This window comes from Perissodus microlepis, chromosome 1, assembly GCF_051167445.1.
Source record: "Perissodus microlepis isolate ML-2025 ecotype Zambia chromosome 1, ASM5116744v1, whole genome shotgun sequence".
Lineage (NCBI taxonomy): Eukaryota > Metazoa > Chordata > Actinopteri > Cichliformes > Cichlidae > Perissodus > Perissodus microlepis.
Genome location: NC_140461.1, coordinates 36,979,708 through 37,242,782, shown reverse-complemented (window position 1 = coordinate 37,242,782; position 263,075 = coordinate 36,979,708). Strand labels below are relative to the sequence as shown.

Here is a 263,075-nt window from a genome sequence, read left to right as displayed (position 1 = left end):
TGGAGGAGATGCCGGCCCCAGACATCTAGAAGCCCCTCAAGCCCCCCAATGCAAAAAGACATTTTTGAAAAATTATTGCCCCTGAAATCTAAAAACTGTTTGTGTCAGCTTTAGCAGCAAGCACTACAATCGAGTGTTTGAGTCCTTCACATTTCTGGGGAGGACTTCTTTACATAATTGTTTTAATTCAGCCACATTGGAGGGTTTTCCTGTATGAGTGGCTCATGCAAAAGCATCAAAATCTAATTTAAGCCTGGACTTTGATTAGGCCACTCCTGGCTTTTTAAACCATTCAGAGGTGGACTTGAGATGTCATCATTGTGCACAGTTTGTTTTCCAAGTTTTGTGCAATAACCATCCCAGATAATCAGTAAAAAGGGAATAGATGGATCGGAGAGTTCCCTTTTACTGTTACCTGCAAGAAGCACTAAAAACTCCTTGATTAGGCTGAGGGGCTGAAAACTCTTGGGTTAGGCTTAGAAAAAAAATGCAGTTTTGGTTAAAATGCACCCTTAGTGCTGCACTTTGAAAAAAGATGCTGAACCAGTGCATTTAAGTGTGACGCAAAAGGTCTTTTCTAAGCATTTTTTATGACATGTTGAAAATAACAGACGCACTGAAGCAGAAAGCTGGTGTTTAGATGCTAACATGAAATGACACAGGCAGGGTGTTGTGTTAAGGATGATTATTACCATCTGGGCAATGAATCTGCACATTTACAAAGCATATGGATATCCATAAATACAGCAGACAAAGCTGAAGGCAGTGAAAGGGATACATAAGAATGAGACGATACCGAAGCTAAAGCGGTGTCCTTCACTTTATTGTTATTTTTCCTCTTCTGAGTCTGTGAAATGTAATGTATGTCATGAGTTGGGTGAAGCCGTTTGCTTAGAACATTGCTGAGGCACTGCCATCATGAAAACTGCATCAGTAGAAAACTTTGCTTGTCCATGTCAATCAATCTGGTTGGATATTAGGAATTTTGATCCCTGATAAAATATGAGGGAAGAGGAGGGGACGAAAACTCCACCCTGTCGTAGAAAATCTGAAACATTCTGACCATTTACAGGGAAATAACTACTCAAACTGTGTTTTAAAAGCATATGTCAGAAACATTAATCTACATTGTATGTTTGTGGCTTTTTCTTCATGGAGAAGAGCAGCGGTACCCATATTGAAATTCACAGCAGTCACAACGGCTGCAGAAAACCCGGCACAGCAAGACATCAAGTCCAAACATGCAAAATAATGTTTCACACCATTTCTGTACAGTAATCTACCTCTCACCAAGCAACTGCCTCGGGCCACAGAGCTGTAGGTCCATTGGGTGTTAATGGATCTGTGCTAACTTAATTTAGCAATGAATTTCAATCAAAATACCTCACAGCAAACCTGAGTGTAGCTGGTATTTTACCACAGCTGCAGACACACATTGAACACTGTTCGAGTACCAGAAACTGGGGGCTAAAAGGAACACAACAAATTCTACTGGAGGCTGTAGCAGCTTAATATGGATTATGTTCACTTGTAATTTTATACACACACACACACACACACACACACACACACACATATATATATATGTAGATATATATAGATATATAGATATATATGTATTGTGATCTATAAATCAATTGTTTGTAATAACCTCATCTGAGACTCTAACGGCTTCAGTTGCCATGTTAGAGTTGCATCTTAACAAACAACAAGATTTTTGAAACACTGAGATCAAATAATAATCATGGATTGCATTTATTTAGCACTTTTCGAGACCCTCAAAGCACTTTACAATTCCACTATTCATTCACACACTGGTAGAAGCAAGCTACAGTTGTAACCACAGCTGCCCTGGGGCAGATTGACATATCGCACCATCGGCCCCTCTGGCCATCACCAGTAGGTGAAGTGTCTTGCCCAAGGACACAACGACTGAGACTGTCCGAGCTGGGGCTCGAACCGGCAACCTTCCGATTACAAGACAAACTGCCAACACTTGAGCCACGATCTCCCCAAAGTGGAGAGTTTTGGCTATAATACACAGTGCCATGTCAGCACAACTGTCCACTACCAAATTTCAAGCATGGTGAAACCTCGGCATCTTGAACTCATGGAGTTACGTTAACTTTTATTGAGTGGAAAAAAGTTGGCGTTCATCCTCCAGCTTCACTGTGTTTATGTTATGCTAACATAGCTGTGTAGCTAGCGATCGCGTTGCACATCATTATATACCAGCTAGTCCAACTTCAGTAACCCTACAAACGTCACTGCTGTTTAGTTTTCTGACTTCATTTATGTTGGAAGTGATAGCAGAGCTGTACGTTTGAATTTTTCAGAAATCTCTCAGTCAGAACATGCTATATCATGTTTAGGTGGAAACTAGTGAGCTAACTTCCTGCTAACTTCTAACTCTGTTACATTTAATAAATCCTGTTTTCATGGATGCCTGGATCCATCCATCCATCTTCTTCCGCTTTAGCTGGGTCGCGGGGGCAGCAGCCTAAGCAGAGAAGCCCTGACCCCCCTCTCCCCAGCCACCTCCTCCAGCTTATCCGGGGGAACACCAAGGCTTTCCCAGGCCAGCCGAGAGATATAATCTCTCCAGCGTGTCCTGGGTCTGCCCCGGGGCCTCCTCCCGGTGGGACATGCCCATATCACCTCACCCAGGAGGCGCCCAGGAGGCATCCTTGTCAGATGCCCGAACCACCTCAGCTGGCTCCTTTCGATGTGGAGGAGCAGCTACTCTGAGCCCCTCCCGGAGGGCTGAACTTCTCACCCTATCTCTAAGGGAGAGGCCAGCCACCCTTCGGAGGAAGCTCATTTCCGCCGCTTGTATCCGCGATCTCGTTCTTTCGGTCACTACCCACAGCTCGTGGCCATAGGTGAGAGTAGGGACGTAGATCAAATGGTAAATTGAGAGCTTCGCTTTTACACTCAGCTCGCTCTTCACCACGACGGACCAGTGCAGCACGAATCCGTCTGTCGATCTCCGGCTCACTTCTCCCGTCATTCGCGAACAAAACCCCAAGATACTTGAACTCCTCCACTTGGGGCAGGAACTCATCCCCGACCCGGAGTGGGCACTCCATCCTTTTCCGGCTGAGAACCATGGCCTCAGATTTGGAGGTGCTGATCCTCATTCCCGCTGCTTCACACTTGGCTGCGAACCGCTCCAGTGCGAGCTGGAGGCCATCACCTGATGAAGCCAACAGAACCACATCATCCGCAAAAAGCAGAGATGAGAGCCACCAAAGTGAAAGCTCTCCGCCACTTGGCTTTGCCTAGAAATCCTGACCATAAAAATTATGAACAGAATCGGTGACAAAGGGCAGCCCTGGCGGAGCCCATCACCCACCAGGAACGAATCCGACTTATTGCAGAATGCCTGGATGTTAAACTTAATTGTTCCACCTAGTAAAGCAGCAACACTGATCATTTTATTAAAGATGAAAGAATTAGGACAGTTTTTAACTCTCAGTGTGCCACAGTGTTCGTTTGACTTTGGGACCTGCAGCGGAGTTTGGACCCGGACACGGCTAATGATGACAGACTTAAAGACCAGATGGTTGAACTGCACTGGGGTGTGACATACATTCACTTGACCAATAGAAATACAAAAGGACAGTGGATGGGATATTTAGAAGTAGAATGGGAGACAAAGCCTTTAGCTTTCAGGTTCCTCTTCTGTGGAACCAGCTCCCAGTTTGGACAGACACCATCTTTGCTTTCAAGATTAAGCTTCAAACTTTCCTTTTTGATAAAGCATATAGTTGGGGCTGGGACAGGTGACCCTGAATCCTCCTTTAGTTCTGCTGCAATTAAGATGTTACGATGCACTAAGGTCCTGCTAGACCTCAGTGCAGCGTTCGATACTGTCGACCATAATATCCTATTAGAGTGATTAGAGCATGCTGTAGGTATTACAGGTACTGTGCTGTAATACCTACAGCGCAGTATCTATTAGATAGATAATTGGAGTCTATTATCTATCTAATAGACTCCAATTTGTACATGTAAATGGAGAGTCCTCTTCACACACTCAGGTTAATTATGGAGTTCCACAGGGTTCAGTGCTAGGACCAATTCTGTTTACATTATACATGCTTCCCTTAGGCAGCATCATTAGAAGACATAGCATACATTTACACTGCTATGCAGATGACACCCAGCTCTATCTGTCCATGAAGCCAGATAACTGTGAGATCTTATGCCACGTTATACCCCTACTTAAAGATTGTGAAATCATTATGTAGTTTTAGGTTGCATTATACTCCTGACTTGGAAGAAGGTGATAACTATTACACTTATTAAACTGATTTGTATTACATTAGACTGTTGATTTATTGTGAATGAATTACATTGTTTTATGATGCATTATACTGCTGATTTATAAGAAATACTGTTTTCAGAGCATTACCTTGGCCTCCAGTAACACTGTGAGGAACCTTGGAGTCATTTTAGCTTACAGTTTGGATTCGGGAGACAGACACTATAGTATTTAAAAGTATAATGGGAGGCAGAGCCTTCAGTTTTCAGGCCCCTCTTCTGTGGAACCAGCTTCCAGTTTGGATTCGGGAGACAGACACTATCTCTACTTTTAAGATTAGGCTTCAAACTTTCCTTTTTGCTAAAGCATATAGTTAGGGCTGGACCAGGTGACCCTGAATCCTCCCTTAGTTATGCTGCAATAGACGTAGGCTGCCGGGGATTCCCATGATGCATTGAGTTTTTCCTTTCTAGTCACCTTTCTCACTCACTATGTGAGTCGCCTTGAGGTGACTGTTGTTGTGATTTGGCACTATATAAATATAATTGAATTTAATTGATGTTATCCCTTACGATGTTTTGCCTTGTCAGAATCAAGCATAAAGATGTATTTTTTAAAAATTAAAAAAAAAATACATATGTAGTAGATATCCATCTACACTTACAGAGAACATTGCCATCAAATTTGCTGTTTGTGCCATAGCCAATCAGCTGCTCAGCAGTGACGCCTCCAACACTGATCAATACAGAGAGGAGAATCCTCTCCAAAAATGTCAGTAGTTATGTTGCTGTTTACCAATGGTCTAATTGGATAACTCCTGCTGATCTGATGCTTGCTATTCTGTTCTGTCTTTCTTTACCTTGCTTGGTGTTTCTTACATAGATTAAACAAATGATGTGCAGGTCAGAACAGTGATTTGATTTCCTAGCTGACAGCTTCTTTTTGTTTGTCAGGTTAGATTACTTGGCAGTCTGTGTGCATGTGCTGACTGTCCAGCTCTGTTAAATTTTCCAGGTTGGTAAAATGGTATTTTCTTTTGCTTTGATCTCCTATAATTGCACAACAACCGGACCTGTGGCTAATTTAGAACCACTCATTAATCCAACGTGCGTGTTGTTGAATTGTGTGAGGAAGCTCAGACAGGCACATGCAAACTTCACACAGCAGGCTCCTTGCCAGAAATTAGGGATCGTCTTGCTGTGAGCCAGCAGTGCTGCCCATTATGCCACTTTATAGCTGTTATTCTAAGTAGAGGACATTACAGTGCACATGGCAGCGATGAGTCTGAGAAATTGTGGTAATAACAGGTCATTTAGAAAAGTGATTCCACTTCAAAGGAAGCAAATCCAAAGTTAATTATGGCATCTAACAAGTCACTTTGAAGACACTGCATGTCAGTAAAATGTTCACAACATAGACTAAAATGACCTTTTCTAACAATAGCAGATATTTTTGTGACACATAAAGAAATAATTGAGCAAATCATTAGTTCTTTCAGACACCTGAATAAAGCACTGCCAGAAATGCAGCAGATCAGCCGATCTCATGCATTGTCTGATTGCTACCGAACACCAGCTGATAACTGCCGAGTTCAGATTTCCTCCTTTTTCCATTTGCATTGCTTTACTGAACACAAGCCAAAAGCAGAATTACAATTTCAGGAAGCAATATTTCATTACAGGTTCAGCCTTTTCAAATTTCCTTTGTGCACATAAACAGTCATGGAAAAAATAATTGCAGGAATTGCCTCTGACTGGCTCTCCAGCTGTGGATATTTTTGAAATTCATCCAGTCGGCCCAGTTTACAGCAGCTGATGTCAGAACAGTGCACAGGTGTGGAAGCTCCAGCAACACTTGTGACATAAAGATCAACTTTATATCTCAGTTTCCAGCCTGTGGCCTTCGTTTGCTTCGTGTTCTGTGTTTTCACACCAGTGCAGGCTCTACACGGTCACCACCAGCTCTGATACATTTATGCATTTCTTGTCTTTTTGTGTGAGCGTCGTGCATGCATGCAGGCAGCTCACTCTTCAGATGACTCTGATATACAACTGAAAGCAACGTTTTAAATATGCTGTATAATTAACTGCCAAGTACTTAAGTAAAAGTGCTTATGTGTCACTACAGTTGGGTTTAGTGAGTGCAGTTAAAGTACATGTATTGTAGTGTTTGCAGAATGTTGTACAACAACTCTTTGTACTATAACCACGAGATGAGAATAAAACTATGAATTAAAAAAATGTAGGGATGCTTAAATTCTCTTTCAAAATGTAACAACTTTTCTGCTGATGAAAGATGGAAGAAGGTACCGTAGGTAAGATGGCTGATGCCACGTTCTGATATCTTTGTAATGCATTGTTTCAGTTATAAATCTGTTTTCTAGTCTCTGTGATTTTGGATATTCATTCTTGGATTTCGTTGTATTTCCTTCTTGTTGTTTAACGAGCGTTTTCCCTTTTCATTGGCTTCTTGTAACACCCCCGGCTGTTTGTTTGAGTTTCTTCTTTGTTCCTCTTTCCTTTTTCTTCGTACTTTATTTTGAAGCTTCGTTCTTCATGTGCCTTTCAACATTTTTGCTTCTGTCCTTTCTATTCATTGTTTCCTTTTTCTCATTAGTCTCTTATCGGCTGCACCTTTTCCTTCTCCTTGCCTCCTCTTGGCACAATGTAAATTGCCCATGCATTTACATTGTGCTTCATAGGTCAAGTAAGCTTTTGTTTGCCCCAGCGTCTCACACTAGCTCTCTCTCACACACACATTTTAAAAAACTGTTGCAGAGCTCAGTGAGTTTTAAATGTTGTGATTTTTCTGGCTTGACTGTGCTCTCTAACGCCTTACAACTTTGGTATTTAAAAAAAGCGATTTTCACAGAGGCCACTGTTGGAGTTCTTTACCTGGATTAATAATCATACCATGTGTAAAGTACTTGAGTCAAACTAATTTGCATGTGGGCTCACCTCTTCAAGTAGAACAGTCTACCCAGTGTCCTAAGACATGTTTTTCATTGCAACAGCCAAAGAACTGACTCTTTTGTTATTGTTATTAAAATTATTATTATTATTATTTAGGAAATATAGTTAGACTTTCATGTTTAAATGTCCAATGCACCAAAACCTTTTTCATGTGTATGGCTTATAACTGCTAACTGCACAGGGATGAATTTGTTTATCATTTACTCATTTAAACTGTGTTAATGCAAAACATTTGGCATTATTATAAGTGTTGCATTGAGTGACTGGTGAGTGCTGTTGTGTGGATGGACAAATTAGCAAATTTGAGGCTTCAAACCAGTTGACAAAATCATAGGAATGTCACAGTGCCTGTGTGTAATTATTCTACAAAGTGTCGTCCCCAGTTTGCCCCACCTGAACCTAAATTGTATTTGCGTCCCCTTGTGTTATTGCTCTAACCTACTACGCAGCCTAGGATTTATGTAAAAAAAAATTCTTTGAGAAAATATGCAAAAATCTCTGCTTTTTTCTGGCATAAGATTAATCACTGTATGTTTGAAATGCCTTGGGAGCAAGCAACCGTGCTGCAAAGATATAAAGCAGTGTATAATAGTCCTGCTTTTCTCAGATCTTATCTCTAAAATCACTGCTGTCAGCACGTTTACGTTTTCATCTGTGTATAAATTTCTTCAAGCACCGAGGACAAAGAGCAGACATCTGGACATGCTATATGATGTACGGTTGGATGAGTTGGGGGTCTTGAGCTCATAGCCAGAGAAGACCATGTTGCTATGGTAACTAATTAACCACACTGAGAGGGAGGTCATGCATGTAGCACTAGATCTCTGCTAAGATGCTTTAGTGGGCCATTTCAGTATTTGTAATAAACCAACTGTTAGATGAGCACAGCTTCCTATACAGGACGTAATAGAAAACCAAGGTCAGCATGGAGAGTTATTTAGATGACTGGATCGCAGGTTTCTGTGTATAATGGGACCGCCGACTTGTAGTAGAGGAGGTACACAAAGGGAAGCAGAAGAGAAAGAGGAAGAGTTGAGAGAGGCATGACCGGCTCTCGAGAGAATGGCAGGCGGGGTGTCTGTCAGGACATGTCTGCAAGCGAACCCAATTTCACATGCAACTAAAGGCAGTCTGAAAGTTTAGAACAGCGCGAGGCTGGATCACAGATGACCTGACAGACACACACACGCACGACAATCTGCAGCACAGACGAAATCTCCATCTAGCTGTTCCTCTCTGTACAGCAGAAGCAGACCTAATTGCAAAGTGGGACATTATATAGGGCACACTGGAAAAAATGTTGGGCTAAAAAGAGAATAGGAGGCAAGTAGGAGCGGTGCGGTACAGTCCTACAGAGTCCAAACAACACAAACACTCTCACTCACCCCTGACATTTACAGCGTGGGCCCAAAGGTGCTCCATGGTGTCAGCATCACTGTCATTACCATTATCATCAGATATGATGCTGTTAGGGTTATATTGTTGGATTGTCATTTATGCTTGGAAACATATACTCATTTATGCTTTGAAGTATATAATCGTTTGTAGATGGAAAGAATGTCTCATCCTAGGAGGTCTGCAACAACCCTGAGTGCCGTGAAGAGGGGAGTACGTTCACTCCTCTTCAGAGTGTTCTGCCATAGATAACACACTTCCTAGGGTCATGAGAGAGGTTGTATCTTCTCTTTTGACATGTGGTATAGCAAACACACTTATATCTGTTTGAGTGTAAGAGCTTTTTTGTGTAAGTGAACTGCTGGACTCCCTGGAGCCAGCAGGTCTGGGGAGTCTTCACAGGGTCACATTTGTGACACATACACACACACACACATTCCTACACGTACATACAGACTGGTACTTTATATGCATGCCTGTGTAAGATGTCATATGTTAATGAACTTATGCATATTCATGCAACGACAATAAAGAGCAGTGCTATGGGGGAGCAGACTGAGAGTGACTGGGGTTCAAGCATCAGGAACAGCGCTCGTCAGTTCTCTCCCTCGTGCACGAGATTACCCAAAGAGTTCAGCCTGGTGTCTAATGCTTTTGCTGTTGTAGTAGAATTGTCTTGGTCGTTCCAGCAATAGGTCTGTGCTAGCAAACCTATCAGATGCACATTTAAAACTCCTTTTATCCTGACTGATTACATTCACGTCCAAAGTTGCCAGCCTGGTATTTCTGCATTATCATTTCATTATTAGTTAATATGCAGGTCTCATTGGTTCATTAGACAGAGGATGTCCTATTACTCCTGTTGTTGTTTTTTCCAGCTTGATATGTGGTTGATTGCTTTGATTGACTGCCTGCGAATTAAGTTTCCCCCGCAGGGACATTATTGTGTGAATTACACTGATGACTGATTTGCTTACATCACAGGAGTTGTGTGTGGGATTCTTCTCTAGGAGCATAAATTATAGTTTTTTAAAAATCTATTTAAAAAAGGTTAGTTGATGTTTAAAAGCTTGGCTTTCAAATTTAGCTTGTAATAACTGACAAGACATGACAACGATTATAACGGTGTAATCGTACTCATAAAACGATGATGCATTATGTAGAGAGAGAGTAGATTTTTCAAAAGACCCCTCCAGTCACCAAGACACTAGTGAGGAAAAGAAAAAAGGAAAACATTACAAACACTTATAGTGCTCATAGTTTGAAGACAAAACATGACTTTGGAGTCTGGTGGTCTTCCACGTCACAGCGTGTCCAAATCCTAAATAAAAGAAACTGGACTCGCTCGAGGTTGTTCGAGATGCTTCACCTTACCTTTTCTCCAATAGGCTCCTTCAGTTCTGACTGGTGAGGAGTCTCCAAGCTTTAATCTTCTCCTTGGGTGGTTTGAACCTTAAGATTTGCTACATCTCAGTTACCAAACCACCCAGCAGTGTCTGAACTGCTGCAGTGAAACTGAACTTTTTATGCTGGATTTTTTATCCGATGGTTTTCTATCCTGATACTTTTTGATCATTTATATTTATTTCTTTTACAAAAATCAAATAGAAAACTAGGAGGAGATTATTGTCATGTGCTAATTATTATAGTGGGCTTACACAGCATACCAGAAAGACCTGTCACCAGTACACTTCACTGTAGCGTTAACACAGTACTGCTAGCCTAGATCAAGTGTTACAGTCAGATGATTCGAGCTGTGAAATGGTCCACAGTTAATCTGGACACAGACGGTCTTCATGAGATCTTTTGTGTTGCTGGTGATTTTGGGAGAAAGTGGAGAGATTTCGAAATCATTTACGTTGGCTGAATTATTGACGTATTTACTGACAAAATGGGCTTGTTTGCATAATTTGAAATGAATAATGATGTATGTTGTAATAGATAATAGTGATAATAAACAGCATCAACCATTTCCGCTTTGAATTTACTGACAGCACATTGTTGTTCCTGTTAAAAATCTGAGATGTTTATCATGATGAGCTATGCAATCATGTAGAAAACCATCATTCAACCATCTTCAGTGTAGCTGCAACGTTAGCAACAATTATAAATATACTATACAGTTTTGTACATCACTGCACCAGCGCGGCAGCTAGAGGCTGGACAACACAGTGGCTCACATGCTGGGGATAAAATGGTATCACATAATGGGATAGACGTCCTTGACTTTTTAAACTCAACAAACCTGACAACACCAGACTAAAGGTCAATGAAATTAAACAATTTAGAACGGAAACAATTTAATAGGTAATAAAATCATTAAAACTATTCAAATCATCTGTTATCTATTCTTTTGAAAATGTTGAAATTCTAAAAAAAATAAATAAAACATTTTGAAGGCGATATTGATGACATTTAGAAAAATCCATTTTTGTTTATATAAAGGAATAATGATGATGATAAAGTTTAAATGACATTTTCACTCGGTTATTTTATGAATATAGCTAAAGGTGCTGAATCGACTGTTTCTCTGGCGGATGCTACATTTACAACGCGGATTTGATTTGTGAAAAATATTTGGTGTAATATTGAATAAAATAATGAAAGTTGTTGTATGAGTTTGTACTGTTTCCACATTTAATCTATTTGTACATATTACAGTTTTTTCTGATGGCTTTAACCCTAACTGTGATTCTTATAGCACAATTCCTAAAACTATTAATACTTATAGCAAAACCACTCACTGAGTTTGCAAAACTAAAAGCACAAACACTGCTTTGCACTCAGTTTGCAATTTTGTAACACACACTTTGCAAAACTGTAGGCACAATTCACTGCACAACACCCTTTTTGCAGAACTTTAAACACAACTCACTGCTTACACTCAATTACCAAATTTCCAACACACTCCTAGCAAAATTATACACATGTATGGCTATCATTAACACTATTTTGCCAACTGTCTGGCACACTGTCACATGTGAAAACTGTTTTAGATAAGTAGTCCACTTTGCAATCAGCCTAAGCACTATAAACAGGCCACAGGTAAGCTGTCTATGTGGAGTACAATGGAAGGAGCAGTAAGAGTGAGAAGAGTGAGAATCAGAGGAGGCCGAGGGAGAGGACGTGGAGGTGAAGAAGTTGGAGGAAGAGGACGTGGAGGTGAAGAAGTTGGAGGAAGAGGACGTGGAGGTGAAGAAGCAAGAGGGTTAGAGGAAGTTAGAGGAAGAGGACAAGGAGGAGCAAGAAGAGGACGAGGAGGGGAAAGAGGAAGGGTAAGAAGAGTAAGAAACAGAATAACTGATGACATCAGAGCTACAATAGTGGACCATGTCATCAACCATGGGATGACCCTGAGGGAAGCTGGCCAACGGGTTCAGCCTAAACTGAGCCGCTACACTGTGGCAAGCATCATTAGGACATTTCGAAATGAGAATCGGTAAGTACTTTGTAGCACTGCCGTACTCTAATGAGAAACACAACAGTACCATACATGCAAAAATACTGAAATTGTTACTTTACAGAATTGCTAGACGTCCAGATGTTGGGGGCAGAGGCAGAATGTTCACTCCAGAGCAAGAGACCCATATAGTGAACATGGTGATTGCCAATAATGCAATAAGACTGCGCGAAATACAGCAGCGCATAATTGATAATGACACCATCTTTCAAAATATACACAGTGCAAGCATTTCTGCACTAAGTCGTGTACTTGCGCGCCACAGAATACAGTTTTTTACAGACGCTAGGACACATTTCTCAATACTTAGGTCACTTTTGCAAAACTCCTCACACAGTGAGCACAACAGAAGTCTATGTGGGCTAAACTGAGGATCAGTTATCATTGTTTTGGCACAAAATGCATTCAATGACTACATCTCTCAAATTTCATGAATTATTTTCTCACTCAGACACAACAACTGCCAAAAATCTTTGTACGTACAGGACATTTTGCATGTACTTACATACTGTTTTCAAAACTGTTAAACTTATGGTCAAAACAATAACATAATGCAAAACTGAATAAGACAGCAAAATTCAACAGCAATATTTTATTGAAACATATTTTAAATCTAAAAATGCAGTTTAACCAGCCACAGCTGATTGTCATTGTAGATGAACATCTACACAGATGTTACTCCTTCAATTTCATTACAAAAGGAGACAACTGCTGAATAGGTTTGTTTTGTGATGTAAACATGGACCCAGCCAGAAATGGAGAAATGGCTGAAAGAGGAAGAAGAGTGGCTGGGAGGGGGCGAGGAATACGTATGCGTGGTGGAAGAAGAATAAGAGGAAGATCAAGAGCTGTAGTCTCAGATGAGATCAGAGCTACTGTAATTGATCATGTAGTAAATCATGGTCACTCAATGAGAGAGGCTGGTCAGAGAGTGCAGCCAAATCTGCAACGCTCCACAGTGGCATCTATTGTTAGAGTTTTCCGGTAAACCAACAGGTAACTTGTATTCTGCAAGGGCATTTGCACATTTCAGAAGTAAATAAGCTTTTGTGTAATTGTTGTTGCATTTCTGCTTAGGACTCAACGGTTACCTCACACAGGAGGGAGAGGACGGATGTTCACTGATGTGCAGGAAACTGCCATTGTTGATATGGTCATCAGAAACAATGGGATAAAACTCACTGAAATTAGACACAGAGTCTTGGCAGACAACGTTACTTTCGCAAATATTCACAGTGTAAGCATAACAACAATTTCTAGAGTCCTGAAAAAACATCAGGTCAGGATGAAACAGTTGCACACTGTGCCTTTTGAGAGGAACTCTGAACATGTCAAGCAACTCAGGAACCAGTATGTCCAGGTAAGATCACAATAAAATACAGATCTGTTTTTGAACAAAACCAAACACACACAAAGACAATTTTTACAAATGTACTACTGTAACAGCTTATGTTGCCTTGTGGATTTATGTTAGAGAGTCATGGAGATTGAAGGCAGGCAAACACACCACATTTTCATCTTTCTGGATGAGGCAGGTTTCAACTTGGCCAAAGCACGGCGACGAGGGAGGAATGTGATTGGGAAGAGAGCCACAGTGAATGTCCCAGGCCAGAGGGGTGCCAACGTCACAATGTGCGCAGCAATATCCACTGATGGACTGCTGTTACACAGACCACTAATTGGGCCATACAACACTGAACGGCTCCTTGCGTTCCTGCATGATCTCTATGGAAGGGTTGTGCTAGGTGAGGAAAGGGATGCGGAGAGAAGGAATCAGCCAACATTTATAACTGTATGGGACAATGTGGCATTTCATCACTCCCGTGCAGTCACCGAGTGGTTTGCAGCCCATCCCAGAATGGAGTCTCTTTTCCTCCCACCTTACTCTCCATTCCTCAACCCCATAGAGGAATTCTTTTCCTCATGGCGGTGGAAGGTTTACGACCATCATCCACATGATCAAATGTCCCTCCTGGATGCAATGAATGCTGGATGCCTGGAGATATCAGCAGAAGATTGCCAGGGATGGATCAGGCATGCCAGAAGATTCTTTCCTAGGTGTATTGCCCTAGATGACATAAGATGTGATGTGGATGAGAACCTGTGGCCAAATGGAGAAGACCGAGTAGATTAGCATTACTATTGTATGTGTATCAGTGGATGGTGTGTATACAAATTCTTGTATTTTGGGATTACTTAGTGCAAAAAAATAAAAATACATAAACAAATATTAACGAATTCTGCATGATGTCTGATTCATTCCAGTAACATATATTGAAATTATAAACAGAGATGTGTCCTTGTTTTACACAAGAAAACACTGTGTAATGCTACATGTTGTTAGTGTTTTTTAGGTCATTGTTTTGTGGGTGACAAAGTGTGTTTGTCGGCTGTCGACCTTTGCTAGTGTTCTGGAAGAATGAGTTTATTTGAGACCTGAATAAAGTGTTTTGGTAGTTGTAGTGCATTTTGAATGTGAAATGAACTGCTTTGCCAAGCTGAAGGTCAGTTAGGGGAATTGTGTGAAGAGTTTTGCAAAAGTGACCTAAGTATTGAGAAATGTGTCCTAGCGGCTGTAAAAAACTGTAAGAATGAAGCAAATTTAGTTCCTTTTGAGAGGAACACAGAACGTGTAAAGCAACTGCGATATGACTATGTGCAGGTAAGCTAGTGTCATTGGTTCTGAATTTGGAAGTGCATACTGTAGTGCTGTGCACGGGCCTGATGTGTTGCATTTGTTTTGTCTTGTCCAGAGAGTGATGGAACTAGAAGCAGATGCAATGGCATCTGCATGACATGCTCACTGTTCAGAGACCAGAGCAGACCCGATATGTCATCATATGGGACAATGTTAGTTTCCATAGGGCTGCTTTGGTCCGCAACTGGTTTACAGACCACCCATCCTTCATGGCACTCAACCTCCCTCCATACTCTCCATTCTTAAATCCCATTGAGGAGTTCTTCTCTGCCTGGCGCTGGAAAGTGTACGACCGTCATCCTCATCAACAGGTAGCCCTTTTACAGGCAATGGAGGAGGCATGTGGAGATATTGACCAGGCATCATGTCAGGCCTGGATACGGCATTCAAGGAGATATTTTCCCCGGTGCCTTGGACTGGAGGATATCGCATGCGATGTGGACGAAATTTTGTGGCCGGACCCAGAAAGACGACATGATGTAGGCTGATTGTCTTTTTTTTTCCTTTTTTTTGTGAAATTCCTATTTTGTGTTCTGACTTTGTCTTGGTTTTGATGAGTGTGAATAAACACCAATACTTGAAGTTTGGATCCTTGTATGTTTACATGACACTATGACAAAAGTGTGACCTCAAATTGACATCTGTACACAGAGAAAGCAAAAGCCAGATGTGTTTCGTATTCATACCATCAGTGTGCAGTTGGCGCATTGTGTGCTTAGTAGATGATGGTTTGTGTGTACTGTTTGATACGAAAACACCATTTTTACGAAGGTGTGAAGAGTTAATCTAGCTGTGTTCGCTTTTGCAAGAGAACTACAATGTTTTGATAATTGGGTGACAGGTTTTCTCATTTGTGTGTAGAGTTTTGCAAAAAAATAGCCAATAGTTACAAAAAATGTGCTTAAGCAATCAGAAAAAACTGTAACCGGCTTCTGTGTGCGAACAGCAGAGAAAGCATTTCATTGTATAGAGAAATGTTTTGTTCTTTGCATGACAATAAATGCTTTGAATCTTGAATTGACCCTTGGTCTGGATCACTTTGAATCCATTTGACAAAACCGTCTTCAAACTGTAGAACACTTTAACGATGTTGGTCAGAGGAGCAGTTATTTAATGTAAATCATTAAAACTGTTCCATAAGCTTATCCTAGTTGAATTGTCACCATGAACCGAGGATTCTGAGGCACAAGTTTTTTCTTTGTTGTAAGCTTACAAGATCATTCAATCCTCAAAACATAAAGGCTACAGCAACTGTTTATTTAACCAGGAAATAAAAGTAGTGGACGATGATGACTCACAGCAGAAACTCAACATACTGAAAAAGATTTCCCTAGACATCTTCACATCATTGAGATTTGGTTAAAAAGGCAAAGATGAAAAGTCTTCTCAGGTGACACAAAAGACACCCAGAAAACGTATGTCCAGACATCTACACGGGACACTTTCCTTCTCTGTAAACTCTTCAAATTCCTCATATCGTGTTGCTGTAGCACACTCAACAGTACAGAAAAACACAACTTACTTGTACAATAGAATAAACATGATTTTCAAAATCTTTGATTTAATTTAATTTAAACTTTAAGAATTTATTTTTAAAAATTCAGTTAGACAAAAGAAGGAGCTCAGTTAAACAGAAATACAAAAAAGTGAAAAGCTTAATAGCCAAAACCCAAATGTGGTGCAATGAGGAGTCTAACAGCTCAGACAGACAGTAGCAGGGTCAGGATCCAGTAATTATCCAAAGCCATTCACCGTGTCACAGTTATTTGCATGGCCTCTAAATCCAAACAGCAATTGATCAGTTGATCCAAAATTCTGCAGCAAGAATACTGATGGTGACTATAAACAGAGAGCACATTTTATTGAATTGTATTTTAAATCCTGCTCCTCACATACAAGGTCTTAAATAATCCGGCCCATCTATTAGAGCACTTCGCGCTCGCACTGCAGGCTTACTTGTTGTTCCTATTTAAAAGTAGAATGTGTTTATACACATTCACACCCTGAGTGATTAATCATGGTGATTAATCATTAGTTAATGTTAATTTTTTGGCTCTCTTACACCGCGTATCTTTGGCCGCCCCTCCCTGAGCCTCGTTCTGGAAGAAGTTTCTTCCTGTTAAAAAGGAGTTTTTCCTTCCCACTGTCGCCAAATCACTTGCTCATCGGGGGTCAAATGATTGTTGTGGTTTTCTCTGTTCTCTCTGAATTACTGTAGGGTCTACCTTACTAAAGTGCTTTGAGGCAACTGTTGTTGTAATTATATATATATATATATATATAGATAGATAGATAGATAGATAGATAGATAGATAGATAGATAGATAGATAGATAGATAGATAGATAGATAGATAGATAGATAGATAGATAGATAGATAGATAGATAGATAGATAGATAGATAGATAGATAGATAGATAGATAGATAGATAGATAGATAGATAGACAAAATGAAGTGAATTGAATATGGAACCACTCCGATGCTTTAAATTTGAAGTCTCTGAAGAAGTGATGCTCCAGGTTAGCGTACTGTTCATCAAAGGTTTTATTAACATTTGGAAGAATCAGAATTGAATCGACCCCTTTCTTTGTGGTGCCATTGATCTTCTGGTATCAAGAGGATAAAACCAGGGTATATTATAAATCACTGTCGTACCTGTAGAGTCATTGGGGCATTCACATTTCTGCCTTAATGGTCATCAGAAAACACACAGGGAAAACAGGCAAAGTGGAGTTCTTATCCAAGAAAGAAAATCACCTGATGTTAAGCTATCACTCTGACTTTGCAGGTATAATTCCTGCAGAATTGGTGAGGGTGGGTAGATGCGTCTCTAACAGCATCACCATCAACACAGGAGCACCTCAGGGATGTGTCCTCTCGCCACTGCTCTACTCCCTCTACACTTCAGACTGTGTGGCCACTCATGGCTCCAACACCATTGTGAAGTTCGCTGACGACACAGTGGTGTTGGGCGCCATCTCCAACAATGATGTGGCGGCCTACATCATGGTGCCAGGATAACCACCTCCAGCTGAACGTTGGCAAGACCAAGGAGCTGGTGGTGGACTTCAGAAGGAGTCAGCACAGAGACTACAAGCCCATTATCATCAATGGAGCTCCAGTGGAGAGGGTGCAGTCCTTCAAGTATCTCAGTGTCATCACATCTGCTCAGACCTGACATGGTCTGCCCACATTCAGGTCCAGACCAAAAAGGCTAGGCAGCGCCTGTATCACCTCCGACAACTGAGGAAGTTCAGGGTCTCTCCAGTGATCCTCAGGACTTTCTATACAGGCGCTGTGGAGAGCATCCTCACACAGAACATCACATCCTGGTTTGGGAACAGCTGTGTTAAGGACCAAAAAGTTCTCCAGAGAGTGATCCGTAGAGCAGAACGCTGCTGCAGGATTGCTCTCCCCCCGCTTCAGGACACCTACACCAGGAGATGCCGGACTAGAGCAGCGCAGATACTGAAGGACCCGTCCCATCCTGGCAACAAACTGTTCCAACTTCTGCAATCTGGTAGAAGGTTCCGCATCATCCGGGCAAGGACAGAGAGACTCAAGAGGAGCTTCTAACCCCCCCAAACACACACACACACACACACTCACACACACCCGCCCTCTCACATCCATAAGTAACTGAGACAGGACTCAGGACTCTCTTCCAGACACTCTAAACTCAGAGGCACAATGTACATTTCAAATTCCTTTAATTATAAATATGTTCATATAGAATAGAATAGAATAGAATAGAATAGAATAGAATAGAATAATCCTTTAATTGTCCCACAAGGGAGAATTTGGTTGTAATATTGTCTATTCTGTAAAATAGTCAGATTGTTTATTGTTATATAATTCACTTAATGTACAGAATTCACCTGCTTGCTGCATACATGCTACTACTGCACATTCACCTAATGTATATATTATATATAATGGTGTCAGGTTTCATTTCACTGTGTGTTATACCTGTATAACTATGCATGTGACGAATAAAGAACCTTGAATTACTTTTATGCTTCACTGTTTCACATGGATGCATTAAAATGAAGATAGGATCATTTATTTGTTGAGCGTACCTCACCAAAGCCTACTTGTTCTCTCTCCACCATCACCACGTATCACAGGTGCCCTTGTTCTGCTCTCTCTCTCTCACTCTTTCTCTTGCGCTTTCTCACTCTCTCACTCACTCCAGCTCTGAAAGCACATTAATCATAGCAGTCTCCCACATGTTTTCACCTCTACCTCCTCCCCGCCCCTTTTCTCCTACTCCTCCGGTTCTCTTCCTCTGGTGCTGTAGGCAAGTGGGTCACCGGCAACTGGAGGACTGTTTTCACTCTGGCTGAGAAAGCCAGAGATAGGGAGGTGAAGGCTGCAGGAGCAAAACCGAGATGCAGATTTCCTTCTTTTATTAGAACATGGTCGGAGTGGTTTCCTCCAGAAGCCACGAGATTCAAACCGAGCTGACTTTGTGTCAGTCTGACTGTGAAATTTCACCGTCCAGTCTTTAAATGTGGAAATGAATGAGTCATCGTCATCAGTATCAAAATGAAACGTCTACCTCAGACTGGGCCACATTTCACATAAAAAGACAAACGTAGTATTACTAAGAAATGTGTCTCTTCAGTAATGAAAAATCTGCAGGAAGGCAAAGAAATGTAATCCCTCTGTGATCAGTGTTGTATAGAAGAGCACAATAGCGGTCGTAGATTGATGTCGCACTGAGAAAACGTGGTTCTCAGTGTGGTCCACCCAATCACATATCTGGCCCCGTGACTTAAACAGGACACCGCAGTTTAAAAGATGAGATCCTGTCACAAAAGGGAAGAAAGGGAGAATTCTCCATGAATATTTATGAGACTGAGGACAGGCCTTCCAGGCAATAAATTAGCCACAGTATTGTATTCCACAGCTGAAATAACTCCAATAGAATGAGGAAAATGGGCCAAATTCATGAACAATGACACATATAAGGACAAGATACAGAACCCACCTCTCTCATCCGTCCCTTCGTGGTTATCTCAGATAATACCAAAGTACAGCGCAGTTACATAAAAGGGTTGTTCCGCACCTTAACAGACTTTGCCATCTAGTGGCCTTATGTTCACATTACATCAAACATCAAAAACGTAAATGAAGAAGTCTGCAATCCATTGCTGTTAAATGTTACATTCACCATCCACCTTATTAGGTACATCTTGCTAGTACTACTGTTAAGTCTTTTTCTTTAAGAACTGCTTGAATTCTTTATTGTCAGCAGCCTGACTGCTAATGCAGTGTGAGATAGAATGAATATTTGCTTTCACGTTCACACCAAGTTCTGATCCAGCCATCTCTCTGTCACTGCAGAAATCAAGACTCAGACCAGGTAATATTTTCCCAAACTTCTGCTGTCCAGTTTTGCTGGGTCCACGTGAACTGTACCTCTGCGTCCTGCAGGAGAGCCGCACAGAGAGCTCTGCTGCTGCTGCTGTAGCTCATCAGTATGGTACCTTGGGAATAATGAGTGGCTGTTTGAGTTACTGTCTGGTTTTCTGTTTTTCAGCCCATTCTCTGTAAACCCTACAGATAGTCGTGTGGGAAAATCCCAACAGATGAGCAGTTTCAAGTACTCAGACCAACACATGTGGGACCAAACCATGTCTGAACAACCACTTAAATACCATTTCTTCCTCACACTGATGCTCAGTCTGAACTTCAACGGGTCATTTTAACCATGTCTACTTGTCAGGATGCACTGAGTTACTGCTGTGTGATTGGCTGATTTGTTTTCATGAGCAGTTGAACAGGTTACAGAAAGAGTCTGAATAGTTTTCAATTCTTTTAGACATATTTTCAGTTATTTTATTTTATGTGTTTTGGTTAAATGAACTAATTAATAAACAACTATAGTAATCAGTTTATTTTGAGATCATTTCAAATGACTTTTTTTTATAGCCCCACAGCCACGGTCATTTCATTGCACACAGTACAATGTTAGAGACATAACCACAGCAATCAGGTGATACTGTGAGCGAGCATTTGGCAACAGTGAGCAATACCAACCTCCAGAGTTGAAAAACAAATTCGACACTGAAGTGCCAAAACTTGCAGTTTGGCCCCTTCAAGCTGGCTCCAAAAGTCCCCATGGACTCCATGTTAAATGACTAATGTTACAGCATCAGAAATATCATGTTTACAGCTGGGCACAGAAAATCGTTTTGTCTACATGAACAAACCCAGTGTGGCCCGTTACAGGAATCCTAACACAGGCAGCTGTAGCCAGCTGGTGTGTGCTAAGCCTCAGCAGCCTCAGCCTGTGGTTCAACTGCCTGCACGTTTTATCAGTGCAGCTGGTTAATCAAGTTAGCTAGTGGTGGATGATAACGCGGCACTCCACTCTTAGCCAAACATTGTCACATCTGACTGAAAACCTAACATGGGGGGCAAATAAGGTTTCAAAATGTGCATTCAAAAACCAGTCGGTGGGCTTCACAGCAGTCGTCTTTCCCTTATGTAGAGTTTATGGGTGGCAGTGGAGAGAAAGCACCCGATAGAACACAAGGACTGAAAAGAGTGGAGATGTGCTCAATTCCTCATTGGAGTCTGGTTCAGGGTCCATGAGCCAACCCTCATTAGAAGAGAGGGACTCTGCCTCCTGAACCCAAAACAGGTGGTGGTTCCAGACGAGAGAAGCCTGATAGTTGAAAGATTTTAACCTTTAAATATATTGACCCCTCCACTTCTTCTTGACTTTGTTCCCAGGCTTTAGAAAATCTAGTATGTGATAAGACATTTTGGCCAATCCCAGGTAAACCAGATCACATGAGCAGTCCAAAGCAGGGGTTAAACTGGGATGGGGGTAGTGAGGAAAGATAGCGGTGGAGTGCGATGAAACAACATGACATTGTGAGCTCCAGGAATTACTCTTAGTGGAAACAAGCAGTTTGCCTGTGCTACTCTGGGGTGTGTTACTGTTTGTGGATTTAGAAGCATTCTTTCTACAATATATCAGGACGCATTACATGAGCTATTATGGCCGATTTTGATCCTCTAGCATGTAAAAAGCAGGGATTAGATAAAGTATGGCAAGTAATTCTAAACAGTGTCACTTAGTTGTTTTAGTAGCAGTAGTAGACTAGGGATGGGTATCGAAACCCGGTTCTTGTTGAGAACCGGTTCCCACTGTTTCAATTCCTTGGAATTGTTTGCCATTTTTGCAAACGATTCCCTTATCGATTCCAGTCGCCCCGAATGACGTCACCACGTTGCGGAGCGTCATTTACCTGGCAGGAAACACGGCGGCTCAAACGCTCAAAAGTTTGGTTTTACTTTACGAGAACGGATGACAACAGGGCAACTTGCAATACTTGCAAAGTAGATATTTCATTTAAGGGAGGAAACACTACGAATATGCAAAAGCATTTGCTCACAAAACACGCGATGACCTTAAATGAATGTCGTGTTTTTAATTCCGCTCCGGACTCGTGAATCTCAACCCAGCAGCAGCGGTAACGTTCGCACGTCCTCTCCCGTTAATGCGGCAGGTAAATAATCAACTAACAGTGCATATTATGTTAGCGCGATCTGCCTTATTACAAAACCTGCCATCGCTGTGCATTTAGTGACCATGATGAGACAGACAGAGTCTGGCTCAGATGCTGGCAGTTCTCGCTGCAGTTTACCGGTAGCGTCTCCTTTCAGGCCAGGATAGACGAATGTCACCGAGCAGTGACTAAGTTTGTGGTCAAAGGCTTGAACCCATTTGCCACAGCAGATGCCCCCGATTTTCAGTAAGTGAATGTGTTTAATTGTAGGCAGGGACATTACTGGATATTCTTGTGTAATTGCTACAGAATAATTTATGTTATACTTTGTTATTGCTACAGAAGAATATTTATTTTATTATTTTACATTTACATTTTTTTTCCTGGGGACCCTGTGACACCCCATTGAAGAGCTGCAGGCTGGATCTCTTAAGATCTCACTGTTGGGTTTGTAAGGCCATGTTACTCCTAAATTTCTATCTTGTTCAAAGAGAAGATATAAAACAAAGTTCTAAGCTAATCGACCTTAGTGTTCTCCTTTTTTTTAAAAAGAATCGATAAGAGAATCGATAAAGAATCGACTCGTTAAACAGAATCGAAACTGGAATCGGAATCATGAAAATCTTATCAATACCCATCCCTAGTAGTAGACCGACAGCCTGCTCTGTGCAGTAAGATGCTGCCTTTAAATGATTCCTACTCTCAGACTGTGGATCTGCTCCTCTTCAGCAGTGAATTAAGTTTCAGTGAAGCATTTTTCCTGGTTGGCCAGCAGAGGCTTGCACCTAGCCTAGCAAACATTACCAGCCTATACAGTAACTGAGTATAGGATCTGTAAGACTAGTACTGTCATGTTTCTTTGTAGAGGAAATGGTAAAGACTGCACATCATAAAAATTATTAGATATTTTACTCCTTACCTGTTAGAAGACAGCGGGCCTTTACTCTGTTTATTTCAATAAAATGTTGAAATGTCACATTAGGGTCCAAAACAACACAAAAGACCAGAGGCAGTGCTCAGACTGCATCTTGCTACTTCAAAGCAATGTGGGCTCTGTTCTCAAGACTGCTACAATTTGAATGTTTTGCTCTTTGACGTTCGACTATCCTTAATTTGAATGGTGTCAGTGGCCATGTCCATCTTTCATATACAGTCTTTGGGCTGATTTAGTGAGTCCTTAAAGACGCAGGAGAGCCTCTAATGTGAAACCAGAAGATATACAGGCTAAAAAGTGGACTTTGACATGTACAGTACTCAACACTCAAACAATAGCACTGACTGGAAATGTTAGAATTGATACTTCTGCTATTGTTAAGAGGACGCATGCAGTGAAGGCTTTGGCGTTTATTACTCTGTCTTGATTGTTAACTCCACCTTTTGTTATTGCAGTGGACAAATCACCACAGATTTAGTAAAAAACAATTCATGTGGGCAGAAAACTTCAATGAGCTTTATTAAAGTCCGTTCTAGATGGTGAAAGGCGATCAGAAAAAGTTCTCCCCGACACAGTATTGCACGACGTCAAGCCTCATGAGCCTCAAGGCCAACTGCTTTGCTAACGTTTAAAAATAGAGGCAGTAGAGAAAATATGCCATCTGAACATTTTTCAGTAGTTTACCTTTTTATAAATAGATTTCGGTCACTGTTCATTGATTGAACCCTTTATATACAGATACTTATAACACAAACATGTGCAGAGCTGTGCATTTTTCAACAAAAATGCATCAACTAACAAGCCAGAAAACAGATCCTGACGCACATTTGCACTGTTTGTGTTTTTTTAATTGAACCTACACAAAGAGAATTCTGGCTTGTTAGTCGAAGTTATTTTAGAAAAAAAAAATTGTTACCAACCTGTTTTTACCCTCTGAACAATCGAGAAGAAATTTACAGTCAACAAACATCAAGCAGACAGGATAAAAATCATATATACAGAAATGTGACATACTGTACAGCGTGCATGTGTGGATGCAGACATAAATACACTTAAATACAAACAACTCGTACCTGCTACTGTGTTGCAGTACAATTTCAATGGCACACCATGATACTGGCGTTAACTCGAGAATATTATGTCTCCCACTAGCTTTTACAGGCATGAGGGTGCTCGCCAAAGCAACAATACAGACACCTTTGGCTTTACAGTTTAAAGGGAACAGAGTGGGAGAGGTGTAGTGCTTCGGAGCTTCCACAAAATGATTACATACACATTTGGAGTTTCAGTGCATAGTTTAAACTCAGCATTTTGATTATGTGATCATGTGCAACACACGAACTCAGGCAAACAAGAAAAGCAGCAGCTGGTGTGTGCAGGAGATTTCTTAGTGTTAAGTACGGGTGTATATGGCTTTCTGCAAACTGTGCAGCTTTTCCACGAGGGTCACATCAAACAAACTCTTTTCTCGTCTCCTTTCCAGTGCGGCGCTTAAAAAAATGAAAGAAAAGAAATTGAAGGCAAGCAAAGCCAACGGCTTTAAGGCTTGGTCTACTTACAAACATAAGAAAACTTAAATCAGATGCAAACAAACTGTCGTCCCCGCCCCCCCATTACCATTACATTTAACAGAGAACAATGTGTCAGTTTCAGGTTTTACTGTGTATGCACAAAGTTATTCACTGAAATCTCTGTTAGCTTTCATATGTACCCTTCAGCCAGTTTGTGTTTTGTCCAGGAACGACTTTGCCTACAGGGTTCCAGTGAGGCACATGAGAACGAGCACATGTACGGTGAACAAGTAAGCCAGAAAGAAATATCGAGAGCGAGTGCGACTCGTCAGCAGCCTGGAGAAGTAAAGGCTCCGGCCTCGGAGCCACCGTCGACACGCCACCATCCCTCCTTTCACCTGCGAGGAGAAACAGAAGCAATCAAAGAAATGCTTACATTTGCACTGGAGAAGCTCCAAACACGGCTTTAGTGCACTGGCCCGAATATATGGTGACCCTAATTAAAAGACTAACAAGACTTATTGGGGCCAAGAGTCCTCGTCATTAAGCATTTTCTGTAATGGGCCACTGTAGGCAAAGTAGAGCAAAGAAAAATGTATCTAACACTCTTTATTTGATCTCAATGACGTTCTATAAATTCTCAGTCTCAGACAGTTTGATCCATATGTACTCCATTTTCTTATTTTTTTTGCATGTGCAATAAGTGACAGTTTTCACATCGCTGTGGAGGAATTTGTACTCATCCTCAAACCACACTGGAGAGTTCGGAGCATGAATGGCCTGTTCATGGTCACGGCAAAACATCCCAACTGAATTTGACTTTAAGCAGGCCACTTCAAAACTATAACTCTGGTTACTTTTTTTGTTAGTTTTATGGGGGGTGCGAGTTCACAGGGTCGGGTAGGATAATAAATGTAATCACCTTTTAAAAACTGCATTTTGTATTTACTCAGGTTATCTTTGTCTAACATTAAAACTAAGCAACCGGGAATGGGATTCATATTTTTCCACAGCACATCCGTACATTACATAGCTACATAACATTTGCATGTCTAATGGCCCAAACAAGTTTCCATACTTTTCTTTCATAATAAAAAGTCTGTCACACACTCACACCTGTCAGGCTCTCTAAGCTCTCAGCATCACTTTTCACTGATCTTTGTGTTTCATTATCGCTGCACAGACCTAAACAGCCACTATGAACTTGTTTTCTCACGTCATCAATTTATATGACTACTCCACGACAGCAGGAAGGTTACGCTGTCAAACACACCGTTCTGCAAAAGCCAACTCGAAAAAGCTGTGTCATAGATTCACGCTGGATCTGTACAGTAAGCAAATCAAAGGAAAATAAAACAAGTGTGCCGAGTACCTTTCGTGTTATGAGAGGCTGGTTTGGGTTGAGAGTTAGAGCTTCCCACTCCTCTTCAGCTTCCATCTCGATACTGAAGTCTCTGTGACTGTCCCTGGACAGACTGGAGGCAGCACTGCACAACAAAAAACTCATTAAAGATCTGTTGTGTTGACGAATAAGAGTCAGGTGTACGGCTGAGTGACTGCATCTGGCTCCAACCTCTTTACTCTGTCTTCAGCGAGACGCAGAGCCTCCTCGACCGTCTCTCTCCTGGCTCTCTCATCTGCCAGACTCAGCTCCACCTCCAGCAGCCTTAAACACAACCACACCCAGGGATAATGTTAGCATGTCTCCGACTTCAACCGACCGTACGGATCTCTCCAGGACAATGTGGAGATTTTTGCAGAGATCCAAACTGAAGACATGACTGAAGGCTGTTTGTTTTTTTCACCTTTCTCTCAGCTGACTGGCTTCAGCACTTTCACTTAACATGGAGTCGTTGCTCTTCTCCTGTGGAGCCCCTGGTGCAACTTCAGTGTGAAGTAAACCCTGGTAGGAACGAGTGCAGGATTACAGGTATAAACACACAAGAGCATACAGAGAAAACACAACTGGATTCAGTGGCAGCTCAGATTTGAGTTTTTAAGCATATGTATATAGAGCTTTACCTGCACCCGGCCTTGGCTTTCCAGCCAATGACATCGATTCTGGGTGTCCCTCAGAGTCTGGGAAACGGCCCTTAGCTGAGCTGTAACAGCAGCTTTCTCCTCCACTGCCTCCTGCAACTGTGAGTATTGATAACCCAAAGAGGAGGGGCAGATGGCTGTTTGACTGTTTTGTACATTTAGAGTTATTCAGCATTCAGTTGCTTTTATATTTGTATATTATTTTGTAGGAAATGGGAAACAAAAATCATGAAATCAAACCTTGAACATTTGAAGTTTATTGTAGTGTGGTTTATTAGACAGCTTGCCTACACTGTCTGTATCCTACAGGACGTTTTTGCCTGCTTACAAAGGGCTAGCTGAACTCTGATGGGTTTTGGCTTTAAAGGACAGTCACCTGAAGCGTTTTCATACCTTTGTGTTGAGCTGCTGGAAGTACTGGTCTCGCTGCTGAATCTCATACATACAACGCTGCAGATCTCTGTGAAGCTGCCTCCTCTCTGCATCCAATCGACTCACCACCTCCTCCAGACCGCTTTCCTGCTGTGTCGGAGAAATGGGATCGTTTGGTGTCACAACTACCAAAGAGAGAAAAACTGGTTTATCAACCAGGATATCTAAACAGTTTAACTTAGGTAGGATTTCCTGTTCTGTGTGCTGGTTATTGTTTGTTTACATATGCAGATACATTTTTCAAAACATACAAAGTCAAATCACAGTCAGACATTAGCCAAGAGTTTTCCCTGCTTTGCTCTCCTCTCTACTAAAGCTTAAATATGACTCGTGAATAAAGAGCAATGTCTACAGATTCTACATATTCATATGCAGATATCTGTTTATGATTAGTCTCGGCCGTTGTGTCCTTGGGCAAGACACTTCACCTACCGCCTACTGGTGTTGGTCAGAGGGGCCGATGGTGCGATATGGCAGCCTCGCCTCTGTCAGTCTGCCCCAGGGCAGCTGTGGCTACAACTGTAGCTGCCTCCACCAGTGTGTGAATGTGAGAGTGACTGAACAGTGGAATTGTAAAACGCTTTGAGGGTCTCGAAAAGCGCTATATAAATGCAATCCATTATTATTATTATGATTATGATTAAATTCACTGTGACCGTGAAGGTCAAAAGCTGCACAAGTGCATCCGTGAGTCACAGCCTCCCAACAAAGGAGGACGACTGAGAAGTGTAACTTACTTTAACTGGCAGGTCCTTCGGCTCAGCATCAGATCTACATAACAAAAAATGTGTTAAAAATTAAAGTAAAATGAATTTAAGCTGTGTGCATAACAGTGCTGCAGTCAACCTTTCAAGCCTTCACATAGATGGAGGAACTTACTTTGCTTACTAGCAAATACAGTAACACACATTTCCTGTTTCTGCTGTATGGAAAAACCTTTGAGCCAGGCAGCTTTGGGAATACTTTTAAAACTTGAATAGGAAATCGTTTTCCTTCCTTTACCTCTGATCTGCTGTTGCTTCCTGATGGCTTCTCACTTCTTTGTGTGCCATTTGTTGCAGTTCGTCCATCTTCTGATGCATCCCCTGCGATGACAGTAAACAGAAAGAAAATGCATCATTCACAAAGACAAACAATGCATTTAACATTTATGTTATTGAAGTGAAGTTTTAAACAGACACCACAGCGTGAGTATTTAACAAAAAAAACAGAAAAAAAAAGAAGTATGCAAGTCATACCGATGGGATGTGAAACCAAAAACACATCTAAGCTGACCCTGCATGCTGTTTGTACCACAGAACCACAGCAGAGAAAAGGAAGTGCAAGCAACAGCCAAACTTCACTTACCAGCCCATCTGACTCAGTCTCCAAGGCACTGACACCACTTCCCTTTGACTTTTCCACGCTCGCCGTACCGACAGTCTCTGGGCTCGACCCTTGCCTGGACTCAACCACTCTTTTAGCTCCGGCCAATTCGTCCATCAGCCGTTCACGATCGTTTTGGAGACTGGCCATGGATCTGGAGAATGCTGACAGTTGCCTGCTGTAAGTGTTGTTTTCCAAAATGACTTTTTTTAGTTCTCTTTCCTTTTCTGGCAAGACCTCCGTCAGCTCGCCCAGCAGCTTGTTCAGCTCTGCGTGTGCGTCTTTACTCTCAAAGGCTTTTAATTTGCGAGTAAGGATGTCCCTCTCTTTGGCAAACATGGCCAAATCTGAAGTGGTGTCCTGCAAACTGCGCTCCACCTTGTTTAAGGCTGCCCGAGTCCCTCGGAGTTCTTCATCGTATCTCTGCCTGAGGACCTTGAAGTCCTCGATGAGCTGGTCTCTGTCATTCTGCAAAGCAGCCATTGCCTTGCACAGGGATTCATTCTGAGCCTTGGTATCTTTGCTTTGCGATTTAGCCTCTGATAACTGCTGCTCTATTTCTAGTAGGTCTTTTGCGAGCTCTGCCACCCTCTGATCGGCAGTTTCTCGCTCATTCCTCATCAGCTCCACCTCGCGCTCAAAGGCATCCAGCTCACTGTTGTACTTTTCCTCAGCTTCTGATAATTTTTTGTCCGTTTCATCTTCCAGCTGCTGCATTTTCCCCTTGAGCTCATCAGTTGAGAGCTTCTGAGAAAGAAGTTTTTGTTGAAGGTCATTACATTCAGATGCTTTGGCTGTAACAGCTTCCTGCAAGTCAGCAATCACCTTGCCCCAGTTTGTTGACTCACTGTCTTTTCTCAGAGTTAACAGTTCCTCCTCCAGCTTGGACACACGAGCTTTAAGTTTAGAATTCTCTTCCTTTAATGCATTGCTTGCTTCCTCTTCCTTCTGGACGTCCAGCTGAGCCTCTCTGTGTTGCTTTTCAGCCGCAGCTTTTTGGGTTTCGAGGTTTTTGATCACCTCCTGTTGCTTCTTTAGCAATACTTTCAACTGGTTGTCCTTGAGGGACAAAACCTGATTTAAATCCTCCCTGTATCGGACCAGTTGAGCCCTGAGCATCGCGTTCTCAGAATTGAGATCATCCATCTGATGTAACAGTTTTCTAATTTCGTGTTTAAGGCCTTTGGCTGCCCCACCTTCCCCATCGGGAGAGCCCTCTTTGCCCTTTAACCCTAACTGACTCTTTGCTTCCAGTATTCTGTATTCTGACATCAGCCGTTCCCGTTCGCTCTGCAAAGACACCATCGAGTTCTTGAACGACTCCATCTTTGCTTCCATCTGCTCCTTTTCCTGGATAGATCTGTTTACTTTAATTTGCAGACTTCGGACCTTGGCCTCAAGCGCTCTCAACTCTTTGTCTGTCTTTTCCTTTTGGTATCGTGAAGACGTCAGCCTGTCCTCATAAACTGACACCTGGTTACGATAGTTAGCCTGCAGTTGCTCCAGATAGCCTGACATTTGTCCATCTTTGCAGGACAGTAGAGAGGAGATCTCAGCATCTTTGCTCTGAAGGAGCGTTTTGAGCTGCAGACAAATTCCCTCCTGCTTCTCAAAGTCAGCTTGAGTTTTGTCATTTTGAGACTGCAAAAGGAATATCTGAGCTTCCATGTCAGCGTTTATCTTTTCCACTTGCTGTAGACTGAGCTGCATTTGGGAGATCACGTCTTCTTTGTCAGCCAGCTGCCGTTTCACTGCGTTTTTCTCTTGTTCTGTTCTTTCCACCTGAGCGCTGAGCTCCTTCACCTGCACAGTCATGAGCTCTGCGCTCTCACTGAGTTCAGCATTGCTTGCGCTCATAACAAACAGCTGCCTCTGATGCGCAGCGGCAGCTACAGAGTATTCATTCAGCGTCCTCTCCAGTCTCGACTTGGTCACCCGTAACTCATTCACCTCTTTGTCTTTCATTCTCATATCTTCCAGGAATCTTTTAATGATGAAACCTTGCTCAAGGAGCTGATTGTCCTTCTCATGTAAGGTTTTTTGGTACAAATCATTCCAAAGTTTGGTAGCATTAGCCCCGTGTGGTGTGGAAGCTAACGCAGACAGCTTTGCTTCTTGAGTCTCAGCCGCTCTCTTTAGAGTATTTATCTGCAGATCTCGAGAGTCTAGCTGCTGCCTCAGCTCATCAACTGTTTGACTTTCTTTCTCTTTTAAATCCTTGAGATCATCTATCTGCCGCTGTAACAAAAACTGATTCTCTATGTAAGAGTTTATTTTTGCTTCTTCTACATTTTGAGGTGTCAGATGTGATTTCTGATTTTCAGACTGTTTATTTTGCTGTGACACTTGAAGAGCCAGCTGGTCTCTTTCAGACTCGGCACTCTCAATCTTTTCTTTGGCTTCCCGGAGATGACTCTTGTGCATAATTAGCTCAGCTTCAGCTTGTTTACCTCTCTCCTCTAAATCTGCAATCTTCTCTGAGTTTTTCTTCAGTTCTTTCTCCAAGTGCTCACACGTTGATTGCGAGCTCTTCAAAGAGCTCTCCAAATCTAAAATCAGTTCCTGGTATTTGATGCAGTTTTGCTGCAGCTGATTTATCTCCTGGTGCTTTTCTTTGAGCAGCTCTTGCAGCTCTTTCTTCACGTTCTTCGAACCCTCGTTGCCTCTCTGAACTGTCTTGAGTTTCTCCTCAAACTCTTTGACCAACTTGAGCTGCTCCTGTTCTTTTTCGTGACGAATCTGATCGTTCATCTCCTTACTAGCTGCAAGTTGAGTGGAAAGCTGCGCAGTTTGGGACTGCAGGGCACCGACGGACTCGGTCAGTTCGTCAATCCTTTCCGAGTTCTTGAGGATTACAGTCTCCAAATATTCGTTTTCACTCTTCACCTTGTCTGAGATCTCTTGAGCGTTCTCAAGTTCCTCTTGCAGAAGTGACTTGTCATCCTCCAAAATTCTCACCTTCTCATTCAGGTTAATAGTCTCTTGGCGGTGCCTGGTGATAATGTCTTTGAGGTCCTTAACTGCGTCATCTTTTATTCCCAACTGCGACTCATAGTCATTCTGTATGTTCTCAATTCTCTCTGAAAGAGTCTGCTTCTCCCTCTGTACCAAGTTGTTGATTTCCATTTGAGCAGCAAGTTCAGTTTTCTGAGCTTCAATCTGAGCAGTCAGTGAACTATTCAAACTGAGTGCTTCGTCAAGTTTGTTCTGCATGTTGCTTGTGTATGTATCGGATTCCAGGTTCTTCTTTTCCAGCAAACAGGTAGCTTCTTCCAGCCTTTCTGCTAGCTGGATATTTTCAGCTTCCATCTCAGTAAGTTTCACTCTCAGAGCCTCGAATGAGTCCTGAAATGGGGCAGTCTCTGCCTCCAGTTGTTGGTTTTTATCATTTAGATCACACATCATCTCCATCACCTGTTTCTTGATTTTCTCATTCTGCTCCTCCAGCTCCTCGATTCTCTGCCTTTTCTCTTTGGAAACTTCCTCCACTTTTACTTTCATTCTTTTATTTTCTTCCTCCATCTCTCGGACTTGCTTCCCCAGGATCTCCATCTCACTTTCGTGCTTGTGTACTTTTCGGAGGGCTTCCTGCCGGTCTCTTTTAGCTCCCTCCAAAAGCTGTCTCATCTTGTCCATTTCACTGCTGACATTTTCATACGCTTGCAAAAGAGACTCGTACTCTTGCTTGAGCTCTGCGTGTTTCGACTTCCACTTGGTCAGCTCCTCTGTTTGAGAATCTTTGAGCGATTCGAGCTGGCACGAGAAGGCTTGTTTCTGCTGAGTGATGCTTTCTATAGTTAGTTTCAAACTTTCGCAGGCTGCAGATAGGTTGCGATTCTCGTTAAGGATGCGGTCGACTTCAGTGCTCATTTTGTCCTTCTCTTCAGAGAAACGTGACACAGAACTTTCCAGGTCCGTATTTTCTTGTTTCAACTTTAAAAGAGATGATTGCAGAGCAAAGTACTCTGTTTCTTTTGCTTCGTGTTTGGCTGACAGATTTTCTACTTCTTCCTTGAGCGCTGCATTTTCCTTCATGAGTTCTTTCCTAGAAACCAAAGCTGCTTGAAGTTTCCTTGTTAGAAGGGTAACTTTGTTTTGGTTATCCGGATCATTCATCCTGGCACCCTCATCAGGAGATTTCTGAAGCTCACCACCCTCTCTTCTCATCTTTTCAGTAGTGTTTTGAAGCATTTTGCTTTGCTGTTGTAGCTGAATTTCAAGGGCAGCAATTAGTTCCTCCTTTTCTGAAACTTGAGCTTGAGAAACTAACAAGGCATCATCTCGCTCCTTTAGTTTTGCTTCAAAGATTTCTGCACATTTGCAAGAAAAACAGACCCCTTCTTTGTTATGACCCTCTTGTTCAACGGGTGCATCGTGCTTCTTCAGCAGCTGCTCTTTTACCTTCTCTGACCCCTTTGATTGCTTTCTCAGGGAGGTCACCTCATCCCTCAGTTCATTAAATAATTGGACAAAATGTTCTTTTTCCTGCTTCAGTGAATCCATATTCCTCTGTGCTTCAGTAAAATGCTGCTGCAGATGTTTAAGCTCCTTAGCCAAAGATCGGTTGTCCTCAGTGAGCTGCTGCTCTGTTTGTTCTAATGTCTTCTGAAGGGTCAAAACTTCAAAGGATTTCTGCGAAACTAAATCAGCTTTTGTTTCAAGTTCTGCTTTCATCTGATTACTTTGCTCCAAAACAGCCTCCTTTTCTTTCAATAAGGTTTGATGCTTCTCTTCATTTGCATACATATGTTCCTCTAGTGAAGATTTTAGGATGCACAGTTGAGTCTCTAAAGCCTTGTTTTTATCACATAAAGATTGATTCTCCTGTTGGGTCTTAACCTCAGCAACTCTGACTGCATCCCGATATTTGTCAACCTCTTCAATTTTCTCTCTTAATTCGTTCTCTACGATGTGCAGTCTTGATTTCAAAGAATCTGCTCTTTGCTCCATGGCTACGAGAGACTCTTCTTTATTGGCCATCTCAAGAGAAATAGCCTCTAATCCGGATTTAGTAGCTTCAAGTTCTGTTTGCAGGCTTGAGAGAGAATGGCATTGGCTCTCTTTCTCAGCCAAAGACATCTTTAAATCTTGAAGAGTTTTGTCTCTCTCCTCGACGAGCTGTCTCAAAGTTTGCAATTCATCCAGATAACAAAAGGAGGTTTTATTGAGTTCCTCCATTTCTCTGGTCTTCTCATCCAAGCTTAACTGCACTGCGTTTAGCTCGTTCGTCTGCTGGCAGTGTTGCTCCAAGAGCGCCTTGTAGTCATCTTTTAGTTCAGCGAGCTCTTGAGTTAATTTCTTTTCATTTTCTTGAGCTTTCTTTATTGATTCTTTGCGTGCCAGCAAGGCGGCCTGGGCTTTCTTCTGTAAGGTCACCTTTTCTGACTTTACCTGTGCAAGCTCATTTTCTAAGTCAACAGCACTAGCAGTAGAGGAAGACTTGTCCTTTAACTCATCTTTGCATGTCTTGATTTCATTTTGAAGCTCTTCTAATTTCTGCATCAAGCCCTTCCTGTTCTGCTCAAACATCTCTTCCTTCTCGGCAGCACTGGACTGCAGCTGCTCGACTAGTGAGTCTTTCTCACTGAGCATTTGTAATGTTTTTGACAAATGAGCTTCTTTATCATTTAAGGTGGTTTGCAAACTCTGTTTTTCTGACTCTAGCTGTTCCAAAAGTGTTTTGCTTTCGGTGTTATACTTAAGAAATTCTCCCTCTTTCTCGAGAATTTTCTTTTCAAGTTGGGAAATATTTTCTTTATGCAATTCTGCTGTAGCTTGAACTTGACTTTTGGCTTCCTGCAATTGTTCATGCAACAGTGAAACCTCAGTTTTACTGCTTACGCTCTCTTCTTTTTGGTTTTCATATTCTTCAATCCTCCTTAACAGATCTTTTCTCACAATAAGCGCAGCTTGCAGCTTCTTCTTCACTGCATCTTTTTCTTTCGATACTTTTGTGAGTTCACTTTGTAGCTCATCCTTTTCCTTAATTAGCATGAGCTTCACTAAATTATTTTTCTCATTTTCACTTGAACTGTGTGAAATATGTTCTTCTAACTGTTGCGAAATCTCTTTATGTGCTCTCTCCATGCTCTTTAATTGTGCCGAGAGCGAGCCATTTTCCTCACCAAGTTTCATTCTCTCATTTGAGGCAGACTCCATGACCTGGGCAATGGATGCATCTTTTTCCTTTATCTGCTGAGTAAGGCCAGCAAGCAATTCCTTCTGTTGACTGATCTGAATGCTCATGCAGCTGATTTGCTCATCTTTTGTTTGCAATTCATCATATAAAGAAGAGTGTTTAACAGTAGCTTCTTTCACTCTTACTAACTCAGCATTAAGCTGAGTCTGTAAATGCTCCACAGCCTCTTGCAAAAGAGCTATTTGTTGACCTTTCTCGCAACTATTCTGCTCTCTCTGATTAAGTACAGTCTGTGTTTTTTCCAATTCTGCAACAGTTTTAGCCAACTCGGTTTCCAAAGCATCTACCTCACTTTGATGACTTTCTTGTAACCATTTTATCATGTCCTCCAAAGAGGCTTTTTCTTCATTCAAAGCAGAAGATTTCAATAGAGAGGAAACTTTGTCCGTTTTTCTCACTACCAGTCTTTGTAACTCGTCTTCCACAGCTTTGAGAGCCTGCTGCAAAATATGGTTCTCGTTCTCCTTTTCCTGGATAGATGCTAACACATTCTCAAGCTGAATTCTGGATGCGGATGCCTCCAGCTCTTTCGTGCTCAGTTGATTAGAGCCCTCCCTAATGGCAGAGGAAGCCTCTGCTAGTTTCTCCTGCAAGCTGTCCATGTCCTGTTTCAAAGCATTTACTTTAACATCTTTAGATTTCATCTCATTTTCAACACTTTTCAATTGTTCTGCAAGAAGGTTCTTTTCCTGCTTTTCTCTATCCAGAACTAAAAGCCACTCTTTCTCTGAATCCTGCAGAATTTGTTCTATTTTTTGAATGTTTTCGTTCAACTGAGAAATGTCTTCATCTTTGGCACTAACCTTTGCTTGAAGGCTCTGCTTCTCAGACGTCATTCTCTCCACGAGTTCATTCACGCTGCTGGATTTCTGCTCCATTTGAACCTGCAGCTCCGCCAGCGTTTGTTGATGTCTTCTTTCTAGCTCTTCTTTCTCTGCAAAAAGTTTCCTAAATTCCTCTTTCAAATGTGTGTTTTCATTACTGAGAGCAATGTGAAGTTTCTGATTCTCTTCCTTTGACAATCCTATCTCCTCATTCAGTCTCTTATTCTGCTCTTCCAACTTCTGCATTTCTGAAACCAGCTGAGATGCATGTTTGGCCTGGGCGCTGTACTGACTATTGATTGCGTGGAGAGCCATTTCTCTCTGCTCGAGGTTTTCTGTCAGTGCATTCATCTGTGCCACGACCTGAAGATGCTGCGATTTGAGTCTTTCTATTTCGACGGTCAACAACGACACGCTCGCTTGATGCGAAGCAAATGCGTCATCTTTTTCCTTTGAAAGACTGGAGTTCAAATCTTCAGCTTTCCCCAGTTTCTCCTGGATCACATGCAAGTTACTTTTCAGTGTCTCTATGGTGGTCTTTGCAGTCTGATATTCGTTATTAGAATCATACAATGACATCCGGAGCTCAGACACCTCATCTGTCCTTTGAGAGAGTTGCTTCCTCGAGTCTTGTAACTCTTCTAAGGTGGCAGCATATTTCTCCTGCAGGTTATTGAAGGCACTTTGGGTTTCTTCTGCTGTCTTTCTACATTTTTCAGACTCAGTGGACAGTAACTGCATTTGACTTTGCAGCTGTGATGCCAACTCTGTACTTTCCATGAACTGAGTTTTGAACAGCAATGCTTCGTCTCCTCTTTTCTGGAAGTCCTGGAGAGCTTTCGATTGTTCCAAAAGAGCTGCTTCTTTTTCTTCCAAGGCCATTTTGAGGTTTGTCACTTCAGATGTCTGTACTTCCAGGTTGCTGTTGAGCTTTGAGACAGATTCCTCAAGGTGTGATATCTTTTCTTTCAAGCTCTCACATTCTGCCTCTTTGGCTTGTAGATGTGAAGTCAGACTATCAAAGGCAGCGGAAGAAGTACTTTGATATTCAAGACTTGACTCCTCCTTTTTCTCCAAAGTATTCTTTAGTATGGAAGACTCTGATGTCAGACTGTCAACTTGGCCTCTGAGTGTACACACAGAATCTTCAAGCTCCAAAATTGTGCCTTCTTTCTCTTTCAGCAGCTCCCCCCGCTCAGCAATCTCACTGTTGAGCTGCTGGATCGAATTCTCCTGCTGTTTCAGGGCGTCATTTATTCCTTGGATTTCCAAGTTGAGATTTGCAGCTTCTTCGTTTGCTTTGGCCAGCTCTGCCACTGCTTTCTGAAGTTCAGATTTCAATCGAACATTCTGTTCACTGAGGGCTTGAATGTTGTCATGAAAATCAGTTACCTCTGCTTTCCTCTGGCCCTCGTCCTGGATCAGCTGACAATTTTCTGCAGTGAGTTTCTGCACAGATGCCTTCAGGTTAGTAATTTCCACCTCCATCTCTGAAGCGCTCTCATTCATGGCCCCAAGCTGAGCACTGAGCGAAATGACAGATTCATTTCGTTTATTCAGCTCATCTTTGTGGTTCTGAAATTCGTGTGTTGCTTCTTTCAGTGTTTGTTCTTTCTGCTGTAGTTGTTGTTTGGCCTCCACGCACTCTTTCCTGAGCAACTCTACCTCAACCTGCGTCTGTGATGCGAGCTCTTTCTGAAGCTTGACTTCATTCAGAGATACACTACATTCCTCAACTTTCTGCTGCAGCATGACATCTTTTTCCATTAGTCCTGACTTTAAAACTGATCCCTGCTCCTGAAGCATAGATACAGTATCCTGAAGCTGCAGCAGCTGGTCCTGCTGGGCCATTATCTGTGAATTCTGCTCTGACACAGTTTGGTCTTTTTCAACCAAGGACATGCTCAGCTGATCGACCTGCATTTTTAAACTATCAATCTGCTCTTGTAAACTCTGAAGCTGTTGCTCTTTCTCCCTCAGATTTTTCAACAGATTAGCACATTCGTTTGTTTTCTCGAGTAGACCTACAGAGATTGCCTGTTTGCTTTCCTTGAGGACCTTTTTTAATTCATCTGTTGCTGCAGCGAGCTCCTCTTTTTCCTTCAACAGACTAGCAACTATTTTTTGACTATCTGAGATCTGAATTTCAAGGTCCGAAGTTTTTTCTTGGAGAACAATTCTCTCAGCAGTAAGTTCGGAAACTGATTTCGTGTTCTCTGCCAACTCTTCCTGTAGTCTTTGATTATTTTCTGTTAGACTGCTAATCTTCATGCTAAAGCTGGAGTTCTGGTCAAGGGTTGCTTTAAGCTGCCCATCAAGGTCAGATAGAAGCTGCCTTCGTTGTGCAAGCTCCTTTTCTTTGGATTCACATGCAACACGAAGCTGGCGGTTCTCCTCGGACAAAGCTTGGGTGTGGCTTTTTAAACTAGCCAATTCTGTTTTGCTCTGCTCAGCTTCACACTCAAGCTTTCTAGCATTTTCCTCCATGACACTGATACGGTCACTTAGAGACCTGATAGTTGTGTTTTTGTTATTCAGTTCATCTTTGTGCTTCTGACATTCCTGAGTTGACTTTTTCAACATTTCGTCTCTCTCTCCCAGTTGCTCTCTGAGTTGTGAGCGTTCCTCAATGAGCGATTCCGCCTCAGCTTGTAGCCTGGACGCAATATTTTTCTGGTTTTCAGTTTCCTTCTGCAAACTCTGGAACTCCTCCTGCTTCTGTTTATACATTGCATCCTTCTCCAATAACCCAGACTTCAGACTACTTTGTTGTTCCTGAAGCAGAGACAGAGTTTCCATAAGCTGTGCTTGCTCATTTTGTTGGGCCTCTATTCGTGCTTGAAGTTCAGTGACAGTCTGCTCTTTTTCTGCGAGGTCGTGCTGCATTTTGTCTATCTTAGACGTCAAGCTTTGCACCTCTTCCTGCTGCTGGGTCACTGTCTCCTCTCTTTCCCTGAGTAGCTGCTGGAGCGAATTACATTCATTTGTTTTTGCCAACATGATCTCAGAGGTTGAATGTGTGCTTTGCTCAAGAACTCTATTTAGCTCAAGAGTTCGAGTAGTTAGCTCCTCTTTATCTTTTTGTAGCCCTTGAATAATTGTGTTACTTTGTGAGTGTTGCATTTCCAATTCAGATATTTTGACATGCAAGGAATCCATCTTGGCTGTAGCCTGTGAAATATTTTTGACATGCTCAGTTACTTCCAATTCAAGCCCGTCTCTCTCTTTTGTAAGGACTTGCACCTGATTCTCCAGACTGCTGTTGAATTCAAGAGCAGATGTAACCTTTTCATTTAGCTCTTTTAAATTCCTACGTTCAAGTTCAAGCTCCTCATTCAGCCCCTTCAGGTTTTCTTGGAGCTGCTCTTTTTCAGTCGTCATGCTTTTTAAGAGATTTTCAAGCTTGGAGATATTTTCAGATTTTCTTTGAAGTTCATTGCACAGTTTCTCATTTTCAGTGTTGAATTTCTGCCTCTCGTCCTTTAGCTGGTTTTCGAGTGATGCCATCTTTTCCATTTTCTCTTGCATTACTTGCTTGACATTCTCTTCACTCAGAACTTGCTCGTCTAATTGCTTTGATAAGGTCTGAAAGTCATTGTTATACTTCTCCACCTGTGCCAAAAGCTTATTCTGTTCTTCCTTGAAAGACTTGAGCTCCTTCTCATACGTCTGCTCTTTGTCATTAAGCTCTTGCTGTAGTTTCTCATTACTTTCATTTCTATCCTTAAGCTGCAAAACAAGTCCTTCTGACTCCTGTAGTTTCTGTGCAGATATTGCCAGCTGTTCCTTTAGTGACGTGATGTGCGTTTCACATTCAGAAAGATGATTATGATGGCTCACATTCTGCTTCTGGATTTCTCCTCGAAGGTCCTGAATAGTCGTCTTATCCTTTTCAGCCTGCTTGATTAAGTGTTCCACCTCAACTCCTTTAGACTCTCGTTCATCTCCGGCCTTGACCATCTCCATGTCAGCTTCCTTAAGTTTCTCCACCAGCTCTGTGATCTTATTATTAAGGGCCTGCTGGTCTGAACTCTGTGATTCTTTCATTATATTAGCCTCCCTCTCTGCCTTACTCAGTGCATTTTCTACTTGTACCAGGCTCTCCTCTTTGAGTTTGATCTCTTGTTTCAGTGCTGTGACCTGCTCTGCATACTCAGCCATGTTCCCAACAAGAGTTGATATCTCTTTATCCTTTTCCAGCAGAGCATCTTTAAGGTTATCGATTTCCCGCTCGCAGCTTTGAAGGTCATAAATGAGCTGGGCTCGTTCCTCCAAATGCGAGGTGTTCAGTTTGTCCAGCTCCTCGTTTGTCTGATCAAGGTCAGTTTGTAATGTTTCAATGGTGACATCTTGTTTTTGCGTCTAAGGAAAATTAGGGAGGAAAAACACCATTGGCACATTTTTCTTAATCTTTACAGGCAAAACAATGAAAATCTTAAAAAATCTTTATCTTTTCAAGCATACCTTCTCTTTCAGCACACTCAGCTTTTGTGTGAGATCCATAACTTCTGCTTTCAACTCAGAGCATTGTTTCTCTGATGTAGCGTATTTCATGGAAATGTTCTCAAACTGAAAAAAACAAAACAACAAATTTAAAGACTGAAAAATGGCAAATCACAACACAAAGAAAAAAGCAGCCCAGCTCTTACAGTGTGCTCCATCTGAAGGAGCTTGTCAGACAGCTCTTTGCACTGAATGTCTTTTTCACTCAGTGATTGTCGAAGGCTGCTGATGAGCTCAAGTTTCTCAGATGTCTTGGCCAAAGTATTCTCCTTCTCAATCAGAGAACTTTGCAGGCACTCCTGTGTGTCAGTCAGCCTAAAGAAAAAAGTGACAATCGATTGAAGGAAGCCTTGAAAATAATTAAAATCTTACAGTTCATATATTAATGTCTTGTGATGTAAACCATCACAAAGGAGCAAAGCCATACTCTAGCCAAAACGTAACCATAAAAATCAAGTCTTTAACCCCAATGAAAAACTCATTCACTCATCTTGACTCTTGACACAACCTGCCCACTCTAAACAACCACGTTTTCCACAATCACACACACAATCATTTAGTGAGTGCATGTTCACAGCAGTCCTTTTCCAAACTAATAACTTTATGATAGCCGACATGGCAAAACATGTACTACAAACATGGATTACACTCTATTTAAACATTCAGTGCACTAGCTTATTGTTAAAAAGTGAAATCCTCTCATTAATAGCCATAAATTAGACTAAATTAGATGATGTGAAGTAAGAGCTAGCTTGTTGACCAAAATTTGTCTGAACCATCTGACCCCAATTTAATCAAGTAGCTACTTAATGGTTTGGTGAATTAAAATCCTCTCGAATAACAATGTTGAACATAACCCAGAAACACCTCCTTTTACATTTACTATCTTTTGTTAAAAACACTTGTTGGTGGTTGAGCTTTATCAGCTAAAACTGACTGTGGACACCATCTGTAACGGTGGTACTAAAAGTATTTGTCAAAGCACTTTGTGGAATTACTAAGTCGGGAAATATCAAGGCAAAGCAGTCTTGAGAAAAAAAAAAAAAAAAAAAAAAAAACTTGTTTCACCCAGTTCTCGAGCTCGCAAAGCAACTGGCGTTTGTAATTAATACACTACATTAATTTAATCCTAAGTTTAAGGGTACTGCAAATTACCAATATTACTGAATCATTTGATGAACATCAAAAATATGTACGGTCGTTTACTACTTTATTAGTTCTGTCTGTTCAGCTGCTCATAATGCAAATATCTAATCAGCCAGTCACATTTCACATTTCGTAGGCGTGGTCAAGACAACCTGCTGAAGTTCAACCTGAGCATCGGAATGGGAAAGAAAAGAGATTTAAGCGACAGACAGCCTTTATTTACAGATTTTACCCACACGACCATCTTTAGTCTTTACAGAGAACGGTTAAAATGGGCGAGTGAGCCTCGACTCACATTTGTGTGTTCAGTTTGTAGGCAGCCTGAATGACCCACTGAGTACTGAACCTGTTGGTTTAACAGTCCTTGTTTTACTATCCGACTCATTGCAGCCAAAACTAAGTACAGGTTATTCTGGATGCTTTAATGTTGTTTATACACTTTGTTGGTGATATTACATTTTAGCATTATTGGTTATGCAACCCTGCAGCTACCTAGTTTACCGTGCATTGACCTCAAATAATTTATATAACACTTTACTTCTAACAATTACAGCACATATTACATACAGTCAGATGAACACTTCAGTTCCTTTTGCATGTCAAATAAACATAAACAAGTAAACATTTCTTTGTCAATGAAGAGATGAAGAATTTCGATGTAGCACTGTAATCACAGTGAAGGGTTATGGTTTGAATAGTTAACTTACCCTTTGAGCTGTTCATTGAGACTGTTAACCAGCAGCTGATGCTTCTCTGCCTCTCTGCTTTGTTGACTTCTGGCACTTGCAAGTTGGCCCTGCAGTTTGTCTGACTCGTTCTGCAGCGGCAGAAAACCAAACATCAATAAATAACACAAAGATCGTCACTGGATGAAGACATTTGCACTGCACACAAACGTGGATGACAGCAGACCTGCTGAAAACAACAGAACATGAAATCTGTTACTGCTATCATCAGTCATCTATTTGTGTGGACCACGCATGTGATGCAAAGGAACTTTGTAAATGTCAAAAGATCAGCAGTGTGAATACAGACAATCTGTGAGCTTTGTGCTTTGAACGTTACTTGACAAACGTATCCAAGGTTAAATAAGCACACCACACCATTAGCCATCACCGCCAGAGGTGCTCTCTAACGCACACAGACATGAGCGACCCAACACACCTGAGAGACCCAATTTGGCTGCTCATCTTCATCTACATCAAACGTCACCTGTGTTAGAAGGTTTTGTTACAAAATCCCATTCCATGCAGTTCACTCATCGTTTACTCAACAGTTGGTATGTTATACAAATGCTGCTTTCAGTTAACCCTGGGATAGCACATATGGTGTGTTGTTGGATGGAGTTACCTGTAATGCCTCTATACGGGCCTGCAGCTGCAGTCGATCCTCCAGGTCCTGGCAGCGCTCCTCCAGACTCAGTATCTGCTCCTGTAGTTGGTTTCTTTCCAGCTCCAGCTCCTCCACAACAGACCGCAGGCCATCTGGAATCAATAGGACGGAGAATAAATACTAGGTATACAAAAACAGGCTGGTAAGGTACAGTTAGCTGTAATGATTCACAGGGTAAATTCCACCGCTCTAATTTTAGCAGCAGAGCAAACTCTAAAAGGAAATACAATATTTTAATCAATGCATTTTTGACATTCATAGAAAAACTGTTTTCATTCACTTATTTTTTCCTTTTTTAAATTTCTGATCAAATATTTGAAAAAATTCAAAGCCTAACCCATCGTTGCTAACTAAATTTAAAAACCCTGCTTTAGTGGGAAAGCTGGGAAAAAGAAGGGATGCCCCAGACCAATATATCTGATCTTGACCAAACATCAAGCTGAACTGGGTCTCCTAGAGAGACAAAGGGCTGATTGCAGAAGCAGGAAGCATCCCTGACAGGTTGCCAGTCTATGCAAGGTTAACAAATCTGTTGCTGAGAAATTCCAAATAGTGAAAAAGTTCCTGCAAAAGAACACAGGCGCGCACTGACCTCGCTTTTATATACAACCAGCTGAAAAACAGCAGATTGAATCTCTTATTACAAAGAGATGAGTCGCCAACGAGTTGTGCTTATCAGCATAGACTGACTTAGATTGATTGCAATGTATGGCAACAAGGTATTTAAAAGTTAGCTAAAATGGTTTTAGTTTGGCTTTGACATAGAGCTGGGCGATAGAACGATAACGATATGTATTGCAAAATTAACTTTTCTATCGAGAAAAAGTTAAACTATTGCGATAGGCCTGAAGCGCCTTGAGGCGACTTTTGTTGTGATTTGGCGCTATATAAATAAAATTGAATTGAATCTCTCTTGTCCTCTTAAAAAAAAAAAAAAAAAAAGAAGAACAGCCAATCCAAATTAAGTAGCGCAGAGCCGAACCAATCACAGCCGCAGCGTCACGTCACGTGACTTGTTACGTACAGCACAAGTGCCAAGCCGCACATGTGTATTTGTTTGGGAAGCAGCCAGTCGCCGTGCCGCCCGGGTAATGGAGGAAATGAGTGTGCCGACTAGAGAAAAATCAACCGAGAGCGTGACCGAAGGTTACCGAAGAGAAAACAGATGATGGTTCCAACGCCGGAGAGATTGTCGAACGGAAGAATCATAGAAGTTCCGTAGTGTGAAGGTATTTCGGCTATTTCAAGTCTGACAAAAAACAGAGTAGCGCGCACTGTAAATTGTGCCGAAAGCAAGTCTGGAAATACAATAAAGCGGTGCAGCTCAATCTCTGACTGAAAGCGCTAATTCGTCATTCGGCTTTTGTCAGACTAAAGTCACTGTTAAAACTGTTTGAAAAGCTAAGCTATACAACAAGGAGAGATGGAGAATTTCCTTTTAGTTCTCAGTTTATTTGATATTGACAAAAGGTAGTCAATTTTGTCTGTTCTTCTGTAAAACAAACTAAGATTTATTTTTAGAATTAATATTTTGTTTCTAAGTGGAATTGACAATTTAGTAGTCTGTTTTGTTAAACGCTTTAGCGGCTGCCTTTTGTGTAGTTTGCAATATTTACCTTTATTTATCTGAAAAAGTCTCATGTTCCTTAAGTACATCTACCCTGTTGAACTTATTATGGGAAATAAATATTTAAATCAAAACAAGCTGCTGATTATTTCACATTTTACCTGTGAGCAACGGCACATTTAAATCTTACAAATATAGTTATTTGGCTTATATCGTGATATATATCGTTATCGCCTGAAATGAAAAAAACATATCGTGATATGAAAAAATCTTATATCGCCCAGCTCTACTTTGACAACAGAAATAAAACCAAGAACTCGACTTTTGGTTGGTAATTCAGACCAACAGAATACAGTGGTCTTACCCTCTAAACGGGTCTACACAAACTTGCAATCAGTTGCTAAAAAAAAAAAAAAAAAAAAAGAATCAGCGCAACCACTGGGGAACCGCCGAGTTTTCATAGTTACAAGGAAGGAAGGCAGCTGAGCCTTTAAAGAGAAAAGGACTCAGAGGAGCTTCATCACAGTAACGAGTACAGCTTCATTAAATACTGGCATCAGATCAGTACTGTCAGCCCAGGGGTCCGTACCATATGAGAACTGGAAACAGTTAGATTGGTGCATCCCTTGGAAAAAGGAGGATTTTCTTCTTATAAAAAAGAAGAATCCAGAAATCCAAAATTTAAAATTTAAGAAAACTGCATCTCTTAAGAGTATAGAATAATTCACTGACAACTTCATTTACTGATTATGAGGCAGGGTGTGAAATAGAATTTCAAATAGAATTTCAGTGCTTATCCACAAACAACCAAAAAAGACACCAGTCAGTTTTCCAAAAGTCCTCAGTCATTAATTCTAATATTCATTATAGTGCTTTTACTTTTGGGTGATCTTTTTTTCCCAAATGCTGGTGTATTTTTGGGTTTTATGACAGCAACAGTGCAGAAGACAGGATGGAGAAGAATTAAAGAAAAGGAGGTGACCATGCACACGACCAAAATATAAAAATAAAACTTACCACAGATGGAAAGCATCTTGCCACCTACATTTATATCATGTCACAATCAGTTCATTAAGACACAAACACTAGCCAGCTCAACCAGCATGCACATGTCCCCAAAACACTGGAAACTGAGTCACATGAATGAGAAGCAAAATATAAAAGTGAAGGTGCTCAATGTCAGGTTTTTCTTCATAAGGCGGGAATGAACTTAACTGTAGCTTTCTGTGTAAGCAGAAATAAAAGCAAGCTAATCCCTGTTCCTACAGTCACAGCAGTCGGAGGTTAGACGACAAACAGAATAAACCAACCAGCACCAACAATCCAGTGCTTAATAAACTAAGTTATGGTGAAAACACAAAGACAGCTCAGGCCTCCCAAAGTAATGTGCAGGTGACTGTGTGCATGCCAGTGGAAACTGTCCAGCGGTCTCACACCTGTGTCAGGAGTACTGTACTCGGGCCACCAACCTCCCATGTTCTCCCCTTCCATTGGAGTGGTACTCTCTGAGATACTTCGAGGATCCTGAAACGGGGCCTGCCCATCGAGCTCAAAGTCCTCCTGCCAGTGCAAAAGTTTGTTGTAGCAGGGGATTATATTTTAAGCAATCATTTGACATTTAGGGAAAAAAGGCAAACTGTTTTTGCAAGTCTACGGTGTACAAGGCAAACAAGATAAAACAGGCAGGTAGCGAGATTATTCTTCCTCTTTGAATAAAGTAAGCTTCCTGTTCTCTGTTATTAACCAAAAATAGAAAACTGGTATCCATCCATCCATTTTTTTAACTATATATACATTTTTAGACACTAGTACAGACTAGAATAGTCAAGCACAATCCATAGTTGAAAAACTAATCCATATTTACAGCAGACCTTGTTACCCTCAATTATTTATTTTAGCTCCTTTTCCTCTCCTTTGAAGCCGGCTTATTGCTGAGGTCTGTGTGATGCTCACATTAGGGATACCTGCTCTCACTGACATCATAAAGAGCAAAATGTGAAGAAACTGGGTGAAAAGGGAAGAGGGTGCTATTCTCAATGAAACTCAGACCAGTGAATATCTTTTGGTGTTTAATTGCAGTTAAATAAACTAAAACTATTATTTTTATTTGCCTTTCTAAAGGATAACGCTCATTTTGCTGATGATTCCATGCATGTAGTGTTCAGCTCCCTGTAAAACCTTGTATTAATGTTAACATGAAAAACACTTCAAAATAACAATCCCAAAAAGGATTTTAAAAAGGCTGTTGTGAAACCGTTTCTTTCTAGAAGGTCTGCCCTGAGCTGCAGGATTTGATCTGAACAGGATTTATTTCATAAAGAAAATGTTGCAAGACTCAGCTTCTGAAAATAACTGCAGACTGGTTGATATTAAGCTGTACAGTTAGCTCATTCTTCAGCAAATGTCTGAGGCCGTGCTGGTGTAACCATGATACAACCACAGAAACGTCTATAATAAGAGCCACCTACCTGCAGACTTCGCTGGGATGGAAGCGCCAGCTTCTTGGCCCTGTGCTGGTCGAGCCCCCGAGCTTGAGCCAACTCCTCCTCCAACTCCTGCTGCCGAGTGACCAGTGCTGGATCGGAGCAGCCAGGAAAGAACCAGTCATCCTCAATCAGTTTTGTGCCACAGGGAAAGGGGAATGATGGGTTGGATTGAGGGTGTATTTACGGATGGGAAGTGAGTTTAAAGTGGACTAGACAGAATTATCATAGTGTGGAACAGGATAATGTTTTTGAAGACAGGATGACAGAGATGGAGAGTTGACAAGAAGTATGATGGCATGATGGCTGGTGGTTTGGTGAGACACTTTCAACACCACAAACATACTCTGTGACAAAAAAACAGTTTAATCCAATAGTATAGGCAACGAGAGCGACAGTAAGACTGCAAGAGAAGTACAGCAATGACAAGAACTGAGGATGGAGAAATGGAAAGTTACTCCAGGTATTTATGCACTTGTGTATTTGCATAAGGTAGTGAACCTAAGAAACACTTCAAAAGCAGCATTCTGGTCAGAGCCATGCACACCTAATTTGCATAGCAAAGAAACACAGCATTTAAACAAGTGGGAAACAGGGAGGAAGGAGAAAACCCATCTTTATGAGTCACATTCAAAGCGAGTGCTTCATCACTGTGTCTTCGAAATGAAGAGCAGACAGAAACACCAGGCAGGTGCATATCTGAGGGGACTCTGATGGTGCTTTGACTTGTATTTTCATTTAGCAGCAAAGGATTCAAGAAGGGCAACGTCAAAATGATTAGAACTAAACATGTTCCCATCTGTTTTGTGACGACAGGTCAATTTTTGACACGTTGGGAGGAAAAAGGGGGGCAGCTCGTAGCAAAGGGTGGGGCAGGAAAAGGAAAGGAGTTCTGTGTGTTAACCGCGGTCAGTGTGGGTTCAGTGCACAAGCGGATTTAAACAAAAATGTATCAACCTTATTTTAGCAGCATAGCCGAAAACAATCATGACCCTCTGCAGCGGAATAGAGCCAGTCTGCCACATGCTGGGCATTTCACCCACACTGACTACAGCAGAGCAGATTACAGTAAAGCACATGCAAGTTCAGCAGAAACGTGAGCATTATGCATCATTATGCATCAAGTCAAAATAGTGCTGTGAAGTCTTATTACTAAAAATCAGCTGGTCTCAGGTCGGCTTTGTTTCTAGTGAAAAGCTGTGAAAAACAGAGCCGTCCTCTTCAATGCAATTCATCATTTAATCCATGATGTTAAATAGTCATCTACACAGAGAGCTATCGATGTGAATATGCTAGGTAGGATTTTTTAAAAAGTGAACTTAACTCCCTAATATTTCACAGCAAAGACCTCTTTGCTGTCAAAATTATTGTGCATCATAATCCAACTTTTTAACAGCATCACTGACCCACACAGTGCTGACTAACGTCTGCAGCAGACTTTAATCTGCACTGGTGAGCTGATATGTGCAAGTATATAGAAAATCAACTTGAAGATGGTCTTTAATGGGAGATTGGCCAATTTGAAATCTGGTAAGACTTTTTTACATTAATGAGTTAATTCATGGAACATAACGATTTCACCCTGTAGCCACTAATAAGCATCAAGTTTGATACTTCTTAATTCAAATACATGAATATGAAACCAACATCACAGCAAATCACAGAAGACCCACTGACAAAGGAGTATTTGCAGAAACATTTGAAGCTCATCATGAGTTAGAGCGCATGCTTCAATAGTAACTTTATCTGAATAAAATGACCAACATTACACCAGTGAGCAAGACTCAGATGAACTCTCTTTAAACTCAGTATGAAAAAGCACAAAGTGTTTTCCTAAAATTGATTTTGGTTTTCTGTCACACATGGATGAAATGTCAGTGAAGTGGAACACGCGACTCGACAAAACTCAAATTACCTTTTTTGCAGGGTTTTTATTGATTTATGAGGTTGACCCTTATTATTTGAGATCACATCATTATTGTCAACTACACTTGATTGATTCATGAACCTAATAGGCTGTGACACCACTAATCAAAATCAGGAGGAACAATTAGTAGTAAGAGACCATCAGCCATTTTTCTTTGAGTATGATGTTGGCTTCATCTAACTAGGATTAAAGAAGACTCTCATTTGCATGTTTACCATTGTGATAACATTCTAGATTATTCAAGCAGTGCTTTTGATTTTATAACAGCAGTATCATGTGATAAAACTGCATTAAAAATATATACTCCCATGTTAAAACCAAAAAAAACCTGATACGTTTTGTAATAAACGTTTCCAGATTTACAATAATGAGCTTAACTGAAGCATTCTTATTGCTGACAAAAATCCAGCCTGTAATGATGAGGCTTGTGCATATTTTAAAAGCTAACTAACATTTTAGGATCACTCACTTAAAGATAATACCTGCTATGTCTGTCTCTGACAAGCTGAGTGGGACTATGTTGCTGAGCAGTAATACAGATGTTTCACAGATGTTTCACATTTCTGAGTATGAAATGTGCCATCTGAAGCAGAGGTGGCATGCATATTTCACATTTAAAAACAACAACAACAACAACAAACAAACAAAAACAAAACAAATATCCAAATCCCCAAATTGAAAAGCACAAATACCTACACAGTGACCGAGTATCTGAGAAGGTGGCACTTGTGCATAGCTCTACTAAGCTATGTGTGTGTCTGTCTGTATGGAGGATAGGCTCTGATGAGGTTATATGCATTAGTCTTTTTAATAGGGTTAGTGCAAACCTACCATCCCACCACAATAGAGCAGCAATTTTCTTTAATTATATTTGAGACCAGTTCATTATTGTTGGTGATTTCAGATATCTTAGCACACCAGAAATCAAAAGATGAGAAGAAGAAACAGAAAGACAGAAGAAAACAAAAGGGTAAAGAATGGAAAAGAACAACACGGGACAGAGAAAGGAAGAGACTAAACTAAACAGCAGACTCTAACGTGCAGCATGACACTGTACTGCCTGTCGTTTCCACCAGCAAATGCAAAATTCAGGGAAACTCCAGGCAGTACAGTGTGCACGAGCTGCACTGGAGGTTTGGAGGAGCCTGCATGCACAAAACTGATGGGAAACTGTTCTGGGTGGCTGCTCCCATCCCTGGAGCAGGGGCTGGACAGGGAGAGTGGGGAGGGGGTGGAGGTCCATGAGATGGGAGGCAGCACAGAGTAAACCAAATCTCGCCAATGACAACAGTGAGGATGGGGAAAAAATGAAGAAAACAAAGTACTGTTCAGTCAAACAACACAGGAACATGACGAAAATGGTAAAACAAGCTAGCTCTATGAGAAAAACAAAGTGCGTGAAATATATTTGAAATGATTCCATTTAGTCCAGTCCTCTCCAGACTGAAGTTGACTCAGAGTTGATCAAACATTAACCCTCTGGGGTCCAGGGTATAACTGGCTGTTTTTACGTCTATATTTCACCTTTAAACACGGTTTATCTTGCCTGTTTGGCATCATTCTTTTCAGCAATCTACCTTTGGAGGCTTTTTTGGAGCAACTGTGACATTCACTAGTAGAACTGACACACAAAACAAAACGACTACACTACACACTAACTACACACTAACTATAGCCTCCGAACACGCTAAACATCACAAATCTCTCACATGTGAAAACTCGCTCTCTCGCCGGTGTCACTCCTAAAACTTCCCCCTCTTCCTAAACAACCAAGTGCCACATGTTGCCATATAAGTTTTTTGATTGGTCAACATGGTACACTTTAACACCAATAGAAAAGGGGTGTTTTTACTTCTTTTTATTTTTAAATTTTGCTCGCAAGCAGAGAGTGTTTGCTAGTAGGGGTGCAACAATACTCGTATCGATATTGAACCGTTCGATACGGTGCTTTCGGTTCGGTACGCATATGTATCGAACAATACAAAATTTTTAATTTATTTGATCAACTTTCCTTCTGACGATGCTGTCTGTGTTGAGCGCTCAGTGGATCTGCGCTCGACAGTGCAGCCTAGGCGGAGTAGTCGAACGCAGATTCACTGAGCGCAGGGCAAGCTAGCGAGACAGAAGTTAAGCTCTCCTTGCAACATGGCAAATTGAACCTCCCCCACCCTCATTCAGATCTGGCGTTTGGAACTATTTTGGTTTTCATGTGACGTATGACCCTGAAGGTAAGCGCGTCATGGACAAAAGTAAAACAGTATGTTGGATGTTCCACGCAATGCTCAATCACATGGGTGGGAACTAGTGCGTTAGCGCAGTTAGCTCGTTAACGTGTTGGCCGTCCAGCCCCAAGCACGGGGCGATCCACGGTAGCTCGTTAACGGAGATTTGCCGTGTTGTGGCGTTAACGTCATTTCAACGAGATTAACGCTGACAGCACTAGTGGGAACACAACGAATATGACTGCACATTTACGCCGACATCATCCTCGTGCAAAGACAAGTGGAAGCAGACAAAAACAACAAGCACGCATGCTACAAACTTTACCCGAGTCATTTAGACAGCCGTTAGCACAGGATTCTCCTTATGGGGACCTGATATGTTTAATATGCTGCTGAGAATATAGCCCAGAAGAAGCATATAGTATAGCTTTTATTTTGGAAAGAGACATTTCTCTGTAATAAACTCTCTTTTCCAAAGATGAGTGATTTCTCGATCAGATAGATTTATTTATTTTTTTTAAAAATAAATTTAAATTTAAAAACTGTACTTTTGAGTTAAAATATATATTTATAATTTTAATAAATGACAAATTAAAAAGGCATGAACATTTTTTTTGTATCGAAAAAATATCGAACCGTGACACCAAAGTATCGAACAGAACCGTGAATTTTGTGTATCGTTGCACCCCTATTTGCTAGCGCTCTCCTTAGAAAATGACATTTTTACCGTTCTTTCCCGCAGTAAACACCACTGTTTTATTCAGAAAAAACATTGCGTGTATTTTTTATCTTAACTCTGGTTTTACGTGCCCTATCAACACAATTTAAAAACTGGTGTATAGTTTTAAGTCTGCACTTTCGACCCAAGTGGAAATGGAGACTGTGGGTCGCTGCATCTTGTTGCTGTGTCGTCTTAAATTGGTCATGTGATTTTGACGCACCGGCACATCCGTCGACCCCAGAGTGTTAATGGAGATCGGAGGCACAGTAATGCCAGAACTGAACTAAAGTTTCCCCAAAACCACAGCTACCACTAAGGTAACTTGACTCTGACAGAACCCCGTGATCCACATTTGTGTTAACAAACAAAATGCCAAAAATGTAGACATCAGAGTTTGTGTTTTATAGTAACACTAAGTTCCTTTTTAGATGCTAACAGAGGATGTGTACTCTGATATACTAACGGGTTTAAGAATGACTAAATAATTAAAGTCGAATTTTGAGGAACAGAAATACAGCACAACTTTAAAGTATTAAAGAACAGGTTTTACTACTGTCGTATGAAGTACTGCGAGTCTTTTCTTGCATTTATGAAAAAGTTTTGTTTTTAGGTTCTTCACATATGTGAATGTCAGCAGACGTGTGTTATTTCACACTGGCTGAGGATTTCTGAGCAGATTAACTGTGACTCTGATGTTAACCCTGCTTCTACCTCCTAGCTATAACTGATCCCACCATCATTAGCTAATTTGATCTAAATGAGTTTGACTCATCCTCCAGCAAAAGTCTTACCCTCTCTTTCCTCCTCCATGTGGCTGATACGGAGGGACAAGGCAGCCTTCTCCTCCCTGGCCCGGTCTCTGGCACTGACCACCTCAGCTACCATCTCCTGCCACTCCAGCACCTGGCTCTGAGTGTCATCAGCGCTGCCTGATTCACTTGCCTACGTTCAGCAGGTGCAAAAAGGGATAAGAGACCATCCGTGAGTATTACATTTAAAAGAAAAGCAGCAGGTTTAAGAAAGCGTTTGGGTGCTAGACCTGAGAGGCAGCCCTCTTGGTGAACTGCTCCAAGTCTGCCTGTAGTGTCCTCTGTTGCTCCTCATACACCACCAACTTTGCCTCCAGCATTTCTAACGATAACATCGAACAAAAATAATGTTCATTTTTGAACTGAGGATTTCCCTAAAGCGTTTTCTGGAAAGTTACATTTTATTACCGTTTTTTGCTTTAACCTCCTCGTATTGCTCCACCTTCCAGAGGTTTTCTTCTCTCTCCTCCTCGAGTGCAGTGATGCGACTCCGCAGGGCAGTCAGGTCTGGGGGAGCAACTCCAGCCTAAATAGGGCAGAGTCAAACGTGTCTCTGTTTACTTGGCAGCTTTGCTTACCAAATGACTTTCAGCATTTTGACGCGTTTTAGATTTTCACTCTGGATAACAAACTGAAAACGGCGTCCTGCAGACGATCAGCTGATATAAAAGGAAAACGGATAACGTGACGGATGCTGCATCAGCTTTATGGTCATGACGAGCAGCGCGAGCAGTAACAAGCTCAAATCTAAAAACAGGTATCGTTTTAACAACACCAAAGAGAAAGCAATCTCTCTCCCTACAACTCAGAACAGTGTTATATCCTGTAAGACACAGTGTTACATGATTTAACACTGAAATGAACTCCCTGTATCGCGGGTCTCCTGTCGCGGCCTCGCTGTTTCCCGGATTTTTTTGTGTGCAATTTTCCATGGTTTTTAATTTTTTATTTTTATTTTTTTTTAAACAGCGCTTTATGTTCTGCGTCCTGATTGGCTGTAGACCACTGTCAATCACTCTCCCCCCTACCGTGTCTCCTGTACTTTACAGAACGCGTTCAGTTTGTCAAATCTACATAAATCTCTGATCGCTAGCAGTGTGACTCTGAAGTGCTGGACTTCTTGTTTGTAAGTTTTCTCCCCAACAAAAACAATCTCGACGAAACGCTTTGGACCGTCAAAGGCAGCTGCCTTTGGTTTCGTTCTATAATACCGGACTTATTTTTCTATGAAGGTTTGAAGTTTGTGTTTAAACAAGAGAGAAAAGTGTGAAAATGTTCATGCCTGTCTGAGAAAAGTGTATAAAGTGTGTAGTGAGGGGTTTAAAACATCTATAATAATTGTAAAAAACAAAGTTGGCTACTTCGCTGATTTCACCTGTCGCGGGTTATTTTTAGAACGTAACTCCCGCGATAAACGAGGGAGCGCTGTAGTATAGTACACCGTAAACATCTACATTTCTATGTTTTATTGATAAAGATTGCATACAATTGTAACATTTATACTTGAATAACTGCTGGTTTTATCATTCATAGCTCAACAATCAGTGGCTTCTCTTGACTGCAGGAGTTATTTTCTTCAGCAGTGCTGTGCAAACGTTTTGAACAGCCCTTATTTCTTTATATTTCATGTATGTTTGACCAAAACAGAGTTGTACAAGCCTGAAACCTGATATCTGGACTGACCATCTTTATTCAATACAGCCTGACCTCACTTTGGCAGCTTTTCTTGTTCTGTGAAGGTCACGCCATGACGGTCTTCCACTGGAGTTTTTTTTCCCCCTTTTACTGCACTGGCAGTGAATTTGGGATCTTTGCCATAAGCACAGCACAAAAGCACAAAATGCTTTGTCCATCCGACTTGGACAACTTGAAACCCTCACCTGGCTTCTCTTCAGTTCCTCCTCCAGCTGTCTGATTCGACTTTTAGACCAAGCTTTCATTTTTAGGAACTTGGCCTCTGATCTGCTGGCTTCATCTGTTTTCTGCTTTGCTTGTGCTGCAAAAATAACAAAAGACTAAGTTTGAAGCACTGAAAGAATTTGAAAATGTCCTCATGTTCTGCTGCATTTTGTGAATAAACTAAAAATTCCCAGGATGTACATGGGAAAACGACACAAACTGAACTCTGAAGGAGTTCAGACAAATCATCAAAATGAAGAACCAACCTTCCAGCTCAGCTATCCTCTGGATGGAAGCTGAATCTGTGAGCACATTTCCACTTCCTGATGCCTCCTGACTGGCAGGTGGTGCTGCTGCCTGGGCTCTCCTCAGGTCCTCCAGCTGCCTCATGAGCTCCTGTTGGGTTTGATCCAGCTGTGCTTGATGCTGCTCGGTCATTCGCTGCACCTCTGCCTGCTGCTTCTCCATCAGGTCACGGAGTTGTGCTCGCATCACATGCTTCTCTGCCTCCATTTTGGATTCAAGGCTCTCTCGCTCGACTTGTAGCCTCTGCAGCCGCTCTGAGAGTTCCTGCGTGGACAAAGTATTTGTTCCACGTAAGTTTCAAGGTGTCATTATTTCAAGAGAGGTTGAAGAATGTCTACGAAACAACAATAGAGACTGTTCGATAGGCTGAATGAAAAGTGAAGCACACTGCATCACAATCATTTCCCAGATAAAATATTTACATGGGAACTATTATGATCATTTCAGCACTATATTTGTATTCTTGGACTTAGCATGCTTTGCATGATGCACAGAGATTGGTGAAACCCCTCATTTCATCCTCTGTCTGAAACAAGCTGTTTTAGCCCCTCCCCCTGAGCTCGCTACATGTAAGCAACATTAGGGACATTTCTTCTCTGGTCTGAAAACGAGTGTTTACAACAGTCTGAAGCTGCGTTTAAGCTCAAAGACATTTATTAAATATGGAAATTGATCTTTTTGACAGAAAACAAGGAAAAACACCAACGTCTTTATTGAGACGCAAACAGGAGCGGCGAGTCTGCTAACCTTTATCTGCTGATCTCTCCCGTCCACCTCTCCCTGGAGAACATCAATGACCTGAGTTTTACCCAGCAGCACTTCCTCTTTCTCGTGAAGCTTCTGTTTTAGAGCCTTCAGAAGCTGAAAAGAAAAGCACAGATTCACAAACAACACAAAAATTCAAACTTCTTTTAGTTGCATGAACTCCTGACTGTCTGTGGGATGTAATCTTAAATGTCCGTGTTACCTGCTCCAAGTCTGCACTGGCATCTGACTTGGCTGCTAGCTTGAAGAGCTCCTGTTCGTGCATCTGGTTGATCTCCATCAGCTGGCTGTCCTTCTGAATGATGATGTCTTTGAATGTCTGGATCTATAAACAAGCACACGACTCACTGTGAACCCGAGACAGCTAAATTCTACAAAAGAAGCTGTATTGTCCTCTTTGAAAACCTACATTCTGCTTGTACATGCTCTCCTTTTGGCTGTACTGCTCCTTCTCTGTAGCCAGCAGGTCTTTGAGGCTGTCTGTCTGCTCCTGCAGCAAACTGTAGCGCTCCTCAGCTTCCCCCACTTTCTTAGTCAAGCTCTGTACCAGCAACTGCAGCTCCTGCATCGCCCCGCCGTCCTCAGCCTGGGGGGACAGAACACATGAGTGACAGTGACCGCATCTCTGAGAAAATGCAAGACATCGCCTGTTGTGACTCAGCTTTAATCCATTTTCTTCTACTTTTCTAACTTTGTCTGCCTATTATTAATACGTGCAATATTTGGATTAGAAAACTACAAAGAAAAACGCAGTGAGATGATTCTACATGCTCAAAGCATTTATGACCTCCTGTGGTGGTGCAGGTGTGATGGGCTGATCTCCAGCAGGCGCTGTTTGCAGGTGGACAATGTAGGCCTCTTTTTCTGCCAGTTTCTTGTCCTTCTCTGTCAGCATAGCGTCCATTTCTTCACCACGCTGCCGCTGAGACTCCAACTCCTTCATCTACACAAAGTATTGGTCAGAAAAATTAGATTTCAAAGTGTAAGCGTACACCTAGGGCTGTTCTCTCTTTCTCTTACATTTAATATAACCACACTACGGACAGACAAGCGTTTGTTTTTATGCGTTGTCGTTAGCAACAACAACAGTAAAACCACCGCGTGTCCACTTGTTCCACATAAACCTTTCACAATAAAGCTCAAGATCCTGTTGAGACTTTTCAAAATAAACTGAATCACGTGAAAGATGCAGATTATTTACGGATGAGAAGCAAAAAAGAGCCGCCAGGTGCTAAAAAATAAACCTTAGACTCAAACGTTAGAACAGGCTTTTCCCCGCAGCACGCCGTGTAATAAATACTCACAAAGAAAACGGCGGCCGTTACAACTTATGTCTAAAAATGTATCGTTTCATGCATCGGTTAAAACACTCGACTCCAGCTACACGACGCCCAGCTGGAAACACTTCACGCAAGTCGAGCTGCCCGAGATTCACAGAATTTACAGAAAATGTTACATTTTTGTGATTTATATCGTTATCGGACGATAGAATTCTTATATCGGGATATGAGATGTTGGTCATATCGCACAGCCCTACGTACACCTCAGGATATGTCACAACAGAAAAAGAAATGAATACATCCGTTTGCTCAGTGGCACCATTGTGGGTGCTGTCTGCGCATATTCATGGAGAGGATGATTATTCTGTAACTACAAGAAGAAATGAAGAAAAAAATATGGAGCCAGGAAAAGTAGAGTAAACTGGTGACATTTTTCCATAAATGTACTGGATTCATCTCTGTCGATACGAGCTGCGTTCCCTACGGCCATTTCTTTGTTCTCTGCTGAAATTAGCTGCCGTTGCTGTTCTTCTGTTGTGATTATAATTCAAATTAAGAAAGATAAATGTAATTATAAAAAAATAACTTCAAATAATTAAGTGGACGTGGTGGGGACACAGGGTAATTTCCCTTTATCTGGTAGGCATCAAAATCAAAGTATGCTTTACTTTGGTTTCCAGTTCCACATCTCTTTGTCCAAGCTGCTGTTCTAGTTCATCAACCTTCTTCTTCAGCAGGACAATCTTGCCTCGACTGGCTTGCTCTCCTCCTTCGGATGAACCCTAAACATGAAGATAGCACTTTAACAATCCCAATGGAAACAGAGCAGAAACATGATTCAAATGGGATCCACATGGCATGACTGTGTCTGAGCTTATAAAGCCAATGGTGCACTGAATCGCTGGAAAACGTTTAGTATTTATTTATTTCTACGTTTAACCCTTCAGCTCTGGATGTGCGTGCACATCTCCACCTTTTTGCCGTGTGTTGGTGTGCTCGGCCCCTGCTGCTTCTTCAGCTCCTCGAGCTGTGCCGTCAGAGACGTCACCTTGGCCTTGTTCTGCAGACGCAGTTTGGACAGTTTGGCTTCACAGGCCTCCTTCTCAGCCTGAAAACACAAAGAAGAACTTTAACTCCAGTTTAGTGCTTAGTTACGTCATCAGACCAGATGGTTTAACTGTAATATTTTAGGACACGTTAATAAAAAGTGAACTTTGGCAGTTTTAGATGTGTGTGTGTGTGTGTGTGTGTGTGTGTGTGTGTGTGTGTGTGTGTGTGTGTGTGTGTGTGTGTGTGTGTGTTGTTTACAATGCAGGAAATGCTTGCACTCTCCTGTAGCGCGGTTGCTAAATCAAACACATTCCTGTCTTTACTGTGGATTGAAAGGCTTGACTGTTTAATATTTAACACAGTTGATGTTTCTCACTGAAAGATCCAAGTCAGAGAGCAGCTTTAAAAACTGTTTTGACCAATTGTGCCTGCCTCAGTCAGATACTAATCTCTGTCAGTCACCAGGAATATTCCATTTCCCCAATCTATGTGATGACTCATAGGATTGAATAATTTAAGCACAGTCCTCATAAATCAAGGAACACCAGAGTCCTGCACACTGGAAAAACTTACTCATAGACTTAATCTTTGAAAAATGTATCCATCTGTGTACCCACATCCCCTTTTTTTGCTTGATTTTCTATCAAAACCTGAACAATGTTTACATTTTTAGCTATATCTGCACGCTACTCAAGAACACACTGACAGCCCAGTGTGAGGGCTCATTTTCAACTGCAAATGAGACAAATCCATAAATAACAATGTGTAGTTGGAAATTAGCATATAGGTTCATGTTTAATTATTTTTTCTCTGGTTTTCTTTCTCTTGATATCTCCAGGACTGCTTTACTTGGTCAGTGCATTTCAACATAAACATATTAAATACATATATCTCAAAATCGAAAAGAATTAAGTCTGAATTGAGTTCAGTTTTCTTGCCCATCTCTATTTAAGTGTACATCTCCAGCTATGGTGGCTACTGTATGATAAACAGCTGAGGCCACCATTTATAAATAGCGCGTGTCAGTCTCTATTTAAAACTAACAATTGTACCTTTAGAGGTGGAATTTGCAAACATTCATTCAGAATTTGCTTCTAATCTGATTCTAATGCAGTTACAGTTAGAGTCGAGTGTTTGGACAATGGCAAATTTGCCTCTGTGTACCAACACAGGGGATTTTTAATCAAACAACCAAGATGAAACTCGAGATTTTCAGCTTCAACTCAAGGTTTAACCAAAGTCTTGTATCAACAGTTTAGGATTTACAGACATCTGTTCCCTCATCATTCCACGAGAAAGTAAGCAGATAAAAGATATGAAATTGAGTGAACTGAGCACTAAGGTTGAACTTGTATTGTAAAGAATCAATAAGAGATAGCAAAAACTAAATCAATAAACTGGTACATTCAGCCAATCCATCAAAGCCCAGACAGTCCACTAGCCTATCCAGAGGAACACAGACTTTTTCAGGCCGGCTGAGAATCTCTCCACTGTGTACGGGGTTGACCTGAGGGCCTCCTCCAAGAAGAACATGTACAAAACACCTCACCCAGAAAGCGTCAGGTCAGATGCCCAAACCACCTCTCAATATAGAGGAATAGCAGCTCTACGCTTCACACTTACCTTGCAGCAGCAGATTTGAGCAGGCACCTGTCTGCCCAGCCTTCTTCAGAATGATGTCAAAGTTCTGCTGGAGGTGGGAATTAAACTTCATGTGGACCCAGGCCACTGCAACATGCTCCCAGCTAGGGCTGGGCCATATCATACCGTTCACAGTAATACTGGTATAACGTTGGGCAACGATAAGAAAATGAAATACCGCGATAGAATATGGGTAAAACGCGCATGCACAGTGCCTTTGTTTACACATGGCGGAAAAAGCATGGCGGCGACGGAGAATGAGAAGGGTGAAAGTGGAACTGGTTTAGCTTTCGTCCGTCAGATACACAACAAAGCACTATTTTTGGTAGCGCATGCTAGCGGGCCGTCGTTATTACCGTGTTGTTTGGAAAATACGGCACACTTAAAATCAATCCTTTGATTTTTCTGAAAGTCGACAGAGCCCCTTATAATCCCGTGTGCCTTATGTATGAATTCTGGTTGTGTTTACTGACCTGGAAACGATTTTATGTACACGGCGCTCGAAAATCTGTCAAATGTTTCAGTACGACTTTGCTAAGCTACGAAGCCGCACCGCTTGATGGATTGTCGGAGCATTACGGCTATCGTAGGCAGGAGCCTCGCGGAGTGACACGTACTGTGCTTCAACATAATGTTACCGTATTGTGTGTGTATAACCTCTTTTTAAGTTTTGTGGATATTATACATGGTTATGTTGAGGATATGTCGGCCAGTTTCCACTGGAAATGCCTTTTGGTTAAACTGTCAGCAAGGAATTTGTATTTGCACTGTTACATTTTTATATAACTTTAATGCACATAAAAAACAGCTGCTTGTTTAAGTGAAAATACATTGATTTTTTTTTTTGCACTAATAAAGTTGTGGAGTCGTAAAGTATTTTGTCTAGTGTCAGTTATATCGTCAGTTATATCGTTTTCAAATGTATATCGTGATAAATATTTTTGGTCATATCGCCCTGCTCTACTCCCAGTACACCAGGGCGTGTGTCTAGCCTTTTCAGCACCTTCTGCCAAATCACCCCCAGGTGGTGAACAGACGACAGTTCAGCTCCTCTCTTCACCCAACTGTCTAACAGTGTAATTCAGTGCATAAGCATAAAGGACAGTGAGGATCCGTTCTCTGACCTGAATACGTAAGGAAATGACTCTCTCGTCCAAAAGACTGTTTCCAAGCCATGTGCTGAGGAGACCCCAACTATATCTAGCTGGTATTGCTAAACCTCACGCACAAGTTCAAGCTCCTTCCCCACCAGAGAGGTGATAACACATACACAGCTAGTTTCAACAGCCAAGAATCAGACCACCAAGGCCTCCGCCCTTGCTGCCTGTCACGTTTTGCATCCATTTCTACAGCACCTTGTGCAGCTGGTGAGTCCACAGGAGGACAGACCCATGTATCCTCTTTAGGCTATATTCATCCAGGCACCACAGGCTGAGGCCTGCCCAACAGGTTGGGAACCCAGTAACTCGGTCTTGGGCAGAGTGAATCCAACTATTAAATGCAATCCTTGCATTAAAAATTTTATAAGATTGTCCAATTACTTTTAAACCTGTGAAATGGAGGATGTATGTATCTATGTAGCTATGTATAAAAATAACTAAATAGCTATAATTGCTACAGTAATGCAATACTTTTGTTAAACCCTTGAATAAAGCTGAAAGTTTGCACTTCAATCATATATTGATGGTTTAATTTAAATTCCACTCTGATGATGTTAGGCAAAATTTCAAGAAATATATAATTATCAAAATACTAATGGACCTGACTGTATGACAACTGGCTAGCACGTGTTTTTCACGGTTTAATCAGAGAAATATGATCCCTGTTTGGCACAACTGGACAACACTGTCCTACCAGATGCACAGCTCTTTATTGGACTAACATTGTAGAAGAAATTGTCCCCACCTTCAGCTGGTCATCTTTGGAGCAAAGAGCTGCATCTTTTTCACGAATCATCTCCTTCAGCTGAGTGACAAGCTGCTCAGTCTGGGTCAGCCTCTCTGCCATTTCTTCCACAGGAATCTCTCCGCCACCAGCATGGCTGGGTGGAGAGCCCGAGCCCTGAGAAGAGACAGACGAGGTGGTGAGTCAGTGAAAGGAACACTGATAATGTTGCAGTGAGTGCGCTCATGTTTATTTGCAACACAAAATGCTGCTTTGTTTAGGAACTGTGTACTGTAGAGCAGCGGTCCCCAACCCCCGGGCCTCGGACCGGTACCGGTCCGTGAGTCGTTTGGTACCGGGCCGCGAGAGTTGAGGCTCAGGTGTGAAATGTATCGTTTTCAGGGTTTTTATCGGTTTTCAGCGTTATTTTGTTATCGTTTTGATCGTTAACTCTGTTTTCCTGGGTCTTTTCACGTGTGTTATGAATAAATTTTCTTTTTTTTGGTACCGGTACTAGTTTTATTTTGTTGTATTTATCCGCGACACCTTAAAGGCCGGTCCGTGAAAATATTGTCGGGCATAAACCGGTCCGTGGCGCAAAAAAGGTTGGAGACCGCTGCTGTAGAGTATGCAGAGACTGAACATATGAGTGAGAAGTATTAGAATGATAATGCAGTAATAGTACTGTAATATTATAATAGAGTGCAGAAAATGTAAAATATGATTTGCAAATTGACACTGATTACATCAGTTAGTCAGAACTAATCCGAATGTCAACATATGAGCTATAAAGCAAAGAGGATCCGGATGTGAGGAGCTTTAAGCTTTAACAGTGACTCCGCGCCCTCACAGGCAGCCAAGTCAAAGCCAGCAGTCCCACAATTTCCAGTTTATCTGGATACAAAATGCACTGCATAGCTTACACCAGGTTTCCTTTCAGCTAATTGAATGCCTTTTATATAATAATGACACCACATGAGATGACATGAAATGATTCATCACAGTGTGAAAAATGCTGTCAGGTACATAGAAAGGTTACTCTGTAGCATTTGTAGCAGCTGTGGTTTTGAAAAGGTGATGGAGGCAAAATCTGGAAACAGTCCAGCGTTCCAGTGTGCCAAAGTCTAGCACTTTAAGGGCTTAATGCTTGTGTAATCTTTCAGAATATAGTTTGTTATCGGTGATAATCAGTGATTACTGAGCCTTCGAGGAATGGGAAATGAGCACATGTGTACTTACTCCAGAGCCAGGCTCTCCCTCTTCACCAGAAAACCATTTAAGCATGGTTACTCTTGGACCTGAAACATCAACACAAAAAGTAAATATTCACAGAGTAACAATGTGTCCCCTTTCAGTTCTCTTCAGTGTGTTACAAGAAGAAAATCTGCATGTATTATTCACCACATCTTACGGCACACACCTCTACATCCCATCTACCTATTAAAATAATTTACTCCATTATTTAAACTTTTCACTGATTGCTCTTTTAAATTTTTTTTTTTTCACTGCTATAGTGAATATTCATATTCAACAATTTGCTCAGTGTAAGTACAAATACTCCCTGTGAGCCAAGAGGCAGTTTTGTTTTGGTTTTTTATCTTGGTTCTGTATAACGGCAATGAACAGATATCTGTACCATGGTCACCTCGGGCACACCGCTCTGATGGTGAGCCTAAAAGCCCCACCCACCTGCTGTTCAAACTTCTGTTTACAAAGAGTAGAAGAAGAAGGGGTGAACGGGAAGGAGCAGTATATCTTGTTTCAGATAGGATAAAATGAGGGCCTGCATTAAAGCTCAGCAGAAGCTAAATAATGATTATATGGAACTGTGAATCATCCAAAGCAATATGCTGGGCTAATTATCTCATTTCTTTCATATCAGCAAAGATTTTGGCATCCAACAACTCTCAAAACAAAACAGTCTAATGAGGATAAAACCATTTCTTTGCATTCACTCGTCACCTCTCTTACAGTGGTGCACTTTAGCCTCTTCAGACTCACTTTTGTTTAGTTCAGGATGAGCCAAGGTGACTCAAAGTCAGCCTTTGTTCAGGAAGGACTACATGGAAGAAGTACAAGTCATAAGATTTCACTAAGTAAACCTTTAGAAGAACTATTAAAGCCTTGTGGTGATGCAAGTGAGTCAGCTGCTGCCTAGGCTGTGGAGATGGTTGCCCTTGTGAGACGGGCTTTATGTCAGAAACACTATTTAATCTGAGCCTAAAGTTCTCTAAAAAAAAATGTTTATAATTGACAACGAAAGCCTATAATAATGTAAATGAATTAGAAGGTCAGCGGTCACAGCATTACAGGCAACACAAGACTGTGCTCACAATGTCCGATCTTAAAATATTTACTAGCACTCTAGAATATCAGATTGACTGAGGAGTGCAGGAAGGTTTTCAGGTCATTTAACCTGAGCTAACAGGACAAAGCTATGCCAAGTCAGACAAGGGGCTGTTTGGATGGTGACCAAGGATAGATTTAAATATAACTGTAAAGACTTTCTAACTTTCCAAAAGGCCATCAGCTGATTTGGAGCAACAAAAGGCATGTCGTTCCTTAAATCCAGACCGACAGGTGTTGATCTTCCACTCAAACCACTGCAAGACTAAATGTAGGCTTAAACTGACCACGACTCGAGGCCCTGTGCTTCACATAGTGCACCAACAGGGTGCATGATCAGCCAAATTCATTCACTCGCTGAACCGTCCAACCCACGTGACGCAAGGTGGAAATATCAGGTCAAACTGGTTTTCCGATTCATGCCACAGTGTAGCTTTTCATGAATTTCAGGACTTTTTTAGGTTTCTACGAATTATACCTACAAACACAAGTTTCAAGCAACAATGAGCCACAAGCAAGAAGAACAACTGAAGTCTGCATGAAGTCTATAACGCAGAATCATTCCCGGTCAGACTGGGAATGTGTGGTATTTTATCCTTAAATCCTCCCAGTGTGCCTAATATATGGAAATTAGGAGCACTGTTTAAGCTACTGCAGGCAAACATTGTTGAAACACAAGCTCGCGTTTATATGGTGATTATACACACACTAAATTCATAATAGAATCGCCATGTTATAGGAGGAAAAATAAGAAATGTAGCGTCTCTAACGTTTGATCGACATTAGCTGAGCTTGAGTTAGCAGCCGGGATCAGCAATTCTTACAACTGACCGTCCCGTACCACAAGTCATCCGACCTCATAAAGCTTCGCACTTCGTTCAGCAGCAGGTCTTTAGGGGCTGCCCTGTGCAGGTCGGTCGGAGTTTTTTTTTTTTAAATGACCAGTTATAGCTAACGCTAATCCAACCAGCTAACTTAATCTTGTCAGCTATGCAGCTACATGCTAACATAGTTAGCTCTGAATTTCATCTTGGCCGCACGAGAAATTCGCTATGTCATGCATCTTATACCCGGTAAAACATTACTTCCAACAGCTCACCGGGTTCACAAAGTCATGAAGAATCCACTTCAAAGATCGCCACGTTAAACAAATCCTGCAATATTACATTTTTATTCTTCTTGACGACTAAAGTGAAACGGGACAGATTGCTCACGTTTGTCAATAGACAATTGGGATGACAATGCGCATGCGCATTTCTGTTATCTTTGCGGGAGTCCGGAGGGTACCCATCTGTGTATAATTATTAACGAGTTACACATTGCATATAAAAATAATGTATTTGTCCACAATAAAAGAGTTAAGTCTTCCATTAGCTAAACATTTACATTTAAGCACTGGAATAGGCATGCTGTACTCTCCAATCCTTATCAAAGAGAAACCAGCGACCAAGAGAATGATCGTCTTACCATTTCCGCTTTCGTTTAAACGGCCCTTTGCTGAACCCTAATTTTGTTGGCAAGCAGTGTGTCACCACAATAGTTTTATCAAGCACCACTTTCAATCTGATATTTCTTTTTTTCTCCTTTTTTAAACGATAAAAACTAAAATGACTCTTTGCTTTCTGTAAGTATTTCAACAGATTTCTTTCTGTATTTCAAGAAATCAAAAGAACAAAATTCAAATTGTCATCACCTTGCCTCTCTTACTTTCTCCCCCCAACCGCTCAACCTTGGTATTCACGTGGTTTGGAGAAAAAGCAAGAGAGGTAAGGTTAGGGTGGTTTGGATATGTGCAGAGGAGTAATAGTGGACATACTGGACAAAGGATGGAGCAACTAGTTAATAATCGTTTTTTGGTTTTTTGCGACTAACAGTAAGAACAATACGTTTACATTACATATACACATACATATAATGTAGGCAGTATGCTGTAACGTATGCAATGCTACATACAACTGGCTATTTTAAAAATGACCACAGAGGTGTGCAACCTTTTTAATCTGCTTAACTCTGCATTTATCAGTAAAACTCTTTTGGCTATTAACCATTGGTTACAAATTGAGTACAAACACACACATTTACTTATTCAAAAGTGGTAAGTGCAAGGCGCCAAACTCCATCTTTATTTTATGTTTTATTTAAACTCCTGAGAGAAGTTGTTCATGTTTTTTGGCAGCTGCATGTTCCACACTTTTAACCAGCTGGTTACTGCCCATGTCGGTCCCTGTTATTGGCTGAACTCAAGCATCTAATGCAGCAAAAAACACGTCTAATGAGAGCTGTGAGTTTAGACATGCTAAACACTAGTGAGACACAAGGAACAACCCTCAGAGCTGAAAAATACGGCCAAAGTAAAATGACAAAAATTGAGACTGCCTCCAAATCCACATAGACTTCCATGTTAATGCCCAATTTTACAACACAAATAAAGAGTATAGCTAACAGCTTACTTTTTAAAGCCATATGCAAAAGTTACACGCTTTTTAGACCATTTTTAATTATATCACACAAGGAAATAAACTTTATGTCAACCTTAGAATTGGCTTAAAATTTATAGATATTACATGCTAAATGTGCTTGAAATGCCATTTATACCAAATTCCATGAGATCACGTTGGGCTTGTCTGGTCCTCTGCAACTGTAAACTTTAAAATTATTTAGAATTTAGAATTGGATGATTTATCACCATAATTACAAGTGTCTGCCATAAACGTATCATAGATACCTAAATTATGCACTTTTGGAATGCAGGTTCGTCAAATCTGCAGCATGAAACCTGCTCATGAAATAAAGTAAAGTTGACCAATTAGTTATTTGACATACAGTGAAGGAAATCTCAGTGTTCCAAGTTCCCTGGATTTGAGAAATCAGGTTTAATGAACTTGAGAATTTTTTGGAATTAACTGTTAGACCTTCAGTGCATTCATAGCTTCATGTCTTTTTATATATGATGCTGTCTTTTGTACAGACAGACATCTACCACCTGAACTCCTGCACATGGAGAAAACACAATAACAACACACTACAATTCACTTATGAAAACAGAAATGTTGTTAAGTTTAAATGAAAGTTAGTAAAGCTTTCATCTCTGATATTAAAGAAGAAAATGTTTAAATATCAAAAATTACAGGGAGTTTTGTTTGACTGGGCTTCAGCGTAGATGTGTACAAACTGCTGACCTGAGTGAGTAACTAGTACAGTATGAAAAACAAAGAAAATGCAACATGATGTAAAATATATATATATATATTTTATTAATAAAATAATTGCACATTTCATATAAATGGTCTTTCAAGTTCACCAGGAAATCTTTTGATGTCCAAACAGGAAGTGAAACACTACAGAAATATCTGTGCTGATAAACTCTAACTCTAAATATGTTGAGACCACATATATTTTCGAGTATCCTCCTGATGATAGTTGATGATAGTTTGATGGCACCAGGTGCAAAATAATCTTAAAATAATCTCCTGTCCTGTCCTATGTCATCCCACATGTACAGTCTGTAGTGTAATTTGTACATAAAGTGACAAATCCACAGATAATTATACCAGTTTTAGTATCTCTCAGCTCCTTGTTTTGGTTTGTTTTTTACCGTATTGCCTGGTTTCATCAGAAAGTTTCTTTTAGTCTCTCTTGCCAAATGATAAAATGGCAGAAACACAACTTGCTGTGAACAAAACATGTTTTTGTTTGCTGTAAAAGGGCAAAAGAAGTTGTTGTAATAAGTTTAAATGGATACATTATTACGCGTGACAAAGATTCCAAGTGCAACAAAGAAACAAAAGTCATGCTCACATTCAGTGTTACGCTGCCTCCTTTGGCACACTCCTGCATGACATAATACAGTGTTATTGTTATCTGTTATTGTCTTTTCCTTAATAATGTTGTTAGACACCAGTTTGTGAAAGAAATGATTAAATAAATCAATAAATAAAACAAACTGTAGTTATGCATTGTTCCACCACTCTGCAGGGTATGTGCTGCTACTATTAGCACATACCATCATACTCTGTGCAGTCCTGTCAAAAACTAAATGCTCCTGCTTCCATAGGAATTAAGAGAGAAAATAGCCGTCAGGTGCTGCTAATCAGATGCATCTGATTAACTGATCATCAGCAAGTATGAAACAGCACAGCAGAAACAGTCTATATCAACTGTCAAGCACACAGTGGTGGAGGGGTGATGATTTGGGCTTGGATCACTTGCAGTCATGGAAAACTCTGTGTTCCAAAGTGTTCTAGTGTCAAATGTGAGGCCATCTATCCAAGAGCTAAAGCTTGGCTAAAACTGGGTCATACAACAGAACACGGATCCAAGCACACCAGCACATAAGGGCTAAAAAAGAAGGTGTCAAAGTTTTGACTCAGCACAGTTAAAATTCAGACCTCAGTCTGAGTGAACTGCTGTGCATAAATTATTTACTTGCAAACCTCAATCAACACTATTGTAAAGAAAAGTTGGTCAAAATCCCTCAACAGAGAATGGATAGATTGATAAATTCACACAGTGAATAATTCCTTGAAGTTATTGCTGTGAAAAGAAGACCCGCAGGCTAACAATGACTCTATAACTCTACAGAGTCCTATCAGAAATGTCTTTTTCACATGACTGTAAGTATCTTTCATTACATTACTCTGATGATTGAACACTACAGGAGTAACAGAAGAGGTTCATGTATAATGTCCAAATCAAGAGTATACAGCCTCATCATAATAACTAATTATATATAAATATGCTTAAATAAGGTGTGCTTCAGTTTTTTGTTGACAGTAAATTAACTCTGTCTCTCTGTATAAATATATTTATAAGATATGATCCTTTATGGGTAACCATTATGGATCTAAGAATATAATAATAACACATGAATATGAATTTACATCAGCTGCATTTACCAAGACGTTTTGTGAGTTTCGATTTCTTTAGCTGGACAAATGTTGCTTGATATCCTGAAACAGTGTGTGATTAACTAAAGTCATTGCACACGTTTTTTTTTTTCTTTTTGTTCTATTTTTTCTCTTCTTTTTCTTTTCACCTGTTTTTGGATATCATCCAGTGAAATGACATGGAGTCTGCCTGAAGCTAAGTGCTATTTTTTTCCAGTTTTGACATTTTGAAAAATAAGTCTGATAAGAAGCTCGGACCACAGACACAAAGCAATGCCTGTTGGACTGTTGGACCAACCACCCCTGCTGAACTGCAGCTATGAAACAGTTCACTGTGCTCCAGCTCCAAGTTGCAGGGAGATGAACGTGGAGACAAAGGCAAACTTTTAAACATCAGGTATGTAGATAGCACCACTCTGTCGGCCTCCAAATAAATCATGTGGCTGATTCCAGTCTGCCGCAGTTCTGAATGACCCAGCCGGTGGCGTTGACATCAAGCTTCAGTAGGTCCATGACCCATTCATCCTTCTGAGCTCCCTCCATGAACTCCAACAAGGTTATCTCACCTGTTGGGCACAAAAACACGATCCACACTGTTGACTTTATACCACGGCTTCTATGATGTTTGGGAAAAAGTCACATTTTTGCAGTGTTACACCATTACAGGCAATTGTACATTAAATAATCAAAATGTAACTGAGTTGCAGCTTTAATTCAAGGGGTCTTATTTTATTTATTTTTTTTGCATTAAATGTTTAAGAATTACAGCTTTTTCTAGAAACAGTGCCCCAATTTAAAGGCTCAAAATGAATGGGACAATTGACTGACAACCACTTTCATGACCAGGTAAGGTCTGCCTCCTTGCTATTTAATGACAAATGAAGCAGACATGATATCTGAAGTTGAATCAAAAAGTAAAATCTGTATTTTATTTGAATTTATAAGAATGAGTGCACAGCTCAGGAATAAAAACTGAAAGACCACAGAGGGCAAGGAGAGTGCACGATGGCAGAATTATTTCTAGTTAAGAAGAACAACTTCACAACAACTGCTGAAACAATAAAATGTTCTGACATAAAAACTGATTTTAGTTACTAAAAACAAGCTTATTAAGGGTGGATCCACATCAGACTCTATTACTGTCTGAGTCACCACCACAGATCCATCAGCGAGCCATGTTCTCTCGTTGCTAATGTTATCTTCAGTGTCTGTCACCTACAGTTTGTCCTGTCAGGTTAGAGCTGAATAATCAGATTTCAATATCTAATATAAATTATGGCAGTAGAAAGAAATGTACATATTTTTTAATCAGATCTTTATTCTGTCTATGACAGTGACCGAGTGAACAAAGCTCATTTAAAAAAATCCTTTCTTTATATGGCCCACAATGATGCATTCATATTACACAGTCCACTGCATGAAAATTGAAGCTCTGCTCTTTTTGCCACAGTGAATCCAAGTATCGGAGCTCCAGTGATGACGATATACTCAGAGATGATTAAAGAGGCTCTCAGAAGAAGCTCCAAGACTTCATCACCTCAGAGTTTATGATTAGATACATATTTTATTACACCTGCTTCCTCCTTAGAAGAGACAACTGGAACATCTAAATACTTAAAACTAAAAGTGGGTAGTTAACGATAAACTCGTATTAGGTTGTGGTGATTTACTATTTTGGATACATTGAAATGAAAACAGAACATATATGAAGTCAGTATAGGAACAAACTACAGTGACATGAGACCATGAGACATGTTACGTCTCATGTCTAAGATATTCAGAACAATCACAGCATATTCACAACATAGTGTAGTGGTTTACACTCACCATCATTATTCTGGTCAACCAGCTTGAAGATTCGGTCACAGATTTGGGATGGAGTCATGCTTATGTGAGTCTTGTGGAGTTTGATTTTGTAAAGAATCTGTATGAGACACATGAAATGATGATCAAGCACACTCACATTCAATTTAGATCTCATTTCCTAAATATACAGTGTGTTGTCCTCCAATATGCTGACAGGAAAGTTCATTCTGTTCTGACAGGGTCGACTCTGCCAAAGTTTTGTTTCTTTGTGATTTGCTAAATATGATGCATAGCTGAAAAAACAGCATATTGTGTTGTGGTCTAACACACACACACACACACAGACACACACACACACACCAAAAAAAGGCTAGATGTATACACACTTTGTCTGTTTGCTCACAAATAAGATTGTTTTAACATCAGTTAACAAACTAATGACTTAGAATTACTAAGATTTGTTATTTCAACAAGAAAACAATAAAAAGTGTTTAAAGTTTTCTTTTACCATAAATGACCAGCATTTATGTCTCCAAATTTAGAAGCTTCAAGTAAATTACAACAGCAGCCTCCCAGAATGGCCTCATTATGTGTTCATCCAATGTCCCGTGAGGCTGCATTACATGACCCCTGGGCCTAATCTGGTGCACAGGAGTAGTACTTTAAGCTGTCTTGAAAAGATTTGTGTTATGAAACCAGGTAACTTCTCACAGTTAAGACAGATTACACACAGATGAGCCTCCTTTTCTACAAATCTTCACTCTTAACATACTGTTCAAAATGAAAAGAAAAGCCAAGCAGGAAAACTTTGAATCACACAGTTTATCTTACCCTGACCAGCCGTTTCACCTCCGTCCTGTCCAGCCTGCCGTTTCCATCACTGTCATACATCTTGAAGGACCACTTGAGCCGATCTTCAAGATTACCTCGTAAGATCAAGTGAAGTGCTGCCACATACTCGAGGAAATCCAGTGTGTTATCCTGTTTAAAAATAACAAAAAGGTACATTTACAGTGAAGTTGTACATTTATTTTTACAAACACAAATTGTTCCGTCTTTTTACCTTGTTTGTGTCGAACGAGTTGAATATTGTTTCTATGAAAAGGGACTCCTCTACAGAGCTGCTTGGAACTCCAAAGATCTTCTTGAACTCATGCAGGTGCAGGGCACCGCTTGGACACTCCTTCATAAAAATGACACACAGCTCATGAATCCTTGTCAAGTCCATCTCCTCATTGTGACTTTCTTCTTGTCCCATGGCCTCTGCCAGCTTGAAGGAAAAAACCCCCAAGTGTGTTTGTATGGAAGTTCTGCAGAAATGACTGTAAGGCGTCTGCTTGCACAGTCAAACGAAAGAGCTTTGGACTGCTGCTTAGCCTCGCTCTCACTAACCTGACAGGGCGTGGCAGGTTCGTGACACGTTAATCTTTTAATTTGCTAATCTCTTGACTTTTAATCAGCAACATCTTGTTATAACACGTCTGAAAGTTTGGCATTGCATGTCATCAATGTGCCAACAGCAGTGATTACTGTGGTGTCTACTTAATGGTAACTTAGGTGGTTAATTAAACCAGCTCTCTTTGATATTAGCAGCCTGTCTGTCATTAGATATGTGCTGCAGCAGAAAGAAACATGGCACTCAAAGAACTGTAAATAGAAATTCTGTAACAGCAGGGAGATAACTTATGGTGAAGGGGTGGGGTTAAATAAGTGTCACTTCTTCCCACTCCTTTTCCATATGTAACTGAATCAGAACAGGTGAAGCAATGTTCGAATGCCCATCCATCCATCCATCTTCTTCTTGGCCACTTCTCTGGGGCCGGGTCGCGGGGGCAGCAGCCTAAGCAGAGAATCTGATCCCCGGCTACCAAGGCTAGCAATTGGGAAATGTTGAAATGTATTAACTTTATTTTGTATTGCATTGTTTTCTTCTTTTCGTTGCTAAATGAACTTCTGTATATTGTTCACACGATCGAAATAAATTAAAAACAAACAAGTGTATTGTTTTCTGTGGCGATGCTGATCATCTAGGCAACTGGAATTCAAAAATAATGTGCTTAAGGCATCCTGAAGCCAGAACGTGCCAGAAAGCATGTGACATGTCATCAGTTTTTGTAATGTTACATGAAGGCTGTTACCTTGACTGTGACATCTACATGTACATCTATGTCCCCGCTGCACATTATAAATAATAAGTTTAAGGCACTTTCAATGATTTCACATATCCAGTTTCCCCGATACGTCATGTCTCAAGTCCAGCTGATGCTATAAGACCAATAGATGATGGGTTTCTTTGCTGTGGTTGTGGCAGGGGGTCATCTACTAATAACAATGATGATGGTTCGATTGCTGGCTGCTCCAGTCTGTATGCCACAGTATCCAGAGGTGGGTCGAGTATCCAAAAATTGGACTCAAGTAAGAGTAGCATTACATTAAAATATTAGTCTTCAAAAAAGTTACTCAAATAAGAGTAAAAAAGTACTTGGTGAAAAGACTAATCAAGTAGTGAGTAAAAGGTTATAATGTCTGATTTATTTTTTAAATGCTATCAGACAAACAAAAATAAATGACAGTCAATATGGATTCAGATCAAAAAGATCAACATCTTTGGCATTAATCGAATCAATTGAGGAGATTACGAATGCTATAGATCAGAAACAGTATGCAGCTGGAGTATTTCTGGATCTCAAGAAAGCATTCGACACAATCAATCATGACATATTAATTAATAAACTGGAGCGGTACGGGATCAGGGGGGTTGTACTGCAATGGGTGAAAAATTATTTAAGTGACAGGAAACAATTTGTGAAGCTGGGTGTCCATTCCTCATCATGCTTGGACATTGCTTGTGGTGTTCCACAAGGCTCTGTACTGGGTCCAAAATTATTTATTATTTATATAAATGATATTTGTAAGGCATCTGATATATTAAAATTAGTATTATTTGCAGATGACACAAATATTTTTTGTTCTGGGGTGAATCTAAAGGAGCTGCTGGATACAATTACTTCACAAATGTGCAAAATTCAAAAATGGTGTAACAGGAACAAACTATCGCTAAATCTAAGTAAAACTAAAATAATCTTATTTGGGAATTCCCTTAGAAATGCACAAGTGCAGATTCATATAGATGGTGTGGAAATTGAAAGAGTACTTGAACATAAGTTTCTTGGTGTGATTATAGATGATAAATTAAACTGGAAGTCTCATATAAATCATATACATAACAAAATTTCAAGAAGTGTCTCAATCTTGAGTAAAGTGAAACACATTCTGGACCACAAATCACTCCACATTCTCTATTGTTCCATAAAACTGGTTACAGAGATCATACAAATCCACTATTCTTAAAATCAAAAATTCTAAAATTCACAGATCTGGTTCATTTTCTCACTGCACAAATTATATATAAAGCAATAAATAACCTGCTTCCTGACAATATTCTAAAAATGTTTTCTAAAAGGGAACGGGGATACAATTTGAGGGGGGAATTAAATTTAAAACATCCTCGTATCCGTACAACATTAAAAAGTTTTTGCATCTCTGTGTGTTGAGTGAAGCTGTGGAACAGACTAAGTAAAGAAGCAATGTCCGAGCATGGCGCAGTTTAAAAAGCGGTTTAAGGATATGGTTTTTACAGGGTACAGGGAAGAGGTAGAGATTTGATACGGTGTTCTTGTCCAATATTTTCATGTGTGTGCGGGTGCACAGGTATGTTGGTATGGGTATATATATATCTGTAGGTTGTGTATCCTTTGAGGTGTTAATGGGGTTATTGAAAATGTGTATATGTGCGTATGTGTATATACGTATGTATGGATAGATAGAAACATATATGTATATATATATATATAAAAAAAAGAATAATAAAAAAAATAAAAATACACATGACATATAATGTAATTGCAGGGAGGTATTTCTGTATTTCTGTAGTCTATTGATTACTAGATAGTGGAAAAGGGGTGGGATTAAATAAGCTTATGCTTCTTCCTGCTCCTTTTTGAACATGAAAGTTATTTGGAGTTGTGGTTGCTCGTTTTCCTTTTGTTTTGCTTTGTTCATTTGTCTCTTTTAATTCTATGTTGTTGTACTTTTTCAACATGTTCAAAATAAAGATTCAATCAATCAATAAAATGTACAAATTTTAGTATTTTCAAGTAGAATATATGTAAAAACATCAACAAAATAAGGCACAAGGATTCTAATTTCCAGATTTCAGTTTTTCACAACATAAAGCCTTTTTAACCAATACCTACAGTAAATAATATAAATATATAAACAGTGCAAACAATTTCCAGTGACAAGATATGCTGTAAACTTTATATTCATTTTTGCTCCAAATGGCACAGCAGCCTCAGAGAAAACATTAGAACGAGGCATCTTCAACATATGTACATACAAGGCAGCTCAGTTTACCATAAATTGTATGGGTGTGCATGTATTTCTGCATATTTAGCAAAAATGTGACATTTCTTCACTCAGTGAGGTGATGGTTAAGCTTCAGCAGCAGTTTGCTCTCAAGGTTCTTTCTGTGAAGCTGAAACTGTTTAGCAGTGAACAGGAGTCCTGCATGACTAAGTCCCTCACAGGCTCCAGATGCAGGAAGAGCTGTATTGATTTTGATCGACAGCTTCTTGATGTGGGGAACGCCATGCAATAGATCCACACCTCCAGTGAATGGACATGAAAGGTACCTCTCCAGCTCCCCTGCTTCTGGCTTTCCTGACCCCATGGATCCATCATCTCCGTCGGTTAGGCTGTTTGTGCTGGCATCATCCAGCTCTGAGTCTAGGTGATGTCTGATGAAGTTGAGACCTGTGGAAAGATGTATGGTTTTCAAAAGAATTAGGTCTGGTCATTATTGTGCTGTATAGACTGCTAAGCTGCAGATGTTTGGCAAGAAGATTTGATCACACTGGAGATGTTTTTTACAAACTCTTGTTGAAAAACAAATTCTTGTCCTTCATATCCCGCACAAACAGTTTGCAATGAATTCCAGATTAAGTTCAAAATAAAAACGCGTGCAAGGCTAAACAGTGCTAGCCAACAGATCCTCCTCGCACCGTTTGGCTGTTACTCTGGGGAAAGACGAGAAAGACAGTGATTAAAGCCGTGACTGGAGCTGCGATGTAGCCTCTAATCTCTGCATGGCTGTCCTGAGAAGGCAAACACCTCAGTCTGCAAAAAGATGAAACGCGAAGATGAAACCTCACAACCAGCTCCCGATCATCATGGTCGCAAGAAAATCAAACCCGTTTGAAATCTTGTCGCCCCTCGTGAGGGTGTCAACGCAGCCTCTCACACTGTGCACGTGCAAACACAGAAATGAAAGTGAAAAGCAGAGCAGCACGGCAGTGCAGCGTGTGATCTGCACACAAGAGATGGAGGCACAACTTGTAGAACTTTGGTAAGCTCATCCGAGGAAGCGTAGAGCTGCCACCCAGGCAAAAGAAAAATAGAGCTATATCACATTATAACGTGAAAAGTTTATTGTTCTAACAATATACCTTTCATGTTAGTGCAGTATAATATCACGTTATTTCAATATACATAATTATCACATTCGTACAATATAAATATCATATTGTATGAACGTGATAATTATACTTTTTTTATAATTAAACTTTTCACGTTATAATGTGATATAGCTCTATTTTTCTTTTGCCTGGGTGGCAGCTCTACACTTCCGTATCCGAGGCTTTTCAATGTGGCCTCACAAAATTATCACGACTACAACAACCACGAAAAGAGTTGGATGGGCATTGCTGCTCAATCACAGCTGCCTGGTCAATGTTTTTCATCAGTAATTTAGCAAAGTTGATAGTGGTGGTGGTGGTGGTGTGTGTGTGTGTGTGTGTGTGTGTGTGTGTGTGTGTGTGTGTGTGTGGACTCAGGTCGCATCAGAGCATCAGGTGTGAGACCCTGCATCGTGACCTATGAACTTCTAACCCTTGAGATTCAATCGTACAGTTTGAGCAGGAACTGAATAACTCGACTGAAAAAAATCGCAGTGTTTGCCCAGCTTAATGCAGACTGTTTAAACTAAACAAGCTGCTGTTTCACATAATAAACCCTGTCAGCCGCAGTATTGCCTCCTGTTTTAACAGTTAAAGCAGTAGAGACGAGCTGTTTACATGTGCATGGAACTCTAGCGTCATTAACCATGCTAGCTGTTAGCTTATAGCTCACGCTAGCTATAAGCTAACAGCTTTTTTTCAAAAACTTACTCAAGTAAATGTAACAGAGTAAATGTAACTCGTTACTACCCACCTCTGACAGTATCCTTGGGCAAGATACTGAACACCGACCTGCTGCTGATGTGTTTGTCAGACTGTGAATGTCAGTTAGAAAGCTTAGAAAAAAGTGTTTGCATGACTGTGTGTGAATGAGACATGTTGTATAGAGGACACTGAAGTAGAGCAGCGTTATATAAGAACGAGTCCATTTACCATTTCTAGAAATAGTGTTGTTTGCTCCTCACTCCACCAACACAATAATGTGACAATAATGTCCTTTGGACCACTCAAACAAAAGTCATTGTTCTCTTCTCATGGCTACATCTCAGACTTACTTTTTGAAGGGCTTTGACGCTACCATGTAGTCAAATGGACTAAAGATGGTGGAACATGATGAGGCTACCCTGAAATATTTATGAAAAGATGACCTCTTTTGTCATTTTTCTCACTTCTACACATTTATGTTAATTTATTATTTACAACCAATGCATGTTTAATACAAATAAACTGGATATCTCAACTCACAGGCCAGTGCCAAAATATTAGGCTTACCTGACATTGTGGAAAAATACAAACTACAGTCACAGACCTCTCAGTTCAGTTTTGATTTCCCAGGGGAGTACTCGTCTACACAGACTAAAAGCTTTTGAGCATCTACGCTCTCTACTGACAAAATAAACATGCCTGAAAAAAACATATAAGAACATGTAATCATAACTGGATTATTACATACGCCAGTGTTCTTCTGGGACTGGCTAATATGTGCTTTAAAGCAGTTTGAGTGCTCCAGTAGAATAAAAAAGCACTACATAAAAACTAGTCCAATCCATTTATTATGAAGACATTTACATTAACTTTCAACATTCAGTTAAACCTTCAGCAAGCTTTGATTATTATTCTGCTGTCATAAATTCTGTTTATAAACATTTTTTACTTGCATGTATGAACAGCATAGATAGATAGATGGATGGATAGATAGATAGATAGATAGATAGATAGATAGATGGATGGATGGATAGATAGATAGATAGATAGATAGATAGATAGATAGATAGATAGATAGATAGATAGATGGATGGATGGATGGATGGATGGATGGATGGATGGATGGATGGATAGATAGATAGATAGATAGATAGATAGATAGATAGATAGATGGATGGATGGATGGATGGATGGATGGATGGATGGATGGATGGATGGATGGATGGATAGATAGATAGATAGATAGATAGATAGATAGATAGATAGATGGATAGATGGATGGATGGATAGATAGATAGATAGATAGATAGATAGATAGATAGATAGATAGATAGATAGATAGATAGATGGATGGATGGATGGATGGATGGATGGATGGATGGATGGATGGATAGATAGATAGATAGATAGATAGATAGATAGATAGATAGATAGATAGATAGATAGATAGATAGATAGATAGATAGATAGATGGATGGATGGATGGATGGATGGATGGATGGATGGATGGATGGATGGATAGATAGATAGATAGATAGATAGATAGATAGATAGATAGATAGATAGATAGATAGATAGATAGATAGATAGATTCCTCTGAGGTCAAGGGAAAGCTTCTGGTCATAAAAACATAATATCAAAAAAAAATGCCATAAATAGTTTTTAATTCTCAAACATTTTATGAAATAAACTCAAATACCAGGTCTCCTCAGCACACTTGCAAATAGTTTTTCAAGATGAGTGGCAGTTAGGCTGTTCAACATCTTGAAGAACTTTTCTTCTTGTCAGCCTCTTCGGTCTCTTCGTGTGATCTCACACTGGCTCTATGAAGCTGAGATCAGATTGGTTCGCCACTGGTAGGATGCTCGGGTTCGTTGCCATGGGCCACAGGTTTAGTGGCAAAATGTTTGCGACCCATGTGTAGCAGGGATTAGTTATCGGCTGTCATACACTTAAGCCTAACATGTCTTATTTCACAAATCTTAACATGGATTCAGTTGTTTTTCTTCACATTAATCTACACAAAGTCCTCAGCAAAGACAAATCAGAAACATATCTGTGGATTTATTAGCAGTAGGCTGTCAAATGTTAAATAGGGTCCTTTAAATTCAATGCAAGTTTGCTTGATTTTGTTTTGATAGTTTACAGATCTAAGGTTCCACTGTTTCCTTTCTCCATTTACAGCAGAGTTACAGAGGCTCCATATGACCCTGAGACTGCCAAGCCCCCTCGACTCAGAGGATGCTCCTCATCCTCTACATTAGGAACCACAGAGATGTTCCAAACATTCACACATGTCTGCTGGTGGGTTTAGACAACGCCAAACTGAGCCAGGTCGCTCAGCTCCATGTCACCAAAGGCCTCCCAGGGACAGACCACTGCAGAGTCTGCAAGGTAAGAAAAATAAAAGCCAAGCATAAGATTTAAACATAAAACAGCTTCACAATAAACATAATAATCACACTCACCTCCAAGCTCCTCCATCCCTCCATCATTGTCAAAGCTATTGGAAAAGCAGATGGAAAGTATTCAAAGAAAGTACAAGAAACTGATGTATAAGTGTAAATAATTACTCAACTCACCCCTTCTGTCCAGGTTTGGGAGCTTTGCTCTTAAACTGCCGAGAGCCCTTCTGCTTGAACTTAGGAGGAGCAGGCTTGGAGCCCTCCGCTGGCTCGGCTGCTGTTGCATTCATCTTTAAAAAGTTCAAACACGAAAATAGTTTTATCTCTTTTTTTTACGACTTCTGTATGCTAATAGTCTCTATTTAAAAACTAAAGTCAAAGGTCAGCTATGACACATGATCGTGAATCAGGATCAGCATGCAGCACCCAGGGATCAAAACGTGCCATCAAGTAAAACCTGTTTCAATTTTCAAAGGTGAGACTGAGCATATTTAGCTCTTGATCAGGCCTCATTGCTCCCTCATACTTACGTAAATGGCACAATAAATACAGAGAATTGTTTTCCACCCTCACATCAGTCATTTAATTCACGAGGAACCTTCTGTACCTACTGGCAGTGACCAGCTTGGACGACAGAGCTCTTTCCAGCCTAATGATATCTCCAAATCAAACACCATAGCAGGTCCCTCCACCATTCAGTAAATCTGTGACTTGTATTATTCTTCAGTCACTGACACTGCTCCAGCCACAGCATGTCAGTACCAGCAATGCTGCTGCACTGCCTTTCAGATATTTATACAACGATGTGTAGAGTATAACTTGACTATCATTCACTGTTCTTTAAGTCGTTGCATGAAGTCTTGTGTTCTGAATTTTTAACACTTTCAAGAGTTATTTTACATCAACGTGAGGATTTATGAGTGTAATCTGTATCTGAAGTTACATTTTAACACATCTAAAAGAATAAACGCCCACTCTTCTACACACAGTTAAACCAGGAAAAGCTTTCAAGATGTTAAAAAGTACTTTCATAGAAAAGTTTTTGCTACAGTGTGTGCTCATGTTTGCTGCCAGCTCTTACCCTGTTTCAGAAGAAGAAAGAAGTGTGGTCTCAGTCATGCAGCCACTCTCCTCACAGCATTTATATACTGGCTGTGGTCATAACAAAGCTGTAAATAGAGCTGCGATGGTTTTTTTGAAGGATAATCTTATAATCCTGAGCCGTGTGTACCTGTGCTGCAATGCCCACTGTCCATGCCAAAACCTTATGTGGGTGTTCACTAAACAGGAAGCGTTTTGGGTCATCATGAACTAAGGGCTCATCAGTTGTGTTTGTGGAAGGAGGACAAATCTGCACAGGATGCTGGATAAATAAACCCAAAGAACAACACATCTGTTTAAGGCATGGGGCCACAGGGCAAAACGTTCACTCTTAATCAGTGTGCTGCTTATCATCATTAGACTGAAATGCTCAGAGAAAGCAAAAATGTGAGAATACACTGAGCTAACACCTGAAAACAAAATCGGGTTAGCCTCCATTCCCAGAGGGTCTGTGACGATCAATTATTCTGTTAATGAAGCGAGTCCGACTCTGTTCTGCACACCTCATTGAAAACTGAAATCACACTAGGATGCATCATCATAACCCTAAGTACTTGAACATCACGTAACACAAATGAGATATTTCAGAGCCGTTTAGCTCACTCATTATTTTCAGCCAAAAACCTCCAATTTCTTTTGTGTTGTTTGTTTTTTCAGAAGCCCATCGAGGGTCCTCGTGTGAGGCGACACAGACTCCTCAGGCAGCAGGGCCATGTGAGGACTGCAGGGACACTGGCAGCATATGGAGGGAGCTGGTAAGTGTTAAAGTGGATTACTCTTAATCCCCTGAACTAAATCCACATACTGTACACTTGCACAACATGTTAACTAACCAGCAACAAATATTTCATGATCAAAAAAAATTAATTTACAAATTCAGTCAAATCTGAAATCAGCCAGAAATGCGAACCAGAACAATCCGCTGGTTAAGAGCTGAACACTAAACAAATGTAGAGTTTGTCGTTTTTTAATAAATACAAATGGATGCTGTGGTCAAATAATTTGCATAATAATTGAATTGATGGAGATGACTCACGTTGCTTTGATTGATTTGTTTTGTTGTGATTTGGTGCTTTATAAATAATTTGAATAGAATTTAAAAAATTATCCACAGCAACAAAGCATTATTTGTTTCCTTTCTTTACATAATGAGCTTAAAAACAGGCCGGAGAAATAACATAACGCTATGATCCATGTAATGAGGTCTAACTAGGAAGTGAAGTAAAATAGCTGCATTTACAGGCCTGACAGCAGGTTGTTACACCAAAAGTCTGAGTAATCATTATACATGTTGATGAAAGACAAAGAAAACTGTCACCAACCAAGCTCTCAGCCATCAACTACATTCACCTCTGCAACAGGTAAATAAAGAGCAGAAGCTCCATTTTAATCCAGGAAGCTGAGGAAAATAAATGTGTGTCAGTCAGTTTAAAGATCGTAGACAGAATAAAATGAATTTTTGAAGCTGGAATCTTACCTATTTTTACCTTTAGACTCATGATATGAACACACTGCCAAATGTATTCACTCCTCTGCCTTCACACGGATATGAACTTGAGTGACATTGCTTTCACAGTCTGCAGGGTTTAATATGATGTCTTTATGGACGTTGCTTCGTGCACCGGTGTGCAGTCATGTCGGTACAGGAAGGGGCCATCCCCAAACTACTCCCACAAAGCTGGGAGCTGAAATTGTCCAAAATGTCTCAGTATGCAGAAGCATTAAGAGTTTCTTTCAGTAGAACCAAGGAACCGAGTCCTGAAAAACACCCGCACACCATAACCCCCCTCCACCAACCTTTACACTCGGTCAGACTAGTACCGCTCTCCTGGAAACCTTCAAACTCCTCCAATGGACTGCCAGATAGAGACGCGTGATTCGTCACTCCAGAGAACACGCCTCCACTGCTCTAGAGTCCAGTGGTGACATGCTTTGCACCACTGCATCCAACAATGAGTGAAATTCAGGTGTGGCGTGGGTGTGGTCTCTGGCCAGCTGCAGAGGAGGGGTGACGCAGTGAGCTCCCGGGGCGGCGCAGGGGCGGGGTGAACAGGTGTGCTGGGATCTGACAGTGATTGTGTCTCTTTATATGTTGGCAGTGACAGTAGGAGGAGGAGGGCGGACGTGACAGCAGAGAGAGAGCTGGAGTGTCTGTGTCCCAGTAAACAAACCACAGTGTTAAATAAAAGTTCTGCTGTCGTCAAATTCGCTCCGGCTTATGTTTCTTGGGTCCAACGTTACATCAGGTCAAATGGAAAATGAATTCATCAACTAGTTCGAGCTGAACTCTGAAACGATCATTCTACAGCGGACCGTGGATGGAAACGTATAAAAGCTGTAAGGAGAGTCTGTGTTCAGGAGAAGACGAGTGGCAGGCTTTCCTGCTGACAGCAGAAACTGGGACCATTTCTTGAGAGGTTTTGTGGATGTTTATTGACAAGAGTTACAAGGAAAACTTTTCAGAGATTTGTTTGAATAAAACCAAGGAGAATCTAGATCATTTTCATTTTGTACTGCATTTGTATACATTTGTACACATGGACGACTCAATATTATTCAAGTTTGAGTCCATAAAACACTGATGTTGAAAAGGGCCACAATACAACAAACTGTGTATGCTTGAGCCCATTTACACAAACACACTGGCCTCAGCTAAAGAACCAGCTATAAATTATAGTGTAAGTATAACAAACTCTCTTATTTTGGACGACTGTCGGTTAACTCATTGTCATGCTTGTGGTATAATACCACTGCAACAAGTATTAGTGCATTCAGTTCAAAAAGACTTGTGCCTCAGTAGTTAGCACTGCCTCACAGCAAAAGCATCCTGGGTTTAAGCAGCAGGGCTCCTCTGTGTGTGGTTTAGATGTTCTCCTCGTGCTTTCTCAGGTTTCTCCAGCCAATCCCATTTCTCCTGCCATCAAAAACACGCTACAGCAGGGCCGACTGTCGCAAAACAGCCCAAGACTTTCACTTCCTAGTTAAATACAAAACTTACTGTAATAATCCACTTCATGTGCCAGAGTATGATTTTCAAGAGGAAACAATATCGATTCACTTCAATTTTATGAGAGAAGACAACCGCATCACATTATGACAATGACTTTACATCCCTGAACAGGTTAATGACATTTTTACTGCACGTTTACTGCATGTGTTCCACATTCATTTACATCAGGAGCAAAACGAGGAGCGTAAATGAGAAATGTTGAGTTCATGGGAAGTTCCAAAGAATCCTGAACCCACAGTTTCACTTTCAGCTTTACATCAGCAAAACTGAGGGACGGTTCTGCCGCAGCCCTCATTACAAGCATTAACTAAAAGGAACATTTGAATTTAACCGCTCCGAGACTGGGAGCAGGTTCCACAGACAGGAACGCTCTGCTCCCGTTCTACTTTTGACATTTCTAAGAAACACAAGTAAAGCAGTCTGAGAGCAACATGCTCTACTGGGAAAGTATGGTACCATGAGACTTGAACATATGACACTTAGGACAAACAAAAGTCTTAATTCTGGAAAACATGGCTTTGGATTTGCTCTGCCCTGTTTAACTTTGTGCTCTCTAGAAAGACTTTGGTTAATAAATGGTTATTAAATAATTGATTTTTAAGTCTCAAAATTCACGCTGATCTCATGTGATTATCCCCACCATGACTTCACTAATGTCCCACAATTTAGCAGCCAGTTCCTGATCCGTGGCTTTGTCCAAAAGAACCTGAGGCTGACAATCTGCAAAGCACTTTCCTTGCACATTGTCAACATCCGGGCTAGAAGCTACATAGACGGATGTCTGAGCTCCTTCTTCGGGGCTCCTAAACAAGCTTCGGGACAGCAGGTCAAAAAGCGGCCTAACAAACACAGCGATGTGAACGTGCCTCCCCAGGTTAGTCCTCACTATGCCCGGAGTTACAGCATTCGCTGTCACTCCGCTGCCCTCCAGGCGACGGGCAAGCTCACAGGTGAACAAAAGGTTGGCTAGTTTGCTGCGACTGTAGGCAAAAGCTTTGTCATACGACTTCTCGCTGCTTAGGTCCTCGAAGTTTATGTAACCGTGTTTATAGAGCTTGGAAGAGACCACCACTATGCGGCTAGGAGCTGATCGTTTCAGAAGGTCCAGCAACAAATGGGTGAGCAGGAAATGTCCCAGATGGTTGACTCCAAACTGCATCTCAAAGCCATCCTCTGTCCTGGTGTAAGGACACTGGTAGATACCGGCATTGTTGATCAGCACATCTAGCCGAGGTTCCTCCTGTTTAACAGCAAAGAGGAGAACAGATTATTTCGTACACTGTGTACTTTTACAACCAGAAACGCACTAGATATAAAACAGGTCTGTGGCGCATGTGCACACTGCAGCATAAATGAGCTTCCTCCAAAGAGTGGATGAGCTCATTCAGGACCAGCTCAGACGACAGCCGCTACATACTTAGAAAACCAGTGACTTATTCCCACACTGCAGAGCTGCTCCCAATTTTAGGATGCCGCCACCTGCCAAATTCCACTTTAACCTATTTTTCCACTAGGAAGAAATATAAATATTGTTAATTAACTACAAGCATTCAGTGGTATGTAACCCAGTACTGTGGACTATCCAGCCAGTCAGGTCACACACTGTATGGACATTCAGCAATGCTAAAGGTTTTCTCCATCTGAGTCTTTTCAGCGTGTCTCAGTTCAGTCCTTTGCATGTTTTGGACTCTTTCACTTCCACAGCTGGTCCACTGTGTTCCATAAGATTTCTTTAATTCAACTTCTGTTGTGTTTTGTAGGTTTTTGCTGTTGAGTTTTCTTGAGTTGCAGTGGGTTTGACCTCTCAGGGCCACTGGCTGGTAGCCTCTTTCTGTTCCAGCATGAGTCTGCACCAGTGCCCAAGGTCTATAAGGGCATGACTGGTGTGGAAGAACGTGACTGGTCCACACAGAACCTTGATAAAGCCTAAAGAAAGCCTTTTCCAGAAGAGTGAAAGCTGTTTGAGCTGCAAAGGGTAGAGCAGCTCCATATTAACGTCTTGGGATTTTATATGAAAGTCAGAAAGGCTCGTTTATGTGTTATGTGTACATGGCCCAACACTTTTGTCCATTTAGTACATGTCAAATAAAACGCGGGTGGCGTGTAATCCCATGTTTGGGGCTCTGGCGATGACACATGTAACAAAAACAACTATATCGCTACCTTAATTATGTCTTCACAGAATGCGCGTACAGATGTCAGTGAAGCGAGGTCGAGCTGTTTGACCACCAGCTGTGTACTTTCTGCACCGGTGCCTTGCTGGATGTCCCGAGCTGCCTCCTCAGCCTTGTCCAAGTCTCGGCAGGCCATTATTACACGACCCTGGAGCTTCACAATGCCGGCTGCTGTGGCCTTTCCTATCCCGCTGTTAGCACCGGTCACAATAACCGTCTTTCCCTTCATCATTCTGCGGATTTAAGTTGGTACAGGACTCCAGAGTTCAACTAACCAACCACTGTATCCCCCAAACCAGCAGAAGCCTCAAACTAACAACATGACGGCTTCTTTGGGGGGATTTTTGCGGTTGGCAAACCAGCTAAAAGGTGCATCAGCACCACCTACTGGACTGGAGTGTGGCGTGCGCCTAAAGAAAAACAAGCATTTTAATTCTTTCTTTATTAAACCTGTCGTGCTCACAGATATCATCAGTTGTTCATAATCCTGTGACATTAGCTTTCTAAGAAAGGCTACAAAAGTAAAAGGAGTCTTAAGCTAATTTATCTAGTAACAAGGAAGGTTGCCGGTTCAATCCCCAGCTCTGTCTGTCCTAGTCGTTGTGTCCTTGGGCAAGACACTTCACCCTACCGCTAACTGGTGTTGGCCAGAGGGGCCGATGGTGCGATATGGCAGCCTCGCTTCTGTCAGTCTGCCCCAGGGCAGCTGTGACTACAACTGTAGCTGCCTCCACCAGTGTGCGAATGAATAGTGGAATTGTAAAGCGCTTTGACTGTCTAGAAAAGCGCTATATAAATACAATCCATTATTATTATTATTATTATTATTATTATTATTATAAAGTTCCTATTAATGCCTTCTTTCCTGATCACAGGCCCAACACTACATGTTTGACAGCTGTTTGTTTGTGTGCCTGTTCTGAGATGAAAGATGTTATTTCTTGTATTTGTGCGTTCCATCACAAACATGTTTTTGAATATTGTATAGATCCCTTCTTGTGTTGTTGACGTCCCTTCTTCTGCCACATTTGTTGGATCTGGCTGCTTATAATTCTTTGAACGTGAGTGTTGCAAACTTCCACTTTTGCTTAATGGTTTTTTGTTGTCTGCATTTTGTTTTTTGTAAAATTTGTCTCATGGAGATCCCAAGTGCTCCCCTGTCTGTGTACTAGGATTTGGCTGATGATTCCTATTGTTCTCCAAACAGAAAATCTAACCCCACTTGAACAGTATACCTCTTAAGCCTAGCTTGTGCTCTTTTGTAATTAATAATTGTTTCTATTCAGCGGTGCTTTTACTATGTCTTCTCTTTACTACCTTGCTACACTGCTCATTCCACCAAGCACTCCTTTGAACCCTGCCCCCCTCAGCAAGAGCCATTCAGTTCATCACTGCCCATATTATAACTGACGGCCTGTTCAGGGTCTACCCCTGCAATCTTTAAGAAAGGGGACACTTTTTATTTATAGGCTCGGCTGAGTACAGTTGTGTAATAGCCTGTGGCAGTTCCTACAGTCTGTGAGGCACAGTGTTTTTATCTGTGGGAAGTGGACTATATGGTGTTTTAGTAGGCAAACTGTGATGATCCATTCCTGTATGAACACTAATTACAAATGCATGTGCTTTGCTTTCCGAGTGAGCGCAGCCTTGGCTGTTGGGGTTGAAGATCTGTTCATGGATGAGCCTTTGGGGCCCTCTGGTGGAGCAAAGGCAAACAGTGACACGAGATGATGAAGAAACACGTATTAATAACATAATTAGAGTCATGTGATTGAATACAAACAGTAGTTATAGTCAGTGGCATCAGCTTTATTTCAGACACTGGCAGTCAGAAAGAAAGCTACTTGTGTCTCCTTCCTTATACACAAGTAATCACACCACATATTTGACTTGGCAGACTTTTACGCCTTTCTGACAGGACGCCCGAGGGACTTGTGTCTCCTTCACATATTTACACTGTGGAGCCACGAGTGTAAATATTGGCAGTTACACATACAGAGGCATACGAGTGACATTTTTGAGGTCATGTATTTCTTACAGTCTATGTCCTGCAGACGAAAGTGAAATACCAGGGTCACATATCAGTTATATTGTTGGACATATAAGGTGGTTTTTCTACCACATTTTAGAGGAAATGTGGTACATTTGACTCCAGCAGTCATGTGACAGCTTAAGTGTTACATTTTTGATTAGAATGAGCTTTAATAAAAGTCAAATCTCAAAGACAGTCAGGAACAACGGCCTGGCTGGAGAGATGTGATGATGTGTGACAAACTGACTGAAAATACACTCAGGGTGGGAACAAGCTGCAGATCGAAAGGAGTGAGATGAGGCACCAGGTGTGGAAGGAAATACTTTTAAAATAAAACAACAATAAATAACATATAAAAGTCCTAATAAAATCCAACATCATGGCAATAAATTTACATTAAATATGGCACAAACATAAAATGGTATTGTAGACAAAAGATGTAATGTCTCGTCTTCTTCTTCATTTTGTTGCAGTCGCTGGAGTGAACAGCTCCCCCTCTGTTTCTACTCCCTAATGCCAGCGTTATTAAGGTAAACATCGTTGACTGGTAGGTTTGTCTGCTCCGTCTGTGAGGTCACACCGGTCTGCTGGATGAACTGCTGCAAGTTACATTGCCTCAGCTCTTTGTTCAGCTCCTCAATAATCTCCAGTCTGTCCTAGAAGACACAACAGGTATTATATTACCGGAGAACATTGTATCCACGAGCTGATATATCTTACTGTTCTTCAGGGCTGCATCGTTGCCTCCGCTACTAAAAATACAGCAGTGCATCTTTAGTCACACCTTCGCACCAAATGAGACACATTTCAAAAGAATGGAGTGATGACCTGTCCTCCTCCCTCCCTGGAAGGCATTACAAATGCTCAGTACCATCCCAGAGCCAGAAGTATTATCCAAGACCTGTTTGACCTGCTGCCCTCAGCAGGCACTACAGTCGTCACCAGCTTCTTTCCCAAAACGCTGTTTGGAATCAACTCAAACATCCAAAATCCACGTGGCTCTTATGCAACTTTTACAGTCTGCAGTAACATCACTGGTTTAATAACTAAAATTTTCAGCTCAACAGTCAGTTTCTTAACATTATACTGATCAATTAAGACTTTTCCTTCATTTGAGTTAATTCAAGTCCTTAGTTTTTGTTATCAGTGGCTCCACAGAGTACTTCTTAATACATTCGACTAACATACAAACAAATTCCTGGGAGAGTTGTGTCAGAGAGGGAATGTGGTGTAAAAACACATGCCCACATTGAATTTGCAGATTAACCCTTTTGTTTTTTGGTTAACACCAACTACTTTGCAAATGTGTTAATTACTGCTTAAAAGTATTATTTCAGTGCTCTCATTTCCACTGTTTCAGTTTCTGTGTGTGTCTGATCTCACCTAGTTCCCGGGTGTGGTGAGTATTATTGGAAAAGTGTGATCCTTTTCAGGCTATTATTCATGCATTCAGAAAAAGGCAGGAGGACGGAGGATTAATGCAAAGACCAACAAAAACCTGTCTGTCAGCTTTAGCCTGCACTTTTCCATTTACAGTGTCTTTTGCCAGTTGGGCGTGTCTGGAAAGTTTCAAGTGTGCAGTGGCAAATTTTTCTCATGTCAGCTATAATATTACGCAGCATTATGTATCATACTTTTCTTTCATTTCATCATCTCATATTAGCTCTATAATGGATCTAGCTAATATGAACCCTGATGTGTTTTTGCTTCCTGTCACAACAAATATCGATTGTCAGCACATCTTCCCTAAAGCTGCTGAAACAAGTCTTACAGTAGCTTTTGTGAGATCAACCCTTCAGTTTAGGTAGAAATGATTGAAGAATTATACCTTTACCCTTTCCTCAGCCGTTTCCATCTCCTGCTGTAACTCAGCCAGTCTTACATCAAGTTCTTCTCCTAGCTGCAGGCGGTTGTGGAGCTCCTGCTTCAGGGACTTCAGGGACTCATCTTGCTGTGCTGTCAGAGAACTTTGCGTTTGGACTCTGACTTGCAGGTCCTCTTCTAGATGTGCAGAACGGGTTTGGAGTGTAGTGATTTCGTAACTTTGATCGTTTATGGATGAATGAATCTGATCCAGGCGCCTGTGCATACCTGTTGATAACAGTGTTAATGGTTTTTGTTTTAGAAATGCAATCTGGAATGCACCAAAAATGTTGGGAATGTAAACAGATATGAGCACATACCTTGTTCTCTTTCCATCTCTGCCTGTAATGCTTTCTCCCAGTCTTCTGTCTGCATCAGCTCTACCTCATTCTGTCTCACTCTCCACTGCAGTTCCTCCAGTTCTTCAGCGAAAGCCAGAGTTACTTCAGGAGATGACCACTTCTGCTCCCATAACTCAGTCTCTCTTTCCAGATCTTGAAGCTGAATCTCCAGATCCTGTAGTCTTCTCTGTTGCTGCAGAATATCCCTAAACACCTCGTCTTTGGGGTAAGAAGGATTTGTCTTCATGGAGTTCACAGGGTCTAGGAAAGATACCGGTGAGGCCCTCAGTTCTGGCGAGGATCTGGGAGATCGAGACCAGTCCTTCTTTGGTTTATTCCTTTTGGGAAGTGTTGAGGGACCCAGACTAAATGTCAGAGCCTTTTGTGGCTCTCTGCGTTTGAGGGGCTCTGGTTCTGAGGGTCTGGAAAGTGGAAGACGTCTCTCGTTGGCGGAGGTGTCTGGACCCTCGCTGACGCTCGGGCCGGTCCTCCGCAGAATGAACTGGACCTCTGTGGCCAACTGTCCCAGTTGAGCCAGGTGCTGCAGTGGACAATCATCAGCAACCAAGTGTCTCTCATTCCCTCGTAACTTCAAAATGAGAATGTAACGACCTGTCTGACCTGAGCAGGGATACATAAAGGCTTAGTTTTTAACTGATCAACATATTGCTAATAACATGAAATGCAAATATCAGCTGAATGTGGTGCAGAGACGGACGGCTCAGTGAGCCGGTGTAATTTACATTTTTTAGTCCTCCTAAAATGTCTGTATGTAATGTTTGTAGTTTGGTGTTCACAACTGCAAACACCAAACTAACACCATTCTGATAACAAAGTAATTCAGTGAGTGTAAAATGAGAATTTTCATTGTTAGTCAGACTGAGAGACTTACCGATTGCTTGTGCGAGAGCTATGACGACATCCTGACAGGAAGTGTTTAGTGATAGGCCACTAACAACTCTGACCACACCCTCCACCCACACCTTCAGCTCCATTGTTCACACGCTAAACCAACTTTTACCTACAGGGTGACACATAAACACATCTGTAAACTACACCAATAAACAGTCAATACATTATAAAAAATAAACAGTTGCAGTTTGGCACTAATGTTAGGCTTCCACAAAGATTAAATGTATAAGTCTGCTGTCAGAAATACATACGGTAGCTTTGACCTTTATTTGCTACATCTGCTCATAAGGCAAAGTTGCAAACGCTGAGTTTGTGTTTTATTGTGCTTGGAGTCTAATAAGTACAAATATCAACAGAACAATTTTCTACATTGTGTTCTACGTTCAAAACTGTTCATAAAAATACTTGTAGCAGAATGATTAATCCATCAGGCATGCTCCCATCCATCCATCTGCTTAATTGCCTACTCAAAAATATTGTAATATTTTTCTATATTTTTATGTATAAATATATTTTTGCACTATATATTTGTTAAATTGCAGTTACACTAATCTAATTGTAGTTCCATTTATATTTTATAATGAACATATTTAACAAATAAAAATAGCAAATCTGCCTTCTCCTATAATCTTTAGAGCACAAATTTATTTGTATGTATCTATTCATGTATACAACATGTTGTATGTGTTTGGTGCTTTGTTTTCTGTACCTGCTGAAGGTCTGTTTGACTGAAATGTTGGGATTTAATAAAATAATTGTTGGCAAGATCTATTTTTCTCTCTGATGGACAATTAAAACACTACTTTTTGAAGTATATGAAATAACATACAAGTGGCTTAAGACAGATTAATATTCATTGTTACATATTTATTTTCTTATGATTTTATTTAAAGTTGTAAAATTACTTATTATTATTATTATTATTAGTACGTTTCACTATGAATAGTTGAACTTGATGGACTTTTCCTATTGCAAAACTTTGCTGCCAGTCTTACAAAACTGTTGGAAATGATACCAATTTTGTCCTGTTTGGAAGTTTTAGGTAGTCCCAAGTCACAAACAACAATGTTGAATTTTATAAGCCAGCACTGGAGGTAACTAGAGGGGTCTGAGACTCTGAGAGGTGGAGTGCAGGAGTCTGTGGAGAGTGGGCAGGCAGGTTTGTGTCAGCGGGCTGCAGGAGGAGAAACAGGACGACTGTTCCTCCTGAAATCTTGGCTGGGAGCTGGAACCAATTTCACATGGACAAACTGATACCAACACTCAGGTTTTCTCACACACTCTGCAATTTTTTTGCAAGAACAATAACAACAACAAAGGCTTTGTAGAAGAGCAGCCAGAAGAAGAGTAGCCTGTTTAAAAGTATCTGACTTATATAGCAAATAATTCTCTGTATTTCCACTGACACTGAAAAGGCCAGTTTAACCCTAACGAGACATTCCTCTTATGCTCTAAGACAAATGTAGGAAATACAGACCATTTAGAACACATGTTGCTTTCACTTCCTATCACCTGGTAAATGGATGTGTTTGTATATAGCACTTTTTCTACTCGACCTGAGTATCTTGCCCTAACCCTAACCCATGCAGGAGCCAACAACCAACCACCCTTCGATTAGCAGACGACCAGCTCTGAGCTCTAGCCACCCCCGAACCCACCTGAGTATTAACATTTTAAATCATTAATTTAAAAATCCGTCGTCAATAAGATCTACACAGACACTGTAAGCTTACCCAGATTCTTTCCTGAAAGCAGCTCGTTTGAAATGTAATTGTTAAAAATGCACAAATCATGTTGATATTATACAAGTGGTGATCAACGCTGTCCCACTGCTTATTAAAAGATTTAACTGAGTGTATACACTGTATTTTCTCTAATCCTCTGTGGATCGGAGAAAAAAAAACATCAAACTTGTGCACTCAGTTCTTTCTGTTTGCTGTACAATCCTGGAGAACAATTCAAAGACATCATTAAAAGCCCAAAGTTACCATGACATTTATGTCCATGATGTGTGTATGTAAACTTACTCCCAGTTACAGTTGATGGAATTCTACTGAAACTGTTTGTTTTTATCTAATCAGATCAGGGAATCTTTTGCCTCGTAGCTTTTTGCGTCAGTCCTCCTCCATGCAGGTTGCTCAAAGACGTACTGTTCTGTAACCTTTCTTTCACCTCTCCATCCTACTTCCTTGGTTATCTAGTTGGTCTAGGCGGCCAATGTTTTTAAGACCCTGCCTGTTCCAGATTTGTTTACCACACTGCTCTGCAAACACTCAGAGCTCAGTCTTTGATCTGATGCACAATGTAAATTCTGGGACCTTGTATAAACAGGTGCAATGGTTTCTTAATTATGTGTAGAAAAAAAACATCTAAATTATGACTGGTCAAATGTCTCTTTGCTTTAGCCCAGCAGTGGACTGGAGATCTATCCAGGCAAACTACCAAATGATTAATATTCCTGGTCCTATGTCTGTGAAGGTTCTCAGTCATCCAGGTCTAAGAAGTCTAAGAAGCTTAGAAAGAAAAACGTCTGGACTTTTCCTTGAAGACGTTTCACCGCTTCTTCAGGTCTAAGAGCAACTGGTGAGGAGTCCCAGATTTTAAGCCCTATTGGGGTGTCCCCAAGAGGGACATGGACCCCCTATTGAACCTCTACCCAATCACACGAGCCAAGATATGAAAAAAAAAAAAAACGGGTGTAGGTCACAATCAGCGAAGGTTTTGGGACTCTCCACCAATTGCTCTTAGAACTGAAGAAGCTTCTCGGATGAGAGGTGAAACGTCTTCAAGGAGACTTAAAGAAGTCCAGATGCTTTTCTTTCCAAGCTCCTTAGACATTCCTGGTCCGAGTAAAAAGATGTACTGGGTGGTTTTTGGGTGGTTTGTCAAAGTAGTGTGTTGCTGTACCTCAACAGAAGCTGTTGTTTGACTGTTGTGGGAATATCTCTGTGATTCATTTTAAACGTATGACCAAGTGGAATATGAGGAGAATATTCCGCTGGCTAGTTTGTTGTTTCCATCAGTTCTTGACGAACTGCATATTACTGTAACATTACATGCCAATAGTGTCAGTTCAGCCAGGAAATCCATAAAAAGTTAATGTCAGTATAGCCTTTTGTGTTGGGATTGTAATGAGACCGAAAAATCTTCAGGAGGTTTCTGGAGTGACAACAAATATTTTTGGTGAAAATGAGCTGATTTAGGATTGTTAATCCATCATCATCACCGATATTCTGTCACAGGTCAGTTAATTAGACAAAGACCAGCCTTGCAGCCAACAGTGGTGCTTCCCGGCACATTCAGTGAACATTAGAGGGTTTTTCCTGGCTAAGATTCCTGTAACGATGCAAATATACATGACTGGTGATTGATACAAAATTGAGTTCCTTACTTAAGACAAGTGTGATAAACTAAAGTGTAATCCATACTGGAGCCAGAGAGAGATTTTTTTTAAACGACTCTATTCGTGTCATATTTTAGGGCAGGGGTATCAAACTCAAATACACAGTGGGCCAAAATTCAAAACTGGAACAAAGTCGCGGGCTAACATTAATATTTATTGAAAAAAAAAAAATCTTCCTCCAGATTTAAGAATGCATCTCTTCTTATGGACTCAAACAAGTTTAGCTGAAAAACTGAATATGGAACAAGCAAAGCTTAATACTAAACAATATATATATTAGCTGTATAATACCAGTAGGCCAGCTCTAATAATAATTTGGTATGGCTTCACGGGCCAAATGTAATTAGGCTGCGGGCCAAATTTGGCCCGCGGACCAGAGTTTGACACCTATGTTTTAGGGGAACCCTCAGAGTGAGCAGTTTAACATATGTGCATACTTACATTTCAAACAGGTGTTTGAAGTGTGGGGAGGTTTGTGTTTGTGTCATGTGTTTGCTGGGAAAGACGTGCGGCCTCACTGAGCAGGAATGCAGCAGAACATGTTGACATTCCTGAAAGAGTCAGACTCCTCCCACACATACTCCAGTCTCTGTTTACTAAATTCCACTGCCCAGCATCAGTTTCAGTGTCACCATCATTAAGAAAACAGTAGGTGCTATAACGCCCTTAAAAATACCATGAAACTGATTTTCTTTATGTGGAAAATGCTGATTTTCACTTTTATAAGACCTGTTGGTTCTTGATGGGTCACAAAAATTTTTTTGCCTAAAGTATCAGCCTCTGTGTTACCTTTTTTTGTAATGATTGACATTAAATTTTAGTCCACATCCGAAGATTTTGTTCTTGATATAGGATTATTTTGGGGGTCTTTTCAAAGCTATTTTACTTAAGTTAACCAAATCACAGCTTTGTCTTTGATTTGATAAACATGACAGGACATTTTATGCAAAACAATTTCTAATGCACAGATACAGTTAAATAAAGGAAAAACATTTAGTTGCTGAGTGAGGTGCTAGTCTAAGGCGATCATTTCAGAGCCTGTTGGCACTCTCCTCGAGTCTGTAATCCTGCTGAAATGATGGAACTTCGTCCTTTCACAGATATTACCCCATTAGCTGTTTTGATGATGGTGCTGGACAGCACTGTCTAACTATAAATCTCCCACAGGTGTTCAATTTGGGTCGAGAGCTACACACTATAAAGGACATGCCAAATGATTCCCAGCAGTTTTCTCCTCATCAAACCACTCAGTGAGCTTTTCTGTTAGTTTGTCTCTCATCTGTGTTTCACTTCATTGTTAGTCATTTCTGTATGGGTAATCTAAAACACTTTATGTGTAATGCTTTTTAATAATTCAAAACTGAGAGATAAGCAGAGACAAATGCTGTACACTTACCTTCTATTTCAGTTTCTCTCTGTTTCACTGAAGGTCCCACGGCTGTCAGTCTGTTTCGTGGTCGGCCTGCTGAGCAGCTGAACGGCTGTGACTCAAACACACCTACAGACTCAGCTGAGGAGGAGGAGGAGGAGAAGAGGAGTGCAGCTGTGGAATGCAGCTCTTCTGGGTGTGCTGCGTGTAATGTGATGTCACTGTGAAAGTACTCGGAAGAAGTAAAGTGCATTTACTGTAGCGGATTTTTTTGTGCCACAATCATCCTGCAGGAAATCACCGGCTATTGTTCTGAGCTTGTTATCTTTTTCTTTTCAGTCCTTCGTGAAAATGCCTCAAACCACCACTACAAGTTCTCACCAGACAGGTCCACCTGTGCTTACTCATTATTCACTTTTTCCCTAAATTCTACAGCCTGCATCTGCCTGATTTTAACAAAGTCATGTTAAACCCACAGCTTTGAGTTGCACTGGTGTGATCCTCTGTTACAGAGAAAAAGTTTCAGTGCTTTTACTCCAGCCTGTGGCTCCAAGCAGTGATGTCACTGTGACGCTGAAACTGGGCTCCTCCCAAACTAAATAGGAGATAAAAACAGAGAGGAGTGGCTCCTCCCACCAACTTGTTCTTTCTGCACATTTCCAACATTCCACTTCAAGGTATTAGTCTCTCCTTTTCTCCTTTGCTCTGTTTCCTAATCTGTGTTTCAGTGTGTTTCAAGTTTTATTGTCATGTACAGATAAACAGTGTAGCCACATTTATCCATAATGCATTTTCTCGTGCTCCTCAGCCTTACATGAGCATATAGAGAGTGCAGTTATATTACGAAGAAAATAACAGAATTTAGCAGTTGTAATAATAATGATAATAATAACAACAATGAAAAGGAGAAAAGGAGAGAAAAAAAGTAATAAATATTAGAGAATTTAAGACCAGTTGGTATTTACAAGTTTGGACAGGAGTATTTACAGGTTGAAATGGTTTTGTATGCGTCCTTTCAATGCAACTGGTTACAGCACCAAACCAACAGCAAACATAAATGAAGCTGAAGTCGTGCTTCCATGTAGCGTTTCTTTTACTGAAGTTATTATTTTGTGTGGCCCTACTGTATACCATTTATACACTGACTTCATAAATTAGGTCTAAAGATCTCATTCAGTTAGACTGGAAATGTTGACAATGGGAGGAAACCAAGTAAAAGTCTTTCAATCTCTCATCAGGACAAACACAAACTCATTTGTAGTCAGGTCCCATTGAAGGCTGTGCTCAAACACAGAGGCCAGTTATTCATGTGAATTAACATCTTGACATCTCCCTCGACTGGTAGAAAGATGAATTGGAAATATTACTTTTTATGGATGGACAGAGCTGCTCTTCAGCAGTGAAGCAGCACTGTACCACGTACAGCCTTTTTAAATCAGTCGGTGTTCAGTGGCTCATTTTACTCAAGGTCTGGTTAATCCAAAATTGCAGAAAAAAACGGGACAATGAAATCTTGCTAATGTTGTGTGAAATTGATGAACCATTTATTTATTTCCCCAAATTAAATTTTTTGTGCCTCGAGATCTCTTGGCCAATCCCATTTTTGATGTTTGTGTTACTGAGAAATGCCTTAGTAACCTGCCAAGTCCAGAACTCATCAAACACCAGTATCATAGAATATCAATGAGTAGCTTTGCATGATTCACAGTTTTTAAAAATTGTCTTTGTCAGAAACAAGCTACTGTCTCGTTAAGGTTCCCCTCCCTAAAAGCCCACTTTCTCCTGATTGGCCTCTTTCTGGAAGCATCCAGAGCTTCTGAGCTAATGATTGAGGATAACACGGTGTGTATTTGAAACTGTCGATCACATTCTCCGATAACCAGACCTCGTTTTAAAAGCAGCGCCGTGTGTACCAAATGTAGCTACCAAATGTAGCTAAATGTAGCTACATTGTAGCTAAATTGTAGCTACATTTAGCTACAATGTAGCTACATTTAGCTACATTTAGCTACATTTGGTAGCTACATTTGGTAGCTACATTTGGTAGCTACATTTGGTACACACGGCGCTGCTTTTAAAACGAGGTCTGGTTATCGGAGAATGTGATCGACAGTTTCAAATGTAGCTAAATGTAGCTACATTTAGCTACATTGTAGCTACAATGTAGCTACATTTAGCTACATTGTAGCTACATTTAGCTACATTGTAGCTACAATGTAGCTACATTTAGCTACAGGCCCGCCCACTTCCAAAAGTGGGCGGGCCTGTCTGTGATTGACAGGTCTCCGCCCCTGGTTTATTATTCAGACAGTTCACTGAGCTCAGATCAGCTGAGCTCATTTTCTCAGGTCAAGTCTCTCAAATCAGCGATCCTGGTAAAACTCCTGAGACCCACCTGAGCTCTTCAAATGTATGTAAAAGTATAAAAAACTGCCTCCACCTGTGAGACTCTGTTAAACTATCAGATCTGACAGATTTCAGGACGCAGCTTTTAACTCTGAGAGGAAAGTAACTGAGTTCATGACAAATACCATGTAAGTCAGCGAGTACAAACAGCTGCTCTGCTTTAGGATCAGATTTTAAAGCCTTTATTCAAATATTTCATTCCACAATCTGTGAAAGTGAAAGTGCGCTTGCTCCTTGTTTCCTCAGTTATTCCCAACAGGACGAACGGAAAGGCCGATGAAAAACAGGAAATACAAGCGAGTGAATTTTTATCTGAATTATGCTGAAGCTCCCTAATAATGATCAGTGCTAGCACCTGCACAGCACACTCACCTGTCCACCGTGTTTACCTGCAGCTCACAGGAACCAGGTGGAGTTCATGTCTGCACCAGGTTGGCCATCACATCGTACAGTTTATTTATTAAGGTTTCAGTGTTTCTGCTGAAACTGCCGTCAGAGCGTCGGCTCATCAGCGCGGCGTACAGAGGCTGAGAAGTCCTGAAGTCCCGCCTATCAGGAGACCGTTGTGCCGACTCGCTGTCGAGGCCTAACCTGTGCTGAAGACGGTCGCGTTCAAGACCAGGCCTCAACAAAATCACCTACTGACCAATCAGATCGCTCCGAGTGCAGGTGTAAAAAGCTGTTTTGTTGGTCCAAAAGCATCAATAACATCAAACGCAGCATCTGTTTGTCGACGTCATGTTAACCTGTGAGGTGAGCAGATCTGTGTCGGTTCACTGAGCTGAGAAACTTGGAGCATCTGTTTGATACTAGCTCCTCCTGCTCAGAGGAAGAGCTTCCCAGAGCTAGAACTTGCTCTTCCTGGACTTCCTGGTTCCTGATGTTGAACAAAAAATTGAAACCTTTTCTGAGTTTGTTGTGACCCTTTCAGATTCTTCTCTGCTTCCTGCAGCATCGATACAGACGCCACATTAAACACAGTCCAGGTGTCTTCCTGTGCTTACCTGATGAGAGCTCTGCTGCATTCAAGGCCCATGGTATATCTTCAGCCCTGTGTCAGATACAGATGAGGTGTTCAATGTAAATTGGACGTTTTGTTACTTTGAGTTTAGAATTTTAATTTAAACAACAAGTTTGGCTTCCAGCGATGTAATTGAGATAAATTATTGATATATTATTGTCATATTCTCTGTTCAGCACTTCTCTGTCCTGTGGCAGCTCTCGTTCGGTTCACATTGATTCATTTCTTTTAGTTTTGTCGGCTGAATTATGAGTAAAGTTCATAAATACACAATTTTTCCAAATTCTTTGATAAACATGAGCTAAATGTAGCTAAATGTAGCTACATTGTAGCTAAATGTAGCTACAATGTAGCTACATTTAGCTACATTTAGCTACAATGTAGCTACATTTTTCATAATAATTATTCATTCAAAACACTTATGCATAGCTATATTTTATACAGCTCATACAGAATTCAAAGTACAGGTTCATGTGAGTATTTAATGTACGGCTCAGATCTACAGAATTTCTAGAGCAGACAGCGCTCACGTCACAATAGGCTTCAGGCGCCATTTTAGTGACTTTAACAATATATTAAATTTTAATTTAGGTCTAGCTGACATTAGGTTATGTACGCAGCACGCAATTGAACCACATATTTTAGAAGCCAAAGGTTCAAAATAGTTGGGAGCAGCTTCACTTAATTATAACAGTGGTTTTGTTAGGAAAACAGTTTCTGTATACCGGATACTAAATTGCGCTGACGTCAACGGCTAACGTATCTAGCTAATCGCTACTGTTAGCACAACATTAACAGCAAGCTACAATGACGAGTAACAAAAACAAAACAGTAATAAGGTTTTAATGAAAATGTTTTACCTTTTCCAACAGTCCCAGAATCCAGAGCTTCAAAGTCCAGCAGGTACTGAAGACTGTTATCTGTTTCGCTGTCACCGTCCGTGAGAAAGAGGTTTTTTTCCCCGAAAGGTCAAGGCCCGCCGCTCGCGCACTCTGTCTGTGCATGCGCATCCCAACGACTGAACCCCTCCGTCCACTCCCGGGAGGTTATAGTATGACGTGTTCTGACGTCACTCTCTCTCCCTGTATTTATTTGGCTCGAAACACATATTAACAAATTGCTCAGTGATGAATAACTACTCAGATCATTTACCTAAGCAGTGTGCTTTGTCAAAACAAAGTGTGTGTTCATTACACTGACATTCTGTTCTGCAATTGTTATTTACTTGTATTTTATAATTTGACTTACATACTGCTGGGTGGTTTGTAAAGTTTACAATAACTAGTATTATCATTATGCTATATTTTCAAAAAATATATAATAATCTCAAAAGTAATGCCTTGGAGTAGAAAATAGTAATACTTTATTAACATTTAAAACTAAAGTACAGTATTTGAATGTGTGTATTGTGTCTACTGTTTGTTAACTCACCATATTCATAATGGGTTTGCGGGGTTGTCTTCATGGTTCTGAAGAACCATTTAAGAACCATAATTTTTCTGAGTGTACTTGATATTCTATGATACTGGTGCATGATACTGTATCATACACCAGTATCATTCATCTGCCTTTTCATAATTCTACACCTATGAGTACCTTAAATCCATAACCCTCCCCCATTTTTCTTATTATCAATTCAATATCTTTGAAAAACTTCATCTCAAGACGAATGATTTTGTCAGTTTGAAATCACGTGGACCTGATGGTTACCCTGCTGAGCTCTGCAAACATTTCTAATAACTTTATCCCTTCTATTTATAAGAACGACTTCAGAATGTAGATCCACTCAGCTGATTACTAGACACTGTCTCCTATAAATACAGACATTAAAATTCCAAGTAAGGGCTCAGCATCCAGATTAGATAAAGTGATTAAATTTGCCCTCTCATTCACCCTGACCAGACAGGTTTTATTAAAGGCTGACTATCTATCAGTGCTTGCAAACCCAACACTTTAATGCAGCTGTCCCACATTAGTAAATCACTGTAACGTTATCATGTAGAAAAAGCATTCAACAGGGTTCACTGGAAATGTCTTTTTGCAACACTACAAACATTTGGGGAATCATTTATTAGCTGAATCAGGGCTCTTTGTATTTCCTCAGTGACCACAGTCACCATCAGTTAGTTGATAACATTCATAAAATCTCATTCTTCACAGTGGGACCTTTTTCACTAGCAGCAGCAGCAGGAGTGAGATAAGATGGAAATATCAAACGTGTTCAAACAATCATTACACAACGCATATTTGTTTTATGACTCCATTTAGACAAACATGATTTTGCAGCCCTAGTTTCTCTCACGAGGTTAATATTAAATATATCAGGATGAACATTTCCTACAAGCTTACAATCTCACTCCATCATGCCGAATAGTACAAGATGATTTCAGTCACTGGTCCAACCTTCCTGCCTCCCTTTATAAACAAACTGCAGTAATAAAAATGTCACGCTTACCTAGTCCATCATGTATCCACAGTAGAAAAACCTAAATCTCAAGCAGGTGTCCTGGTGCTGGGTTTGGTGAGCCAGTGTTTGTGTTTTTGATTTAATATTCTTTGATTATTGTTATTTGTGGTTCTTGGTTCTCTGGTTCTTGATCTCAGTGTTTATCTTAACCTGTGTTTAGTCTCAGCCCCGTGTTACTCGGTGTTCCTCGTTTCACGTCGAGTCACCCTTGTCTCTATGTTCATCTCCTCTGCCTCCCCAGTCAGTCATATCCCCGTGTCTCAGTGTGAATAGCTCATGGTTCCTGTTTTACTTTAACAGTCTCGCGTGCCGTGTTCAGTAATTTCAGTTTTGTTTCCTCCCCGTCTCATTTTGTCAGATTAGTCCCAGCTGTGTTTCCTTCTTGTTTCTCATTCCCTCGTTATTTCTTTGTGTATTTAAGCCCTCTGTTTTCCTCTGCTCGTTGTCGCGTTGTCCCATATGTTGTGTATTCTTTGGTTTTATTCGCGGTCACCAGTTCCTAGCTTCTAGATTCCAGGTTTCTAGTTTCCTAGTTTTCAGTTTTAGGCTACATTGTCACTGCAGGGAACGCCAATGTATTTATGGAACGGACCCAAAAGCCGACACGGGAGAACAAAATTAAGGTTTAACAATAGGCGAGCTTTTATTGTGACTGAATATCATAAAAAACTAAGATCAAATATGAAAAGTGTGACAAAAACATGAACAAGAACCTGGACTGGAGCATGCAAAACAATGAGGGGAAACATGAGCATGAACCTGACCAGAAGCAAAACCTGAAGAGACTCGACATGACGACAAAAGACGACCTGACAGAGGACTTAAATCCACAGGAGGGCAACGAGGGTAAGCACCTGGGGAGACACAGCTGACACCAATGAACATGACACCATAAGGGGAAGTAAAACTAAACACACACAACATGGAAACACCAGAGTCTTCAAAGTAAAACAGGAAACGTGGAGAGACGCAGACATGACGCACATGACGGGCTGGACAGGAAACATGACACATAACCAAGGAGAGATGAAACAAAAACACAAGAACTTACTATCACAAACTTAACGTAATAAACTTAAAACGGTCACAGACCCAGCCCCCGCTTTCTTATTTCTGGTGTTTGAGTTGTGTCACAGCATAATAAAGCTGCCTCCTTCGGTTTACCCTTTTGTTTCGAGTCGTGCGTTTGGGTGCTCATCCTGCCTGCCACAGCTGCTCTCAATCTAATTTCACCTGCTAGTTCATCAGATATTCTCAATATTTCAAAATCATATCAATAGCTGGGATTCTGACAGCTTGAATAAAGACACTTCCAACCACCAGCTCCAGTTTCACCATCCCTCCGGTCATTGATATGGAACAATCCAAACCTTATAATCAATAAGAGCACATTCAGTTTGACAAAATGGAAAGACAAAGGAATGACTGTCGACTTCATCTATTAAGATAATACTTTCATGAACTTTCAGCAGTTTTTTTAAAAGAGTATTTCTTTTTGTTTTATTGGAGGACAGACAGGAAAGTGGGCTGAGAGCGAGGGCACAGCAGAAGGCCACAAGTCAGACTGGCTCAAACAAACTTAAAAGAACTCACATTAAATTTGATTATCTAATGACAAGAGAGAAATTTACACGTTTATTCTATGAGACTAATACTACATGAATATGTCTGTCTGTATTTGTTCAGATTTATAATAATGTGTGTATGTATGGACAAACAAATATTTAATAATTGCATACGTGACCATAGAAACACTGGGTATATTGTTAGATCATTACTATCATTACTTAATATTAGAATATTATTAAAATATTATTAAAACACAAATTCTAAAACAGTAAGAATCAGAATTTCTTTGTAACTCAGTGATGTTAACAATTACATTATATTTACTACTGTTGTTACTGATATGAAATAAAGCTTTACAGCAGTAAATCATATTAACACCTTCTACAGCGCTGCAGCGCCTGCTTTGTGTTTTATTTTTTGTTTAAAAAATCATTTTTATGCATCCTGCTTATGTCCCATTGAGGGCACTGGGCTTTTTAGACAGAAACCAGTTAAAGTAGTCCCAACAGGTGTTCAGCATGGCCAGGCCAGCAGGTTACTGACTTCCATTAACAACACAAACAGTACTAGTCATTAAGAAGGTTAAGGTGGGTCACTTCTTACTTGGTTAGATTGCCACAATAAATTGTGCTGTGAATTTAAGTTGTTCTGAAGGAGATTATGTTCAATTTTAGAGATCAGCAAGTATGAAGTCACTGACCAAACAAGTCTCCAGAATATCACCATTCCTGGAAGACTCCTCAGATCTCCATGTCCTGATAGCAGGAGGGTCGGAAGTCTGTGTGTTGAATGATTAGATGTTTTTTTTAATCTTCAAACTATTTTACAACCTTTTCTATAAGCATTAAATAATAACTACATCAAAATCAGTATTTGTGGCTTTATTTCAGTTACCCACAGACTAAGCCATTTAAACTGGTTTTGTTTTCATTCTTTACTTGTTCTCAGACCATCAAACATCATTGGACCTGCAGCTGAAAGAATAAAAACTGTCTTATGATGGCATTCGTGATTATAATTGATCAGATCCCATCTGCACTCTGAAACCTGAAACATTTACTACTGCGTCCAGCGCTTGTGCGTGCCATGGTGGAGGCAGGATACTCTGAGTGGGTGTGTGGTCAGGAGTTTGATCCAGCAACTTTACCCCGAACCACTATTGTGCAGACTCTGCCTAAAATGCAGGATAGCATCTCCCACAAACAGGAAATTATGGTTCACGTGGGTTGAAGGGACTACAGGTCATACATGTACAGTCACTGTGTTTAACACAGTAGCTGATGTTTGCAAAGTGACAAGATTAAAGCAACCACACTGAGTAATGTGGCATCATGAACAAGAGCTTTGTGTAACTACTGAAAATAAATACATAACTGCTAAACTTAAACTGTCACTCTTTTAAAGTTTTTTGTATCGGGAAAGACCAAAAAAACAAAGAAAAAATGGTCATTAAATCACTTAATACCAACAGGGTGATTGTAAGCAGTGCAAGAAAGAGTTAGTTTTTCATATGCTGGCCTTCAACATTAAAAATGAAGCACAGTATTTTCCTGTGATGGATCAAAATCATCAAATTTAACTGACTTTTTATGGTGTGATGCTGATGTTGACATGAACAAGCTTTGGATCAAGTCTTGTGTCAGAAATAACTGCAGTGATGTAACAGTTTAATTCACAATTCACACAGGAATAAAGGAACATATACTGCATCCTGTCATAAAATGTAAAGCTTTAGTTATACCCTCCATCCATTTTCACTCCCAGATCTCACTGTGGTGCCGGCAGTCTAAGCAGTGAAGCCTCCGCCCAGGCCTCGCTCTCTATGGTCACCTTATCCACAGGCACACCAACGTGTTACCAAACCAGCCAAGAGATATAATCTCTGCAGTGAGTCCTGTGTCTGCTTCATGGCGTGACATAGGAATGTCAGAATACTTTATCTCGCAGGCTCTTAGAAGTTATTTAGGTCTGAGTGGTTTGCGATGCAGCTGCAGGGGAGATGGACACCCCTCTGTGCTCTCTGGTTATTGTTGTTGTTGTTGTTGGAGTGTGTAGCTGTGGGCTGAATAAAGTGCTGGAAAGCATGAACGTGGACGGGTCTGCCGTGGAGTTATTACAGTGGTGCCGAAACCCAGGATGGGGCACGGCAGACCCGTCCACATGCTCATGCTTTCCAGCACTTTATTCTCTCACAGTTGCTCGGTTACACACTGGCTGCAGCTTTTCAGCCCACGGCCACTCACTCCACCAACAACAACCAGACAGCACCGCGTCTTATGTCGGCGAGGTGTAATTGCTGATGCCGTGCAGGTGTGTCCATCTCCCCTGCAGGCATCGCAAACCACGCCCCGCCACAAAGTGGAATTCCAAAATGTCCACAAGAGGTCTCTGTCAGCCAGTCTGCTGTGGCACCACTGGATGGCAGTGTCTGCACACAGAGTGTGCATCAGTGTTTCTCTCTAACAAGCTGATTCACACAGAGGAAACATTTATCTTGGCTATTATATTTTATTCATTTTTGAAATGTCATCTTAAGTTGTGCCAAAAACAGCTGTGTTTATCCAATTATTTACTGCAAAAAACATTGTAGACTGCAGAAAATAAATCATAAAATTCTCATCCCACTTAGTGATACTATTAAATCTACATTTCATTTCAGTCTGAAAAGGAACTTTTAATAACTCTTGTATGGTTTTGGTTTTCTGTCTATTTGTTTTTTGAACAGTGGAGCTGATGTTGAGACGTGTATGAGCGCCCGAGTGAGTTTTGGATAAGAAGCCGGTGAAAGGAAACATGAACAGAAAAGGATCAGATGTTTGCTCATTCAGTCTACTACATCTCATGCAGTATTGGTTTACTACAGTGTAGCATCTCATGATTTTCATGAGGTGTACCTTTTTTTATATTACTATGTATTGTTTGACACTAAAACAATACCTCTACGGGGGGAAGATTTATCTGTGCTCATATCTCAGCTTATCAGCTGTAACATAAAAACCAGTCTTAAAGCTGTGATCAAGCATGCAACGAGCCAAACTGGTTTGTGCGTTCGAGGTTTATTGAGACTGTATTTATACTGCATTACACTTGTTCTGCCTCACGGATGAAGGAACACACAGACACATAGACTTATACAGGTTCAGAGGTGTTAGTGAGTGAAGATTTGGCCCCGTGTCAGTCTGTTAGCTGTCCATCAATGGCACATATACAGCCTTTTAGTATCTGAAAGATCTGTGAGTAGAACAAACTGACCCTGACAAATAAACAGAAAAACTAAATAATATGTAAGCCTGCATATTGTAAGTGCTGTTGGTAATTATAGTCTTTTGCCAATTTAATTGCAGCACTGTAATCTAAATGGGTTTACAGAGCAATGGTCTAAATTAGCAGTTTTATAATTACTACTGAGCTGCGTGCATATCTCTCTATCCCCCACTTAATTACTAACAATTTGTCTCTGGAAAAGCTATTGTTAAGCAAGAAGTAATTAGAACAACAGCCTTTGTTTTCCATGCGTTTCAGATGGCCTTTCTTATCGTTCCACCAAACAATGCAGCCAAACGACAGAGGCTTGCAGCAGCATTGGTGAGTCAAGATTTCGTCATTGTGAAGCTTCTGGTGATCACAGCAGGGACTGAGGTTGTAAGGCACTCTGCAGACTGTGAGGGAAGTGGCAGTGGAAGTGTTTTCTGTGTGGTCATAAAGATAGTTTTGGAAACAAAACAACAAAATTAAAGTCGGTTCATTTTTCAGCTGTGACGAGACACCAAGAAAAGACTGCCAGCTGTTCTGTTTGTTAGGAAACTACCGTTCATGTCACCTCACTGGGGGCTGTGGAGTCAGCACCGGATGATTAAAAGGTCTTAAGATCTCCCTCGTTTCTTTTTTAACATACTTGAATCTTCTAGCTGGTTGCATTTTTGCTGCTAACCTGCAACATGTTGTTATCACCTCTGAGTCTTTATGCACTCCTGAATGGTTTTAAAGTTTCTGAATCAACAGATGGGACTTTTAAACATGAATTAGAAATATTGGGGTTTAAAAAAAAAAGAAAGACATTTTTTTATTTAATCTCAAACTTCATTGTTTTCATTGCATTTTTTAATTTATATAATTTTATTGATTGGTGATATTATTAACACTTGTGCTGATCAGGCTAAATGTGAACTGAAAGAGGATTATCATCATCGATACATGTTTACACTATTCACTAAGTTTTTACCTCAATGAGGAACTTAATTAAATGACTTTACATGAATCAAGTGCCATTCAAACACAAGCCAAACACAGACACAAGAAACTAAATAGAATAGAATAGAATAGAATAGAATACCTTCATTGTCACTATACAGATGCACAATGAGATACAGAGCATTGCCAACTCAGTGCAAACATGTGGGAGAAGAAAGGGGGGACTGCACAGTTTCTGCAACAATATATATACATGAACACTATTTAGAAAAACAAGAAAAAAATATATTTATATAAAATGTACAAATATCAAAAAAACGAAATAAATACTTAAATAAATAGTGTTATGTATTTACAGTTTGGGTCATTGCATATGGAATTAAGTATTGCACAGTGGTGGTTTATAGAGGGGGGTGGGGGTGGAACTGTGATATCAGTGCATGTGTGAGTTCAGGGTGGTCTTGGCTTTGGGGAAGAAACTGTTCTTGAGCCTGTTGGTCTTTGTGCTGATGCACCTGTAATGCTTGAACAGGTCAAACCCAGGGTGGGAGCTGTCCTTGATGAACTGCAACATGCAAAACTAACAAAGCAACTAAGCTGAGGCTGGCAATTAGCAACTTAAAACCACTGATGTTCACGAACAGCTTAAAACAGGATGTAAAGGAGCTGAAAAAGTCTGAACAGTTCGTCGCCTCCATATTAAAGAGTCTTTATTTAACTGAGAGACTCTCTCACTTTCTGAGCTCAAAACATCAACAGCAAACCATGTGCCAGCACCTGTTTTTGCGTCCTGTCCTGAAGAATGTTTGAAGTTCCTGAAATATTTTGTTGAAAAGATGGAAAATATGTTATAAATTACTCTCCATCACATTGTTAGATCCATTACCCATATCATCCCCAGGGATCTGGATGTGTTCTAGACTTTATGGTCCATCCAAAGTTATAAAATGTTCTGTAGATGTCCTGCATTCAGTTTGGTGTTTTCAGAGTCCTTTTGAGTTTCTTAAATCTGGCCTTGTTCAGACTATTTTAAGTATTTTAAATAGGAATCTGTTCAACTGCTCCTTTTTAATCCAATTTCAATTTAACGCTGTTTTCATTTTCCTGACTGACTGCAGTGTTTGACCCAGCTGACCATACACTGACTCAGAAGACCCAGGAACTGGTTTGGCCTGTTCTCAGTCGGCTTTCATCCTCTCTGAGTGCTCACTGAGACGTCCTGCTTCTTTCTCTATGAAATACAACAGTGCTGCAAACTGTGCATATGCACCACCGTTAAAGAGTGGAACAGTAGAGGAAGCAGTGTGTTGGCGTGTGGGGTGGATCACGGGGCATTGCTAATGAAATTAAGATTAGGACATTAACAAAAGGAAGAGTGTCCAAATCTATGCAACATGCTGCAAATGCAGAAGAGCACACACACTTACAGAGGACCCATGAAGGAGGAAGTCATGGTGAAGGCACGCAGCAGAACTTTTTCTTTGATTATTGCCATGTTTTCCTTCACTTCCTGCACTTTTATTACTCTTTTGTTATAGAGCTGAACACTAAATACATAAAACAGCTCATTTAAATGTATAGAGGGGAGCACAGTCTACACTTGGCTGAGATTTCTGCCTGAATATTTAATGTGCTGACAACAGCAATAAACTGTAACTCCCTGCTAATTTTCTCTGTGAAGTTTTGTTTTATGATTTCTGGGGAAATGTGTGTTTTCCAATTTGGTGGTATCAAAAATGCTTCAGAAAAACAAGCTGATTTGCATTGAACTACAAACGAGTCAGTTTAAACTGACAGGAACGGCTTGTCTATCTTCCAAATATGCAAATGTGCAAAATCGCAATTAACAGTGTTTGTATGCATGGACTGGCAAAGACAATACCAGTTTTAGGACTGCAAAAGCACGAGCCAAGACTTAACTGGTTATAGTTCAAAGGTTTTATTGACACAGATTTGATAATGGCAAGGGAAACCTGTCAACTGGGCAGCCACTGGGAAACTGGTAAGGAGGTCGCAAGAGGAACACAACAGCGAGAGCCTCTGGTTAAGGTTTCTTTGGCAAGTCAGCACCACGGACAAGCAGGTAAGCCAGAGAGGTGAGTATTGTGCCAGACTGTTCTCACACAGGGACGTGGGTCCTGCAGGGAGCATTCAACACAGGAATAACTGGAAAACAAGAGAATTGGAGTGATAACACCGAGTAATAAAGCTATGAATTAAATTTCATTTGTTAATTTTTTTTATTTAGAAAGAGGGACAATCCATATTAATGAATATTTGTAACAAATGTAAATATGCCATTAGGCTAATTTCCATCTGTACACCCTCTGGCAGGTTGCTGTATGTTTTTACTAACATGCAGCGTATGTTAGTAAAAACATACAGAGACACTATTTACAGCCCATGTAGATAGAGACAAAAACAGTGATCACATCATATTAGAACAAACAATGACAAGAAGAGTAGACAACAGAGCACAATATTCAATTATATTGAACAAACCCCAATATTACACATGCCCTCATTGTCCTGATATTGCACTGACCCATTACACTAATAGTTGTTTCCCTTTTTGTAATACGTATCAACTTCATTACTATTATTACTAGTAATAACAATAAGAAGAATGAAATGCAGTAATGGTGAATAAACACCGAGTGTGAAAAGAGCAGAAGCACTCACGAGAAGCTCCCAGTAGTCTGGGCCTATTACAGCATAATTACAGGAGGGTTCGGGGTCACCTGATCAGGCCTAACACTGCGCTTCACCAAAAAAGGAAAGTTTGAAACCTAAAAGCTGAGACAGTGTCGCTCTCATGATTATCAACCAGGAGTTGGTTCCACATCAGAGGAGCCTGAGAGCTGTTAGGATAATGAGGCACTATCACATCTTTAAGATATGATGAGGCCTGATTCAGGATTTTGTATGTGAGGAGAATGATTTTAAATTGAATTCAGAATTAAACGAGGAGCCAATTAAGAAGCCGATATGGGAGAAAGCATTCTGGATGCTTGTCACACAGCTTTTAGAGTGACCTGATAATAATGAATACAACAGTACCGTCTAGAGGCAATAATTGCTTGAATTAGCTTTTCAGCATCGATCTAAAAATAGAATGTTTCTCATTTTAACAATATTATGCAAATGAATGAAGCCACTCTGCATATTTGAAGGACATGTCCTGATCAACGGTGACTCTGAGACTCTTCACAGTGTTACTGGGGGACAAGGCAATGCCATCTAAAGTAAGTATCTGGTTAGATACCATATTTCTAAGATTTTTAGGACCAAGTACAGTAACCTCAATTTTGTCTGAATTTAGAAGTTGGAAATTAGAGACCATCCAGGCTTTTATGCCTTTAAGACATGCATGGATTTTGGTTTGTATGATCTGGCTTCATAAATAGATAAATAAAGCCGGGTATCATCTGCATAGCAATGAAAATGTCTGATCTGTTTTCTAATAATACCGTCTAAGGCAGGGGTGTTGAACTCCAGGCCTCGAGTGCCGGTGTCCTGCAGGTTTTAGATGTGTCCTTGATCCAACACAGCTGATTTAAATGGCTAAATGACCTCCTCAACATGTCTTGAAGTTCTCCAGAGGCCTGGTAATGACCTAATCATTTGATTCAGGTGTGCAGACCCAGGGTGAGATCTAGGCACTCGAGGCCTGGAGTTGGACACCCCTGGTCGAAGGGAAGCATTGGTCTCGGCACAGAACTCAGTGGAACTCCATGTCTAACTTTTGTGTGTGACAAAGACCCTGTAAGCTGGAATCTATCAGATAAATATGATTCAGGCTCACCGCAGTACAATTCTTTTAATACCAGCAGTGTGTTTTAATATCTGCAGTAAAACATTGTGGTCATCGGTATCAAATGATCCACTGAGGTCCAGCAGGACAAGCACAGAAATGAGACCAATGTCAACGGCCATAAGAAGACCATTAGTAACCTTCACTAGTGCTATTTCTGAGGTATGATGCACACTAAATCTTGAGGAAAACTCTTCAAATATCCACAGTTTGGGGGGGGGGGGGGTAACTGTGCTCTCACAGCTTAATTCTGCTGGCTCGAATCAGCTGAGTTTGGAGGATGGAGTTCAGAGTCTAAAGACTCTGCACTCCTGTCCCCAAAATAAACCTGCACTGAAATTAGATTAGGAGGGCAAATTTTTGACGAGAGGCAGTTTGTTGAAAACCAGGCATTCAGCGTTTGGCTAATTAAAAACTCCTACAGATGCACATACTCTAGTTGATGCAAAATATATTCAAATCAGCTGTGAGGGCTCACTGTATTTCCCTGATGAATATGTCATAAACAGCTGCATCACCATGGTGATGTTCCTGACTAAAAACAAAAACTGATGAAGTTTCTGTCCTCCTCTCAGCCTCGCAATCCACTCTATCAGTCTGCTGTCAGAGGAGATCTTCTCTCATTTGGCTTCTTTCTTTACGTGTGTGTGTGTGTGTGTGTGTGTGTGTGTGTGTGTGTCTGCATTATCCCGCTCTGTTGGCAAGGCAGCCACAATAGAGCTGACTAATGCAGAAACAGACTGCGGGCTAAGCTTCTTTTTTCAGAGAAGTCTTGAAAAGTGAAGGGTGCATTGTGTGGCCCATTCCCCTAATATTTATACCTCGGCCCTCGGCCTTCGTCCTGCACTGCAGAAAAGCATCACCAATGTCAGGAACACAGAAAACACACCCACTTACGCAGAAACATTTGTATATACTCAGCAGGAGGGGAACATGATTTTTCAGCCCCAGTTTGCACTTAAAGGTAAAAAACTAATTAAAAATCATTCATTGGTCAGACCTGTGTTTTGTATAGCACCTTGACAACTGGGCCTTTTGGCTGTTCCTGTCTGGGCTCTGTGACGTCAAAGGGAAATTAGGATTCAGACGTATTGTATAGCTCACGCAATTTATCCTATTTCAGACAGCAAACACATCAGAGAATGGCTTACTGTTTTTTATAGGAAATCCCAATACAGCTTGGTTGCTTTGATTTTGAAAGTGAATGCATTTTTTTATGTATGTGCTTGTGTGTATGAGAGTGGATGTGGTGGAACACACCTTTGTGAGAGATGTGAGTCTGCTAGCCATGAAAGATGTAAGCTCACATTGAAAAAACGAATATGCAGAGAAATCAAAACCTTTGCTAGCAAAGCTGTAAATGCAACACAGACTTTTTTATTTTTACCAAGCTTTACACGTCCAGGAATGAAGCTAAGCCGTTGTGTGATAGGGGAGCGTTTGATAAACAAAAGCAGATCATTTTGACTTTTCTCCTCAGCTCTGGATGAAGCCCACGTTTCTCATCTTTGTACACAGGATAAAGAAAGAGTTTATGATTATGGAGGAGCAGACAACAACTCGGTCAATGAAAGGGACTATGACAAGAAGTGATTTATTCATGTAGGTAAGTGCATGCTTGGAAATGGGACAAAATTGGCAGGTGTTACAATCAATGGCTGTCCAACTCTTACAGGGAAAAATGGCGGCTTTTTGAAGCAGATCCAAGATAAAACAACTGAAAGAATCCAGAACTGGAGTTGGTATTTTTGCAGTGTATTGCACACCAGGAGGTGTTCTGTAACTTCATGCTAAAAATGAACCATGTTGTAACTAAAATAATGACCTTAAGGGCAACAGCACTGCATCACAGACAGTTTGTTGCACTTTTGGAGGAGCATGACTCTGAACATGGTGGCTCTGGGCTCTGGGCCAAGTGCTAAAAAAATGTAATGTTTTTAATATATGAAGTTCACATTTTCATTGCTTAATTGGAACATCTGTTCTTACCAACAGTAGTTTAGAAATTCACTAGGCCTCCACGGCAGTCCCAGTTTCTCATGTGGCCCTTGGGAAAATTGCCTGCCCCATCATGGGCACATCAAATAAAAGAATATCTTTAGTAAGAATGCTGTTCTGGCTCCATGTGGTGATGTGAAGTCACCATGTGCCAACATTACTTTCATTATTATTTTCTCCTGTATGCATGTTAATATATAAGCCAAGTGTATGCCTATGAAGTTTGACTGGGAATGGGCCTGTGACAATAAAAACTTACCTGTTTTAAATTTTTGGATCTTACATGGAAGATCAGATGTCTTTGCACTTCTAGGGCATTTTCACTGTGGTCACTACTGTTTTTAGATCACTGTGTAAAAGTCATGCCGTCTCTCCTTTCTATGATTGATTGATTGAATCTTTATTTTGAACATGTTGAAAAATTACAACAACATAGAATTAAAAACAGATAAACAAACAAAACAAAAGGAAAACGAGCAACCAAAACTACAAATAACTTTCATGTTCAAAAAGGAGCAGGAAGCAGCGTAAGCTTATTTAATCCCACCCCCTTTCCAGTAATCTAGTAATCAATAGGCTACAGAAATACTGTTACGTGTATTTTTTATTTATTTATTAATTATATGTATATCTATCTATCTTTCTAGCTGTCCATCCATGATCCATGATGCATGAAGGATCTCCTGTAGTGTGCCAAAACATGCTTCAACTTCATTTTCATTTTCAGCAAGTTGATGAATTTAAAGAGAGCCTCACCTCTGGGCAGCACGCTAGGTAAACAAGAGAGTCACAGCCTCTGTGCATGACACGATTATTGTAGGGAGATTTCCTCTCTGTGACATAACTCCCATATTGCTATGTTGTAGCAATATGGGAGTTATGCCACATGAAGAATAGAAGACAAAAAGAAGATATTTGGGGTCAGCTTATCGCAACACCTTATTTGCACTTTTGTTCTCATTGAACAGCCAGTCCTGTTCTCCCATAGACTCACTGCAGGTGATTAGAACAGTGCAGCTTTACCACCACAGCTGTCTGCAGCTGTTAAACAGTGTTATAGCCACCGGGGATCAAAGGGGTGCGATCCTACTGGAAGTGCGCACGGTGGCATGAGTCTATGAGAGGACTTATGACTGATCTGTAGACAGAGGTCTCAACCAACAGCCAGGTCTGATCGCAATAAAATGCACCGTCGCTCATCCCTGCCAGTCTTTGTTAGGGACATGGTTTTGACAGTGTGTACGTGTGTGTGTGTGTGTGTGTGTGTGTGTGTGTTGGGGGAGGAGGAGGCAGAAGGACAAGTGGGAGGGAAGGTAGGAGGAGGTGGGGGGCCCATCTGCCACTGAGCGTGCTGGGTCAAAAGGCCTTTGTTGTGGAGGAGTGATGAGACAGATAGATGGTCTTTGTCACCAACTGCTGGTTTAATCAAGTGAGAGTGTCCCAGCATGTAACATTTAGTCGTACTCCACCGCCACGCACACAACCACCCACAGTCAAACATAATGATTCTTCACCTTCAATTAACAACTGAGTGTCTGACAGAATGCAGTGGTTACAGCAGAAATCAATTAAAAGATTACGAAAAGAAAAATGAGATGAACAAGTGCAAAGAATATTTCTGGATGTCTCTGTGCTTCACTATATTTGATTTTGTGCCGTATCTCAGTTATTTATATTTTTTATTTTTTAAAGGAACTTTTAAACAGTTGCAGCCTTTTATCCCCCACTGTCTCCCTCAAGCCAAATTCAATTGAAAATCCTTGCCATGCCAGATATGTGCGCATGTGCGCTTCATAATTACAGCAGCTGCGTCAAGCGGGAATGGAAGCGGAAGTCAGAACTGCCCTTCAAATTAAAACCAGACACTATAAATGGAATTTTAAAAGAGAAAAATAATAAATTCAGCAAAACACAGCTTTGCCAGAATAAGAAGAGATAATATTATTTGAATCAGAAGATATTATGATTTCAAAATCATTTTTAAATATCATTTTTGTTTTTTTAGGCTTAAAAGGAACCCTTACACTTTAGAATTGAACATGTAATAACAAAAAAATCAACACTGGTGCAGATCTATCCTGCAGTGCTGAATCAGTCCAAGGTTTTTTCATGGAAAATCAAATGAACTTAAGTTAGTTAGCGCATCTGCGTATTGGTGAAACATGTAATTTACAGTGAGAAACCAAAAGGTTACCATTCCAGGAAAAAGAGTTTCTGAAGAACAAGAAACAAAAGCATCAAAACACCAGAAATGATGCTTTTTTCTCTTTTGTTGCATTTTGTGGACCTTCTTGGTTTATAAATAGGAAAAGAAATTTGCAAATAAGACCATAAAAGCTTATAAAAAAACCATTTGATTCATATTTGACATTTTACCTTGTACAGTGGAGCCGGAAGTACTCTCCTGGCATCAGCTGTGACTTGACGCAGGCTGCTGGGGCGCCAGGCAGCAGCAGTAGCTGTCCCGTCATCAGCTCACACCCAACGGGGCTGCAGCGCACCGCTCCTCCGGCGTGAACATCATGACACCCCGATTCAAAACCGCAATCTGAGCCGCACTGAGGAAATCGGCGGAGGACTGTTAGCAACGGACGTGGATACACACACACACATACAAACACACACACTCATGCACATATACATACACATTAACACGCGCACACACAGGATCGCTAATATTGCAGCGGCCACCAGCACCAGCAGCACAGCACAGACTGGAGCTGTGACCGAGGCGAACTCCACTGCTCCGTGGAATTGCTCTCTTCGCCCCAGAGACGCGTACCGCTCGGACCCCTGCTAAAGAAATCCCCCCCCCCCCGCGAGTCGTTTCACGCCAAAAATGTCTTCTTCGGGCAAGGACGCCAACAGCGGGCATTACGCCAACTATGTGGGACCGTACCGCCTGGAGAAGACGCTGGGCAAAGGACAGACAGGTTAGTGAAAGCTCCCACATCACGCGTGGGTGCTGTGAGGACCGCGCTCGGCGTCACCGCACCTGCCCCGCTGACATCATGCCGGGTGATGCAGTTTTGCGTCCTGCGTGTCCCGAATGCGGGAAATGGGAGGAAACGTGTGCTAGTTGCGGATGTTTCTGGTGGATGCGGGGAGAGAGCTGCTGCTCTCTTCTGATCACAATGGTGGTGGTGATTGTGGTGTTGGTGGCGGTGCGCCTTTAATCCTTGTTGTCAGGCAGAGAGGGCTGATGATGATGATGATGATGGGCCCCTCTGATTTTTCTTGTCTCTAATTCCGTTCCAGCATCCATCTGTCACATGGGCCCGCTGTGCTGAGGCTGCTCTCTGCAGGAGAGGCAGAGCGGTGATGCTGCACTGTCCGGTCCCTGCTCTCTCTCCCTCACTCTCTCTCTGTCACACACACACATACCGCAGCTGCAACGCAACACATCCCTGCATTCGCTGGTGCAGCGTACGTATCATCGGCTTATTGCACAGACTGAGGTCCTGCTGCTCTGTACATAGAATGTGTTCAGTATGGAGAACAGCAGTGGGTGATGATCACTCTTTGCTCCTGCAAAGTATCATTTTCAGCTGCACGTATGAGTCATTTTGGTGGACTGGACTGTTTCAGGGCTTCGGTGCTTTGGCCATTTTGGAGACTGTAGCTCGAGGCAACGCTGCGAATGATCTGGAAGTGTTTACTATTTAATTTTTAGTTTATAGCTAAAAGAGCCTAAATGGGATGGACACTGAAAATATTGTTCAGGTATCCCCGTCAAGCTGCCAGGTGATGTCATCACAGCCATATTAATGAGACATCAGGTGGAAGGCTGATTTTCATCTGCAGCTCAAAGTCACTGCACTGTGTTGTCACTGCATCAGAATCGCCTCTCAGGTACTGTGACAGTAATGTGGCTGCTCTGGCCTGGTTCCCTGTTTCGGATGCCCCACCATCTGTGATCACATGCGTCTAGAAACTATAAAGGCTCTCCCTCCAGTTCCTGCAGGTAGACCAATGCACTGCTCAGTTCCCTCAGGGGGGTGAATAATTCATAAGCAGCCAATTAGCTGCTTGCTGGAGTTGGATTGTAACAGCCCCACATTGCTGCTGTATTACAGAATTCTCCTGTTTAGCAGATGGGATAAAGCTGCAAGAGCAATTTGTCACACAAAGCAACCCAGATAATTTGATTTGTTTGTGAACAAAGAACTTGAAGGCGACTAAAGTTCCAAATTTTATATTAGTTCTATTTATAGTAGGAGTCGACTTTGCGTGTAAGAGCTTTCCTTCTATTGAAAGTGGACAACCTCATTCTTTTCCATTCCTTCTCTCTGTGGCTCCGGCAGTATAATAGCTGCTGTTCAGCGCGACTAAGAAGGCGTGATGTCATCACATCCGTTCTTGTTGTGATGGCTGTCTTTCAGTGTTGCACATATGCTGAAACAGGATGGGGGACGTCTGCTGCCCAGGTATATCAAGGATACTTATAGCCCAAGCGTTCTTGCGGCTCATTTTTCAATCCACTTGCTCTTATTTTGAAGGTTCTGGATGCTGAGAAGCTTGCTGTTGTCCTACCAGAGGTAGCTACCTCTGTACACCACCTCCATCATCTTGGACTGCAGGTGGGAAGCTGGTTCATGTGCTCCCACTCCGGTGTCTTGGACCTCAGCTTGGCTCAGCAGTCTTTCTTCTGTTGTGGAGCTCACTGCGAGCTGGAGGAGTCTCTCTCACCAGACCCTGAACTCGCTGAACTCACAGAGGCTGCAGATGGTTGAGTCGGACTTCGTCGTCACGCTGGAGCAGTGGCTGTTTATTGCTCCATTGTTTATTGTCACTCTGCAGTATTACTTAATGATTTATTTAAGGAAGTTCTGGTGCGCCTCCTTTCAGATGTGCATGCGCTCTTCCTACTGCCACAAATAGAATCTAATTATGTGGAAACACTGCTCTTCACAGGCAAAAACAGCACTGAGATGTTCTGCATTTCTGAAGTTTTCTAGACATTACCTGCAAAGCTTCATGTGAAAATATCCAGCGCAGCAGGACATTAATGTGCCAGCTCCTGGTAGTCTGCGCGATGCCCATTCGAGATATTGGAATGGCGAGGATAGCGGCGAGCTGAGTTTACAGCCAGCGGTTGGTGGTTCTGTTCTGCTAAAGCACCACCTCAATCCAAGCAGAGTGTTTCCTGTTGTGACAGCTGAGGGGTGCTACGAGCAAGGTTCAGACAGCACTCTAACCTGATTCTGATGACATTTTTCACAGTTAACATGTGAAAACCTGCTAGAATCTACCCCTCAGGTTATCATGTCACTGACCTCTGAAAGAGGTATGATATCACAGACACGTCGCCTTCTCTTTTCCCGTGCCATCATCTTCTCTGGCTTAAAAGAGCCACTACCAGTAGTGGTGCTGTTCAGTGCGTACAGCAAGTGACCCTGTGAGTGCTTCTCTGTAACTGGATACAGTGGTTGAGTGCATATGCTTGTAGAAATGAAGATTCATGCGAGGAGTGCATGTGTGTGCTGGCGTGGTGAAGCGACAGCACTGCAAGAAAGGCTCTTCGTATAAATCTAAAGTGCTGGTGCTGAGCTGGCAGATGGGGAAGTCCGCACATCATTAAACCTCCTACACAAGTGCAGAACAAGCCCACGCTTTTTGTTAGTCTGTTTGTGTGTGCTTCCCTCTCTGCACAAGTGGCATACTCGCTCTGCAGAATTGCCATGTATCAGCTTTGTGGTATGATTCTGAAGATTAAGTGGAAAGGACAGACGTACAACATAAGATGTGATTGTTTCCAACTAATAAATGAAAGTTTTTGGTGACAATGTAATTATCTAAAGCTTTAGGGGGCAGCGTGGTGGTCAGCACTGTTGTTTCACACCAAGGTGGTCCAGGGTTTGAATCCACACACCAACTGAGCCTCTTCTGTGTGGAGTTTCTATATTCTCCCCAGTTTCCTTCAGCAGTCCAGAGACATGCATGCTAGGTTAACTGGTGATTCTAAATTGGCTGTAGGTGTGACTATGAGCATGAGTCCACCCGCATCACTGAGTTGGATAAACTGAAGCAAATGTTTGCATGGCTCTTTATATTTCACATGAGTTTATTTATATCAGGTCAGCTTGTAACAACAGTCGCCTAAAGGCGCTTTATAAGTAACTATTGTAGAGTTATAGCCGTACAGCTGATTATAAGCAAGCACTTGGTGACAGTGGAGCAAAAGAACTCCCTTTGAACAGGAAGTGAATGACAGAAGATGACAGAAAATGTGCACTCATCTCAAAGTCTCTTCACTTTTCCTTATAACCGATTAGCCAAAATGGCAAACATCCTGCGATTCCATCCTGTCAAAGTTAGGATTCCCATCTTCATTATCAGAATGTTTTTGGATCGTTGGCCCGTTGAAACAAGTTTGTTCGGAATCACCTCGTGCATCCTGTGGAAACCTGGCGTGGCTCTAGCTCTTGTATACTTTGTGTGTTTTTCTATGTGTATTTGTGTGTATGTGTCCACTGCTGCCAGGACACTTGCTCGTGGTTCAATGAGGGGAAACATGAACAAATAATAATTGAATTGTATTTCCCAGGATGCTCAAAGTGAAGCCTTTTCAGGCAAGATACTTCAGATACATCTAGAACATTCATTTATTCTTTTCTGTAGTCGGTTAGTGGAGGGGTTTCCCTGCTTTAGAGGCGCTTGTTGAAGGCTGTCCACCTGATTGGATGTGTGACACACTTGCCCAGAGCTACAACAGGATGGCTTTTGTAGAAATGGTTATTTCCTTTATTTAGACATTTTACAGACTCTAACAGCAATCGTTTAACTGAACGGGCCTTTAATCGATTCAAAGACAGTAACAGCCGTTGCTGTTGTTTAGTTGCTTGTCCTCTGGGCTGCTTTGCCTTCCTTTCTCATAGATGAGGAAAAACTGTGTTTTCACACTGATATGATGCAAAGTGCATTGCTGTCTGTGCGACCACAGACGCTTCTTTGAACATTTAGTCTTTTTTTTCACTTTTGAAACTCCCACTGTGATGAATGCTTTATTCCTGCACTTCTGGAGTTGGAACAATGCCTTCATGGTGTGTCTGTTGGTCGGAGCTCAGTGGCGAGAGGCTGTGCTGACTCTCAACAATTAGTCAGTCTGTTTTCATGTGTGTGCGGTGAAGTATTTCTCTTCTTACACTGGTTTCCCAGGCTCCACGCAGCGCTCATTTTCTAAGTGTTGGCCAACATTTGGAATGTTGTCATGGTTTCATCGCTCCTCCTGTGACAGTGGCTGTTCGTTTCCTTTTCACTGCAAGACTGAAAGCTGCCAGTCTTTTCTTTTCTCTCTACACACACACACACTGTATGCATATGTGTGTGTGTGTTTGGTAGCTCACTATCCTGTAAGTGCAGGAGTGACAGCAACAGTTATTTTTATTTGACCATAATGTTAAAATGATTTTCTGTGTACATGTTTCCCAGTTGTGTTATAATGAATGTCATGTGGATGTAAAGCATCCTAAGGACAGTAGTCCCTTGGGCCCTGTGTGTGTGTGTGTGTGTGTGTGTGTGTGTGTGTGTGTGTGTGTGTGTGTGTGGGAGTGGGGGTGTAAGAAGCAGGGACAGCCCCAGCACAGATGGCTGCCTTTAGGTGGCTGAAATACAGCTTCATTATCAGCAGGTTGCAGGTGGTAACACTCCCATCACTCTCACTGCGTATGGGTGTGTGTGTGTGTGTGTGTGTGTGTGTGTGTGTGTGTGTGTGTGTGTGTGTGTGTGTGTGTGTGCATTGTGCTTAGATCATGAGAAATTACTGTGAGTGCTTTTTCTGTGTCTTCACTATATTTTATTAGACTTTGCTTCATTATTCTTTGTTTAATGTAAAACAACACCCAGAGGTCTATGCTGCCTCGTGTGCATACAGAGGGATGCTTTGATAGAATAATGCTAACAATTCTAAACAGCGTTTTACAAAAATAATAAATGCAGTAAAACAAAGTCATGTAGGTGGAGAATTATCAATTAAAATGCACAAAGGAGAATAAAATCCACCACAAGTCGATGCTTATGTATAAAATTTAAGAAAAAGCTGGAAGCTTTAAAAGAAAATCTATAAAATCAGCCCCCCAGGATAAATGAGTCCCCCCCTCACCAAAATCCAAAAAACAGGGACTCATGCAGTCTGGCCTCAACACAAACTAAAATGTACAATATTTGTTAATTAGAATGTGTGAGCATAATTTGAACCAGGAGTGATCCTGTTGTCCTCACAGTGCTGCTGGCAGAGTCGTTCTCTGCAGGCAGGATTTAGGATCATCAAAATTATGGCTGGTGTCATACACCCCTCCTTTTTCTCTTCTTCTTTCTCTACCCCCTCTTTCTCTTCTGTGCATCCTTTTGGCACTTGCTTCCCTTCACAGCTGAGGGCTCGTTACCATGGTAACCGGAGGAATGCTCTCTTCTGTGGCTGGTTGGCGGTATCCTCACGCTGGATCTCAGCGCCCCTCTGCTCAGCCCTTAAGAGGGGGTGGTGCTTCGCCTGAAACATTAAACAATGAGCAAGAGACTACCCCCCATGATCTCTCTCTCTCTCTCCTTACATAGCTCACTCTCACGCCTGTGCTCTGTCTTGCTGTCTCTCTCTCTCTCTCTCTCTCTCTGAGTTCTTCAGCTCAAGACAGTCTTTGAACTCCTGCTGCTTGAATGAGTCATCACTGGGAGCAAGAACTATTTTCATCTTCCCAGCCTGGCTAATGCCTCTTTGTCTGCCAGATTATCCACAGCTTCATCTCACAAGTTCAGTCTAATTCCCCCCCCCCACCCCATAGAAATAGTAAATTAAACTCGGGCTGTAGTTTCAGGTATTATTGTAACAGTAATTCGGACCCTTTCCTTTTTTTGTACTTTTAGACCAACAACACTTGCTGGGAAGTGTTTGTCATCAGGTCACTGTTGGTTCCTTCAGCGCTACATGCTGTACTTAAACCCCTCCCCCTCTCACCTTTACATGGCGACAGACCAGCATGTGCATAAAGAAGTGCAAAATGCAGTAGACTTTCATACTGAATTAAACAAGGGCGCATAAATGAGCTAAATTGCAGATTTTTTTTATGTATCTTTTTTTTCGTGTAATTTTTATGTTTGTGCGTTCTGCGGGGACAGAGGACGAGGTTGCGGGGCTCTGGTACATGTATGATTACTGAAAGTTGATTTCCATGCGGGAGGGAGAGATGTACGTGGAGCGACCACGATGAAGATAGAAGCAGACCTGTGGACATTGCTTGCAGATGTGTTAAGTGAATTAGTGATGCAAGAAAAGAAAGAGAACAATTTGTAGATCAGATAAAACGGAGTCTTTGAAAGCGTGGGAAATCGGAAGAACAAAGTCTGTTTATTACACTGCAGCTCATCGAAAAGATGCTGTTTGTGTGATACAATTAGCTGCCCCACACACACACACACACACACACACACACGGATGCACAAAGACATGCAGTGCTCGTTTGTTCTTGGGCCGCCTTGAGCTCACAGACATCTCGATGTGATTTAGTTTAGCTTGCTGCCTGTTGGCTGTCAGTCACTATCAGCTGTGCGACTGACTTCAGGTGGATGAAGCTCCGAGTGTAGATCACCGCGAGTGTGACTTCTGCTGGTTTACACTTCATTCCTGATGTTGTGATTTTCACTAAACTGACTCAGCTTTGTCTCCATTAGTCTTTAGTGTTAAATACTTTCTGGAATTTTCTCATCAAGTTTTATCAGGTTTGTTTATTTTCTGTTTCAAAGCGATACTGAATGATAAAAAGTATTTGAGATATTAAAGGTATTAAAGTCCAGACATGAACAGGTTACACCTGTGCATTTTCTAGCAGATTGCTGTGGTTTCCTGTAGTTTGCAGGGCAGATGGCGTCTTTGACTCTCAGAGCTCGAGTGGAATTTGAAAACACGTGAAGCAAACTAGAAATGGAGCATGTTCACCTCTCTGTTCTTTGTGTATGCAGGCAGACAGCTTTTTGGGACCATAAATTACGCTTCATATTGGTGATAGCTTTACATGGTGAGCACGCACTCGGAAAGATGCTTTTTGGTCACATGTGGAATCATAGTCCATCACAGCATATTAGACCAGATGATCATGTTCAGACCCCAGAAACATTCAGTTGTAATTGTAAAGGTGAACCTTCTTGTTAGTTACCACAGCGAGATGGATAATTAGATCAAATTTCTGTTATTTTTCACTTAATTCTTTAAGGTCTTTAAAGTCGGCGATGTGCTTTTTAACTTTCTGCTGCTTCCCTTCAGCCTGATTCTAAACTGCATTTTGAAGCTTCAATGCAACAGTAAGTTTTTAGATGATAGAAGTTAGTACCAGGATGCTTTAATCAAATATGTTCTTGACAGCTTGATGTTACAGATGATCTACGTGCTCAGATTAGATCGCCCCACAAATGACCATCATTCATCCTCATCCATCTGACTGGCTGTTTCTAAGGTTTCTCAGGGTGTAAACGTGTTTTGATGAATGTGGTTGAACCACTAAAGCTGGTGTGAACCGCAGAGCAGAAAGTAATAGTTTTTGATCTTGAACCTTGTGTTGGAGCTTTTAGCCTGTTGTATTTGGGTTTTTTTTTGTTTCCTTTTGTTACTAAAGAAACTGATTGTAGAGGTGAATAATTTTTCTAAAGTAATTCAAACAGCAGCTGAGCCTTCCCCTACACGGCTTATTATGTCCTTTAGCTCGGCATTCAGGACACATGAGACTGCAAAGAATGAAGTGGCTGCGTGGATGCTCCCCCTGGCACCCACACAGCCCTTTCTGAGGGACTCGCCTGTGTCTCCTACAGGCAATAAGAGGCAAAGGGCAGGTCCCGTGCCTCAGTCTCCCCACGAACTACTTGGTGCCCAGAGAAGGTGCTGATTAGTCAAGATGCTGAGGAGAGACCACACAAGAGAGCTTCCATCGTTCACTGGTGTTTGGTGATTGTTCAGGAGAAACACTTCTCAGTTTTATGTATTTAGAGTCAAGTGGCACCAACAGCCTCCTCAAGGCAAAAGCATTAAAGAGAAAACCCTGTGAGAGCTGCTTGGCGACAGTGGCAAGGAAGAACTCCATTTTAACAGGAAGAGACCTTCCACCATACTTGGGGAGGGGCAGCCATGTGCTGTAGTCGTGACATTTCCTCGGAGTTCAGTTTGTTAATCATGGTCCCCAGTAGAATGAAAATGGGTAGCTTTGTCTCTCTATTGTGTGAGTCTTCACTGTCCCATTGTTTCTGAGTTAGATCCACTCTTACGTGTCATTTCTGGTTTCAAAACATCCAGATAGTGACGGTACTCAGCTCAAGGCTCAACATTTCACTAACCAGTGGGTGATGTCACAGTGGTTAATATAACGTCAAATTGCAGAAAAACATAATACCGCAGTTCTGTTTTTTCCAGTTCCTGCAGCTCTCGTGCCTTAGCTTAATAATAACTGAAGCACCCGACTGAAATCCAAACCTACACAGGTTTTTCTAGGTTGCATGCTTTCAGCAGAGGTAGCACACAGCCTCACACAGAGCTGCTCATTCACGTAGCTGAAGGTGGCCACCAGGATCGGCCCTGTGGCATATCTGCAATCTCCTCTTTTAATCCACTCCCACTTCCTTACACGCCTGATAGCCCGACTTCACCTGCTGTCATATTGAACAGAGACCAATTTAAGGCCTTCATCAATAGCTGGTAATCGAACAGGAATAGCCTATGGCTCCAGATAAGCCCCTTAAGGTCCCGCTGACCTCTTTCTTCAGCCAAAAACTTAATGAAATTGAGCATAAATTCTCCCCCTCTTCTTAAAACTCTCTTTCATCCTGTTCCAAAAGCAATCTGGACTTTCCCCCCGAGTCAGCACTTTGAGCGTCCAGGAGTGAAGCAGGGGAAATTACCATTTGAAGAGCGGCTTTACTTCCTTCTCTCTCTGATCTAGCCTTGCGCGCACGCTTGGCCCTCACTTCATTTTGCAGCAATATGAACGTTCCGGTATCTCGTATTAGATAAATAAACTCTCTTCCACTCTGTTTCCTAAAACCCCTGACTAGTGCATGATAGAATGACCAAGTGCTTCTGGTACCAAGCGATTTCACGGCAAAGAGGACACAGTCATGGTTGGAAGGTCCTGTTAGGCATCAAACCTTAATGAGGTTTTTGCTCTTTGCTCATTAGCATTACCTAAGCGCATCAGGGACAGGCTGCGGCCGCTTGTTGCTGTTTCATATCCTTTTTGCTGTAGCCAGCTGTGCAGATGGTCAAGAATCTGGGAGAGGTCCTATCTGACTTTCACTCGGCATCTAGTCCACCCAGATGGCTCGTAAGCGGTGGCGCGTGCAGATGAGATGCGTCCCCTGGAACTCACTGCCTGCAGTCACAGTGAAACATCCAATCATGTGGCATAATCAGATTAGGGGGCGTGAGAAACCCCACTATACTCACTTTACGGGTAGCACTGGCAGGGTGATCCCAGGATTATGTGTGCCTGCGACTGTGACAGTCTGGAGGTAAGAAAAGTCATACATCTGAATAGAAACTCTTCCTGAACCCTTTCTGATATACACTAAAGCAAACGCACATCCTATCACACAGTAGTAGAAGTAGTACACTGGCTCTACACTGTGTGTCTGCACATCCATGTGTGTGTTCGTGTGTGTTGTTTTGCAGCATTTTAAGGGCCTGCTGCACTTCTGTGACTTGCATTGGGGCATTAGGACTGCTGGGGTGTAGTGCTGCATTACAGCAAAGGCTGGCCGCAGCCTCTCTGCAGTAAACGCACAGACAGGGTGCAGCCAATAAGAAAGTCACCCAACTGGTTTGAAGCCACTCAACACTGCCCTATGAATCATTCGAGCATAAAAAGGCTCCGAACTCGAAGGATGAATCAGTGCTGTGTCTGCACGTATCAGACAATCTGCCAAAGAACATATTTGACATTTTAAAGGCACTTTAGTAGCTGCTTACAATAACTTACAGTAGGTGACTTTCTTAAGGGGATTGTTTAAGAATAAAGGCAACACAGTTTGAAAGGCTTAACATAGTATTTTTGCACCAATAATGTGATTCCCAAAATGTTATTAGCTAAAAATCTGGCATCTCTGTATATGGTGTGTAGTGTATTATTAACACTGAGTAAACTGGACAAGTGGAGGATAAAAAACAAACAAACAACCTGTCTACAGCAGATTAACAGTGTTAGCAAAGGCCTGACACAGAACCTGAAAGATGCATCTGGCCTTTCGATTCATCCATCTACTGTTCACTGAACCTTCATCACAAACGGTCTCAGTGGAAGAGCGGCTCTCAACAAGCCAATCTGAAGGAAGGGAGATTCGGAGGGGGAGGCTGAGGTAAGCCCGATTACTTAAGAACTGGACTTAATCAGTGGCAACAGGTCTTAGGAAGATGGGAAAATTTGGTTGAGCTCATTGTTCAGTATATACAAGGGAATTTAGGGGATAGTTATGAGTCAGTTATGAAGACAAAGTTAAAATGATTAACCGTATTTTTCGGACCATAAGGCGCATTAAGCGAAACAAAACAGTCAGATAAGTCAAACTTTACTCAGCTCATTCTTCTTGCTTCCTCCACTTCTGTAACATTGATTCATTAATGCTGAATTCTCTGCAGCTGCTCTGTTCCATGTTGTTGCAGTATATGAATGACTAACCTCGTATTGTGGATGGATTATCTCAGTTGTTCTCCAGACTGAAGTTTGGTCCGTTTACAGCATCCTGCCATGCGATTGCATTTGTCTCTAACCACCAGAAACCCTCATGTTAACTTTTATCCAGTGGAAAAAAGTTAGCGTTCATCCTCCAGCTTCACTGTTTATGTTATGCTAACATAGCTGTGTAGCTAGCGATCACGTAGCACAACATTATAAGATAAGATAAGATAAAACTTTATTAATCCCTCGGGTGGGTTCCTCTGAGAAATACCAGCTACCAACTTCAGTAACCCTACAAACGTCACTGCTGTTTAGTTTTCTGACTTCATTTATGTTGGAAGTGACAGCAGAGCTGTACGTTTGAATTCTTTCAGAAATCTCTCAGTCAGAACATGCTATATCATGCTTAGGTGGAAACTAGCGAGCTAACTTCCTGCTAACTTCTAACTCTGTTAAATTTAATAAATTGTGTTTTCATGGATGCCTGGATGTTAAACTTAATTGTTACACCTGGTAAAGCAGCAACGCTGATCATTTTATTAAAGATGAAAGAATTTAGACAGTTTGTAACTCTCAGTGATGCTGCAGTGTTCGTTTGACTTTGGGACCTGAAGTGATTTTAAAAAGCATATGCTCTTAGTGTTCAGATGGCTGTAATGAACTTTGACCTCTTCTCTCAAGTGCTGCAGGTTGCCCAAATATGTGAATGTAAAGTATATCAGCAGTTGCGACCACAAAACTGAACATATGCACAAGCAGACGTGTTTTCTTTGTATATATATTTTATTATACAAATTCTGTATCAGTGGATGATGGCCATATTAAACATGGCCAATGTTTCAAGTAATGAGGTCAGTTTTGTGCAAGTAACCCCTGTAAGCCAACACAGCAGAGGAGCTCTGCTCTTTTGTTTTTTAAAGGCACCTCATCAGAAAACAGTTGGTTTGTAGGAAATGGGATGTGACCTGAGATCGTCTTGGTTTAGACAAATCATAAAATTAAGACTCAGCTCGAAGGCTGCAAAATGAGAATAAATCACCTGTACCATAATAAACAGGCGTCGTGTATTATTGTATACTATCTTTTAAATCTTTTGTTGTAAAAACCAATAGGACTGCAACATTACGTCTCAACAAGCTGTTTAGAAAATCCAGACAGAAAAGTAAAATGACTTGTATGGAGTTGGGTGACACAGCCTTTTTTTGTTCCTTTATTCATTTGGAATCATCAGTAATGATAAGATCCTGACTGATGTGGAGCCCAGCAGCACAATAACAAGTCTGATGAATAAATCGTTGGATTGAGAGTTTATATTTGAAGGAGAGATGCTTAGTTAGTTAGTTTAATTGTTTTTTTGCTCAGGATTCTCTCTTTTCAAAAGATAAACATCATCCATTACTGCAGTTAGTGAAGCTAACGCCAGTCTTTACCAAACATTCACCCATAGCTGGATGCAAATTTTTAAACTGATTGAGTTTAAAGTTGTTATTCACCTCTGAGCGAGCATGGGCAATGTTTAGTGAGAACAATGACATCATTGCTAGATATGACAAAATGTGCAAACGTGTGAAAATTGGGCCTAAGTTTTGATAAACTGTAATAATGGCACATTTTGTGCTGTGCCTTCTGTTCAGCCTCATGGCTCTTTGCACGTGGCAGCTTGCTAATATTGTCGTCGGGGTGCAGTTGGTTCAAACCAGCATTGATGCATAGGTGCGAAGGAATTTGTCCCTCACACTGAAACCAACACATTCACTGTAAAAAGACTGAGTGCAGTGAAAGACCAGAATGAAACTGCTGAAAGTGAAGATTGAATAATATGATCTGCTTCACTGTTGCTTTGTGCAATGATGAACACATAGAGGACATCATAGCTCTGAGGGGGTAAACTGGGTTTGGTTTCCACATGTATGACACCCTGGTGGATGCTCTTTGTGAATTATGGTCCTGTGCAATTAATAAGAGAGTGGGTGGTGGGTGAATCGGGCCCTGGAAGCAGCACCCTGATGGAATGGCCTTAATCTGCTGTTAATCTGAGCATCTGGTGTACGGGGAGTGTCGGCTGATTTCACCAAACAACACAGGAAGCACCGCACACTCAGTCACAGTAACTCACAGAAATGGCATTGTGGCAGTTTGTTTCTGTACTTCGTGTGGTCCACAGTGAAAACGTGACATCTCATCTGTGTTTTCATACATTTGCAGCGCTGCAACAGCTTTTTTTTTTTTTTTTTGTCACTGCCTGAAAAAGGCCAGATTGCTGCTGTTGTGAAGATGTTAGTCTGATAATGGAGGGGGAGGGGGCAACAGGAGGTCGTGACCCTCATTACACCACCTGCCAGATGGTCCAAGACCACGCTGCATGTGTGGATGAATTCAGACATTCATGTAGGTGATGATGACACCGTAAAGCCAGTCAAACAGACTGGGAAAGCACACAAAGGGTTTCAGCGAAGGTTTTGATTGGCCAGGGAGCACATTTGTTATTTCGGTTATGTTTATGGCATTTCCTGTTTTAGAGGTCTTTCTCAATTCTGAAAAAAAAAGTTAAATAATTTTTGATGCATATCAGTTAAAATGCTAATTTTATGTATTCTTCAATCTTTAATCACACCAAAAGTTTCAAATATATTTTATTTCCAACTTGTTTCCTGCTGTCCTGGATAAGCGGCGGATGAATGGATGGATTTGGTTTTTCATTTTGCATGTTTGAAATTTACCTGACAGACTTATAATTTGAACAGTTGGAAATCAAACTGTAACCCTAGACGGTCTCTCACTGAAAGGAAGAAACAACGGGAACGAAACCAAGGAAAGAACGATGGAAGGAAGTTGGGAAACAGGGAAGGAAGTAGAAAAATGAGAGAATGGAAAGAGGGGAAGATGGAAATAAGAAAAAAGAATAAGAGGAATTTAAGAATGAAAAAGAGAAAAGAAGAAGAAGGGAAGGATGTGATGAAAAGAAGGAATGAGAGGAATAAAAGATGAAAGTAACAAAGGAAACAAGGAGGAAAGAAAGAAGAAAGGAAGATCTGGTCAGAGTATCATGAAGAAGTGCAGACGTCGTTTTCTTACTCGACACAGTTCGTTGTGAACATGGCTGTCTGCCTGTCATTTCATCTAACTGATTTTATCCTGGAGGTGTTGATCCATATCTCCACCACTTTGACTCTTATGCTGGTCCAGCTGGTCCAGTCCCAGTGTGACTGGTGTGGCACAGAGTACGGAGCTGTGTGTTGTACAGACAGCGTCACTGAAACACTTTGATTTTGCAGTCTTCAGAAACATCTTCACTGAACATAAAGTCACACAGAGAGAAACTCTTATTCCCATCAGCCCCCTTCTGCCCCACCACCTCGTGCCCTTTTTCTCCTCTCCCCTCCCTTTAAATCCTGTCTCCTGCCCTAAGGCGCAGGCAGCAGGGTGGGAGGTTGGGGGTAAACTAAGTCAAGTCCCCTTGTTTGACCGTGCTGTTGCAGCCTTTGTCCTTCAGGCTAAAACCCTCCCACAGACTTGCATAAACACCTCCACAGCGCTGCTGGTGTTCAAAGTGACACCGACAGACATGCTGCCGGGTCCAGTCTGTGAACGGGGCTCAGCACCTGCTGTGGATAACAAATGAAGAAAACCACTCTGTCTCCCATGTGCCAGCGAGATCTGAGAGGGTTTTGTAGAAACACAACTCTTAGTTTTTAAAGATGCAGTGTCTGATGTCTGTGATACTTCAGAGTAAATCTAGACATGCATAGTCTCTAATTTGATTTAATCACAAGCTTTTAGAAGACCTGACAGCACCTTCACCCTGCAGTCACTGGGCAGGTAGGTTAGGGTGGGTTAAATAAGACATACAAGGTCATCAAGCATACATACTGTCTAATGACCCCTGGGACTCCACTCCAACCCTAGCACATCATTGCAGAGATAAAACTCGCACACTGCCACAGCATTTATTCCCAACTCGCAAAGAAATGGCTGAAAGTGATGGTTTGTTATTTGTTACTGTTACAAGCTGTCTTATGTCCTATAAGAACCATTAAACATAACTGTAGTGCAATGTCTGTTACTTTGGGGAAAAAGGACCATATGGCACAACGTATGTTTCACAATATCAATCTGTTAGAGCAGTCATACCCTGAAATGAACATGTACACCATTTATAAGTTATAATGCATTTATGAAAGGGGTGTTTTTGCATGAATACCACACATCTGTAGTTTCAAACAGATGTTTATCTGGCCAAGAGACACTAATGATCTAAGTTTGATACCCAGCTTTGTAAATCATATGAAAAGAAGCAGAAAGTCAAAGAATATTGACACTAAAAATACAAAACAAGCTTTTCAATCATGTTGCGTTTTGAAAGTCACTACAAACATGTGGAATTGCAGTGAAACTGAGCGTACCAGTTACAAGTAAATGAGTGAGATTAAGTGGCTGTGCCGGCAGTGGAGGACTCAGGGGGCTTTGGGGGAGGTTAGCAGAAGCATATCAGCTCAGCTCGAGCAGGCCTCACCTAACAAGGAGAGCTGAGAAGAGCCCGAGCACCCGCTAAAAATACAACCCAGCATCTCAGAGTCCTGCAGCGTTCTTTAGTTCTGGAAGCCTACCAGCAGATCTCATCGGACACACACACACACACACACACACACACACACACACACACACACACACACACACACTAACCATACAATCGGCATGGAAACAAAGACGGTGCTTCAAGCAAATCTGGAATTAGAGAGGCAGGTGGGCGGGGCAGAGAAGAGGATGGAGTGAAAGAGAGAGTGAGAAAAGCATGCATGGAGGATGAATGCAAGCCAGTGGGGGGAGGGGACGGATGAACAGAGAGGGAGGGGAAAGGGGGGGCTGAAAACAGAAATCCTGAAAAAGGAATGAGCAACCAAAGAATAAACAAGAACGGATATGAGCAAGTTGATCATTAAAAGGGTGAAATGGAGGAGAAGACTTTGTGATGAGCTGTGATGATACCTTGGCTATTGTACAAGTCTGAATGGCAAACCAGGCAATGATGTAATCATTTGTAATTGGTCCCAGTTGCTCGTTTGATTTTGACTGGCATTTTAGCACAGCCAGTTAGATCCCAGGGTGGGACAGCGGCATCGAGCTTCATGTCTTACACGCTGTGTGCTGGAGGAACATGGTTTTTCTCTGATGCAGAAGTCGAAGCAGGAAATGTAGCAGAAAAAGTATTACACGCATACACACACATGCACACATGGACACAGTCGCATGACGGCAGGACCTGCAGTAGACATGCAGTGTTACATGAAAGGCATTCATGCTTCAGATGACAAGCTTTTTGTCTGTTTAAAATAACATGAAAGTGTTTCTTATCCATACACATGCATTTGTAAATGTTTGGCTAAAGCCTCAAATTGAATTGGATTTGAGAAATGTAAAGTAGCGACTGCCTTTGTTTGTTTGTTCAGTTTTTTATCAGAGTAACATTCACCCACCTATTACTGCTAATCTGGATCCAATTCATCAAATTACATTTGTTCCTCATTGTTCACCAAGGTTCAGTGTATTAAAATATAACATAAAATTAAATCAGCAGACATTGTTGAGTTCTTTCTGTTAATATAAGGTGTTTATTTACCTAAGTGCATCCCTTAGAAGCAAAATAGTCTTTCACCTCTTTCCATTGCCAGCCTGATGGATGTGAATGAAACGATAATTTACATATTTCCCTACTATTTTCTGCTATTTCCTCCACAGTTCTTCAGGTTCTGCCTGTTCTGACATGACAGCAGATCTACAGGCTGAACTGAACATTTAATAAACTCAAAAATAAAAAGATAAATAATCAAACTGTGTCTAATGCTGACCTTCAACTTCACTGCCCAGTGCTGTTGTACGTCCTGTTATCGCCGATGGTTAGTTTTGGTAACTGTAGTGAAGTAAAAGTAACTGCCTAATGGCTGAAACATTACATAAAATAGACGTCAGTTTAGTGGCTGTTTATTGGTGCTGCCCATCTGTGTTCAGATTTGATCTCTCTCTGCCAGCTGCCATCTGCATTCAGCCCGGCCACAATTACCCACAGCCAGAAGAGAACGCTCCTTGTGACCCATTCATGCTCCTTGATGCGAGGTCAACCCTTAATTGGCTAGAGTCCCTATCTGCCCCACAATACGGGCCTTTGAAAGAGAGAGCTGTGATTAAGTTGTGGCTGTTTGGTTTTAGCTACACAAAGGGAGACTCTCTAAAACACTTAGTGGCTTCGAGTAGCCTAATTCAAGCCCCTTTTGTTTACTCTGATCTCTTCCACACCTACCAGCAGAAGAGGATGAACTGCAGGATGGCTTGTAATGCTGTACTTGAATATCTACACATCAGTATCAACTGTAGAAACTATAAGTGGTGTTCAGCAGAGTTCTGAGCAATCAAGAAGACAAAAGGAAACTTCCTGGGTCTGGGACCATCTACTCTTAATGGTTTGTGAAGATCTAGAGAGGTGCTTCACATGGCTTTTGGAGGATGGGGTGTAATTGAACATATTGCTTAGTTCCTGGAACAATCAGTGCTGCAAAGTCCAGACAAAAAGGTCAGAGTTTCATTTTAAACTATGCATTTATTGCAATTAGTGAGTAAAACTAGAATTGATGTCGATAGAAATGTAGAATGTGAAGAGTTGGACCATTGAAGCCTGCTGGAAGATGTTTTTCCGACATCTGACATGGTTGGGTTTGATTATGGTTAGAGCATACATTATAGCCAATGGACCATCATGATCTAGGCCCTGGAGTACTCAGATGCAGTACGCAGATGGATGGAGGAGATGGAGGAGGCAAACACAGATAGCAAAGATTGTAGCTTGATCGAAGAAGCGAGTTGAAAATGGAGGAATTTCTCTAGACTCGTCTCCTTGTCAGGATAGAGTCAGGTGGGAAGGTAGATGGATGTGAAGCTATAATGGTGACTGTGTCTGAGGGATGAGGAGCTTATGGCCTTGTCATCAGTCTACCTTAGTCTTCACTGTCAGGCCTTATGAACAATTCAGCTCAGCCTCCAGCAGACTGAAGAGATTCTGTCACAACGTATAGATTTATCCCATGTTAGATATATTAAATACAGAGGACCACTTGGAAGGTAAGTAACCTGACGACCCCCAAACCCTTTCAAATAGAATTATATGTGAACAAATATATCTTGGAGTTATTTTTGCCTGTCTGATCATTTTTTTACCTGTTATGTCAGCCTCCTCTTCTTAGATATATCAGAAAATTTGTGGCACCAGATATTTGCAATTTCGATCCCTTGCTGCTTGATAGTTTGATAGAAAGCACCTAAGCATAGAAAAAGCTTTGTTTGATTGGGTGTGAATGGGTGGATGAGGCGAAAAGTAGAAAAACGCTCCTCTTATATAACTATCATTAGCTTACAGCTTGGAGTATTTAAGGTATGTGCTAACTAAAAATACAGATGATAGTTTATTCAACTTTTAATGAAATTTGCAGATTGTTTCGGTGGAGTTTAATAAACTCAGCCGTCTGCTCCTTGCTAACTAAAATATAACAGGACACTGGAGTAAACTCTCGAGCATCTCACACTTCTGTTTAATCAGTTTTCTGCTTGACGTTTATTCAGCTGTGTGACAACTGTAACTTTAATCTCAGCCAAACCGATTTACTCAGGAACAAATAAAACGCTGAAAAAAGCCAAACAATAACATTTTTAAATTATCTAAGTGACTTATACATCATGTTTAACCTGAGTAGCGACAGTCCGCGAGGGGTTTGAAAACGATTTGCCGGGAGTCCGGTGTTCTCATGGGCTCTAGTGAGCCTTGAATCCCGTTGAAACCAAGCACACCATTGTTTTTCTTGTGACATTACCAATAAGTTTGATGTGTCACATGGCCCTCGTCCTATTGAAAAAACAAAAGTTGTATCCAAGATGGCCGACTTCTAAATGGCCACCATGGTCACCACCCATCTTGAGGAGTTTGCCCCCTCACATATACTAATGTGCCACAAACAGGACTTTAATATCACCAACCATTCCCATGTTATTACGGTGTATCCATATAAATGGCCCACCCTGTATATACATGTGCTGTTCATAAAATTAGAGTATAATAAAAGAGTTGATTTATTTCACCAATTCCATTCAAAAAGTGAAAGCTGTATAATGTATACATTCATTCCACACAGACTGATAATCTACAAGTGTTTATTTCTTTTAATTTTGATGATTATAACTGACAACCAATGAAAACCCCAAATTCAGTGTCTCAAAAGATACTGAATTTGGGGTTTTCATCTTTTGGATGTTAAACTTAACTGTTACACCTGGTAAAGCAGCAACGCTGATCATTTTATTAAAGATAAAATAATTTAGACAGTTCTTAACTCTCAGTGATGTCGCAGTGTGTGTTTGACTTTGAGACCTGAAGAGAACGGAGTTTAGGACCCAGATGAGTAAGGTTCGAGGTCAGTAAGCACAACCAGAATTAATACATAAGGCGCACTGTCGATTTTTGAGAAAATTAAAGGATTTTAAGTGCGGAAAAATACGGTAGCTAATGTAGTAAGCTAATAGTTTAGCTAAAAGAAACTATGAAGAGAACAGCTCCAGATTCCAAGCTGTTGTTCATTTGACACACATGTGAGCTGTAACAAAGACTTTGAAAAACAAGCTAGTTACTTTTGGTTTATGAGACTTCAAACATCAGACTGGTTTGAACCAAGTGAAGGGAACAGTAAGAGATAAAATGTAATCCTATTGGTTTATCCATCACTGGTGCTTGTTACACACAAAATGATGAAAGAGGCTAATAACATAATATATGCATTATTCATAGCAGTGTAGTCCAGTGTTAAAATGAACCAGAATGGGATTTTAGTTGCAGACATCCTGATGGTACTTTAGCATCTAGCTAGAACTACAGAATGAATTACATTTAGGCTGATGCTGTTGATTAGATTTGGAGGATTCCACCTTCATACCAGCTTTATTCCTGCTAGGGTTGAGAAATCAGGCGTGATGTACACTGAACAAAAATATAAACGCAACACTTTTGTTTTTGCTCCCATTTTTCATGAGCTGAACTTAAAGATCTGAAACATTTTCTACATACACAAAGCACTGATTACTCTCAAATATTGTTCACAAATCTGTCTAAATCTGTGTTAGTGAGAACTTCTCCTTTGCCGAGATCATCCATCCCACCTCACAGGTGTGGCATGTCAAGGTGCTGATTAGACAGCATGATTATTGCACAGGTGTGCCTTAGACCGCCCACAATAAAAGGCCACTCTGAAATATGCAGTTTGATCACACAGCACAATGCTACAGATGTCACAGCTTTTGAGAGAGCATGTAATTGGCATGCTGACTGCAGGAATGTCTACCAGAACTGTGAAATGAATGTTCATTTCTCTGCCATAAGCCGTCTTCAAAGGCGTTTCGCAGACCACATGTAACCACACCAGCCCAGGACCTCCACATCCAGCATGTTCACCTCCAGGATGGTCGACCAGGTGGAGACCAGCCACCCAGACAGCTGCAGCACCGATCGGTTTGCATAACCAAAGAATTTCTGCAAAAACTGTCAGAAACCGTCTCATGGAAGCTCATCTGCATGCTCGTCGTCCTCATCGGGGTCTGGACCTGACTGCTTATTTTTTAAAATAAGCATTTTATTATTGTTCAAATGTCTTAAGCTGAATTAGAATCACAGTTTAAGTTGAAATGAAGTTTTACACGCTGGTATTCATGTTTAAGTTGACTTGGTACCAAAAAGAAGAAAAAAACTGGTAGAGTTACCTTTTACTTACGCTTTGTATGGATTTCAGAGCGTGTACTTTTTCCACTGTTAAAGGTATAGGAAGTTTTTTTTTAAGTTTCTTTAAAAAGAAAAGAATATTGTACTCATAAATATACACTGGTTAGCTTGTCATTACATCAAGAAACTGATGCCTTTTCATAACATTAGAATGAATGGAGCGAGTCCGGGTTTGTGAAAGGTGCCAGGCTGCCCCACTGTTTAGGATACAGTGGCTGAGATGGACATTTGCTTTTTGCCTGATCACATTTCATGTTTGTGGGTAGAGAACGACGGCAGTGTTCTTTAAATGATGAGCATATTTATGTATGAATTCTAGTGCACAGTAGCGTGTCGCAAAGACATTTTAGAGAGGGTACACGGTGTGTGTGTGTGTGTGTGGGGGGGGGGGGCTTTGGGGAAAAAAAAGGCTCCACTAAACATCTGATAGTGTTTCTGTTTGAAATCTGTTATTTATTTTTTAGTCCATTGCAGAAATCTTTCGATTAGTGACTTGCTGGACACAAACTGCATGCATTACATAGAGGAAGTAGCAGGTAGCTGGACCTGTTCTGGTCTTCCTTCTGTTCTTGTCATTTCAGAGCAACTCTGAGCAAAGACAAAGAGTGACATCTTCCCTGGACAGCAGCCTGCTTATTATTGTCCTCTCTGACTTTAGTCTGTTTTAATAATGGAACATGACTTGGGGAAAAGGTGCAGTGCCGCAAAGACACACAGATCTGAGTTTACTTCTGCTTGTAATTGTGGCTGCTGACAGGGTCCAGCTGCAGTGGGATATCTGACAGTAGCCTACACACACACGCACACACACACCACATTATTAGGGTTTGTGTGTCTCTTTGAGCTGTGCTCAGGCTTCCCGCTGTCTGCCGTTCACTCTGTCACAGTAAGAGGATATGAATTTGAGTCTGGCTGACATACACGGCTGAGTAGATGAAAATGTGTCGTCTTGTTTACAGTTAGATATTTTTTTAGTGTAACAGATTTATAATCCTAAACTGTAGACAGAGGAGTTTGCAGCTGTCATTTCACCCGGATGCTGGGAGATTAATGGCTCTCTGGCTGATGTAAGCTGTATTTACACTTGATGGGTGACAGTGTAATGACTTCTCGTACACTACGGCATCAACACTTTGTAGCAACACGTTTTCATACAAATGAAAATACTTTCCTGAATAGTAAATGTCGGCTTTCCTGTCCCGTAGTGACAGTCATGAATTCTAAACAATGGCACAGTAAATGCAGTGAAAAACGATCTACCTCTGTTAGCTAGGTAGCTCCGAGTGATGCATTAGTGACAAAGCTGCCTTCTATTCAATTCTATTCAATTGTACAGTAGACCCTACAATAATAGATACAGAGAAAACCCAACAATCATATGACCCCCTATGAGCAAGCACTTTGGAGACAGTGGGAAGGAAAAACTCCCTTTTAACAGGAAGAAACCTCCAGCAGAACCAGGCTCAGGGAGGGGCGGGGCCATCTGCTGTGATTGGTTGGTGTGAGAGAAGGAACACAGGATAAAGACATGCTGTGGAAGAGAGACAGAGGTTAATAACAAGGATGATTCAGTGACAAAGCCTTTTTCTGTTGGCTCAAAGGTATTTGGTGGCTAAACCATTGAGAAAGACACGTTTGGAGCACTCCTTTTTGACCAGTATCAGTACACCATGCAGGTACCCAGTGCACAGCTTGTCCCTGTATCTCTCAGCGTGAGTGCAACATCGGGTCCTCTGCTAATCAGAAGGTTGGTAGTTTGATCCTTGGCTATTCAAGACACAACAACAGCAACAACTCCAGCTCCAGGAAAATTTCACAAGCAGGGAATACGCATTATCATTTATTTATTACAGATGTGTGACTGCTGGATGGCATCTTGGCCCAGAGGGCGACTAATGCTAACGATGAGGGCTGGAACAAACGATAGGACAGCAGTTTATGAAAATATCACAAACGAATCCGATGGAGAAGGCTTGGTGGAGGTTTGCTGAACATGCCTCGCAGCTACAGCTCTGGCTGCTTGTCAGAGGATCTTTGGGCAACATTCTTGGACTGTAGTTGGAGCGTGAATGTGTGTGAGTGTTAGATAGAAAGCACTTTGGAGTAGAATTGGTGGATGAGGAATGTTGTTAAAAAAGTGCTTTCTCTCTAACAGTGTTTAAAAAAAGAAAAAAGAAAGCTAGCAGCTGAAGCTGCACTCATAGCAAACAGAAAAATAAATCACAGCAATAAGGAGAAACCTTAGCTTTTTATGTTTTGTGGCAGAGCCAGCATGTGTGTGTGCGCCTGCTGCATGTGTGTACTGTGTATGGGAGCTGTTGTCCCCTGTGTCTCAGGCCTCCCAAACGGCAGTGATTTAGGGGCAGCCATTATGAGCAAAGCGCTGTTAATCCATCCGCCAGACTGGAGTGATAAAAGTTTCATTAAACCATTGATCTGCCACCTCTGTCACTGGAGGCTTGGTCAGCATGTCGCCACACTGGAAACACACCATCGTCGTTTATAGAGGAGCTGCCTGCATGAAACAAAGACGCTGAAAAAGCAACTCATACAAGACAATGAATTTTCTTTAGCACTAATGTTTCAGTCTGCCAGTAGGGTTACTGACGTTTATTATGTTTCTCTGCTCTCACTTTCACTCTATGCAGCTCTCCCAATAACGCATTGTTGCAGTAAGTCAAATACGAACAAGTGTTACAGCTAACATAATGTGACAAACACGTAGAGGGAGCCGACAGGGAAAGCCAAATCGACTGAGCTTTTCTGTGCACAGTTAACACCAAGTAGTGCAAACACATAAAGTTGTTGGCATGTCGTTCTAGCACACACTCCTGTGCTGTTATGTCTTTTAGCGAACATAGACGCAGATGCACAAACCAAACCTCCTGAGTGGACTCAAGAAGTAAGGCTGAGTTCAGGGCTGGTGTCCCTTGACAAAATACTGGGCAGCTGACTCTGATGTGCAAGATGGTTAGAAAACGTTAAAGCCACACAAGGAAAGAGCTACATGTAAGTGTAAGTAGCAGTTCGTTTACCATTTAAATCACTAAAGTGAAAAAAGTGAGTACAGTGGTGAGCAGCATGCGTGTAAAAATGACAGGGTCATTAAGTTTTCCTCTTTTGGTTTAGCTGGCTGTCCCCAGGGAGCTCTCATATTCAATTTTAAGGTCTCTGACCTTACACAAGTCCTTCCTCTTTGATACTAATATCATGAAGTCATTATCTAGCAGTTCATATCATGATTATGTTTTCATATCGCGTACCTCAAGCAGCATGGTGGTGCAGTGAGGGGGTCTGTACTTGCTGTACTTCACCTTTCACACAGCGTCAGGACGGCCTTCATTCTTATTTCGCGGCCCTTGAGTCTGAGAAAAAGTCTAATCTAATCTTGAGCAATCAGTTACTCAAAATCACATTAATCTAGAGTAAGTAAAACACTGATCACTGCTTCGTTTACTTCATTAGCGCAATTCTCTAAAGCACAGTCGTGTGCCTCAGTCTGGGTAATCTTATTTACAGTCATCGCGTCAGTGTAAAACAGGAAGTCTGACTGTCTTTGGACAAAGAACTGTGCACTCGCTGGATCTACAGCCGTATATGTGCGTTACTGAAGGTCAGCTCTGCTCAGCCAACAGGAAATTGCTGACGGAGCGAGAGGATGTAGGAGCAAGCTATTAGGCAGTTATCTGCCTGCGGGCTTGTGGTGAGATGAGTTTGCCTCCCTGGTGAGTTTCTTCATCTCCTCACAGCTTGATGCTCTCAGAGCAAATGTGTCAATACTTGCTGTAGGCCCGACCATCTTTCCATGTAGTTGTTGGTCAGATTCACGTACAGATGCTAACGTGGACGCTCAAGTGGCTTATCCAGCTCTATAGAGTTGATTGGAGGAGAGGTAGAGCTGAGAAAATGCTACAAATTCTGTTTGCAATTTAATGTAGACAGAAAATGTGAAAACTTCCATAAAGCTCTCTAACGTCAAGTCCCCAGATAGGAAAGACATTCTATCTAATTGCAGTCATTGTTTCCCACTGCAGGGCCAAAGCACCCTGTCCGTGAGTAGACAGAGCTCATTCAATTCAATTCAATTTTATTTATATAGCGCCAAATCACAACAAAAGTCACCTCAAGGCGCTTCATAGATACAGAGAAAAACCCAACAATCATATGACCCCCTATGAGCAAGCACTTTGGCGACAGTGGGAAGGAAAAACTCCCTTTTAACAGGAAGAAACCTCCGGCAGAACCAGGCTCAGGGAGGGGCGGGGCCATCTGCTGTGATTGGTTGTGGTGAGAGAAGGAAGACAGGATACTCACAGAAGCTCTACTGAGCATAACCTGTTCTCTCATCCTCAATAAATAGAGGCAGTAACCTCAAAGCTGCACTGTGAAGTAAGTCGGCAAGAACTGGAAACCAGACTGACACTTACTGTTGAGCCTCAGTGTCAGACCTCTCTAAAGCCAAAGGGGAGCAAAGCTGAAAGCAAGAGCAGGAGCTGCAGAAGCTGCAGAGCTGTAGCTGCGTGGCATGTTCAGCAAACCTCCACCAAGCCTTCTCCATCGGATTCGTTTGTGATATTTTCATAAACTGCTGTCCTATTGTTTGTTCCAGCCCTCATCGTTAGCATTAGTCGCCCTCTGGGCCAAGATGCCATCCAGCAGTCACACATCTGTAATAAATAAATGATAATGCGTATTCCCTGCTTGTGGAATTTTCCTGGAGCTGGAGTTGTTGCTGTTGTTGTGTCCTGCATGCGCTCCAGATTTAAAGCCCAGACGCTAACATAAAGCCTTATTATACCACTGTCCTGTTTACTGCTGTTTTAATCTTTAATCCTCATATAGCCGGGATATAGTATATAAAGTGGGCCACATACTGGCAGAGAGACACTCATCATGCCCTGGTTGCCTGTGGTCTGATGTTGGGGCTCGGTGAGAAAAAAATGCTTCAGGCTGCAATAAAAGAGATTTTCCATCCCAGAATAAAATGATGTCATAGCTCTGTTTTAAATGAAAGCAGTACATGAGCCTTTCATCAAAGGCTGGATGTATGGTTTTGAATAATGGAGCCGAATGTTGTTTTATTGACCGTAAAATAGATCATTTCATTTCGGAATAGCATAGGGACAATGCTCCATCACCGGTCATCCCCTGAAATTCCCTTTACATGTGTACGTGTTTAATTTCATGAGTGGAAAGAAATCAACAAGGTGTAAAACCTGTAAAACCATTTTGGAAACCTGTGAGGTTTCAGTCATCGTCACCTTGATTTTTGGAAACCTTTGGTGCTGAGCGATTTTTCAGGCCCTAATGCTACATCCATCTTTTTTATACTGTCTACAGTTTGATCAGAGATAATCTGACCAGCAGATTTAAACCCTCAACTGTTCAGTTCAGTTCATTTTTATTTCAAACATATACATTCACCAACATTTCATAATATCATTCCATGCAGTTGTTTAAAAAGGAGTAGGCAGAAGTGTATACGTATTTAGCCCCACCCCCTTATGTTTACATCTTAATCATTTCCTCATCATCTAAATTTGAACAACAAAACTTATACAATGTTTCAACTTAGAACATAACGTCACAAAAAATATTTTCTCATATTCAACTAAAAATATGTTTAGATTTACTGATTTGCAAAAGAAAATAAACATCACTTTGACTGCTGTCTTGGGTTAATTGCATTTTCTTCATTCTTATACTAATTTAAAATTTCTTTTTTGAGATTTATTTTAAACTGGTTTATATCACTACTGACCTTTATTTCTTCTTTTGAAAACACTGAAACACTCAGTTTATTTAAATCCAGGTTGAAGACTCACCTGTTCTCAGCTGCATTTGAATAAAACACCAAATCCACACCGTTAAGCTTAAATTTCAAAACTTACATTTTAACTACTGATTTTATCTACTGTTTTTTTTAATCAATTTAAATCATGCTTTTTATTTGTTTTTGTTTTTTAATGTCTTTGAATCACCTTGTTGTTGAATTGTGCGATATAAATAAACTTGCCTTTTAACTCGTTCCAGAATTTAACTCCCACTATTGAAATAGACATCCTTTTCAAAGTATTGTATTTTTAAATTCCACTTCCCTCTAAGATTATACCTCCCTTCTCTCTCTAAGAACCATTTACTTATTTCGATTGGGAGCATCCCTTTCCTTGCCTTATATATTATTTGCACTGTTTTTCACCAGATCCTGGAATTTTATAGCTTGCGTCTTAATAAAGAGTGCATTTGTGTGAGCCCTATACCCCTCCTGATTTATTAATCTAATAGCCCTTTTCTGCATTATGATTATAGTCTGAATATTACTTTTATATGTATTTGCCCAAACCGCTACACAGTAACTCATGTATGGTAATAATAAAGCATAATATAACATGTACAATATTTTCCTATCCAGGAATTGTTTTGCTTTCCCCAAGACAGCAATGCCCCGAGCTAACTGTCTGACTATAGTTTTTCTTTTAGCCACAGGCTAAACAAGCAAAATTTCAGAAACTAGAGGATTTAGCCATTTAAATAACAAAAAGTCTGTAGATATATTTTCGACTTAAAGTTCACAAAAAAACGTGGATGTGAACCAGGTCTTCAGTTTAAACAGGTTGCCAGCAATTTGATGGATGTTGGTTAACCTCATGTTAACCCCATCTTCATCCATGGCTGATGTGTGTAGTCCCAAACTGTTCTGTGCTCTGATATTTTAGTTCTGACTCATTCACAGGGATGACCTTGATTTTCTTTACTGTTCTCTTCACTCTCAAAAAATTCTCATCATGTAAAACATGCCAAGGAAACCCAAACAGTTGCTGTTCCTGTAATCACAATCACAAATTAAGTTGACTCGAGTTTGAGATCGGTCCAAAAAACTCCACCTTTTCGAATTATAACTTAAATTTCAGTTTCAAAAACTTAGAGGCTCATTTTGATTGTGTAGACATTTTTGTCAACCGATCCACTGCAATGAAGCGCACAATACAGACTCTGTCACTGAAGCTTAAGTGAAAAGTCAGAGACTGAGTCAGTGATGGATGTCATTTTGGAGCCTTTGATTTGCCGAAATATTTATTAATATTGTTCAGAACCAGGAGAAGTTTGTATTGTCAGTTTATTGAGTAATACAGTTTGACAGTATAAACTCAGCTCCATACCTCTTTGTGCTTCTTAGCTGCGGGTGTGTGCCAGTTGGAGAGCGGTTGCAGGCTGTTGGCTCTCGCCGCAGCAGGGGGACTGCAGCAGTCTGCTGCTGGGTGTGAGGAGGAGGCCATGTAGCTTGCAGCTACCGCTAACCCCTTGATCATCTCCCCTGGAGAGTTAAAAGAGAGCAAAACAGGAACACCGGCGCTGCCGTATTTTTCAGCCTGCACTTTAATCTTTTTTTGTTGAGTCTGTTGTTGCTCAGCTTCGTTTCCTTTGGGGGCGGGGTTTGAGACACTGACGTTAGTTTTTGACATCAGCCATGAGCTACTGAATTCAGAGTGTGATGAGATGAATAGAACTGTCAGTTCATGTCAGATTAAAAGTCTCATTAGTATCTGTTTGTAAGACTGAAGTTTTCAGTTTGGATGAGTGTCAGTGTTGTCACCAAACGACCCAAAGAGGAGCCAGCATTACCAGAACGAATCATGTTCAATTTGTAACACTTTGAGTCTCATTTTTGCAGTTTTGACCACATATTCTTGGGAAAAAGTAATTACCTGCTACACAAGCATGACATCAGGTCAACCGGTCATACTCATGTAGGGAACATTATTTCAGCTTCTTTAGCGTGGGCTCAGTTGCTGCACAGCTACAAGCCGCTTTGCAACCCACCACCTCTCCATTAATGTAGTATCTGTTTTCGCTGATACAGTCTATATTCTTTGGGTCTTGCAGCTGGCTTTCAGGAAGTGTGAGGGGTCCCAGAACTCATGCAATAGTGGCTGTAATATGGTGCAAGACAGAGTACAGCCTGAACAGGTCTCCAGTCTAGGGCTGTGCGATTTGACCAAAATCTCATATCCTGATATAAGACATTTATCGTCCCAACAACGGGTATCACAAAAATGTTACATTTTCTGTAAATTCTGTGAATCTCGGGCAACTCGACTTACGTGAAGTGTTTTCAGCTGGGCGTCGTGTACCTGGAGTCGAGTGTTACATAAGTTGAAACTGACGCAATTTTCTTTGTATTTATTACACGGCGTGTTCTAAGGTTTATTTTTTAGCACCTGGCGGCTCTTTTTAGCTTCTTGTCCGTAAACACTCTGCATGCTATTTCATGTAATTCACTTTATTTTGAAAAATCTCAGCAGGATCTTCAGCTTTATTTTGAAAGGTTTATGTGGAAACTAAACAAGCGGACGGCGGAGCCATGCGATGGTTTTACCGTTGTTTTGCTAACGACAACGCATAAAAACAGGCGCTTGTCCGTCCGTAGTGTGGTTGTATTAAATATAACAGAAAAAGAGAACTTTAAGAAATTCTACAGTGACCATCAAAACGATGAAAAAATATTTGCGTAAACCGTTTATTTTGCGACACCACGAAACAAACGATAGCGTAAAATGAAACGATAGACGTTTTCATATCGTCATCTGATATATATCGTTATATCGAGCAGCCCTACTCCAGTCCATCACAGGGGGAGCGTAGTCTGCATTAGTAACATAGGTTTCATAGGTTTGCAATTTCGTCTGGCTACACAGGTCCTGATTGAACTACAGTTTATATAGTTTTGCACCTTATCGATCCTGCTAATACATCCATGAGGTTTATTGTTGACAAAACATGACTGTTAGGCTAATTGATTATTTGTAAAATGGCCATATGCGTATGGCCTACCCTAAATTTCAGACAGTGTAGGGCATTTTCTTATTATTTGTAGGGGCGATTTGTAGGGGCGATCGTGGCTCAAGAGTTGGACAGTCTCGGTCATTGTGTCCTTGGGCAAGACACTCCACCCGTTGCCCACTGGTGGTGGTCAGAGGGCCCGGTGGCGCCAGTGTCCGGCAGCCTCGCCTCTGTCAGTGCGCCCCAGGGTGGCTGTGGCTACAATGTAGCTTGCCATCACCAGTGTGTGAATGTGTGTGTGAATGGGTGAATGACTGGTTGTGTAAAGCGCTTTGGGGTCCTTAGGGACTAGTAAAGCGCTATACAAATACAGGCCATTTACAGGCCATTTACCATTTGTAAACAACCAAGGATTTTGAGTTTTTTCCTTCATGGACAGTATTTAAGGTTCTGTATACTTCCTGACCTCTCAATGCTTCTGTCTAACCATTACAATCTGTCTCTTGTCAAAGTCACTCCCATCCTTGCCTGCCAATTTTTCCCGCTTCTAACGCATCAACTTCAAGCAGAGACTCTTCGCCTGCTGCTCTTTGGCAGATGGCATTGTGACAAGAAAATCAATGTTATTCACTTCACCTGTCAGTGGCTGATCAGTCTAAGCCTTAAGCAGTCAATGACTGTTGGAGGTCTCTGACCCGTAGACTTGAAGAATTTGCCGTGTTCCTTGCTGGTGCTTTGCTTGGCGTATGCTTCAGCCAGCACAGCCTCGTGTTTGTTTTTGATGATCTTTGCCTTCAGGCTGGGCTTCAAAAGGTCACACAGAAGGTCATGTTAGATCGAGGTCATCAACCTGGCCAGACAAAAGCATTCCACCCGCTGGGCCACAAACACTTGCTGACTGAAAGGTGGAGTTTTCCAAGGTGTTTCCATTGGGAATGACGACAGGTAAAAACACACTAAAACAATAACAGGCTGAATATTGTTTCCTGTGAGATCAGCTGAAAAGAAAACAAACCATCAGAGTTGATCAAAACCTGAAATGCGCATTCACCGTGTCTATCAGACGGATGAATGGATCCCAGACGCACGCTGCTCATAGTTGTATTTTCTAGGATTATTGAGTACAGGATCTCACTTTGGGGAGGCGGTGACAGCAGACGTGTACAGTATTAGTGAATAGAGTCATAAAATGTGGAGGCTCTTTTATTTGTTTGGGGATTTGCTTTAGTTTCCACCTATGCACAGACAGGATTGGAGTGAGATCAAGCCCTCTCTCGCCTCCCCTCTCATCCTTTTTCCTTCCAACTGCTCTGATCCAGGCATGGTGGGATGTGAAGCTATAACAGTTTAACCCCACCCACAGCCCACAATGCCCCCCCAGCCCTCCCTACACACACACATGCAGCACATCTATAGCAACCCCACAACCCCCTAAACCCCCTTTCTCATAAAGCCCCCCATCGCTCTGTGGATGAACTCGTGCTCCACTTTTTTCATCAATACATGCACAGACTTTAGGGAATCCCTTTGTCTGCTGTGGAAGTGGAGTATATTGAAACATGGAGAGAAGAGATTTATCTCCTAGCACAGAACAAATTTGATGAAAAGACAAAAAATGAAAGTGTCTTTTATTTTGGAAGCTTGTAGGCAATTTCATTCCCTGAAGACAAAGACTCTGGTTTTGGAGCTTTTTTTGTTTTATTTTTATGAACCACACCGATGGTAATGAAAGGCACCACTTTTAGCATAACATAATGGGGATTAGTGTGGGGCTGGGGCTCTGTCCCAGTTTTCTACCATCAAACATCACAGTTGTCAGCTGAAACCCAGTTGTGTCAGCGGAGGGAGGCTGATTGGTGAAATACCTGAAGGTAATGCCCAGCTGTATCCGTTCCAGTGTCCTCTGCAGTGTATTGCAGCTGTGTTTGTGCAGTTAGACAGGATGGCAGCAGCGCGTCTGGCAGAGAGCTGCAGTCGGCAGGCTCCTCACCGTCAATCAGTCGGCTGTGAGCGGCAGCACGCGGAGGCCTTTGATTGTGGCGAGGAGCCGTGCAGCGGTCTGGTCTCTGCCCACAAAGATTCACAGCTCGGTTTTTCAGCTCGCTCAGCAGCAGCACGTGTTACACACTGTGACACAAAGATGGCTTAGATGGATGGACGAAGCTTTATGATGCATTTAGAAAGATAGGAAAAGAAGTGAGACTACAAGAGAGCGCGTGATGTTCTGTGGGATTTATTTATTATCAGCTAAGCTTCAGGGATGGTCACCGCAGCACTTTAGTCTCTAATGAAATACCTTATGAGCAAATTATGGATGAGCACACTTTATTTTTTACACACATTCATGGTTCCCATGGTTAATGTATGTATAGATGTCACTTTCTTGTCTTCCTTATGATGTTTGTCTGATTTTTAATCTACCATTAAAAGCTAATGGTGTTGTAACATTTTACCTTCTAACTTTGTTTAAATGAAATTTGTTTCAAACTTTAATTGTGATTTTCAGAGCTGACAATGTTATATGATCAGCTCCAGTGCTGAAAAAGAATGAGGATTCAAAAATGGATGAAAAAGAAGGGAACTTATAGTATGGAGTCAAATTTTTAATCTATCATTACTAGTGCAGTCAGCGTTAATCTCGATAAAATGACGTTAACACCATAACTGCATTAACGCGGCAAACCTCCATTAGCGAGTTAACGTGTTACCGCCGTGCAGCCCCTTGTACAGGGCGATCTGCGTTAACTTGCTAACGGAGATTTGGCGTTTTTGGCGAGATTATGGCGTTAACGTCATTTTAACGACATTAACGCTGACAGCACTAATCATTAGTTAACATAATCTCAATTTCACCTTATTCCACACTGAGAAATCCAGTCGTTAAGTGATGACGTGACGAATCCTACTTCCGGGCCTAAAGTAGTCTGCGTTTAATATGGCTTTTGTGTTGTTAACATGTTTAATGTTTTGTATTTTCTTCTATTTAATCTCAAAAAGCTCCTAAAACAGTCAGTGATCACTGTTGACCTATTGTGGATGGATTATCTCAGTTGTTCTCCTGGCTGAAGTTTGGTCCTTTTACAGCATCCTGCCATATGATTACATTTGTTCCTGACCACCGAGAACACTCACGTTAACTTTTATCGAGTGGAAAAAAAGTTAGCTTGTTTATATTATGCTAACATAGCTGTGTCGCTAGCGGTCACGTAGCACATCATTATATACCAGCTAGCCAAACTTCAGTAACCCTACAAACGTCACTGCTGTTTAGTTTTCTGTCTTCATTTATGTTGGAAGTGATAACAGAGCTGTACGTTTTAATTTGTTTCCAAAACCTCGCAGTCAGGACATGCTATATTGTATTTAGATAGAAGCTAGCAAGCTAACTTCTTGCTAACTTCTAACTCCGTTAAATGTCATAAATTCAGTTTTCATGGATGCCTGGATGTTAAACTCAATTGTTACACCTGGTAGAGCAGAACGCTGATCATTTTATTAAAGATGAAAGACTTTAGACAGTTTTTCAACTCTCAGTAATGCCATAGTGATCGTTTGATATATGGACCTGCAGCGGAGTTTAGGCCCAGACACGGCTAGTGACGTCAGACTTAACGACCGGATAGGGAATCTCATTGGCACAAACAGCCTGGATCATATTCTTACAATTTGGTCCACATAAAACACAACAACACAGAGATTAAAGAGTTTCCTAATGATGACTGATGACGTCTGATTACAGAAGTATGTAATTTAATAAATATTTCTAACATCTTAACGTAAATGGAAAAAGGATGAATCTTGTTTTTATCGCCTTGACTCTATTGTGTCATCACTCAGACAAACATACTGGGCTTAACCTCTAATAGTATTGTCCTTTATTATTACCTTTAGTTTTATATGTAGTATTAGTAGAGATGGTAATAGGATATGTAGCATTAGAAGTTTTATAGGTTATGATCGATCTGTGAGAGAGAGAGTGTGTACTGATACTAATATTACATGATACTACTACCTGACAGTTTGTACTGTGTGCAGTACGAGCAGGAGTGCTGACACTACTGAAATTCTGGCTGCCGTACAAGTAGAGCTGTCCGTGGTGCTGAACCAGCACAGACTACAGTGAGTCCCGGCTGCAAGGAGCACATTCACTTCCTATCTAACCTCCAGCTTTTGGAAGACAAAAGAGCCCCGGGGAGCGGCTACTAATTTGAAATGGCTGGAGTGATTTGCGTCAGCATACAGCGAGTCTAAATGACGACTCGGAGAATGGTCTACATTTAACAGCCCCACGGAGCGAGCGGGAGTGCCAGGATTTCTTTGATCTACTGCGAGCCTCAGGAGCATAGGACTCTAAATCAGCCCGTCTCAAAGCAACATACAAACACACAAACATGCTCGTGCACATGCTCCACTTTAGCCTTGGGGCTGTAATTTGTCTCCGGCACCCCCCTCCTTGGAGATTGGGGAGTATTTATGTAGATTATTGCTGGAAAGTAGGTTAAGATGAATGTTGTTGTGCCCAATACAAGCACCATCATCTGCCTGTGAGTTCAATGTGCACTTTGAAAGCTATTTTTAGGCGGGCAGGGGGTCTTCACTCCCACTCTAACCTTTATCTCTCAGTGTAAGCTCTAATTGGCCTGGACTGAGGTCCCATCTATTTACAGAGTAAGTAACATAAACTAAAACTTCATCTCCCAGCATCCCCGTGCACGTCCCTTGTTTTTAGAGCCAGTATTCACATTCACTCTCCACAGTGTTACTGCTACATGGGTAACGTGGAGTAACGACTCCATGTTACTGCCTTCCCTCATTCTCTGTTTATTTGCAGAGTCCAGTAAAGCAGTGGTCCCCAACCTTTTTTGCGACACAGACCGGTTTATGCCCGACAATATTTTCACGGACCGGCCTTTAGGGTGTCGCGGATAAATACAACAAAATAAAACTAGTACCGGTACCGAAAAAAAGAAGATTTATTCATAACACACGTGAAAAGACCCAGGAAAACCGAGTTAACGATAAAAACGATAACAAAATAACGCTGAAAACCCTGAAAACCATACATTTCACACCTGAGCCTCAACTCTCGCGGCCCGGTACCAAACGACTCACGGACCGGTACCGGTCCGAGGCCCGGGGGTTGGGGACCGCTGCAGTAAAGCATCCTTACACAAACAGGACGGCCACAACATTTACGTTGTTTTGGCTTCTATACAGTCTTTAAATGTCAGCCTCTCTGTACCAACTCGAGATTAAATTTGATTGAGACATTTTGCAGAAGTGAAAAATAGCTCTCTGACCTTTATGAAAGCCTCTCTGACAGAGTTGAAGTCTGTTTAGAAGGCTAACACACACAAACTAATACTGTGTGTAACAATGTCTCTTTATTTAATGTTTTGTACATGTCACATTTTTTTGGTAACCTGAACGTTTGTTCATTCAGAAGCCATCTTTATTATTACTACTTCAGCTTCACAGGTTAGCACGTGTCACTTCCTCACACTCAGACCAAACTAAAGATTGTTCTTAAATGAAAAAATGAATATTCGTGTGAAATTCTTGCCTTTGATTACACATGATGTTACATAGTGTAATACTTACAAAATAAACACTAGTGTTTGCTAATTGAATTCACTTCAGTTGCCTCAAATCCCCGATAACAATATTGCAGTACTTATGGAATACTAATATTTAAGGCTGTCAGTCTAATCTGTGTAATAATAATGGATAGCATTTTATATAGCGCTTTTCAAGACCCTCAAAGCGCTTTACAATTCCACTATTCATTCACTCTCACATTCACACACTGGTGGAGGCAGCTACAGTTGTAGCCACAGCTGCCCTGGGGCAGACTGACGGAAGCGAGGCTGCCATATCGCGGCATCGGCCCCTCTGGCCAACACCAGTAGGCGGCAGGTGAAGTGTCTTGCCCAAGGACACAACGACCGAGACTGTCGGGGCACAAACCGGCAACCTTCCGGTTACAAGACGAACTGCCAACTCTTTGAGCCACGATCGCCCTATAAATACATGGATGTAGTTAGTCTATGATATTACTACAGAAAGCACACGTATGGAGTTATTATCATATGTGCATTAATATTTTTTAGATATCTCTGTTATCGCAAAACTTGAGTATGAAATCATTTATTTCAGATTTTGATTATTTGCTTCATGCACATCAGCACATCCCTAGTTTAGGTTCTGCTGCACAATGAGCTTATCAGGATATATTAGTATTGACTTGTATAATATCTGATATGTGCTACAATGAAACTAACTTTAATGATAACATGTTAAAATCTGTTGTTGAATGTATTTCTAGAAAAACCTAAACATACATACAACAGCTGTCAGTCAGAAGTGCTGGTGTAGAATAATCCAGAAACATTATATTTCATCTGCCGACTACTCATAATATTTAATTGAGTTTATTTTAGATTTCACACAGTCGGCCTGGTTTTCCGTCGTCTATTTGAATTCACTGTGACAAACACGCCGTGACACTGTAGCAGCAGCACACAATAAACTCCAGCTGGCAGACAAAAAAGTGATCGTTTGTTCCTCTTCAAATCAGAGAGCCTCCTGTCAGGCTGAATGGCAGCGCGCAGTGTCCTGAACACTGTTAATGGGCATATTTGTTGAGTGGATGGGAGGGGGTGGGGGGGGGGGGTGAGTCTTTTTTTAGATATACATAATAAAGGTGGAAGGAGGGGAGAGAGGGTGGGATGATCTCATAGCTGCTGCAGACATCAGGCAGGATGCTTTGTCTCAGTGCTGGTGTGGAGAATTGTCACTGATGCCATTTACAGCTGCAGTCAAAAGCTAAAGCTGGATTAGCTTTACATTTTTGTGCATTTGCACAGCTTCAGACTTCCTGTTTGTTGAGAACTCTGAGGTGATCATTTCCGTGAGGGCTTATTTCGAGTCAAACAAAACTAAAAGGCCTCGGGGATGCTCGTGGCCCTGTGACTGCAGCAGACACGCACCACAAAACAAAACCCTCCAATAGATGTCAACAGACAACTTTGCTATTCTTAGTTATTTTCTTTCCTGCTAACACAGCGGTCCCCAACCCCCGGGCCTCGGACCGGTACCGGTCCGTGAGTCGTTTGGTACCGGACCGCGAGAGTTGAGGCTCAGGTGTGAAATGTATAGTTTTCAGGGTTTTTATCGGTTTTCAGCGTTATTTTGTTATCGTTTTTATCGTTTACTCGGTTTTCCTTGGTCTTTTCATGCGTGTTATGAATAAATCTTCTTTTTTTCGGTACCGGTACTAGTTTTATTTTGTTGTATTTATCCGCGACACCTTAAAGGCCGGTCCGTGAAAATATTGTCGGGCATAAACCGGTCCGTGGCGCAAAAAAGGTTGGGGACCGCTGTGCTAACACTATAGTGTCAAACCTGAGAGTTGGCATTTTGTTTTAGCATCTCAGTGAAATCTGGCCACGTTTCTTTTGCTAAAAATCTCACAGAAAGACCAAAACTGAAGACTTTCTTAGTGCCACTGGTACCTGCTGAAGGATACATCGGATACAAAACCCAGAAAAACACCTCATAAACACCCCAAAAAACCCAAGTAGAAGAATAAAAATCTTAGAAATTGCTGGCCATTGCTAATTTTTGGCAAATATTACTTAAAGAGTTAGAAATGCTGCATTTTTTTTGGGACTAGTTTCAGTGGATTAATCCACATTTGTGGCTCCAGAATGGTTTGACTAAATGAAAAGCTTCATGTGTTCATGTAGATTCATTGTTGGCTGTTTCTAAAATCCCATAATATTACCAGTTGTAACCTTTAGGCTCACAATATAATTAAGCCTGACTTTTTACACACAGAGCAGGCCTCATTAATTTTGATCATTTTATAGCTCCGCTGCACTTTCTCATTAAAATTAAGATGAAATGTTTATGGATGAGAATTCCACTAATGAGGAACTTAATGGCAGAATGTCTACACATGGAAGCTGTTTAGTTGCACTTTTATTGAAACAAAATAAACTTGGAGGTCCCAAACATGGGTCATGTGATCACGCCTGGGCCAGGAAAAGTATGAGATGCGTTCATAAAGGAGTTTTAGGTTCTGCTAAAAGCATTTAGTTCAGTTGAACAGTGGGTCAGTAAACAGTTTATTTGAGCTGTTTTAAGGTTTTACACTAATCTGTGTAATTTTTGGACATGACGAATGAATCTGAGAAGAACGTTCCACCAACACTGTACCCTGTGTGTCTGTGGTTAGTAGGTCGGGTAGTCATGACCGTGTGGAAACACTAATAGTTTGCTCCAGGAGCTCTAAAGCAGGGTGTGGGGGCCTCCTTCACACTTTTACCCCCACGCTCTTCTGAGGGGACGAATAGGAAGCGGTTATAGTTTTATAATATTACTATCCCAAGGTGAGGAGTTCAGGTTTGCCGGGGTCATGTTAAGAAGTGAGAGTGACTGTGAGATTGACAGTTGGCTGGTGCGGTGATGCTGATGCTGCACAGGTCGGTCGTATTGAAGAGCGAGCCGAGTTTGAAAGCAAAGCTGTCGATTTACTGCTCAATCTACCCACCCTCACCTTTGGCCACGAGCTTTGGGTGGTGACCGGAAGAATGCGATTGGAGGTACAGACGGCAGAAATGAGCTGCCTCCAGGGTGTGTGGGCTCTGCCTTATTGACACATTCAGAAGCTCCATACCGGATACAGGGCTCAAGAGTAGACCTGCTACTCTTCACGTGGAAACGAGGCCTTTGAGGTGGTGACTAGAATATCTTCACAATTCCTGCAAACGCTCCCGGCATGTCCATTTGAAAGGAGACCCAGGATTGGTGGAGAGAGCGTGCGTCTCGGCCGGTTTGGATCTGCCTCGGAGGAGGAGATTTCGTGTGACCTGCACATAGATCAGCAGCAGAAAATGGATGGATGGGAATTCTAACCAAAGTGGTTTTAGCAGTGTTGATTGTGCCATGGGTTTAATTTAGTGTAGTCTTTCATACAAATGATATTTGTAAGCTGTTTCTAAATGTTGTGCCTTCAGATGGTGGGAAAGATACATACACAAACTGCTATTGCTCATAATGAGGCAATCTGGCTCTGTGTGTGTGTGTGTGTGTGTGTGTGTGTGTGTGTGTGTGTGTGTGTGTGTGTTCTCTCATTTTCTCTGTGTTTACTTCTTCTCACCAAGCCATTGTCTCCTTCTATTGAAAAGGAAAAGAGGATTCCCTCCTCTTCACTCCTTTCTCTTTTGACACCTTATTTTCTGGGTTTTAGTATCAGTTCAGTTCAGACAGGATGATCCCTGTGACTCATCAGGCTTTATTACTCTGAACACTTGTATAAGATTAAATATTAAAAAAAAGGGGCCATCCTCCTCCTCACAGCGTCATCAGCTCTCCTCTCTCTTTCAGTATTTATCCTTTTCTCCTTCTATCGCTCTCATCTTCCTCTGCTCTCCTCCTCAGGGAGCTGAGAGGAAATGACAGCGGGTGAGGTAATTAAATTGCATTCAGTGGTGGGAGAGAGCGCGCAGGAAGTTGATGATACCGGGGAAGTTCCTTTTCTTCCACGCTTCTATTTTTTCTTGCACAGTATTTTGTGTTTTCACGTTCTTGCACGTGTCAAACGTAGGCCTGTCGGTTATTCTCATCTCCCGGAGACGCAGCCTCTGCTCCATCCTGTCACTTTGTCTCAGATCACAAACGTTTGAAGAGATCTTATGAAATGATGTTCTGGCACTGATTATGAAATCAAAATGCCCCCCCCCCCCCCCCCCCCTTTTTTTTTTTTTTTTGCTGGTACAGCAGCAACCAAAAAGGTGTTGTCTTCAGAAAAAATGACTTTTTCTTCATAAAACACACCTCTTTCTGTATAACTTCAATAGATGCTGCAGGAATAGTATTTACAGATGTCCATCTGCTGTATATCTGCTTATGAATCATAATAAAGCTGAAATGATTATTTCCAAAACAGTTTTCACAACTCTGTGGTCGTTCTCAGCAGCAACGACTAAACTTGATGTGTAGTGTCTGAGTATATTGGTCTGATTTCAGTTACGAAGACAAAGTTAAAATGACTAACCATATTTTTCGGACCATGTGGCTACAACTGTAGCTTGCTTCCACCAGTGTGTGAATGGGTGGATGACTGGGTGTGTAAAGCGCTTTGGGGTCCCAAGGGGGGACTAGTAAAAGCGCTATACAAATACAGGCCATTTACCATTTACCATTTGCTTCCTCCACTTCTGTACCATTGATTCATTAATGCTGAATTCTCTGCAGCTGCTCTATTCCCATGCTGTTGCAGTATATTAATGACTAACCTCGTATTGTGGATGGATTATCTCAGTTGTTCTCCTGACTGAAGTTTGGTCCGTTTACAGCATCCTGCCATGTGATTGCATTTGTCTCTAACCATCGGGAACCTTCACGTTAACTTTTATCCAGTGGAAAAAAGTTAGTGTTCATCCTCCAGCTTCACTGTGTTTATGTTATGCTAACATAGCCGTGTAGCTAGCGATCATGTAGCACATCATTATATACCAGCTAGTCCAACTTCAGCAACCCTACAAACGTCACTGCTGTTTAGTTTTCTGTCTTCATTTATGTTGGAAGTGATAGCAGAGCTGTACGTTTGAATTCTTTCAGAAATCTCTCAGTCAGAACATGCTATATCATGTTTAGGTGGAAACTAGCGAGCTAACTTCCTGCTAACTTCTAACTCCGTTAAATTTAATGAATCCTGTTTTCATGGATGCCTGGATGTTAAACTTAATTGTTACACCTGGTAAAGCAGCAACGCTGATGATTTTATTAAAGATGAAAGAATTTAGACAGTTTGTAACTCTGAGTGATGCTGCAGTGTTCGTTTGACTTTGGGCCCTGAAGAGACGGAGTTTAGGACCCAGATGACTCCGTGAGGCTCCTGACTACGGTGCTCCAACAATCCATCAAGCGGTGCAGCTTCATAGCTTACCACAGTCGCACTAAAACATTTTTGACAGATTTTTGAGCGCCGTGTACCGCATAAAATCGGTTCGAGGTCAGAAAGCACAACCAGAATTCAAACATAAGGCGCACTGTCGATTTTTAAGAAAATTAAAGGATTTTAAGTGCACCTTATAGTGCGGTTAATAGGTTAATATCAATGAATCCCTGAGATTTTTCAGCCCATGGTTGTCCTGGACAACAGATACTCTTCCTCTCATTTTCAGATGTTCGTTGTGTGAAAACTCAATTTGAGATTCTTTGCACTTTTTCTCACAACAGCTGTCTGTGTGGTGAAGTATATGAAATGGTAAATGACAACATGTCTTAGCAGCCACATGACGTGGTCAGCTAGGACGTGTGGTGACTGTCTGACATGGAACTAGAAATAGAAATGGCAAAAAGCTGACTCACTATGATTTCTGAGCTGTTCTAATCTTTGGAACGCCATGGTGTAGAGGTTAACCTGTCTCACATGGCAAACATATTGTTGTTGTCTCCTCATCTTTTCAGTTTTAGTCATTTTTCCCTCTCCTCTCCTCTGGACTCATTCTATCAGTCTAGCAGTGTAAAAGCGGCCCAGCATGAGTCATAGCTCAATAGCTCCTCCCTCCCAGTAAGGCTCCAGCTTTCAGTTTTCTTTCTCTCCTTTAAATTGACCGAGTCGGTGCAGCAGCTACGAAATCATTATTGCCCCTCTTGTTTCATTCGGCACCCTCTTCTTTTGTCTCCGTGTTGTCTATCTGTCTCGGTTATGTCGGCTTATTCAGTAAAAGTGACAGTTCCTCTCTCCTCTCCTCATTCTCCTCCGTGGGAAAAGCTCGGCCAATCAGATTAACATCGATCAGACATTCCCAGAGATGAGGGAGTGAGAAAAGGTCCTCGAACTCGATTGTCCTCTTCCTTTGTTGTGCGCATTACTCCTATTTAGTTTTTTCTTCTGTCTCTCCTCCCAGTGCTTCAGATGCTCACACAGTGGAAGTTATATCACACCAGTCATTTCCTGGCTCGTCTCAGGTTTGCCTCGGTCCTTTTAGCTCGCCTGCTCTGTTACGTAAAGCTGACCAATTAACAACGCGGCTTCCTGGCCTCTGGTCACGGAGCGGCTGAGTTGTGAGCCATAATTAGCAGATCAGACGTCCACTCTGGACTACAATGTGCAGACAGAGATGGTTATTGCTCTGCCAGTGCAGGGACGAGTCTGCTGCTGCTTTCATCTCAGCCATGCTCTGGTTTTTAGATCTCTGCTCTGCTCATCATGAATTTCTGAGCAGAGGTGGTTCGAGTGCAAAAACACCTGCCATATTTGAACAGTGCTGCAGAAATGTGAAAACCATGGGCAGTAATCTGCTACATAAACATGAGTTTGTGTGCTATGTATATATAACAGAGCCCTCTGGCTTTATTAGTCAAATCTGATAGGCCAACTGTTCCGACTTGCTGGAACGGTAAGTTGTTGTCACCTCGTTTAAAGATGGCGACGGCATAAATCAGAGGACATTTAGTCAGTCTAGTCTTGTTTTTGCTTTTTGAGTTTATGCTCCGAATCTCGTAGCCTGACTTTGTTCCCAGAGCTTATTACTTTCATTTTGTTCCCACGGCGTCCTTACTTTAATATGACACAGCTGATAATAGCTTCAAAATCTTCCTAAAGACACCTGTGAGTCATCTACAATACAATGACATGTAGTCTAGTTTTGAATTTTGCGGCTGACAGACTCAGTCAGGCAGCAGACTGTTGGCCGCACACTCTGATGTGCTGTAACGTGCCGGGCAGCGTTTTCTGTTGAACGGTGTCACAAGAAGACATGTTCATCTTCCTGCCTCGCTGCCTTGTTTGTGTCCCGCTGACAGTGGTGTCATTGTGAGCTGCAGTTTCATCGCTGGTGGCGGCGGTGTTGGTGACGCCTACACGCCAAGTCAAACAGCACATTCCTCACTGCACCAGACAGAAACCATGGAGACATTAGCTACACGCCACCAGCTTTCTCACTGGTTTTTTCCTTTTTCCACACAAATTGAAATCTGCTGACCTTATTAGTGAAAAGTGTCCCCAGCAAGACGCAAGATTTCCCTCAGCTGTAAGGTCCGTGCGCTCACCCTGATGGGAAAAATGTTGAAGTCGTTCTGCAGAACACCTCAAACACATGCATTAGCTTGGTGTGTGCACTGTATAGAGAAACGTTGAAAGCACGGCCTGATACACATACTGTTTGGTTTCACTTGTAATAAGTTTTCAAGGCAAACCTCCTTCACACAGTCTGTCCTGTCTGGTTGATGTCTGCTTTTCTGCTTTTTAAAAATGTGTATTTCCAGAATGTCAGCAGTTGGAAAAACATATGACGCTTCTTTCGGCTCACAGGCTGGAGATAAGCGGCGTCAACACAAATAAAGCTGTTCATATGAACATGAATACAAAGTGAACAACTAGTGATGTGAACCTGCACGTCAAAAGTACATTTCACACGTCAGGAAGATGTTATTACAGAGTAATATTCAAAGCTGTGTGGAGAAATGTCCTCTTTCACGAAATGTCAGTGACTTCTTAAACATGATGACTTGATAACCGAAATCCACGAAGCTGCTGTGGAGAGGAAAGATCGGCTTTGTCTCACCAAAGCAAACAGAAAGGTGGTGAGAAACGTGGAGATGGAGGAGGTATGAATCACAGACTGAGCGTTGGCTGGGGGTTTGAAACGGTGATCCGTCAAGTGAAAGGCGAGTGTGCATGAAAGAGGGAGCTAAAAATAGTCGAGTGTCTCTAAAGACATCATGCAGAGAGTAGAGGAATCACCTCTGCAGCCTCCGGCACAAAGACTGCCAGAGAAACAGGATGAACATGTGCAGACTGCTGAATGGGACATGCTGTGTGCTTTAAAATACAGCTTTGTGTGTGTGTGTGTGTGTGTGTGTGTGTGTGTGTGTGTTTCTACTTTCTGTAATGGAATGGTTGAGAGTATGCTGAGCTTACTGAGCAGAGAGTTCAGAGGGCTTGCAGACAGAGGTGGAGCAGGGTGGATGGTGGATGCAGGTCCAGTGCAGATGTGGAGTTCATTTCTTAGCTTGCCTCCACTGCTGAATATTCTATTAATATGCGTGGGCCACCTGCTAAGTAATGTCTGTGTGTGGGAAACACTTTCAAAGTTGAACTCTGTGGACTTAGCTTGACACAAATCGACTCTGCCTTTGCAAAGTAATCCGCTCGTGGCAGCTCTTCTGGAATAGCTGCCATGAAATTAAATCGAAAATTAATTCCCTAAGGACTGAGGGGCAGTTATTTCATGCTGAAAATTACACTGGAATTTGATAAATGACAGTCAAAAGTTTTAATAGGACTGCGTGCTGTCGTGTGGAGACACAACACACATACCCTCAGTGCTTCTGTAGAATTAAGAGGGAAAGCAGCAGCCCAGTGCTGCTGGTCAGACCCACCTGATGCACTGAAACCGGAGTGGAGATGTTTGGCCATAACGCACAGTTTGGGCAGAACTTTGTGCCATCAAAAACTGAATTTGAATTGGCCTAATTTGAAATCCAGTGTATTGGTTTGAAAATGATTGTCACTAAATTGTAACTGAATTTTTTATTTTTTTATTTAATTTGAAATTGTATTCCATCCAGCTGATGGGCAAAGCCGCGGCTTTCACGAAGGACCCAGATGTATGACCTCAAAAACTGAATTTATGAACTGAAATTGTATCGTGTGAAGTGAAACTGAAAGCATTCAAGAGCTACATTTAAAGAAGGATGGAATACAATTTCAAATTTCAAATATGAAATACAGTTTGAATTTAGTGCCGATCATTTTCAAACCAGTACATTGGATTTCAAATTCAGTTTTATTCAGTCTGAGCAATTCAAATTCGAATTTAACTTATTCAGATTCAGTTCCTGATGGCACACAGTTCTGCCCACACACAGTGGCGTGTTTGGTAAAAACCAACACAGCACATCTGCACAAAGATCTCACGTGTACTGTCAAGCACGGCAGCGGAGGGCTTGTTTTTGAGCCACAGCACCCTGCAGTCTTTGAGTGCGCACCAACTTATTCCAGAGTGTTTTCTAGAGCCAAACGTGAGGCCGTGTGTCTGACAGGTAAAGCTCGGCCAAAAGCAGGTCATGCGATAGGACAGTGATCGGTAGCACGCTGTGTATAAATGAGTGCTGCAGGACTGTCCTATGAAAACCATCTTTTCCACATGACTAGAGCTCAACATAAGCACAGCCTGCTTTATATTCAAAGCCACTTTTTTTTAATTAAATGCAGTATAACATTTCTAAACTACAGCAGGAGGTGCTTGGGATGGTTGGCGGCTGTAAAATAGCAATAACTGCTATAAAGCAAAGGTTGTGATGTGAGCAAATGTAAATAAACTATTTTTTCAAGAGTTGTTAAAGTTTGCTCTGATATTAACAGAAGCCTGAGTTTATTCAGCAGTGGGAGCAAACAAAAAAATCAGCGTCTTTCTGTTCATCCATGAGAGATCGTTGGGATTTGCCTAGAAAATTACTTCACGACAGAGGTGAGGTATTGCTTCACTTATGGAAGACGTTATTTTGCACCAGGTGTAAAGCTTGCAGCTTGCAGCATGTTTTCACCAGTTACTTTCCACAGTCACTACTTCCTAACTTCTAGCAGTGTTTATCAAGTAAACAATGAGGGAAACTTCATTGATATCCTGATATCATAGATGATGAAAAGGATCAGGCCGCCTGAGGAACTCAGCAACACCACAGGCTCAGAGACCCTGTTTATCCTCATCTGTTTGATGTAAAGTGGAACAAAACTCACAAGCAAACATCGTGTTACAGTCAGTGATACGTGTAGCCTGGACACTAGTGACAAAGACGAGAGACGTCCTTTTTAACCCGGAGAATCCCGCTGTCCACGAGAAAGACGTGAGGTATTTCTCAGAGAGATACACACTCTTTACACACTCTATGCATTAACAATTCTTTATTTCAACAGTGAAATCACAAGCGTTAAGTTCACTTTGGGCCACTGAGGGTACAGGTATTCCCCAGTGAGACGACCCGATCCTCTCTGCCGGCTCCGGGCCAGAGTCTCGGTCTCCTGTGTGTTTGTGTTGTACACGCATGCTTAAGTGAGTTCTGTGTCATATTGATTGGCGCTCTGCTCTCTAAGCGCTTTGGCTGGGATGTTTGGATTTCACCGGAACATGCTATCACGCTGCGAGTGTGTGTTTGAGGGAGAGCGGGGATTACTGGTATTGATAATCAGATCATTGTCACCGACACTGGCATCGGAAACCATCCTCGGACTAGCTGTTGGACTCAGCAGGTCTGTGGCCCGGGGGAGCTACACAGTGTCAACACACACTCTGTGTGTAGCTTTGGCCTCTGAGGTGTGTGTTTGTGTGCACTTGTGTTGCCATGCAGCACCTTGGCAGTCGTCCCTGTAGTGATGTGGGCCAGCTGAACATGAAAGAGTGTCCTCCAGTCTTTGTGTGTGTACTGCTGTGAATGTTTGGACAGAATATTAGAAACACCTCTTAGCTTAGCTCAGTGAAGTTTAGCCCCACAGAGGACGCCCTTTATTATGCTGAGTACCGTAACCTGCAGTATAGTCTCTTATTTACAGTAGCATTTATAACCTTTATGCATGCAGGACCTGACTGCGCTGTGATAAAATCAAACAGGACAGGATCATAACTGCCTGTGATGCTGGAGACAATCTCACAGTGTTTTTGTATGAGTCAGAGCTTTTCCCACTAATAAAACAGGAATGATCTTAGATTAGTGGACATTTCTGCTCTCTGTTTGAAACGACATATTTTAATATTTTTCTGCTACAGACACTTACATTACAGAGGGAAATAACATTTAAGAACATAGGATCCCACAAGCTAAAGAAAAGGACTTTCACATCCCTTAACGGTGTATTTTAAGCAGCGCAAATTGGAGTAAATGTGTGAAACTTTTCCCACTTTGTTACTGTTAGATTGCCACCACATTGTTACAGCGTCGGTTCTTTACAGGCTCACTCTTCTGGTTAATTCTGTATCATTTCACCAAATTTAAGACCGATTCCCAGCTCAACATTTCTGATGTCATTGGAAAAAACCGTTCCAGGGTAATGATGGACTTCTTTATAGGAAAACTGCCAAATATAAGCTCTCTGGTGTTATTAGCCGGCTCATAAAAAATCGTTTTGATTTTATGTGATCAGCTCGAGGGCGGTTTTCTGCAGAGCCATTTTCAAATAGCTTCATCTGGAGAGTGACTGAAGCTATGTCATTCAAATGACTTTAGGCCAAATATCTGCTGCTGTGACTGCAGGAATTTGGAGTTTCAAAAGTGTAGCTGAACATGAAATTTCAGGAGCTTGAATTTGTTTGAAATATATTTTCATGCACGTTTATTAAAAAAAGACATTGTGTAACAACTTCCACTTGACTTTTGTAGAAGGTCTTTGGGACGTCACCATCAGTGTTGGTCAAGTTAGTTAAAAAAGTAATTAGTAACTAATTACTTCTACAAAAAAGTAGTCCCATTACTTTACTGATTACTTATTTTAAAAGTAATTAGTTACTTAGTTACTTTTTAAAAACAACCTGAATAAATAAAGCAACAGACGTTTCAGCCCAATTCTATTTTTTCTGCATATGAAACTGCATCAAATGAAAAAGTCTCTTTTTAAAATTTGTTTTACGAGTTTTAATCTTTTAACTTTATGCATCAAGCAAAAATTTAATTATATGCAACTGTCTGTGGCTGGAAGATTATTTAACATATTATTCTGACAAAGTTGTATTTTTACTTTTATCCTATTGTATATATTATTTTATATTATTGTATATATATTATTATATTATTTTATTCTATTCTATTCTGTACAGTTGTGTACAGTATCTTATTCTTATTGTATTCCAGTCTTGTTGCTATATAACTTTGCACTGTCCACTTCTGCTATAACAAAACAAATTTCCCCCGTGTGGGACTAATAAAGGTTGTCTTATCTGATATTATATATTTAAGCTATGTTCTGCATATTCCAGCATATAAAATAAAATCATGTTTTGTGTTTGCACTCTTTCAAATAGATGCAAGTAAAACACAGTAAAAATGAATAGAATCAAAGACTCAGCAGACAAATCTATTGTCTGTGTTTAGCAGGAGTGGGGCGGGTGGAGGTTTGCCCACAGCGGTCATGTCAGTGGGAGGATCCGGGAGTTTCTCTGTGGATGTCACGTTGCCGTGGCAGCGTGCTCGCTGCTAGCTCAGATCTGAAGTTTAACTTTTCGCTGTAGAAAGAAGTTTTCTTCCCACGCAGAGTGAACAGCAGAATCGAATGTTTGTGTCACTTTTTACTGAATCAAACTCAGAGTAATGTGATTACTTCCACACTTTAAACGCTGCATGGTCGTACTCTCTCCATCACTCCATGTTATCCATTGTTGATCTGCACACGTCTGTTACCACGGACGTCACACGCTCGGACGTCGTTGTCATGAGACACTCTCACAAACAAAATTTAGTAACGCAGCGTGCTTACGGGAAAGTAACAGTAATCTAATTAGGTTTTGCAATAGTAATCCCTTACTTTACTCGTTACTTGAAATAAGTAATCAGATTACTCGTTACTGCCCATCGGTGGTCACCATAAAGAATGTCTCCCACAAGATTTTGTGTTTTAGTAGAGAGGTCTGTGCTCAGTGGTGCAGACAGGAGTGTAAAATGTAAGGCAACATTTCTTTGGATCTCGAGCAACAGCTGTCAGTTATGTTGGAGAAAGCTCAGTAAGTCGTTCAGAGAGGTTAAAGCAGCCTGCCAGGAGTTGGTGTTCTCGATAACAGAGGGAAGTGTGATTGCCTCAGAACTCAGATTTCCAAAGCTCATGGTAGGAATCCTCAGGAACAAGAGAGGAATTTTGGCTTGATTGAGATTCATCATGTGTGGATTTAGGTTCACTGAAGCTTCTTGGTTTTCATACTATCAGACAAAATTTTGAATGAATGCTCTGTCGTGCATTCAGCAGGAATGGTTAATGTCAGACGACAGTGCATTCCTGCTGAATGCTCTGTCGTCTGACATTAACCGAGCAGCTAAGAAAGCTCTGTATTTCACAGTGTGGCACTCCATGCCTGCAGGCTAAAAGGCTGCCTCTGCCACTGTGGCATCAGCAATTATAGGAGTAAACTCATAATGTAAAGGGCTATAAATAAATATAAATACATTGCAGTATACCAATAGGAATCCCCATATGTTGAGTCTTAGGATATATCGACAAATATGCACAGAGTGGCATTTTTCCCTCTTTCTTCAGGGTGGAAGGAGACATCATTCTGTCCTTCCCCTCCTCCACCGTCTCTCTCATATCATCTCCCAGCCAATCAGAGTGCAGCAGCTGGCAGACAGGCAGTAGGCTTATATTTAGGTCACAACAGTAGGATGCCAACTCAGCTAAGTGAGCCACAGAGCGGCTTGTGGAGATGCTGGCACGAGCCTGCTCATTGACTCGAACACATCCAAGCACTGGGAGGAAACTGGGGGAAGCTTATGAAAAAATGTGTGGCCACAATGCACGGCTCATTTGAAAAAAATAAAAATACTGGTTTGCGTTGGTTGTCCCTACATCGGGGAAATCAAATATGATTGGTTACATATTTTATAAAACTGTTTTTATTGGCGTATTAAACAAATTCTGGGATCTAAATCCTCTGTTACAGTCAGATGTTGGTGTGGAAGCTTCAAAGATCTACATGTACACCCATCAAGCTGCTCAAGGTGTGTGTGTGTGTGTGTTTTATTCATGGAGACGCCTTATTACAGCAGAGGTGAGTGAAGAAGAAGGAACCAATAGTAGAGAGCAGTGGAACTGAACCAGATGATGCCCACCACCTGTGGGAGATGCTTGTGAACACTGGCACTGAGCTCATATATGTAATCCCAGAAGATAAGATCAAGGATTCATCTAAAGAAACCATCCATCCTTTTTTCTTCTTCTCATGCGAATGAATGGGACACGGAGGAAAGGGAGGCTGCCAGTCTGATGATTACACCTTAAAACAAATCGGACCATATTCACCTGCTGTTTAAAAATCCACAAATATCGTGTGTGGGAAATGTTCTCGTGGGAAATTTGGAGAGCAGGCCTCATTTACTGCACACCCAGGCTTGTGTTGTCATGTTATTTGATTTCCACTTAATTTTTGACCACAGGAAGTGATGAAAGTGTTTCTTGTCCGACACGAATGGTAAGACTGATGGTGGATGCGTCCAGCAGGCTCCGGCAGGGCCTGAATGAACACTGCCGATAAGTGACTGTGAGCTGCGGCGCTTCGTGTCGTCAGCTGTGTGTGTTGTTCAGGGAGGTGGCGGTCAAGCTTGTGCTAACTATGTCAGTATTTCTCATGCTTTTGTGAGAAAGACGTTGGGGCTCATTAACAGCTTGAATCTGACAAGCAAGTTGAGTCAGGTCGGAGTCATGTTGGAAATTAATTTGCAGTGGAAATGTTATTACGAGGTATTTGTGTTGTAGGAGAAGAGCGATGGAGCTAAGGGAGGGACCAGGCCTCTGTGGAGGAGGTGACAGCACAGGCTAACGCTAATTATGAAGCTCCAACTTGGGGCACTAAGAGTTTTGCTGCAGGACTGAATATTTCAGTGAAACTCACTATATGGCTTTATGTTTAAGTTCTAATGTACAGTTATCACCTTTACCTCTTATAAAATGAGCTTTCGTGGCCCTTCGATCTGGTTTTACCATCAGTCTGGCTCAGAGTTCGATTCGCTGCTCTCACTCCCGGCGGTGGATTATTTCCTCAGCACGCCTCTGTGATGTTTGGATGTCTGCTGGGCTTTGGTGGTAAGACACATCTGATGCATTCGCTGTGTATTTTCCAGCCTGAACTGCGACACTAATAGAAATGGAGACTTGATAGTAAATCCTAAGGCGATATTTTTGAGGTCAAGAACTCAATTCAGCTTGAAATTGAAATGACCAGAACCATGAACCATGGTTTGGGTGTAACAGCGCTGTTTCTGTGCAGGCTTTGAAATTAATGTTTTTTTTGTTGTCACAGTTTCTATCGCTTCAATTTTGCATTTTTCCCCATTGTACATGTTCATGTTTACAGAAACAATGGTAATGGAAACGTTTTTCAACCTTAGAAGCATCTTCAGACCTGACTGGTGTTAAAGTTTTTATATCCTGGTATAACTGAAGTCAATTTTAGAAGTTAATTAATACTTAACAATGATTTGCCCAGAGGAATTTTACTGCAGATTGATGTGACTGAATTCTAAAAGAACTTTATTTGACTCTATCTCAGTATAACTTCACTCAATACAGCACTTTGTTTTTCCATCTCACAGCATCTTGGAAAGAAAAATAGATAATAAATTAAAGTCTGTTTGATTTTAGTAAAGCCATGATCATGTAGCTCTTTGAATATGCAGAGACAAGGATTACTGTTTTGTGTTTCAGAGGATATGCAGAGATTCTTCACTCTCTTTTTGGTTTGATTCGTGGACCAGAATAAATTTTTCGGTATACGAAAAGATGGTTTGGAGTCAAATAAACACTTTTACAATGTTGCAAGTTCCCAAAAGCTGCATTTTGGTGTTAGATGGGTCACGATCAAACAATAGCACACGTTTTACACTCATTGCCAGAATTTGCTGAATTTAAACCAGAACTACAGGCTGTAGTATTTTGTTTTTTTAAATTTGCAGAACAGATCCTGTCTTGATAAACAATTACACACTTTTAATATTGACATATATTAAATATGTACCTGTAAGTCTTTGTTACACTGACCCCAGCATGACACACACACACACACACCTACACACACACACACCTACACACACTGTCCAGAGCTGGTCGCTCTGCTCGGCCTCTCTCTCCTGCTCAGCCCAGCTCTGTCCTCGGTCTGTACTGTGACCGCCCCGTCCCCCGCAGCCAATAGGGGAAAGCGTGATTAACCCACTGCTCTACCCCTCCCCTGCAGCTGAGCCACAAACCACACCCACCACATTAACCTAAGTACAATCCTTGTGTGGGTCGCTTGATGAATCTTATGTTCTACTCTAAGATGGTTTTTATTCCAAATAGTCTAACTTACAAGAAGCTGGACTCGGTCCTTCCACACATCTGCAGCTTTACATTTACTGATGGAGACACAAGAAGAACAGAAAATGCTGAAATGAATTTGTTGGTGTTGGTATGGGATTAGCATCAGTCGTTAATGAAATGTAATTGGCTGTCAGTGTGGGGGTAGTGGTGCAGCAAATATTACAGGATGCAGAATTATTCCATTATTCATGTTCAAGCTACGAAAACAAGAATTTAGCTGTATGGAAAAGCAGCCGGGTTTGCATCTGCAAATGAATCCCTTTGGGGAGGTTGAAAGATTTAAATTGAAAATCACAAACTCATTAGTCCTGAATTCAAAGTGGCCTCATGCTGAGCAGGAGAAAGGAACGCGTTTCCACTCTCTGCAATGAAATGGGCTCCTACTGTATGTGTGAGTGTTGCGTTAGCAGCAGGATGATGCTTTATCTCTCACTGCACTGTGGCCTGCAGCTGTCAGTCGATGGTCAGTCTGGCTGCCTCATCGCTGCACAAGTGAAAGATACAGCAGAGGATTAGCTTTGTGTGCTTTCTCTGTCACAGGCACAGTGGAGCATAACTGGTGCTACACCTGCTTTAGCCAAAGTACGACCGGTCTCCTTCTTGTTAAATCTGACTTTAGTCGGGTTTTCCAAAGTACGGAGAGCAGTCGAAATGCTCGTTTGAGATGTTCTAATAAAGCTCTACTTCCATGAGGAGGTTTCCAAAGTTCTAGGGGATTTATTAGATTTGGAACTAGCCCACTAATTGACATCTAAAGTTAAACATGACTTAGTGGGCCATGTCCTGACTGAAGAGGTTCTACTGCACTGCTATAACTTTGGCTCTAAAAGAAGCACCGTTAGTGTCTGGAGAATTAGTTGGACTTCATATTTAATGAAGTGCGACTTAATAGTTAGATATATGGTTAGGTTTTAAACACAGTATCACAGGGAAGATGAGGAACGTCAGTGGCAAAAGCTGAAAATGGTCCACTTCAGCCAAGAGACTGTCTCAGATGATCCCGTCGACAACGTCACAGATGTATCAAGTCCTGAAAAGTCTCGATCCAAATGCTCATCATCATCGTCATCTATGATTAAACTGTATTGGTGGAAGGGTCCCCTCACCATCGAAGATGATCATCTAGTATCTTACATGCATCTCAGTGTGATGCAGATGTGTCCTCTGTAGCTCAAAGCAGGGACATAAGGGTGTACGCAGCATGGAGGACTCTTAACAAGTTGGCTTGGCACATTATGTGACACAGTTTATTCTCACAGGGGCTCTGGAAGCATGCGCAGTTCAATCAGTGGAACATAAATGCTGTGATGCCGTCGAGTTTGGTCCAGTAAGTGAGTTCAGAGAAAACGACGTGGAAGCGAGCAGGTGCCCCACTTTACGCCCTTGCAACACGTTGTCTTGGATTTTGAAAGCTCCTCACGCTTAGTGTTTTTATCTGGTTTAAGCAGATCTCTGGGAGATGTAAGTCAACTCATCCTCAGAGTAAAAGCACAAAAGACAAGTAGGTTTTAGTCTAATCAGTTTGGAGAGGGGTTGCATCATAGAACTGGGCGTTTGGTTCTACCTCTTGGCATCAGCACCAATTTTCTGTATTGTCAGAAGTATTTCTCCTCCTCTCCTTTGCTTCTCCTTTCATCATGTGGCTGATGTGAAGCTCCCTTTTCATCGTTTTTTCTTCTTCTCCTACTCAGATTTGGATCGGTCCCCTGTTCGCTCGCTCGCGCTCTTTCTCTCTCCAGTGGGTTAATTACTATATGTTGCAGCTTCCCCCTCAATCCTGCGAGTTACATAAAAGCAAAGTCATTAAAGTGAAGAGTTGGAACTTTTGCCGTTCTTGTCGTGACGAGATTTGCATCTGATGCCACGTTGGCAGCGAGGCAGACTCGTGGCCATTAAAATGGCCTGAGAGCTTTCAAAAAGACTTTGCGGAGCTCTGTGCCATTGCAGTGTCCTCCTCATAAGGACTTTAAGTACAGGGCAATATGATGACGACTTAGGCTACCTGCAATGAATGTGCCTAATGGAATTTTTGGCCAGGTTACAGAGAAGTGCCTCATATTTCTGCATAATCGACAGATAGTCTGATTAGATCACAGGGATAAATCTCTGTTCAAAGAAAGGCCAAAACAGAGAAATATTTCAGAGGATGTCACGGGAGTGGAACGGACTCAGGCGCAGACTGAGATAGCACGGTTTAACGACACTTTATTTATCACACTGGTGCGCTATATACACATGAAGGGGTGGGGGGAAACACCAGGGTCCCGGGGATCAACAGGCTGGGGAGACACACTTCTTCGCACTCGCTCTGCTCCTCGTCCAAACAGTCTCCACACAAGCAGCTCACACTCACTCACGGGGTCCAGGGGTCACAAAAGGGCTGATCCAGGTAAACCTATTTACACAGACGAGGGTAAGTCGAAGGCAAACACGGGAACAGTAATATCGCAAAGAAGCCAGGCAATACTAACGAGAGTACTCAATATTCCAGCGACGAATAGCTCAGAGCCCCAGCCTTAAGAAGAGCCAGAGAACTGCAAATCGCTCGAGATCAGCTGCAGGTGCGTGGGCCAAGGGCAGGAGCCCAATCAGAGCTCCGCCCAGGCAGACAGGTAGGAGAGAGAGAGCGAGGGAAAAACAACAAACACTTGTTGCCACACTGGGCTGGCCGGGGAGGCACAGGGATCATGACAGAGGATGAGTTGCATATATGCTCAGATAATTCACAAGGCATACATTTGTTTTCCCAAAGACAACTGGCAGCCAAGACAAACACATTTCCACTGCTTCTATCAGTCAGCTTGTAGCCATAGGTGGGGCTTGCTTTATTATGCCCCAGAAACTTCAGCTCCACCACCTCATCCCGCCTGAAGCAGGCGATCCACCTTTTGCCAGCTGAGAACTGACCAAACATCCACCGTTGAGATAAATGTACCGACTGTAGCTGCTTTAACAAAAGGAACTTTTATATCTTCTTTCACCGCTCACAGTCGAGAGGAAGCCGTGTTCTAAAAGTAGCACTTGTGTGTCATCAGTTGCTTAATTGAAAATGGGGGTATGGGCGTCATACTGTACTCACAGCTCATGTCTGCACAATGCCGCCACAGCATGGAGCAGCTCATTTGCTGCAGCTTTTTAGGATTTCATGTTGATATGAGTCGATTTTAAAGGCTTTGGTATTCAACGGTGCGCTCAGATGGTCAGACTAAAAACATGGTCGCTACTCCAGCATGCTGCATAAACCTGCTGTGTCATTCATAATGTTGGCAGAGACTAAAAACAGATGCAAGCAGTAAGTGGGAATGTTTTTTCCAGTGGATTTAATGGACAGAGATGAGATGTATGGAAGCCCGTTTCTGCCACTAAAAAAAAAAAAAGGATCCATAACTCGAAATTTCGAGTTATTTTCTCGAAATTTCGAGTTACTTTCTTGAAATTTCGAGTTAATATGTCGAAATTTCGAGAAAGTAACTCGGAATTTCGAGTTAGCGCTGCCAATCAGTAATCTACGTGAATGACGTCATTTCCTTGTTACCCGGAAGCTGAAGCCCTCAGCTACAAATGCTACAGCTAAGCTACCGGTAATACATCCAGTCGTGAATGCACAGATTGCTGAGTGTTTTCAGCCTGGCTTCACAAATGATGAAATCCCTGTGTTATTAGCTGAATCACATGGTGTTACTATCAGCAAACGTACTCGCGAAAGCGCCAATTTGTTGGGATCCGTTTTTGAGTGCGCGTTCCTCTGCGCCATATGCTTCCGGGTAACAAGAAAGCGACCTCATTCACGTATATTTTTGATTGGCAGAGCTAACTCGAAATTTTGAGAAAAGCAACTCGAAATTTTGAGTTATGGATACTAGCTTTTTTGTTTTTATTTAGTGGCGGAAACGGGCTTCCATAGAGATGGGAGCAAACATATGCAAGGTGAAGCGAAAAGGTCTACAAAGCTATTGGTCAGGTGTTGGACGGCCACCTGCCTTGAAGACTGTAGGATTTCCCAGATATAGATTTTACTTGGATGGGCCGACCATGTATTCTCATGGTGCCAAATTTGAATGTTTATTTTTTTGTCATCTTTTTATTCCATCCAGAACAGAGCTGTCCACAGCTGATCCAACTCCACTGTGTTTGACTGCAGCTACTGACTGTAGTCCATTTGCTCTGTCAGCCCGACGGCCTTCTCACTGTGTGCTTTTAGTACCAGCAGCTGCTTATCGACATTTACACTATATTTTTATGGAAACTTAGTTTCTTAAAGAGCAGAAGAATTTTTCATATAATGTTAGCTTTACAACTCAGCCCCACTGTGGGGTGTGTGTGTGTGTGTGTGTGTGTGTGTGTCTGTGTGTGTGTGTGTGTGTGGGGGGGGGGGGGGGGGGGGGCTCTCGGTGTTGACCTCCACTTGCTAATAGCTCTCACTGCGGGAAGCTAACTCATCCACAGTGGGCCATTAAAGCGCACTCTTCACTGTAATTTACTGTAATGTCGTCATCTTCAGCTTCTCCTTTGCAGCCCATAGAGCTGAGGCTCGTGGTTTCTAATCGACTGATAACACTCGGGCAGTATCTCACCCTGCGTCCAGATGGAGACGGATGGTTGAATCATGAGCTTGAAGACATAATACTGAGGAACTGTAAATATAAGCTACACAAATGTTAACTTGTTAAGTTAATGTTAAGTAACCACTTGTATACATTTGGTTTTAGCAGTTTAGGACACATGCCACATATCCTTCCTTACTGCCTACGATAACACTTTATACCTTAACCCTTTTCTACACTCAAGGTTTTCTTATTCTCTTCTCCCAAAAGCTTTGTTTGTTCTAAGAAAGAAATGAATGCACAACATGTTCTGGGCCATTCACTATAATGCAGCTACTACAATCTTTCCTGTTATCCCTTCTACCCACTGAATGACACATTTGCTAAACTGCACATCCTCAGTTTGCACCGGGGTCCTATTAAAAGTCTAAGTAGAAATAGTAGAGAAAACCCTTTTGACATCATTATGACATCAGCCAGATTTTCAGAGGACTTTATGCAGCACTTCCTTAATGTAAAATATTTCTGTTAATTTTATTGCAGCATTTCTTCATGTTGTTTTACAGTAAGTAGGACACGTGGGATTTGTGCCACCTCCGGCTGCAGATTATCATACTTATGTACAAATTTGCATAAATTACCCAAACATACTGATATGGATCTTGTTTGTCACTGATGGCGACCTGCGTTTTAGCTTCAATGCTGCACAAAAGCTTCCATGCTTTCTGTCTTTGCTTCCCTCTCTTGAGGCCTGACCTGCTTTCCTCTTATTATTTTCTTCTCCTCCCCCTCTCACTCCATAAGAAAAGATGGGGGGAAAAGGAGGAGCTGGTTTTATTAATTACCTCATTAATGGAGAAAGGGGAGTTGTTTTTGTGAGAATGTGGAGGAAGAAGGATATTGAGTAAATTCATATCATCAGGGGAGCACAAGGGAAATGATGAAGGAGGGGAGGCTAACCTTGACATAGATATGCTGTAACTATGTTGCCTGTTGGTCTTATTTTCTTTAATTGTCAAACAGTCGAGAGGTGATTGGATGTCTGAGCTATCAGCTGTTGCCCGGTGTCTTTGGCTCGGCTGTTAGAGTTGATAGGTATACATCCTAATGAAGGCTGACAGAAGGATGCTGATTTGCTGAATGTCACCGGTCTGCTTTGTCGATATATAACTGCAATGATTCAGGATGACCTTTCCATCAGCTGTTATCACCTGGTGTGTTGCTATCATCGCTGCGGGGGAAAAATGTATTTTTTTGACACAGATGGAGAGAGTAATCCAGCCAAAGCAGAGGGAACAACGAAACGCATTAATTGGTGGACGATCAGGCTGCTGTCTGCACTGCGTTTGTCTCCATTTGTTTAGGTTTTAGTTTGAAAATCACCGTAAATATCTTTGGACCCATTTGGTTCTCATTGGTGTCCTCACGTTCCTTTCAGTCGGATTTGTTTCATCGTAAACAAAACACAACTAAATATATTGTGTTAGGTTTTCTGTTGATCGGACGAAGAAACCAAAAGATTTCTGTCAGTTATGTTGGCGACATTTTTTGTCCATTAACAAGCAGGACATCTTGAGACATTAATATTAGATCAACTTGGCCCGATCGAAGTCAGCTCGAGTGCTGAGCGAGTTTTGACTGTTCAGAAATCTTTCTGAATCTTTCTTTTCCCTGTTCTTGAGTAAAATGAATGCAATCCTGATATCACAGTTACAGATGAGTGTTTTTCTTTTTCTATGCGCGTGTTAAGTTTGACATTACAAACCTGAAATCCAGGGAACATCTAGAACTTTGCTTTAAAAAATGCCTGGACTGAAATGTCTCTGACTAGATCTTCTGTTTCTCAGGAACGCCACAGTTTTTTATTCAGTTGCTGCAAATATCAACTAAAGCCCAAAACCACAGCTATCCCACCAAACCTGATCTACCGAAATTCAGTATTGTTTTTGTACTGATCTGGAGCCAGGAGTGAGCAAACTATGTCCAAGGCTTCATTCATGGTATGAAATCAATGTTCAAGCCCATTTCTGTATATATGATCTCATTAGGCTCAGTTGGCACCCATGACATCGAGCATTTCCTCCAGGCCTGGTTGCTACGATGACCACTCACCACTCAGCCTTTTTGGTAAACCTGAAGCTGGGGTCGATCAATGTTACAGAGCAGCGGGGGAATTTGACTCAGACGATTGGTTGGAACAAAAGGGGATTGCATCAAAATGATTGACAGCGAGGTGGGCAATTACAGGGGTGACGTGAGGATAAATCAATATGTGCTTGTGTTGATATGAAGGCAGGGAAATGAATACGTATCGACTCTTGTGTTTATTCTGTTTGGGTGTATGAGGGAAAAGGATGTTCTCGATCTCTGTAATAAGATGTAAATAGGCCAGAACTCGTGTTTAGTGGTTGGCAGATCTGACTCAAAAATGAGAAGCAGTGTGCTCATCAATCTGGTCGGACAGATACAGATGGCTCCCAGACAGGCAGGAAACTCCATCAGAGTCCTGCTGAGTCCCACACATGCAGGTCTGCTGCTAAATGACAAGCGTTTTCCCCTCATTTTCTCTGTGCCCCATTGTCCCCCACCCCCCACTGACAGTTCCCATTTTAAAGTTTTCTCTTGATCTCTCTCAATACATCAGCCAAGGTCTGATTGGTATTGTGTATCACAAAGCTGTTGTGCTTCACGTTTGCATTCGGTGCTGCAGCTTGGCATGAAAAATGTCTCCCTTCAGGATGTTAATGTTGAATGTACAGGAAGCTGGAGTCGGTGAGGATTGTACAGATGGATGATTTAGTAGGTCTTTATGCGGTACGGACACCAACTTCAGAGCTGGTAATAGTTTGGTTGCAAAAAGAAAATTCCTCGTTTGGGGACACACTTAATGAACCTTAAGTCCATTTTGTAAATTATATTCATATATTTTGAATGTCAGAAAGAAGGGCTCACTGGTTAACAGTGTACTGGTTCCAAGTCATTAGTCGATGGGCATCCAAATTCAGCTGCCCATCACCCATCACAGAAGACACCAAGATAGCAACAATGAAAATGCTCATCCTCAGGGTTCAAAGCAGGACTTCAGAAACCAGTGGGTGACACCGTGGTGGCTACATGAATCTTTCTCTGTGTTGCATTCATCAGTGCCACTGTCATCACCAACGTCAAAAGGGGCAGGACTGTGACATTTTAACATTATGCAGCGCTCCCACAATGAGCTCATGGGTGCGGATTCAGCCAATAGAGCTTCATGTCCAATCAACACCACTCCAGCAGTCTAACCTTACCGATATCAAAGAATACATTTACTTTTAGAAACTCCAGGATCCGTGGATCATCTTCACTTAGTGCTTGCTTGTCTGTTTTGGTCCGAGTGTCGTTATCATGTGGTCGGCTCTTCTAAAGGTAAGATTTGGAGGCCTTTTGACTTTCACAGATCAAAACTATACGTAGTGGGCCAGCGTCTAAATCACGCTCCTTGTGAAATTGCTGCCTGAACTGTGATGAGTATCAGACTGTTAACTGCTGACTTTACTTGGTTGTTACTCCATAGTTTGAAGTATGTGTGGGTGACCGGCTGTGGCCTGTAGGTCCGGGTTCTGAGAGCTGCGTGGTAGAAAAAATGTATCTGAACCAAAAAAGAAAATAGTTTTACACTTTTCAGTTCAGTTTTCACTTGACTCTTATTTAGATATATTCTGTTACAATGGTGGATATTTGTATTACAAAAGTTTCAAATGACATAAGGAGGTACAAATATGGAAGTACAAGTTATGCGTGTGAGCCAGAAGCTATATTATTGGATCTGTATGTTTAGATACAGTGTGGATGTCCTTAATATGGTCCTGTCAGGCAGGTATGAGCGAAGGAGCCCCACTCAGAGTCAGAAAGGTTTGGCCAGTGAACTTCATTTGGGAATGTCTCCCAAAAAATGTGCCCATGCCAACATCACAGAGGGTTCTTTTGTTCTCAGGGACAATAAATGTAAATGATGTCATCATATGCATCCAATTGCCCTCCAGTTCACCATACCTCACTATAGGTAAGTGGAGTTGTCACGATAGTACAGGGTGGGCCATTTATATAGATACATGGTAATAACATGGGAATGGTTGGTGATATTAAAGTCCTGTTTGTGGCACATTAGTATATGTGAGGGGGCAAACTCCTCAAGATGGGTGGTGACCATGGTGGCCATTTAGAAGTCGGCCATCTTGGATACAACTTTTGTTTTTTCAATAGGAAGAGGGCCATGTGACACATCACACTTATTGGTAATGTCACAAGAAAAACAATGGTGTGCTTGGTTTCAACTGTGGTACTCGCTGTAAACATGTATGAAGCATACAGTGTGTATTCTATATTTATGCATACATTACTGTCTCTAAATAACTTGGGGATGTGTGTGCATGTGTGTAACTGCTAAGGTCACCAGAAACAGCCGATCTGTTAGTTGACTGTTAGCTGACAGTCAAGGTTTTTCAGATTTTTGTCACATCATAGGAGAAAGTTTGTGTCATTTACAATCAGCTTCATGGAAAGTTAAAGTCTGCTGTTCCTGTTGTATTAGTCTTTAAAAGTAACCAGTGCAAACTTGTCTTCCTTAGGGGGGCGCTGCAGCTGTCTCAACTATATTAAAGAGTACGACAGAATTTTAAGGTAAAGTCAGAGACCAGTTGGCAACCATCTGGCAGCTACTGGTTGCCAGGGAAAAATGTGTATTCCCCAACTGATTGGAGAAATCTTGCAGTTGTGAGGTGGTATACAGTGCTGCATTGAAAATCTCTTGCAATTGGTGTAATCCAGTGTTTCCCAACCACTGTGTGCCACGGAAGATTATCTGGTTCCACCTGACTTTAAGTGATCGGCGTGAGTATCGGGCAGAACAATTACATTCTCTTCCACTAAAAGGGAAGGACATATAGCTGCTCTAATTCAATGGGTTGCCAACAGCCAGTAGAAGAAGACTTACATAATAGTCATGCTGTGAGATGACGCAGCACGAGTAGCAATAGATGAATATTTTGAAAAGAAGAAGTAGTCAGTCTGACCTGGTCCTGGAGAAAACTCCGACCCAGATGAAGGCCCAAGCATGAGTTGTGGTCAGAAGAAAGCAAAAAATCATATAAAAAAAGGCTGAACCCAGGCTGAGCCTCGGCCCTTTGGCTACTTTGTTATTTCACTACCGACAAATGACAACATCTGTTTCAGTTCAAATGTAACTGTTTTGAAATATAGAGTGGGTTAAAAAATTACCACCATTTTTGTCTAATAACTGTCCAGATTAGCGAGGCTTATATCTTATATACATAGTTTAGAAAATAGATGGTGGAATGACACAGAAGTTCATTAAAGTGAATTTCCACCCGTTATCTTGAGCATGTCAGTATAATTATCAGCTGATGTGTTGGTTCCAATTAGGCTACAAGCGAACAAAAATCACTGCTTAATGTCCAACAGCCTCAAACAAGGAGGGAAAAACTCTCTTTAGGGTTTTTAATCGACCTAGGCCTCTAAATGCTTTAATGTGGAGAGCTAACAATAACATCAGAGTCCTGTAGGAGTAAATCATACCCGAGGGTTATTTAACAGATGCCATTTATAAATATTCCAGCTTCGTTTGTGAGAAATGGTAATTTTTCAGTTGCTCAAAACCATTAAGTACTGCAATTCTCATGAGTCTTATTAGGGGTTGCTATGGAGATGACTCCAGTCAGAGCCTTGAATCTGCCTTGTTTAGAATATTCAGAACACAACTTCTCAGTCTGAAACTAACCCAGACCTGCGTTATTTATCTAAAATGTATTAGATGCCAGAAGTGCTCTATCGGAGGTGAAGTGGCCATTGAAAACCATACGCATGTAGCCTTTGACTTTTAGGATTCCACTGCCTGATTTATTATATGTGTGTATTCATTAAAGAACCTTAATTGGGACTTTGAAAGCAATTTGTGCTTTCAGCTCCAAAGCACAGAGAGAAAACACACAAGGTTTAATGAGACAGGAGTTTAAGACTCGAGGGCACGTCGAGTCTTAAACTCGGTCTGCAGAGTTCACAAGTCCTGGACATTATTGATCTGATTCAGCACAGAGGACCAAACTCATCAAGGGGAGAGAAATCAATGAAACTGAGTCAGTTGTGGCTTCAAACAGTCGCAATGATTCATTCGTCAGAGTTCATGTAAGTTAAAAACACTTTTCTTAAGAGTCAAAATACAGTAAATTTGTAATCTGCTGTTCCGTTGTGAAATGTTGAAGCTTCAGGTCTGCGTAGTGAATGAGTTCAAACTGAACATGGAGCAGCAGCGGTCAGTGTTTGTGTTTTAAAGGTGTTCTTTAGTCCATTACCACTTCATTTTGAAGAAATGGAATCTGGGACAGTTATTCACAGCACACTGCTGATAGGAATCTACCAGCTGGATAGATTCTTTCTGTAGGATTTTACATATTCCCCCCGTATCTGCTTGGATTGTCCTGGGTACTCCCAGGAGATGCATGCTGATCCTAATTCAGTTTAAGTGTGTTGGTGTAAATGGCTGTCTGTGTCTCAGTGTTGGCCCTGTGTTGGTGACCTGTCCAGGGTGTATCCTGTCTCACGCCCTGTGACAGCTGGGATAGGCTCCAGCCGCTGAACTGTGGTCAAGATAATGGGATGGATAATTGTTTTGAGCTAACAGTGCACTATGGAAACCTATAGATATATTCTAAATGTAAATCCATATGTCTTTAATTTGAGTTAAAAGTAATATAAGCCAGTAATTTTTAAAACTTCATATCCTTCCATGTTTGTTGTTGGACTATAATGGACGGGGGAAATTCAAAATAAAGATAAAAAGCTGTAAGCTAATGTCGATTTATCCAATGTGACTTAACCGGGCACCTGAAGTCATATTTAAATGCAATAAGCAAAACGGTGGCTGCCCGCCGCCCATGGCGTTAATGCTCGGGACGATCCACAGTAACTCGTTAACGGAGATTTGCTGCGTTAATGCGGTTATGGCGTTAACGTCATTTTAACGAGATTAACGCTGACAGCACTATTTAAAACATAATCATAAACAATGAAAACAGCTCGTGAAAGCTTCAGCTCCCACACATCTTTCCATTGTTGTCTCTGATGTTTGTGCGTCTGGATGTTTCATGTTGCAAAGGAGAAAACTGTATTTTATTGTACGACACTCGCTGATGATGTTCCTCTCCTGTAATGTCCTTTATATTTACATCGCAGCGCTACACTTCACATCACACTCAGCCTCACAGAAGGTGATGTGAAATAAGCTTCCACTGTAGCTGCTGTGCACTTTTCCCCTTCCAGCAAGCAGCGTTTACCAAATCATTTAACCTCGAAAACATAATGTACTGTTATTTATGCTGTTCTGATGCTTTAAATAATTTTGCAATTTTTTATCTTCTGGTTTCTGGTTCCTTTGCAGGAAACTCTTTGTAACATAATGCACATATTACATAAATTACTTCAGAAACCATCTGCTAAAATTATGCTTATATTTTTTTTAAAAACATAAGAAAAAGCTGAAAAATCTCTTAGTCTTTCATTAAGTGCATGCAAAATGTTCTCCCTGTTAAGAAAAGCATTTAATAGATAGAATATTACATTTAATAGAGTACTTTAGATGACTGACGAGGACTGTCTGACTCAAAGGGTCTAAATGCATTTTGTAAAAATGTCATCTTAAAATGTTCTAATGTACGAGATTTGCCAAAGCTCCATTAAACGTGCCATGTAAGCCATGAAAATGTGTCATTCTCGCACATTCTTTGCAAAGTTTAAGGAATATTCTTCAATATCTAAGCACAATTACATGGAACTATTCCCAAAGGAATAACACTTCATATAGGGTCCCTCGGCTGGTGGGTAAAGTTCCAGGATCTAAACTCAACTTCCTTCATAAATAACCAAAAAAGACCAGCGTGTGCACATCGATGGGGCTGTGTCAAACGGCAAAGGTACCAGCTTTTACGGACGCTTCCTTGCTGAATTATCCAGCAATGAGAGAAACAGCAGTTGTTATGTAACATGGAAATGTCAGAAGTTTTTACATAAGAGCCTAGTTGGGAGTTGTTTTTTATGATTGTAAGAACAGAGAAACAGTGAAAACTGTTCAACATAAAGTGCTTTTACTGTTTTCATACTGTATAGAATTAAAAACGTATAGCTTTCTGTTGAGACAAAGTCACATTACAGTGTCAGAGGAGTAATTATAAGACAGAGGAAAAACTGTGAAGAAGACTATCAGGACACAGCTGTGTTTTTAGTGGAAATGAGTCATCTTTATCGCCTTCATTGGGCCCATGTAGCTATAACATACACTTTAAATACCTTTCATAGAGGTGCAGGGGCTGAAACATTACTGCACTACAACTTCAGTGAGAAACCTCATTTCATTGGGTAGACTTCTTAGATTTATGTGCCATATACACATGGAAAGGTTTTCTAATGAGTGATGCGATCAGAGAGAAGTTCAGCAGCAGAACTAACTCAAAATGACAATAAGCAATTCAATTTAGTTTAGTTTTATTTACACAGCACCAAATCGCAACAGTCGCCTCAAGGTGCTTTATATTGTAAGGTAGACCCTATAATAATACATACAGAGAAAAACCCAACAATCATATGACCCCCTATGAGCATGCAGTTTGGCGACAGTGGGAACCAGGAGCCTGACAGAACCAGGCTCAGGGAGGGGCGGGGCCATGCTGTGCAAGAGAGCCTAATAACAAGTATGATAATCAATAAGTGACCAAATTAATATCGAATATTATGAAGATACAATTTCAGTTCAATACAGTTTGTTTAATGTGCCTTTGGGAAGTAAGAGATCTATGGACATTTACGTGACCATTACATATATTGGAATTTACCATTGGATTGTTTGGAGTTGTAGTCTGGTATGAATTTGGAATAATGCATTTTGTGGGTTACAGGCTCCTTTCATAGGCAGTACAGTCCTTGCTCCTGTTCAACATATGTGTTTATGCATTCACTTTCTTTTATTTTGTGGAACAAGACCAGTTCAGTGGCAATGTAAGAAAAATGCCTACATTATAAGGTTACCCTCCAAAATGGAAGATGATCAAGTCAAGTCAAGTCATCTTTATTTATATAGCACATTTAAAAGACATCAAGTGTCGGCCAAAGTGCTGAACAGAGGGATAATATAATAAAAGAATTAAAATAGAAAGAAAACATTAAAAAAAAAAAAGAATTGTAAGACGTGTAAGAGTATATAGCATATAATGTACATGCAAATATGTACATACATATACAAAACTGTACACATTCACACACAAGCACACATATGTGAACATAACGTATATACACATACAACACCATCCAATAAGATAAAAGACCAAATAGACAGAATAAAAAAGGTATCAGAGATCCGAAAGCCTTGGAAAATAAGTAGGTCTTGAGATTCGACTTAAAGACTTCCAAGGACGAAGAGAATTTTATGAAGGGGGGAAGACTATTCCAGAGTCTCGGGGCGGCAATGGAGAAAGCCCTGTCACCTCTAGATTTGAGCTGGGAGCGTGGAACTGATGATCCACAACCTGTGGGACATTCTCTTATAGCACTGCTGTGCTGAACTTTACAATGCAGGAGATGGTTTCCTCTGTACAGTCAAGGTAAAAAAAAAGTACATCTTCAATTCTGAGGTATTCCATGTCAGAAAACATAAAAAATGGAATACCAATTCAGTAGCTTTTACAATCACATTTAGCTACAATAGCTTGATGTAATGATTTTCTATATGCCTTTATCAGTCTCTCACATCATTTTAGCCCACTCTTTGTTGTGTCATTGTTTGAGTTCATTTAGGACTGTGGGCATTCATGTATGCACAGCTCTCCAAATATCCCTCCACAGCATTTCAGTTGGGTTGAGGTCTGGACTTTTAGCGGGCAGTTGTACCACCTTGATTCTTTTGTTTTTCAGCCATTCTGTTGTAGATTTTCTGGTGTGCTTGGGAACAGTGTCCTGTTACATGGCCCAATGAGCCAAGCTTTAGCTGTTGAACAGATGCATGCATGTCACTCTGCTTTGGGATAAAAAGGAGTTGAAGGTTGACTCGGTTACCTCAATGTGCCCTGGACATGCGGTGGAAAAACAAGCCGTGCGTTATGGCCATAACGCTGTATGTTATGACCAGACATCATTGTGGTCTTGTCTGTCCAAAAGACGTTTTGTGGTTTATTCAGATGTAGCTTGGCAGACCTGAAATCGCACACATCTTTTTAGAGAAAAAGAAGATATCTACCTTAAACCAGCCATGCTTACTCAGTCCTTTTCTAATTGTATGATAACAAAGCCTGGAGGTTAGTTATGAATGTTAGAGTTTGACATGTAGGTCTTGGCTTTTTTACCATTTGTCTGACCATTGCACAGTCTGACCTTAAGGTGAAGTTCGTGGGGCATTCACTGTACTGGTTGTGGTGAATGCTCCAAACCAACTAACTTCTAGAACTCAGTGGTCATACTGGCGGATGATCAGGTAATCAAGTGTAATTGATTTGCAGCACCTGGGTGCTACTTAACCTCTACAAAAGCAGTAAAGGTGTGATTTTCCACAGACTGCAAAGAGTCGTAGTTATGATTTCTGCTTGGTCATCGCCAGTTGTCACTGGTTACTACTACTACAGCGCATAGTTATGCTAAACCTGTGACTTGCTTGTTTTACCTGGTGGAGTTTATTAATTTTTTAGGACTATTTGATGGGAGTTTCTCCTGACTTTTACTTTGGATGTTTCTCTTTGTTATCACTGTACCAAAAAGTAGGGCTGTTTGATATAACGATATATATCAGATGATGATATAAAAACGTCTATCGTTTCATATCACGCTATCGTTTGTTTCATGGTGTCGCAAAATAAACTGTTTATTTTTTCATGGTTTTGATGGTCAGTGTAGCGGCTATATTCATTTCTTAAAGTTCTCTTTTTCTCTTATATTTAAAATAACCACACTATGGACGGACAAGCGACTGTTTTTACGTGTTGCCGTTAGCAACAACGACGGTAATATCAGCGTGTGGGACCTGTCACTACCCGATCCGTACTGGAAACCCGATCGGTACCACGCATGTGCAAAAGGCCACTACTGCCGCTCAAAGCATTTTACGATAGTTACGGGTCAGAGTATCTGTTAAGATGTTAAGAATAATAAGTATCTCTTAAAATGTTTGCAATAATGAAACTTTTCAGTATAATGTAGACAAAAACGAAAAATAAAAAGATAGTTACGGATCAGGACTCCCCGATCCTTACTGCGCATGTGCAGATGTTTTCTTCTTCTTCTGTTTCGTTTAATGGCAGTTTACTCCCCAGTGTACGAGGATACCGCCACCTGCTGACCGAGCTGACCTGAACTAGCGTCATTACAAACGCGTGTTAAATTTGATTTAGTGATAGTCGAGTGTGTTTATGCTTGTCTGTGTGGAGAGGATTGTTGGAATAGTGATGATGATGTCCACTATCACTATCCATCCATTCCTCTATCCATTGTTTAAATGTCCCGGACAGTCGAAAAGGAGGCAGAGCTGTTGAGAAATGCTAGGAGCTAACTGGGCGCTAACCGTGTCATTCAAATACATAACTGTCGCAATGTTGGCGAAGAGAGGAAGTGACGTAAGATTTGCGCATGCGTGGTACCGATCGGGTTTCCGGTACGGATCGGGTAGTGACAGCTCCACCGTCCGCTTGTTTATTTTCCACATAAACCTTTCACAATAAAGCTGAAGATCCTGTTGAGATTTTTCAAAATAAACTGAAATGATGACAAACACAAAGACCAGTCAAAACAAATGGAGGACCTTATTTCTAAATGAGGGGCTACCTCTGTAGCATGGACATGATTTGGTTATGAAAAGTCTGACACAGACCAGAAAACTGTACTATGCAAAATATGCAGGAAACCGGTCCCCACCGTCCCCCAAACACTGCAAACCTCTTCTACCACCGACGCAAGAATCACGTGAAAGAGTGTGCAGAGAGTTTACGGATGAGAAGCAAAAAAAGAGCCGTCAGGCGCTCCAAACGTTAGAACAGACTTTTCCCCGACGCACGGCGTGTAATAAATACTCACAAAGACAATGGCGGCCGTTACAACTTGTGTCTAAAAATGTATCGTTTCATGCATCGGTCAAAACACTCGACTCCAGGTACACGACGCCCAGCTGGAAACACTTCGAGTCGAGTTGGCTGAGATTCACAGAATTTACAGAAAATGTAACATTTTTGTAATTTAGATTGTTTTCGGGACAATAAATGTCGCATATCGAAATATGAGAATTTGGTCATATTGCACAGCCCTACCAAAAAGACCAAAGTTGGTGGTTTTTCCTCTGATGTTCAGCGCCAGTCATGAGCCCTTTATGATGCTGTGCAAGTGGAACAATAATTGCTTGATGCTCAGATTAAAAATAAAAATGATAATTCTCTGAAAGCACGCAATAGCTGATTCAAGACATTTAAGCTGTAGGTACAGTATCTCTGCTTCCTAGTTTGCTATTTTCTGCTCAGCTCTCACAGAGTACTCTCCTCTACAGCACCTATCATAAGTTGTTGGGTTGAATGTGTTCATACAGAGCAACCTTTATAGGGCTTTCTTAGTCCTGAATTATGGCAAGCAGTTGTAGCTGTCCTCGAGCCTCTCTGACAGCAAGATCAATAAGACTCGGCGAATGTCACGCAGGAAGCCATTTCAGTTCTAACTGGTGACATAAAAGAGCCCCCAGGCTGCCATATTGGCCCAGAGACCCCCGCTGCTCGCGGCTCCGCTCGCTTCCTTGTGAACCACCGCAGGGAAATCACCTTTCAAATAGTGACACACTCATCTCCTGTGAAATATATATGCAGCACCACGTAATGAAGAGGTGCATATGCACAGTGGCATTTCCACTGCTGTCTGAAGACCTTCAGCACAAAGTAAAATATAGTCCCCTGGTGTCAGAGCTTTGATAAAGATGAATGGAGTCATTGTGACTGTAATAAGATAAAGGTAGTATGTGTTGACATTTCTGTTGGAATGGTGGAATAACATCAGGGCAGCTCTCAGAAGTACACAGTGATAAAGAAACCTGGGAGATGTAAGCCGGTGACATTTTTATCCATGTGGTTAACAAAGCTGAGTTTATATCGGCTTGTAGTAAAGCCAGCTATACATGTGCAAACTAGAATCATTAACTTAGTCTGCTACTGGGTCTTAGTGTTTTTTTAATTATCATATATTTCTTTTAATGTGTAACCAGTTGCAGTAGTTGTTGTTTGGATAAAAGAGATATTCCTTCCAGATCCTTTGTCAATGAATGTGTTAGGCAACAGAACCAATGCTCTGATACAGCGGTCCCCAACCTTTTTTGCGCCACAGACTGGTTTAATGCGACCGTGGCTCAGGGGGTTGGGAAGCTCATCTGTAACCGGAAGGTTGCCGGTTCGATCCCCAGCTCTCTCTGTCCTGGTCGTTGTGTCCTTGGGCAAGACACTTTACCCTACCGCCTACTGGTGTTGGCCAGAGGGGCCGATGGCGCGATATGGCAGCTTCTGTCAGTCTGCCCCAGGGCAGCTGTGGCTACAACTGTGGTTTGCCTGCACCAGTGTGTGAATGTGAGAGTGAATGAATAGTGGAATTGTAAAGCGCTTTGGGCGCCTAGAAAAGCGCTATATAAATGCAATCCATTATTATTATTACACAATATTTTCACAGACCGTCCTTTAAGGTGTCGCCGATAAATACAACAAAATAAAATGATACGACCAATACGAAAACTGTGGTATTGTGTAAATATAATAATAAACGTGAATTAACTGTCTAACTTTATTAGCAGCGTCCTCCTGAAATGCGCCAACAACATTGAGAGTAACGTCCTCCTCTCTGCCCCTTAATGCGCTCTGGTCGCTATGGTAACGCGCAAATATTTCTTTCAAAATAAGACACACGACTGTTAATATGCAGTTGTGTGGTTTGGGATCGGTGTGTAGTATTATAAATCGTTCCTTTTAAACTATGAAAAAAAAATCCTGTATCAGGATTTGTGGTTTTCTTTCATCTTTTTTCTGAAATACATCAAAACAAATTATTTGTTTTATATTCTTTGTGACTCGTTTTTTTTTTTTTTTTTAAATTCTTCAAAAACAGATAAAATAAAGTAAGACTTTGAGAACTAAACTGAAGCAGATGCACCTCGAGTACATCTGCTTCAGAAAGTTACGGACTACATTGTCTAACAAAACTTTATGTAGGACTTGTGTGACACAACAACCCCAACCTTATCCCCACCCACAGCGGTTCATAGAAACCCCTTCCTGATGCAGGTCTGTTCCTGCTTCAAAGGGAGTTCTTCCATCTTACTGCCATCAAGTGCTTGCTCACATCGTCTTCATTGTTCGGGGTTTTCTTTCTATGATGGTCAGCTATGGTTAGACTTCGTCCTGCCATGAAAACCTCTGTTCAAATGTTTTTGTTATGAGTTTGCATATTCCGAGTGTGACTCAGAATATGAAGAAATGACGACTGATGTGAAATTTATTTACATTTTTGTGTTTCAGGTCTGGTGAAGCTGGGTGTCCACTGTGTCACAAACCAGAAAGTTGCCATAAAGATTGTCAACAGAGAAAAGCTCAGTGAGTCAGTTCTTATGAAGGTAAGACCAATTTTACCCTCTGTGTATGCAGTCATCCCCGGCTCATGTGGTTTAGTTGGGGTTCTAGTTCATCACCTGGTTCCCGGTCATGTCAGTGGGATTTGGAGAGAAAAGCAAAATCATTGGCCGTGTCTTGTCTGTCATGAGTGCATTGTCCCATGTACAGGAGTTAGGAGTTTGATGCACTGTTCTTTTTTCTATGTGAATAATATTTAGCATTGCATGTTTTCCAGATTGTTTGTGGTAATTCTTACAACATAGTAGAAAATGTTCTGGTCCTTAGATTTCTATAACTACTTTTTTGCAAAGCTGCTATTGGCAAATATTCACTTTAGACACCCACAGGAGCAGGAAATAGACCAGAACATAATGCATGTACAGTGCATTTCTCTCTACATTTCAAATATAAAAACCTCAGTTTCTCGTGTACTTTCTCCGTCGCCTCTCTGTACAATAAAGGCGAATTTAGTACTTTACTTCTGTGGGGAGATTTTGCACCTATGTAATTGTCAGACATCGTTGCCCACATTTATGCTTGTGTGTGGTCACATGTTAAAAACTGTGCGGTCATGTCGTGGAGTTTTATTTGCAGTCCCAGCCGATAGGAGAAAAAAAAGCGTTGGGCCTTTTTTTCCCTCGACAGTCTTGTTGTTTTTGTTTTGTGTTTGTCACATCATGTCCCTCTCGGTACTTTCAGCAATCTCTTTCCTGCTGACATTTCTTCTATATTTATGATTATTAATCTTTATACCGAGATGATGTGATGAACCCTGCTTCCAGGTCCAAACTACTCTGTGTTTATTAAGGCTGTTGTGTTTTTAACATGTTTTAATGCTGACATGGTTGTGTTCACTGCCAGCCATTCCCTCCTCTGTCTGTCTGGGGGTTGCCCCTGTAGCTTTCTGTAATCTTTCTCGCCTCGGCTTTATTTCAGAAGAAGCCGAGGCCCTGTTGTCATGGCAACAGGCAGCTATTGGCTCAAGTTATAACCTTTGCATTCTCGCACAACGAAATTTAACCAGCCACCTAAAAATATAGTACCAAACCCAGATGGGATTTGAAGGAGGTGCATGTTGAAAGCATCACTGAGGCGCCGCTCCTCCTGCTTCCGTTGGCATTTGGAAGAGACCCCATCTCGTCCCATTTTGTTTGACATTTTCAGATGTGCTGCAGGTTCCCTTTTTTTGTGTCTCTCCTTTCCTTTGCTCCAAACTTAGCGAAGCATTGGATTTATTCTGTCGAGGTTTTGCACACGAACGTCTCTTTTGTTCACCGTACAAGACACATTTACATTTCCCTTGTTCGTCGTTAGACGCCGGATCACCCAAATCATTTCCATATAAATACATTTTGTTTTCTTTTTGTCATCTCAGATTTTTATCCATGACTGATAAAGTTGAAAGAATTTCCACTGGCTTTACTAAACACACCAATATGAGAGAAAAGGGCGAGGTTACTAGCAGCAGTAGTTCTACAGAGATAGCGGTGTATTTTAAGGCTGTGTGAATTATACAGGACTCAACCTGCTTCCCTCACGGGGATGGTGTCTGTTAGTCAGCATCTGGACTAGTGAAAATCATCTGACTCTAGAGGACAGTGATGGTGCCATACTACTACAGAGGCCGACAAATAGTTAACTTTATACGCTTGGTGAGTACAAAATGTTTGATAAGCAGCTGAATAGCTCGGGGACCGAGTAGTCCCTGTTGTAGTTCCTTGCACTGTTCTCCTCCAGGTGCTCCACTTTTAACCTTTCAGAGACTAATTAACTAGCCAATCAAGTGATGGCGTGGTGGTACAACGGTTAGCACTGTCGCCTCCCAGAAAAAAAAATGGCTTCCAGTTGAAACTTTTTGGCTGGCCTTTCTGTTTGAGCTCATGTTCTTCCTGTTCTTCCAAAGGTTTCATCCCAAAGTCCAAAGACTTGGATCTTAGGTTAGGCTGGTGATTGTAAATCGGATTTGGATGTGGATGGGAATTTGTTTGCTCACCCAGCTGGGATTGGGTCCAGGGAAGTTGGATAAGCAGTGGATGAATAAATGATCAAAGGATTACAATAAGCATAATAATGCTAAAAATGAAGAAAAACTATCTAATAAAAAAGAATTTAGCAGCCAAACTGTTAATCACATTTTTAATAAACCGGTCATCCCCCTGAAGTGTGTGCTATACACAGTATATAAGATGGATGTTGCTGCTGGTTTCTGAAATATCATTTTGAAGATGAACCCTTCCATCACTGTCATCTTTGTATATGGATGTTGGCTCTGACCGTGAAACTGCGTGCTTATTGGCCAGTGACATGTCAGTCACTAACTAATGAGCTCATCCTGAATAATCTTGTGCATGTGAAATGCAGGAGTGTTAAACTGTGCTTGAGTCACACAGGTCACATATAGGCCAATTTAATTTAAAAAAAAAAAAAATCCCTTTTTGTTAGTTTAAAGATCATCCTGACAGGGTTCATGATTAAGAAACCTTTTAAAATCACACATTAAAGTTATTCCATGTTTAGTAATTTGGTAATAATAATTTGTCAAGCTCTAGAAGTATACTGCTAAATTACTGTGCATTTTCATTGTCGTGCTTTTAGAAGGTCGGTTCTGGTCCTCTGGGCTTATTGACTAGCTGCCATATCCGTACCTACTGCACCCCAACAAGTTTGGATTATATAAATTGACCATAGATGTGACATGGTCATCTGTCTTTGTGGTGGTCCTGTGCTGGACTAGTAATCTGTGGAGAGTCCATACTTTTCACCCCACGTAATCTAGAATGAGAGCCTGCATTCCCTCAGGAAAACTGTGCAAATTTAATTATTGAAAATATAATAATATTTTTATGTTTTAAAAGCAAGAAAATAAGTTAAATAAAAACAGAAACTAAATAGACATTTGTAATAGGGCTGGGCCATATTATACCGTTCACGGTAATACCGGTACAATGTTAGGCAACGATAAGAAAATGAAATATCACGATAGAATATGGGTAAAACATCCATGTGCAGTGCCTTGTTTTCATACACACATGGCTGATTGTTGAGTGAAACATGAACCAGAATTGGTCTGTAAAAATGGTGCAACTTCAGTGATGTGGAACTGGTTTGGTGTTTGTCTGTCAGATACACAACAAAGCACATCTTTTTGTAGAACATGCAAGCGGGCTGTCCTTATTGCCGTATTTGTTGAACTAAGGTGCTCTTAAATCTCAGGTCCCAAAGTCAAACGAACACTGCAGCATCACTGAGTTAAAAACTGTCTAAATTCTTTCATCTTTAATAAAATGATCAGTGTTGCTGCTTTACCAGGTGTAACTATGAAGTTTAACATCCAGGCATCCATGAAAACAGAATTTTTTTCATTTAACGGAGTTAGAAGTTAGCAGGAAGCTAGCGGAAGTTAGCTCGCTAGTTTCGCTAGTTACCTAAGCGTGATATAGCATGTTCTGACTGAGAGATTTCTGAAAAAATTCAAACGTACAGCTCTGCTATCACTTCCAACATAAATGAAGACAGAAAACCAAACAGCAGTGACGTTTGTAAGGTTACTGAAGTTGGGCTAGCTGGTATATAATGATGTGCTACGTGGTGGCTAGCGACACAGCTATGTTAGCATAGCATAAACACAGTGAAGCTGGAGGATGAACGCTAACACTTTTCCACTCGATAAAAGTTAACGTGAAGGTTCCCGATGGTTAGAGACAAATGCAATCACATGGCAGGATGCTGTAAACGGACCAAACTTCAGTCAGGAGAACAACTGAGATAATCCATCCACAATACAAGGTTAGTCATTCATATACTGCAACAACATGGGAATAGAGCAGCTGTGATAGAATACAGCATTAATGAATCAATGGTACAGAAGTCGAGGAAGCAAGAAGAATGAGTTGAATAAAGTTTGATTTATCTGACTGCTTTGTTTTGCTTAATGTGTCTTATAATCCCGTGCACCTTATGGTCTGGAAAATACATATTTGACTTTTTTATTTGGCACACTGCAGTTTAATGTAGCAAAGCACCTCTTTTTAACTTCAGTGGATATTATACATGGTTATGCTCAGGATATGTCAGCCCATTTCTACTGGAAATGCCTTTTGGTTAAACTTTCAGCAAGGAATTTGCATTTGCACTGTTAAATTTTTATATAGCTTTCATGCACATAAAAAAAAGCTGCTTGTTTAAGTGAAAATAAATGGATGGTGTTTTTTTGTGGTAGTAAAGTTGTGGAGTTGTATTTTGTCTTGCATCAATTATATCGTCAGTTATATCATTATCGCAAATTTTCAGATATATATTTCGTGATAAATATTTTTGGCTATATCGCCCTGCTCTAATTTGTAATAAGTTGGAATAACTGAAACCATTAAAAACATTCATTCTGCTGATAACTGGTAACTCAGTCCTTTTTCACCCTCAACCTTTTCCCATATCTACCTCATAGTCCTTAGTGGCCTTTGTTGTGAACTAACATGCACTTCATGCAAAGATGCTATAGTGTGTATATCTACCACCAATGCATGGTTCTGGTGGGATGAGCAGCCTGACATTTATAGCAATGCTTCAGAGATCAACACCTTACACAAGACTCACCATCGCCCCACCTAGCACCCACATGTCTGTCCTGGCTTTACACTGGCGTCGCGCTGGTTTTAAAGGAGCGTGTTGTACAGGAAGCACAAGTTACTAAGAGATGGAGGACAGAAACGGCTCAGGACAGGATAATTAAAACAATAATAGTGCATGCAATCTCACACTCACACAGACTTTGACAGTATAGCTGTGTGCTGTGGTCTACCTTTACTGTTGCCTCATTGCTGGTATTAAATGGTACTGGGAGACTCAATTTTGACATCATCAGTTATACATTAAAATCTGATGAGACATAAACCTAATCAAGTCTTTAAGATTAAAAACCAAAAGAACATTCCACGTAATCTCGATACCTAACAGCACTCAGGGTTCTGTGGCCCGGAGATGTCTGTGTGTGCCTCCCCAGACTATCACTGACCCACCATCAACCTGGTCATACTGAGAAGGCAGCACAACATCCTGTCACATGTGACATGTGCTCAGGGTGAACTTGCTCTCATCTGTGAACAGCACAGGGAGCCGCTGGTGTACCTGCCAATTCTGGTATTCTATGGAAAATGTCAGTGAGCACAGGACCCATGAGTTTCCCAACCACCGTGGCACATACTTGTGCCGTGAGAAATGTTCAGGTGTGCTGTGGAAGATTATCTGGTTCCACCTGATTAGTACTCTAAGCGACCAGCGTGAGTAACAGGCAGAACAATCACATTGTCTTCCACTAGAGGGCAGTAAAACTACCTGCTCTAATTCAATGGGTTGCTAAATGCCAGTAAAACAGAAGAAGACGAAGAAGAAATGACATAATAGTCATGCTGTGAGATGATGCAGCACGAATAGCAATAGATAAATATTTGAAAAGAGGAAGTAGTCCGTCTGACCTGGTCCTGGAGAAAACTCTGATCCAGATGAGGGCCCTACCATGAGTAGTGGTCAGAAGAAACCAGCCAATTCCGCTATACCTGGTGCGTGGAGAAAAATGATCAATATGCTTTTCGGGACATTTTTGTTTGGTGTCGTGTGATTTTTGTAATGTGAAATATGTGCCGTGGCTCCAAAAGGTTGGGAAACACTGCACTAGAGAGTGTTGGGCTCTCAGTCCACCCTTCAGGAAGTCTGTTTCTGATTGTTTGGTCAAAGACATTGACACCAGTAGCCTGCTGGAGGTGTGGGGCTCTGGCAGTACTCATCCTGTTCCTCCTTGTACAAAGGAGCAGATACTGATCATGCTGATGGGTTATAGGTCCAGCTCTTGTAGTGTAACTGCGTGTCTCCTGAAATCTCCATGCTCTTGAGACTGTGCTGGAAGGCAACAGGACACCTTCTGGCTTTGGCACGTTGCAGCATTTTGGAGTCGTTGGACTACCTGTGCAACCTCTGAAGGGTCCAGGTATGATCTCGTGCTAGCAGTGGTACCACTGATCCTAGCCAAATGCAAAACCATTCAAAAAACAGAAAAGATGATGGGAGACCAGCGCACCAGGGAAAGATAGTTGTCTCATTGTGAGTCCTCCAGTGCACCTGTTAATAACTCCATTAACACCAAAGCAGCTAAGATGGATCGACAACTCCCTTAACTGACCAGATCACATGTCAGTATCTCAGAAGTTAATTTGACTCGATGCTGATTAAACTTGTTTCTTGTATTTTTTAACAGTGTATATAAATTGAATGAATGAAGACAAATAGTCATTACATGTTGCTACGTTGTAAAGGTGAGGTGTTTGAAGGCACATTAACATTACTGTCACCTGTTTGCATATTTAACAGTCACATGATGTTGCTGTCATGTTTGTCCATGAGATTATGCTGTTGTCTCTGGGAGCATGGGGAAGAGTGGGTGAAGGTCCAGGATTTTAGAAATAGAAACAGTTTATTGACATTACAAATTTATAAAATATGATTCATTTGTTTTGAACAACTTCTCTATTGCATTTGCTACACTGAAACGATTGTGTTTGGGGGGAAAAACATAATCGAACCACCTGAAAATGCAACTTTCATGAATGTGTTGTTCAATTCATTGCAACAATACGTAGCAATGACACTTTAGAATGATGTTGTTTTGGTGATATTTGAATCAGTTCATTACAGCTAAATCTGTTTAATCCATTTAGTCCATCGCCTATCCTCTGGTCCAGCTGGTATCCAACAATGGTAGCGTACAATTTAGAAATTTTTACCAAGTGCTTTTTCTGTCTCTGCTTCATGTGCTGCCTCTTGTCCTGTGGGAGCACTCGTGTTGTAAGCGTGAAAATACAGAAACAGCATGTGGACAGGGAGGGTGATTGTGTGTGTGTGTTGGATTAAATCTCTTTTTCCACTGAAGTGCAGTGGATCGTTGGCTAACCTCCTCAGAGGTTGAATTGGGCCTCCTCATGCCTGACCGGACTCATTTCATCTTCTCAACGTGTGGTTGGTTGTGTTAATGGTGTCAATACTGTCTTGAAGTGTGTTTATTCTGCACACAGCCGCTGTTGCATGTGTGTGTGTGTGTGTGTGTGTGTGTGTGTTAGGCTTGTTTTACCATACTTGTGGGGTCTGAAAAGTCAGTGGCTCACCTTTTGCATTGGGACCAAAATGCCCCCCTCCCCCCGAAATTAAAAGGAAAACAAAAAAGAAAGTGTGAGGGCTTTGGGGTATGTTTTATATGAAGAAGATGATTGTAATTATTCTTACTTTATTCACTATTATTTCTTCAGTCTAGGAGTAGGCTAACTGGGCCTTTCTTGAACAGTTTTAATGTTTGTTTGTCTGTTTTTTTATGTAAGGGCATGAACCTTATTCTTTCCGTATGTCACCTAAAAGTCCGCTCAAGCCCAACCCAACATTTCCAAAGGGAATTGAAAACTTCACAGCTGAAAATAAGTGTCTGACATTTCAGATGATATGATCCCGGCCAAACTAATGCACTTTTCACAACTCCTTATCAATCATGTAATTAGTTTTATAACTTGGATTTGGCTGTTATAGCTCTAACCACTGGTTCTCTCCCAAATAATGAAAATAATCTCATTCATAGACAACATATTATGCCATTTCTGAATGTCACCATTATGCACAAGGTGTCTTTTTGTCTTTCTGTGTCACTGCCTTGATGAACTATGGATAGTGATGGTGGATAGGGCTGTGCGATATGACCAAAATCTCATATCCCGATATTAAGACATCTATCGTCTGATAACGATATAAATCACAAAAATGTAACATTTTCTGTAAATTCTGTGAATCTCGGGCAGCTCGACTTGCGTGAAGTGTTTCCAGCTGGGCGTCATGTAGCTGGAGTCGAGTGTTTTAACCGATGCATGAAACGATACATTTTTAGACATAAGTTGTAACGGCCGCCGTTTTCTTTGTGAGTATTTATTACACGGCGTGCTGCGGGGAAAAGCCTGTTCTAACGTTTGAGTCTAAGGACTATTTTTTAGCACCTGGCGGCTCTTTTTTGCTTCTCATCTGTAAATACTCTGCATCTTTCACGTGATTCAGTTTATTTTGAAAAGTCTCAACAGGATCTTGAGCTTTATTATGAAAGGTTTAGGTGGAACAAGCGGACACGCGGTGGTTTTACCGTTGTTGTTGCTAACGACAACGCATAAAAACAGGCGCTTGTCCGTCCGTAGTGTGGTTATATTAAATGTAAGAGAAAGAGAGAACTTTAATAAATGAATATAGACACTACAATGACCATCAAAACGATGAAAAAATATTACCATAAACAGCTTATTTTGCGACACCACGAAACAAACGATAGCGTAAAATGCAACGATAGACATTTTTATATCGTCATCCGATATATATCGTTATATCGAACAGCCCTAATGGTGGATGTCAAGATATAAGCCCATAATGTTCATGAATGAAGGTTAGAGTTGTGTCTGTGGAATAAGTAGGTGTAACAGATAGGAGACCCTGGTTTGTGTCCCACTTGAACTTTTGGGTTTCGCTTGGTTGATGTGGGGCATTAAACAGTACTTATAGCATCTTTATATATAGAAAATATCATGGTTTTATTTGAAATACATTTATTTCATTGAAAAATTATGAATTGGAAGCACGTCATGCAGCTCTGCCAAAGGATGCCTTCTGCACAACTGAAACACACCAAAGGGATTAAGTCTGAACGAATATATTAGTTGTTAAGAAACAAGGAAACTAAGTTTGTCTGACCTGGAGATGGTGCTGGCCAGTGCAAGTGGTACAAAACAAAGTCATCTTTCGGTAATATTGATAGAAATGCTCATAAATTCATATAACAATTTATGTGTATGTCAGATTCCCCCCGTCTGTCTTATGTCGGTAAGTAAGAAAAGCTATTTTTAGAGATTTGAATTACAACAAAAATTGCATTTTAAGAAGTGAAGACCAAACATTCTTAGTAGGGCTGGGCGATATGGCCTAAAATTCATATCGCAATATAATTTGAAGCATGTGCGGTAACGATATATATCGCGATATATTCTTTTCTTCTGATAAACGTATTTTCCACACTATAAGGCACACTTAAAATCCTTTAATTTTCTCAAAAATCGAGAGTGTGCCATATGTATGAATTCTGGTTGTGCTTACTGACCTCGAACAGATTTGGGCGTGCAGAAATCTGTTAAAAAATGTTTTAGTACAACTTTGGTAAGCCGCGCTGCTTGATGGATCGTCAGAGCATTACGGCTGCCGTAGTGAGGAGCTTTGCGGAGTAATCTGGGTCCAAAACACTAAGAGTTAAAAACGGTCCAAATTCTTTCATCTTTAATTAAATCATCAGCGTTGCTGCTTTACCAGGTGTAACAATTAAGTTTAACATCCAGGCATCCATGAAAACAGAATTTATTAAATTTAACGGAGTTAGAAGTTAACAGGAAGTTAGCTTGCTAGTTTACACCTAAACATTTCATACCATGTTCTGACTGAGAGATTTTTGAAACTAATTCAAACGTACAGCTCTGCTACCACTTCCAACATAAATGAAGACAGAAAACTAAACAGCAGTGACGTTTGCAGGGTTACTGAAGTTGGGCTAGCTGGTATATAATGTTGTGCTACGTGATTGCTAGCGACACAGCTATGTTAGCATAACATAAACAGTGAAGCTGGAGGATGAACGCCAACTTTTTTTCCACTCGATAAAAGTTAACGTGAGGGATTCTGGTGGTCAGGGACAAATGCAATCGCATAGCAGGATGCTATACACGGGCCAAATTCAGTCAGGAGAACAACTGAGATCATTCATCCACAATACGAGGTTAGTTATTAATGCACTGCAACAACATGGGACTAGAACAGCTGCGAGAGAATTCAACATTAATGAATCAATGTTACGGAAGTGGAGGAAGCGCAGTTTTTGGCTTTCCCCATATTTCAAAAGTGCTTCATCTCTTTGCTATGACTGTCGCCCGCCATAATTTGCAGATGATAATGTTTTTAGCCGCTGCGGTGCTTTCGACCAAAACAGGCGCAGCTTGATGACATCATCAACATGCGCTATCGCGATAGAGCGATATAGTCAAAATCTCTATCGTTGGCCAAATTTATATTGTTTATGTCGTATATCGTTTATATCAGCGGTCCCCAACCTTTTTTGCGCCACGGACCGGTTTATGCCCAACATTATTTTCACGGACCGGCCTTTAAGGTGTCGCGGATAAATACAACAAAATAAAACTAGTACCGGTACCGAAAAAAAGAAGATTTATTCATAACACACGTGAAAAGACCCAGGAAAACCGAGTTGACGATAAAAACGATAACAAAATAACGCTGAAAACCGATAAAAACCCTGAAAACCATACATTTCACACTTGAGCCTCAACTCTCGCGGCCCGGTACCAAACGACTCACGGACCGGTACCGGTCCGAGGCCCGGGGGTTGGGGACCGCTGGTTTATATCGCCCACCCTTAATTCTTAGGTAAATTAGGCTCTTTTACTGTGATGGTGCTTTTGTACCTGCGCGACCTTTAGCCTGTCATCATTCAGAATGACTGAACCTCTCGAGTGACACGGCAGCGATGGAGCGGACAGCAGATACGTGGAATTGTTCTGACTGTAGTCCTCCGCATAGGACAGCGTCTACCCTTTAACTGTGATTAACCACTGACCTTCATCCGCTCACTGTCACATCAGCCAGCCCGCGCTCCGCATGATTGTTGCTCATGTATTCTGATTGATGCCGCTGCACAGTGAGGAGGCTGTGAAGGCTGCTGGCTTCGTCTCACTTATCACGAAGATGTCTGCAGGGAAACAACTGGGCACACCGCCTGATAGTTATCCAGCAGCTCTGGCAGCAGGGTGGGAGACGCTCCCTGGTGATCACTGAGATGCAGACATCTCCTCTGACTTTATTGCTTTTCTTCTGTTATTCTTTACTTTTTACTCTTCTTTTCTTTCCTCCTCCATTCCGATCTTTTCCCGCTTCCTTTCCATTTTTTCTGCATTCTTTCCCTTTTATCTTGTCCTTTTATCTTTCCATACTCTTCTCCAGTTTTGCGCTTCTCTCTTTCCTTCTTACATCTTTGTTGTATTAGATTTGCACAAAGATGTTCTGCCTGTCGTTTTTGTGGAATACATCTGCATTGCTTCATAAACTGCTTCATTGTTCTGTCTCTTCTGTTGGTTCACACAAAACAGTCATCGTCAGGACTAGCGGTCTGATTGTGGGATTGTGATTGGATACTGGAGTGGACTGGGCTTTTCGCTCTTCCAAGATCACCGAGACATCATAGCAACAGATGGCGGTTTGATTACCGAGTAGATGTTCCAATCTATTGCCACTTGTGCCCCTCAGCCCTGCATCATGTTTCAGTTATATAGAGATTTGGAAGCATCAGTGCTGATAATTCATTAAGAGTATCTATCAGGTGTGGAGGCACTGGAGGAGGAAGCTGGCATCAGTCAGGAGCTCTGAGCCCCTAATGAAACATGACACCTGGCATGTGACAAGAACTGGTAAAATTAGGCATCACCATAACGCTCAGACTGAGTTTTGACATGATTGTATTCAGGCTGCATTCTGAAATCTTTGTGCACTTTACACATGTGGACCACAACACACTGTCTACTGTCAGCCAATAAAGTTGCACATTGAGTTAAGTGTGGACATCAAAATCATAAAACCTATTATGTGGATTCACTTGGTACAACACATAAGTATCGGATATCATGCCCCCGCGTGTCCTGGCTGAAGAAACGTCTGTTCATGCCTTTAAGACAGATGACCTGAGATGATGTGCACGGCCTGTCATCATAGTCATATGGCTATACCTTATAGCCTGATCAATGAACTGACCTCACAGCCTGATCAATGAACTGACCTCACAGCCCACCAGTTCATTCAGAAGCCACACCACCCTGAGCACATCCGATCTCATCTGACATCCAAGTGCCAATCTATTCCTGGGAAACATAAGGAACTCTGATGCATTCAGACTGCAAGTGTGTGTAACTATTGGTTAACCGCAGATAAAAGGGCTGCGTGATTGTGATTAGGTGAATGAGAATTTCAGCAGAAAGCACTTTCAGGGCTCAGTAGTAGAGATGGACCGATCCGATATTACGTATCGGTATTGGTCCGATACTGACGTAAATTACTGGATCGGATATCGGAGAGAAATAAAAAATGTAATCCGATCCATTAAATATCAAAAAAGCACCTCACAAAACTTGCGACACGGCGTAACTCGGCTCATAACCGTAGCACGTCGGAGCAGTGTGGTCACGTGATAGAGCGGCTGTGTGTATTTGTAGCCTCGCTAGCAATCCGGCATTTCATCTCCAAGGAAGTTTTCCCAGAGAGAAGTAAAGCAAGTGTGTAAGTTCATCTCTGAATGTTTGTAAAGCATTCCCACGTTAAGCTTAACAACCGATATATGGAGTGACTGCCTCTTCTTGCTGCTACTTCAATCATGAAACTGATCAATGATCAGCTGATCGGCTTTTCTGTCGCGAGTCCGTCTCTCTTCTTTATTTTTGGCCCACTTTGCACCAGAAAGAGGAAACCAGCGGCTGAACAACAGCAGCACGTTTAACCTTGATAAGCTGTTGTTAGAATTTATTTAATATTACTTTCTACACCAGGATCTTTTTCTATGCAGCTGACGGCTGGTAACTGTGCAGGGGCGGATCTAGCAAAGTTTAGCCAGGGGGGCCGATAGGGCATTAACAGGAAAAGGGGGCACAAAGACATACTTTTCTTTCTTATTCTCATTTAAAATGTCTAGCTTTTAATAAATAATTACAACCAAAGTTTTCATCTGATGTAAAATGTATAGAAGTCCATTACTGTATATAGTAACTGTTAAGTCTAATATACCCTAGTAAGCTATAGTACTTTTTCCTTTGGGAAGATACCATCTGTGCAGTCTGCAATTCTGTTGAAGAAAGATGTTGAATCTATTTAATTATTCTTGAAAAATAATTTATTTCTGGGCATTTTTCCCTATTTTTTTTTGCTGGGAGTTTGCAACCCTATTAGTTAGGTTGCTTAATATTTCTGCTAAGTACTCTTTAAAATACCAGAATAGGGAGGATGGAGCAGGTTTAAGTTTATTAGATTGATCAGTGTTGCTGAACTATAAAATATTTTGGGTGCAGTGTATTTTTTACATACAGGTATAACAGAATAGCTTTAGTGTTGTTGTTTATTTAAACTTGAGTATGAACTTATACAAAATGCAGCAAGATATTAAAAAAACAGTTTTATTGATTAAAAAACACACTATATCGGATTCATATCGGTATCGGCAGATATCCAAATTTATGATATCGGTATCGGACATAAAAAAGTGGTATCGTGCCATCTCTACTCAGTAGTATGTAGTATGAACCTCTTGAGATTTTAAATAAAGAAGCAGTTGGGCTGCCAGAAAAAAATGTGGGCAGTGCTCAAGTCATCCCTGCATCTTTATTTTTCTACTGTCTACTATATGATGTCATTGAGAGCACAGACACCTCTGACCACAGAAGCCCATCTGTTCATCAAACCTTCTGCTTATGAGAAACAGCCAAGACGAGTAAAGTTGGCTCAAAGAGTAGTATTAAAGAAGGAGGAGCTAAAGCCACTTGTTTGGAGAGTGGATGAACTGTCAGCCTGCATCAAGGCCCAGTGTGTGATACACAGCGACTATTTTTGAACGATGAGTCATGGAAAGCTCAGGTCCCAGAATAAAAATCCAGAGCTTTAAATGAGCAGAAGAGGTTGTTAGAAATACCAACAGCAATATATTTTTAAATTCTGTCTTTCAGATAAAGATAAGGCTCGAAAACGACTTTGAATGGGTTCAGCTTAGAGATACTCCATCTCTGACTGACAGTGTCCAAGATATGAATGTGTTCTAAAGCTATAATGGCTTTACATTAATGCATCATTAATGTAAATTCAATTTAAAGCTGACACTTCTTTGTGTCTTATAGGCTGCATTATGCATGCTCTAACTTGATAAAAGCTGATATGCTAATGCCTTTTTGATGACACTGAGCAAAGCTGGAGACCTCAATGGAGAGGATGAGGCAAAGTTAATTAAGTTGAGCGGAGATGGTGGTTGAAGGATAGACGAGTCTCCGACGTGATCACAGTAACAGTGTTTCACCTGTGCTGCCGCTCGCTTTTACTCCCACCCCACCCCCAGCCTTCTCTACGTGCCTTCACACTTTATTACCACACATTAAAAAACCATATGGGTCGTAATCGAGCTTAATAAATGTCAGCGTCGTAGCGCGCACGGGGACGGCCGGGGTTCAACGTCTGTTTGTCTTGTACATGAGTTTAATTAGCCTCTGCCATGCTACAGTGTGTGCCCGATTGTGTGAGGAGATGAAAATGAGGTTAATTAGATGTGATAGCAGGAGGCTGGGCTGATGTGCTGCACCTGCAGCCATCCTGCTTTGAGAGCACTTGTGGGAGGTGGGAACATGCACACCTCGTTACCTAAAGTGTGCTGACCATAGATTGCATCGCCATAATGTTAAAAATACTGACCAGTGAAAGGTATAACACCAAGACGTGTACCTCCTACCTGAACATTGTTGCAAACTAAGCACAATGGTGGCATTTACACTGTCCTGTGGGAAAGTGCAACTAGACTGAGGAACAACAAAGAGTTCATGGCATTGGCCTCCCAACACATCAGATAGCAATCCAAACAATCATCATGTGCCAGGACAAGCCTGATCCACTGGGACCTCACTCCATATCCCTGACAACGGAAAGGATCTGATGGAGAATTTGCCAGAACAAGTTCCCAGGAGAACCCCAGAGCTCCTGGGTTCATTCACGCTCCAACTGGTCAGAGCTGTTATGAGAAGCACACAATATTTAATCCTGGTAGTTTTAATGGCTGATTGTTGCACAGACAAATCGATGAGATGACGACAACAAAAAATTTGCAGTAAGGTTAGGGTTAACCGCCACCAACATTAGCAGGACGCTTACATTAGAGCTGCTTATTGCATGTTTTGTTTGGGTTTCTGGCAATGTGTGGAATTACCACAATTAGGGAGGGGATAGGCTAACATATGAAACAGGACATGACCGCCGTGTGATGCATTTATTTCAACAAAGTAACTGTATTCTAATTATAACTTATTTAAGCGGTAACTGTAACAGAATACAGATACTCAGATATTTTGTGTTTTAAATACGTAACGCTGGTAAATGTACTCCATTACTCCTCAACACGGCCTGCAGGCAAGATTTTTGAACGTTGGCATTGCAAATTGCATATTTTCCACACAATTCCTGAACTTCCAGCTCTGTCACAGCGAAAGGAGTGAGCCGTGTGGGAGAAATAAACGAGGATCCATGTGAAGGTGGTTTATTGTAACATAAAATACAAGGAGAAAAATGGCAAAACAGAGCCAAAACTAAACTACAAAACAGCAAACCAGAACACGAACATGAAGGCGAGTCAGCAGAGGCATATGGAGGTTGATAGCAGGGAGAACACACAGTAGATTCACAGACAGACCAGCAACTAGTGCACCAGCAGACACGACTTAAATACACACAGAAGAACACAGGGAGATTACACACAGGTGGGGAACACAGCTGGAAGTAATTGACAAGACGAGACAAGGGAGACAAACTGAATACACTCACATGAGGCACAGACCTTCACATTAAAACAGGAAACCCCTTCACAAAGACGCAGACTAGACACAGAAGTGAACCTACACTAAACATAAGACACAAACCCTAAAAACGAATAAACAGAAACAGAGAATTCTAATAATAATCAACAAAGCACAGAAAATAATCCATAATGCAAAAATAAACCAAAACATAAGAAACTCAGACCCAGAACCGTGACAATTACCAGTATTGACAACGCAGGCAGCTTCAGATATGAAGTAAGATTTGTTTTTCATTTTCTTTCTTTCTTTTTTTTTTATTGGAAATGCAAATAAATGTAGAAAAACTTGATTGCATTTTATATTATCTTCCACAGACCATGTGACCATTGTGAGGAAAAGTTTTTACATTTAACACTTCATTCATAAAGTGACCAGAACGTTGTCCAGCGGGAAAAAGAACCTTTTTTCTCTCATTTCATAACTTTGTAATCCGAGTGCATTTGACAGCTAGCCTGTTGTTTTTTGTTTTTTACCATCACACAGTAAAGCTCTGTACTGCAGACCAATAGTAACTGCTTTACAGCTGATTTTAACCTTATCATGTCAGCATTTTTGCAGATTTTTTCAGTATTACTGTTGACATGGATATTTCTCTTTACTAATCTTGACTTCCAAATATGACAGCAGCTCGCCTGGTATTCTGAAAAGCCATTTAATTAAACTCATGGACAGTTTTTGTTTTGGAGAGCTGGTCTCACTTGAGTTTGCTTCATTGGGCTCTATTTGCATTTGTGCAAAAAATGAAAAAGGTTAATAATTATTTTTAGTTTGCTTTGAGGGCTGAGAGAGACCGAGCATAAAACACACTGAGTACATTCTCGGCCTCTTTTACTGCCTCCCGTTTCTACCTCGACCACACATAGACATGTTGCAAGGGTGTCTGTTGAAACAGTGATGATTAGAGGGAGGGCAAAATGCTCAATATTATTATTTTCTGTTAATGCAGCTTAAATTATATCAGAACGATTAAAATCAAATGATTTTTGCCTTGGCAGCCAACAGAGATGGATTTAACCCTGAAAATTAACCCGATGATATAAAGAAATGCGTCGCCTTTCTCACCAGCTTTGGGAGAACAGTTGCAGGTTAACAAGAAGAAAGGGAAACGCTGGCGTGGTCTGGGAAAAAAATACTCCAAAGATTAAAGGAAATTCTTCTCTTATTTGTTTGCTGCAGCCAGCACAGCTCACTGTGACCGAGCTTTGATAGAAACAGAATGTCATTTTCAGGCGTCCTCTGCCTGCTCTCTCAGACCTGTCACATCACCCTAAGCAGGAACACCAGAGGATCACTCCCATCTCAGGCCAGCCTGTTGACACATAAAGAGCAGGAAGCGTGTCGTGAGGACAGAGTGAGTGATGACGGACTGATGGCATTTATGTGTTCTCCTGCTTAAAGCACAGCAGTGATGAGACTCTGCAATCAATAGATGTCAGTGGTGTAGTGTAGATCCCCACTGACTTCAACACTCAAAACGGCAACAATCAAGCAACTCCCCTTTAAGAAAGCACTTGGTGACAGTGGAAAGGAAAAACTCCTTTTTAACAGGAATAACCAGGCTCGGGGAGGGACGGCCATCTGCCTCGACAGACGGGACGAGACAGCTGATCATCAGTTGTTGTACAGGTCAGGCACCCACAGTGTAATCAAGTCAGAGTGTGACACACTGAGCTGTCTCACAGTTCAGTTCAGTTTTATTTATACAACAGCAGTCGCCTCCAGAAGGTAAGGAATACGTATCCGAGTATCCGTAATTGATTGATTGTAATCTGTGTGCCACGTGGACGTCCAGATCAATGTGTAACTTTTATGCAATGAGTGTTTTTTGTGTATTTTTGGTGACATGGAGAAGGTAAAACATGCCTTTATTTCAACACGGCTTGACTACTGTAATGCTGTTTTTTGGAGTCAGCGATCTCTTGCTCGTCTTCAGCTCATTCAAAATGCTGCTGCCCGCCTCTTAACTGGTACCCACAGCTATGAACATGTAACACCTGTCCTGTCTTCTCTTCATTGGCTTCCTGTTCATCACAGAGTTAATTTCAAAGTCCTAACACTGGTTTATAAATGCCTTAATGGTCTTGCTCCCCCATACCTTTCCGAGTTACTTCAGCCTTATATTCCTTCACGGACCCTCAGATCAGCTGACCAGCTGCTGTTGGTGGTCCCAAAATCAAGGCTTAAACGTAGAGGAGAACGAGCCTTTTCAGTTATGACCCCAAAACTTGCCTTTAAATATTAGACAAGCATCTTCGTTTCCTGTTAAAATGCTTTTGAAAACACACCTTTTTTCGATAGCGTTCAGACTGGCTTGAGTTGATATGGTTTCTATGTGTTTTGTTATGTCTTATGTGAGTGTCAGTGGTTGTATCTTTTGTTTCTGTACAGCACTTTGGGCAAACTTTTTGTTTTTAAACGTGCTATATAAATAAACTGGATTTGGATCTTCTGTCTAAAACGGCAATAAATCAAACTACCATTAAAAATGAGAGATTGTGATTTCTTTGTCCCCCTATGGAGTCAGCATTCATCGCCCTCTGGTGGTTTCCTTCCTGTGTGATAAGCTTTCAGACTGGATTGTCTGACTCGACATCACTCTTGTTCCCCGTTTAGCGATCTGTCCACAGGATTTACATTAGAGCAGCAGACATAAATGGCTCCGAGATGCTTAATAAGATATCAGACTGTGGGTGTCCACAGAGAAAACAGTGCTATACTTTACTTTGTGCAGCACAGAGGTCTAAACTCTGTTTACCCTCCGGCCTGCTGAGGTGCCAACTGGCAGTAAATCCTGAGCAGAGCAGGCAGGTTAGCACTTAAACAGCTTTGGGCAACATCTGTACAACTACTGTATCATTTCATGACACTCACCTGCTGGCAACAATGATTTAAAGCTCCTCTCATATAATCTGCTGTTATGTACTCTTCTGCGACACGTGTTTTGCAGGTTTTTTGGTGGGGCTTGTTTTTTAGATAATAAAATATCACTCAAACAGAATGAAATGTAAATACATTCATAGCGATGTGTGTGCATATTTGAAATGAGGCAGCCAGTTGATTCTGCATTCAGACTGCTTCCTGTGAATCGGTCAAATACTGGAATCCTTCATCTAACACGAAAACATGTTTTTGTCCGAACATTCGTCCATCTCTTCAAATCAGGAGACTCAAAAACTGAAATGAGTCATCGAGCGTTTTGCTGTTCAGATGTGTAATCACACACCGATCTGGACGCAGGATGAGTAATCCCTGCTCTGACAGTTCAAAATAAATATATAGAAACATCCTCAAGTGTCTGAGATGTGCAGGCGCTGTTTATCGCAGCCGTCGCAGAAATGTGTCTGTTTGTGTGGCCGTCTCGGGCACGTTAACAGTCACCTCTGTGGTATCACGTCAGCTTTTAAAGTTGGACAAATGTACAAGCTGAAAGTGTGAGAGACTTTTAGCCCTCATTATGAGTGTTGTTATTCAGAACATCGGGCTGTCTGCTTCCATCTTTTTGAATCTTTTTCTTGTGTTTGTCTTCAGGTGGAGCGGGAGATAGCTATTCTCAAACTCATAGAGCATCCTCACGTTTTAAAGCTGCACGACGTCTACGAAAACAAGAAATACCTGTGAGTATATCCCTCCCTCAGTCAACACTGTTGACACACTCTTTTTTTAAAATATAATGTGTGAAAATACAGTTTTGTTTTTATTTATTGTTTAACAGAGTTAGGAGAGTTTGCAGGCTTTGAATATAGCAGGTACTGCATTAAAGCAGCGGTCCCCAACTCCCGGGCCTCGGACCAGTACTGGTCCGTGAGTCGTTTGGTACCGGGCCGCGAAAGTTGAGGCTCAGGTGTGAAATCTATGGTTTTCAGGGTTTTTATCGGTTTTCAGCGTTATTTTGTTATCGTTTTGATTGTTAACTCTGTTTTCCTGGGTCTTTTCACGTGTGTTATGAATAAATCTTCTTTTTTCGGTACCAGTACTAGTTTTATTTTGTTGTATTTATCCGCGACACCTTAAAGGCCGGTCCGTGAAAATATTGTCGGGCATAAACCGGTCCGTGGCGCAAAAAAGGTTGGAGACCGCTGCATTAAAGTGCTCGTCCAAATGTTAATGTATCCAGGAGAACTTTAGCTTTGAACTTTTTAACTCGCTCTGCCAAAAGTTTCAAATAAAACTGACTGATAAGTGTGAAGTAGTCAGACTCGAACGTCAAGGAACGTGATGGGGAAGCAGACTCAGGTTTCCAGAGGTGAGCAATTTATTTACAGTGAACTCCATCTTACGTGAAACTTAACAAAACTTCCCCCCAAAGTAACTAAATTAACAAAACTCAAAGTACATGGATGCGGTAACACAGCTCACCTCTCCTTCCTCAGTCTGGCATCAATTTCCCTTCAGTTAGTGCAGCCAGTACCACTCACTAGAGCTGACCGACCTAAAACGCTACACAGATGACTAAAAATGACAAAAACCTCCTCTCACTTCTGATTAGCACATTTACACAGCTAAACGGCTCTATTTATAAAAACAAAAGATTCAACAAATCCATTCGGACCTGAAAACAAACAAAAGGAAGCATTCCTATGGTAGAAGAAACCCCTCCTCTTGGTTCAACCTGCTGATGTCATATCTGACATCATCAGCACTTTAAAATGAGGAAATGCTAGGCGGGCCTTTCCCCACACCTGACCTGCATGAAGACTGAAAGAAAGAACAAAGTAAGTATGAACAAACGACTTAATCTGCAACATAATAAAATATAAAGAAACGTGTAACTGAGTATTTACCTTAATTTGCCAGCAACAGAACGCTTGCACAAACAAACCCAGGATAGTCGGGCAGCAGTGTTACTTTGACACAATAATGTGCATAACGTGCAAAAAAAAGTCAACACATCTGGGACACGTGGAGAGCATTACAATTGCTCATCTACTTTGTCACAATGAGCATGATGCCAACTCAAATTAACAGCACGAAGGCCTTTCATCAGTCTGCTTAAACCTGAAGAAATCGAACCCATTCATCCAGAGTTGAGAGTTATAAAAATATAAAGTAATATAAAATGCTAATCTAGTAAGTAAACATGGTGTGTTGTTAAAATGAATACAGTCATTATTAGACACATTCATTTTCAAATTATGGGTAATAAATTTATTCATATTTTTTTTAGATTAAGTCATTCATTCATCCTCAACTTCAGGCCTCAAACATGATTCAGACACTGTGTCCATAAACAAGCTTGGAAACTGTTGCTATTGTGAATCCACAGAGAACGATGCTACATTCTCATATTAGGAGAATTGTAATTTTGCGACGGCTCTTTAACGGCTGACAAACAGCACTGATAAACCAAACGTCTAACTAACAGTCGGCAGGACTGTACAACAGTACAACGTTTACACGAGCAGCAATCTGAGCTCCGGGATTTGATTAGAAATGCTTCTTTGGTTCCCGTCACTTTAACCGGCCCCCGGCGACTCAAGCGTTCGTGTACGGGTTTTATTGTATACATTAATCTCATGCATGTGATGGCTGCGCTCCAGTGGCGTGGCTTAATATGTTGTTCAATAATTGATAAAGGTGCTGCTGTCAAATGGAGCGGGAATTTGTTTTCTTAATGTTGCGAGGACGGGGACGAATGGTCATCATGGATGCAAACAGTTTGAAATTCTCACACTCACAAATCACGCCCGAGCGTGTTTCTAATTTAAATAGCTGTGATGGGTAAATGCTTGAGCAGATCCCTTAATCTGCTAATAAATCAGGCCCTGGGGAGGACGGGCTGCAGGAGGAGCCGGCTCAGCCACGGCTCTGAGACGGATGAACACAGGCGATGGATAAAACTACAAACCCACACGGGTTGGGGATTTTCTCAGGGATTTATGTTGTGCATCAACATGGTGACTTCAACACATCACAGCTAAATACTCTTTAGTTTATAACCCAATTATTTCAATAATGCTTCTTTCGATTTGAGGGGAAAATGAACCAGAGGATCTGTAGGGACTCTGATGGGAAGTACATTTAATGTAATGTTACATGATTGGAGGTTCTTTACTAACATAACTGTGGGAGATCTTTTAGTTTTGGTCCAGTAAATTACACCGATTTCTGTTATCGTGTGTTTTACTTTAATATTTTATTGCAAAAATTGCGACGGCTGAAATAAGGTTTGTCATCTCAGGTTGTTACATTTCTAGGCAGCAATCAAACGAAAGCGACTGACCACGAGAGGTCGCTTTTCTCGAATTGTTTCTATCTGCAGAAACATTCTGGCTAATCTGAGGCTTGTTTTCAACACATTACTGATTAGTTCAACACACAACTAATCATTCCCTTTATACGTCTATGCGTCTTCTTACTTTGCCTTGGAGTCACAACAAAAATGGAAAGCAGGCACACATTGCAGAGGACGGGGTTCAGACGCACCCTAAACCATTGGTTGTGTGTCTTCACTCAAAGTGTTCGGTCATAAAGGCTAAAAGTCCCTCACACTTTCAGCTTCTACATTTGGCTCAGTGGCATGATGTCACATGCACGTGGTAGTGGTCACACAAACAGCCACATTTCTGATAAAGACTTGCAGCTGCAACACAATTTATTAACCTTCACTTCATCACTTCAAGATAATGATCTTATCTTTTGGAGGGAAGCAGCAGAAAACAATGAATTCTTCTAGGAGACGGTTCTTTAAGAACCCCACGTTCCAGACACGTGGCCAAAGACTTCTTACTAATTTATGGCTGTGGGTTGTTTTGGCTTTGTTCCTTATATGTAGTCAGTGTTAGTGAGCTGTCAGGGCAGGTTAGTATATTAATTACAACAAAAAGTGGTCATGTTGAAGGTTTCTCTAAAATATTATTATAAAAAGAAAATTGGGCTAAAAATGTGTTTATGGTGATCAAACTGCATCTCAGTAGCCCTAAAAACTGGCTTCTGTTACAATGTGGGAAACTCCATTATCAATCAGACATTAACTGTCCAGGTTCTCAGTGACAACTCTAACTGCACAAAAAGCCAGTTTTTCAGTTCAATTCAATCCAGTTTTATTGATATGAACAGTCACCTCGAGCAGAATGATTACTCTCTTTGTGTTCTAATTGCAAAGTGTTGGGAGAACAATTGAAAACATTTACATCTTCTAATAGGGTTAGAACTGCTGATGACATCACAGGGTTAAAATGCTAATGTATAATTGTAATACTAATGTACAGCAGTCCCTCGTTTGTCGCGGGAGTTGCGTTCGAAAAATAACCCACGATGAGCGAAATCCATGAAGTAGCCAACTTTATGTTTTTTACAATTGTTATAGATGTTTTAAGGCTGTAAAACACACTTTATACACTTTTCTCAGACAGGCATGAACATTTTCTCTCTTGTTTACTCACAAAGTTCAAACCTTCGTAGAAAAAGAAGTCCAGTGTTATAGAATGAAACCAAAGGCGACACAGGTGACGACGTTTCGTCGACATTGTTGTTTGTTGGGGAGAAAACTTACAAACACACAGTCCAGCACTTCAGAGTCACACTGCTAGGATCGAAGATTTATGTAAATTTGACAAACTGAACACATTCTGTACTGTACAGGAGACACGGCACAAGATTGATTGACAGTGGTCTACAGCCAATCAGGACGCAGAACACAACGCGCTGTAAAAATAAATAAATAGAAAATAGAAAGTATGCAAAATTGCACAAAAAACCCCGCAAAACAGCGAAGCCGCGAAAGGTGAACCGCGACAGTGAGGGACCACTGTAGACATGACTGCAGCAGTAAGTGTTCCTTGTTTTACTGGTATTGCAGGTTTCAGAGGTTTCCCGTCACATGTATTTGGCCTCTGTCTTCTTTTGCAGATACCTGGTGCTAGAGCATGTGTCTGGTGGGGAGCTTTTTGATTACCTGGTGAAGAAAGGCCGGTTAACACCGAAAGAGGCTCGAAAGTTCTTCAGACAAATCATCTCCGCTTTGGACTTCTGCCACAGCCACTCCATATGGTTTGTCACTCAGAGACAAATATTGGGTTTCATCACTGAGGTTTTATCAGAGGGTTGGGTTTTAGCCAGGAGTGCTGGGGAGAAATGGACTTTCCATGTAACTCTGTTCTACAGGGCAAACATCAGGGTGCAGTAAAACAGATAATTTATCACAGCAATTTGTAATTATACATTTTCGAAATTACACCAGTGTGTGGGTGAGTCTCAGGTAGCTCCGCCCACACACATCAAACAGACCAGGTGAGGCCAACAGGTGTTTTTACTAGGACATGGAATCATTTAAGGCACAATGTTTGAAGAATATATCTAAGCTGTGCTTCACAGCTCTGCGCTGAGCCATTATAAGTGCGACCGTGCACAATAAACTGATCTCGTTGCCTTTGCTTAAACGATGGGGACCAGGTCTGCAGCCACTCTCAGGAAGTTGCTGTCTTCAAAGCAACTTTGGTGTGTTAATACGGCAATAATAGGACAGGCATCAGTCTGCTATCAGTGTGACTGAATGAGGTCAAAGGGCAATTAAATGTAATCTGTTTGTATTAATGCGCCAGTTAACTGTGATAAATCTGCAAAAATTGCAAGTCTGTGTCGGTTTCTTCAAATCTTTTGTCATCCTCACCCCACACAATTAAACAAAAAGTCACATGAAGTGCTCAATATCCAGTGTCCAGCTGAGTCTCGTATTGCAAAGACATGTTGCAGATTTAAGGTCAGGCTGACTGCAGCGTGAGGGCAAAAATCTGTTTACCAAATGCAGTATTGTAAAACTGAGGTAGTTAGTCATAATGATAGTTAACAGAGTTCATTGCCCCGCCCTGCTTCTTCACCTTTGAGGGAATTTGCATTTAGTTTAATGTGCACTTAACGAACTAATAAAAAGATCAAAGCATTCTTACTGTAGTTTATATTCTAGGGATTGTTTATGACTTTTCTATCGTTTCTACAAACACTGGAGTGTTTGCTCCATTCGGATGTGTGAAGAACGGGTTTCCTCCCGCAGCCTCTTTCCTCATCAGCTCCAGCCGGGGCTGACTTTAGAGGCTGCAGCTCCTCTTGATCTCTTTTCATCTCTGAGACCACCTTTAGTTCCTCCACACATGACTGCAACACAAGAGCAATTGCACATCAAAGATGTTCTGCCTTTGAGTCTCAGCGTTAGACATCAAGCGTTCGACTTTTAAGGAGCACATTTATTCTCCGCTGTGTGTTTTCTGTAAGAAAGATGCACAAAACTCGAGCTCTGTATGTCTGCGTTTTATTTCCCTCGCTGGTTTTAAGTAAAACTGTGGACTCGTATTTGACTCTTTCAGTCGCTGATGAGTTGCAATCACCTGGTCTTGATTACAGAAAACATTAAAGGCCGTTTCCCTGAGGTCGGGACATGACTGCGAAAGCTGGCACAGCTCTGATGACCTTCTGTATTCACTACTTTGAGTCGAGCCTCGTGGGACAATTTAAAACTGCTAAACTGATCAGTGTGGAACAGATTCTTACAGTACATGATCCTGGTGTACTGTAGAGGCACCAGTGTTCACACTGGGAACATCACAAAATGGGAAAATGAATGTTACATTTTTAAAAGATGGACGTCCCATCACGTATTATTCTCTGCTGCCCTGGTTTAAAAGCATCAAGCTGATCTGGCTGTCACCATCACCCCTGTCCTAAAGCATAGCATGCTTCATCCTCCCACGTGACTTTAATCAGAACCATAATTTACAAAATCAATTTGTAGACTCGATTCTCTATAAGTAACGTGTTCACTGAGGTCACAGAGCAACTGAAGAGTCATTTTCCAATAGTACTTTGTAATGTCACCATTCCTGAAGGATCCTGTGGACCTCAGCATGCAGACAATAAGACCTTGAATAAAGGTTAGAAACCAGCCTACGCTCCAGGTTCAATTATGTGTTTACTTGTTCTTTACTTGCCCTCAGACTGTTTAGCACCACCAGGGTGGCAGCTGAAAATATAAGGCCCATGTGCATGTAGAGTCATGGCTCCAGCTGGGCTCAGATTGTCTCACTTATCATTTCCTGCTGTGATGTTTGTCCTGTTGAACAGAGTCATATAACCAATTCAAGTCCCTTGAAAAGCCACCACCAAGAAAATGTATCACGAGTAGACTCATGTCTGTCATCTCTGTCTTTGCTGTTCTCTGGCAGCCACAGAGATTTGAAGCCCGAGAACTTGTTGTTAGATGAGAAGAACAACATCAGGATAGCAGACTTTGGCATGGCGTCTCTGCAGGTCGGGGACAGTCTGCTGGAGACCAGCTGCGGGTTAGTATTCAAGTTATTGACTTGCAAATTATACCAAGTGAATGTCTGACACGTTATGCTTTGAGTTCTTTATAACGAGCACCAAACGTGAACATGCTGAACAGAACAATAGATGTTATTACTGTTCTAAATGTATTCCATGGTTATTATTTGCACATCTTGATTTGCATGACTTTAAATCCCTTTAACTCGCCAGTCTTTCCATTTACCTCTCAGCTGAAAACCTGCTTTAGCTCTTTGTTTCTGACTCTCTCTCGAGAGACATAATGGTTCACAGTGTCATTTTTCCAGCATCTTGTTAGAACCAGTTGCTATAAATCAAAAGCGTAATGAAAAATGATTGTTCCAGCAGTAGAAACCTTTCCTAGTATTTTGTTGTGTAGTCTTTGTGGGATATGTGCTGGTCAGCTGTAGGCCAAGCAGCATTTCCCAGAGTCAGCCATGTGGAACGGCTAAAGCTTGGCTGCTCTGGCTCAGAAATGCTGCACAAAGCAGGAGGGAGACAAATCTCTGCAGTCCAAGTGCTCCAGTATACAAACATGTGGACAGTTTGACCCTGTGCTGTACATGTTGTGTGCTGGCTGTGTGTCCGAATCGCCAATAAAACAAAATATGATGTGGAAATGTTGGCAGATCTGACATGTGATGTACCGATACATGCCGAGTCTTTCTTTGGGGCGTACCTTATAGTCTGATAGGATGGATACTGGAAATCTTCCATATAACTGAACCAGTATAGGGCGTCCTTTACTTCTGGAGCTAGTTTAGACTTCTGCACATGGATTTTTTATCTGCATATTTTCAGTAATTTATGGCTGTTTGCTGGGCATTCAGTGGAGCTGGCAGTACGCGTGCATCGATTGGATTCAGTGGGGCTTTCGAGTCACTAATAGTCTTCAAGCTCACGCTGACACTGTGTCCGTGTTGGGGTCTGTCAGATTACTCTTTCGCTGAGCGATCCTTTAAATATCTCTCGTAAGTCAAAAGATTCTTTCACTTCATGTGACGTTAATGGAATTCATTAAATGAGCAAGCTGCCTCCAGCAGGAAGGATGAAAATTAGCTCGGGTGTAATTAGATTGCAGTTAGTGTATTTTGACATGACTGTGTTTGAGTAGTGCAGATCGACTGGGTTTACATACATTATCATAATTAAGTATGTTGCGAGTGAAGATGGAGTGTGTGTTTACTCTGCGAGTTTAGATGGGATGCTGCTGGAAGAAGTCATGCTCTCTGCTTCGTTTATTCCATGATGAATCCGCACAGGGAAGCTCCAGAGTACAGTTAGTTCTGCTGCAATTGTGAAATTATTAGATTATTTAGAATGCAGACATGAGAGGAAATACTAGAGAAAAATGACCATGTTTCAAAAAGCAGAAAGTGCAATATTTAAACAGGAAGGCAAAGAGCGCAGAGCCCATATTTTGGCACCGTGCATTGTGAGTACTTAACGCTCCCTTTGACTCTATCACAGCTCGTAGCGCTCTTTCTGCAGCACTTCAGAGTCTTTCACTTTCTGGCATATTTTCGCTCATTGCTTCTGCAAGTGTCTGCTACGACTGTGAGATTCTTTATCCATCTTCCTGCACTGCTCATTGAACACTCAGATTTTCACTGATGGGGGTTGTGAACTGTGAGAAACATGGCAAAACGTTTGTGCCTCTTCAGGTCGTCTGTTGTGGATTTTGAAGGATTATTGTTCTATTATAGAGGATTTTCTCTTTGAAATTGTCTTGCAAAGTCTGACAACCACCACAGCAGAGATGGTTGAATTCATTCTTCCATTGACCATCGTTCCACAGTCTGCAGAAAAGACTTCTTTTCATAAAGGTCTGCACACATTTCTTTGCTTATTGAGCTCGAGGTTCACAGGATTTGTTCACTTGTATACAGTGCATCAGGGTTTTTCAGATACACACGTGCAAGCTTCTGTTTCAAAATGTAGATATGTTGATGCAAGAAAGGTCAGCTTTTCCAGAAGTTTCCTGCAGTCCAACAAGTGGTTTGGATATCTTACAAGCTGTTATTAGAAACTGAGGAAATTGCACTAGCGGCATAGGATGCAGTGATGATTCCTGACGATTCCTGGCTCAAACCTCTGGTCGGGGCGTTTGTGAAGATGTTGCATGTTGTTGGTTTCCCCTTACAGTTCAAGGCCTTTCGCCCAGTGTCACCTGGGACATGGATGGATGGATCCACTGGGATGGATCGAAGCTGACTTCTTCTTTGTGGGCATCAGTTATGCTAGTTTTCAGAGTGCTATAAAGCTGTTTAGGGCCTTGGTTTCAGAGTCACAGTATCAGAGGCTTAAACACATACCTGCACTTGACAAACATGCTCTTAAAGGTCTGGCACTCTGATAAAAGACATAAAAGAAAGCCCATGTCGCTTTTCTAAAGACATTTTTTTGTCTGTCTTACTACAACCTTTTTATGAGTTTGTATAACTTTTGTTTAAAATTATTATTATTTTTTGCCGTGTGTTGGATGCTGCCGTGCGTTATCCAATAAGCCGAGCCACCACAGCACAAGATTCTGTTTTGAGGCTGCTCGATGTTATGTAATACTCTTTAAGCATAAAGAAATCTGTCATGCAATAAAGACTGATGTCATTATTTTAATGCATGTGAGGTAAAGACTTGCGTGTTTCAAGGAACTGCTATCCAGAGCATCAGCTGATACTTCCCCAGTGTATTTATTGTGCTTCATGTTGTATCCTGAATGGCCGCCTCTTCTTACAGATCTCCACACTACGCCTGCCCAGAGGTTATCAGGGTAAGTGCTCGCTCTCTTCTTGTCTGTCTCTTTCTTTCATTCAATAATAGGAGCTCTGAATCAGAGTGGCTCTTACATCACTGCTCCATCCTCTCTGCATTCACCGGGCTTCCTCGTTCCCTCTCACTTGTGCGTCTTTATTGCCATATTTCTTTTTATTCCTACTTCCAGCTGCCCATACCTGTACATCTTCATAAAGTCAAGACTTTCTTTTCAGTTTGATCCCTTTTTCTGTGATAGGGTCTTAGTTTTGATTATCATGGGGCACTTCTATCAACAGTATGCCCCGAGTGAGTGCTCTGTACTCTCTGAGGTAAAGGGTCGTAATCTGCATGGTTTATTTTTTTATTAAATATTTCTCCAAGTCAAAAACACAAAGTTGCTGTTTAAAAATGCCTGTTTCAAATGTAAGAAATAGACATTGTTTTTAGTGGACAGTAGCCCAGCTGTGTTTCTATGCTGTCAACATTCAAAATAGTTAAGCATTGAACACATGACTGTAAAATCAAACTGCAACAAAGGGCGGTACTTTTCTTTTCAAGGTTTAACCCCCAAAACATCATTAATTATGAGCATTTGTGATTTAGTGTTGTTGTTTACTAATAATTCTTCATTAACAATTCTACAGTCGCTTGCAAAAGTATTCGGCCCCCTTGAACTTTCCCACATTTTGTCACATTACAGCCACAAACATGAATCAATTTTATTGGAATTCCACGTGAAAGACCAACACAAAGTGGTGTACACGTGAGAAGTGGAACAAAAATCATACATGATTCCAAACATTTTTTACAAATAAATAACTGCAAAGTGGGGTGTGCATAATTATTCAGCCCCCTGAGTCAATACTTTGTAGAACCACCTTTTGCTGCAATTCCAGCTGCCAGTCTTTTAGGGTCTGTCTCTACCAGCTTTGCACATCTAGAGACTGAAATCTTTGCCCATTCTTCTTTGCAAAACAGCTCCAGCTCAGTCAGATTAGATGGACAGCGTTTGTGAACAGCAGTTTTCAGATCTTGCCACAGATTCTCGATTGGATTTAGATCTGGACTTTGACTGGGCCATTCTAACACATGGATATGTTTTGTTTTAAACCATCCCATTGTTGCCCTGGCTTTATGTTTAGGGTCGTTGTCCTGCTGGAAGCTGAACCTCCGCCCCAGTCTCAAGTCTTCTGCAGACTCCAAGAGGTTTTCTTCCAAGATTGCCCTGTATTTGGCTCCATCCATCTTCCCATCAACTCTGACCAGCTTCCCTGTCCCTGCTGAAGAGAAGCACCCCAGAGCATGATGCTGCCACCACCATATTTGACAGTGGGGATGGTGTGTTCAGAGTGATGTGCAGTGTTAGTTTTCCACACATAGCGTTTTGCATTTTGGCCAAAAAGTTCCATGTTGGTCTCATCTGACCAGAGCAGCTTCTTCCACATGTTTGCTGTGTCCCCACATGGCTTGTGGCAAACTGCAAACGGGACTTCTTATGGTTTTCTGTTAACAATGGCTTTCTTCTTGCCACTCTTCCATAAAGGCCAACTTTGTGCAGTGCACGACTAATAGTTGTCCTATGGACAGATTCCCCCACCTGAGCTGTAGATCTCTGCAGCTCGTCCAGAGCCACCATGGGCCTCTTGGCTGCATTTCTGGTCAGCGCTCTCCTCGTTCGGCCTGTGAGTTTAGGTGGACGGCCTTGTCTTGGTAGGTTTACAGTTGTGCCATACTCCTTCCATTTCTGAATGATGGCTTGAACAGTGCTCCGTGGGATGTTCAAGGCTTGGGAAATCTTTATGTAGCCTAAGCCTGCTTTAGATTTCTCAATAACTTTATCCCTGACCTGTCTGGTGTGTTCTTTGGACTTCATGGTGTTGTTGCTCCCAATATTCTCTTAGACAACCTCTGAGGCCGTCACAGAGCAGCTGTATTTGTACTGACATTAGATTACACACAGGTGCACTCTATTTAGTCATTAGCACTCATCAGGAAATGTCTATGTGCAACTGACTGCACTCAGACCAAAGGGGGCTGAATAATTACGCACACCCCACTTTGCAGTTATTTATTTGTAAAAAATGTTTGAATCATGTATGATTTTCGTTCCACTTCTCACGTGTGCACCACTTTGTGTTGGTCTTTCACGTGGAATTCCAATAAAATTGATTCATGTTTGTGGCTGTAATGTGACAAAATGTGGAAAAGTTCAAGGGGGCCGAATACTTTTGCAAGCCACTGTATTTCTATAAATCTGGGACTACAAATGATTTTAGATGCTAATTTTATACATTTTTGAGAAATGAGGGCTGCGATTTTTGGTCAGTTAATGTGTTAAGGCCCAGAGCAGCCAGGGTGATGTTTGGGAAACATTTTAGGATGAATCTCATCTCTGTGTGTGTCTGCATGTGTGTACCAGGGCGAGAAGTATGATGGGAGGAAAGCCGATGCGTGGAGCTGTGGAGTCATCCTGTTTGCACTTTTAGTGGTAAGTGACTTCTCCTACTGCACTGCAATGGCAGAAAATGGCCTGGACATTGTGCTTTTACAGTCATTTTGACACGCGTTTGGCATCTTCATGCAACAGCAGTGAAATTCATAACATTTCCAGACACAACCAAAATATTGAAGAGCTGCAAACATCGCAGAAAAAAGAAGCAACAAGACAAAAAACTGAGATTAAAAACAGCTACAATTGTGTGATAAATGACCATAAAGTATTACTAAGAGATGCGAAATGCCCACAAAGAAACCAAATAGTTTAAATATAATATGTAATGACAAACTGAACAAAAATGCAAAAAGGTGCAAAACAAAATCAAAAAATCATGAAGAGGGATGCAAACAACTGTAAAAAGAGGAGCATCGTATCCACGAGGAAGCACAACAGAATCTTAACATTAAAATAGTTACATTTTCTAAATCGGGCAACTCCTGATTTGATACAACGTGACAAGGGAAAAAACCAAAGGGGCGGAGTTAATTCAGGTTTTTCCTTGGCAAAGTATTTATACTGTATACAGCCGGGATAAAGTAAAAAAGATCGTGAATTACTTCTGGACAAAGTAAATCACCTGATGGGAGCACTCTGCATCCTTTGGTATACCTGGAGTCTGTGGTTTCCACCAGCCAGGATTAAATTAAAGATGGGCTGCTGGAAACACAATGTGTACTGATAAAATATTAAAACCACATTATAAATAAAATGGGTACAGACAGGATGTTCTCCTTTTCTTTGTAACGGGCCTCTTTGTTCTAAATTGTGAATCGACAAATGACCGACTGCAGAAGAATGTTTCCACAACAGAAATCTGTGTTTCATAAATGACAAAACACGGTGATCGATCATTTAAGGCCGGTCATAGGCAGCACTGGTGTGTGCAAATGTGGCTGCTGGTTGCATACATCTACATGCACATTATGTTCCTGTGCCGTAACGACCGTAGCTTTTCAGGAGAACTCTGTGGAATGTGTTGTGTTTGCAGTGACTGTTTATCTCTGCAGGAGATGCTAATAGCACATTTGTGAGTGAGAGTCCAACTCTGACCTTTGTTTGTCTCATTGTTCCCTCTTGCTTGAATGGCTAGCTTAAATGATTCATTATTACTAAATATTATTATACCAGCATATCATATGTATGTGCACGTACAGCCTTGATGCCCTGAATCTAAATGAGACTTTAGTTCTTTAATCACTGTTTTGTTGAAACTAGTGCTGTCAGCGTTAACCTCGTTAAAATGACGTTAACGCCATAACCGCATTAACGCAACAAACCTCCGTTAGCGAGTTAGCACGGATCGCCCCGTGCGTGGGGCTGCACAGTGTTAACGAGTGATCCGCGCTAACCGTCTAACGTAGATTTGTCGCGTTAATGCGGTTATGGCATTAACGTCATTTTAACGAGGTTAACGCTGACAGCACTAGTTGAAACATATGAGAAAATGCAGGTTGGAGAGCTCACTTTGTTTGGTTTGATCAAAGGCTGCTCAATTGTAAAATGCGGTTAGAGATTCTGTCCGTCCATAAAATAATCAACTTATTCTTGTCAAGCTAATAGATACATTTAGACCCGGACCACGTGTACGAGGCTTTATTATGGTAAATATGGCAGCTTGTATGTAGTTTGGCCATGGGTAAAACTGGGCCTCTGAAAAACTCTGGATTTTGTAAATTCCAGGTTGTGGGAAAATAAAATATTTATGTGGGGAAAATCCAGTTTATCCTAATATTGTTTTTTTCTTTCCCCTACAAAATGATTTGAATATGTCAGCTTTGCTTCGTGCAGACACATCACATACGAAGGCTTTTCATACCAGCAGCTCTGTAATGTGATAGTAGTGACTAAATGACTGTTTGTTTTGGTGCCGTGTGAACGCACGAGTGTTTTATCCTCTTGATGAAGATGGATCACATAACACAGTCATCATGTGAAGATAAATCTCTCCGCTGGTGTTGTTTTGATTACCACGCAGTGTCAGTGACCATCTGGCTTCATCCTGCTTGTTTTTTTATGAGGAGGAAACGGTATCAGTCATCATGTTATTGAGCGTGCGCCCTAGCTGGAGAGCAGAGGCAGAGCCGGCTGGCTGCAGTACAGAGTGCCTCATCATCACTCACTCTGATGACTGATACCTCTCGCAAAACTGCCTCTGGTCACCTTCTTTGTCAAACGGCAGATTATCTCTCAGGGCACACCTGACAGGCCGGCTACATGACAACAGGCAGATGTCAGCGCTGGGCCATGTGGTCTCGTGTTGCTGGTGTGATTTTAATACAGAACTGCTTAAACAAATAAATACAAAGAACCAGGATCTGCTGTGCTCGTTTTTAGCTCCATATCTTCATTCTTGGTAGTTTGCATGATTCACAGAGCAATCCACATATTAATAATGATAGTTTATTAATAATTATTGAGTAATTATTCAGGTTGTACCAGGCCTAGAGGCGACATCGCTGCTCATCCACTAACTGAAAGCTACTTTAGCTCCTCCCCCTTTAAGGCTGTCACCACTTTCCTCTGATTGCCTTCTGCTCATCAACAGAAAGCTTAAGTAGCCAGTGGGCGGGGCTTCTGTGCTTCATGTGACCAACTGTAGATATCCACTCTCACTGACATTATGAAGATCTGGGAGTACAGAACAATCTGAAGTGGAGCGTTTACAGCATTGGGAAGACTTTAGACTCCAAAGGAGTATCTACAGCTATGCTGACCTTTATTAAGACCACGTTATTAAAAAGTAACCACCACTACAACAGGATGCATAACAGAAAATAAGGGATTGAAATGTGTAAATGTTTAGACGTTACCATTGTGCCTTTTCTCAGGGTGCTCTTCCTTTTGATGACGACAACCTGAGAAACCTGCTGGAGAAGGTGAAGCTGGGAGTTTTCCACATGCCTCACTTTATCCCTCCAGACTGTCAGAACCTTCTGCGTGGCATGATTGAAGTAGACCCCATCAAGAGGCTGACGGTAAGCTGCTGCAGTCTGCTCACGTCACATCACCTCCTGGCCCGATTCGTTATAGACCCGGAGAGGACTGAGGTCCTCCATCAGCGTGACTGTGGTCGCTTTGCATTTTTATGATCTCCGGCTGCTGCCTTAGGAACTACATGCTGCACTTGTGCTAAATTTAGCACATTTGCACTGTGACTGACTTTGCAGCTACTGTTCTTTCCTTTCATCTAAAGCCAAAGATTTGTTTAGAAGACAATCATTGCAAATATAACAAAAGTACTGTTAGATAATCTGCTTTCACTTCATTTTCTTCTGCAGGTTAAGCAGCTGTGTTAGGCATCATACCGCAGCTGATAAATCTGTAATTCAGGAGTAAGAACAGCATAAAAGTGTAAAACTAAATCAAACACCAAAGAAATGATAAACAAGTCACAGAGAAACTATTTTTAAAAACTAGTTTTATAAAGAAGATTTGAAAGAAAAGGCTTTTAAACTTTTACACTGCGAACCTCCCTGCTTCCTGCATCTGTTTCCCTTTATTCCAGCTAAGTCATAGCCTAGGTTTACTTCACTGCAGTTAGCCGGACGGTGGCTGTAGGGTCTGCTCCTGTTCACTGCTCCTGAGCTTTAAAAAGGCTGGAAAAAGCTGCAGCGTGCAGTTAACCAGCATGCTCACCAGTGGACACTGGATCCTGCAACTTAATGCTGTTTGATAAAGACACCCATTCCCTGGATCTTCAGAGACCATTGAGCCTGCTCGTCTTTGTCCGTTTCACTTAGAAATCATTCATTAATGTTTATTTGTCCTTACAGTTGGAGCAGATCCAGAAGCATACGTGGTATCTGTGAGTACAGACACTTGAGTTTATTTTCGTCTGCTTCTGTCTTGGTTCAGTGTGTACGTGCATGTCCGCTTAAAGTGATGTGATGAAAGCAAAATGCCACAGCAGATAATGCAGAATGAAAATAATAAGAGTGTTTTTTGAACTCTCTGATGGAGACCTCTCAGAGAGGAATCGTGTCCATTAGTCCTGAGAGTGAGAGCTGTGTTTGCTCCAACGCTGAAGAGGCCAGATCATCAGGATGCTCTAATGCACCTCTGATTTCTAATGGATGTAATATTTCTGGATTTTAAAACTCAAATTATTTTTGATTTGAAATCACACAGAGGGTCACACAGTTCAGTAAAATCTTATTTCACTGATTTTTGCCATCTTACTAAACATTTTAGATTGAATTTTTGTGTCACCACCAAAACACCACCACCACCACTAAAACTCTTACTGTGTATAAATGTATCCTGTTATCAAAAGCAAGTCTTGCCAGATTTTTGGCCTGCTTGACAAACCTCTGTGCATCTTTGGTTCGATTACTTTACTACTTACTAACTTTCCACCAAATTGAAGTTTTCAAAAGCTTTTTCTGATCATTGAATTCAAGGACTGAGCTTCTCTTTTGTTGTGAAGCTTTAGTGTCTTCACCAGAGTGTTTGATTGTGCGGTTTATGTTGCAGAGCTGGAAAGAACGAGCCAGAACCCGAGCAGCCCATCCCCAGGAAGGTGGCCATCAGAACACTGGCTTCGGTCGAAGAGATCGACCCCGACGTCCTGGAGAGCATGCACTCCCTGGGCTGCTTCAGAGACAAGGACAAACTGACCAAAGATCTGCTGTCTGAGGAGTGAGTGACAATGAAGGGACGAGGGAGCAAAAAGTCATTTACAAAACCACACATGAAGCAGATTGAAAGGGTGGGAGGCGCTGAGACGGAGAAGAGAAATATATTAGAGACTGCTTGACAAACTGTCAGCTTGATGAATTATTTCATTTAATATCTTGCGATGATCAACCATCTTTTTGTTCCAGTCTCAACCGCTGGGTGCTCAGCTCACGGTCATTTCTCTTTGTCTCTACAGGGACAACCAGGAAAAGATGATCTACTTCTTGCTACTGGACCGGAAGGAGAGGTATCCGAGCCACGAGGACCAGAACCTGCCACCACGCAACGAGATCGGTAGGCCAGTCTAACCAATATCTGTCATTGGTCCATACATGAATGCCTCAACGACTATTTGGTGTTTTGCTAATATCTTTGGAACGCATGTTCATCAGCCCCACATGACTGAATTTTAATACCTTTGGTCATCCCCTTAACCCCTTAGGGTTTGGCTCAGCAGGTTTTGTTAACATGCTAAGCATGTTTATACAGTAAATCAAACTAGAGTAAGGCAAATGAAGCAATGAAGGTTTTAAATGCCAACATTTTTTTTGATCCCATATGTTTTGATTCTTTTTAATTATTTCATCCAGGATTGCCACAAACCTATTTTACAAAAAATATACATGTTGTTTGATTCCAGTTTTGAACTATCTCTATTAACTTTGAAAGCAACTCAAATCTACCAATAACCTGTTGTCTGTCAGTGTCCATGCCAATTTATCTGCATATATAAGTATTATCTGCATTTCTGTTTGAGTAAGTTCCTACTAATTTTTATTTTAATATTAATAGAAGCTAGCAACTTAAAAAAGGTGTTTATATTTAATTCATTCAGGTTCATCAAAACTGATGGCTATCCGGTCTTTAAGTCTGACGTCATTAGCCATGTCTGGGTCTAAACTCCGCTTTAGGTCCCAAAGTCAAACAAACACTGCAGCATCACTGAGAGTTACAAACTGTCTAAATTCTTTCATCTTTAATAAAATGATCAGCGTTGCTGCTTTATCAGGTTTAACAACTAATTTTAACATCCAGGCATCCATGAAAACAGAATTTATTACCTTTAACGATGTTAGACGTTAGCAGGAAGTTAGCTCGCTAGTTTCCACCTAAACCTGATATAGCATGTTCTGACTGAGAGATTTTGGAAACAAATTCAAACGTACAGCTCTGCTATCACTTCCAACATAAATGAAGACAGAAAACTAAACAGCAGTGACGTTTGTAGGATTACTGAAGTTGGGCTAGCTTTTATATAATGATGTGCTACGTGGTGGCTAGCAACACAGCTATGTTAGCATAACATTAGCACAGTGAAGCTGGAGGATGAACGCTAACTTTTTTCCACTTGATAAAAGTTAACGTGAGGGTCCCCGATGGTTAGGGACAAATGTAATCGCATGGCAGGATGCTGTAAACGGACCAAACTTCAGTCAAGAGAACAACTGAGATAATCCATCCACAATACGAGGTTAGTCATTCATATACTGCTGCATGGGCTGGGCTGTAGTTACATCGTAAGGGTTTAAAAACTGAGCTTTAAAATGAACAGTGGTAATAAAAACTGAGAGCGATCACTGACTGTTTTTAGAGGTTTGTTGAGATTAAGTAGAACAAGATACAAACATGTTAAAAACACAACAGCCTTATTAAACGCAGAGTAGTTTGGACCCGGAAGCAGGATTAATCACGTCATCACTTAAATACCGGATAGTAAGCTAGTTTATGATTGTCTCGCTAGTTAGCCGATTTTCTATAAATGTAGGTTTGCCATTTTCACTTTTCACGCTGTTAGTGACTTTTGCTTTGGTTTTTTCTTGGATAGTTAGTTAAATACACTCTTTTTATGAGTATAGCTCTGTGGTTAGTTATCTTTTTGTGAAAGAGTGCAGAGTGAGCTAGCTAACAAAGCTACACAGTCTTTGTGTACTACATGTAGAACCTTTTTTCATAAATTTTTATTGTTACTACTAGTTTAAAAATACGTTTTTGGAAATGACATACATACACACACATTTTTTTTTTTGCCTTTCCCGTTTGGATCTTTAGCCGTCAGAATTGTTGTCTGAAGGCCAAGAAAGATGCCAAGCGGATTTACTTTACCAAGTGGATCATCATGGCCTTGCCATATTGGTCCATTTGATTGACCTTTATTATAATTATGTATTTATTTGATTTGATTTTTGGTTGTTACAGACGGGACAGACATGACTGGGGGATCGGACAGGGAGAAAGAATGAAAGAAAGAGAGGGAGAGAAAGAAAAATAGAGGAGAGAAGAGATGATGAGAAAGGGGAGCAGAAAAAAAAAGAAAAACAAACAAAACACCTGGATCACCTGTATGGAGATAAAAAACCAGAAGAGAAAACAAACAACAAAGAGCAACATAATAAAAACAACACCATCACAATAAACTAGATAACAGTAGATACTAAATATTACATGTTATTGTGCAGTACGCAAGATTGACAGCGCACAATGTGCTTTGAGGTAGCAGCCAAGAAAGGTGTAGTTTGTGTCTGTGAACACCCGTGTGTACACCTGTGTGGATCAGCACGCTTGTATTCAAAGGGTTTCTCCTTGTAACGATCTGCTAGGGAGTGTCATCAGTATTTTAATGTGTTGAAGTAAAATTTAGCTAATGTTAGCCATTTAGGAAAAAGCTAATCTACCAAATTAAAGCTAAATATATGCTAATACAGTCATGTTTTGACATACTGATTAGCTTTTTAATGTGAAACTGATAATAGCTGAGATACCAAGAAAAGGTATTTTGTGTTTGTTTGCTATCTTCTTTATCCATGAGCGTCTTCCTTCCACAGAAAAAAGTAAGTGGAAAATCCTGACTAAATGTATGTCAAATGACAAAATTTGGTATCCTTGTCCAAATACAGGAACACATTTCTTTTCTACTCTGCTCCTTTAAAGTGGTGTTCTAGGTTACATGTAGAGGGGTAAAAAGAGCATAATGAATAGCTTAGGGGGCTGAAGTGTTCTGATAAACTGAACCTTTCAGTTAGTATTTCACCTTTAATTTACTGTTTTATATCAGCTTTATGAGATTCTACCATTTGATAAATATAGAATAACGTGTTATTTTTAATTCTTCTGACTGTTTTTTGTTTTTTAATGATCACTTTTAATGTTTTTGCCTTTATCTTTTTCCTTCTCATCTCGGCTCACCCTGGGCCTGCTCAGCAGACCCTCCCAGGAAGCGTGTAGACTCCCCCATGCTGAGCCGTCACGGCAAGCGGAGGCCGGAGAGAAAGTCCATGGAGGTGCTGAGCGTCACAGAGGGAGGGTCTCCTGTACCGGTGCGGCGAGCCATCGACATGGCCACGCACGGACAGAGGTAAAAGACCGACATTGGCACGTGTGCTCGTGTGCATGGACAAACATGTTTCTCCAGGTCAATCAAGGCTGTTTGCTGTTGTTTAAAGTGTCATTGATGAGTTCTGAATTGATTATCAGTTATGATAAATAATGCATTTAATCACAGTTTACAGCACTTTATCAAAATTGGACTGGTCTTTTAAAAATATTAATTTCACACGTGTACTGTTTGCCCTCAGTACGACTTTACTTCAATCTTTTGTTTCACTGAGCTCTGTCAGGTTTACTGGGAAGTCTCTCAAACAGCTGTAAGTCCTTCCATGCTTCAGTGAACTGTGGTTAAATACATGATGCATTATTCTTTCTCTGGTGGTGTCAGACATACAATACACATCACACAAGGCCTGATGTAATCTCTGGGTTTAGATCTGCCTGAGACTAATGGTGCACTCTTAGCTCTGGCAGAAATTCATCACAGATGTTGAAATGCATGGACCGTTCTCTCAGGTTTGTGCGTGGTGTGTGTAAAGTGTGCATGGAGCATGCAGGACAAGAAGCATCCCGGTTTGAGAAGCTGTGAACTGAAATCCATTTAGCAAGCAGGCGTGCACGAAATCTGTGGATGTTTTTGTAGTCGAGCTGTGACAAAATAATGGAGGAGATTGTAATCCATGTGTTTCCTGCTTCCTAATAACCTTGTATGGACATGGGTGTACACACATATATGACAAACAGAAAAAACTAGATGATAATGTGAAACCCTACATGAAGAGCTGAAGCAACAGCATGTTGCTTACTAGGGGAGTGAGGTATTAGTATGAGACAAAAGTTCTAAATCTTCTAAAAACATAAAAAAAAACAAGGCAGAAAAAAATATCTTATTAACTTATTATCTGATGGCATCTGAGAATAATGGAAGTGAGCGGTCTTCATCAGTCCTGGCTCTGCAGCTCCCTCACCAAAACCAGAGTAGGAGTGAGAATGCAGCTGAGGATCAATCCCATGCTGCAGGAAACGGCAGACGATGTCCAAACTGTATTGTCGTTGTCGGGGGTTTATGTGTGAAAACAAGCTTTCATCAAGCTACCATATTAAATTACTTACTTTATATTCAGATGCAGTAGAAACGATTGATGGAGCATCAATTTAATGGCCTGATGGACTTCTGTAGCCAATGGTTGACACTGTGGTGGCTGTATGTGTTTTTTATATTATCTGTGTATTTAAAAGAGAGCAAGCTAACACATTTAATTCAATATATGCTCTGGATGTGTTTTGAGTAATTTATGGTGTCATAGAAGAGGTTAAGTAGAAGGAGCTGAAGATCTTTGTGGTTCTCTTTCATAGCATTCGTTTCCTGTCTCATTATGGGAATGTCTCTTGTGTGACCTTATCAGAAGCTCAAATGCCTTTATGCCAGCTACGTGATGCCCAGACAGTGGGATAGCTCAGTAGGTAGAGTGTTTGCCCCATGACCGGAAGGTCGGGGGCTCAAATCCACCAAACTGCTACCTTGCGGTACCCTTGAGCAAGTTACCGTCTCTGCACACTGCTCCCGGGCGCTGGATTGGTATCTGCTCACTGCTTCTTCTCGTTTTTAACAGAAGAGTGGAAAGACACCTGTGCTATTGGGTGCTAGCATACAAGCAAGTCAAGTAGCAATACTTTCACCCCGGGAAGTAGCAATCTTTTCCCAAAGCAAAGTAGCAACACTTTGCTAATAAAGGTACCACTAGCTTTATCATCAGGTAGCAATACCCTTCGGCGCTAACGGTTTCTCACATTAGGTAGCAATACCTGTAGAAAAGTACTTTTCACCCCATGCTAGCTGAAGAATAGCAATATTCTCTGGACTTTAGTGAGTTGTAGAGCTCGCTAACATTCACAACTCTCTAGCTAACCATGGCTATGACTGAAAACAAAGTTGCAAAACTTTGTCCTTGCAGCAAGTAGATTTCTGCCTGGGATACACACCCCGTGTGTGTGGCATGCCTTGGCTTATCGCATGCACGAGCTACCATGACATCCATACACAACTGTATCCAATGCGCGGCTTTCACACGCAAACTACTCCGCCGCAGGCTAGCTCGCCAGGCTAGCTCGCCAGGCTAACCTGTTGGGTGGCGACCCTTTGCTGTGTGAGGCTGCTGCGGCGCAAGGAGAAATTGAAATGCCCAATGATTTGGCTGCAACACCAGGCCCGAGCTGGGCAGATGCAGACCCTCACCCCATCGTCACTGCTTTCCCGTCACTGGAGACACATGGAATATGTGAGTTTTTCCCCCATGCTTGAGTCACCCTGGATTGGAGATGCTAACGAGGACAGAGATGAGTCAGGCGACACGGAGCTCCTGCTGTCTGACGATGAGGAGGAAGAGTCCAACTCCTTGGCTAGCATCGGCTTGGTTGAAAAGCCCTCGGCTACCAGTGAGGTTGAAAAATCTGCACTGCCGTCTCCTCTGGACATGCAGGACGTGTGCAAGCGCACAGCTGCTAGGCTCAACATCCCGTGGCACGGCGTGCAAACCGAGGTTGTAAAATCTCGTTTTGATGGTGAGAAATATCCAAAGGCAAAAAAGACGGGAAAGCATGTGTTGCCCGTTTCCCCAGAGCTACTTGATGAGATATAAGTGATGGGGAAAGAAAAGACATACAGCGAAAAACACACCATCGTGGGGAGCTCCCTTTTGGTTTATGAGAGGATGGAGTCAAATGCCACAAGTGGAACTGTTAATATTGAGCCATCTTCACCTGAAGACATCTATGTCCTCATCACCCCATCCCTCCTCTCAATGACAGACCGCTTCCAGTCTAGCCTTACAAATAAGTGCTAAAAGGCAGCAGGTCTGTGGGTAAGAGCCCACAACGCCGCCTCTATGCTAATGGCTTACCAAGCCAAGCTAGAAAAGGACATGACAGCTAAATCAGATACCACAGTGTGGGAAGAAATCTGCGTCATAACTCACCACGTCCTCCACCTCCACAAGGTAGCTATACAGGCTGCTGGGAGAGCCATGGGTCTCATGATTATCCAGGAGCCGACACTCTGGCTCGGGCTGACCAACCTGCTGACTAAGAAAAAAGAGGAGCTCCTCGACACCCCTGTCGCCCCTCAAGGACTCTTCGGCGTGGCTGTTATATCATTGCAGAAGAGATGTGAGGAGAAAAAGAGAGGTGACAAGGCTCTTCTCTAGGGCCTTGGGCCGCTGTGCCTCTACCCAGGTCCTTTCCAGAGCAAGTTCAATGGGACATGTTCCACACAGAAGGCAGAACCCGGGCCGGCGTTCCCATCACTGGACCCTTCAGAGTGAAACAGCAAAAGATTGCAGTTGTGTTTCACAAGCACGTCTCTCATGCATTCTGGATTAAACTGCGATAATGCAGACGTGCCCGTTGCCTCCGTCACAGGTGAGGAAGGTGACAGGACACCGGGATGGCGAATGTTGGCAACCACAATAGGGCAGCCTGCGTGAGTTTGAGATCACCTGGTCTGCTGTGTTCTTGTTGTCAGAACATGAAAAACTGTTTCTCTTCATATAAAGCAAATTGTACATTTGCAGTATATATTTTTCTTGTTCTAAAACCATATTCTAAATGCTGACATATGCTATGCTGGAGTTTTCATACAAATTGTTGTACGCTGCTCTGCTTGTGATGAGCTGCACTCAGCAGGTGCTGTCTGATTTGTTACACTTCAGCAGCTTTAACAGCCAGAAAGCCTGCGCGTCTGGCTGCGTTCTCCTATTTCTGAGGATGATTCAGACAATAAAGCTGAACATTACAGCTTGTAAAAATGTTTCAGAGGTGCAAAAATACAGAAACTGATTGTTTACGGTAAGGGAGTGTGTTGAATGTCCCACTGACTCCAGCATGATCCATGAATGTGTGTCTCCTCTTAATTTTTGACTCCTTAGTTCTCGATCTCTGCATGTATTTGAGGTTTTTTAGTTGTTGGGTTCTTGGTAATTTTTGTCTTGTTTTGTTTTAGTTTCACAGTAATAAATTAGTTTCAAGATTTATTTTTTAACAGGCTCGCATGTTGCACATTAGGTTTTCCCTTGCTTGACTGCCTTTCTGTCTATCTCTTGATTTTTTTTTTCTGCCCCCTTTTTAGCAAATCTGTTTTCAGTAAGAGCTTGGATATCACAAACGCTAACTGCAGCAAGGAGGAAAGGTATTGGATTTCTGAGTTTCTGTGTTGTTGTCTGTGTTATTTTCTTCCCACTCGTCTCTTTGGTTTTTCTTATTGCTTGCGAAAGTTCGTCACACCTTTGTCTTTCACTTTTAGATGTAGCATGTGGTTCATCATAGAAAAAGTTTATTTATCTTTTGTTATGAAAATCTGTCTGTGGCCACTCAAATATTTGTGATTTCTTTTGCATCATTTTTACATTAATTGATCATCTAAAAAACCCACATTGTGACCAAAGCAACGCCACAACAACAAGATATTCTCTTTACTAACAAATCACTTCAGATGCTCAATAAAAATACGACATTAAGAAAAACAAAAACATCCCCAAAAAGAAACACAATCAACATTTCTAACAGCTAATGTCAATAATATTTTATTTTCTGGACAAAGATGGAGAAAGTCTTATTTTGTTATTAGTGGATTGAAATCTCTGGCGACAGGCGAGCATCATTTCTCTCAGCACCGTCGTTGGCTCCGTTTTTTACTACCTTTGAACTGAAGGAACAGAAAACTGAAGAGTTTGAAGGATGATATTTATGTAATGAGTTTGGGTCTCTGGAGAGTGACATCACACATAAATGCATTGGTCCAAATAAAGGTAAGGCAGTGACTCTGTGTTACTGCCTTTGACAACATATTTTCCTCATATTTTAATAAATAAAAATCAATTTTATGTTAGGGTAAATGCAACCCTACTTCAAAAAACAGGTTACAAATATTTCCATTACAATCCTGGTGAATAAGTCTAAAATCTTTTTGGTGGATCACGTTTACCTTTTCTGTCCAGTACAAGGTTTTTGTCTAAATGCTGTAGTCAGTTTTCACCTTTCTTCTTATATGTTCTGACTTCTTTTCATTTTAGGGCCACTGTAGGTGCCCCTTATTTACTGTAAATGGATCCGTCTGTGTGAAGAGTGCCTGGACAACAGCAACTTTTACATGATGTTAGATAGGGCTGTGCAATATGACCAAAATCTCATATCCTGATAACGATATAAATCACAAAAATGTAACATTTTCTGTAAATTCTGTGAATCTCGACTTGCGTAAAGTGTTTCCAGCTGCGCGTCATGTAGCTGGAGTCGAGTGTTTTAACAGATGCATGAAACGATACATTTTTAGACATAAGTTGTAACGGCCGCCTTTTCTTTGTGAGTATTTATTACACGGCGTGCTGCGGGGAAAAGCCTGTTCTAACGTTTGAGTCTAAGGTCTATTTTTTAGCACCTGGCGGCTCTTTTTTACTTCTCATCCATAAATAATCTGCTCTTTCACGTGATTCAGTTTATTTTGAAAAGTCTCAACAAGATCTTGAGTTTTATTGTGAAAGGTTTATGTGGAACATAAACAAGCGGACACGCGATGCTGTTACCGTCATTGTTGCTAACGACAACTCATAAAAACAGGCGCTTGTCCGTCCGTAGTGTGGTTATATTAAATATAAGAGAAAGAGAGAACTTTAAGAAATTAATATAGCCACTATAGTGACCATCAAAACGATGAAAAAATATTACCGTAAACAGTTTATTTTGCGACACCACGAAACAAACGATAGCGTAAAATGAAACGATAGGCGTTTTTATATCGTCATCCGATATATATGGTTATATCGAACAGCCCTAATGTTAGAATTGTAGGGACAGACTACAGAAGGCCCTGGTGTCCATCAGTGCATAATAAGACAAAGTGGATACAAATGGAAACTCAGGTGTATTGTGTCAGATAGTATTGGATCTAAACAGTATTTGGATCCAAGTAGCATGATGTAAAATGGTCACGCTGTTATCAGAAGCCTATATCAGTGTGAGCAGAGTATTATGTTCACACTGAAATCTGAAAAATGGCACACGATGAGTTTTGCACTCCCTTCCTTTTTGGTGTTGCTTCCTCAGCCGCTGAGAGGCAAACACAATTTTTAGGTCAACTTCCTGCCTCCGTGTCTAACACCGCCTCCTCCCCTCCTAACATCTTCACTCCATATCGTGTGTGTGTGTGTGTGTGTGTGTGTGTGTGTGTGTGTGTGAAGGAAGTACTGGCAAACAAACAAACTTTTTTGCACTTTGCCAGTGTGTTTTTCCAATGATGCATGGGGAGGGTTGTGTATAATGATTTGTGGATCCTCCCTGTGCGGCTGACCTTGCAGGAGGAACACAAGTTTGTCTATGGATTTGTGGCCTTAATGGAGATTAGCATAAATTAATTACTTTGAATGCAGATGGAGCATAAACACGAGATGAAAATGAGGTTCACAGTCCCACTGAACAGCTTTTTATCTTGCTCGTCATCTAACTGGGAATATCCGTAAAATGAAGCTTGTTGTGCCCACGAACAAACATCACCAGCAACAAACCAGGAATCCATTTTCCCGTTTCAGAGATGAGCTAGCGTTAGCGTCCTGGGTTTGTCCTGGATGGGCGCCACCGTTGATGAATTGCGTGTTACAAAAGAGCTCCTCTCCCTGACGGGAGAGTCCCGTCGCCATGATTTAACGTAACATCAGCGCATGCTTCCTCAGCATGAGGACGCAGAGCAGATAGAATATGTATGATTCTGCAATATTATACTCTGTGGGACTGTATCACAGCGGGACTACAGACAATAATGGAAAACAAAGAGCTTTTAAAATCATGAGGTAGTTGATACAATTAGCAGATTTTCAAAAAGTTAGGTTTGATGCTTCCAACTTCTCACGTAATGATTTCTTAACTTCAATTATTTATTTGTTTTTGCTCTTCGGTTATTTTAAATAACTTTGATGGTCCAGTTTTTGGGTTGAAAAACAAACATCATGAATGAACTGTGATTTCATCATTTCTTTAAAACTCTTTAAAACTATAAATGTTAGCTACTGGTATATTTTTTTGCATAACCAGAAGCGCCATATTTGGATAAAAGGGTAAAGTGCAAAAACGATCAACTAATTCTAAGAAGCTTAGGTTGCAAACTGCATTCAGAAAGAGCACTGGTGCAGTGCACAGACACACATCTGCTAATTAGTTCAAATTGATATAATTTCACTCACCAAAACAAACATCGTCGATGATCTGTACCATTTAGTAAGTCATTGTTTGTCAGGTGTTTTCATTAAAAAATAGCCTAAAAGGTACTGACGGCACAAACAGGCGAGAGGCACAGTTCAGTGGCTCCAATTAGATGCAAAGATGAGGCCTGTCAGAAAGTGTGAAACGACCCATAGGTAGTTGGGCTACCAGGCTTTAAACATACTCTGTAATGCTGTTAAGTTAAGCATTTTAAAATGAGACTCTGAGAGAGACCTTTGTTTAATTCATTTGGAAATAATATCAGTTTTTAGTTGCAGTTTACTGGTAGGAAACATAAGCAGTGATCACATTTAACGAGGTGCGTCTATATATTTAAATTAATGATAGCTGCTTCAATTGAAAGATTAGAAGTGGTATTATTAACACAGGCTCACCATCAGGTGTTTGATGTTCGTCTGTACTTAAATACGTAAATCATCAGCATGTTTAAGTCAGACTAATTCATCGTGTCATTAAAAAAACAAGATTAATGTAGTTTTCTATTTCAAAAAGACAAAAAATCTGGATGATGAATCAAGTAGCACAGCAGCAGTTACGCAGATGTTTTATTTCACTCACAGCTGAATTCAATTAAAGTAGAATGTTGAGTTCAGATGTAAAAATACTGTTTATAAAAGCTTTACACAAGCAGAAGAAGCTAATTGATTTCTAACAACTTGCTAATATTTGTTTTAGAAGTTTCTTCAGCTGCATCGCTGTAGAGACGCTAAAGCAGCCAAAGAGAGAACATTTCAACATCGGCATTTTAAATATTATTTAAATAATATTATTATTATTATATTATGGTTATAATGAAAATAGTAATAATAATGAAGAAACCAAGGGGCAGCGTCATAGCTGTGAGCTCCAAATACTGCCTCGTGTGATGACAGCACATCTGCAAAATCTAATTTGCGGTTGGCAATGTCATTTCTCCTTAATGAGAATTTTATTTATTTATTTTCTTATTTTTGTGTGTGTGCCTGTGTTTCTATCAGTCTGTCTGTGTCTTCAAGCATTTTTAATTATGATGTAGTGTTTTCATTTTTCACTGCCAACAAAGCCAAATCGTCTATGGGCAATTAAATCCCAAAGTCTTCAAAGACGTCAGCAGGCCTGAATGGTGAAAGTGGCGTACGGGCAAAAGCGAGAAGGGGGGGTGAAAAGTTAATGACACGTAAATGAAAAATGGAAACACTCATAAAAAGAAGAAAAGAGAAACCATGGTAATGAATTTTGCAGTAGCTCTCTGGTTCTGTGTGTGTGTGTGTGTGTGTGTGTGTGTTGTAACACTGACTGAGCTGCTCTGAACTATCTGAACTTTGGTTAAGGACATGAGTTACTGAAGCCTTAAGTCGTCCTGTCACACCATAACTTTCCCCTCTAGTTGTATTAGCCACACAAAAGCTAAGATCCTTCAGAATCAGTGGAAGTGAAAATCTCCACTAACCACTTCCACTGTAACTAACCATTTACGGCCAGGTTAGCAGCCTCTTACTACCGTATCTGTAATGGTCATTGCACTAAATCAAATAGAAAAAGAGGAACCCAAAGACGGGAGGAGAGCAGTCAGTGAAGTCTGTGGATAGAAATCATGAGAATGGAGCAGAAAAGTCCAAAAAATCACAAAAAAATTACTTGGTCAGGATATTTTGGATAAGCGGAAGAAGATGGATGGATTTCCACCATAGCCCACATTTCCATCAGGGCTATATTATAGGAATATATTATATTAAAGGTAGCACCTTAACTCCAGTGATCAGGAGAAAAGGCTGCACTTTGGAACAGACCAGCTCTTTGACTTGTAATGCAGTCAACACCAGAGATTTTGAAAACTGTAAAGCACTTTATTTTGTACACATTCATCTTTTGCAGGGGAAGCTGAGTATATAGAAATGTGGAAGATGAATGTTGTCTGGATGAAACAATGAATGATTTAAACATTTTCAAAAAGAAAAAAGAAACTTGCTGAGGTCCAGAACTCATGCCAGCTGTAAAAAAGCATGCTAGCTTAATGGTGCTTATTGTGACTGTGGCCTGGGGGGGAAACAGCCTCGCTGACAAATGAATTTTTAGTTCAGTGCCCCACGAGGGCAGCTCAAGAAGTTTGGTTTGGAGAGCTTACAGATGTTGATAAGAGGAAAGGTTTCAGCAGGACGGAGACAATAAAATGTATTTGTAGAAGGGAAAAAAGGAAGAGCTACACAGAAAGGTTCAGCTCCTTTGGATGAAGTGTGTGTGTGTACATGTTTAGGCATCGCTGTGAGGACAGAAAATTGGCATGCTACTATACTTGTGGAGACCAACAGTCACTTATGGGGACAAAGTGCCGTCCCCACGAGTTTGAAGACATTTTTGAGGCTCAAAATGTGGTTTTAGTGTCAGGGTTACAGTTAGGTTATGGTTAGGTTTAGGCTCAGGGTAAGCAGCAAGGGAAAGCATTATGTCAATGAGATGTCCTCACCAAGATATGAAAACGTGTGTGTGTGTGTGTGTGTGTGTTGCTTTGTACATTGTGGTATTGTGCATCATGCATACTGTCCACTTTGTGAATATTGATTTTACCTTGTGTGTGTGTGTGTGTGTGTAGGTCACGGTCAATCAGTGGAGCGTCCTCTGGTCTGTCCACCAGTCCTCTCAGCAGTCCCAGGGTAAGTATACGTCCCTTCCATGCAGTGATTGGTTCCCCACAAGCACCTTGCTGGCTGACTGGCTCTGCTGGCATATTGTTACGCTCATACACACATACTTGTTCACATTTCCCTCCCATTGCCTCCCATCAGCAGCTCACATTGTGGACTTCATCATAAGCCTGTTTGACGTACAGCACAGCCTAAATGAGGGAAACGAGCGAGTTGTACATCATGTCAGGGCAGGTGAAGAAAGAAGAACTCTGCAGTGAAGCCAATCTGGAAATGTTAAACTAACTAAAGCATGAAAAGGCCAAAGCTGACTATATACAACTAACAAAGTCCATCTGAGAGCCACTTGTAGTTCTCTCATTGTAGCCTGCTGAAGATTCATAAGACTTAGTTTAGTTTTATTGAAAAAGTCAAAGCAGAAGGAAAAAACATGTCAGTAATTTTCTAACAGCTGGTCAGTGTGGGCTTCAACTAACATCAGCAGGAGGAACTCGAGTAAATTTCAAGTTCTGCACATATGATATTAGAGTATCCGTCATAAAAATCCCCACAAAGCGCTCACTGTAACGACAAAACAAATCACTAACAATGGGAACCATAAAAAACGAGTCCTCTGGTAAAATAACAGTACAGCTGCGGTAAATAGTCAATTAATTTATGTAACTGATCGAAGTTTAATAGCTTAATAATTTGAGTTTTCAGGGAAAAATGTTTTTAAAAAGTATCTATCGAGTCTTCCATTGTAGTAAATGAAATGTTCTGTTTTTTCAGTCATATGTCATAAACGCTCAGCACGTTGTTCCTAATGACCCACTAGAATACGCCAGCGACCTCATTGCTACGAGGTAGAGCTGGGCGATAGAACGATAACGATATGTATTACGAAATAACTTTTTCTCGATAGAAAAGTTAAACTATTGCGATAGGTCTCATCGCTCTTGTCCTCTTAAAAAAAAAAAAAGAAGAAGAACAGCCAATCCAAATGAAGTAGCGCAGAGCCGAACCAATCACAGCCGCAGCGTCACGTCACGTGACTTGTTACGTACAGCACAAGTGCCAAGCCGCACATGTGTATTTGTTTGGGAAGCAGCCAGCCGCCGTGCCGCCCGGGTAATGGAGGAAATGAGTGTGCCGACTAGAGAAAAATCAACCGAGAGCGTGACCGAAGGTTACCGAAGAGAAAACAGATGATGGTTCCAACGCCGGAGAGATTGTCGAACGGAAGAATCATAGAAGTTCTGTAGTGTGAAGGTATTTCGGCTATTTCAAGTCTGACAAAAAAGTAGCGCGCACTGTAAATTGTGCCGAAAGCAAGTCTGGAAATACAATAAAGCGGTGCATGCTCAATCTGTGACTGGAAGCGCTAATTCGTCATTCGGTTTTTGTCAGATTAAAGTAACTGTTAAAACTGTTTGAAAAGCTAAGCTATACAACAAGGAGAGATGGAGAATTTCCTTTTAGTTCTCAGTTTATTTGATATTGACAAAAGTTAGTCAATTTTGTCTGTTCTTCTGTAAAACAAACTAAGATTTATTTTTAGAATTAATATTTTGTTTCTAAGTGGAATTGACAATTTAGTAGTCTGTTTTGAGACTTTGAAAAAGTCTCATGTTCCTTAAGTACATCTACCCTGTTGAACTTATTATGGGAAATAAATATTTAAATCAAAACAAGCTGCTGATTATTTCACATTTTACTTGTGAGCAACGGCACATTTAAATCTTACAAATATAGTTATTTGGCTTATATTGTGATATATATCGTTATCGCCTGAAATAAAAAAAACATATTGTGATATGAAAAATTCTTATATCGCCCAGCTCTACTACGAGGATAAATGATTGAATTTAAATTTTTTTGTGTGTTTGGGTTCCGGCTGGTCACCCAAACAATCAAATGCTTTTTGCATTTTGTCCTTTCTTTCCAATGAACCACTAACACCTTTGCCAGGGCCGACGTATGGGCGCTTCTGAATAAACTGTAAATATTGGCTAAAACCAAATATTTGGAAACAAACTAACACGTGTATAATTCACTGTAATAACTTATGTTTAAAAAGTGAATGGTGAAATCGTCGGGGGAAACGTAATAAGACATTTAACAGATGCTATTTGTTGGGTTGATGATGATGTCGCTCCATTACTAACTAAAACAGTTTCCACCAAATTACTGAAAAACAAATCATAGTCAGTTGGTCATCTGTGGAAAATAAAAGATGCACTTTTTTTATCTATATTGTCATCTTACTGCTCTGCAGCTGTGAAATAAATAAAGGGCTTCTTGCTCTTATTCTTTTTATTCTCATTGTTTTTCACAGCAGGCTGATCTGATTTAGGATCATTTGAACCCAGTGTGTGCTGCGCTGTACGTCACACAGAGCTTTAGATGAAGCGGGACCAGATCCATCTATGAGCGCAGACCAAACTGAGATCTGGCGATTAATATCCATGAAGAACAGATTCTAATGACGTGGCAAATTAGTGGAAGAACACGTCTGTCAGTCTCTGAGAAAACCCTGCTGTGTGAATCAGTTCACAGCCTCCAGGTGTTGCTTTGCTGTTTCCTTAAAGTCATTCATTTTTACTAACTAACGCTCAGAAAGAGCACAGGCTGGGTAACATTTTCTATCCTGTGAGGACGTGCAGAAGTTTTATGTTTGGTCCTTGTGAGCCGCACATTGTGATGTGTGACACAGCGAACTAAAGAGGAGATAGATTGTAATCTTTAGCTCCTCTTTCTATAAGTGATGCTGATTCGTTCAACAGACCCACCTGAGTTTATTTGCTCAGTCTGTTTCATACATGCTGAAGAGAGGATGCTTTTGAAACTTCCTAAAAAGGTTACTGTTTTAATTACTGATAAGAATCAATGAGTAGCTGTTGAGTCTTCTGATGCATTTCTTTTTTCTGTAATGAGAAAATACTGAATCAGAACTGCAGAACTCTCAGTGTTAAACTCTTACACAGACATGACTGTATTACTTTATGCAGATCAGCTGCACATGCTATTCCAAGAACGGGCTGACAGCTCACCACAGGCTCTGCAGCCTCGCTGTTTTTGATTTGCTGAGGTCTGCTGTGCTGCTGCAGTTTGTTCAGCTATGGATTCTCACTGCTCTGACCTGTCTTATCAGTGATCTGCTCATTCATCCCACAGTATTGTGCGTCAGCACTGGGCATGCACTCTGGCTGCTTTCCCAGGTGGAGGGTGAAGCTAAATTGGTTAGCTTTCAAGCTGGGTCACTTGCTGGTAATTAGGGATGCACCGATGTATCTCACAGTAGTGGAATTCTGTCAGGTGAAAGCCTTAGTTTCAGGAAGTGCAGCTGATGGTTGGCCCTGATATTAAGAGGCCAAAACATTTAAATAAACTCCAAACCTTCATCTTTTCAGTTAAAAGTTGTTCCTTTCTCCACATTCTGGAGATTTGCTGCAACATTCCAGCGTGTTCAGTGTGACCACAGACCACAGTGGCGGTGTTTTCACAGGACAGTGAGGGGTTTAGCTTTGAAGGAGGTGGACACGCTGCTAGCTCATATGTAGGATAGATAAAGCGTACGATGCTTTATTCTCCGTGTAAACAGTGATTTACATGGTTATAATGCACTAAAGTAATGAGTCCAGGTGAACCTTGCAGAACAAAGGTAGACTGTGATATTGTGTATGCTGTAACACTGCAGAAGCGACACAGTATGAGAATGTGGACAAAGTGACCACGTTGATCTCGGTGCATCCCTTCTGTTAATGCATCATGAATGCTCCACTGCTGCCTCGTGATTGGCTTAATCACTCTGCTAATCGCATGTTCTGTCTTTCTTTCTTTCTTGCACTCTCACCACTTCCTGCCTGCTCCACTTCTCAACCATCTGCCACACTCCTTTTTTATTTCCTGGTGTTTGCTTATTTTTATTTTTGTTGAATGGGAATGAACCTTCATTGGGCCGTGGTGTTCCTCTGGCTTTTTTTATTGGCTGACCCTGCTGTCATCTGTGACGGTGCATGACAATCGCAGCCCATCCGGCGGTTTTTTATCCCACCCCAATCTCCAGACCTATGCCAGTCCCCCAACTGCAGCCCCACCCGCTCCCCCGAGGTCCGCCTTAATGGGGTGGGGCCCCGTACACATAACTCCTACCAGCCAAAGATGGGCTCGCCCATCATGCACCCCCGCACACAGACCCTCCCTGCTAAGCCCAAAGTATCTGAGAAGCCCCTACAAACCACCAGGTCCAACCCACTCCCTAATACGGACCAGACTGCCACCACCCCTAAATCTGAGCCCTCCACCCCGAGCCAGCCTCTGGCCCCTTGCATCCCCAACAGCCCCCGGGTGAGGCGCCACCCTCCCCTTACCGTTCCCCCCAAGCTTTCTATTCCTCTCTCCCCGGTGCCTCCGATGTCCCCACTCCGCCGCCACCACCTCCACCCTGACCACAACGCCAAATCTGTCCCCATCACGCAGGTGACTCCCCACCCCTCCCCCAGAGGGAGCCCTCTCCCAACCCCCAAAGGCACCCCAGTGCACACGCCCAAGGACAGCCCGGCTGGCACGCCCAGCCCGACACCACCGCCCAGCCCTTCCATTGGTGGCATGCCCTGGAGGACGCGCCTCAACTCCATCAAGAACAGCTTCCTCGGCTCACCACGCTTCCACCGCAGGAAAATGCAAGGTATGGTGGAGGAGACAGGTAGGGCCCAGGAAATGAAACCTCATGATTTGGCTTAATCAGATTGAATTTCTTACTCTTATCCATGTGATAATCTACTCAGCAGAGTGTGTTTATGCAATCCATCCTTCTAGCTCAGGGGAATAACAAGGACAAATAATCTCTTAATGACTGCGTTTACCTGCAGTTAACCTGACGCCAGCCTAACCGTGAGAATCTGCAGCCTGAGGCCATGTCATAAAGAAGATAACGGCCTCATTACAGAAAGTGGAAAATTTACAAATTAGTTTGGGTAGTTTTCTTACAGCTGCTTTGATGCTGCTGAACCAACCCCCCTCCAGACAAACCGAATTAAGTCATGATGAGGCCCAGTACTCGTTTACACTGATGATATCTGCTTAGTAGTGCTAAAAACAAGACAGAGAAGTATCTCTCCAAGTGCCGTTTCCATAAGTTATAGAGCCGAATCTAACATTTAGCCTCTGTTTGTGTCCACAGTTCCCACCCAGGAGGATATGTCCAGTCTCACCCCAGACTCCTCGCCAGAGTGAGTACCACAGCAGCAAACATGAATACCTCACCTGTCCATTATGTTTATTTAATAGCAGCACAAGTGTTTCAAATGTGAACCTGCAGCAGCTACATTATTTTAGCATATTGGGAATCTGAATGGTAGACTTATCCATGTGATAGCATTTTAAGTTAGCAAGCGAACTGCGTTTTTTCAGTTCAGGTCAATTCGATGTTATTCATATAACACCAAATCACAGTATTATAGTGTAAGGTAACGATCCTGCAACAATACAGAGAAAACACAGGAACAGGCTCCCCGTTGTTAGGTCGTTTATTATTTAGCAGTTAGCAGTTTGTCCCTGTTAGCAGGCAGGCTAATGACGGTTATCATAAGTCAGACGACACCAGCTACAAGTTATTTTAAACTCCAAAACCAAATCTTACCCCAGTCAAACACTCGGCCTTCTTCGCTGGAGAAAACTATTTTTTAATTAAAGTTAGCTGAGTCATTGATAAGCATGTAAGACATTGCCCTTTTTTATTATGTCAGGGAACTCAGTAATGTGCCCATTCTGTGCAGTTATACCATGATTAATAACCAGCCAAGCTGCGTGAGCTGTCCACTTCCTAGAAAAGCATGTTTGCTGTGAAAGTATCTCCTCAGTCACAGAGAAACGCGTGTGTCCCATCAGGTCTGTGTTTTGGGAAAATGCTTCAGTACAAATCTTTCAAAAGCATAATAGCAATTTAAAATTAGGTAAAGTAATCATCTGCACAACTCTACGTTAGTTAGCAGTGGTGATGGAGCTGATGGAGCTGTCTGTTACAGTTATTAGTCAGATATCGGTCTCATTTGTTTGGGTTTCTTTGTAATTGTTACAATCCCACCTCTTTTCTTAGCTAGTTGTTAGTTGTTAATAAAATATAACCTGGTTATACTGAGTGTGCTTTGCAACGCTGGAACCAAACTTTGAATCTTTTCTGCAGACTGGCTAAGAAGTCATGGTTTGGAAACTTCATCAATCTGGAGAAGGAGGAGCAGATCTTCATAGTCATCAGAGACAAACCTCTCAGCTCCATAAAGGCCGACATTGTGCACGCCTTCCTTTCTGTAAGTCTCCCTCCTTACTCCTCTCTTCTGTTCTTCTAATCCTGTAACATTTCATTATTGATTACATTATCCTCTATGCTGTTGCATGCTGGGGGAGCAGGCTGAGGGTCGCAGATGCCAACAGACTTAATAAACTAATCCGTAAGGCCAGTAATGTTGTGGGGATGGAGCTGGACTCCCTCAAGGTGGTGTCGGAGAGGCGGATGCTGTCCAAGATAAAGACAATGTTGGATAACACCTCCCACCCACTCCATGACATGCTGGTCAGTCACAGGAGCACGTTCAGTGAGAGACTGAGATTACCGAAAAGCACCACTGAATGACACAGGAAATCTTTCCTGCCTGTGGCCATCTCCCTGTACAACGCATCCACTTAACACACTGGTTACTGCTACAAATACACGTTTCTTTTCCAGCTATTTATTTATTTATGAGTGACTTATGTATGTATATATATGTATATATTGTACTATTCTTAGTTAGCGTATTGTCTGTCTTGTCTTAATGTTGGTTTATAATGGAGCACTGTAACAAAAAATAATTTCCCCCAGGGATTAATAAAGTATTCTGATTCTGATTCTGATTCTGCCCGATTTGAATGATCTATGCTACAATGGAGGCTGATCTGATAAATAACTGTTCTATTGTTGTAGCTTTCTTCCTTAATACAAAAAGTCATCGCTACAACACAGCAGACTGGAAGACCTGACAGAGCATGTTCACATCAGTTTGACCTCAATCTGCCTTTTTTCCTCCCACATCTGAACTTTGTTGATGTCTCTGAAGGCTTATTCTCAGATATCAGAGAAAAAAATAAAGACAATAAGATCTTTGTTAGCATTTTTGCGTACATAATTTTACAGTCTTACAGTCAGTGTTGGAAAGTTGTTTTTTTTTTTCATTTTTCTTAAAGAAATCACCTACATCATGTTGTTCATCATGTTTTTATTTCATGTGTAATTTACATTGCAAATATTAATCACAGTTAAATTAACAGTGGATGGAGCTGTGATGTCATGTACACGTCCTGCGTTCTCGGGAAGTCCGGACTCCCGTGTGAACTTACAAAGTCTGGACTAGTGAAAACGCGAGTACGGACTCGCGTACATGAGTATTCAAAAATGGCCTAACAGTCTGCAGTCTATGAACTAACACCAGCTAACAATGTTAGCTCGGTGTTAGCTAACACTGAGCTAACATTGTTAGCTAACACTGAGCTAACATTGTTAGCTAACACTGAGCTAACATTGTTAGCTAACACCGAGCTAACATTGTTAGCTAACACCGAGCTAACATTGTTAGCTAACACTGAGCTAACATTGTTAGCTCGGTGTTAGCTAACTCAGCCGAAGGCTACTCGGCTGAGTAGCCGAGTTACTATTAGCCGAGTACTATTACTTCAGTAATAGTAATAAAAATCACACAGCAATAGTACATCGAAGATACTGAAGTTTCGTCCGTCCCATTCTTCTTATGAAGTGGTGTCGGAAACGCATTCCTGCCTGTGCACTGCTGCCTCTGGGTCCATGGTGTAACTGACACCACCAACATTAACAGGCCGCTTACATTAGAGCCTCTTATTACATGTTTTGTTTGTGTTTCCAGCAATCAGAATCAGAGAAACTGTATTAATCCCAGATGGAAATTAAATTAGAAAAAAAAAGGGGGGGGTCGGACTCAAACCCGGGCCGGCCCCGCTCAGCCATGCAACATATGACTACATGTTCATCCAACTGAGCTAAACCTGCACCCGACTGCATTAAATCACCAAAATTAGAGAAGGCATAGAAAGGGGACAGCTTAACATGAAACAGGAAGTGACCCCCGTGTATTCTATTTATTTCAACAAAGTAACTGTATTCTGATTACCACCTATTTAAACGGTAACTGTAATGGAATACAGTTACTCATATTTTGTATTTTAAATACATGACGCTGGTATTGTGTTACTTCCCAACACTACTCACAGTGTATGTGTAAACCTTCAAAATAAAGCACAGATGAAAACCAACATTATGTTCATTATGGCTCACGCTGGTACCTGGAAATACTCACTAAGCAAATCAAACAGGAGTAGTAGTGATATTTTTTTCTTCTCACATACACACGTTTGAAAAACATGATGTGTTAACTTATAGATTTTGCATTTTCATCCCAAGTTACAAAGCCTGAAATATGCGGTGAAGGTGCTCCCTCATGAGCGTGATAAAAACCTGCTATAGTGAGCGCGAAACTCACAAAGCAGGACCATAGAAGTCCAGCAGTCCAGGAGAAAAATGCAAATGCTCATGTACACCAACCAGCCATGAGATTAAAACCTGACTAATATCGTGACGATCCACGCTGGTCCTCCACAACAGCTCTGTGCAACAGCTTGCTGTCTGTTCACGTCTTGGTGTTAGCGTGGCCTCCGCCGCTTATGCATCAAAATGTCACCACATGTTAGGGTGTAGCACATCCAACACAGTGTCTCCTTCTGCTCCCGTCTCTTTCTCTTACATCCATGCTGCCATTTTAACTGATGCGCAAGTTGTCTGTGTCTACGTGCCCAGTGCTGCTGACTCAGAAGCACTCCACCTTTGCTCTTCCACCAACCTCACCCTCCTACCCTCTCCCACCGTCTTTCTCCCCAGATTCCCAGTCTGAGCCACAGCGTCATCTCTCAGACCAGTTTCCGGGCAGAGTACAAGTCCACAGCTGGTCCGACGGTTTTCCAGAAGCCGGTGAAGTTCCAGGTGGACATCACCTATACCGAGAGCACCAGCGCCACAAAGGAGAACGGCATATATTCTGTCACCTTCACCTTGCTCTCAGGTAAACCACATACATCACAACACATAGAAAACCATGGAAACAACACGGTGCATCGAGGCATGCAGACTTGGTCAGGATGACCTGCTGAAGTTCAAGTCGAGTATCAGAATGGGGCAAAAGGGGATTTTAAGCATGGCGAGATTCTCTAGAGTTTACAGAGAACAGTCTAGAAAAGGAGAAAATATCCAGTGAGCAGCAGTTTACTGGGTGATAATCCCAGTCAGAGGAACAGCCAGACGGAGCTGACAGCAAAGCCAGCAGCAACTCAAATAACTACTCATGGCAACCAGCGTATGCTGAAGAGCTTAATAATTTTACATGGAGTGCTGCAGCATTCAGAGGGTGGAGTCAGAATTGCATGTAAACAGCAAGAATGCATGACTCCATCCTACCTTAGTACCAGTTATTATTGCCACAGCTCAGATCATCTCTGACTGCTTTCTTGAACATGGCAAGGAGTTCAGTCTACCCCTCTGGGGTCTTTTTGTTAGATCTTTGGGGGAGCGAGAGATTGGTGTCATAGATCTGAGGAATGTTTCCAGCACCTTGGTGAATCTGTGACAGTCCTGAGGGCCAAACGAGGTCCAACCCAGTCGTAGCAAGGTGTACCTAAAAAAGTGTCTGGTGAATGAGTGTAGGTCAGGCGTGTCCAACTCCAGTGTGTCGGAACAAGGACGCATCTAAAAGCTGCAGGACGGTAGCTCTGGAGGACTGGAGTCGGACACCGCTGGTATATTAAACAGGAACAAACATGCACATTTCTGCTTTGGAGAACTCGTTGGGACGCCTCAGCAACACGAACAGGGACTGTTTTCTTCTTTCCTGTGACACTGAACACAGCACTGTGCTTTTCAGTGACTGTTCTGCTCACAACCTACAACCATTTGGAGTAATTTACTGTAGCTACCACTTACAGCATGTTTATGTATGTGGGAGGGGTGATGATTTGGGCTTGTTTTACGGCCACAGGACCTGGGAACTTTGCAGCTTTTGAGTTGACCATAAACTTCTCTGTGTACCCAAGTATTAAAGTGTTAAATCTGGAGCCATCTGCTAAAGCTTAGCCAAAATGGTGTCATTTAGGAGGAAAGTGATCCCAAACACAGCCAGCAAAAAGAACCAAATCCAGAAGTCAGCCTGAAATGCTGCTGAACCTTAAGAGAGCCGTGCATCAGTGAATGCATAGGAACCACAACAAACTGAGACAACGCTCCAAACAAGCCGGTGTGAGAGACTGAGAAAGTCTTACAGACAATAGTTCAGATTACTGCTGCTCAATATACTGAATCATGGGTTGCACTTAGTAGAACAGCCATCAGAGATTTGCCTGTGGTATCAGGTGATGCGGGCTTACGTCTGCTGTGACTGCTGGCTGAGCTGAACCCGTGGACTGCTAGTGCTAACACTAAATGATTTCAGTGGGAAACACACAATATTGAAATTATGCTTACGAAAACCACTCGTGCACCCCTAGTATTGCTTTTTTAAGTACTCCTTGCAGCCCTGTGGCTACAGTGTCAAGTCTGGATTATAAGAAGGACCCGGTTTCTCAACAGGCCCTAGCCGACGCTTCAAGCGTGTGGTGGAGACCATCCAGGCCCAGTTGCTCAGCTCCAACGACCAGCCTGGCATCCAGCCACAGATATCCGGTAAGTGGAGTCCCTCGCCACTCGTCCTCGACCACGCCTACAACCCCCACCCTCCACGCCCTCACAACCTCCCTCCCTCCTCGCATCACAGCACAGCCACACCTGCGGCCAACCTCGGCTCAGCTTAGCCCGGCGCACTGCTTTTAGCACACGGCATTTCCACGTGCATGTCCCTGCCACATACCATGGTGTGCACGTCAACACACCAGCACACACACACAGTCTACATGGCAGTGTTATGTACTGAGATGTATATATACATTCACAGGACTGATTACAGCCACTAAGAAGTGTATCTCAAACTGTAAATAATTCAACATAGACGAGCAGCTTGGCTCTGACCTCACACTTGACTCAGCAGAAACACACTCTCTCTCTCACACACACACACACACACACACACACACACAAGCAAACTGTAGGTTCGGCTAATGGATGTTTACAACTGTTCATTTGTGGATTAGCTGCTTGTGCATGCAGCATTTTCGTCTGCAAGAAGGAGAAAAGTACATTTGTCTGATTAGTGTCAACACGCTGGAACAATCCCACAATTCTTTCAAACCTTTGATGTGATTGGGACGTTTGCCATTATTTTGGGGGCTGCCTATATATAGATGGAAACATTAGGGAAAAAAATATGGAAGAAAAGAAAGTCTGTGTTCTCCAGCTGTCCGTGTTAGTTTTGTTTGTCAGTGTGGTATTCTGGTGGTCTTCCTCTCGTTTTATCTGTGGTTATTTACTTGATAATGGTCCCCTCTTGTGGTGAAGCAGAGAAATTACAACCTGACCTTAGCGTCACACACAGGAGCACTGACACGCAAAAGTAGTCACTCTAAGTTTTGAAATGGATGATTCTGCCAAACAGCCAGTCACGATCATTACTAGTGATATTGTGAAAGATGTCCACCTGCAGGAATCGCACACTCAGCTTAAAGGACCCACTATCAACAGTTACTGCCACAGATGGGAACTGCTATCACGCACTGTATGCACAGCCTCAGTCGCTTCCACCATTATGTAGATGTGCCAATGAGCCACATCTCTCTCTCTTTCTTATCTCTCTGTCTCTCTCCCTTTGGCCTGCCTCTCCATGTCACCCAGCTTCTGTCATCCACAGCTTCCTCTAAAGCCTCGTGGATGATTTGAATGGCTCGCATGCTGAATGAAAGCCCAGAACCATGCACATTCACACACACACACGCAGTTTTGCAAACTGGCCTCTTTACTGGGGAAAGCCAGCATTTTCATACTGTGTCGCGTTTCTCACGAATGTGTCTTGATGGTTCTGGGTGAGCTGCCATTCACACACACGCTCACACACGTGACTGTCTGGTACTAAAATGAAAGCATGCTCTACAGTGTATGTCGAACAAACATGTATGTGATATGGTGTGTGTTGATCTCTGTGCAGCAGGAAGAAGGCAAATCTGCATGTGTGATAAAATGTGCTAAACCCCTGACAGCTGTAAAGACGTCAGTCTTCTGGGCTTCTGTGTGTATTTGTATATATGCAAGGTTGTGGAAGGTGAATGTAAAGAAATGTCAGCCATGTGAATGTTCAGCCTTTTTCTCACTTTCTTGCTGATAAACAGCTACAGAGGAGCAAGTTTCTCCCCGTGGTTGTTTAGTTTGGCCCCACAGTTGTGATGATGATGATTAGGGCTGGGTATCGTCACTGATTTCTAGAATCGCTTCAATTCCGATTCACAAGGTCCTGAATTGATTCGATTCAATTCGATTCAATTTTGAATCAGGGAAATTTTGCCTCAGACAGTCAGAAATATTATAATTCTGATCACTTATCAGTACATATCGATATTTTTATATATATAAAAAGAAAGCTGCCACTTGTGAGACTTTATCAAAGGTGTGAGCATCACAGCAGAGGCCTTTGTGTCAAAGTAACTGAAGATAAAACACAGAAAAACATGAAGGCGGTTTTCCTGGTCTGGGTTTTTTAGCAAAGTTACAGAGGTTTGGTTAGACACACAGCACTTTGCAATTTTGCATAATTTTAAAAAGTTTACATTTGTTCAGTATTGAACAGCAGAAATGAGGCTTTCTTGTCAGAAGTAAGTAAAAAAAAAAAAAACAGTGGCCAACTGGTGGGTAATAAGTAAGCGAATAATGCAAAAAACAGAGATTTTTAGATGGGAAACTGTTCCTGAGAGAGAGAGAGAGAGAGAGAGAGAGACCTCTACATGAAGTGTGACTTTTATCGTGGTGGAAGCAAAGCAGCAAAAGTCAGAGGAAATTCATGATGATGTTTATGTGAAGCGTAGTTTGGATCGTCTTTGGCTGCTGGTTCAGTCAGTATTGTTTGGAGAGAGATGAAACCTGCAGCTTCAGAGCACAAAAAGGACGTAAACACAAAACGCGGAGCCGCCGACGCTTCAAAATCAGCGAGCTGTCGGCTTTCAGCCCCGACGACATGTCCGTGTTCGTGCCGTCGGGTGAGAAAGGCGACAGCTCACTGATTCTGAGGCGACGCTCACTCCGCGTTTTGTGTTTACGTCTTTGAGCAGAATCAGTGTTCCTGCTCTCATTTACTGTTTTACCTGTTTGGTGGTTGTAGAAATTTTGTGAGGTTCAACCTGAGATTCTGAGATTATTTAAAAATCGATTCAGGATTTTAATGAATCGATATCTCGTTATCCAAGCTAGAATCGATTTTAATCGATAAATCGATCATCAAAACCCAGCCCTAATGATGATGTTTAGATTTTACTTCTTACCCAAAAATTTAGAACAGTCACAGTGGTGCACTAGCTTCTTTTTGTCTTCTTTTTTCGAATCCAGTCCATGCTAGCTTTGTCAGAAAGCCGTGTTCGATTGTTCTTTCTAAAAAACAACAACAAAGAGGTTCAGGTACGTTTGAATTAGGAGGGCAAACCAACACGTGAGGGGCGTACTTGCATTGGTACAATCATGTCAACATCTTTAAAAAGATCAGGAAGGATTGTGAACATTCAGCACAGAGAAGTTTTGCTCTCTGCTTCCCTAAACCCAAAGTCTTTGCAAACAGAGATCAGACTGTAAATCGCTCGCTCTGTAGCACAGTTGGGCCTTTAAGTCTCATTATTTCACAGTTTTTGATGAGACTGGTCCACATTACCAAGGAATGCTTTATTTTTTGCATATATATTTGTTTTGAGACTGAAAACTGAGGACATAAAAAGAAAAATCAGGCAAGACTTTACACCATCTGCAGATATCCATCCACTCCATAATTACAGTAAGATGTCATTTTTAGGACATTTATTTACAGCACTTGTCCATGCTAAGAACAAATGTTGAGATTTTTTCTAACTGTCAGTTTTCTTTAGGTGGTTTTTTCATTTTCACTCATTTCACCAACATCCTGTAAAGTTTGGTTCCTATAGAAAAATGTAACGAGAGCGTCAGACTAGCTCGCCACTCTGACTAAACTGTTTGCAGCAGGTTCGCCCATAATATGCTGAATATAAGTTAGTAGGCTTAATACTCCCAACATTAAGGTTTTTCAGTTGGATGTTGGATTAAGAGCTTAAGTCGACATGTTTCTACCTAAACCAATCTAGCAATGACTGAAAGACAGAAAATATCACAACAAGGAAGGATCGCAAAATAGCAAACAGGAGAAAGAAATGAGCTGAACATTCATGTGTTTGGAGTCCACTCATGCCAAGAGGGAGTGTAATGTGTTGCCCTGCTGATGTTGGGCTTCAGCTCATGTGTTGATGAAGCACGCGGCCTCAGTGCGTGGGTTGGTGTTTCTGACACTGTCCTTTGCTCTCAGATGGCTCTCAGCGCTCAGCTTCTTTGCCCAGTAAATCCTCCAAGCGTGGTAAGGCCCAGAGCGTCCGGGAACTCCCGGCAAACCACCTTAACTCTGGCTTTTAACACACTGGCAACGTCCTGGAGGCCCTTTCACCAACACACTCTGTCTGCACTAACACGTGTGTCTGGGAGCGTGTGAGCTGCAAATAAAATATAATTCATCGTAACAAGTCATTTTAATGGAGTATTTCCAATGAAGAGTAGAAAGTGCTTTTGGCAAGGGCGTAGATTTGGCATGGACGGAAGGGACGTGTCCCCACCAATATCCAGCGATTATTGAATTGTCCCCACCAATAATTTGATCTTTTCGAGTAAAGAAAAACAAAACCGATAGAAAGAAAAAACAAAAAGATCTGTCAACGTCTCATTTAAATTACGTTCTCTACTGGAGTCCTACCTCATGTGACAAATATGGCCAATGTGATTGGCTGAGCCTTTCAGGGAGCTCTGTTTAGTTTTAGCAGCGGCAAGCCTGCGCTGCGAGGAGGAGAGGAGGACGGCAGCGCAAAGGAAGAACCTGGATATAAGAAAGTATTTTTCAAAGAAACCTGCAAGTCACTTAAAGTCAAGTTCACTCATAAAATGTGTCCGTCGTAATAACGTTACAGGCTATGCTAGGGCCATACATGTCAACCCTCCCGATTTTTCCGGGAGAATCCCGAATTTCAGTGCCCCTCCCGAAAATCTCCCGGAGCCACCATTCTCCCGATTTTCACCTGGACAACAAAATTGAAAAACCATATCCCAGATTGGCCCAGCTAATTCCAGTTTCCAATAATGGCTACTACTGCTGCAGCTACTTAGTTTTAATATTACTCTTATTACTCTTTCTGGGTCGCAAAATAAACTTTTAACATATTTTCAGGCGAGAATGTAGCTGTGTAAACGTCAAATATCTGAGCCCAAAAGTGATTGCCTGCTAAAAACTGATTTCCAATGTTTCCGTGTGTTTTTTATGTGTAATATTGTTACGTATGCTGCTAAATAGACTTTGGTGAACAGGTATTACAAAGGGGTTATATATATAAAATTACAAAATTACCTGTTTCTCAAGTATTTTTGTAACTGTGTTATTGTACTTACATTATAATCAATCAGCTCCCTTTTGTCCACTTAAAATATGTTTACAGAACTATTTTTGCATTTGTTGCAATTTCAGCTGTCGTCTTGGCCAGATTACTCTTAAGAGAGACATTTTTAAAGTCAACAATAATTTTTTTTAACTGCATAAATAAAGGATACATAAAGTCACTGCCAAAACCTGATTGCGGCTTCTACCTTGTTACAGGAATGTTGTTTGTTGCTCAAGATGACGTGATATCATTCATGAGGGATACATTTGACATATGTTTCACATATTATAGACCAACAAGTTATTTATAGCAGTTTAAATACAAGCAATCAGTTTTTGGCAAACAATCACTTTTTGGCACAACACCTGGTCCTCAGGAAGACGCAGCCTCTGAATTTGGACACCCCCGGCCTGTTTCCGGCCAGACAATAATAACAGTGACGTGTAACTTATTTTATCCGATAAACATTGTAAAATTCAAGTTTTTTGTACATACATATATGGCTGAAGTAAACTAAAGTCTAAAATACTTAGTCAGTCATTTGTTTAATAGTAATTTAACATTATAATTCACATATAAAACTATGAATTGTAATTTTAAATGGTTTAAAAGCATGTAGAATAGCATATGCAGGGTAGTATATTTCTCCTTTTGTTATCAAGAAGCAAAGACAAAAAGGAAAAAAGAAAGAAACCTTGCAGGGTTCGGTGGTTGAATCATCCGTCCCCACCAATCCCAAAACCAAATCTACGCCCTTGGCTTTTGGGGGTTTTTACAACAAGAAACTGATGATTTAAATCCACAGGAGGGTTTCTTAGAGGCACCTCTTCATTTTTCCAGTTGTTTATTCTGAGACAAACATTAGTGTTGATGAGGGCTTTTGAAATTTGGTCTCTTTAAAAAAATATGCCCAGAATGTGCGCAACTCAATGACTTCTTTTAATCAAACAAAACCAATGTGATGCATCAACATACTGAGCCAATTTCTGACCCAAGCTCCACCAGTGTCAGTAACAGAGGCATGTTTAAGTTTTATTGGATTTTAATAATGCTCTTTGAATAGGAACATTTAAAAAAAAAAATGTAATTAACTAATATTTCTTATGGCTCATTTTAGCTAGTCAGTTTTAGCTTTTCAGCTAGGACTAAGCGAGTCTGGGCGCAGGTTTATCTCAGTGGGTGAGCAGGCGACCGTATGGCCGGAGATCCTGAGCTCGAGTCCGATCCGCTGCATGTCTTCTTCCCTCTCTCCCGGTTTTCCTGTCTGTCTTCACTGTCCGAATCCAATAAAGGCCAAAAAATCATTGTAAAAAGAGGATTAAGCAAGGTATAGAAATTATTTCTAAAAATTAGATTCAAATTCTTTCAGTTTGTGCCAGAAAGATAGCCGCTTATTCACATTTGTTCCTGAGTCTTTCTTTTTTAAATTTTCTTTAATTTGATGAATATATCATTCTGAAACAAAAAAATATGCATCTGTGACAAAATCATCTGGAATTTTTGTTCACTGATGAAAGTCATGAACAATAAGAAAACAACGTATGATATGACAGCAGTGTGTTAAAAATTAGCGCTGTCAGCGTTAATCTCATTAAAATGACGTTAACGCCATAACCGCATTAACGCGTTACGTTAGCGAGTTAGTGCGTGGGGCTGCACGACATCAACGCGTTAGCGCAGTTAGCTCGTTAATGCGATAGCCCCGTCCAGCCCCACGCACGGGGCGATACACGCTAACTCGCTAACGTAGATTTGCCGCGTTAATGCGGTTTTGGCGTTAACGTCATTTTAATGAGATTAACGCTGACAGCACTATTAAAAATGTTTTCACCTGACAAATCTAAAAGGGCCTCATTATTAGTGTTTAACAACTTTTTTTATTGATGGACAATAAAAAATAATTTGTTCAAAAGCCACACAGACTGACCATTAAGCTTTCTAAACACAGAGACATCCAGTTTATGATTTCATAAGGACGATGATGGACGGCAGTGAATTCTCCAGTCTGAGGGGCAACGGGCATCTTTCTTTATGTAAAAGATTATTTTAAATGTAGTGGGGCCCACTAATTGGCCCACTTGGTCAAAGTTACTGGGCTACGTAGTGTCAGCGGTGTTTCCACGGTAGTTTTGGCTGAGTTAGGGAACACAATGACTTGATACGATGACTATATTTCTGTGTGTTTGGGGTTGGAGGTTGGCATTGGGGCTTTACTAGCCTGATTAAGCCTTTGCATGATAATGCTTGATACCAGGTTGTTCACCCCTCTTCTATAACTGTCCATATTTAACCTCACTTGAACAAAAGATCAGACACAAATGGAACATATGTATGCGTGTTGTCAGAGGGGGACGATGGTAAGTTCTCAGGACACGCCTTCACTCTTCACGCACATTCAAAACCAACACCAACAGATGTGCTCACTGAAGGATGTACCGTTTTAAACTAACCCTGTAATGTGTATTAATGTGTGCACCGTGCTGTATTGTTGCATGTTTTATTCATTCATTGCTGTTTAAAAGCACTGATCAAAAGACTTATCAAATGTTGTTGTGATGGATGTTGGTATAATGGTGAGTTAACTGGAGCTTTGGAAGACATTTGCACTGATATGGTTTACCGCCCTTTATCTCACTGCTTAATGCAAAAGTAACACAATAAAAAACAATGGTTGGAGACTGCAGCACAGTTATCATGATTATTGTGATTGTGTGCAATGAACTCATTGTTGCCACTTCTGCAGCCATTCATAGACAGATTAATAAACTGGTAAAGATCTGTTGCCATTCTAAATAGACAGAAATGTATACTAACTGATTAGAGTCCGGCCAGAACCTCAGAGATCTAAACAGAAATTCCTGATGTAGTTGCTGCAGGACAGCGATTTAACTGCAGAATGACAAAGTCACTCAGCAACCTTGTCTTCATATAGAAATATAACCAGGATGCAAACAGCTGAGTCATGTCTGACGAGATGCTTCTAAGAGAAGCTGCAGTCATTGGCACAAACCAACTCTGATTGATTGTAATTTGCTTTTGTAAATTAGGGGACAGTTTGCAGACCTTCCCTCACCAGCTGTCCCGTGTAAACACTGTGCTTGTTTCAGCTACTTGCAGTCAGTCACCAATGTGAAAAAAAGCAATGTAGGGAAAACCACCAATTTTTTTTTTTATATCTCCTCTATTCACAAGGAGGATGCTGTCCTATTTTTACTCTGTTGCAGGGAAGATGTGGAAGACTAAGAGTGCTCTTAGAGTCTGTATCTCTAGAGTCTGCTGAGAATCGGGACATTTTTTTATTTTTCACTGTCACAATAAACCAGTTATTTGATCATCTACAGTACAGACGGTGGCTTTTATTAAATGACACGTTAATGCTGCATTAACAAAATTAGAAACTAATGCAGGCTCAAAGCCTGTTAGGACAGGCTGACTAAGCTTTTTTTTATCAAAAACATTTTATTAGACATAGCCACTGCGATCTCGCCCTTCGGTTTGTCGACATATGTTCTTGAGCCGTTTGTGCTGTGAAGTCATATTTTTTAATGTTTGTGGGGAAACACTTTTAGACTGAAATGGCTAAATTTACCATCTGTTGAGGGTGGCAGTCTATGTGTTGGTGGTTTATGAAAATGTAATTGAACGCTGTTTAAAAAGCACAGCTGAGATTTGGTGGCGCGGTTCTGATGGTAAGATTCGAAATGTCTTCCAGTGCTCCTGTTGGTTCTCCATGTTGCAGGGAAACTGAGACTCAGAGACCAAAAAAACTTCTCGCAGTAAAAGTGATGGAAGTCCTGATACAACCAGTGTCGTTTTGGTGCCACCTCTTCTTCGTCTGGCCTAAAAACAAAAGCTCTGACTTCAGTTGTCTCGGTCGTAAGAGTCTCCTTTCCTAGCTCCACTCCTCTCATTCCTCCATCACGTCCTCTTCCTCTCCTCATGTTAACCCCATTGCTCATTTGTTGTTTGTTCTCTCTCTCTCTCTTTCTCTTTTTTCTTTTCTTCCCGTCTGTGTAGGCAGCCCGTTGAGTAACTTCTTTGACGTAATTAAACAGCTTTTTTCAGACGAGAAGAACATCCAAGCGTCCCACTCCCCCGGCGCCACGCCTAGCTCCCCCACCAAGCATACCCCCAGCAGCAAGCCCAACCAGCCCCCACCTAATGACTCTAAATGCCCCCCTGGCAAAGACAAAACAAAGATGGCTGCCAGCAGCAGGACACAGGAACAACCTTAAGGAGCCGTAGCTGTGCATGACTAGATGAAAGCAGTAATCAGGTCATTAAATAAGAGAAATTAGGAGAGCTGCTAACTTTGCCCTTTAGTTAAGAATAAAACAAGAAGATCTACTTTTTGCCTATAAATTTTGTACTTAATAATGGGAATGGCTATTTCAGTTTAAAAGTCGATCAGTATTTTACAATAAGTAGCAGATGTAGCTTCGTCGTCCCTACCTTGTATCCCTCTCTATGTGTCCTCCTCACATGTGTGATGGCTTGACTTGTCTCTGCCACCAGGGATCATCCATAATAACTATTAACCTTGGCGAGACGGCTGACAGCGGCCTGCTGGGCCTGCCAGCACCAGGAGAGTTTGAAACTGGAAAAGACTGAGGACCACTTCCCTAGCCCACTTGAATCCACTCCCCCCGCCCTATATCTTTGAGTCTCTTCCTGCTGCCGCATCAGTAGAGTACACTTCACCCCGCCAGACCAAACACAGACACGTCTTGGAAGACTTGTAAAAAGAAAAAGAAAAAAAGCCTTAAGACAGTGACGTTTGTCAGTCTGCACACATGTATACCCTCTCCCTCTTTCTTCCATTTCTCCTACATGTACATAAAAAAATGCACCCACACATACACCTCGGCATAAACAACCTGTTCGCGTGATGAACTTGAAATCGAGATGGGATGCAGGAGCGATGGAAGAAAGCAAAGGTGGACGGATGGATCAACAAACACTGGCTGGATTGTAATTCTTTTTAAAATCATATTTCTTTGTGAGCAGCAGGTTCTTTTAGCTCGCTCTGTGGTGTTTCTGTACATGGGTTCTTGCAATTAAAGACTGCCCATAAAAGTATGATAAAGAGGGTTGGCGGTGGTAATATTATATAAATGAATGATCTATTCTGTTGTACAGACTAAACTATGTCCCTGCTTAGTGTCAAAAAGTGTAGTAGTGGCATTATGTTTTAGAGTTTTTGCCATATTTTCTTTTGTATTCACGAACAGGCACGGCCACACCAGCATTTGAAATGTTTCATTGTAACAGTAGATGGAGCTCACATACAGGAAGAGACCTGCAACCGAGGCCGTGGGGAGTCAAGAAATAATGCAACTGCTAGCGATAACGGCAAAACAACCTTTGTTAATGTGAGGTACACGAATAGTAATCTAAATGGGCTAGTTAGCTAGCTGCAGACTTGCTAGCTAAACTTAGTTTCTCACTTCAGACGGAAGAGCCCATTACGGTAAAAAATAGAAATGCTCAAAAAGCCATCTTGGATTTAGCGCTAGCAAGTTCTTGCTAGCTAGCGCGTTGACCGTTAACATTGCCCAGGAAATTTTGCTGGTGTGACCAGGCCTTTTTGCTTAGTCGTCTCCTTTTTATTTTGCACTTTGAACATTTGTCTTGAGTTACACCATTTCAGTATGTTTTAAATTTTCTCTTTTATTCCCCAAGTTCTTTTAGATTATCTGCAGGTTTCAGACAATATTGAACTGCTGTGTATATTTTTGTACTTTACTGTATTTTGTCATTTTTTTTTTATTTAATTTATTATTGTTTATTTATATGAAAGATGTAGAGAATGTTTCTTAATGTCAGATTATTTAAGGATATTTTTGTCATGTTTAATTTATTTGACCACTGAGAAATGAAAACATTTGTGTGTGTTTGTTGCTTTCCCTGGTTTTTGATGCAAGAAACCTTGTAATATATGTTTGGGAAAATAATTTACTGTAATTTAAGAATGTAGTTTTAGCCTCTTTGAGAGGAACAAACCCTTTGTTGATAACTGTCCTTTTCCCCATGCCCCGTGCGCGTATGACGGCTCAGAACTCACCAAACACTCATTCTGTAAATAAGCCGAGTTTACTGGCAAGCTTATTTAAAAAAGAAAAGAAAAAAAAAAAACCACAAAAAAACAAGGGGATCCCTATTCTTAGCTTTGACCTTGTATGGTTGTTTGCATGTTCAGCATTTGTCTTTTCTTTGCATGTTGTCGTTGGAATTGTTCTCCTCTTCCCCTTTTCTCTACACGTTTCAGTTCTTTATGTGCATTCATTTGAATTTGCCTTTTTGTTTTTTTTTACATTTTCATTTAATTTGCTGTCCTTTCTCTTTTTTGATTACTGTGTGCACACAGTAACCGTGCAATGCATTCTCCTTACTCATTCTCTCAAAGAGGGACCTTGCTGGCAATTGGGTCACTCACTCAGCCCATCTGGGTGTGTGTTGAGTTGTCAGAAAGAAAAATTAAAGCAATACCTTTCATCATTCGCTTTCCTCTTTTTCTACTGTGGGAATCCAGAGCACACAGAATGGACTCTTCGGTACTGAGCGCTACTACTGAGCAGGATAACCATTTGCAATGTATTCCCTTGTGATGTTACTGTGAACAACTTCAGTGCTAAAGGAAATAAATCTGTTGACTTTGGAGTAGTATTTGTGTTGCGCCTTTTTTTATTTTATTTATTACATTTATTCGTGTAAAGAAGTAAATCTTATATGTTCAGAGTTCCAGTAGTGAAAAATGCACAATTTCTGTTCAAATCTTGGCCTTTCAGACTTTCTGCTGCTCTAATAACTGGTCCAACAGCTGCAAAAAATTTTTAGTCAAAAAAACAAAAAGATGATATCTAAGCACAATCTATAAAGTTGTATGTCATGTAATTTATCCATGTTTATAGGATAGTGTCATCATCATACAATCTCTAGTTTAGTTGATGTTCATATTCATAATTCCATAAACCCTTCATGTCACCAGTGCCTTAAGTGTAGCTTTGCCACTTTATAAACTAATAATTCACAACAGTTACCACCAGGCACTTTATATTGTCAGGTATAGGTCTTTATAGAACACCCCTGTTGTATAAGGACCTATACCTGACAATATAAAGTACAGGCAACTCCAGGCCTCCATAGCCGGTGTCCTGCAGGTTTTAGATCTCACCCTGCGTCAACACACCTGAATCACATGATTAGTTCATTACCAGGCCTCTGGAGAACATCAGGACATGTTGAGGTCATTTAGCCATTTAAATCAGCTGTGTTGGATCACGGACACATCTAAACCTGCAGGACACCGGCCCTCGAGGCCTGGAGTTGCCCACCCCTGATATAGACCAAGATGGCTTGAATGAACCTTTACATTGTCTTTGTTACATTACTACTTTGATGGTCCACCATTCTTCCAAAACATACTTTGGTGTTTTGATGATAACCCTGGAAAAATCTGTATGACCCGTTGGTTCAGTAGTGCGGATCAGTTGCAAAAATGAAAGTCTGCTTCTATGATCTGCACGTCACCTTCATTGGGTTGTTGTTTATCCTCAGTCAACCAATCAAAAGTGACGTAAGACTCTTCATCTGAAATACCTTTTTGTTGAGAACTTGGGAGAAGACCACCTTAAATTAGCTTTTCTTTCTTGCAAGTAGTGCTACTGCATAAACGTAATGGTCATAACTCCCTAGTAATGCTGCAGCCAAGCATAGAAAATACTTAAATTATACTAAACATCATATTAAAGCAGTCAGTTGAAAGAAATCAATTCTGCAGAACAGAGACAAGTTACAGTTCTTAGATCATTTAAAAGACTAATGTACATCAAAGTGCTTCACAATAAAACCGCAGTGCGGGCAGAGCAAAGTACAAATAGTACAATTATACTTAAAATTGCATTAACATGGTGTAGTGCAGGCAAACTAATTTGAAAGTCAAACTAATTTGCTTCAAAAGCTAAGTACAAACAAGTGTGTTTTTAAACGGGATTTGAACAATTGAATCGATTCCGAAGTACGGATTTCAACTAGGAGGTTATTCCACAGTCTAGGGGCAGCGATGGCAAATGCACGGTCACCTCCATTTTTTTAAACGAGACCTTGGTCGCATTAGGAGCAGTTGGCTGGAGGATCTTCGTGCTCTCTTTGCGTTGTACGGATCAAGGAGATCAGTTAAGTAGCTAGGGCCCAGGTTATTTAGAATTTTAAAAGTGAGCAGAAGGATTTTGAAATCAATGCAATATTTGACGGGAAGCCAGTGTAGGTTAGCAAGGACAGGGGTGATGTGCTCATGCCTTCTAGTGCCAGTTAAGAGGCGTGGTGCTGCATTTTGGACTAATTCCAGGCACTGAAGGAGGGAGAGTTGGAAGCCTAGGTAAAGAGAGTTGCAATAGTCTAAAAGTGATGAAGGCATGGATAAGTTTTTCGAGTTCTTTATGTGGTAAATAGGGCTTAGCTTTGGAAATTTGGCATAATTGATAAAAGCTGGTTTTTAACACAGTGGATACTTGCTTGTTTAATTTAAAAGAACTATCGATGAGCACTCCGAGGTTTCTGGCAGAATGAGAAAAGTGGCTGGCGAAAGACCCCATTGTATCAGTTAGCTGGCCCAGGGGAACGTGGCTATCAAAAGCACTAATTTCTGTTTTGCTTTCATTTAAGAGAATTCTGGGATAGCCGGTCTTTAACCTCCCGCAGACATTCGAACAAAGGCGAGAGCGGGGACGGGGCATCCAAATTTAGAGGAAAGTAAATTTGGATATCATCTGCATAGTAGTGATAGGAGATGTTGTGTTTTTTAAACATGAGTCCCAAGGGCAGCATGTGTACAGGGAGAACAGCGTGGGACTTAATACGGACCCCTGAGGCACACCACAATTAACAGGGGAAGAAGAGGAAGAGTATTTCCCCATGGTGACAGAGAAGGATCTGTCTGATAGATACGATTTAAACCATGAAAGAACATTACCTTTAAGGCCAACTACATGTTCTAGCCTTGTTAGGAGAATATTATGGTCTAGCGTATTGAAAGCAGAAGTTAGATCTAATAAGACTAGAGCCACAGGGCGGCAGTTAGGAGGAGATCATTAAAACCTCTTAATAAGGCTGTCTTGGTACTATGACGGGGTTTGAATCCAGATTGAAATTTGTCACTGACACCACGTCTCTAGAAGGACTATTTTTTTTTTTTTTTACATTTTAGACATGAAAGGAAGTTTAGAGATTGGCCTGTAGTTTGGAGGACTGTTGGGGTCAGCGTTGCTTTTCTTGATTACAGGTTGTACGGCTGCGTGTTTGAAGGCAGTCGGAACCAGTGGCGTGTCTAGAAAATTTTTGTTGGGGGGGCCAGGTAGGGGCACAGATTTGGAGAAGGGTGGCAGATGTAATTGGCAGATAATGTTAAAAAAAAAAATCTACCAAGCGTTAACCATAATTCAATAACCCTATGAACCTAATAACCGAATGCGCTTTTAACTCTTATTAGAATGAGATTTTAAACACTCCACGTGCCTGGGATAATATAAAAATATTACATTTCATTAAATAAAAAAACATGTTATTTAAAGAAGGATTTTGTTTTACTTTCCAATTATGTACCACAATACATATATTTGCTTAGTTAATTATTTATCCCCAAATATTAGGATCGGTTGAACAATTGACAATATAAACATCCCTTCCTTGCATTTTCCTTATTCATTCTCACACATACCTTCATTTGTAGAACTCACAGGTGACAATGATGACTGCTGCTCAGTCCACCTTTCCCTGACATTGCTCTCTGCTTCTGGTTGTATTTTAGCCTTCTTAAGGAAGAAATTCTCAATATTTTGAGATCTTTTCATTCGTTCTCTTCTTTTATCTCTACTGGTTGGCCCTGAAGTAATAAAGCAAAACTTATGTCACAAACAACAACTTTCCTGATGTATGACCTTGACTAGAAGTCAGGGATGTCAAATTCTGGCCCTCATGGACCCCTATCATGCACGTTTTAGATGTTACCTATACCAACAGAGCCAATTCAAATCAAATAATCCCCAAACACCTCGTTGTGCACAAGTCTGAAAATGATTCTGTAAATGATGATGATTTATATATTTTATTTTATTGTTTACTCTATTTAATTTGTAAAATATGTATACACACACACACACACGTAGAAAAACATATTTAGTATACACATCCAGTAATGCATATACTATTATATATTGTATATATATTTATTAGTCTCAGATTTAGCCATTCTTATATTTTGCTTGTTTTCACTCACATGTACTGTACCAGTGTACCTGCACATGTGATGTGACAATAAAAGTGATTTGATTTGATTTCTTTAAATCGGCTGTGTTGATGTATGGAAACATCTGAAACCGGGAGGACAGGAGCCTTGAGAACCAGAACTGCACATCCCTGCACTGAACATGGCACAGGGGTGATTTACACTCTATTCATAACATGGAGCTGGCAGATAGGACAAGTAATGAGAGAAATTAGCTAGACCGCACAGTGTAGTGTAAGTGCTGCCTTATGGTCAACTTTGGTAATATTGATGTATAAAGAGCAACACTGGCTGATGATGAAGTACAGTCAGCTGGCATGGTGACACTGCCAGTATTAACCTGCAACCAAATCTGCAGCTCCATACAGCAATGTTACGACTTGGATTATATCTTATAACTCATAACTCTTATGCGAGCTCCCCCCAGCAGCCTACTGTCTGAAATATGCGACGGCTGCAATAATTCTTTAAGTGTTATTTTTTCCTTGGTATTCTAATTTCACCGAAGTTTACTAAACTCAACAAACTTAATATTACTTACCGGGACATTTATTCTCTCCTCATTATCTTTTGCCGAAAAATAGTTTTTCCTAACGTGATGCTCATAGTGCAGAAGCTGATGCTGCATTCACTTACACTCAGATATCCGAGCTTAACTGTGAAAACATAATCGTACATTTGATTAGTTTTATTGTTTTAGCTTTGGGGTGGCACCTGGGGTGGCCTGTGCCACCCCAATGGACACGCCACTGGTCGGAACACAGCCTGATGACAGTGAAGAGTTCATTAGAAGTAAAAGCGAGTGGATTCATTCAGCCATGGTTGGTAAGTGGGCTTGAAGCGTTTAGCCCTTAATGGAGCCACAGCGTTTAAAATCGAGGAGCATATTGAAATAAAGGAGTTAGAAAATTCATCAACCGATATAGCTGAATTAGAGTTGGTATCATAAAAAGTAGAGTTAGTAAAGGCCACAGAGAAGCTGGTAATCTCAGGATTAATCGTGCGCACCTGGCACAATTCAATTCCACATTACAAAGTTCAATATCAAACATGACTGGGAAGTGGTCCGAGATCCGAGCGTCGCTTATATCCGTAATGTGCATGTCCAGACCATATGACAATACCAGATCAAGTGTGTGGCCTTGGAGTACATGGCAGGAGGCAATTGCCGTACTCGAAATTTGTTTTTAAAGACCGAGGCTAGCCCTCCACCTCTACCCGAGGTCCTGGGACAGCTCAGAAAGGCACAGTTTGGGGGAAGAAGTTCCAAAAAGGAAAAGGACTCACCGGGGCGTACCCAAGTCTCCGTCAGGAACAAGAAATCTCACCTTGATGAGAGAAAAAAGTCATTTAGGATTAAGGACTTGTTCTTTAATAAGCTGGTGTTGAGCAGTGCCATCCGGATCGTAGTCACATTATCACTTCTAGGAGTGCGCCTCAACAGGCGTAGATTGCTGTGCTTCACGCCACCTCTGGAGGTCTGCATCCAACACCGAGCAGGAAGACCGAGTGGGCATGCTGGCCGACATGGCAAATCAACCTAAAGGTAGACCAGTCCTGGAAGGATGGGGAGGAACGTAAAATATCCAAGATAACATAATGGTTAATCACTTCGTGTGACTTTAGGTAGGCCTTGATGCGTTCACGGATACCGCTCCGTTTACCCTGTCTCCTAGGTCGTTTTTTCTGTAGGGGGGCAAAACGTTTGAACGTCTGGCGTTTGATGGTTCAATGGTCGAAGATTCAAAAGAGTTTGACGATCATAGGCAATTAGTGCAAAAACAGCCGGGAAGCATACATAAAGCAAAACGGCAAGCAGTACTCAGAGCTTGGGTAGACGAAGACGGCCTGGCGTACACACTGGCGCCATCTTGGATTCCATCTTGGATTAGCTACACTAATAAGATGTTCTGTAAATGTAGCCATAAATGAAGCTCGCAGTCACTCAGGCTCATTGGTGGTATTCTTT

The 263,075-nt window shown here is 41.3% G+C and overlaps 6 protein-coding genes and 2 long non-coding RNA genes across 23 annotated transcripts; 1 reads left to right on the top strand and 7 right to left on the bottom strand.

Annotated features, from left to right (window-relative positions):
- Positions 1-16,028: 16,028 nt before the first annotated feature.
- Positions 16,029-19,861, bottom strand: LOC146394215 (uncharacterized). The gene is made up of 2 exons (XR_014799378.1): positions 19,786-19,861; positions 16,029-19,603 (listed from the first exon to the last, which is right to left on the bottom strand). It is a non-coding gene; the product is annotated as an uncharacterized LOC146394215 (long non-coding RNA).
- A 3,885-nt stretch (positions 19,862-23,746) lies between these two features.
- On the bottom strand, positions 23,747-64,804 carry LOC146394214 (uncharacterized). 4 transcript variants are annotated; one of them, XM_084920170.1, is made up of 29 exons: positions 64,664-64,804; positions 62,458-62,516; positions 61,240-61,395; positions 57,617-57,751; positions 57,312-57,425; positions 56,151-56,306; positions 55,773-55,949; positions 55,566-55,688; positions 55,346-55,459; positions 54,559-54,862; positions 54,274-54,389; positions 52,802-52,919; positions 52,624-52,715; positions 52,376-52,526; positions 46,700-46,806; positions 45,668-45,791; positions 42,623-42,756; positions 41,980-42,089; positions 40,273-40,441; positions 40,088-40,192; positions 28,583-39,985; positions 28,238-28,320; positions 27,973-28,006; positions 27,197-27,325; positions 26,786-26,902; positions 26,569-26,666; positions 26,337-26,429; positions 26,136-26,250; positions 23,747-25,161 (listed from the first exon to the last, which is right to left on the bottom strand). In XM_084920170.1, the coding sequence occupies exons 2-29, from the start codon at positions 62,500-62,502 to the stop codon at positions 25,003-25,005; spliced, it is 14,781 nt and encodes a 4,926-aa protein (XP_084776296.1). In that variant the 5' UTR covers positions 62,503-62,516; positions 64,664-64,804; the 3' UTR covers positions 23,747-25,002. The 4 variants fall into 4 exon arrangements, with proteins under 4 accessions (XP_084776296.1, XP_084776369.1, XP_084776461.1 ...); XM_084920243.1 differs by having other exon boundaries at positions 27,197-27,322; XM_084920335.1 differs by having other exon boundaries at positions 35,603-39,985.
- Positions 64,805-66,887: 2,083 nt separating this feature from the next.
- guca1g (guanylate cyclase activator 1g) lies at positions 66,888-71,597 on the bottom strand. The gene is made up of 4 exons (XM_084920405.1): positions 71,320-71,597; positions 71,088-71,237; positions 70,278-70,374; positions 66,888-69,016 (listed from the first exon to the last, which is right to left on the bottom strand). Exons 1-4 carry the CDS (start codon positions 71,512-71,514, stop codon positions 68,886-68,888), a joined length of 573 nt encoding a protein of 190 aa, XP_084776531.1. The 5' UTR covers positions 71,515-71,597; the 3' UTR covers positions 66,888-68,885.
- Positions 71,598-77,982: 6,385 nt separating this feature from the next.
- On the bottom strand, positions 77,983-80,055 carry LOC146394212 (retinal cone rhodopsin-sensitive cGMP 3',5'-cyclic phosphodiesterase subunit gamma-like). 2 transcript variants are annotated; one of them, XM_084920029.1, is made up of 4 exons: positions 79,964-80,055; positions 79,060-79,172; positions 78,946-78,980; positions 77,984-78,864 (listed from the first exon to the last, which is right to left on the bottom strand). In XM_084920029.1, the coding sequence occupies exons 2-4, from the start codon at positions 79,170-79,172 to the stop codon at positions 78,788-78,790; spliced, it is 225 nt and encodes a 74-aa protein (XP_084776155.1). In that variant the 5' UTR covers positions 79,964-80,055; the 3' UTR covers positions 77,984-78,787. The 2 variants fall into 2 exon arrangements, with proteins under 2 accessions (XP_084776218.1, XP_084776155.1); XM_084920092.1 differs by lacking the exon at positions 79,964-80,055 and having other exon boundaries at positions 77,983-78,864.
- A 1,409-nt stretch (positions 80,056-81,464) lies between these two features.
- LOC146394211 (retinol dehydrogenase 14-like) lies at positions 81,465-85,513 on the bottom strand. Its single transcript, XM_084919918.1, has 2 exons — positions 85,157-85,513; positions 81,465-84,233 (listed from the first exon to the last, which is right to left on the bottom strand). Exons 1-2 carry the CDS (start codon positions 85,397-85,399, stop codon positions 83,616-83,618), a joined length of 861 nt encoding a protein of 286 aa, XP_084776044.1. The 5' UTR covers positions 85,400-85,513; the 3' UTR covers positions 81,465-83,615.
- A 622-nt stretch (positions 85,514-86,135) lies between these two features.
- On the bottom strand, positions 86,136-95,572 carry LOC146394210 (ras association domain-containing protein 8-like). Of its 4 annotated transcripts, none has more exons than XM_084919658.1 (5): positions 95,115-95,572; positions 90,296-90,424; positions 89,383-90,024; positions 89,034-89,290; positions 86,136-87,855 (listed from the first exon to the last, which is right to left on the bottom strand). In XM_084919658.1, exons 2-5 carry the CDS (start codon positions 90,396-90,398, stop codon positions 87,703-87,705), a joined length of 1,155 nt encoding a protein of 384 aa, XP_084775784.1. In that variant the 5' UTR covers positions 90,399-90,424; positions 95,115-95,572; the 3' UTR covers positions 86,136-87,702. The 4 variants fall into 4 exon arrangements, with proteins under 4 accessions (XP_084775784.1, XP_084775705.1, XP_084775849.1 ...); XM_084919579.1 differs by having other exon boundaries at positions 86,138-87,855; positions 89,028-89,290; XM_084919723.1 differs by having other exon boundaries at positions 87,721-87,850; positions 89,028-89,290.
- A 13,092-nt stretch (positions 95,573-108,664) lies between these two features.
- Positions 108,665-115,024, bottom strand: LOC146394209 (uncharacterized). Its single transcript, XR_014799245.1, has 2 exons — positions 114,930-115,024; positions 108,665-108,907 (listed from the first exon to the last, which is right to left on the bottom strand). It is a non-coding gene; the product is annotated as an uncharacterized LOC146394209 (long non-coding RNA).
- Positions 114,987-257,487, top strand: LOC146394208 (serine/threonine-protein kinase BRSK2-like). Of its 9 annotated transcripts, none has more exons than XM_084918883.1 (20): positions 114,988-115,486; positions 185,960-186,054; positions 205,294-205,379; positions 209,614-209,754; positions 211,920-212,036; positions 214,777-214,810; positions 217,214-217,282; positions 220,120-220,266; positions 221,065-221,096; positions 221,765-221,929; positions 222,165-222,262; positions 225,170-225,320; positions 229,416-229,475; positions 235,128-235,188; positions 239,191-239,848; positions 240,344-240,392; positions 241,346-241,469; positions 244,103-244,283; positions 245,840-245,932; positions 254,842-257,487. In XM_084918883.1, the coding sequence occupies exons 1-20, from the start codon at positions 115,393-115,395 to the stop codon at positions 255,057-255,059; spliced, it is 2,673 nt and encodes an 890-aa protein (XP_084775009.1). In that variant the 5' UTR covers positions 114,988-115,392; the 3' UTR covers positions 255,060-257,487. The 9 variants fall into 9 exon arrangements, with proteins under 9 accessions (XP_084775088.1, XP_084775009.1, XP_084774932.1 ...); XM_084918806.1 differs by having other exon boundaries at positions 225,167-225,320; XM_084919080.1 differs by having other exon boundaries at positions 114,989-115,486; positions 225,167-225,320; positions 255,340-257,487.
- The last annotated feature ends 5,588 nt before the right edge of the window (positions 257,488-263,075 follow it).

Excerpts from the sequence above, each read along its gene's own strand:
- LOC146394214 (XM_084920170.1), bottom strand. The coding sequence starts at position 62,502 with ATGCTTAAATGGTTTTCTGGTGAAGAGGGAGAGCCTGGCTCTGGA. Across the intron at positions 56,307-57,311 it reads ATGTGGAACTGGAAACCAAA|ATGAAGGAGTTGGAGTCTCA; the intron begins GTAAAGCATACT and ends TACTTTGTGTAG. Across the intron at positions 26,667-26,785 it reads AAAGCCAAGGCCGGGTGCAG|GGTTTACTTCACACTGAAGT; the intron begins GTAAAGCTCTAT and ends CGTTCCTACCAG.
- guca1g (XM_084920405.1), bottom strand. The coding sequence starts at position 71,514 with ATGGGACAAGAAGAAAGTCACAATGAGGAGATGGACTTGACAAGGATT. Across the intron at positions 71,238-71,319 it reads ACTCGTTCGACACAAACAAG|GATAACACACTGGATTTCCT; the intron begins GTAAAAAGACGG and ends ATTTTTAAACAG. Across the intron at positions 69,017-70,277 it reads GGTTGACCAGAATAATGATG|GTGAGATAACCTTGTTGGAG; the intron begins GTGAGTGTAAAC and ends TGTGCCCAACAG.
- LOC146394212 (XM_084920029.1), bottom strand. The coding sequence starts at position 79,172 with ATGAATGCAACAGCAGCCGAGCCAGCGGAGGGCTCCAAGCCTGCTCCT. Across the intron at positions 78,981-79,059 it reads CCCAAACCTGGACAGAAGGG|CTTTGACAATGATGGAGGGA; the intron begins GTGAGTTGAGTA and ends CTTTTCCAATAG. Across the intron at positions 78,865-78,945 it reads AGGGATGGAGGAGCTTGGAG|ACTCTGCAGTGGTCTGTCCC; the intron begins GTGAGTGTGATT and ends CTTACCTTGCAG.
- LOC146394211 (XM_084919918.1), bottom strand. The coding sequence starts at position 85,399 with ATGATGAAGGGAAAGACGGTTATTGTGACCGGTGCTAACAGCGGGATA. Across the intron at positions 84,234-85,156 it reads TCTGTGAAGACATAATTAAG|GAGGAACCTCGGCTAGATGT; the intron begins GTAGCGATATAG and ends GCTGTTAAACAG.
- LOC146394210 (XM_084919579.1), bottom strand. The coding sequence starts at position 90,398 with ATGGAGCTGAAGGTGTGGGTGGAGGGTGTGGTCAGAGTTGTTAGTGGC. Across the intron at positions 89,291-89,382 it reads AGAGATGGAAAGAGAACAAG|GTATGCACAGGCGCCTGGAT; the intron begins GTATGTGCTCAT and ends TGTTATCAACAG. Across the intron at positions 87,856-89,027 it reads CGGCTGAGGAAAGGGTAAAG|GACAGACTGGAGATTATTGA; the intron begins GTATAATTCTTC and ends TGTGTCTTCTAG.
- LOC146394208 (XM_084918806.1), top strand. The coding sequence starts at position 115,393 with ATGTCTTCTTCGGGCAAGGACGCCAACAGCGGGCATTACGCCAACTAT. Across the intron at positions 240,393-241,345 it reads ACCCCAGACTCCTCGCCAGA|ACTGGCTAAGAAGTCATGGT; the intron begins GTGAGTACCACA and ends TCTTTTCTGCAG. Across the intron at positions 245,933-254,841 it reads CATCCAGCCACAGATATCCG|GCAGCCCGTTGAGTAACTTC; the intron begins GTAAGTGGAGTC and ends CCGTCTGTGTAG.